The sequence below is a fragment of the Pseudoliparis swirei genome, chromosome 9, assembly GCF_029220125.1.
Source record: "Pseudoliparis swirei isolate HS2019 ecotype Mariana Trench chromosome 9, NWPU_hadal_v1, whole genome shotgun sequence".
Taxonomy (NCBI): Eukaryota; Metazoa; Chordata; class Actinopteri; order Perciformes; family Liparidae; genus Pseudoliparis; species Pseudoliparis swirei.
The window spans coordinates 7386507-7674864 of record NC_079396.1 but is presented as its reverse complement, the minus strand read 5'-3'; the positions used below and the strand labels follow the sequence as shown (position 1 = coordinate 7674864).

At 43.5% G+C, this 288358-nt stretch overlaps 3 protein-coding genes across 7 annotated transcripts in view; 1 reads left to right on the top strand and 2 right to left on the bottom strand.

Annotated features, from left to right (window-relative positions):
- soga1 (suppressor of glucose, autophagy associated 1) overlaps positions 1–88439 on the bottom strand; it is a 118452-nt gene extending 30013 nt beyond the window's left edge. For both annotated transcript variants that reach the window (XM_056423296.1, XM_056423297.1), the window contains exons 1-8: positions 87227–88439; positions 80592–80693; positions 80204–80326; positions 56288–56437; positions 5045–5107; positions 1526–1693; positions 697–850; positions 35–560 (exon numbers count right to left, since the gene is read on the bottom strand). In XM_056423296.1, coding sequence (XP_056279271.1) covers positions 35–560; positions 697–850; positions 1526–1693; positions 5045–5107; positions 56288–56437; positions 80204–80326; positions 80592–80693; positions 87227–88171 — 2231 coding nt within the window. In that variant the 5' untranslated portion in view covers positions 88172–88439. The remainder of the gene's footprint in view (positions 1–34; positions 561–696; positions 851–1525; positions 1694–5044; positions 5108–56287; positions 56438–80203; positions 80327–80591; positions 80694–87226) is intronic.
- Positions 88440–112695: 24256 nt separating this feature from the next.
- On the top strand, positions 112696–139127 carry LOC130199624 (oxysterol-binding protein-related protein 2-like). 4 transcript variants are annotated; one of them, XM_056423299.1, is made up of 15 exons: positions 112740–112776; positions 123523–123575; positions 123662–123882; positions 126171–126297; positions 128964–129039; positions 129139–129273; positions 129729–129826; positions 129915–130097; positions 130300–130407; positions 131508–131597; positions 133133–133253; positions 133632–133757; positions 133973–134096; positions 134542–134632; positions 135903–139127. In XM_056423299.1, exons 3-15 carry the CDS (start codon positions 123846–123848, stop codon positions 136003–136005), a joined length of 1419 nt encoding a protein of 472 aa, XP_056279274.1. In that variant the 5' UTR covers positions 112740–112776; positions 123523–123575; positions 123662–123845; the 3' UTR covers positions 136006–139127. The 4 variants fall into 4 exon arrangements, with proteins under 4 accessions (XP_056279276.1, XP_056279273.1, XP_056279274.1 ...); XM_056423300.1 differs by lacking the exon at positions 112740–112776 and adding an exon at positions 118592–118681; XM_056423301.1 differs by lacking the exon at positions 123662–123882 and having other exon boundaries at positions 112696–112776.
- A 2801-nt stretch (positions 139128–141928) lies between these two features.
- bsna (bassoon presynaptic cytomatrix protein a) lies at positions 141929–265368 on the bottom strand. Its single transcript, XM_056423694.1, is given in 18 exon segments — positions 141929–148849; positions 156988–157081; positions 157431–157574; positions 158787–158842; positions 159202–159333; positions 160103–160196; positions 165514–165851; positions 169086–169586; positions 170450–172940; positions 176009–176945; positions 177278–177534; positions 177981–178148; positions 179511–184832; positions 192429–192517; positions 192520–192889; positions 236692–238269; positions 264511–265120; positions 265352–265368. Coding segments are annotated over 15 exon segments (12945 nt in total). The 3' UTR covers positions 141929–148849; positions 156988–157081; positions 157431–157574; positions 158787–158801.
- Between the last annotated feature and the right edge of the window lie 22990 nt (positions 265369–288358).

Below are 288358 nucleotides of genomic sequence, written 5' to 3'. Positions count from 1 at the left end.
GCAACATATATTCTCTCTGAAAACGTAAGACTACCTTGGGAGGCACTCAGCTGAGTCTCCGGCCTCTGCGTCTGTGTCCAGAGCCAGCCGAAGTGAGGAGGAAGAGGAGGAGGAGGAAGGAGAATGATAGGAGGCCAGATCACAGCGCTGCAGGTTGGACAGAAGCACTCGGTTTTCGTACTGCAGCTTCTTCACCTTCCCACCCAGTTCTCCAATCTGAAGCTTCGCAAGCCTGAGCTCCTCCTCGTGGGCCGGGGCGTCGGTGCTGATAAGCACCGCCCTTTCCGGGCTGTCGTTGAGCAGCCCATCTGTCAGCGATGCTAATGAATTGGAGGACATTGCAGACGGCGGCGGTGGGAGATCAGATTTATAGAGGTTTATCTCGTTCATCAGGAGTTTGTTCTGTTCCTCCATCTCGATGAGAGACCTCCTGAGTAGCTCCGCCTCCTCCTCCACAAACTGGAGGTGTCTCTGGAGCTCCATGAAGTTTTCGGATGAAGCCGCTCCGCAGAGTCCCAGGCCCAGGCTGCCACCAACACCAGAAAGCTCCTGTGGACCATCTAGGGAAAAGAAACAATGAGTGGTTAGGCAGTTGAGGAAAAAACAGAAGAGAGATTCAAATATATGTCAGTGTATCAAATAATAATCAAAGATGAATCTCGCAAATATACAAATCTAGATGAGTTTCAAAACTACCGTGTGGCTCCTTCATGTCGTCCATCTCAGCTCGGAGCCCCCTGTTTTCCACCTCCAGCTCAACGATGCGCCGACTCAGCAGGTTGGCCTCCTCCTCCACCAGCTTCAGGTGGACTCTGATCTCCGCCTCGCGCGTGTGGGGGGAGTCAGCCACCTGATGGGGGTGGGGGGGTTAAAAAGGACATTAGGAGATGGGAACCATGTACTTATTCATGTCTCATCTGTTCATTAACACACGCTGTTAATCTTTAAGGCTGTTCACATGACTTATTTAGGGGCTTATAAAGGTTTCTACCATGATTAAGAAAGACAAACTTTCTTATAAATATCATTATGGATAGTAATAACATCTTCAGTCCTGGATATTCAAATACTCATCCTTACGCACGGGACTGGAAAGTCAATATTGTAACAACTGTTTTTTCAGCATTAGTCACTGCAACAGTTCAAAAGTGAGTTGGATTTAATAAGCTTTGTGGGGAGTGTTGGCTGTTTCTAAAACAATATAAACTCAGCTCTGTAGAGTTTTCCCAAGAGTTTTTCTGCATTTGCGGTAATGGGGGGGGGGGGGGGTAGTTTAAAAAATACTATAATAGCTAAACAGATTTAAATGGTATAAAGATGGAAAGTCAGGGTTTGTATTTTCCTTAAGGTGCTGTACCACTATCATAAATACGAAATCCTCCTCCACTGTGTGGCGATTGTTGATTCTCAATGCTTCATGGTTCACTAACCTTTACACTGTCTGACAAAGTGCAACGTCACAGACGTTTGTGGTGCTGTGTCAATCGACACGAAAACAACGTCTGTTCCCTCCTCCTGCACTCACCTCCTCCACAGTGAGCGACGCGTTGACGTCCCCGTACAGCGACCTGAACTTGGCCAGCTCCTCCTTCATGGCCTCGCAGTCCTTCACCAGTTTGGTCAGCTTCTTGCACATCAGGGCTGACTCCTCTTTGGCAAAGTGGAGCTGGCATTTCAGGTCCGAGCTGTCCTCCTGCGGAGACGGGACAGAGAGGAGAGCCACCATTGATGCAACAACTGCTGTGTCACAGAGAGGCGGGCGTGTACACACACGCCATCACGCAATGGACATGTATCTATTTTAAGGTTGTTCCTTTAATAAACAAGACAAACATTTGCAGGTTCCAGCCTGTGTGAATTGCATTACTTGAGGAATGAATCTTCTTTGTTTTTTAAAAACAGATGACAGATAATTAACTCATGATAATGATAATTCAGTATAAAAAAGGACACAACTTTATAAAAATTAGACATTAAGACTGAGACAAAGGGAACAGACACACACTTTCACTCTCACACACACACACACACACACACACACTCACAGAAAATAAGAGCTGCAGACAGATGGATAAATGCTTAAATCCACGCAGACAGCTGGACAACATTAGAGGTTTGGAGTGAAGTATGTTTTGTTTTTGTGACTGAATTGTTCTTTTTATAGTCTGTGCATTATCTCTGTCCTGCAACTCAAATGGGACAACTTAATGTTCATTCTATTTAAAGTTTGCCCTGTACTTGGAGAATAATGACATGGCGCTATTTGACTAGCGTGCGGCTTTCAGTTACCAAATGCTGAGGTCAGAGTTGTGGTTTTGTGTGTTCCTCGTGAGGCTTTTATGAAGAAGAAACAAAGAAACACAACACAAAGGAAACCAGGAAGTCCAGAAAATAATCATTAGTGGTTTGCCTCGGAGAACGTCACACCGCTTACGAAATGAATGTTTATGGCAAAAGAAAAACTTGACCATATCAAAATCAGAATCAGAAACAGGTTTATTGCCAAAGAATGAAGAATGATTTTTTCAAACAAAAAATTTTTTTTTTTTTAAGGTGCAACATTTGGACATGACAAACAACAATCAACGCAAGGAGGGAGGAGGAGTGGGAGGAAGAGGATAGGTGTGTTTTTGTCATGTGTGGTCCACGGTTGTCCCAGCAAGAGAGGACCCAAACGCCGACATTACTGCACAAACTATTTAATTACAAAAATCACAGACCAGACCAGACCAGACAGGAACGACAAAAACGCGGACCAAACAGTACGAAGCCACACTGGGAATGAGACGAACAGGGTTTACATACACAGGCAAGGTGAGCGGATTGGACAACGGGGAACGAGACACAGGTGGACACAATGAGGGCGGGACCAGCAATCACACAGAAGGAAACAATCAGGGCCAGGGCAGACAATCACAGGGAGACAGACGACACAAGGACTTCAAAACAAGACACAAAACTAGACACAAACTCCAGACCATGTCAGTTTTATTGCCTATGAAATAACCTTTGACTTTGTGAAATAAAGAAAAAGGGGTTTTACATCCCCAACTCCGTGGCTTCGTAGAGCATGTCAGTGAACGGTTAAAGAACCGTTTAGTTTTTTTCAACATTATGTTTTTTTTCGAGATATTTAATGTACTCTGCTCTTACGAATCAGATTTAGTTTTCAGTACACTGCCTGCCCAAAGAGCAGACACACAAAGCCAGTGACCAGCCGCTGAACACAGTGGAGTGTTTAGTATTAAAAGAGCCAGATACTTCCCTCAGGAGAGTGGGTGTTGGACTTACGTTCACCAGGTGGCATGACATCAGCTAATTGCTATGACGGCTCTGTGTCTGCTGAATGTGTCGCCAGCTATTCTGTACCAACGTTAGCCAAACCGACTACTGACGGGCCGTGTTTTTGTGGTCTGTGTCATCTTTAAACAATCCTCTTTAAGCCTGAGTTGTGTAACGCTCTCAACACAAACGTACTGTATATTGATGTATGTATCCCTAATAAATAACAATACCATAGGCTGACCCTAGGTGACCCTGTGCGCACATCGTTCCTCAGAAGCAGCTCTGTGGCTGCATTTGTTCTGCATTTGTTTTACGGTCTGTGGAGCCTTTCCAACCACATTACGGGAGTCAACCATTTATGGTACGAGACTAGTAGAGGAAGCCCGGCTCCTGTTGGATGTCAGTGAGAGAATTAAGTTCACAGCAAAAACCTTCTGTGGTGATATGTTAGTACTGTGGGTTTTTAATCTGTATCTCTATGTACTCTGTTGCACTGTTAAACCTGATCTTGCACACTTCCAGCTCCGAGAGTGCCTTTTTCTTTCACAGAGTAAAGAACGCTCTTTTAGCTATGTTAAACAAATAAAGAAGGGAGGGAGACCGCGGAAAGTGAGGTTAAAGACATTTTCTTTCTATTAATGGAAGAGAAGTGAGGCAGAATAAAGAGAAGGTTGAGATGAAGAGTGTGGTGTCGAGGCCTGATCTTCAATCCAAGCATAAACAAAAACTGGCTATGCAAGGATTACACTACAGTAAGTACAAACAACTGCAGGACAAGATGGAGGGAAGAAAAAGAGAGAAAGACATGATGTGGAGATGAGGGGGAATCGAGGAAATGCTGATGAATCTGCTCCAAACTGCACACGGCTATTTGGACAGATAAAAGTGTGATCCCCAGAGGAAATAGGTCACAGACAACAGAGAGACAGCCCGGTGATGAGCTGTGAGGCGGGAACACACTTAGTCTTAGAGGATCAAACTTAAATTTTCAACACGGCAGTCGTGGTCGGTGGCCCCGCACAACCTTAGCACGTCTATTCTGAAAACGAGTGGTGTTTGAAGCAAAAACTAAAAGAATGACACAGCTGTTTAAGGGAGGATTAGCATTCAAGGTGATAATTAACAGTATGAGTCTGTTAATTGCCGCTCTCCAGAAGCAACAGGTTTGCTGTAGTACATGCTCTATTTTGTATTTTATTCTATTTAATGTTTTGTACTATTTGGATATGACCAACAGCAAATTGACAAACATCCCAAGGACAGTTGTTGTGTAATCATGGAGTGTGTGTGACAAATCCTGTTTATTTGATGTAATAATAATGAGGATACACTACTAAACTATACGTGTGGATAAACTGGTTGCCTGCCTCAGAGCAAATAAATAAAAAGAAACTAAACAAGCTTTGGGCAACAGGAACAACAGCAGGATAACAACAGTGGCTGAAATGGTGGTCACACAGAAAAGGCTTGCTTTTGTAAAATGTGTATGTTTTCTCCAATTCTGCAGATGTTTCAACGATACACACTGAGCTACTTGCTATTTGTGATTGTACTACAAACAGTGTGTGTGTGTGTGTGTGTGTGTTAGATACATATCACTCTCCAGGTTTAAGTATCTGAAACAGCACATTCTGTCTCTTATTGATTTGTTGGACCATCTGGGGGAACATAGGTATGTATGTGTGTGTGTGTGTGTGTGTGTGTGTGTGTGTGTGTGTGTGTGTGTGTGTGTGTGTGTCTGTGTGTGTGCCTGGGTTACCTGTGGACAGAGCTTCTTGTCAGGTTTGTTGTTTGGTCGTGCTCCTCTTTTCCTCTGGGAGTTCTGCAACATAGACACACACTTTCGATAGAATAAAGAATTAATTTGTTCAGTCTGAAATAACAGAGGGATCACCTGCAGGGGATCGGAGTGATGGGATTAAAACATGTGTGATCGCAACACACACTCATGCCGGTTGCATCAGCAGGCAAACAGCTGCAGGAGTTTAGAGTCGAAGGCACAGCTAATACTCACACACATGCACGTGTTGCACACTTGGACACATAGGACATCCAGGCGTGCATGGGTTTAAGAACTGTTTTTACTGAAAGCACAGAAATATATCACAATCAGTAACGCAACTGCATTCTGCAGGCTGTTTTAGTCTATTCCTAGCTAATACCACTAGCGTAGCGTTTTTCCTTATACATATACATAGAACATATGTGCTTACTCTACCTACTGTAACTACTTCATTCACCCCCGCGACATTCTGCACATTCACACAACTCTCATTCTCACAGGTTACAGGTGGTTACTACACTGTTTCTCATTCGCTAGCATGACTCGCTGATGCACTATATCCCATTTGACACTTCATAACATTACATTTGCGCAACTCCGACATGCATTCATATTCACATATTACATATTTTTATTACTGACGGTTATGATCCATGTCGTTACTTTTATACCGATTTTCACTTTTACCCAACTGAAAGCAAATAAATACATCACAATCAGTAATGCAACTGCCTGGTGCAGGCAGGAGGCTTTTTTAGTCTATTACTAGCAAATACAACTAGCGTAGCGTTTTCCCTCGCTTTCTTCCTGAACGACCTCTGAGCAGACCTAAGTGCCAGCATGAGCTTTACTCATCGTAACCAGCATTAACCTCTCAAACAATTCAAGCCTTGATTTCAGATACACACATGCCGGGTGAATAAATGAAACAATTCACAATCAATAAAAATAAGAAATACAAGGGTCAATGTCCAGTTTTGGGGGGGTGGTCAATGTCCGGATATATTGTGTCCATTGTTAATGAGAGCTCCACAAACGCACGCACGCACAACTTCTGGCTGTGTCCTCTGCTTCTCTAGCGGAGGCAAAGGGTTTTTTGCCTCCACACACACACACACCCCACACAGACACACACACACACACCTGTCTGCAGCACAGCAAAGCAGCTCAGAGCACAACGGAGCCGAGCAGATAAGACGAGAGCAACACCAGCGTTTCCCCAGATCCCCAGACTGCTCGGCTCTTTGTCTCACACACTTTCACCTACCATCCTGCTCTTGCAGAGTTAGGATATAAACAGGCCATTACTGCAGGCGCAAATTACACGGATCGAACTCTTTGGCTTCCGGTTGTTCGTTACACACACCAGCGGTTTGTTTGCTTTGGTTTATTTATTACAAATCAAGCTTTACATCATCTTAGACAATAGTTGCTGCTTTGTTTTGGATATTTTTTATTTTCTTTGCTGTTTCCGTTCATTGCAATTGAACAATGTCGGTTAGATTGTGAAATCCATCAAGCCTGCAGTAACTTTCACTCCATCATCATTATGAGTAATATATATTGTAATACTGATGGACAATCATGTATTACACAACTAAAGCAAGTTACTGATTTGTATACGAGAAGTACCGAATCTGTAACAAAACAGCTGCCTAAAATAGACAAACATTGTTTTAGAAAATATAAGACAAATGAAAATGTATCCACAAACTTGGTCATGATCCCGCCAGACAGACTGGCAGAACGGAGTGTTATGTTTCCTCCTCTGTGTTTTCCAGCCCAGGCCTCCGAGAAAGACCACCGTTCAGCACGACTCACGAGGAAAACCCCTGGAGTCGGTTTTGATTAAGTTCAGATCAGATCAACATGGTTTTGTATCCAGTTAAAGTATTTCCAGTGTCATTATATATTTGTGCTTCAAGGCATTTTTACCTTCGCATTCTGAGAATGCGGAAGGTTATGTCTTGATCGCTGTGTATTTATTTGTATGTGTGTGTGTTTGTGTGTTATTCGCATAACTCAAAAAGTATTAAACTGAATCGCATGAAATTTGGTGGGATGATTGGTTATTATCCGAGGACCATTTGATTAGATTTTGGGATCGATCGGGTCAAAGGTCAAGGTCATGAAAAGGTACCAAAAAAGGCTACGGCAAAGGTATGCGCTCTACCGAGTGCCCGTTCTAGTCTTCTCAGTTTTGATTTTTAATGCTGCGTAAGGTTACTATAATGGTAAATGTTACTTAGTAGGACCCGGTTAATCGTGAATTGAGCAGTGTTTGAATTACGCTCACCTGAATAGCCACATTCATCAGAAAACTGTATTAACCAAAAATTATATACAATCCTTCAACTGAAAAAACTAAAAACAAACTTCTTTCAATACAATTCCAAATGAATTTGATTGATGCTACAAAAAAACAAAGAATTCCAAACAAAGACTGCATGGAAGATAACTACCTTCTTTTCACCACAGCTGAGTGCACACACCTGTTCATCAGCCCTCCTGAGATGGCTTTTCCTGCCAAACACTGGTGTTAATCAATCTGCCACAGGCCGAATGAAAATGCTACGCCGCCTGATGTGAGTGGATCAGCCACCCCCTTATTATTATTATTATTATTATTGTAGATCACCTGAAGCTGCACCGATGTGCTTTGATCCGACAGACAGACTCCCGCAGCTACTACTCAGTACGAGCTCAGTATCTGCCTTCCTCTTCACTTGTATGTCATATAAAATAGGATTGCTTCAAAGCACAGCACTGCTTGATGTTAGAAGCCTCGTAAAGTCGGGCACGTCTTCCCACCCATGTCTGTTGTCGAACCTTAAGCTGGGCCAATGCACGCCGACATGATGCAGCTCTCATCCGTCAGTGTGCAGAGAGAGAGTGTGAGAGTGAGGACGGTCAATCAGCATCGCATCGGCATTGCATTAGAGAGACTGATAGGGGACGGGGACATGATGTTCTCCATCAGCCATCCCCCACCCCTCCCTCCACTCTCCATCTCCATTCTTCCTCCTATCTCTTGGCTGTATTCGAGTCAAACAAAAACGGTCTCCTCCTCCTCCTCTGTTTACTTTGGCTTGTCGCACACAAACACACTCTGAAATGTGCAAACCAAGCATTAAGGAAGGGAAGGATGAAAACAAATTTAACAAGGAATAGAGGAGGAGGAAAGGAGGGAGGGAGGATGAAGGGCAGTTCTTTGTTACCAGAACTGCTGCTCACTTCCAGCTGCTTCCATTACAGAGAAGCGTGTGTGCGTGTGTCTCTGTGTGTGTGTGTTTGTGTGTGTGTCTCTCCAGACACTCTGCGTATTAAGGCAGTGTGTTATAGGTGACCTTGCACTAATGATCACCATTTCAGGAAAAAACCTGAATGCTTTATATTGATCTGAATTATTCATGTGTGTTTTCTCTATATATGTATGATTAGCTGTGTATTTGGGTTGTTTGTGCAAGGTGTATGAATTAAATTTACACACACATATTATTGTACATACACAGAGCTGCGTGTGCAAGAACATAGCGAGAGGAGGCTGTGTGTGTGTGTGTGTGTGTGGCAGAAGTAAAGCCTCAACCTAAAATGCCCCTCTTGGCCCATCCCTCCTCAGGGTCCTATTGCCCCTAAACCTTCATTAACAAGCTAATTGTCTCATACCAACTAGCTAATTTCTGTTTGTTTTGCAGGATTCTACAATGAATAATTGTTTTCATTATCATCTGATGAATAATTTTTTTTGTTCACTCAACTAATTTATTGTATGCCCACCACAAGCCACAGCCAGACAAGTCTCCTTTTGATCTGTCTGGATAACGAATGTCAGAGAAAAACTGAAAACCTTGAAGATGGAACCCACACATTTACAATAATTAATTTAGTATCCAAAATTGTAGATACATTTTGTGTAGACCTGACTGATTGTTCCAGCTCGACAGTACAGCTCCTCTCAGATTCAGCTGAGAAACAAACTAAGATCAGAGCAAAAATGTATGAAAGATAAAACTTTTCCATTTAGGAGTCAGTATTTCTCTTCTGTTGTTGCTACTTCTTTTAGGGACATTCATTTTTGTCAGTTTCAGAGCAGAAAACACCTGCATATGCAACCCGATTCCACCGAAACAAACAACTATGACAAGGCTCCCCATGGTGAGATTAATATCACTGAACAGAGATAGACACATCAATGTCAAATATGGAAATGAACTTAGAGGAAAAGGAGGCAAATTAAATATTTGATTGACCTCTTGAGAGGATGCCGCATCCATTTACCCCCCCCCCAACACACACATACACACAACCCCTCCTCTGCCTCACAACAAAACGCCTCGACAATGATACGTTGCCGTGGCGACGGCTTTTGCAGCCTGTTGCCAGGGACCCCATTGGCAGCACATTAATGAAAAGACAGAAAGAAGAGGAAGAAGATGAGAGGAAGGAAGGGAGGAGCAACAAATTGCAGGAAGGTGAGGATGAATGAGGAGAGAGTCTGTGGTTTGCAGGAGATAAAGTGAGAGAAAAGTTTAAATGAGATGAGAGAGAGGAGGAGGAGGGGGAGCAGGAGGAGGAGGGAGGGGAGGAGGAGGAGCAGAGGAGGTTGGTTTGACGAAGTAAATCAAAAACAAAGAAAAGCCCAGACCCTGAAAACGCTCCTGCTCTGAGGAAGCCATAATTCCTCAAAAAAAGCACACATCATGGCTAATGATTACAGCTCTCTCCTCTGTAAACGGTGGCGCTTCGTAAGTAGAGACTGCAACTAAACACGTCTTTGCGTCCCCAGAAAATGTACAGATTCAGTAGTATCAACATTTCTCACTCAACTGCAGTTCTGCAACAGCAGTAATAAGAACACAGAACGGGGAACATCTTATTGCACTCTCGAGAAATAGTTTCTTGCCACATTTCTTAAAAAAAACAAAAAACACACAATATCCCTCTGCATGTATTTGGATGTATGTTGTTATTCTAATGCAAATCAATGTGAGCCTTTCATATAAACATGATGTATTGTTTAATATCTCTGCAAAGAGTGTAAACATGGAAAAAACTTCTCTCCCCAATATAATCATATTTGAAATTGTGAGCACATAGGAAAAACTGCAAAGATAATTTCTCGGTTTGTGAGGCTCATAATGTTTGAACCTTTTCCAGAAAAGAAGAAACAAATTCAGAAAATTATTGACACAAAAGACAATTTTATCATTAAAAAAAAGTAGGGCTGTGAAACTATTAAAATTTTTAATCGGGTTAATCACAGGTTTCTGTGGATTAATCATGATTAATCACATATTACCGATATTCTCGGTATATTTTGTGAGAACATAGAGATTTATGACAAAAGACGGATATATACATTTATACATTCTTCTATACAATGGTGCTGCAACTCAGCAGTTTAGCAGTTTTCTTCCATATGGAACATTAATACATCTTCATCCTAAACAGAATGTTTAACACTCCTGTTACCTTTCGGGTCAATTTGACCCCAGGCTGTTTTTCACTGTGTCAAACATATAAGAAATATCAACTTTTTTATTTATTTAAAGGGCTATTTAGGTAGTCAACAAACAAACATAAAGTACCTCTCACTTAAACTTGGGAAGCAATATTAATTCTAATAATTTTCTGGAGGTTTTAATTACTGGGGTCAAATTGACCCGGAGGGTAAAATATGTTAGTAAATGTAAAGGTAACAGGAGGGTTAAACAGAAAATGTTTCTCTTGTTTGTCAACCATTAACTCCACCATGATACAATCTAAAGGCCTCTAGTCTTCCTCTAGCAGCTGCTGAGGCAAACTGACTGTGTGGGTTTTCTTCATGAACTGGGCCGTGATGAAAGGGACGGCGGGGACACCGCTGCAAAGCTGAAACCTCACCGGCCCGGACACGGACAGGTGGACAGATTGACAAGTGACTTTTTTTTTGCTCGGTCCCGATGCGCGCGCACGGAGCTCTGCGGCGCGCGAGACGGAGATCGATAAGTGTTAACGCAACGCGAAGAGACAGAAATGACATGCTGCTGTGGAGATACGATCAACAACAGACGTTTAGTTTAATAAAAGAACAAAGACGTGCTATAGAGAACATGTCAGGGGGTGGGCGAATCTTTTTAATGTCACACTACGCCGCGATCGACTGGCAGGTCGCGATCGACGTGTTGAGACCCCTGATCTACAGGAAGTAAAAGTCGTAACAAGGTTTCCTGCGGAAGGATCATTACCGATGAACAGCACGACCGTCTGCATGAGAGCGGACAGAGTTCAGATTGAAGTGGTGTATTGGAAGCTCATTTTGCAAGTGACTTTTTTTCGTCCCGATGTGCGCGCACACGCCGGCATCCGAGCTCTGCGGCGCGCGAGACGGAGATCGGAGTCGTGTTAACGCGACACGTAGAGACAGAATGACATGCTGCTGGAGAGACGACCAAGAACAGACGGATTGGAAGCTCATTCTGCGCATGCGTTAAATGCGGTTAAAAAAAAACTAGTTAAACCTGTAATTTAATTAACTGAGTTAACGCGTTATTTTTCACAGCACTAAAAAAAAGACGACCAAAATTAATTGATCGAACTAAAGTCACAAGCCATTCGAAGGGCTTACCAAAGTGGATATGTTAATAACAATAGATATTATAAGTGTATAATTACATTGTGCGATGGCGTTTATAGGTTGTGACAAATGTATTGTATTGTGTTCAGTATGGTTGCTGGGGTGTTTGAGGTGTATGTATGGTGTCGCTCAGTGAATGCTGGTGAGTTGAAAGGGAGTTTCTTGGGGGGTCTGAAAAGTTGTTAGTGTGGCGTTACAAGTGTTTTGTGCTGCTATAAGTAAGAGGTGGTTGCCATGGTTATTCTAGGTTGCCGCTATGGGACGTGCATGTGAGGAAAGGTGATTCATGGGTCTGTGGGTCTGATAATGTTTTACCCCAGTAAATAAAAGGCAGATCTCCTGATTTGTGTGTGTGTCTGTGTGTGTGCTCAGAATCCCTCTCCCCCTTTCCACCATCCACTAAACCCATTGACCTAATGGATTCTCACTAAGCCGTGACTACGCCGTCCTGGAGCTGAATCTAATCGTCAACTTCTAGCGAGTCCACGGAACCACGGCTGGTGATTTACAACCTCACCATCGATCTCAACGAAAGGCTAATGGCACAGGCGACCCTTCTGGCTTCCAACAGCCGAGATCTGTCACCTGTTATCTGCTGCTCACCAAGGATTAAAGCTGCACTCATTGAGTTTGGAGTGTGCCTCTGGTGTCTGCCTTGCATCCACTTTTAATTCCTTCCTCCTGCAGAGAAACAGTAACCAGCATTCAATATTTACAAGAGTAAGACTGATAACCGTCAACGTGTCATAGTGACAAATGGTGAACATAAAGTGTGTTTCTATCGTGGTAGGAAACTATTATTGTCTCATTTAAGATCACCGGACACTTTAGATTGAAGACAAATGTAGTTCCCCTTTTTCTGGACAATCGGAGAAAAAAGAAAGAAAAGTCAGTCAGTCAGTTTGACAGAGATTATCAAAGTCAGAAATGTGACCAGCTGCATGAATGAACTCCCAACATTTGAACTAAAACTGGCTATTGTTCAAGGCCGGTAGGTGAAATGCTGGCATTCTTTTGGAGGTGCACGCAGTTATATTACAATATTAGGTAAGTGTTCCTGATCCTGCCACTGGTCATGTTGTAATTGAAGGTGTACCTGCTTCCCCCATCTTCAGATCATTTCTGTGTGTTGCGAATAGCATTTAGTTTTGCTCACTATAATGTGTTTACTTGCCATCTTGCCTGGTTAAGCAAGGGGTTACAAAGCGTCATCTCCCCCACCCTCACTTCTTTTCTCACTTCCAGGCACCTGAGCTGCCGGCAACTGTTAGCATGGTGTCATAGAAAGAAACCATATGTGAACGAGGACATGCTTCTCCACCAACACAGATAGTCTCCATCTGGTGTGTGTGTGTGCGACAGTAGGGTGTCCCGGCGATGCCACCACACAGCACCCTGATACATCCTATTAATAGAGGGCATCATGCAGCTACACCTCGCTGTTCATTTTGTTTGAGACAGCAAGTGACTTCTAATGAGGCGAAGCCTGAAAGGAACCCTTGAGTTCATATTTGCCAAGATGACAGTCAGATCTGAACCGACAGAGAATGAAGTCAAGCTGAGAAAGCAGAAATGTAAAAAACGAAACTATAACTCTATTTCTGTAGAATTAATGGGTTAATTATCTTTACGTAAGCTTTACAGATAAAAGGTAGAGATGACGCAGCAAGATACCTTTTACTCATCAAGCAAAGCTGCTCTGCACTCAGAAGCTCATCCACATGAATGTGCACTTTAGACACACACACACACTCATGCACATACGCACAAACACAAAAGTCCATATGACCCCCATATGACCCCCATATTCACCTGTGGGCTTCTCGATAAACTTGGTTTGCACCCATAACTAGTTTGGATGTCTTGTCATGTGTGGTTTCGCACACACACACACACACACACACACACACACACACACGTGTCAGTAGTGATGGTTGTAACATCTTAGAGTGCCTCGCATGTGTGTGACCTCTCACACCCAGTCAACCTGCACACCCTTGTGTAAAGTGCAGCGTGTATGACAGGTTGACTGGGTTGTCCAGTATTTTGCAGCGTGAACTGCATCAATTAATAATAGTAATTATTTGCTGCAAATAATATGCTGGAATAACAACAATAATAATGTATTTATCATATTAGTGAACAGGATAAGTGTCAAGTAAAATGTAATACATGCTGTACAGACTGTTAAGCCCTCTGAGGCAAATTTGTGATTTTGGGCTAAATTAAATACATTTAATTGAATTAAATACTTTATGTATGTGTGAGAAAAATATATGAATCACAGCAGCCTGTTTGAGCTAACTGACGGCAGAATAAAAGCGGCTCTGACGGACAGGTCGGGGCTCCGGTGACCTTTAGATGCCTCCGACAGTTCAAACACACGGACGCAGATCAAACACACACACCACACGCTCACACACACACACACACACACATACACACCCCACACCACACACACAATGGATGTGTAACTGCTAAACAGAGATCGATGTCTTTGAGACATTAGGGTGATGACACTGATGATATTATTGGCAACCGTTGCCGACTTCTACACTGCATTTTATTTTTAGATGTGTGGGCACTAAAGCTGCATTCATTGTTAATTGCCACTGGGAGGCAGCAAACAGAGCTTTAATTGACTAATTGATTATCTTGTTGGGCGGCAGTTATTCGACAAGATGATTGATACTAATTATAAAGTTAGAGCTAGCAGGCAACTACCTCAGCTCACAGACTCGGAAACTAGCCTGGCCTTATCTACATGTGGACATAAAGTTTACAACTTTAAAGCTCATTATGGTTCTGAGAGACTCCTTTTGTCTCAGCATATTGTTTGTAATTTGAAAGGGCACCATGTCTTGGTGTTCCGCCATCCTGTGTGATTATGCTAAATAAAAACATTTGATCGCAAAAAAACTTTAAAGCTCATTATCTTCTGGAAGAAGAACTATCCTTTTTTTCCCAATAAATAATAACATTTTGAAGTCAAAAGAGTGATCCTGCCACACTTTCAATTATACTGTAAGCCATTAGAGCTCAATTATTCATGTGAAATGAATTGCAACTGGTAAACTGAGGAGGATCCATCACTGTGAAGGAGTTTTCAAGCTTTGGTTAGGTTGATTTTCAAAGGTATGTTAATAATCATGCCAGAAATGTTCAGTCTCTCGGTTAAACATCTGTTCAAGGAACAGGTGAGAGGATAATGCGGAAAAACAGTATGTGTTTCTTCCTTCATAAAAGACACACTAAAAAATGTAAAAATCGTCAATAACGGGAAATAATGGTCTTCATTTGGAGAAACATTGCTGTGAACAACACCAGAAGAGTGAGAAAGAGGCAAACCAATCACCTTCTTTTACATTATTAATATGATATAATATGATATGATATTCATATCATATCATATTAATGTAAAAGAAGGTGATAATTAGATCAGTATAAACTTTGCCGGGTGATTCAGTGACGTTGGAGTGAGGTTTAAACCTGTAACACCTTTCACCTTCCATCGGACTTATCGGCCCCTCTACAAGGAGGAGGAGGAAATCAAACAGGATATGACACGCTGATTGGACCCTTTACCTCGCTCTCTGGGGGGAAGGAGACGTGACTCTGTCTTGTACGTAATAATAACATAATAACTCTCAGCTAGCAAGCAATGTGTTTACAAATCTCATGCCTTGTGGAGGGCTACATAGGAGTAATTAATGGCTTCATACATCTCATTAATAATAATAATAATAATAATAATAATATTAATGCCTTTAATTTATAAAGCGCTTTTCAAGGTACTCAAAAACCTTGGACTCTCTGGCTCTGAGTTCCCTCAAAGGTTAATAAGTCGGCTTCCTACTCATCTGACGCCGCAAGTTTACAGGTCAAATTGTATGTAGCCAAGTACATTCGGAACTACAACACATCCATACACATCAGCTACAGGAGCAAGTTGGTGTCTTTCCCAAGGACACATCGACAAGGACTAGCAGGGGATCAAACCGTGTTCCTCTGACACAGTCACCTCGTTTAAGAGTCGACTTAAGACCTTCCTCTTTGACAGAGCTTATAGTTAGGGCTGAATCAGGTTCACCTGGTCCAGCCCCTTGATATGCTGCTATAGGCTTATAGCTGCCGGGGGACGTTTAGGATGCACTGAGCACCTATCTCCTCTTTTTTTATCTCCTTAAGGATGAATTTTTCATCTCTCAATCACACGTTACTAACTCTGCTTTCTCCCCAGAGTCCTTTTGACTTCACGTTTCATGGGGTCATCGGACCCTATGAGACGGCATAGATCCTATCTGCCTGATGGATCATCGAGGTCTGGGTCGTGGAGTCCTGCTCCTGACTACGCCACTGTCCTGTTGAGACTCCGCCCACTGTTGAGACTCCGCCCACTCCTCCTCCCCACCGCCATCTGCCTGATGGATCGTGGAGGTCTCCATCGTGGAATATGCCTACTATGAACTATTCATACACTCTGTCACATTCATTGAATGTATTTAAACTCTAAATCTGTCCTTCTGTACACATTACATCTATTGCATCTGTCCATCCTGGAGAGGGATCCTCCTCTGTTGCTCTCCTGAAGGGTTCTTCCCTTTTTTTTTCCCCTGAAGGGTTATTTGGGAGTTTTTCCTGGTCCGATGCAAGGTTTTGGGGCAGGGATGTCTATGTGTACAGATTGTAAAGCACTCCGAGACAAATTTGTAATTTGTGAAATTGGGCTATACAAATAAACTGAATTGAATTGAATTGAATTGATTGAGGGACGATCCTGCTCACCAGTGTGCCACAGTCGCCTCCCCTTCGCGAGTGAATCCATTAAAATTGAAATGATTGAAATGACCTTTCATGCTAAAGTGTGAATAGTTTAACGCCTTTCCTTTTTGTGATCACATGGTACTTTACCCCTTTCTGTTAACCATTTATTCTTACAACCATTCAAAATATGTCAACGTTTTGTTCTAAGAATCGTATTCAATTTGTCACCGTTACACACATTTGTCTCCGTTATTTCATCGTCATTGTCGACCCCCCCCCCCCCCGCCCCCCCCCTCTTCCAATAATAACCTTTTGGTCAGCTCAGCAGACTCACAACATGTTCGGTGGGGATGTTGACCATTGAACCTGGTGACAGCGCTTCCAGAGGTGCAGAACAGGGTATGAAAGCAGCCGAATGCAGGCGTCCGTGAAGGGGAGGTGTGCCGTAATTAATCAGGACCTCAGCAAAGCGGACCGTGACAACAGGACACGTTCAGAGGGTGCTTTGTAGTTTCAACGCTGTAATTTTACATCCCGGCAGACGACGGCGGGCTTTGACTGGGAACTGTTTGAGACATTATTTCCAGTAAGCAGAAGGAGGCCAATACGCTTACGTTGTCCAAAGATCTATGTGTGATGTTGTATATTTAATGTCCAAAAAATGGAAATTGGGTTCTTGGTAAAAACATTTTTAAAAAAGATGCAAAGAATGTTCAATTTTATTGTACCATTTTTATATTTTTCTGTTTTTTTAGCGTTAATATGTATTCCTTCCTCGAACCCGAAACCTTAATTTATGAATGATCCCAATCTCTTCACCCGTTACTAGAAACCTCTACTCTGCTACATTGGAATGGTGCTTTCTGTAATGGTCCACCAGTGTCCTCTACCAGCAACTGGAAGGACAGAGATAAATCTCTCAGGAATACCGAGTCATCCACTTCACTGAGCGTGTCCTCCACCTCACACACCTCTTCTTTCTCACATCTCAGATGTTTCCATCACTACAATTTGTTGCCGTTTTACTTTTCTCCTTCGACCCCAAGTTCACTCATTCGTCCTTCCACACCACCTTGACCTCCCTCCCTCTCGCGCTCTCTCTACCAGTGTTGTTCAAGCTCCCTCTATCCTTCGATATTTCTCTTACGATACGGTGACCAGATTTGAGTTTGTGAAAAAGAGGACACTTCGTCTCGGGGGGGGGGGGGTGCTGAGCGATTAAACATCTCTCTTGGTCTGCCTGTTTTGTGATATACATGCCTAAAAGGTGCCTAATATTTCTAGACTGAAATAATATCGGCATTATAATTATTATAACTATGAGGATTTTTTTAGTTGCCTATTTTGTGGTGCCCCCTCAGGACTTGGTGCCCTACGCACAGTGCGTAGTGCGCGCTATGGGAGCGGCGGCGCTGGTAGTAGTGTATAGCATGCCGCACAAACAACAATGCAACTAGTGGAGGCGGCAAGGTGCTCAGTGTTGCCAGATTGGAAATGGTGAAGTATCACACCAAAGGCTCAAAATGGTCGTATTTGGAGGATAATTATCGTGTATCTGGCAACCCTGAGATCGGTCGACCAATGACTGTTCTCTCTACAGTCAGAGCTCGCACAAGAAGGTGGAATGTAAGGGAGATACCATTTCCAAAACTTGTAAGGGGTAAATACTAGTTTGTGAAAGACCCAGAGAAACACAAATATCCAACGAAGCACAATCCCGGACATTTTTGGAATCCCTGCTGGACACATTTTTTAGGTCTCAAAAAGAGGACATGTCCGGGGAAAAGAGGACGTCTGGTCGCCCTGCTTAAAATCCAATGATTCAACTCAGTCTCACTTTTTCTCTTTTTTTTGGGATCGGGCCAAATCCAACCTGAAAATCACATAAATTCTATTCAACTTGACCTGCTGCTGCGTTAAATGAGCCCAAATGCAATGACAATACAGAATCTCCCCATCTCCACATTTGTTCACACAGGGAACCCTTGAAGGCTCTTCAGGCAAAATCAGTCCTGCCACCACCATCACATAATGATCCCCATTGTGTGATTACATTAGAGCTCCTCTTCTCTCTCGGTCGAGCTCCAGATACCCTCCGCTCCATTCAGGCCCCATTTAACCAGCCACTGATTGTTCCTGCACTGGATGACAGGTTCAGGCTCATGAAAAACGAATATATATAGTATAATACTGAGAAGGTAAAATAAATACTGCTCAGTTGGAAATGGATCTCTTCCATGTTTTGAAGCCTGCGTGGACAAGATGTCCTAAATCATAAATGCTACTGGGAAAACTATCCATGCCTTGATGGAATATTAAAGCCAACCATATGATTCTTTAATCAGTTTGGAGAGAAATGACGATAAGCCATAAGAAAAATGATAACAAGTTCCCTGAGTGCTGCTGCACTTTTCAGCAGTATCTATAAAAAACATAATTAAATTAAAAAGACAGAGCATAAACTGAAGGCCTAATTGCTTTGGTGCAATATATGAGATGTGCTTTAATTGAAGCAGTGGAACTTTATATTTGTGTCCCATTAATCAGACAATACAAACAATATTACAGTCTAAAATCTGGCAAAAGTTAGGTAAGATGTTGAAATGTCTTTAACTTTATTATCATTTCTCCAAAATGATTAAGAAACTGTAAATCAGTTAATATTTCATTTTAAATCGTTTCCATCACAGTCAGTCTAAAGCCAAAAATGAGGTTTTAGATGGTGATAAATATCTCTAGATTGAATCAATATTGCTCCCTTATCGAACCAAACCAGTGCTACCTCTGGTACACCGTTGGAACAAAGGAGACAAAATTGTTGGTGCTGGCTCTTCATCCTGACCCAAACAGAAAAGACGGTTACAGCCATTCAGCATCTTTTATGTAACTTTGCAAACCGCGCAAACATAATCGGTTCATCCGTCTCAGTTAATTAACTCACTTGTTCGGAAACAGAGACGCAGATACATATGGGACTGATAGATGTAGAGCAAATACAGTAGATACAGGTATATAGGAGGTTATGGTTGTATTCAGGTTCAACCGTTACCATTTGTTTTTCTGTAGTAATTAACAGACCACTTAACACAGTATTTGTTACGACTCCGCGGGGAGAGACACAAAAGGAGAACCCGCTATGCAGAAACACTGGGACGGAGACTTTGGGTGGAGTGTAACCAAAAGAGCTGGATTTATTAAGTCCACAAAAACAGGCAGGAGAAAAAACAAAACTCTGAGCTGAGTAGGAAAAACCCGGGAGCAGCAGCTGAGATGGAGGTTGGCTTGGACGTGGCAGGCAGGATGGAGTGGATGTGGATCTCACTGAGAGTATACGTAGAACTGGCGAAGTCTGATGGTCGAACCGAGGTTTTAAGCAGCTGTAGGTGAGTGGTGTAATCAGTGATGATGAGAAACAGGAGCGGAGGTGAGTTGATGGAAAAACGGAATGTAGGTCAACCACGCCCATCCAGGAAGACAGACAGATAGACAAACAAACAGAAAAGAGGAGGAGATACTGCAATCCTCACAGTACCCCCCCTCAATGGGAGCCACCTGGCGACCACCAGTCTTGTTCGGATGGTCCCTGTGAAAGGCCCTGACCATGATTGGGTCCATGATACGGGAACGAGGGACCCAACATCGCTCCTCGATGCCATAACCCTCCCAGTCCACCAGGTACTGGAAACCCCTGCCCCGTCGTCTGACGTCCACAAGGCGGTGCACCGTATAGACAGGGTGATTGTCGAGAATCCGGGCGGGAGGAGGGGGTAGAGCCGGAGGGCTCAATTCACTGGTGTGAACCGGCTTAATCTGGGACACGTGGAAAGTGGGGTGAATTCTCAGAGTTCTAGGAAGCTTCAACCGGACTGCGGAAGGGTTAATGATCCTAATGATGGGAAAAGGACCAATGAAGCGTGGGGAAAGCTTCCGGGACTCTGAGATGAGAGGAATGTTGCGGGAGGACAACCAGACTGACTGGCCTGGGGCGTAAGGAGGAGCGGCCCTTCTGTGACGGTTGGCAGACCGCTGGTTCCGTACAGAAGTCTGGAGGAGGGCAGATCGTGTATCTCTCCAGATCTTCTGACAGCGACGCACATGCTGCTGGACTGAGGGGACAGCTAATTCTCGCTCCTCTTCGGGGAACAGGGGTGGCTGGTAACCCAAAGAAGCCTCAAAGGGGGAGAGACCAGTAGCGGAGCAAGTGAGAGCGTTGTGGGAGTACTCTACCCAGGTGAGATGCGAGCTCCAAGTTGAGGGGTTCTTGTCGGTGATGCAGCGGAGAGCTGACTCCATGTCCTGATTGGCTCTCTCTGTTTGGCCGTTTGATTGGGGGTGATATCCCGAAGTCAGACTGACTGAGGCTCCCAGGGACTGACAAAACTCCTTCCAGACTCGAGAGGTGAACTGGGGACCACGGTCAGAGACAATGTCAGAAGGGATACCATGCAACCGGAAAACATGATCCGTGAGGAGTTGGGCGGTCTCCAGAGCTGACGGGAGTTTAGGGAGAGCTATAAAGTGAGCCGACTTGGAAAACCGGTCAACCACCGTGAGGATAGTGGTGTTGCCCTGGGAGGGGGGCAGGCCGGTAACAAAATCCAGGGCGATGTGAGACCAAGGACGACTAGGGATTAGAAGGGGCTGGAGCAACCCTGCAGGTAACTGGTGGGAGGACTTACTCCTGGAACACGTGGGACAGGCAGAAACAAACTCCAGAGTGTCCCTGCTGATCGTGGGCCACCAGAAATGTCTTTTCAGGAGAGAAAGAGTACGGTTTCCTCCAGGGTGAATTGAGAACCGGGAATTATGGACCCACTGCAGAACCTTGGAGCGGGCAGCATCAGGAACAAACCGACGGTTCGGAGGACCATTACCCGGTCTGGTTGTTCTCTCAATGCCTCCAGGATGGTGTCATTAATCTCCCAAGAGAGGCGCCTACAACACAACTCTTGGGAAGGATTGGAGCCTCTGGAGGCTCGGGAGAGTCAGGGAGTATAGCCTGGACAGCGATCGGGCTTGACGTTCTTGGACCCAGGACGGAAAGTGAGGCAAAAGTCGAAACGACAGAAAAACAGAGCCCACCTGGCTTGTCGGGAGTTCAGTCGCTTCGCAGACTGGATGTATGAGAGGTTTTGGTGGTCCGTCCAGACCAGGAAGGGCTGCTTGCTGCCTTCGAGCCAGTGTCTCCACTCCTCTAGTGCCAACTTAACGGCAAGAAGCTCCCTGTTACCAACGTCATAGTTGCGCTCCGCTGGAGAGAGGCGACGTGAAAAAAAAGCAACGGGATGAAGGATGTTATCAGGACCAGCCGTCTGAGACAAAACTGCTCCTACTCCCGTATCAGACGCGTCCACCTCCACAACAAACTGTCTCTCTGTGTCTGGCTGAATGAGGATGGGAGCTGAGGTGAACAGGGACTTGAGTTTGATGAAAGCTCTGTTAGCCTCCGGAGTCCAACAGAACGAGATGTTAATTGAGGTGAGTTTGGAAAGAGGTGCAGCAACCTTACTGAAGTTCCGGATGAAGCGACGGTAAAAATTGGCAAAACCCAAAAACCTCTGAAGCTCCCTCCTTGTCGTTGGAACCGGCCACTCCACCACGGCGCTGATCTTCCCAGGGTCTGCCTCCACCCTTCCCTGGCTGATGATATAGCCCAGAAAGGTGATCCGGTCTTGGTGGAACTCACATTTCTCCGCCTTGACGTAGAGCTTGTTCTCCAGTAGTCTCTGTAGGACCATACGGACATGGTTCTCGTGTTCCTCCTGACTCTTGGAGAAAATCAGGATGTCGTCTAGGTAGATGAAAACAAAGCGGTTTAAAAGTCACGTAAGACATCATTTATCATAGCCTGGAAAACGGCTGGGCGTTAGAGAGACCAAAAGGCATGACCAGATACTCAAAATGACCTAATGGAGTGTTAAACGCTGTCTTCCATTCATCCCCCTGTCGGATGCGGACCAGATGGTAGGCGTTTCGAAGGTCTAATTTGGAAAACAGGGTCGCCTCCTGGAGAGGTTCAAAAGCCGAGGTGAGGAGAGGTAAAGGATATTTGTTTTTTACCGTGATATTATTTAACCCCCGAAAGTCTATGCAGGGTCGTAGTGACTTGTCCTTCTTGACTACAAAGAAGAACCCGGCACCGACAGGAGAGGAGGAGGGACGAATAATACCAGCAGCCACAGAGTCCGTGATATAACGCTCCATCACCTCCCTCTCAGGACGGGACAGATTGTAGAGGCGGCTGGAGGGTAGAGGAGCTCCAGGAAGCAGATCTATTGGGCAGTCGTAAGGTCGGTGGGGAGGAAGAGAGAGAGCCCTCTCCTTGCTGAAGACCCCACTCAGGTCGTGGTAGATCGCAGGGACACCAGTCAAATCTACAGATGCATCAGAGCAGACAACAGGAACTGGAGAAACTGATGGAGATGGTATAGCAGAACACAGGCAGTTAGCGAGACAGAAATCATCCCACTCAATTATCCTCCCCTTAGCCCAATCTATGTGTGGATTGTGTGTACGTAGCCACGGGTAACCCAAAACCAGAGGTGTGGAAGGAGAGGATATTACCTTAAACTGAATGAGTTCACGGTGGTTTCCGGAGGTGATTAAAGTCACCAGGGGTGTCTGTGCTGTGACTGAGGAAATGATTTGGCCATTAAGAGCATAAGCTGTTAGCGGTCTTTCTAGAGGCTCCAGGCATAGTCCTAGCTGCTCAGCTAGCTCACGGTCCAAGAAGCTATCCTCCGCCCCCGAGTCAATGAGAGCCTGGAGAGGCAACGTCATAGAGCTAACACAGAGTTTGGCGGGAATTAGGAAACGAAGTAATGATGGGGAAAGAGAAGGTTCTAGTGGACTCGTCAGGGACCCCAATCTCACTGACGAGCCTCCCAGTTTGGGCGTACTGAGCAGTTGGAAATAACATGCCCAGTCTTTCCACAGTACAGGCATTGGCCTGCATCTATCCGGCGCTGACGTTCCTCCAGAGAAAGTCTAGCTCGACCCAGTTGCATGGGCTCCTCCTGAGAAGAGGTGCGCACGCTGGACGGCGGAGAAAAAGATGGAGGTCTAAACACAGCGTTAGCAGGAGAAAAAGAAACACTAGGCTTATTGTGTGGAGCTGGTGAACCCCTCCGTGTTTGCTCCGCTCGGTGCTCCCGCAGGCGACAGTCCAGGCGAGAAACCAAAGAAATCAGCTCAGTGAGATCCGATGGAATGTCTCGCGCTGCTAATTCGTCCCGAAGCTGGTCACTCAACCCTCTCAAAAACACCGCTTTGAGAGGCGCCTCGGTCCAACGAGCCTCTGCAGCGAGTGTGTGGAACTCTATGGAATAGTCCGCCACTGTCCGGCCTCCCTGTCGTAAGCTGAGCAGCTTATTCTCGGCGGAGCCCGAGAAATTGGGGTGGTCAAAAACGGACGAAAACCGGGCAGCAAAGTCCTCAAAAGAAAAAGTGTCGAAGTCCACTGAAGAGTCTAAGGCCTGAGCCCAGGTTAGAGCTCTTCCGCGGAGCAAACCCAAAATAAAATTAATCCTTGTTGCATCGGAAGAAAAAGCAACAGGACGCTGGCGAAACACCTTTCTGCACTGAAAGAAAAAACCTCTACATTTCTCCACCTCTCCGTGGAAAGGCTCAGGGTCGCAGATTGGAAAATCCTGGCGAGGAGAGGGCAAAGGGGGTGAACGGGAAATAGCCCGATCAGCTAGCGTTGATGTGGTAAGAGCGGAGACCTGGCAAGCCAACTCGGAGACGTGGTGAGCCATGGATCGATTGCTCTCCACCAAAATCTGGAAAAGTTTCTCATGCTCACCCAGGAGAGTCCCCTGACTGGAGAGGGCATGTAGTATTGGAGTGGATTCCGTTCCAGATCCTGCGGGGTTCATAGTTGGCCAGTTCTACTGTTAGGACTCCGCGGGGAGAGACACAAAAGGAGAACCCGCTATGCAGAAACACTGGGACGGAGACTTTGGGTGGAGTGTAACCAAAAGAGCTGGATTTATTAAGTCCACAAAAACAGGCAGGAGAAAAAACAAAACTCTGAGCTGAGTAGGAAAAACCCGGGAGCAGCAGCTGAGATGGAGGTTGGCTTGGACGTGGCAGGCAGGATGGAGTGGATGTGGATCTCACTGAGAGTATACGTAGAACTGGCGAAGTCTGATGGTCGAACCGGGGTTTTAAGCAGCTGTAGGTGAGTGGTGTAATCAGTGATGATGAGAAACAGGAGCGGAGGTGAGTTGATGGAAAAACGGAATGTAGGTCAACCACGCCCATCCAGGAAGACAGACAGATAGACAAACAAACAGAAAAGAGGAGGAGATACTGCAATCCTCACAGTATTACTTTCTAAGTTATTGGCAAGTCTGTAGCTGGTGGAGCAAGAGCCGATTACTTATTATCATTGTAATAGTAAAGTATACACTCTCCCAAAGAAAAACTTGGATTTACGTATCTATTTGTGTCAAAATAGAGCCTTCATAAAAAAGAAGATCATTGTTTGTTTGTTTAAAACTGGATCTAAAAGTAAACGTGACTTCCATGACACTAACCCATTCCAACATATCATTTGTCTAAATCAGACTTTGAGGTTGACTTCGATTGTTCTCCACTAGGGATGACGTTTACGTGGGTTGCACCGAGACCCGAAGTTGCATGTGCAATTAGAAGTTTCGCACCGGTCGTAAAACAAAACCGCAGTGAACAAGACGGGTGAAAAAAAGACACCACATGTGGAAAACATGAATGGGAAGAAGAAATGAACAGAGTGAAAAAGGGGGAAGTTAAGCAACGCCGGCTCAGGACTATGAAACAGTGACAATGAAATACTGAGAGAGGTCCTCTACATCGGCGTGTAACTCCTCGCCTTTTAAAACGGCCCGGGGCAATAGCTTAAGAGCGCCTTTATCGGAAGTTGCTGCCGCCAGGAACATCAACGAATGACGTGCATTAGTAATAATAGAGCATCAAACTATTACTCCATCCCTGTTGCATTACAGGCCAGTGCACTTCTTCACGGTTCATATTCTGCAGTGAATGAGCCACTGTCACGTGAATGTGAATGTGTATATGAACGTAAACATGAATGTGAATGTTCTGCTTCTGTTGTATCGTAAATCGGGTTTTAAAATCAGAGCAATTCCGTCTCAGTGAAGGTCCTAATGCGCTCATGGTCGAGAGAACTGACCTTTGGGAGAACTAAAGGCCTTTTATCTCGGAACAGAAACATGCTTTTGATGAGGCAGATAATTCATTACACTCAATGTGTGTTGCTGATAAGGAATGAGCGGAGCAGTGAATCCCTTCAGGACACTTTTTACCCCTTCAGCACTTAAAAGAAGACTACAAATCAATGTTTGCAAGAAAGACTTGCTGTGAAACTAAACAAACATGCATGTCTAATTTAGCTCTAGAAAGTCTCAAATGGACTTAAAATACCATTTACACTTTTCCATTAGATTTATAGAAGAATACTTTAATGGTGATAAAGTCTGCTTGTATTTGAACATCAATGATGATGAGCAACAACTTCATACCTTCTCCTTGAAGGTTTCGATATGATCGAAACCACCGGAACAAGCTATTAACCCTTGTGTTGCCTTCGGGTCAATTTGACCCGATTCAATGTTTCGCCCTCCTGTCGCCTTCGGGTCAATATGACCCGATTCAATGTTTCACCCTCCTGTTACCTTTATATTTACTAACATATTTTACCTTTGAGTTCAATATGATCCCAGCTATTAAAATCTCCAGAAAATTATTAGAATTAATATTGTTTTCCAAGTTTAAGTGTGAGGTACTTTATGTTTGTTTGTTGACTCCCGAAAGAACACCGACATTAAACATTGAATCGGGTCAAATTGACCCGAAGGCGACAGGAGGGTTAAATATTGAATCGGGTCAAAATGACCCGAAGGCAACACAAGGGTTAAGTGAGCCTTTGCTGTTGAATACTTATCTTTTCAATGATGGATCTCCATGGTTAAACTAATAAACAGTCTCCATCGCGCTGTAAACCCACTTGTTACATCTTTCAACTATTGAAACGCTAACATGTGTATCATGTGCATCAGTTATCAATCCACATTATGTCAACATGGAATTTCAGAGCACGCCCAGCCTACAGCTTGTCTTTCTATTTTCTTCCTTACAGTTGCCGTGGGACATCACAGCTGGCACGGTAGCCATAGCAACACGCAACACACCGCCAATGTAGCCTTGGTAACTGCAGTGCGGCCAGACGAGTATCAGCGGGAGGTGCCAGCTACTCATTTTCCACGTCTCCACTTCCACATCACAACACCCAGAACGGCAGCACAGTGATGATGTCACTTTGGGACCACGACGGAAAGACAGGGCAAGGGGAGGAGAGGAAAGAAGGAAAAGGAAACAGAGAGGAGGGTTGGAAGAAGCGATATTTGGAAAAGAAAAGAGCAAAACACAAACACACTGTGAGCCTCTACTCTACTGTATGTGTGTTTTACTGACTTACTGCAGCCCACGCTATCGCCGTGGTTCCATGCAACTAAGTGTTGCAGCGTCACATCAATAAACAGCAAAGTTCACATTCACAATCCATTAATAATAAACCTCCACATCCATCAACCAACCTGAGCTCGTAAACCACCCATTCACCGGCAATAAACACCAACAAGGTCATTTGAGTTTTCTCGTGGGATAATGGCTTCATTCAGTTGAAACATCTGAGATTGTTTTTGTGCTAGTTAAATGAACAAGACTCGAGTTTTGGTTATTTCCCGGAAACCGTCTATCAGTCAAACATTGAAGTCTGGTTCCCTGGATGTGCAGCTGGAAAACATTGACCGTAAAGCGGTTGAAAGTGCCGGAAAAGCGAGTAAGCTGTCAGGATCTGTGTGTTTCCTGTTTTATGTTGAAGTCCCTGTCTTGTTTCTTGTTTCCCTGCTCTTCGATCCCTGTGCTTGTCTGTTTCTTTTCTGATTGTTTCCAGCCACGCCCTGATTGTTTCCACCTGTGTCTCCACCTGTGTCTCGTTCCCCTGTGTATTTAATCTGTGTCCTTCTGTTTGTCTGGTGTCGGATCGTCCTTTTTGTTCCCGTGTGGTGTTCGGCCGTGTTCCTGTCCTGGAAATAAAGCTGATTTCTCGTGAAACTCCGGCTGCGTTTGGGTCCTCCACACCGCACCATAACAGAATGATCCGACCAAGGAGAATGGACCCAGCACTGGAGAGTGTTGCACATTTGTTCTGTCCGATGTACCCATCGGTCTGCCTTCCCGGCTTTCCGCCCGTCTACCAGCCCAAGCCCCTGCAGCCCGTCTACCAGCCCAAGCCCCTGCAGCCCGTCTGGCAGCCCCCAACGGTTCCTGCGGCTGTCGCTTGGTCGGTGGAGGATGACCCTCTTCGCCAGGAGGCGCGGAAGCTCCTCCGGGACCTGGTCGCTGCGTTTCAGTCGAGGTTTGGTCCAGTCCCCGGTGTTCTGTTGCCGGTTCTAGTCCCAGATGTTCCGTCGCCGGTTCCAGTCCCCGGTGTTCCGTCGCCGGTTCCTGTCCCCGATGTTCCAGTTCCCGGTGTTCCGTCGCCGGTTCCAGTCCCCGGTGTTCCAGTCCCCGGTGTTCCGTCGCCGGTTCCAGTCCCCGGTGTTCCGTCGCCGGTTCCAGTCCCCGGTGTTCTGTCCCCGGTGTTCCGTCGCCGGTTCCAGTCCCCGGTGTTCTGTCGCCGGCTCTTGTTCCCTCTGTCCCGCCCGGTCCCAGTTCCCCCTGTCCCGTCTCCATCCCTGCCGGTCCCAGTTCCCCCTGTACCGTCTTCGTCCCGGCCGGCTCTAGTTCCCAGAGCCCCTTTGCTGTCTCGGCCGGTTCCATCTCCCCTTTCTTTCGCCCCCGCCTCCCACTGTCCTACTTCCGCCTGTTCTGTCGCCGGCTTCCCGTGACCAGCCCCGGTTCCCCGTGAACCGTCCCGTCCAGCCCCGGTTCCCCGTGTCCCGTCCCGCCCAGCTCCGGTTCCCCATGTCCCGTCCCGGTTCCCCGTGTCCAGTCCCGTCCAGCCCCGGTCTCATCGCCTGGTCCCGGTCCCCTAGCGCGCCCCGTTCCTGTCCTCCGGCCCGCCCCCCGGAGCGCGTCCTTCGGCCTGGTGGTCGTCCTCCGGCCTGCCCCCCGGACTCCATCCGCCAGACCCTTGGCCCCTCCTCCGGCTCCCCTCCACCCACTCGTGGTGAACACTTTGGGACGTCTGGAAGCCATCTTTTATATGTTATTTGTTACATGGCGAGATGGGATTGGGGTTGGGCCGGTTGCTGCCCAGAGTTTTTCAACTTTACCGGACGATTTGGAACAGTAAGCGGAAGTCTTTGGTCCATTTTTCGCGCGATCATTGAGCCCCGCATTCAAATTGACCCGGGGATCATGGTGGTATTTAGCTGCTGGTTAGGCTAAGCTCGCCCCCCACTCACCCACCATGGCTTTAACAAATATGGCAAAACGTACAGTTTTTGGCACACAAGCTACAGGCTCGTATTCAGCGTCCAACGGGAAACTGAGGACAACTGCATCATCTGCCTTCTGCGCGAGGATGATGGGGTGGATTGCACACTCAAGCCGAGCCATGAGGATGTTCAACACCGCCATGGCGCCAGAACAAAGACTCTCTCCCACCTCTCTCTGGTAACAGTCATGTGGATTGCCAGTCTTATGGTAAAAGCAGTCATGTACATAGCGATCTCAACCCGGTTCAAGAGACCAGCTTTCCCTGTGTGAGTCTCTCGTGCCACTCTGATGACAGGGGAGGGTTCACGCAATACTGTGTAACCAGCAAAGAATCAACACCAGCTTCAGCCCATAATTGCTAAGTGCAACAAAGGAAGCGCTGAAGGGCGATCAGCGGGCATCAGCCGGAACACACAAAAGTGGCGATTCAACCAAGCTCAACAAATCGCTCACCGCGAGCGAACTCTACGAATAAAGCAACAGCAATTCTCGAACAGCATTCTTAAGATTTCGATTGTGGCGCATTCTTCACTCAAGCTACAGTCGATCTCGGGCAACACCCCACCCACGCCACATTCACCTCGCCGCAACTACTCAGCAGCTAAGCAGCTCCCAATCGCTGTCCAGGAAGTGCAAGCTGTCCTGGGGGCAATGGGCACGCGGTGCTACCCAACTGTTGAACGCGCTGACGGGCATTGAGAGTCAATGCTGGGCCGACAACGCCGTCGAGTACGTCAGCCTCAGTCACCGGGTTCATCACGCAAATGCTATGCGACCTCAGTTTAAGAGCAGTCTGTATCCCAACCAGAATCTGCGCCTACTGGATAATGGATCAGGATACGCTGCCTGGCGAACCACGCCTCTTTGAACGTGCTGGAATGGATTGGAGAAGGAGACGAAGACCAACAACCCCCCGGCAAGCAGAAGCGGGAGTTCACGGGCAAGAAGGAGGAAAAAGAGGAAACTTTGAGGAGAACGTGACCCAGGAACAAGGTGGAATGACCGGCCCGCCCAGACGAGATCCAAGAGAACTTGCGTACCAACAGCCGACTCTCGACCATTCTCCTATGGCACGGAGAAAGTTCCGATCCGGCCCAGGTGTGCTACGGACATCGCCAGCGAGCTTCAGAGCAGCCAGAGAGGAGCAGCAGGAGGATCGGCCGGAGATAGGTACGCTGGAGCCTGTGCTTCAGCACATGCGGGAGGCAGCAGGCAAGTCCGCCCGCGAGAGCTCTCAGCCCCCCTCCCAGGCAGGGCATCCGCCTCACAGGGGCCACCTCCCTCCCCCAGCCCCTCTGTGTCAGCGCAGAGCCCACCTGTCTGCACAATTGGCTCCCTCCGCCTCCCAAGACCTCCCCCGCTGCAACTTGCTTGAAGCCCAACATCCGTACCATTGCCTCGTCATCAAAATGCTTGCGCACAGGTTGGTGGTGCCATTGCATCCCAACTGTTGCTGCAACTACTGCAATTCAGAAGGCAATGCATATATCACAAGCTGGATCACCCCAACTTCCCCCGCCACCTGTGACGCCAAGAGTGAGGGTTCAGGCCTGGGAACAGGTTGTGTGCTGGTTGGAAACCACAGCTCAGGGTATTGTCACCAGGCCTGCCTCTGCAGGCGACTGCCAGCCAGCAGCACACCATGCTAAGCCATGCAGCTGGAGGTGGTCTCTGCTCCTCGCGGCCGGTACCAGAGGTGGTGACCACCTACCAGCCGAGCCTCCTCAACACACGGGAGCCCTCAGGGACTCTGTGAGTCCTCCCATCACGTACACACCCACGACTGCACGTCTTAAACAGCCTACCATCATCAGGTTTGCGTGCTGCACGCTGGTGACAGTTCCAAGCCGATCAGACAGCCGACAGAGACAGCCTACAGGAGGAGGCTGGATCACTGGTACAGAGGACAGGAGAGAACAGCCTCGCCCAGACGCCAAGAAGACCAAGGGAGAGACTACCAAGACAGGGGGAGGAGAGAGGACCCCACCTCCACTCCATAGAGCTGGAGTACAGAGAGAGAGCCAACAGTTTCCCAACACACTGTCACCAGGTGAACAGACACATGAACACCACCACGACCCCACGTGAAGTGCAAACGCCTGTATTGTATTTCACTGTATTTGAAAAGGGAACAAGGCCCCCCATACTCCCAACATTCTACACACACCGCCCATCGAGACCATCTAGTGTTCTGACAGGCTGGCCTTTGGCTCACCGCCTGGACTGTGAGCCCCCCGGAGCACAGGCACTCAGAGGTGGCGAAAAGGGTGAGTGACATCGTTGGAGGTGAGCTTCTACATTGTGGGGACACCTGGCAATGCTGCGTGGGGCCAAGCTGCCATGCTAATACACCCCACCCCACCCACTGTTCACAAACCACCCGTCAGGTCCAGCTTGCCACCACAGTATCAAGACAAACACAGACTTTTGGACAGCTCACAGTCAGGCCATCAGGGCTGCTCAGCACTGGACTCCATATTAACACCACACATACCTCCAACACACCAGTGAATATATATTGTATATATTATTATATATATTTATATTTTATATATTTATATATATATATGTATATTATATATTATATATATATAATATATATAATATATAATTTAGTTTATTTTATTTATTTTATTTTATATATATATATATGATATATATATATACTATGTTTTTATATATATATTATTTATTTTCTTTTTTTTTTGTGTGGATATATATGTTATTCTCATTCTTATTCTTTCTTTAGTCTGCTACTGCTGCTGTGTGTTTTGCACATAAGCACAAGAACCGACCGAATATATGTATAAAAGGGGATGTGACAATAAAAACTTGAAACTTGAAACTTGAAACTTTTAAGGGGGGGGTACTGTCAGGATCTGTGTGTTTCCTGTTTTATGTTGAAGTCCCTGTCTCATTTCCTGTTTCTCTGCTCTTCCCTCCCTGTGCTTGTCTGTTTCTTTCCTGATTGTTTCCAGCCACGTCCTGATTGTTTCCACCTGTGTCTCCACCTGTGTCTCATTCCCCTGTGTATTTAATCTGTGTCCTTCTGTTTGTCTGGTGTCGGATCGTCCTTTTTGTTCCCGTGTGGTGTTCGTCCGTGTTCCTGTCCTGGAAATAAAGCTGATTTCTCGTGAAACTCCGGCTGCGTTTGGGTCCTCCACACCGCACCATTAACGTAAGCAGAGTTATGATTACAAGGCTTTTTTATCTTGGAGGAACTACCATTAAATAGATGTTATTCCTCCTCCTCCACATGGAGGCTTATTTGAGGCCAATGTATCCACATCCCTGGCTGTGCTTCAACCTCACAGTTGAAGACAATTACCTCACTAAACGTGTTGTTTATTTCTGCAGTGGAGAAGAACGAACCCTCAAACTCAGCTGAATTCAGTAACCTGTGATTTTTAGAATATTTGCCTTCCAGCTATTATTATCTCCCAGCAATATGAAAGTCTAGTTTATATTTGTTAGCGTTTAGAGTTCCTCCAGTGAAAATCCTCAATTGGCTTTAGAGTTATTTTTAATCAGTAGCAAGGACATTCGACCAGATAGTGAGGAAACACTGGGATTCTACAAACAAGCTTGGTACCTCACACCTATTACGTAGTCAGGGCTGCCAGGTAATAGCAATACATCACCATATGCAGCCAGTTTCATCCATCATCCTCACGCCATTACATAAAATGCATGGCAATATCTGTCCATTATCTCACCTAATTAGAAAGATCAGCTCAACTGCAGCGTTTTAATGAAGAAGTAAAGTCAGGCCACAAAAAACACAACATGGTTTATTTTTCACCTTAACGTGGAGAATTTCCGAACGTCTAAACACGGCCGACGTTGTGCCATTTCCCCCCGAGCCGCCACCAAAGACTGGAAGCTGCTGACTGATGGCGTTCAGGTTTTGTTCCCACAGCTTTGCGCAAGAGGGGGCTCAATGAAAAAGGTGGCGTTTTCACTTAGCAAAATGTGAAGCCATTAAATTCAAAAGCACTATCCTTTAAAAATTTGGAAACGCCCATATTGATTCAAGCTCTGCCGCCTCCTCCAGTGAGACCAAAGATAGACGAGAAGGTTAACAATTATCCCGGGAGGTTTGATTAATGTGACGCTGGGACAACCTTCATGACCAGATATACTGTACAGGGCTCCAGACTAACTTTTTTTACTAGGAGCACAGTGGCCCCTAACTTAAAATTTTAGGGGCGCAAGCAGAAAATTTAGGGGCGCACACAGGGTTTTTCCTGGGTCAAAATGGGTCTTCGGTGCTCCTCAAAAAAAATGTTTGCGCGCGCACCGTCTATTCGTGCAGGTCGAGCTATTGAGTGAGTGATCAGCAGCTGGCCGCTCTGTCCATTCACGCACCTCACAGTTGTGTATTGATCAGACAAGAAGACACGCTTATCAACTCCAGTGTTTCCCTACCATTATAACAGGGTGAAATCTCCACCCGCCACTCTGTAATTTTCGTCTACCCCCCCCCCCCCCGTCAACAATTCTCGGCTCGCGTGACAGAGCGATGCGCGCACCGACATCGAAGTTCTGCCGTGATGCGCGCACACGGGTGAGCACACTCTCACCACCCACCCATTGATTGAATGCATTCATAGAAAGCAGTTTCTTTTAGGAAACGGAATCAAAAATAAATATTACTATGCAGCACGTTCTCTTTTCAATACCATCTAGGGTTTGATGATGTTATGATTAGAGATGCACTGATCAGGTTTTTGGTGCCGATCACCGAGTCGATTGAAGCATTCTATTTATTGTGTAGCATTATTGCCTAGGACTATGAGGAAATACATATATAAAGCAACTCAAACATTAAAGAAATTACAGATTTCTTTAAACATTTACGACTTTTACTTTGAAAAATGTCCTAATTGATACATTAAAATTGTTTGATTGCTATTGTAGGGGATTTCAGATATGTATGGAACACATCTGCATTATTCATTTCCTGGAACTCTTGGGGAAATCTATATACAGGACTTTTCTTAACATACAAAAGTCTGACTAATTTTTATAAACTCTTCCTTGGTCCAGTAAAAATGTTTTAATGTTAGCATAATTTAAGCTAAATCTCAGAAATGATCTATAAAGATACACCAGTTCATTGTTTACTTTTATATGTTCGTGTATGATTTGTTGACATCTTATTTTGATAAACGGATGTTGTTTCACGTGGTTCTTTCCGCTAACTTTGCAAAACTGGATGTTGTCACTTAGATCCTTCTGCTAACTTTATCAAAATCCTCGCGCGCTCCCGATCGAATGCGTTTACCGTGAGCGACAGTGTATAGGGGCTCAGACATGTGAGAGTCGGCTGAGTTGACCCAAAGATTCAACTCGGGGGACGGGGACGCCGCTCGGTGGTGAGGATCCCCTCGTGGACCTCTCACTCTGCGGCCCTCGCCCTCGTGTCTCCGCTGCGGTGCGCCTCTTTTCACACATTAGCCCCCCGGCTCTCACACACAGGCCAGCCTTCTGCTTCGGTTTTCGTCTCCTTTCTTCTTCTTCTGGAGTTAATGTCGGTTAGCAAACCAGTCATTCAGGCATTACCGCTAACTATAGTGGGCTGAATGTAGAACAAGTTTGTCAGCAACAAAAATATTTCATAACAAAAAAAAGAAATCTGCTAATTTACTGGTCGCGCATGCGCGAGTTGATGAAAAATTTACTCGCACTGTGTCTAATTTTAGGCGCAAAATGCGACCATTTGGTCGCAGTCTGGAGCCCTGACTGTATATACTGTATGTGGGCTCCCCAGTTAGCCGCGCTGTAGCCGCCCTGTAGCCACGCTGTAGGCCGGTCCCCAACTGTGATCCAGACTGAAATATATCAAAGACTAATGGATGTATTTCAATGAAACGAGGAACAAACGTTTATCGTACCCAGACAATGAATCTTTCCGACTTTGGCCGGACAATTTGTCTTTTAAACACTTTGTGTTTGGCTTTGATTAGCAATCACCAGCAAGCGAGCATGCTGAGCTAACACGAGGAACATGGTAAACGCCGACATCATGAGAGCATGTTTGTGAGGTGTAGATGACGACTCTGTTTCAGCCATTATGCACTGGTAATAATAATAACATTAACAAAGCTCTATTCAAGAGGTTACAGAAGGCTAAACCATGACAGTGAGCCAACATGCCCTGAATGATGCCATGCAGCTAGATGGAACCCATAATTAATTTCCTTTAAACCTTAAAAAAATAAAGAATCCTGTACACTACTGTTTTGGTTTGATCTGTAACTGTTCCGTTGAGTTTGAACAGAGTTCAAATTGACTGCTAAAGAAAGCATTGATTTGTTGCAAGACCAGTTTAAACAGATTCCTGCTGTGTAGTGGTGTACAGCAGATACCAGTACAGCGGGAGCAGTGGAAATGCTGAGCAGATCACATCAAGATGTATAATTCATTAGCCGCTCAGCTTCACAGTCTGGTGCAACCCACACACACACACACACACACACTTTTACATACATTTAAAAAGAAAATCTCATTGAAAACACAGACACACAAAGGAAAGGAAAGTACAATCTAGAGGGAGGAAAATTGGATCCATATGTTCCAGACTGTATGGAAAATCAATAGATAATCACATACAATAGGGTCCATATAGTTTGTGTGTTTTCATCTCCACACAATGGTTCCCAACAGAGACCAGAGTGGAACCTCTTTCACAAACCCCAGTCTGTCCCCATTCAGGAGGTGATATAATCTGCACTCCAGCCAGCTTTTAACAGCTTCAGACCTTTTAATGGATGAGCGAGAGAGAGAGGGGGGGGGGGGGGGGGGTAAGCACGCGCAATCATCCCCCTCCCACATCCATCTGCTCTTTTCTTTCTCTCAGCTTGTGTAAAGCATTGTCCTCCACCAGGCGCCTCTAAGGTGTATGTTGGCCAACGGTGTTCCTCTCTTTCTCTATCCTCCTCTCACTCGCTTTTTCTTTCTCCCTCTATCTACTCCATTTTGTTCAGTTTGGACAAACAGACGCACTGCCGAAAGCCTCTCATCCATGACTGAGTGTATCTGCTCTTCTTCTTCTTCTTTTTAAATTTTTAGGCGGATGGCATCCAGTGAACGGTGCATTTCCGCCACCTACTGTAGTGGAGTGTGGACCAGAGTAACCTATCCACTTACAACACCAAACAAACAAAACCAAACTCAACAAAATACCCACAAAACAAAATCAATAAACCAAACAAAACAAAAGGGAGATTCAAAAATGTCAATGCTTTAAATTCTATTGCTTAATCCTGTTTCTTTCAAATATTGTAATACCTGTCCTGCCCCCAATTTTAATGCATCTGTTAGATTTAGTTCCTCCACTCCCAGCTTCCTCTTCAACATGTGCCGCTCAAGTGTGTATTTCTGACAATGACAAATTATATGTTCTACAGATTCTGGTACTTGACAGTGCTCACATAGTCCTGTTGGGTGTTTATTTACTAGATGCATTGTTTTGTTCAGCCTTGTGTGCCCAATCCTCAGTCTGGTTACTATGTGTTCTTCTATGGTGCTTCTTCTAGCTGGCCTCCCTTTGCCAACTTCCCTCTGCACAGCATACAGATGTCTTCCTGTTTCCCCTACATCCCAACTATGCTGCCATTCCTTAATAATGTTTCTTTTGAAAATTGTTTTAACTTCTGCTTTGCTGTGTAAAATGTCCATCTTGTGCTGCCTTTCTAACGCTTGTTTTGCTAGTGTATCTGCTCTTTCGTTTCCTTGCACCCCCCTGTGTGCTGGTACCCACATAAATGCCATGACAATACCCATATTTTTTTTAACGGAACAGTGTTTCATATATTTCATTAATTAAATCCTGCTAAGTGAATGATTGTAATGAGGATAGTGTTGAACTAGTCTAAACAGACAATGACTTTTTCGACCCGAACCTCCTCTACCCACTGCAGTGCTGTTAAAATGGCCAACGTCTCAACTGTATACACAGACAGATGCTCTGAGGTTCTCTTTTTAACTTCATATCTTAAGGACGCTATGGTGACTGCAAACCCAGTTCTCCCTGTATCAGGGTCTTTTGATCAGTCTGTAAATGCTGGAATAAATGATAAGTATGTCGTCTCCAGTCTATCCTCCACCATTCCTGCCACGTTATTAATGTCTTTAAATGCTTGGCCTTTGTCTAAAAAATAAAGATCAACTGACACTGAGGGAAATAGCCATGGTGGTGTAATTGATAGCGGTATTGCAGGGGTGAATGTTATCTGATCCAATGACATCTTTGGCTAATTTTTCACTGCTCCATGCGAAACACTCCTGCTTGGCCCTGTCTCTTTCCCAACATGGCAGAAGTACTTTTTTTGTTGGATGATTTTCTCTAGAATGCCCTTGCAGGTTGGCCCAGTAATTTATAGTTCGGAGCTTGCGTCTCAAATGCAGCGGCATCTCACCCATCTCCACCTGCAGAGCAGCCACAGGGCTTTTCTTAAAAGCACAGTCTCAGAGCTTGGGATTGCAACACTTCCAGCTTCTTTAGTGAAGTTTTTGCAGCGGATCCAAATACGACACAGCCGTAATCAAGGACTGACCTCATCAGAGCGATATAAATATTTTTAATCGCAGACCTGCTGGCTCCCCATTCTGACCCTGTTAGACACCTCATTACATTTAGAATCGTTTTACATTTCTTTACTATCCTCTGAATATGCTCATTCCATGTTAATTTATCATCAAGCCACACACCAAGGAACCTAAAAACTCTCACTTGTTCAATCTTTTGTCCGTACATCTTTATCTGAGCATCAACTTCTCTTTTCCTAGTAAACATGATTGTTTTAGTTTTCCCCACAGAAAATTTGAATCCCCATGAATAAGACCATCTTTCTACCACTTTCACAGCCTCTTGTACTTTACCTTTAATGTGATTTATGTTCTTCCCCCTCTTCCACAGTGCACCATCATCAGCAAATAGAGATCGGCCAATATCACCCTGGACTTGAAGGAAAACATCATTTATCATGATGGAGAACAGTATCGGACTAATGACACTACCCTGTGGTGTACCATTCTCTACCAGGTATCGTCTAGATCAGTGGTCCCAAAACTACGGTCCGCGGGCCGTATCCGGCCCGCCTCCACATTTGGACCGGCCCCCTGAACAATACCAGAGATGCGTTCTGATTTTTTTTCTTTCTTTCACCCTGCCCGCTGCCGTTGAGATTGCAGTGAGACGCGGAGAAAATGTGGAGTGGTGCTCTTCGCAATAAAACATCTTTGATGGGACGTGTCTCGGCCAATCAGCGTTCAGATGTCGACAGCGTTTGGGAAGTTAGGTTAGCTTGAATGTTAGTCCGCTACATCTACTGCTGTCACGCTGCATGGTGTAGCGATGCTAACAAAGTACCCGTACGTTAAACACGATGTGATTTAGCATATTCTTAGTATCGATACTTCATTAAAAGAGCGATCAGAGCGCACGCGCTGCCCCGCTCCGTTAAACGCTGTCTGCACGCGCAGTGCTCACGAGTGGCGCGCACACAGGTGAGCACACTCTCACTAGCACCTCCCACCCCCCCCCCCCCGGCTGGCCCTCCAGCAGACAAGGGAAAGGTTACGTGGCCCTCTCAGGAAAGTTTGGGGACCCCTGGTCTAGATAGTGCTGCCCCAATTCTGACTTGAATAAACCTGTTCATTAAAAAAATCTTTAATCCAATTATATGTTCTCCCCCCTATTCCTATCATATTTAATTTGATCAATAACCCTTCCCTCCAAACCATATCATAAGCCTTTTCCACATCAAAGAACACAGCCATCACTGACTCCTTATTCACCTGGGCCTTCCTGATTTCTGTTTCTAAACAAATAATTGGGTCCAGAGTACCTCTACCTTTCCGAAATCCACTTTGATAAGGTGATATCATTCCCCTGGACTCCATATAAAATCCTAATCTATCTGTAATCATTCTTTCCATTATTTTACCTACATGGGATGTTAATGCTATGGGTCTGTAATTCATTGGGTTTGATGAATCTTTACCTGGTTTCCTGATTGGGATAATCACAGCTTCTTTCCAAGACCTAGCTAGTGTCCCCACTTGCCAAACCTTATTATAAAAAATAACAATTTCATCATTGCTATACTACCTAAATGCTTAAGCATTATATAACAAATTTCATCCTTTCCTGGTGATGTAAGTCCTCCTCTTTCTATTGCTCTTTTCAGTTCCTCTAAGGTAAATGGGGCATCACTAGGACTATTAGTATCATCTCTCTTTCCAAGAATATCGGGGTGAGCTGATTGCATCCTTTCCCGTCCTCTCTTACCTTCTACCGTCAGGTTGTCAGAGCTGTGGATTTCTATTAGTGCTTTTGCAATCATCTCTGTCCTCTCCCCATCTGACGCTGCTGTTTCCTCCCCCCTCTTCAACACTGGATACTGCCACACTTTCCTAATTCCTCTCATGCTTCTAATCATCCCCCAAATCTCTCCCACAGGTGTTGCTCTTCCAATTCTGCTACAATAATTCTGCCAGCTTTCCCTTTTTGCTTTACAAATGATTCTATGAACCTTTGCTTGTGCTTGCTTGTATTCTATTAAAGTTTGGAAATTATGCAATCTTAATACCTTCAGAGCTTTGTTCCTTTCTTTTACTGCTCTCCCACACTCCTCAGTCCACCAGGGGACTGCCTTTCTTTTCATCCTTCCTTTACTTTTAGAAATTGTTTGATTCGCTGCTTCCAGTATTGTAACTGTCATTTTTGTATCAATCTCCTCAATATCTTCATTTAAGTCTATTTTATCCATTTCTTGCTCGCATTTATATTTGAAAAGTTCCCATTTTGCCCTATTAAACACCCACTTACCTATCCACTCTCCCTGTTCCTTACTCTTTGTAATGCTATTTTACACTTTATTGGAAAATGATCACTGCCCACTGATGTTTCCTCTTCTACCTCCCACTCGCATATCCCTGCTAAACTCCTAGATACAATGGTTAAGTCTAGCGCCGACATGTTCCCTGTGTGCACATCTAATTTAGTCCCTCTGCCATCGTTTAAATAAACCAAATTGTGTTCCTCTAGTAATTCTTCCATTACCTCCCCATTGAGATCTGTTCTTGCTCCACCCCATAATGTACTATGTGCATTAAAATCTCCACATACCACCACCTTGTTGCCACCTATCCTTTCAATTTGTGCCAATCTATTCACCTCTAATTTTTTACAGGGATTATAAAAATTTACAACTATGACCTCTCCTTCCCTTGCCCAGATCTCCACAGTTACATATTCGAGCTCGGTCCCTATCTTCACCTCTCTAAATGTGACGTCTTCACTAATAAATGTGGCACATCCTCCTCCCTGACCACCCTCCCTATCACACCTAACACACGCATATCCAGCTAGTCTGAAGTCCAAATTTGGTTTGAACCATGTTTCCTGGATGCATATGACATCTGGTTTACTAGGCATATCCCCAACATATTTTTTGAATTCTTGTCCATTTGCCAACAAACTCCGAGCATTCCATTGTAGAATTAACATGATGATTAATCCTGTGAGCATGATTCTTTGGTTAACTGCCCCTGTCTTCTAAGCTCTTCCTGTACCGCCATCCCAGTTATTCCGTGAATATTTAAGTATCTTGCTGCACTTTTTACTATTTCAATTTTCTCAGATCTCCCTTTTGCCTGGAATGTGCAGTTAACCACTTCTGCCATGAAAAACACAAAGTTCTCCTTATTTACTGCCATTATATTCTCATCTCCCCTTTGACTCTTAGCTGATAGTTGTTCACTTGGCTGTTGAGCCGGTTCCTTCCTTACTACATTCCCCCCTCTTTCCCTCTGAGCCCTCTTTGCTGCTTCTGCATACGATATATTCATTTTCACTTTCAGCTGCTGCACTACCACTGCCTTCTTTCTCACTTCACACCCACCATAGGCCACACTGTGTGCACCTCCGCAATTTGCACATTTGAGCTCTGTCCCAGCCTCACATTTCCCACAGTCATGTTCCCCTCCACATTTTCCACATCTTTGCTTCCCTTTACACGCTGCCGCATTATGGCCATACTTTTGGCATTTGAAACACCTCAAAGGTGGTGGGACATATGCTCTTACTCTATACCTTAAATACCCCACCGTAACTGAGTCAGGCAACACCCTTTCTTCAAAATCTAGCAGCACTGACAAACTGTCCACCCTTTCTCCACCTCATCTTGGCTGCAGACGTTTAATCCCTATAACTTTACCCCCTTTCATACTTGCTCTCAGTTCCTCCACATTCTCTTCCACTGGGATACCGTATATCACGCCTCTAACAAAGGGCCCATCATTTAACTTCTTCACGCTCTCAACCACTATATTGCACACTTTTTTCAGCTTCATTGCTTTCCCTCTCTGCCCCTCGTCCTTGCACTGGATCAACAATCCGCCATCAGCCAGCACCTTCGCCATCACAATCTCACCAACTTTCTCCTTCAACCCGCGAGTCAGCGCCACCGGGCTTATTTTCCGAATGTCATTTCCGTCCTTGAATCTCACAATTATTTTGAACCCCTCCTTCTCTGCAATCCTCTCCCTCATCCTCCTGCTTTTCTCTCTCCCGTCCCCACTACTACCAGATCTACTGCTACGACTCCTGGCTCGTTTCTTATTCCCCACTTCAGTCCAGCTATTATAATCCATATCCTCACTCCCAAACTCTCCATCACTATCGCCTCCCATCCTTAGTCCAGTCACAGGTCAGTGTATGTACACTCCGCTGAAACTAATCCTCCAAACTTTCTGTCGTTTGTCACGCTTCCACGCGTCTGCTCCAGCTGGAGTTTGGATTCAGAGTCTCTTCCCCTTAGAGCCGTGTATCTGCTCCCCATCTAACCTCCCCTTTAACCCTTGTGTTGCCTTCGGGTCAATTTGACCCGATTCAATGTTTCACCCTCCTGTCGCCTTCGGGTCAATATGACCCGATTCAATGTTTAACCCTCCTGTTACCTTTATATTTACGAACATATTTTACCCTTGAGGTCAATATGACCCCAGCTATTAAAATCTCCAGAAAATTATTAGAATTAATATTGTTTTCCAAGTTTAAGTGTGAGGTACTTTATGTTTGTTTGTTGACTCCCGAAAGAACACCGACATTAAACATTGAATCGGGTCAAATTGACCCGAAGGCGACAGGAGGGTTAAATCAATCCTTCACAACCGGCTCTTGATTGGGAACGCTGAGCTCAGGCAGGAATTTGGCTTAAGTTGCCATGGTAATGTAAATTCCTGCTCAGGTTAATCCATTCTTCATTTTAGGGCAAATCATTTTTTGGACTTCATAGTGTGGATATTTAAAAAGGCCTGTCAGAAATCGGCAAAAAGGAAGACCACATTATGTCAATATATAAATAATATGTATATATATAAAGATCAAAATATAAATTTTCTCCGATGGTTTTACTTTTACATCGACCTGACAAAAACCTAATAAGACTACATATAATATTATATATATATATACTGTATGTATAATGGGGCACGATTCAGAGAGGTGAGCTTTACACCAGAGAAGAGCCTCCCCTTTCTGGCTCATTCTCTGGTAATGCAAAAGCACTCAAATAAAGTGTCTTGCAGTCAAAGGGGGGAGCATTAATCAGGTCTATTACAACAGCAGAAATCCAAAGCACAGGTTGGAAAAACAGCTTTTTAAGACTTGGATCATCTTGGATCTGTAACACCCTGTTCTGTTTCTCCTATATCTCCTCTGTGTCTTCTCTATCTTAATTGTTTAATTCCCTGCACCTGCCACTCTTGTCTCGTTACTGCCTGATGTCGTACACCTGTTTCCCCCCCTATATATTGTCAGTCTTTCCCTTGTCTGCTGTCGGATTGTCGTCTATAGTTCTGTGTCCTTTTCCCGTCGTCCTGTCGGTATTCCTGATTCTGCCTGTTTGACCCTGCCTGCCCTGAACCTGGGTTCTCTGCCTGCCCCTTTTGGACCTTGTTGTTTTTGTTGTAAACTTTTGCTTCATTAAAGAGTGCCTTTTTTGTTATTCATATTGCGTCCAGCCTGTCTCTGCGCCTGAGCCTCACCCCGTCACAAGAACCTGACAGGATCGTCCTGACCCGTTTTTTTTCTTCCGTTTATATTGCCTTGAACAATCAGCACATCCTTCCACTCCGTCCAGTTACTCCAGTAAATTCATTTATTTCTTTATCAGAAATGCCAACAGCTCTTTGGTTCAAACTTCTCGAAAGTGAAGATTTTTTTTTTCTTCTGTTTTATATGATTATAAATTGAAGATGTTCAGGTTTTGGATTATTGGGCAGATGAAACAAGCATTTTGTGTAGTCCTCCCTGCAGGCTCTCTATCACTGAATAGTGTCTGCGCATTCATCCCTTCCTCACCAGATCCTTCCATTTATCCATCCTTCCCTCCCTCCTTCCTTGTACCCCTTACATCCTCTCTTCTTCCCCTTTCCTCTTGTGTTTTCACAGGGTTATTACTCCCCAGTCACCTCACGGAGTCTCCATCAGTGACTTGAATATTTCAAGGCCCTTCAGTGCACTGAGACACTATCTAGTTTATTTGAGTATTCATACAAACTTTTCATACACTGTCATACTTATTGATTGTGTTGTAATGCTTCCTTCTGTAAACATGACATCTATTGCTTCTGTCCATCCGGGGAGAGGGATCCTCCTCTGTTGCTCTCCTGACGGTTTCTTCCCTTTATTTCCTGTGAAAGGTTTTTTTTTCTATTTCTTGGGAGTTTTTCCTGATCCGATGTGAGGTCCTGGGACAGGGATGTCGTATGTGTACAGATTGTAAAGCCTTCCGAGGCAAATTTGTGATATTGGGCTATACAAAATAAACTGAATTGAACCAGACGTCAGTCTTCAGGATGATTGCGCGTTCCCGTCCGACATCAAAAGGGGGAAGCGTCGATGTTAAGCCATGATTTTATAACGGCACAAAGTCAAATAAACTAAAAAGAAAGCCCTCATTTTTCTTTGCTGACTAGCAGGAGTTGATCATGAATGCATATGAGGAATTCCAGACCATAATAATAACATCTAACACCACTGTGAAGGCTAGACAAGAAGCATGGCGACATATCAATTCAATTCAGTTTATTTGTATTGCCCAATTTCACAAATTAAGAATTTGTCTCAGAGTGCTTTACAATCTGTACACATAGACATCCCTGTCCCAAAACCTCACATCGGATCAGGAAGAACTCCCAAACAACCCTTCAGGGGGGGAAAAAGGGAAGAAACCTTCAGGAGAGCAACAGAGGAGGATCCCTCTCCAGGATGGACAGGTGCAATAGATGTAATGTGTACCAGACAAGTTAGATGAGTAATGCTGTGTTCACATGAATATATATATACATACATAACTTCACCTGTAGGCTCATGTTAACTTTCACCGATTACGTCTGAATAACTGGATGAAAATCCTCTTTATTCTCTTCCCTTCTCGTCTGTGCATTCATAGAATCTACTCTCAACGCATAATTCAGTGCGTTTACATGATGGTATAATTCGAATCTTGCTTTAGTCGGACTATGCTATCTTTTGGGGGATCTGCTATTATCCCAATATACATGGCAGTGAGTAATACGAATCATTGGCCGAAGCATGTCATATCCGATACGATAGGTGGCGCTGTTTTCATTACAACTCGTGGTGATACAGCCATTTCCGCTTGACCTCTTCACCACCACCAACAACAACATTTCGAGAAAGATGGCAAACAGAGAGCAAGGCGAAGCTACATCCCTCTACTATTCTTCCATGGTGTTAATAGGAGTACAGCGAATGCAAATGGCGCTATTGGCTGAGTTGATAACGGAGAGAAGACGCCGTCGCCGAAGGTACGGAGAATTTAATTTATCGTCTCTTCGACTTCCGGGTGACGACATGGGAGGGAGGGAGGAGGGCGGCGGGATCTCGAGCATGCGCAAAGACGCAAAGTCCAGTTCCGAATCGAATTCAGAGTTACATGCTGCGAGAGTCGAATTATCAACTGGATCGGACCGAGCTATCCAGGGGTGTTAATCGGACCGAAGTCGGACCGCACATAGTCCGACTAAGGTGTTTACATGAAACGGATAATTCGATTTCAGTCCGACGGGTGTTGAGAGACTGCGCCGACCAGCTGGCGGGGGTCTTCACCAAGATCTTCAACCAGTCCCTGTCCCAGGCCACCGTCCCATCCTGCCTGAAAACCTCCACAATCATCCCGGTGCCAAAAAAGAAAACCATCAGCTGCTTAAACGACTACCGTCCAGTGGCACTCACCCCCATCCCCATGAAGTGCTTCGAGAAGCTGGTTCGTTCCCACATCATCTCATCCCTTCCGCCCGGCCTGGACCGTCACCAGTTTGCATACAGAGCAAACAGGTCCACGGATGACGCCATCGCCACAGCTCTCCACTCTGCCCTGTCTCACCTGGAGGGGGGGGGGAGCTACGCACGGCTGCTCTTCATGGACTTCTGCTCGGCATTTAATACCATCCTTCCTGACAGACTGGTGACAAAACTGTCAGACCTGGGATTATCACACTCTACCTGCCGTTGGATTAAGGACTTCCTGTCTGACCGCCCCCAGAGGGTGAGGATAGGTCCCCACACCTCCACGGCCCTCAGCCTCAGCACCGGGTCCCCAGGGCTGCGTGCTGAGCCCCTACTACTCCCTCTACACTAATGACTTCACCGCCGCCCACCCCAGCAACTCCATCATAAAGTTTGCTGACGACACCACTGTGGTGGGCTGCATCTCCGGGTGACGAGACGCGTACCGCGACGAGGTGGAGCAGCTGTCTGTGTTGTGCAAAGCGAACAACCTGCAGCTGAACAAGCTCAAAACCCAGGAGATGATCATCGATTACAGAAGGAAGAAAACTGTCATCCAGCCCCTGTACATTGACGGGACTGTGTGGAAGAGTCTCGGTCTTCAGATTCCTGGGCGTTCACCTGGCTGAGGACCTGTCCTGGAGAACCAACACCACGGCGATCGTCAAGAAGGCACAGCAGAGACTCTACTTCCTGAGAATACTCAGGAATTACCACCTCAGACAGGATCTGCTTGTGTCCTTCTACCGCTGCTCCGTGGAGAGCGTCCTCACCTATTGCATCTGCGTGTGGTTCCTCAGCTGCACAGCCGCAGAGAGGAACGCGCTTCAGAGGGTCGTCAACTCGGCCCAGAAGATCATCGGGTGCCCCCTCCCCTCCCTGCAAGAACTGTACAGCTCTCGCTGCCTTAAGAAGGCAGTCAAGATCCTCAAGGATCCATCTCACCCGGGCAACGAACACTTTGTACGGCTGCGCTCAGGCAGGCGCTTCAAGACTATGTATACCCGGACCAACAGACTTAAGTTCAGCTTCTTTCCGAGGGCCATAGGCGCACTAAACGCTGCTAAGTTTTTAGAGAGTCAAATGTCGCATCCCCGTTCAATATGAGGAATCGTGCAATAAAAAACTTAGGTTTACACTAAGAAATATGCCTAGTTTACATACGTAGTTTATTATACTTATTTTTATATTTATATTTACATCCATAGATCTCATTTATACTTATGTATAGTTCCCCTATGTCTATGATTCATTCTGGTTTTTATATTGTCTTGTTTATATTGTCTTGTTGTTTTTATATTGTCTATTGTCCTATTAGCACCTTGGGATTGCATCTAAATTTCGTTGTTCCTTTGCACAATGACAAATAAAGATCATTCATTCATTCATTCATTCATTCATTCATAATTCGATTGCATGTAACCGCACTGAGTGTTGGAGAAATGTATCGGCTGCACATCCACCGAGCCCTCAATAACAATGGGCTCCTCCACCCTCCCCCCTCTCTCTGTGACGACTGACCAGGTGAGAAGACAGCTGGAGAAACTACTCCAGCGCAGAGCTGAAGGTCCTGATGGCATTAGCCCCAGGGTCCTAAAGACCTGCGCCACCCAGCTGTCTGGTGTCCTGCAGCGCCTCTTCAACCTCAGCCTGAGGCAGGGGGAGGACCCGGTGCTGTGGAAGACGTCGTGCCTGGTCCCTGTCCCAAAGAAGTCAACACCATCTGGCCTCAATGACTACCGACCGGTCGCCCTCACCTCCCATGTGATGAAGGTGCTGGAGAGGCTGGTCTTGGCCCCATTCGATCCGCAGGTGAAATCGTCGCTGGACCCTCTGCAATTTGCTTACCAGCCTCATGTGGGAGTGGACGACGCCATCATCTACCTGCTGCAACGAGCTCAGTCGCACCTGGATGGAACCGGTGTCTCTGTGAGAGTCACTTTCTTTGACTTCTCCAGTGCATTTAACACCATCCAGCCACTGCTGCTGAGTGAGAAGCTGCGGGTGGTCGGTGTGGATGCGTCCACCATCTCCTGGATCACTGACTACCTCACAGGCAGACCACAGTTTGTCAGAATGGGCGTGTGCTGTCTGGAACGGTGGTCAGTGATGTTGGAGCCCCACAGGGAACTGTTCTGTCTCCCTTCCTCTTCACCCTGTACACCAGTGACTTCCAGTACAACACGGAGTCATGCCATCTGCAGAAGTACTCTGATGACTCTGCAGTGGTCGGGTGTATTAGGGATGGACGGGAGGAGGAGTACAGGGCAGTGGTGAGTGACTTTGTAAAGTGGGCGATGAGAACCACCTGCGGCTGAACGTGGCCAAGACCAGAGAGATGGTGGTGGACTTCAGGAGGAAGGCGACAGCTCCTACACCTCTGAGTGTCCTGGGAGTGGACGTGGACATGGTGGAGGAGTACAAGTACCTGGGCGTCTCCATCGACAGCCGACTGAACTGGAAGGCCAACATCAACGCTGTGTACAAGAAGGGGATGAGTCGACTCTGTTTCCTGAGAAAGCTTGATCCTTCAACGTGTGCAGCAAGATGCTGGAGTTATTCTACCAGTCGGTTGTCGCCAGTGTACTGCACTTTGCCATTGTCTGCTGGGGAGCAGCATCGAGCCGTGACACCAGCCGTCTCAACAAACTGGTTAGGAAGGCTGGCTCCATCATCGGCTGCCAGCTGGAGCACCTGGAACAGGTGGTGGAGAGGAGGACGTTGAAGAAACTTGTGTCCATATTGGACAACCCGGACCACCCTCTCCACCACCTCCTACAGGGACAGAGGAGTACTTTCTCCAGACGTCTCCTCACGCTCCGCTGCCACAAGGACAGATACAGGAGAAGATTCCTGCCGACGGCTATGAGGCTCTACAACAGATCACCTCTTGCCAGATCATAGTGCAATAACTGAATACTTACACTATGTTGATCTGCACTTCACACATCTCATTTGTTTGCACTACACATACACACACATTTCATTTCATTTGCTCTGCACTCATACACACACTTTGCTTTTTGCACTCTGTCTATATTTAATATTTTGTGTATTTGATTTGTCAGTGTTGTTGTGTGTTGTGTATGCATGTGTTGTATATTTACATATATATTTTGTTTTGTATTTTACTTTTATTTTACTTGTATACTTCTATATCTTTCATCCCTGTTTCTTATATTTTGTGTTTTGTTTTTACTCTTGTGTGTTGCTGCTACTGTCACGACAAATTTCCCCTTGGGGATTAATAAAGTATATATCTATCTATCTATCTAATTTGAAGTGCCTCATCACCCCAATCAATCCGATTATATTTCTTTAAATGTGCCTGCTGGCAGTCGGCAGAACTAAATCATTTATATGTGTATATAAATGTATGTGGCGATGACCATATTGAATAGGAGTTTGAATGTGTGTGTGTGAATCTGTGTGGGCCAGGGAACGTAATGAACCCATCCATAAGTTTATTAAGCGCTAAATAAACTTTATGAACATCTCGGCATACACCGGCTTTCACAATGTTCTGCATTGCCAACACTGTACAACATTGTTGTACATACAACACTGTATACAAATGTACCACTCGCAGAAAAGCGCGAGGCTCTGCATACAGTCTGTGAGACAGTCAATGCCGGCTGCGGTGTGTGGTGTTCAATGTGGCTTGAGAAGTTCTGTAAATAAATGATTCCTTGTGGGCAGAATGGATAGTGTTCGTATAGGAAGTCATCATGACATGATAAGAACTCTCTCCCTATAAAACTCTAATCTAACTAATACCGCTGCTTCATCAATGAGTGAGTTTTATTTTCTTACGGGGGCGTGGCCAGATTATCCAGCTAGACTGAATGAGCCTGCACTGGAGCAGGTTAAGATTTTTGGATGTGTTGCTATGGTGATGTTTCCAAACTTGCTTCGTGGAACCGAAAAGCGTCATTTTAGCGTCTTTGTGTATTTAGAAAAGCGCTATATAAATTTGAATTATTATTATTATTATTACTTGTATCATCTCATCCTGAACATTTTCCAGTTTAGGATGTTAGCCAGGTACGAGAAATAGGGCCCTGAGGAGCAAAACAACAACAACAATGACACGTTTGTCGAAACTGATCCCCATCTGCTTGAAATGTGTCAAAATCGCCTTCAGTCATACCGGTTTAGTCGAACAGCTGCAGGAGTTTAAAGTCAAAGGCACACCTAATACACACACACACACACACACACACACACACACACACACACACACACACACACACACACACACACACACACACACCTGTCTTGGGTGTGTTGTGGGGTGTTATGGGGCTGCCTTCCCCTCTTGGTTCTTCTAAGACCATCCTTACTCTAATCAATCACTCTGACCCAGATACAACTTAGTTTAAATTTAACCCTGTGCTGCTGTGATGATCCGACCCATTTAAGGACACTCATGTCCCGACTGACAACATATATGGACCGCAGGGGAAATAACACAGCATTACCTGCGCGCTGCAGAGAAGTAGATATGATGGGGGGGGAATGGAACTCGGCCAATGAATGATTGATCCTCGATGTTTTTTTAGGTTACACCTGAGAGATGACTGCTTTATTACCACATCTGTCTATGTTTCAGCTTGACACATGCAAAAAAGAAAAATGTAGGATCTACGGCTGGTAGGACAGCATTATATCATTTTGTTTAGATGTGACTTTTTTATTTAATTTTTACATTTGACAGCAACAGTCCTTTTTTACCCTTTGTCCATTACACTTATAAATACATGAGGAATAAGTATAATAAACTCATTGTTTCAAACTCATGGGTTAAGGACAGGAATACAATTCAGCTGCAGCCATTTATCTAATTGATCAATTGTTTCTTTAATAATTTGAGCAGAACAAAGCCAACACAAGACATCACATCCCCTTAGAGACAAAGTAAATGTCATTTATTTTCACTATTGTGTATAGCTTATTCAGTGAGTGTAATTGCAACCATTTCTTTGATTCGATTTTCCACCCTTTAAATCAGACTGGGGCAGCCAAACCCACTCTGTGAATGAATTGAGCTAGTAAACAAGGGGAGTGGAAGACCGAATAAAAGCATATGGTCCTCACCGACCGGAGCTAGGAACTCAACCTCCACGACTCCATGACATGATTTATGCAACATCGTCGGTGATGAAAAGTCTCGGTTGCGGGGAGGAGGGACACATCGTGAGGGTCTGTCCGAAGCGCGGTGCCTCGGCTCCAGCTGGTCCGCAAAGTGTGTTTTTTATTAATTTATCGGTTTCTTTTTAATTAGTTTTTTGTTTTTGTTTCTTGTCTGTTTTTTAAACCACTCTCTTGTGAATGAATCGTTGGTGTGTTAATGTTTGTGTTTGTTCCGTCTTTGAAGAGGAGTTGGTCTATGCACAGTCTTGTATCTTTATTTTATTTTTTAACAAAGCATGTGATTTTTAACACTTTATTTGGAAGAATTGTCAACATTCTAAATATCTAAATAAAATGTTTTTGAAAAATCTAAAAAATCTCTCTCATTCTCTCCCTTACTTTGGGAGAGAAAGAAAACACACGAATATACACACATAAACACTGCAAAGTCTCCAGCTACCCTTACCTCACATCTAGCTACAGAGACAATAGGCAGCACTTCCTGAAAGTCAGAAATAACAGGGAACAGTTTCCTTCATCAGTTATGAGAGAGATAGAGCGGGAGAGAGAGCGGGAGAGAGAGAGCGAGCATTTTCAGATGTTGCGCAAGATAACCATGAGTGGATTCGCTGGGGAATTTGAAGAAATGCTTATACAGGGCTGAGGTGGTGCACACGCACACACACAAACCAACAACCCACACACACACAGAGAGGAATAGAAAAACAGAGAGAAAAAAACTCATGGGATGAATGACCTTCAGCAGCCACATGGGGATTGAACACACAGAGAGAAACAAAGGAAAGAGGCTGAAAAAAAAGAAAAGAGTTACAGAAAGAAGAAAAAAGAACCGATGAGTGACATGCTGCATTTTTACCTTCGCCCTCAAGTCCCCGTTTATTTGTGTGCTTTTTTTCAATTACGGCCATTATCTCCTCGACTGCCAGCCCTGCTGCAAATACTCCACATGGTGGAGTCCCCCTCTCCACTACCTCTCTCTTTTCCCCTATTCTGTCTCTCAATCTAACTGAAATACTACAAGCTCAACCAATCACTTAATTTCACATCCCTCTGTCCGTCTACCCCTCCTTCTTTTAATCCTCTCCATCTCTCTATTGCTCCATTGTGTTCTCACCTTGGGGCGTGAGGCCACATCTGAAATAAAAGCCCTTATGGAGTCCACACCAGGACTTCGGCTGACAGCATACAAGAGCTCGAACAACTGTGTGAGCATGTTTTGTCTGGCAAGAAGACAGCAGTGATGGGAATTAATGTCGGACTTTTCTACTGGTTACCAAAATTATGAAATGTGATTTTCGAGCTAAGAGGCTCAAGCCAGAAGGGATGAGAGCAGCATGACAAGTATGAAGCCTGAGAAGGAAGCAGTAGCTCTTTAAAAAAAAGGTATGCACTGAACTGATCAAAACCATTGCATCTTCACACTGTTGCACTGTGTTCACATTATGCACCAATTCAAAGCAGTAGCTGGTTGAACGGATGCATTTCAATTAAAATATTCCGCTTCATCTATGTAACATGCAGACGTATTCTGACTGCGAGCGGTCCTTGGATGCACATCCCGTATTCACTATATCGGAACAGGAAAGGGGAGTGAGCCCAATAAAGCACGATGGGTCTCGCAGATGGGACACGTTGGCTGCCTGTCCAATCATCCATCCTCACAAGGTCAAAGTCCCTCACTCATTCAGTTTATGATCACTTCATGAGCGCATACCTGACCCTCTTTATTCCCCTCTTAGCATCCTCGTCCACCAGGCGGAGACACATTTAAAACAGCAGTCAAACATAATTTAAACAGAAATACACTAAATATTCTAAGAAACACATATTCTTCCTGGTACGCCGTTTAAAAAAATGTTTTGCCTGCAATTGTGTCTCTTTTTTTTTTATAGCAGGCTACTGAAATTCAACTTCAACCTCGATTTATTTACATATCAAATTCTCCTTCATTATCTCCCCCAGCATCCCGTCTTCCTCCATCCCTTCAATCAATTCTCCTCTAGCCTCATGGCAAAACCTCTCCCCTTTATTTCTAGAGACCATTTCTCTCCCTCCCTCCGCAATTCCTAACCTCCGTTTCTCTGTAAATCTCCCCCTTACCTCCTCCCCCCCATCAAATCTGACCTCCTTCAAAGGTCAAACAGCTGGAATAAATGGGTCGATGTGGTTTCGGAGAGTACTGGAAGAGAGAGACGAGGGGAGAGGAGGGAGAGGACACAAATCTGAGAGATGTGAGGGAGAGAGGCAGAACAGGAGTTGGTATGGGGGAGGAAGGGAGAGAGCCATGAGGAGGGGGAGGAAAGGAGGACAGGAGGAGGAGAGGAGGTTTTAAAGAAATCCCTGCATCAGCATTCCTCTGGGTCTCTGTGGAAGAGCAGGAGAGAAGGTGATAATAAATGGAGAGAGAGAGATAGAGGGAGGATAAGAGGGAGAGAGGAGTTGGACTGTGAGGGAGGGATGATCGAGGGAGCAAATGAGAATAGGACCGAGAAAATTAGGGAGAGGGAACACCTCCCTTCGCCTTTTTCCATTTAATTGCATTGTCTCAACACAAACAGTACATATGTGTGTGTGTGTGTGTGTGTGTGTGTGTTGGTTGCTAATTATACAGAGACTCTAGCAGACAATGAGTTAATAGACTAGCACAAAGCTTCACAGATAACAAACAACAAACATCTGCAACATAAAAAACAATCCGAGTCTGAGACAATAACCGGACACTGGACGCACGTAAGCAAGACGTGTTTTAGGTCTATTTCCTCCTGTTTACACCGTAACTACAATGATCACTGGTTGGACTCTGACCACATCTTGAAGACGCGGACTCTTAATGCTATGCCTAAACGCATCCTGTGGAGACACAGATGGCGGCCTGAAGCTGCTGCTGACGCGCCGCTCCCATTACGCCTCCTATGGACACAAAGTGCCACGACCTCTCGCTAAAACATGTTTGTGCAAAACTATGCTGTTTTTGCTGTTGATCACTTTAGAATTACCATTGAGAAAAATGCATATTTCTGTTTAAAATTTGTGCCAATAGGTGCCTGGTACCACAAGTATTTACAAAAGGCAATTTTGAGATTACTGAAATGATTTCTCTTTTGCCTTTGTGCATAAAGCATAAGGATCGTTGCGTTTGCAGAAACTAATCCCTCTCAATTTCCCCAAAAAACATTGATGGCCCGCAGCGGTTGAATAAAGGTCTAGACAAACGCTGCAAAGCTCTGCTTTGTAAAGTATATCGATATCAGGACGGACGGGGGAGGCCTGCAGCCGCCGACAGGACACAATCAATAATGCACACCCTCTTTTTACACCTGTGAATCACCACCGCTTTCATCATCTGTGGGTTCTTCTGTCCACGTCTCCACCAGAAGGCCTCTTTCCTGTTTTACTGGCCTCATTGAATCGTCCCGTTTCTACCGAATGATCAAAGGTGAGACACGGATGAGCGAGACGTACACGGGAGGGCTGGCGACTTAACAAAGCAGACCCCAGAACACGGCTTATGAGACCACGTTAGTCAGACTGGAGAGACCCCCTCCTCCGCACGACAGCCACGCACAGTCGGTCAACAGACACTGAAGGGGAGACACTTCGTTAGAAAATGTGCGGTTCTTCGAATCTTTCTTTTCAAAGAAAGCAAGCCCGTGTACCTAAAAACCTCAGGAGAGAAGTCAGCTTCAACTCACAAAGACCATTTGGGTTTAGAATTATGTTGCATCAACTACAGACAACAAGCCCAGTCTAACGCTTTCTATACTAAAAACTTAAAACCGTCCTTTTTCCAGACTAACCCCAGGGCTTCACTCTTTGCCCAGTTCACTTTTGCGGCAGACAGGGCACCAAAGTCAGGGCGCTGACTTCTTCCTGGCTTTTAACAAAGATGACAATGTCGTAAGCGTACGCTGATAAAATCTAACTTTTGTTAAAACCTGCCCTTCAATCTTCGCTCTGGCTTTGCACAACAAAGTTTCAATAGCCAGTGCATACAGCATCCCTGAGAGAGAGGAGCCTGGTCTCACCCCTTTACGCACTCCAAAGGGGGCGCTAAGACCAAACTGAGTTTTAAAGAGTTAAAAACATGTTTCTCTTTCCTAAAACTGTTCAAATTTTTTTTTTTAAACCCTTTAAAATGAGCGTCTTCTAAGAGGGACGCGTTAAAATGACAGTAAGCACTTTTCGGCTTCACGTTGGGAATAAAAAAGTTACAAAAATCCAGAGCGTGGTCCGTGAACCCAAAGGCAGGTTGCTGCACTTTAAAAAAAAAGTAAAATGGTGCTTAAAACAGTAAAACCTATCGAGCCTCCTGGCCTCCACCTGTCTTCTCTTGGCCTCCACCTGCCTTCTCTTGGCCTCCATCCGCCCCCTCCTGGTCTCCACCTGCCTTCCCTTGGCCTCCATCCGCCCCCTCCTGGCCTCCACCTGCCTTCTCTTGGCCTCCATCCGCCCCCTCCTGGCCTCCACCTGCCTTCCCTTGGCCTCCATCCGCCCCCTCCTGGCCTCCACCTGCCTTCTCTTGGCCTCCATCCGCCCCCTCCTGGCCTCCACCTGCCTTCCCTTGGCCTCCATCCGCCCCCTCCTGGCCGCCACCTGCCTCCTCTCTGCCACAACTGAAGCACAACAGGTAGTCAAACCCGCCTGAGCTCACCTTGAACACGAAGTTGAGGTCCTCGCTCCTGTTGTTAAGGATTATGAAGCACTGCCTCCTGTGGGACGTGCTTCAGGCGCGAGGACTTGAAGCCATTATATAGCTTCTTTAGCGGGGACACCACCCTCCCATGGTTCATCAGTTTTCCCTCTAAATAGATGCCGCTGACCTACGACGGCACATTGGACACAACGGGAGAACCGGCACGTGCGTGTCTGACACCACGATGCCACTCTCCACCAGCTCGTCAGCCTTACTGACTGTCGCTACAAACAATACCACCCCACCGTTCATCCGTGTGGCGGATTTCACGTGGGGGTAGCCGATCACCTCGCCTACTTCCAGGCAGACCTCCTCCACCGAACACGGGAAACGCGGTGAAGATCACGCCGCGTTTCCGCGCCAGGTGGGTCAGCGGCATTGCCCTGTGAAAAATATGAACTTTAGCCGTTTCTTTCTCAAACACAGAAACGCTCTCTGCACTCGCAATGCTCCTTCCACTTAAAGAGAGAGAGAGAGAGAGAGAGAGAGAGAGAGAGAGAGAGGCGGAAAGATGGAGCCTTGCAATACTTTTCGCTCAGATTGATCTGCTCCTGAGGGAGGCAGCAGAAAGGTCACTTAGGTCCCAAACTACTTTTCATTCATTTATTTTCCTATCGAAGGAGTGCAACGCCAACTACGTTTTTGTGTATTCTCACTTAAACTGGCCCTGGCATCAAGTCGCATTCTTCCTTTTCATCGTAGTGCTTTATCGGCTCCACTTTGGAAAAAAAGGAAAACAAAAAGTCCCTAGAGTGGAAGTCGAAAGGAAGAAAGGAGGTCGACACTAGATGCAAGCGGAGACAAGTAAACATTGTTTTCTTCCAAATGCCAAGAGGCCGGCCGTCTAACTAAGGAGCTGCCTTAATCTCAATGTTTCGCTGAAATTTCCTAGTTGAGTACAAACTCAAATAGACTAATCAGAATTTAGACCATAATCTCCTCCATAAAAAAAGAGAGTTTGATCAACAACACAGCAGACACACAGTGGAGTGGATGAATAATGCTGCTCAAGCGACAAAACTAAATGCTGTTTGTTGAGAAATTTTCCTTTCTGGCACACAGAAGGAAATAATTTAAAGAGCTAGTTACTGTACCTCTACATCAAAAGAGGTAGCGTCCAGCTTCTTCAACATATTTCCACATCTATCACCAGCCCTGCTGAGCCCAGCATGGCCTCTCCTGGCTCCAGACTGGACCGTTATGAGACTCACATCCTACCTTGTCAATCTCCTGCTGCAGGACCTGTTTGGCGACCTCCAGGTCCTGCAGGCGGACCCTCAGCTCCTCATTCTCCTGCTCCAGATGACTCCTCTTCTTTTCCACGTTGTCCAGCTGACTGTGGAGACGGATGGACACGTCCTTCGCCACCTGGGAGGACAAAGAAGGAGGGAGGGATGGAATTTAGCTCCGTGGGTCTTCCGATCATCAAGCATCAACGTGCGTGAATGTCACGCTGAACACTTTAAATACAGCACGTGAGCAAATAGGATTTGCGAGAGAAAATACTACATTTGGCTTCAAATACTCCTTTTGTTAGGTAGGCGGGAATGTTGAAGTAACACAATTTGTATTGTCTGCCGAAAGGCAAAACTGGTTTTCATTTAAAGGAATGGGTGCATAAAAAACTAGAGATGCACCGATCAGGTTCTTTGGTGCCGATCACCGATCACTGAAATCAGTATCTGCCGATCCGATAATACCGATCATCGATCACTGAAATCAGTATCTGCCGATCTGATAATACCGATCACGGTGTCGATTGAAGCATTCTATTTATTGTGTAGCATTATTGCCTAGGACTATGAGAAAATACATATATAAAGCACCTCAAACATTAAAGAAATCACCGATTTCTTTAAACATTTAGGACTTTTAATTTGAAAAATCTCTTAATTGCGACAGTAAATATGTTTGATTGCCAGGCTAGGGGAAGTCAGGGACGTCCTGAACACATCTGCATCAGTCGTTGCCTGGGACTCTGAGGGAAAACATATCTAGAGCGCCTCAAACATTTAAAAAATGACAGATTTCTTTAACCATTTAGGACTTTTACTTTGAAAAATGTCCTAATTGATTCATTAAAATTGTTTGATTGCTATTGTAGGGGATTTCAGATATGTATGGAACACATCTGCATCATTCATTTCCTGGAACTCTTGGGGAAATCTATATACAGGACTGTTTTTAACATACAAAAGTCTGACTTATTTTTATAAACTCTTCCTTGGTACAGTAAAAATGTTTTAATGTTAGCATAATTCAAGCTAAATCTCAGAAACGATCTATAAAGATACAAAATCAGTTCATTGTTTACTTTTAAATGTTAGTGAATGATTTGTCGTCATCTTATTTTGAAAAACGGATGTTGTTTTACGTGGTTCTTTCCGCTAACTTTGCAAAACCGGATGTTGTCACGTAAATCCTTCCGCTAACTTTATCAAAACCCTCGCGCGCTCCCGATCGAATGCGTTTACCGTGAGCATCAGTCTATAGTATACCTGCAAACTCATGAGGGGTGAAAAAGGTGACAACGAGGGGGGGTGCAGGTCTTTTTTTTTTTTTTGCCACACCACATCCACGTTGTTTGAAGCCTCAAAGCTTTTAGAACCACAACTACAGTCATTTTATTGTTCTGACCACAAATCTAAATAATGATAATAAACAGTTTAAGAACAAAAGGTCCTCCGCTCTGACTCAGCCCTATAATGATAGTAATAACAAATATACATTGTCATTATATATAATATGGTTAAAGTCATTCATGAACCAACTTCCTTTTGTTTTGCCTGAACAGTCCTCATGGACATTTCCCTGAATCTGTTCTGTCTCTACCTGTTTGTCACGATACTCTGAACTCATATTATAACTTCTATACATATTACATACCTGCCATAAATATGATACCCGATACCAGAATTCAATACAATACCATAAAAACAATATGGTTCCATAAATACGAGACTGGTATATTTATCTATAATAGTAATAAATAAAACATCTGTATGGTTCACTTTTTACCAACTTTTTCAACACTTAACAAATGTCAGTAATATTAGTATTAATACAGCCAGATATGAATGAAACTACATGGTTCCATCATAGCATTGATTATACACTATGAGGCCGTTAGTCTCTGACCAGATGATACACAGTTCATCAGGATGAGCAGCTGTAGAGTTACACAACTTTACAGACTGAAACATTTCACTTCTGGCATATTTTTATTTTTTAAGCCGAAGTCGGTCTCTAAAGCTGCGCCACTTCTCTCGCTGTGAGCTGCGCAGCGCAGTGTGCGCAGACAGCTCGACACGGAGCAGCGCGTGCGCTCTGATCGCTCTCTTAATGAAGTATCGATACTAAAAATATGATAAATCACATCGTGTTTAACGTACGGGTACTTTGTTAGCATCGCTACACCGTGCAGCGTGACAGCAGCAGATGTAGCGGGCTAACATTCAAGCTAACCTGAACCCCCAAACGCTGAAGACATCTTGACGCTGATTGGCCAAGACGCGACACGTCCCATCAAAGATGTTTTATTGCGAAGAGCACCACTCCACACTTTTCTCCGCGTCTCACTGCAATCTCAACGGCAGCGGGCCAGGTGACCCCCCCCCCCCCCCCAAAAAAACCTCTTCGGATCTCCACGATTCACGTGGATGACCTATTTTGAGTTAAAAACGGTGAATTTCACCGAAAGGTGACAAGTTTGCAGGTATGCTATAGGGGCACAGAAATGTAAGTGTCGGCTGAGTTGACCGCAGTCATTCAACTCGGGGGATGGGGACGCCGCTCGGTGCGTGAGGATCCCCTTGTGGACCTCTGCACTCTGCCGGGCGCATTTACTCCGTTGCGATGCGCCGCGATTGAAACGTCTCTGATAGTTCTCACAGATTTGATGTCATCTGATTGGCCAAGTTTGATCGGCCGTTTTGAGAACGCCGATCAAAACCGATAATGGGAATATCGGCCGATATGGATCTGCGCCGATCAGATCGGTGCATCCCTATAAAAAACACAAATCACAAAAAGAATATATAAAAACGTACACAAAAAAACATGTACAAGTTAATAAGAGAGTGAGTCACCAAGAAATTGTCATCATGGAATATTGCTCCGAGGATTAGCTTTAATGTTACTAATCTCTGTTCAGGTATAAAAAAGATAAAGCGTCTCACTTTCAAGAGGTTCGTTCTAGAAAAGCTGTAAGTGCAAACGGACGAGTTCAATGCTGCGTTGTTGTTTTTTTGCTGAGTTTACAAAGTTATTTATCTCTATCAGCAGTAACTTTTTCTTTTTTTCTTTTAATCGAATAAAGCCAAAAAGATCATTATTGCCATTCTGGCAGGAACAGATCTTTTGTACGTAATGTGATCTTATGAAAGTCAGATTGTGCCCCCTGAAGGGATTCACTCATTAAAAGTTTCTAATGTCAAAGAAGTAAACTAGAACCAAAGTCAACTCCCCGGTGTCTGATATGAAAACAGCAGAACAATAAAAGAAAAGCTCCCATCTGGTAGCTGCAATCTGATTTACTAGAGCCCATTCAGCCATTATGTTCTAATAATATTAATTCAATTCAATTCAGTTTATTTGTAGAGCCCAATTTCACAAATTACAAATTTGTCTCGGAGTGCTTTACAATCTGTACACATAGACATCCCTGCCCCAAAACCTTGCATCGGACCAGGAAAAACTCCCAAATAACCCTTCAGGGGAGAAAAAAAAGGGAAGAAACCTTCAGGAGAGCAACAGAGGAGGATCCCTCTCCAGGATGGACAGGTGCAATAGATGTAATGTGTACAGAAGGACAGATTTAGAGTTAAAATACATTCAATGAATATGACAGAGTGTATGAATAGTTCGTAGTAGGCATATTCCACGATGGAGACCTCCACGATCCATCAGGCAGATGGTGGTGGGGAGGAGGAGTGGGCGGAGTCTCAATAGTGGGCGGAGTCTCAACAGGATAGTGGCGTAGTCAGTAGCAGGAATTCCACGACCCAGACCTCGATGATCCATCAGGCAGATAGGATCTATGTCGTCTTAAAAACATTGAATCACTGTATTATGAGGCAAGTACAAGACAAGCACCATGTGCTTTATTGTTGCTTTAATCCTTTAGATGGCACATGCAGTGAGTGGTCACGGTACAGAAACAATCAATGCTTCACATCCAATGTCCTAATGACGAATAGATGAATGAGAGCCAATATTAAACCACCTCGTTTATGTCTGGACCTTCAGCTACGCTAATGGTGTGTTCACACCGGACGCGTCAAAATTTCGACGCGCGTCGAGATTACATGTTAAGTCAATGCAAAGCTGCGTCGAAGCTGCGTCGAAGCTGCGTAGCTGCGTATTTTCCAGCGAGCAGCGCGTCAGATGCGTTTGAGGCAGCACGAACAGAGGGTTTGTCGCAGGGCGAACTCAGTGAACAGCGCGAACAGACGCAGCTCCTCGACGCGCGAGTTGAAATTTCCCAACTCCGGCAGCAAAAACGCGTGAGTCATAGTTGCGTCAGCCAATCAGCGTTGAGCAGCTCCGCTCGTCATCGTCCTGCCGGTTGAAAAAATGGAGGAAAAGATTATTGTCGCAGTCTGTGGGCACCCCGAACTTTACGATACAACTCTTTATGCTTACTGAAACCAGAGCGATAAAGATAAAGCGTGGAACAAGGTCGGCGAAGCCGTGGGACTACCTGGTAAGTTTTGAATGTATGTATTTGCTTTTATTCTCGCTATTTGTTGTACTTTACTATGAACCAACCGCCAGCATATGTGTTTCATGGCAGAGGAGATCTGCCGCCGTAGGTGGAAAAGTCTCAGAGACACGTATCAAAGAGAGAAGAAGAGAGAGAGCAGCGAGAAGCGCAGTGGGAGTGCAGCTCAGTCCACTAAAAAGTGGAAGTACTCTGCGGTCCTGTCGTTCCTCGACTCATTTATTACTCCGCCCCCGACGCGTCTGGTGTGAACACACTTTTTTCGACGCACGTCGAGACTGCTGCGTCAGACGCGTAGAGAATTTTTTCGACGCGTCCGGTGTGAACGCACCATTAGTCTTAAGAACAGCAGTGGAGGCATTGGAATGGGCTTTTTACTCTAGATATATCACCCTTAGACCTTTACGAGCTGGGCAGTTATATAAAAGGCATTAAACATCATATTATGGGCCATAATGAAGGGCGGTTCTGAGTCATGCTGCAAATACAAACGCTGGTATATGGTGATGTCACTTTTATGCCAACGTACAAGCAGAGCAGTGAAGAGTTCAATTCAATTCAAGTCAGTTTATTTGTAAAGCCCAATTTCACAAATTACAAATTTGTACATATTGACATCCCTGTCCCAAAACCTCACATCGGATGAGGAAAAACTTCCAAATAACCCTTCACGGGGAAAAAAGGGAAGAAACCTTCAGGAGAGCAACAGAGGAGGATCCCTCTCCAAGATGGACAGGTGAGTTGTATTTTGAGTGAGTTGTATTTCCCCATGAGAGCGTTCTTAGGGTACATTGCAAATACAGTTACACTTCACACAATTCAAATTATGGCCGAGAGGCCCGCACTACGATTAGTAGTCAGACAACTGCAATAGAGACTGAAAATCTGTTTTTATGTGAGTCTCAATGAATCAGGTGACTCAGACACTGAAAAGACAAAACACAATACGGGACAGATGTTCACCCACTGTGTTAAACATTCATTGTTATGCAGATGATACTCAATTATATCTATAGATCAAACCAGAGGAGACCAACCAGCTCACTCAAATTCAAGCATGTTTAAAAGACATAAAAACATGGATGACCTGCAACTTCTTGATGTTAAACTTAGACAAAAGTTTAACATAACAGTTATTTTACTCGGCCCTTAGAGATCAATTATCTGGTGATGTGGTTTCTGTAGATGACATTGCCCTGGCATGCAATAAATCTCTGCGTTATCTTTGATCGGGACTTGCAAATTTCAAGGACCGCATTTTTACATCTACGTAACATTTAAAAAATTAAGCACATCTTATCTCAAAAAGATGCAGAAAAACTGGTTCACGCATGTGTTACTTCTAGACTAGATAACTGCAACTCCTTATTATCAGGCTGCTCTAATAAGTCTCTTAGGTCCCTCCAGTTAATCCAGAATGCTGCAGCTCGTTTACTCACTAAAACTAAGAAAAGAGATCACATTACTCCTGTATTAGCTGCTCTGCACTGGATTCTGCATTCAACTCGACACGGAATTCACGGAGAAGGTCTTTCTTGTCTGATAATTTAACTGTTCTGCATTTATGTATTTTACTTGAATGTTTACAGGCTATATTCACCCATCAGAAAGGACGTGAGCAGCACACATGACCTGCTCTCTCATTTCCAGTATTCTAACACAATTGAAAATGGTCATTAATGCTGGAGGATATACAAATCAAATTTGAACCTGTATTGGCTTTTAAATGAGTCTTATTCTATTATCATGTCACTTTTATGATATATTATAGAGTATTTTCTGTTCCCAGTGTGGAGGGACATCTGCAGTTCTTGTGTGATCACTGTATGAATATGTATCCCATTGTGAATGTGCAGAATTAATACTACCAATTGATATTACGTGTGAATGGCTGTCTGCATGTGTCTCTTCTTTCAATACTGTCCGTCTGTGTGTGTATGTGTATGTGTATGTGTATGTGTGTGTGTGTGTGTGTGTGTTTGAGCTGGTGCCAGTGTGCAGCTGAATCTCACAATGCCCCTCTGTACGGCCCACTTGCTGAGCTCACCACACGCCAATTCATGCTTTTTTCATGGGTGTTTCTTATTATCTCTGTACTTCTCCTGTATTTTTCTCAATCATTCATTGTTTCAATACTTCCATTATAGTTCTCCTTGTGCCTTTGGAAAGTGTATTACAATGCTATGTGCCTTTTCTGTGTTGATTCTTCCGCTTCACCACTTCCCTGTCTGATTCTCAAACCGTCACAGGTCTTCTGATAACCATATACCTGTTTTCATTTAGCATATGACCCTCTGATTTACATTAAAATGTCATGTTGCTCCTCTCCATCATGAGTGGTTCCAACCAAAATCAAGTCCATAGCCTTTTTCCATGTGCTGGTCAGAAACACACACCATGACACACTGCAATAAAAACAAATGCTGAGTGTAGCACTTTGGCACTTAGAATACAACCAATCATTGTGCCGCACGGGATAAAAGACGTGAGATCAAACTGGGACTGTCGGCTGTCAACTTCCAATTTAAAAATGTCAACTTCAACCATCATGTTTTCTCGAGGATTTACTTATTTATTTATGGGTTTTCAAGCTGACGCTACAGTCTTCTTTAATAAACAAATCCTTATTTTGGTATTGTGTATTGAATTATAAGACAATAGCAGCCATCAACACGACACTCTGAAATGAACTATACAAAAACTTGAACCACATACAAACGTCAACCAGATGTGACGCGTTGACATGGGAAGAAGCCTATTCCTTTCTTTGCGCCGTAACCATTATTTGAACCCAGATCACCCAAAAACTCAGATTTTGTGCCTAAATCTAAGCAAGAAAATATTTAGCTTTTACATTTATTATTTTTTAAAGTGGTGGTTAGTATGTTGCAGATAGTGATATCGTTCTAAAGTGCGATTGCCACAATATATTTGGTCATGTAGTCTGGGGGGTGCGGTACAGAAACAGAGCAGCAGCAGCAGCGACGACTGATGAAACGCGAAGATACGCAGATTACTACTTTAACCAAAAATATATTATTTTGTATATCAATTTTCTCAATCAAGCTCCATCAGTCAAGGAGATCAACCGAGAAGCTCGTCATCATCGTTGTGTATTAGAACGCAGAGGACTTCTTAGTGTGTGTGTGTTGGCTGAAAGCGAAACGGGTAGAAAAGCTGATTGATTAACACCGAGTGTTAAAATTATGATCGGTGCATCATTATATGAAAGGAAAAAAATGCTTTTATGAGCAGGATGCTTTCAGCAGTGCAGGTTTCCAGATCTTCAACAAGCTAAACTATTTTTAAAATGGCGCCGTGCCAACGGCTGCTTGTTACTGTCGCTGCTCAAATGTTTTTTATTTTATTGTCTTTTTTTGCACTTTTCCTTTCTTTTTCTTTTCCTTTTCTTTCACGTTGGTCTAAGTTAGAGTCGGACACTGGACTATAACTACTTTTTTCGCAACTTTTACTGTGGCTTTTGTTCACTTTGTCGTGAGTATCGGAGAGCCACAACAAACAATGACGGGGACCGTCGTCTACTCGCGTGCTCAGCTGATCGTGCTGTGCAGACCGCAGCTTCTGCCTGAAGACAGACCTGTGATCCCAGTGGAACTACGGAGAAGGGCTCGCGGCTGCAGATCTGGCGTCATGAGGAGGGCTAAAACGAGGAGATACAAACCCTCGGTACCGTCGATCATAACGGGGAACGTGAGGTCTTTGGCGAATAAGACGGATGAGCTCGGCGCGCTGGTAAGGACTGAGAGGATCTTCCGTGAGAGCAGCCTCTTGTGTTTTACTGAGACGTGGCTGCACACTGACTATCCTGATCACAGCGCGTCTGTGCCCGGCTTCATGACTGTTCGGGCGGACAGAGACGCTACACTTAGCGGTAAGAAGAGGGGGGGTGGGATCGCTGTTTATGTGAATGAACGGTGGTGCAATCCGGACCATGTGTGTGTGAAGGAGCGCTTCTGTAGCCCAAACATTGAACTGTTGGCCGTGGGGATGCGCCCCTATTATTTACCGAGGGAGTTCACGTCCGCCATCGTGGTTGTCGTTTACGTGCCACCATCAGCTGACGCTGAGGAAGCAGTGGACACCATCCACTCCACTGTGTCTGCACTGCTGAATCAACAGCCTGGTGCATTCATGACTATTACTGGTGACTTTAACCACACCACATTGGATAAAGCTCTGCCAACCTTCCATCAGTATATAGACTGCCCAACAAGGAACAATAAAACTCTGGACTTGCTGTATGCTAATACTAAGGATGCATACAGTGCCACTCCCCTTCCCCCCCTCGGCAGGTCTGATCATGACCTGGTCCGGCTGACACCCAGGTATGTTCCTCTGGTGAAGAGGCTGCTGGTGACCACCAGGACTGTGAGGAGGTGGTCTCTGGAGGCTGACTGCGCTCTACAGGACTGCTTCGAGTCAACGGACTGGGATGTGCTGTGTGGACCACATGGGGAGGACATCAACAGTATGACCGACTGCATCACGGAATACATCAAGTTCTGTGAACACACCACCATCCCATCACGGACTGTGCGCTGCTTCCCCAACAACAAGCCCTGGATCACCAGGGACCTGCAGGCACTTCTTAACAAGAAGAAAGCTGCTTTTAGGTCTGGGGACAGAGATGAGCTGAGGAGAGTCCAGCGCAACCTGAAGGTTAAGCTCAGGGAGGGCAAGGACTCCTACAGGAGGAAGCTGGAGGCCAAACTCCAGCTGAACAACACAAGGGAGGTGTGGTCTGGGATGAAGCAGATTACTGGCTTCAAGGTGGGAGGTAGACAGCCAGGGGGCTCCCTGGAGAGGGCCAATGAGCTAAACTGTTTCTTCAACAGGTTCAGTTCACAGCCCTCTCCTGTCTCCTCCACACATCACACCTCCCAAACACCTCCCCCTCTGTCCCCCCTGTTGAGCTGCACATCCAGCGAGCCCTCAACAACAATGGGCTCCTCCACCCTCCCCCCTCTCTCTGTGACTACCGACCAGGTGAGAAGACAGCTGGAGAAACTAGTCCAGCGCAGGGCGGAAGGTCCTGATGGCATCAGCCCCAGGGTCCTAAAGACCTGCGCCACCCAGCTGTCTGGTGTCCTGCAGCACCTCTTCAACCTCAGCCTGAGGCTGGGGGAAGTCCCGGTGCTGTGGAAGACGTCGTGCCTGGTCCCTGTCCCAAAGAAGTCAACACCATCTGGCCTCAACGACTACCGACCTGTCGCCTCACCTCCCATGTGATGAAGGTGCTGGAGAGGCTGGTCTTGGCCCACCTCCGGCCGCAGGTGAAATCATCGCTGGACCCTCTGCAATTTGCTTACCAGCCTCATGTGGGAGTGGACGACGCCATCATCTACCTGCTGCAACGTGCTCAGTCGCACCTGGATGGAACCGGTGTCTCTGTGAGAGTCACTTTCTTTGACTTCTCCAGTGCATTTAACACCATCCAACCACTGCTGCTGAGTGAGAAGCTGCGGGTGGTCGGTGTGGACGCGTCCACCATCTCCTGGATCACTGACTACCTCACAGGCAGACCACAGTTTGTCAGAATGGGCCGTGTGCTGTCTGGAACGGTGGTCAGTGATGTTGGAGCCCCACAGGGAACTGTTCTGTCTCCCTTCCTCTTCACCCTGTACACCAGTGACTTCCAGTACAACACGGAGTCATGCCATCTGCAGAAGTACTCTGATGACTCTGCAGTGGTCGGGTGTATTAGGGATGGACGGGAGGAGGAGTACAGGGCAGTGGTGAGTGACTTTGTAAAGTGGGCCGATGAGAATCACCTTCGGCTGAACGTGGCCAAGACCAGAGAGATGGTGGTGGACTTCAGGAGGAAGGCGACAGCTCCTACACCTCTGAGTGTCCTGGGAGTGGACGTGGACATGGTGGAGGAGTACAAGTACCTGGGCGTCTCCATCGACAGCCGACTGAACTGGAAGGCCAACATCAACGCTGTATACAAGAAGGGGATGAGTCGACTCTTTTTCCTGAGAAAGCTTCGATCCTTCAATATGTGCAGCAAGATGTTGAAGATATTCTACCAGTCGGTTGTCGCCAGTGTACTACACTTCGCTGCTGGGGGAGCAGCATCGGAGCCGGTGACACCAGCCGTCTTAACAAACTGGTTAGGAAGGCTGGCTCCATCATCGGCTGCCAGCTGGAGCACCTGGAACAGGTGGTGGAGAGGAGGACATTGAAGAAACTGCTGTCCATATTGGACAACCCGGACCACCCTCTCCACCACCTCCTACAGGGACAGAGGAGTACTTTCTCCAGACGTCTCCTCACGCTCCGCTGCCACAAGGACAGATACAGGAGAACATTCCTGCCGACGGCTATGAGGCTCTACAACAGATCACCTCTTGCCAGATCGCAATAACTGCAATAATAATAACTTCATATCCACACTATGTTGATCTGCACTTCACACATTTCATTTGTTTGCACTACACACATACACACACATTTCATTTCATTTGCACTGCACACATACACACACTCTGCATTTTGCACACTGTCTATATTTAATATTTTTGAATTTGATTTGATTTGTCATTGATGTTGTGTGTTGTGTATGCATGTGTGTTGTATATGTACATATATATTTTGTTTTGTTTACTTTGTATACTTCTATATCTTTCATCCCTGTTTTTTATATTTGTGTTTTGTTTTTGTTTTTATTCTTGTTTGTTTGGTTTATTGGTGCTGCTAATTGTAACGACAAATTTCCCCTTGGGGATTAATAAAGTATATATCTATCTATCTATCTATCTATCTAAACCTTCTTCTCCTCTCATTGTCTCCTCCTCTTCACAGCTCCTTTCTCCGCCTGTGAGTCCTAATAGATGCTGTATTGTTCTTCTGCATTAAAAGGGAAAGTGGAGGAATTTAATGCCTTGGTTTCACCCGGCAACAGACCTATAGGATGTAATTAGCATTCAGCCAGGGTGCTGCTGAGCTGACACAGTGCATGTGTGAACATATATGTGTGTGTGTGTGTGTTTGTGTGTGTGTGTGAGACAGAGAGAGTATCGAATCGAGAGAGGACACAACCTACAGAAGCAGGGAGAGATTTCTTTGTCTGTTCCTTTCTCACAACACACAAACACACACACACACACACACACACGCACTGGCCACAGGGTAAACAGCAATATCGTTCAACAGTTAGTCATAAAATAGATCTCTTTCATGTAAACTGTGCGTGGTTTGTGTGTTTTATTGCGTTCAACAGCCAGTCTTGTTCCTCCTGTTATGGAGCCGGTCTGCGCGCGCGCACGCACACACACACACACACACACACACACACACACACACACACACACACACACACACACACACACACACACACACACACACACACACTTTACTTGTCTGTATTTAAAACCTCTCTGATAAAATCTACAAGGTGGGGGTAAATACAACAGCTGTGTGTACACTTTCTTTGTGAGAATCAAACTGAGTTTTGACTTAAGTAAAAACAAGAGAACATGTTGTGTGCCCCCCCCCCCCCATCCCCAAAATGCTGTTTTGTAGGATTAATGTTGTAATGCCTTTAAGTTTAAGTTGAAGGTTGGGGTTAGATGAGTGCACACATATGCATGTATGTATCTCGAAAAATATTATTTTTAAAAAACAAGACATATAATCTATCCTGAAAAATTTACTTTTTTTATTTTCCTGAATAATAGAAGGAATTGACATTGATGGTATTATGTTATATGATGCAATGATATGTCTCTCTTTAAGGTTCTTACTCATTTCACTCAGGATAGCAACCTGCCCATGATAAGGTAGCCACGCCCCTAAAGAACTCCATGCTCTGTTTGTAAGTCTGTTTACTCTCAATGAGACCATAACCATAATTCTTTCATCTACGTAATATTTCAAAAATCAGGCACCTCTTGTCTCAAAAAGATGCAGAAAAATTGGTTCACGCGTTCGTTACTTTGAGACTGGATTACTTCAACTCCTTATTATCAGGCTGCTCTAATAAGTCTCTTAGGTCCTTCCAGTTGATCCAGAATGCTGCAGCTCGTGTTCTCACGAAAACTAAGAAGAGATCACATCACTCCTGTATTAGCTGCTCTGCACTGGCTCCCCGTAAAATCGAGAATCACTTTTAAAATTCTTCTCTTAACCTACAAAGCCTTGATTGGTGATGCACCGTCCATCATATCTTAAGGAGCTTGTAGTACCATATTGCCCCACGAGAGAGCTGCGCTCACTAAATACGGGGCTAATTGTAGTTCCTAGAGTCTTAAAAAGTCGGATGGGAGCCAGAGCCTTTAGTTATCAAGCTCCTCTTTTATGGAACCAGCTTCCAATTTCAGTCCGGGAGGCAGACACAGTCACCTCATTTAAGATTAGACTTCAGACTTTCCTCTTTGACAGAGCTTATAGTTAGGGCTGAATCAGGTTTGCTCTGGTCCAGCCCCTGGATATGCTGCTATAAGCTTATTGTTACACCCAGACCCTCTGGGTAGTTCTGTTTTCACTGTCTGTTTCTGTGGTGTTGTCTGTCACTCACCTTGTCTCTCGTTTCAGACTCCTCCCTCCTTGTGTGCTGCCCTCCTGTGTGATTGCAGACCTCGCCCTCATTGTTTCCACCTGTGCCTCATTCCCCTGTGTATTTAGTTCTGTGTCGACCTCTTGTCTGGGTCGGTTCGTCTCTAAATGTTGGCAAGTAAAGATCTTTTGTTCCTGAAGTCTGACTATCTCGTCTCAACGGTCTGCGATTGGGTCCTACTTCCCGTGGCTCCCCGCCAAGTTGTTACAGTACGAACTGACACCTCCTGACAGAACGAAGCCGCCAATAATGGACCCAGCCTTCAAACCCCAGAATATGGACTCAGCAGGCTCCAGTTTTTGCAGTTTCCGCTGCAAGGTTCCTGTCTGGCCTGTGTACTGTGACACCTCCTGACACATATAGGCTGCTGGGGGACGTTTTAGGATACACTGAGCACCTATCTCCTCTTTTCTCTCTCCTTATGGATACATTTTCATCTCTCCATCACACATTACTGACTCTGCTTTCTCCCCAGAGTCCTTTTGACTTCACGTCTCATAGGGTCATCAGACCCTATGAGACGGCATAGATCCTATCTGCCTGATGGATCATCGAGGTCTGGATCGTAGAATTCCTGCTACCAACTACGCCACTGCCCTGTTGAGACTCCGCCCACTGTTGAGACTCCGCCCACTCCTCCTCGCTACCTCCATCTGCCTAATGGATCGTGGAGGTCTCCATTGTGGAATATGCCTACTATGAACTATTCATACACTCTGTCATTTTCATTGAATGTATTTTAACTCTAAATCTGTCCTTCTGTACACATTACATCTATTGCACCTGTCCATCCTGGAGAGGGATCCTCCTCTGTTGCTCTCCTGAAGGTTTCTTCCCTTTTTTCCCCCTGAAGGGTTATTTGGGAGTTTTTCCTGATCCGATGTGATGTTTTGGGACAGGGATGTCTGTGTACATATTGTAAAGCACTCCGAGACAAATTTGTGAAATTGGGCGATACAAATAACCTGAATTGAATAACTTACTGCATGAACATCATGCTGTATTGAAGAAGTCTTGAAACTTGGGGTTGAGACCACAAACTCATGTTCACAATGTTTACTGATGTAATGAATAAAGTCAAAATAAGGTAATTTTTCAAAATATATCTATACAATCAGCTAGCAGTATCTCCCAGGTACCTGCTTGTGCTAAGCAAGGCTAAACACATCCCGACCCATCTCTCTCTGAAAGTACAGAGATACACATTTCATTATTTCTGAATCCAACACCAAGGCAAGAGATAAAACATATTTCCAAAAATGTCAGAGGATTAAAAATAGTGAATCCTGTAGATATGAACTCGTTCTTTTATAGTAGTGTGCAGCAACAGCACAGCATCCGGGGACGAATCCGGACTTTCTCCCAGAGCGCCACCAGAAGGACTTCAAACCCCTCCTGAAATATTCATGTCTCTTGGTGTAGGAAGAAACATGCAAACCGAGAAAGGCTCTGACCTTTTTGCTCTGAGGCAACAGTAACGCGCACGCACACGCAGACGCAGACGCACACGCACACACACTCTCTGCTTAAAATGTATTTATTGCACAACTTGAGAAGATAAAAGAAAACAAAACTCAGCCGCCTTTTTTGTTTTGAAATGTAATCTGTGGCTGAAAGTACAATAATAATCTAACCATTTATACAGATGTTAATCTGACAGAGAGACACTCCTTGGATTTGTTGTTTTATTTACTGACACACTGGCATCTGAGGTATTGAAGTCAACCTTGGAGGTGATATTATTATTTATTTTTTATGAGCTATGAAATGTGCTTCCAAAGTGTAGATCGGCCTGCTGAATGAGTTCCTAGATGTGCAGAAAGATAAGACGTTTTTTACATAACTTTCCGTCTCCGTCTGGATTCATTTCAGACTGAACGTTTCATTACAACACATCGATAACAAATTGACAAAGTCATATTTTGTAACATAATGAGGCAGCAACCACTGCGCAATTAAAAAATACTGGCTCTCATTTATAAAACAACAGGCTCTCATTTATTTCCTGCTCATCAGTAAACCAAATGACCGCAAACCTTTCATATTTTATTCAATGTTAAGTCGGATACAATTATCAGAACGTAAAAAAAACATTCAAGCTCACGTGGCTAAAAGAAGTACTGCAGATATACAATTCAATGAAAAAAAGTATGCAAATTTGACGACCTCAGCGATGTGTCCAGATCACTGATGCAGCTGCTGTCTGGCCCACGAGTTATTATGACTCGTGCTTTTTATATTCAGTGCATGCCAGAAGTAAAATACTGTGTGGCATGCACAGCTCACATATTTCAAACAAGTATGTGCTAAATGAATTACAGGATTTTGCGAGGAGTCTGAGAGGAAGCAGACCCGATGTCGATGGTTGGCGTTGTGGACTTTTTTGACATTTGTCCAACCTCCTGGCCTCTCGAATCCAATTTAGTGGATGTTACATCACAAGTAATCTGCTTTGTGTCTATATTTAAGACCATTATGTGCAAAAGAGAGAGAGAGAGAGAGAGAGACAGTGACGTGACAGCTGTTCAAGAACAGGCTGTGATCCATCTATCTTTGGATCGGGAGAGTGGAGAGAGAGAGGGTGGGGGTGGGGGTGGGGGGGGGCAGAGGCCTGTGGAATTTGATGAATTCCCATAATCCTCTGCATGTCATTTGGCAGTTGATAAGGTGTGATCTAACAGCCGATATAATCTGAGACCAAGCGGTGCATCAGTATGTCCGTATACTAATTGTACATACATACATCTATCCAGTGGTGTACTTGATATAATGGCAGCGTAGTAGAATAGTATTTGCAGTAGCACTTAACGATGGGACTGACTCAAGTACTGTGAAGAAAGATTAGCCTCCGATGTTGACTATAAACTATCTGTTCAGGGCTGGAACATCCGCCCTGTGTGGAGTTTGGAGTACCAATTGTGACTTCTGCTGCATGTGCACTTTATTTGGTCCTGGAAAGTTTACGCTGCAGTTACTCCGTCAAAGCTGTAGTCGGATAGTGTTACGTTTGCCAAAGTCATCATGTATTCTTCATCCTGTTCATCTTGTGAAGGTGACGCCTACTGTTGGTTTGTGACCAGAACTTTATTCACTCGGTTGCTCTATCTAAACAGAAGTTTTAATTAAAAAATAAGTTCGAGATACCACTACAAAATAATCCAGTACATATGATTAATTTACAGTAATGCTGTAGTGGCCATTTGTCCAATAAATCAAATAAAACTATAAATCAAATTGCCAGTGACGCACCGTGGGTTTTAGAGTTGACGCAGCCAAAAGAAAGTAATGTCCATTTCCGTATTCCGTATTTCCGTAAATAAATACCAATGTCAAAATAAATAGCTCAAACAAATGCTATCTAGCTATCTTTTGGATATATTAACAGATGAAATATTAATTTCATCCTGAGAGTATAAATTGCATCATCCCTCTGAATTGTATCTATGGTGCAGCTCTTGTTGGCGTCTGTGCTTCTGCTCTGAAGTGAACAAGACCCCATCAGAAGAAGTCTGGGTCTCTGGGCAGCAAGCGGGCTGTTACACAGTGTGCTTCCAAGAGTGGGAAATGTGTGTGTTAGCAAAAGTCTGTGTGTGTGTGTGTGATGTCTAAACAAAATAAACAAAAGAAGTACAAGCAGCTAGTCGTCGTAGTAGTAGCACTGTCAAAATGTACTACAGTGGATTATGTGGGTCAGCCTCTGCTCTGCTCTGTGTGTGTGTCCATCTAAGTTGTTTTCTTCTATTGTAAATGGGAATACAACTTTGTTCAATACTAACATGACACACACACACACAGTTGAAACCACAGTCCCTAATGTGAACAGCGATGTAATGATTGATAGTCGCATGGAAACTGTACTTCCTTCAGTGAGTGCATGACACATGGTACAAAATTGGAGGTTGAGTCGTGTGTGTGAGTACACATGGCCAGACATATGGAGATGAGGCTGGGAGCTGGCCCAGTTCAGATAAATGTACCGGATACTGCTGCTTCCTAGTTTGTGTGTGTGTATGTGTGTATGTGTGTGTGTGTGTGTGTGTGTGTGTGTGTGTGTGTGTGTGTGTGTGTGTGTGTGTGTGTGTGTGTGTGTGTGTGTGTGTGTGAGTGTGAGTGTGAGCTCCCATGCTTCTATCTTTGTGAGGACCAGTTTGAGTTTAAGACCTCACTTCGTCAAATGACTTGGCCTTTTTTTCAAATAAAGATTTGAAGTATATGAATGTTTGAAGGTTAGGGTTCGTCGCTATAGCAAATGTTTCTCTTCAGTTCGGGTCCTCACAACCACAGAAGTGTGTGCCATATGTGTCCGTGAGGGAGTGAGAGAGGGGGGACCCTTCAGTGTGTGATGAGGCCCATCATTTCCTCTCCAGGACAGCACACAGAGCCTCCACTCAGCAGCAGCACAGATGATGTATCTATCTAGTACAGTAAAGCAGCAGGGACAATGTGAAGAGAAATGCCTGTGCCTGCTCTTAAAAAAGCAGACTATTTATAATAATGACATTCACTGTCAATATAATGTTTACATTACCAATATAATGTTTCCATTACCAATAGCACAGACCGTACACAGGGGATATGTGTACGACCCACCATAAAGATGTCATCGTGTACAGTGTAGTAGCCTGAGGTCTCTCCTTATTTGGGCAACCGGCAACTTGCTACGCTAAGCAACACAACCTGGGTTGCTCTCTGTGCTGAAGGTACAGAGGAGAAACTGATGTAAATCTTCTCAGCTAACACCTGGTGAGCGAGGAAGAAATTGGATCCGTTCACTCATTCTGAAAGCACACATATTGGCTGAGATCATACGTGTCAGTCCGAGTCAGCCCTTCAAGGCAAATGCGCGACTGATTCTCTCTGGAGATAAGCAGATCTGCTGTGTGGGTTTACAACTATTTCCACTGTGTGTGCGTGAGATTGTGTGTGTGTGTGTGTGTGTGTGTATGTGTGTGTGTGCGTCCAGATGACTGTAGGAACATGTGGGAATGAGAGAAGTGTGTGAGTAAGACAGGAAATGATACGAGACATTCCCATGTAGATTCTGATAGCCATATGGCGCACACACTCACACACAGACACACACACACACACACACAAGCACACATGCAAGCCGACACACACAGGATGTCGGAAAACAACACAAATAAGAGCATGTGACATACACGTGACTTACAGATATTCAAGGGACAAACATGTTTACAGTGACACGTTTGTTCCATTTCTCCTGTTTCTCCCTCAGTTATCTGGTCTATCGTTTCTCCATCTGTCTTTGTCACTCACACCGGCACCCAAACTCTCCCTCTGGGAGCCCCAGAGGTCACATGACCAGAGAGACACAATGTGAACGGCAGAATGGACGGCAGACAAAGTTTGAGTGAGCGAAGATGTGAGAGAGCGGCACTTTAAAGTCTGCGTGCCTTCACCAACTTGTGTGCGTTTGCATGTGGTTAAGTCATCACATCGGGGCCTTTAAGTATCAACAGTAGTTAAGCCAATTTACTTCGTCAAGCAGCTTGGTGTGGAGCAGCTCTGTAAGTTCAAGGTCAACACTCAGTGGGCGCGTCCAGCAGCAGTACATTAACAGCAGAATATTTGAAAACATCACAATGATTGTCCAAAAAGCCCCCACTAAATGCGCAGCTAAACAACAACTCGTTTGCATTTTTCACCGCGGTTTTCTTTTTTCTCTCCCCACTTTTGTATTAATTGAGGCATTTTCTGATTTGTACACTTTCCCAGAGCGGCTCATTTGGTGCAAGATCTGTCAATCAGTGTCTCCTTGAAGCAGCAAGCAAAAAACGTTTGAGGTATTTTGAGGACATTCGAGGCACCATCGTTTTGAATCACCTCCACAAAATCAGGATATTTTCAGAAAAACATTCCTCTACATGTGGGCAGACACGTGCACAGATAGACCCCTAGTGGTGCTCAAGTGCCTGCCCTTTTGCCCTGGATGTGAAAAGTGCCCTTTCTGCTGGACCCACATTTTTTCTTCATTAATTAGTATTTAAAAATAAAACTTACTCTCTCTCTCATCAATTCCCCCCAAATGTGTTTGGATATCTGTCAGGGCATTTATTTGAGTTCTTGTGAGAATTTCGCCTCGACCTGCTCCGCGGCGCTCACAAGCCCCCGCCGCTTCCCCTCAGCGCCCTCCCTCCTCCTCCTCCACTTAGAGCGCAGTGCTCCTCGCGCCACCAAACGGCTGCACCTCCTTCTCCTTGTCCTCATCAGACAAACAGGTCATGACGGTGTTTGTGCCTTGACTTGTTCGATGAAACATTAACCACGTCAGCATTAGCGCCGCTGAAAACATGACGTCGCAAATGGTCCGACGTTTAAAAAAAAAAAAAACTAACAGACAACTCACGCAATCCGTAATTTAGTATTTAGTTTTTAGTATTTAGTTTTTAGTATTTAGTTTTGTGTTTTATATTTATTTTCATTGATGCTCTGATGTGCACCGCTGCTGCGATTTTTGAAATTGTCCCACTGTGGGACGAATAAAGGTATATCATATCATATCATTTCATATCATATTTTAAAGCTTCGTCCAGCTGTTTACTAACGTGAGTTATGTTCAGAAAATAGAGAGAGGGAGAGATGTACAGGCAGGCATCTTCTTTGTGTTGTTGTATAAATGTTTTTTAGACAATTTCGAAAGTATGTTGAATTTATTAATTCATTTTATAAATGTCACAAGAATTCACAGCTAGAACATAGCAGCTAAACTATGCTAACAATGCTAGCTCTCAGTGTCATGCTTTCCTTGTGCCACATTGTTTTATGTGGTATGTTTCTCTTTGCTTTGTCTGTTCCAGTTTTACAAAGATCAATCTTGTATGAGTAATTGCAGAGGCTGAAAAGAGTAAACGCAAGAAAAAACAACACTTGTAATAACTACTTACTAACCCAGAGTGAGGTCATGCCTGGAAATATCAGATTTCCGTAAAAACGTTATAAAGCCTCAGTCTGATATTTCCCAGCATGACCACACTCTCGGTTAGTAATTAGTTATTACAAGTGTTGTTTTTTCTTGCGTTTAGTCTTTTCAGCCGAGCGGTCGAGGTTAGTAAGTTGTTTATTATGTGGCATTTTTTCGCTCCAATTGTTTTGTAAATAAAAACAAATTGTAATATGTCATTTTGTTCAGCTCTCATGTCTTCTCACTACACAATGTGTTTCAGGTGTTTCGTAGCAACCAGTTACTTGCTCACTTCAAGTTACAGTGATCAATAGAAAAATCATTTTGACGATGGGTGCCCTTTTTTGGGGGTTTGAGCACCTGCTCCCCAAAATGTCTGTGCACATGCCTGTATCTGGGCAAAACCTGAGAAACGAAGAGCATTACGCATTTTCTAAATGTCGTACCTAAAGGCCTAAAGTCAGTCATTAAAAATAAAAATAATAATATGTGCTCGTAATTAGCAATTATGTCTCATGTTATTGCCTTCGCATTCTGCGGAAGGTTATGTTTTGATCGCTGTGTATTTATTATTACCTTCGCATTGAAAATGCGGAAGGTTATGTTATGATCGCCGTGTATTTATTTATTTATTTGTATGCGTGTTATTCGCAAAACTCAAAAAGTATTGAACCGAATCGCATTAAATTTGGTGGGATGATTGGTTATTATCCGGGGACCAGTTGATTAGATTTTGGGATCGATCGGGTCAAAGTTCAAGGTCAAAGGTCATGAACAGGTCAAAATCTTCTTGAATCGCATGAAATTTGGTGGGATGATTGGTGATTATCCGGGGGCCATTTGATTAGATTTTGAGATCAATCAGGTCAAAGGTCAAGGTCAAGGTCATGGAAAGTTCAACATCTTTTTTTTTTTTCCATTGCGCGATACATTTTTGTCCAATTGGCATGCAAATAATGCCAAAATGTTCATAATTCAATGCCCAATCTTGTGATATGCGAAGGTATGCGCTCTACCGAGTGCCCATTCTAGTTTATTTATTTGTTTGTGTGTGTGTTATTCGCATAACTCAAAAAGTATTAAACCGAATCACATGAAATTTGGTGGGATTATTGGTTATTATCTGGGGACCATTTGATTAGATTTTGGGATCGATCTGGTCAAAGGTCAAGGTCATGAAAAGGTCAACATCTTCTTTTTACCATAGCGCGGTCAATTGTTATCCAATTGGCATGCAACTAATGCCAAAATGTTCATAATGCAATGCCCGATCTTGTGATATACGACATGTCCTAATGACGGCATTATATCCGGTATCAAGTTACATCAATTTATAGTTCCCCACACTCTCATGCCAAGTACCAAAAAAGTGGCTGCGGCGAAGTTATGCGCTCTACCGAGTGCCCGTTCTAGTTGCACCATGTTTTTTTGTTCAGTGTATTGTTAATTCCTTGTATGTGTTACGTACTTGGCACTGAACAGTTCGGAATTGTCCTTCTCGGGTAGCCCCAGGCTTCCACAGATTGGACACCATTGGCGTAAATATCTTTGGGAGGGAACAATCTATTAAACATAAACAACTGCTAAATAGTGTTCCCTCCTCTGTGCCGTAGGCCCAACTCCACCAGCAGCACCGGCATTAAGCATTACAACAACATGCTGGAGACATGCACATGCAACATGCACAGCTTGTACAGCTGTCACGTTGAGTATGCATGTCCTTCTTGAGTTTAAGAGCGCTCAGACCAATCGTTTCTTTCTAGTAATTGTCTTGTGTTGTGTTTAACTGCCGGCAAGTTCTTTTCCAGTGTGAGCTGAATCCGTGTTGAGTGACAGAGGCAGCAGTGAGTGTCTGTTTTCATAAGGCTGAGGGTAAAGCCACCAGAATAAACAGAGGAGTCACTGTGAGAGGCCAGCATAAAAGGAGCAGAGCACAGAATTAATGCACAAGCACACACACACACACACACACACACACGCACACACACACACACACACACACACATACACAAAGACACACACAAAACACAAGGTAGTGTAACTTGACTTGCCGACTGTCTTTGGCAGCTAGACAACCCAATCAGCGATGCGCTTTGAGTTTGTCTCCCGGCGGTATATATGTTTTTAGTATCCTGTGTTTATGATCCCTCTTTGCTAATGCAGCCAACATATACAGACTTTACTTGTCTTGTCTTTTTCTCAAGCTTTGTCTTTCTATTTCCCTCATCATTTCAGAGCTAACTCTTTATCCCAACGCTATTATTGGCTGCTAAAGATTCAAATTCAAGTCAGACCGCCAATCAAAATCCTTGTTTTCCTTACTCTAGTTTTTCTCGGCTTCTTTCTTTGATTTTTGTGAGTTCCTCTCTTTTTTTGTGTGATCCTCCCGCCCCATCCTTCCTCTCTGATTGGCTACTTTGAATTTTCAAAAAGTAGCCAATCCCCCTGCCCTTTTTTTCATCCTTAGAGACACAGGATGTACGCTCATCATTTTCCCTCCCTCCCTCCCTCCCTCCTTCTTCCAAAATAACCAGATGGAGAGACAGCAGCGGAGAGACAGAAAGCAGCAGCCGGCGAAAGAAAGCCAATGACATCACAGTCACACACACACACACTGTCTCTGTCTTAGAGGGTATAAAGGCCTCATTGTATCCTCGATCACATGAAAAGATGTTGGCAGAACACTGTGAATTTGACAGTATATCCATAGTCCAGGGTCAGTGTGACAGAAAATACACACAGAAGCTCTAGCCTGTGCAGAATGTGTGTGTGTGTGTGTGTTTGTGTGTATACTTTGTGGGACGCGCATAAAAGAGAGCGTACATTTACTTCTGTGCTCATTAAGTTGGTCTTAAACGCAAAATGGTCAACCAATCGGTAAATTTGTAAATCGTGAAGGGTTTATAAGAACAACCTCAAATGACATAAACCAACTAAACAAACACAGCGTCCATGAAACGATCATTTCCGCTAGCTTTGCAACACTAGAGTACAAGGATCTATGAAATGAAAATAAATGTCATGCAAGAGGCCTTATATTAATTGATGGAACATATCTACAAATCCATTGAAACAAATCCACACACACTAGAGGACAAAGACCTTCAGCAGGAAACATATTTTTTGTTTGCATAATTATTTGTCGCTCACTAAGAGCTCAGAGCATTGAGTGGAGTAAAGATGCGTTCACACCAAAAGCGAAACTATTTTTTCGCGCGACCGAATCCCATGAAAAGTCAACGTACAGACGCGTGTGGCTGCGATAGACGTGATATTTTCCTGGGCGGCGTGTTTGGGGCGTCGCGATGTGGGCAACGCGTTTACAGCGGCGGGTTTTCAGCGACACAATTTGCGCCCCGAGTTGAAATATTTCAAGTTTGAGGCGGTAATCTCGCAACTCGGGCCAATCAGCTCTTGTGTTCCGCTCTCGTAGCGCTGGAAGCGGAAGTATTTCAGACGTAACAGTAACTTTCATGATGATGTCATGAACCCAAACACGAGGGCGTTAGTGTGTGGGATGTACACAACAAATATAAAGCAGAACTAGTGGTTAGATATTCCGTGGTGGATGAAGGAAATGATAACGGTCTTTACCGAGACGAGACACAGAGATAAGCCCCGCCCCTCACGGAGCGTCTCGACGCTTATGGTGAGAACACGGGGAATGGTCGAGCGAGTAAACTTACGCGTTTTGGGCGACGCGAAAAATCGCTTTGCTTTTGGTGTGAACCTTAAGAGACTATGCACTTTAAAAATCAGTAAATAAGGTGGTCCAGATATCTCACTTTCTCCCTCCTGCTTGTACACCGCTCGCATTAACACAGCGCACCTCAAGCTGTCACACACACAGAGCCTCTTCCACACAGCGCTCCATTTCAATCTCTTTTTTTCAAACACACCAGCACTCACTTTGACGTCCTGCTCCAGCGTGCGTATCAGTTCTCCGTCCACCTGCCCCGTTTGGGCCACGCGCAGAGAGCGCCGCTCTGCCTTCCTCAGCCGGTACTGCAAGATGCGGCAGGTCTTGTTTGCCTGATAAACAGAAGATGGATGAGGTTATGCGTGTGTCGTCTGTCTAAGTCCTCCTGTGCCTTCAAGGAAACCTCGCAGCAGCCATTCAAATACAAAAGAAGACATGCAAACGCCCGCATTGCACCTGGCCTTGTGCGTCGGCCCTCCGGCTCAACGGTGACATTCAAATGATCGATTGCCCATCATCTTGCCCGTTTCGAAACACTTTGTAGCCCCTGTCTGTGTTACACATTTAAAGTTCAACGGGTGGGCTTTCATGGTTTACCTGCTCAAGCTGTTGCCGTAGGTCCTGCAGCTGGTAGACGTCGTCTTCTATGTACATGTCCCGCATCTCCAGCATCTCGAACCTCAGCTCCTCCATCTCATCCTGGAGACAGGGGAGAAGAGCGAGAGAGTGAGTGGAAGTGCATCTGTCATGTCAACATTACTAGTCAACCTGTGGGGAAAGAGCAGTGACATGTTGCACAGGCTCTGCCTGCAACAGCATCGTGTGCGCGTACAGAATGTGGGCTATAAAGGGAATCCTTTAATCTTTAATGGTAGTCATTTAGGCTTTTAGCATCTTTGTCGTAAATGCAAGACAATATAAACAACATAAATAAATCAGCGTCCATAAACCTTGTTCACAATCCATCCCATCAATTGCTGCTCGTGGTCATAAGCTGAGACATCTTTGTCTTCATCATTATCAGTAGAGCCATTACAGCCAACGGTGTCTTCTTAAAATGAACAGCTGCGTAATATTCTCTCAAGTCTCATTAAAGGGGTCATTAGATATAGAATATGTTGTCAGTAGCAGAGGAGAGTAGAAAGTAATATGATGCATTTGAACAGGTCAGGTCAGGTGATCAGGTTACCTCAGAATAGACTCTTAACCGTCGCTGGAACATTGAGAGCAAATGGAAAGTAAATTCCTACACTCTAAAAATATCTAAACAGAAGTTTTAATTAAAAAGATAAGCATCAGATACCACTAAATCTAATCCAGTAAATATGATTAATTTACAGTAATGCTATCTCGCTCTCTTTTGGATATATTAACAGATGAAATATTAATTTCATCCTGAGAGTATAAATTGCATCATCCCTCTGAATTGTATCTATGGTGCAGCTCTTGTTGGCGTCTGTGCTTCTGCTCTGAAGTGAACAAGACCCCATCAGAAGAAGCCTGGGTCGCTGGGCTTTATGGGAAAGCAGGCGGGCTGTTACACAGTGTGCTTCCAAGAGTGGGAAATGTGTGTGTTGGCAAGTCTGTGTGTGTGTGTGTGTGATGTGTAAAGACATAAAAACATGGATGACCTGCAACTTCTTGATGTTAAACTCAGACAAAACCGAAGAAATTTTACTCGGCCCTGAGCACCTCAGAGATCAATTATCTGGTGATGTGGTTTCTGTAGATGGCATTGCTCTAGCATCCAACACCACTGTAAAGAATCTTGGCGTTATCTTTGATCGGGACTTGTCCTTTAACTCCCATGTAAAGCAGATCTCAAGGACTGCATTCTTTCATCTACGTAATATTTCAAAAATCAGGCACATCTTGTCTCAAAAAGATGCAGAAAAATTGGTTCACGCGTTAGTTACTTCGAGACTGGATTACTGCAACTCCTTATTATCAGGCTGCTCTAATAAGTCTCTTAGGTCCCTCCAGTTGATCCAGAATGCTGCAGCTCGTGTTCTCACTAAAACTAAGAAAAGAGATCACATCACTCCTGTATTAGCTGCTCTGCACTGGCTCCCCGTAAAATCGAGAATCACTTTTAAAATTCTTCTCTTAACCTACAAAGCCTTGATTGGTGATGCACCATCATATCTTAAGGAGCTTAGCAGAAGGATAGCTTGTTGTACCATATTGCCCCACTAGAGAGCTGCGCTCACTAAATGCGGGGCTACTTGTAGTTCCTAGAGTCTTAAAAAGTAGAATGGGAGCCAGAGCCTTTAGTTATCAAGCTCCTCTTTTATGGAACCAGCTTCCACCTTCAGTCCGGGAGGCAGACACAGTCACCTCATTTAAGAGTAGACTTAAGACTTTCTTCTTTGACAGAGCTTATAGTTAGGGCTGAATCAGGTTTGCCCTGGTCCAGCCCCTGGATATGATGCTATAGGCTTATAGCTGCTGGGGGACGTTTTAGGATGCACTGAGCACCTATCTCCTCTTTTCTCTCTCCTTATGGATGAATTTTCATCTCTCCATCACACATTACTAACTCTGCTTTCTCCCCGGAGTCCTTTTGACTTCACGTCTCATAGGGTCATCGGACCCTATGAGACGTGAAGTCATAGATCCTATCTGCCTGATGGATCATCGAGGTCTGGATTGTGGAATTCCTGCTACCAACTACGCCACTGCCCTGTTGAGACTCCGCCCACTGTTGAGACTCCGCCCACTCCTCCTCTCTACCTCCATCTGCCTGATGGATCGTGGAGGTTTCCATCGTGGAATATGCCTACTCCGAACTATTCATACACTCTGTCATATTCATTGAATGTATTTTAAACTCTAAATCTGTCCTTCTGTACACATTACATCTCTTGCACCTGTCCATCCTGGAGAGGGATCCTCCTCTGTTGCTCTCCTGAAGGTTTCTTCCCTTTTTTTCCCCCTGAAGGGTTATTTGGGAGTTTTCCTGGTCCGATGTGAGGTTTTGGGGCAGGGATGTCTATGTGTACAGATTGTAAAGCACTCCGAGACAAATTTGTAATTTGTGAAATTGGGCTCTACAAATAAACTGAATTGAATTGAATTGATGTGCTAAATAAGCAAAAGAAGTACAAGCAGCAAGAGTCGTAGTAGTAGCGCTGTTAAAATGTACTCCAGTGGATTACGGTCGTCAGCCTCTGCTGTGTGTGTGTGCGTGTGTGTGTGTGTGGGGGGGGGGGGGGGGGTTGTGTGTGTTCACAGTATAAACAATTTGTATGCTAATGATTAAGGTAACTTGACGTGTGTGGTTTAGCATGTAGCAAAATGTGTCTGTGTGTGTATATGTGTGTGTGCCATCCTATTAAAAGGGGATTTTGTTGATGGAGCTAAAAAAAACTGCTGCAGAAGGCAATCTGCACTGACCACTACCATACACATCCGCAACATAGAGGAGAGGGAGCATAGATGAAATGGAAAAAAGTAACTAAGGACGGAGAGAGTAAGAAAGGCAAAAAAGGAGAGAGAAAAGAGTAAGAAAGAGAAGTCCAAAAGACAAAGAAAGATGTGTACAGTAATGGCTATTAAAAGCATGAAAATAAAGGACAGAGGAGAATGAAAAGAAGGGGAGGAAAGCAGAAAGAGAGGGAAAGACACAAAAAAAGGAAAGAAACAGAAACAGCAGAAGGAATGAGAAAGAAAAAGAATAGAACACGGATGGGTAAAAACAGACCATGAAATAAATGTAGACGGAGAGGAAGATAAAACACGACTGGCGAGTGAGAATGTGAGGACATGGAACGAGGGAATCACAAGTTAATGTGGCGAGAGAGAGAGAGAGAGGTGGCCCACTGACCTGCTTTACACAGCTAAATAAAGAAGAAGAGTGTAGATGCTTTCTGTCATGTGAGCAACCAGGAGATTGAATCAACCAAACAGTTGTGAGATTTGAGTGCACCAAGACAGATTTCGAGATTCCCAATTTTTTTTTTTTAAACACGTGTTTTTTTTAGGGACAACAACCGGGCTCGCTGTCACCATCTGTTGCCAGTCGTTGTGGTAAGCTAAGTTTCATAGTATAATTTGTATGTAACTCTGAGTAAGAAAGTATTACTAAGTATTAATATACAAGTAGTACACTATGTAAAATAGTTCCTTTGAAGATGATGAGATTTTATCTGTTCGTCATGTTCCACTCCACTGAATGGGCTTAAATATACACATACAGCGGATCAATATGGATACTAAGTTATTATAGAAACATGACACAAGAAATATTAAAGCTGCCATCACATGTCTGTCTTTCACGTACCATAATTTAAAACATGTTCTATGATATTATCAGAGCATATTTAAAAGACTTACGGATTCAGATAATTGCCTGAATACAATACTGGGGGATCGGGGGAGGAGCAAATCCACCATTTGACATGCATTTAATGCGGCGTAATCCTTCTTTGCTATGTATAAAATAGTGTGAGTATTAACATGTAGTAGTGACTAGGCTCTAACAGTCATCCATACATGTTTAGCCTGGACAGACGATCAATTATCAGTTTAAATTGTCGTCACAAGACAAGACATTCCTAAAAATTAGGCTCTGTAAAGAGATAGATGTTGTTTATCATGTTGGCTGTTAACATGTCAGACAGCAATGCGACACAAACACAGTGCACACTGAAATATTAATTCATAATTACAGATTCCAACAGCTCTGAGTTGTCTTGATCTCCTAATTGCCGACCAAATGGGAAAGAGTAGCTGCACCATCAGCACATACATCCATAAAGCTACAGACAATGACAGACTAACAAGTCTGCACGGACAGAGAGAAAATTGTGATTGAGGGGCAGCCTTACAGCATGGTGTTTTCATCTTGTGATTACTACACAGGTGTTCCTCATAGCTGCAGCCACAGCCATAGCCATAAATACGCGCACACACACACACACACACAGGCACACACACACATACACACACGTGGCTGCAGATCTGCAGGATTATGCAGCACATCTAAAGTAATCATACATGGTGTATAAATGAAAAGGCGGGACTTTGACTCCTAAATAAAATCTAAAAAAGTGTAAATAAATCAGGTCAATTCAGATTTAAAGCAACACCTGACTCCATTTCGAAGATATCAGAAATCATGACAAACGGCCTTCAAATTGCTCAACTTTTCCCTACCAACAATTCAAAATCCAAGCTAATTGATTTACATTGATGAGGAAGAAAAGCAGCAATTTCTCACAAATGGGAATCTGGAACAAGCAAATGTTGCACATTTTCTCCAAAAAAAATTGCTTCAATTTAAGCTAATCAGGGCAACATAGCAATGATCATAATTAGCAGAAACAAAAGTACAAATTAGTGAATTAGATTTTATATATATTATTACATATTCAGAATAGTGGGATAGTATTATAGTTTACGCTTATGGTGGCATGTCACGAGGGGAAAAAAAGGGAATGCATCACCATTGTGATCAATTAAGGAACCTTTCTGCTGAGGGGCCACCCAGAATCTAAATCGCTGACACATAAGAAAAGATGAGGAGGTCCTCTTCTGTTTAGGAAAGTGTACAATCACCTTCCACAATCAATCTCTGACAATTATTGTCCTGTCTGATAACTGCAAGTTAGTGCTTTAGGACATGCTAATATAATTGATCCTTTATCCTTATCAATCACTCTCGAAGGCTGGATGGATCCACTTGACCGGCAGATCAACGCACGTATGATACATCAAGCCACTTGTCGGATGCCGAGGGATGCCTTTAGTGTTGAGCAGGGGCGTTGTTAGGCCTATTTTAGGGGGACTTCAGCCCCCCTACAATTTTCTTCAGCCCCCCCAAATGTCCAAATAAGCATGAAATATGTATATATATTTTTTAATTTGTTAACTTCTGTTGTTGTTATTTCATTACATTAAACTATTGTTTCTCAACTGGACACATTATGTATAACTAACATGCTACATATGTGTGTGCATTCTGGTTTGTATGTTTTATCCCCCTTCAAATAAAAATCCAATAGCCTATCATCATAGTTAATCATATAATCCACGAGCACTAGGATTTTGGGGGAGGCTGCTGCGCTGGCTTTCTCACTCTGCCAAGTAAAGTGTCTCATCATAGACAGCCAGGATTACAGACAAGAGGTTAGCTCAAAGTAAATGATGCACGGAGTCTCTTCTCTCGTGAACACCGGCTGGTTCAGAGAGTTCTTCACAAAAACACCCAGGATGTGTCGGGTCAGAGTTCATGATGAGTCCAGGTGTGTGTGTGTGTGTGTGTGTGTGTGTGTGTGTGGGAGAGTGTGAGTGTGTGAGAGTGTGTGTGTGAGTATTTCTGGCTATGGCTTTGTGATGAAAACACCATGCTGATCAAAACAGATGAACATTAACGTTGAATTGATCCCATCTCCAGTGATGCGGCAGTAACAACCGCTGTTTGTTTCCAGGTAGTTGCAGAATGTGGCTATATATATATATAATATCGGTAGCTGTTAACGGGTGTTACCTGCTTACATTTAGATTTACTTGAGGCAAATGAAATGGTAACTTAGAAACTGTCTCCATTGAGCGAGAGTGAATATTAAATTAAATTTAAATTAAAAGCAAATTCTAAATACAAGAAATAACTATCGAAATCTCTCTATTCTTTGCATTAATATATTATTATTATATGTTGTCCATTGAATTGTATATTTTACACTGAACTAGCTTTATCTCAGTGATAGTGTCCAAATAAGCATGAAATATCACTATGACCCTTAAATTCTGTCTCTTGTGTTATCATAGACTGAATGCAAGACTGAATGCAAGAATGTCTATAACAATGGATATCCGGCAGTCTGTCACAAAAATAGGATTTTGGTTCTGCTGTCAACTTTTCTGAATACATGATTTTGAACATAAAATAAAATCCCCTAAATTGTGCACGTGCAGATATTGTGCTAATGAGGGTGCAGACTCTCTATTCATAACATCATCATCATCCTCCTCATCCTCGTGAGTAGCCTTGGATGGCATCCAAAGGCATTTCTACACACTGGGAAGCAAGTCAGATTAAACTTGGTAAAGAAATCCAACCGACTGTATTGTACGTCAGAGACGTTACAGTATCATAACACAGATATGTCTACATCTGAGAGTGAGGCTTTGCATATTGTGTTAAAGCAAATTGACAATTAAATCATGTATAACGTATATTGTGTTGATGCTGTCTGCTATTAAACGGTTCTCGTGTGTATTGGACCTACTTTGAGGTAATCATTCTCGGACCTCAGCTCCTCTATTTCCCGGACAAACTCCTCGTGCATGCCGTCCATAAACTCCTCCGTGAGGTCTGAGAAAGCCAGGGATGTGCTGGCAGGGACCCTGCTGTCAAACGAGGTGACTGAACGCTCTTCGCCGGGGGATATGCTCCCTTCCCCGGGGCCCACGCCCAGGGAGAGCCGGTCCTTGTCCCTCTCCGCGGAGGAGCATGTGGTCTTAGCAGCGGCTGCTTGGTGGCCGGCTCTGTCCCTGAGCGGCTTTTCGCCATCCGGCCCGCCGCCCCGGCTGCTCCGTGATTCGGCGTCGCTGCTTACAGCTTCCGCGGAGAGCTTGTTTTCCTCAGAGGCGCAGTCCGACAGCTCGGAGCTACTGTCGGTGGGGGACAGCTTCCCGGTGGCGCAGCCGGAGTCCTTCGACGCATCGTCGGATCCTATGCTGGCGTCCGACACCTTCCGCCGCCCGCCAGTGCTCTTGGCCGCCTTGGCTGTTTTAGACGACGCTGAGGGGGAGGAGGAGGAGGATTTGCCCGTAGGTTTCCCACCAGCGCTCTTCTCCGCCTTGCTGTCCCTTGCAGCCAGTCCTCCGACAGGGCTGCGCCTGGAAATGCGGCTACCCAGGTGGATGGCTCCCGGTTTGACGCTCAGGGTCGGGGTCCCAATCCCTCCGCGGATCTTGGTGAGCGACCAACCGGGTACATCCTTCGGCCGGGCGGGGGACGAAGCCCGGTTCACCTTCTTTTTCTTCTCGCCCGGAGGATGAGCGGCCACCATCGCCGGCAGCTCCGCGTGCTGCGTTTGCCCGCTGTCCGAGCCCTCCGTCCCGCCTCCGCTTTCCATCTTCTGCCGGAGATGGAGTCTCCGTTCCTTGGGCGAGGCGAAGACGAGGTGAGCCGGATAGTTATTGACATCAATCTCCTTTGTTTTTGTCATTCATTCCGTTTAAATGCCGACGCGTGGAAGAAAACACTGAAATGAAACCTTCCGTTGGGGCGAAATGACAGGCAGAAGTTGGAGCGCGGATAAACAACCGCAGAACGACACAAAAGGAGGGGATCCTCCGCGAGAGCTCCTGTGGTGCAACAAAAAGGAGAAACAGGAAGCGGAGTCCAACCACTGCAAGCAACGCAACGAATAATCCCGTTTCGCACCGTGTGTGTAGGACAATTGTATTGTTATTCCGCTTTGTTCTGATAGATCCCCTCCTTTATTCAGGGTATAGGTCTCGATGACATCAACCAGCCGGTTCCTGCTTCGAGGAGCTGTTGAGGGTGGGAACAGAGAGGCAGTCTCTCGCTCTCGCTCTCTCTCTCTCTCTCGGGTTTCTCCGCCCAGATAACGGACCGATTGAGAGAGAGAGAGAATATACTTCTTCAGCTCTCTGTCGCCACCATTGCAGGATATTAGAAGGCAGTAGGGAGCAGGCAAACGAAAACAATGCATGTATGCTCTGAGAGATGCATCTTCTGTCTGCACACTGTCAGGATTTATTAGGGTCCTCGTCGACTTCGTCGTAGAGGAACCTATTGTTTTTCTAAGAGTTATTATTTCTCCGTCAACGAAAGTGTTTTTGAGACCTTTATCATATCCCAAACATTGTCAAATTTGACATGCATATAAGGACTGATGGAAATTTTGATATTTTATAGATCTCGCATTTTAGTACAAAGAAATTGCTCAATAGCGCCCCCTTTCAGTAGAAAGGCTGCCATTTTTGAAAGCTATGACCGATTGTTCTGAAATTTGGTAGACATGTTCACTTGGACCTGCTCTCCAAATAAGTTAATGGTGGTCATCAAATGCGCCTCCTTAGATTTTCCGCCATTTTGAATTTTGTAAAACAATATTTTTTTCACTTTTTTCCAAAACACTTTGTCCGATTCATCCGAACATTTCTGGTGTCCATTAGTGGTTCAATGTCATCATAACTATTGAAAATCTTTTTTATATCTTATTGCGTTCAGAGAATATAGACCAATGAACATTTAAGGGGTGTGGCCTAATATTTGAAGTCACACAACTTCTAAATTATTTGGCTTATCCTCACCAAATTACTAGCCTATGTCCATATTGCATCCCTTAAACTACATTATTTTTTTCATAATATTTGAATATTAGTGGGCGCTGCAATTAATTCCTCAATATCTGCATTTTTTGCCCTTTTTAAGCCTTTTTTCATGTTTTTGGCAGTTGTAAAACTGTTAACTCCTCCTAGAGCTTACACCTGATTCATTCCAAACTTTCCCAGTATGATCTTGAGACCTTTGCCGTGAAAAATCTTTGAAAGATTTAAAAAATATTAAACTATGTGCGGTGGGTCGAACATCAAAAAACATCATTCGCCATAAAAATCCAAGTTGATGTAACTCGCCCATACATTATGTAATCTGCTCCATATTTCTCATATATCATGACATACTGAGCCTGAAGACATCCATATGCTAATTTTGAATAATAGTCATAGCCATAGCGCCACCTCGTGGCAAAAGGAAGTTACATGTTTTCTACTTTTTTACCCTTCTCCTCACAGATTATGCAGATCCCTCTCAAAATATAGCAGAATATATATAAAACCTTGATAATGCTTCCCTGTGAAGGTCGTAATGATACGTTGAAGTGTGGCGAGTCGTAGCATCAGCAAACTTTGATCCTTCGCCGTGAACAAATAAACAATCTAACATGCTCGAAACGTGACTAAACTTGGCGCACACATTTAAAGTCAAATACCTGATATAATTTGAATGCTTTGGAATGAAAATATGGCTTGATAGCGCCTCCTAGAATGAATTTTCGTTGAAAAGCCCACGTGTTTGCCTCCAATGACTAATTGACTCGTAATTCAGCATACATCTCCTCTTGGATCTGCTCTACAAAAAATATTATTATGACCATAAACTACGTCAACTTAGATTTTCCGCCATTTTGTATTTTGTAAAAAACTGTTTTTTTGCACTTTTCTTCAAAACGCTTGTTCCTATTCATACCAAAATCTCTGAGGTCCATAATTGGTTCAATGTAAAGGAATAATGTTCACAGATTGTTGATATCTTATTGCTTTCAGAGGATATGGACCAATGAACATCCAAGGGGTGTGGCCTAATATATAAAGACACCTAACTTCCATATCACTTTGACTATCTTCCCCAAATTGCTAGCCTATGTCCACAAGGACACCCTTAACCTACCTTCATTTTTTCATAATATTTGAACATTAGGGGGCGCTACAATCAATCCCTCAATATATGCCTTTTTGGCCTTTTTTCATGTTTTTAGGGGTTGTAAAACAGTTAACTCCTCCTAGAGCTTACACCCAATTCTTTCCAAATTTGGGCAGTAAGGTCTTGAGACCTTTGTCTTGTAAAATCTTTAAAGGATTTCAAAAATATTAAACTATGTGCGTTTGCCGGACCGGCAAAGAAACGCCATTCGCCATGAAAATGTACGTTGTTGTAACTCGGCCATACATTATGTTATCTGCTCCATATTTCTCATACATCATGACCCTGAAGACATTCATATGCTAATTTTTCATAACGGTCTTAGCGCCACCTACTGGCAATACAAAGTTACATGTTTTCTTCATTAATACCCTTCTCCTCACAGATTATTCAGATCCCTCTCAAAATATACCAGAATAGACCTAAAACCTTGATAATACTTCCCTGTGAAGCTCGTAAAGACACATTGAAGTGCGGCGAATCTCTCCATCTGCAAACATTGATCCTTTGCCGTGAACGAATAAACTGATGTAACTCCATTCCACCTCATCAGATCCGTTCTAAACTCCACATGTGGGATGACACTCCAGGCCTGAAGACGCGTGCATTCTAATTTTTTATTTTTGTCAAAGCGCCCCCTACTGGCTACACTGGACTCAGTCGAATCTACTCCAAACTTCTCATGCTTCATAGAATTCACGGCCTGAGGATTCCAACATGCCTTTTTTCACTCAGAGTCAAAGCGCCACCCACTTGCAAAGTAATATCAGTCAGTGCGTTTACATGATGGTATAATTCTAATCTTGCTTTAGTCGGACTATGCTATCTTTTGGGGGATCTGCTGTTATCCCAATATACATGGCAGTGAGTAATTCGAATCATTGGCCGAAAGCATGTCATATCCGATACGATAGGCGGCGCTGTTTTCATTACAACTCGTGGTGATACAGCCATTTCCGCCTTGACCTCTTCACCACCACCAACAACAACATTTTGAGAAAGATGGCGAACAGAGAGCAAGGCGAAGCTACATCCCTCTACTATTCTTCCATGGTGTTAATAGGAGTACAGCGAATGCAAATGGCGCTATTGGCTGAGTTGATAACGGAGAGAAGACGCCGTCGCCGAAGGTACACGGAGAATTTAATTTATCGTCTCTTTCGACTTCTGGGTCACGACATGGGAGGGCGGGAGGGAGGGAGGAGGGCGGCGGGATCTCGAGCATGCGCAAAGACGCAAAGTCCAGTTCCGAATCGAATTCAGAGTTACATGCCGCGAGAGTCGAATTATCAACTGGATCGGACCGAGCTAACCAGGGGTGTTAATCGGACCGAAGTCGGACCGCACATAGTCCGACTAAGGTGTTTACATGAAACGGATAATTCGATTTCAGTCCGACTAAGCCAATAATTCGATTGCATGTAAACGCACTGAGTGTCGCGTAACAAACGGTCAAACGCCCGAACGCCGTGCATGAGTTCTCCGCCGAGGGGGCCGGCGTCCGGCCCGCACCCCAATGCACACAATAAACAGGAGGGGAGAAGACGCAGTCAATGACCAAACTTACTGAATGATCTAAGACAATGTGCTTAAACACTATATGTGGATTTGTTAATCAATGAATAAATAAAAACATTTTTTTTAAACAACCAATATTGTTTCTGCAGAATGCAACTTCATCTTTAATACAAGAAGATATACAGCCATTTTCATCATGACTAATTTACCTCCTTGTGGAATTCTATGTGCACACATGGTAGCACAGCACAGTGCGTATCAGGTTACCTGTAGTGTGTGTGTGTGTGTGTGTGTGTGTGTGTGTGTGTGTGTGTGTGTGTGTGTGTGTGTGTGTGTGTGTGTGTGTGTGTGTGTGTGTGTGTGTGTGTGTGTGTGTGTGTGTGTGTGTGTGTGTGTATCAGTTATCAGCTAGAAGGAGAAGAAAGCCCAGGATTCCTCAGTCAACAACATGTGCCCTATAGCATTGCATTGCTGCCGACACCCTGAATCATTAACCTGGGGCCTTTCTACGGTCAACATGCTAACATGTTGATGTGATTACCATGCTTCACCATCTTAATTTAGTGTGTTAGCACTGAAGTTCAGAGTTAATGGTGGCGCCAGATGAAAAGGTAAGAGGTCGAGGTCACCCAAACAAAATTACATTTCTTCTTGAGATGGACGTGAATGCCAATGTAGAGGAATCTTCACTAAAAGTACATATGTCAACCTCACAGTGTCGCTGTAGAGAGAAAGGCAGAGGGTCACCAAGGGGCTGTCCTCCGGAGACCACGAATGTGAGAGCAATAGTTGTTGAAACGTTCCTCTAAAATTAAAACAATGTCTCGTGTATAAAACAAATAGAATATTGCCTTTTTAATATCACACAATACAGGTGGTATTGTAAAGAGTGACATCATTACGTTTGTACCTGCTTTGTACTCTCCTAAAATGTCATGCAACTGCATTCCCTTATACACTGTGTTTCTTGGAACACATATCTAGAAAGGGCAAGTGGGAAGCTATTAAAGCTAAAAAGCAGAGTGGGACGTCCTCCTCTATTCCCCATCCCTAATAATAATCACATTCATGTTTTCTTTTCCCCGCGTGTGCTGTTTCCTCAGTAGTACGACTGAATGTATGAACACACTCTTACACTCTTCCCCCCCCCCCCCCCCCCCAATGTTAATGCAACAGCCTCTCTTTTCTTTATTCTGATCTTGATCTTCTGTCTCTGTTGTGGCTGTTTGTCAAACCGTGACCGTCATCAAATTAAAAACTCATCAGTGAACCGAGGCAAGATGTCAATATAGTGTGCGGTGGCAAGCAAAATCATGCTGCGTGAATGATTTATGAAGAAAACACAGAATTAGAGCAGTTCGAATAGATTTTTACCACTCAGGGATTTGCTATAGAGATCAGACAGTCTTGTTTGATACTGACAGTGCTTTACATGCACACAAATACTGTGTGACAATAGTGAGAATAACGCATAAACTGATTATGGTGCCATTATGCTCTTGGTCCACATTAAGCAGTGTATACATCACTGTCAGTTTTAACTGTTTGTTTTCAATTGAGAGACAACATGGCTCTGTAAGAAGAGAAGAAACAATTCAACATTATTTGACACATTTAAATCCAGCTGTGTGAATTAAAAATGCGGAGAAACCAATTTAAACAATACATAATCCATTTTTTAACTCAGCTGACTAATATACTGGCCCTATCCTGCATAAAACCCTTTGCTGGGGCCTTTGTTGTCATTTCACACTAAATTGTTCATTAAAGAAATAAAATAAATCCTAAAAAAGGGACATCTGATGGGGTTTTTTCAGCAAAGCTGTCAAAGCAAAAATACAATTATTGCAAAGCTTTCACAAATGTTGTGACCACCATCAGATCACCTCTTAATTCATATATGTGAAATTTCAATGACAGAAGGCCAGTGGCGGGTTGTGCATTTTCTACCTAGGCCTTCAATGCCGTCTTACTTCAGCTGAATAACCTAATGTAAGCTATTAGTTCACCAGTGTTCCGGTGTGGGGCTTTTATTATGAAGGAGCAGACAGAAAGAGAGTTGTGGGTTGTTAGTCGTATTCACATGACACTGCAACAAGTGAAATAAAATGTTATATGAAGCGCAACACCGACAAATACATACCTGCAGAGTGCAGATAAGTACGCACATGACGGGATGCTGCGTCATAAACGGACAATGCGTGTAGCCCACACCACCGTAATAAACACAATGACCAGAACACATTTACAACCAGTCACATATATCACAAAACAATCAGACATAACTGTGGCACTGAAACGCCTCACACTCAATAGAATCAGAAATAACAATATAATAAAAACAACAGAGACAAATGAACACAATGCTACTGCAGAACACAACAAGCAGCTCACTCACTTAAAGTTAAAATCCATTCTCCTCTCTTTGCCAACAAACAACTCAATGACGTGGTCGTAGAGTTTGTCGTAGAGCATTAAGTCCACTAACAGCTCCTTCTGATGGCCATGAAAGTCGAGCCTCCCCAGTTGCGTTTCTGGAATAAGTCTTCATCCATTTCAGGGATGAAAATTGCTGGCTCAAGCTAGCTAGCTGTGGGGACGGGCTCAAACTAGCTAGCTGTGGTGCGGCCGTATGTTATAATGTCCTTCTTTTCCTGAAACGTCCTCCTTGAGAAAGGCTTCGAGATAAAATCCGCCACAAAGTCCGCTTCTCCTCCTTCCGCCATTAAAAGTTAAAAGCAAAACACTTAAACTGTGGTGACATCTTGACTTCTTGACCCCCGCTAATCTATCTCCTTCCCCTCTCAATTGAACTGCATGCGGGCCCAGTAACCAATCACAGCGCAGGTTAATCTAATGTACTTTCATGGGCTTCCAGAAGGCCAAAGGACCTCAACAAATACACCCAGAATGTCAAACTGACGATATGATTGGTTGACGATTATGTCAATCAACAATAAGGTCCCCATGTACTTCAAGCAGGCTGTACTTGTCTTGGCCTGTGTGAAGGCCTGAGATGAGCTGCTCTTCTTTCATAGAGACTGTGGAGGTGAAATCTGATTGGATAAAAGCTCCTGTTAAAATAAATTGGACTGGAAGCAGCGCTGCCGGATGGAAGCGAAGCAACAGAGGAAGACAATCGTGCAATAAGAAAATAAGAATTAAGGAAAAATATTAGGGCTGTCAGCGTTAACGCGTTAATCTATGCGATTAATTTGGCCGCGTTAACGCACTAAAATATTTTAACGCAATTAACGCAACTTTGTTTACTTCCGGTGTTCGTTGAAGTTTTTACACTCAAACCGAGTGTCAAACCGCGGCAGTACGGTTTAACACTGTTTCCGTTTTTAAAACAATTATTTTTCCGCGAAAATAAGAAGCAGAAATCATTTTAAACTCGTGGATGAATCAGTCGGGTTTCCTCCTGCTCCTCCTTCCTCCCGTCTCCCCCTCTGATACACAGAGGAACGAAGGGGCGACGTGTCGGGGGACACGGTGCGGAAAGAACTCGTCACACGAAACCTTCAACGTGATTGGTCAATCCGTTTGTCTGTCAACATTTTGGGGAAAAAACAACCAATGAACACTCAGTAAATCACAAAGGACCTCCCACCTCACGGGTGAGGCTCTATAGCAGCCTGTCAGTCAGAGAGCAGAGAACACGGCACCAGGACAACTGAGCCTCATTGAATAGAGCTGAGATTGTTCTGGAATGTTTGATGTATAACACATGGGTATGTGTCATATGCAAACGCCTTTAAAAGGTGAATTTAATTTTTTTGGTAAAATGTATTAAATGCCCCCAGCCTCCAGAGGGTTAACGTGACATATTTGAATGTCAGTCAGTTACCAAGGCCACTGGTTCTGCTGTTGTTCAGTGTTAAAGATGACAGGACCAATGGGGTCTCAATATACTTCTTTTTTTTTACTAATCTGATGTTTTACTGAAGAAACAATTTATCATCCACAATATTAAATACCTCGCTGGCACTTTATAGGTAGGAGCCTCTTTGAAACACAGCTCTGTATGAAGTTTGGTCTTTAAAAAGAATGAACTTTTAACTTTTAACTTTTAATTGCGATTAATCGCGATTAATTAATCGCAATTTCAAAATGTGCGATTAATTAGTTACTTTTTTTTAATCGATTGACAGCCCTAAAAAATATTTTTATTTTAATTCTTTTATTTTATTTATTATAAAATAGCTTTAACTTTGTAACTAGAAAATGCATTTCCTGCTGAAAATGCGTTGGAATGCTAACATCTGAAAGCTAAGAAAGAAAGAAAATATATATATATTTTTTTAATTATAAAATAGCTTTAACTTTGTAACTAGAAAATGCATTTCCTGCTGAAAATGCGTTGGAATGCTAACATCTGAAAGCTAAGAAAAAAACCATATATATATATATATATTTTAATTATTAAATAGCTTTAACTTTGTAACTAGAAAATGCATTTCCTGCTGAAAATGCATTGGAATGCTAACATCTGAAAGCTTGAAGCTGAAAAATAAATTGCTGAAAATGTTTGAAAATAGCTGAAAATAGCTGAAATATGAAATGAATAACTGAACATTTCTGGAAATAGCTGAAAATGTCTCAAATTAGCTGATTTTTTTTTAAAGAGCTGAACATAGCTGGAAATAGTTTAAATATCTGAACATATCAAAAAGGGAAACTTACTTCTGAAAATGTTGAAGCACAAACATATTGGGTGGAAATGTATAACTGGAAAAGATAAGCAAAACTTTATCTTCTAAATACCTTTGGATTTGACAGATAACCATAACTAAGACTGACTAAGGCTTTTGTGAACGTTTACATGTCCTTAAATATTTTTTAGGTATAGAAATTAGAGTTTAATCGCAGTTCATAAAGTTTTCCTGTTTGCTTTAAAAAAGTTTAAATTTTGTCCGATTTTCAATGAAGATGACTGAGCAGAAATGTGGAGTTCTCCCCTCATTAAGGCTTCTCTAGAAAAATCTGGGAAACTGTTGGATTCCATCGTCACACATCTACGACAAGCACAAGATTCTCTACTACTTTACCAGAAAATAATGCCAAAAACTAAGAATTGCGGCCGTAGTGACGATATACAACAAAAAATTCCGCTTGATCCTAATGCATCTCTCCCCTCTAGCGATGATGTCACAGCTCTAGACTTCCCCACACACACCCATTAAAAACTCCAGAAGGAGCGGAAAAACACAAACAACTAAAACGGGGACAGTTAAATAACTATAAGAGCTATGAAAAAAAGCTGAATTATAAAGTTATAGCTAACAATGTCGTCGACATTTTAAAGGTTAAATTGTTTCTTTAGCTTCTTTAGGAAAGATTCAGCCGGGCGCACCGATATGTTTGTTGAGTTTACGGGGGAGGAGCCTGTTTTCCATTACGGGGGAGGAGTCTGTTTTTGTGATGGGGAGGAGCCTGTTTTCCGTTACGGGGGAGGAGTCTGTTTTTGTTACGGGGAGGAGCCTGTTTTCTGTGACGTGGGAGGAGCCTGTTTTTCGGGACGTGGGAGGAGCCTGTTTTTTTTGACAGGGGCGGAGTCTGTTTTCCGTTAAGGGGGATGAGTCTGTTTTTGTGACGAGGAGGAGCCTGTTTTCCGTTACAGGGGCGGAGCTTGTTTTTTGTGACGGTGCGGTGCCTGTTTTTTGTGACGGGGCGGAGCCTGTTTTTCATGACGGGAGAGGAGTCTGTTTTCCGTTACGGGAGAGGAGTCTGTTTTTGTGACGGGGGAGGAGCCTGTTTTTTTTTGCCGGGGGCGGAGCTTGTTTTTCGTGACGGGGAGGAGCCTGTTTTTCGTGACGGGGAGGAGCCTGTTTTTTGTGACGGGGGAGGAGTCTGTTTTTCGTGAACAGGAGGAGCCTGTTTTCCATTACGGGGGAGGAGTATGTTTTTTGTGACGGGGGCAGAGCCTGTTTTTTTTGACGGGGAGGAGCCTGTTTTTTGCAACGAGGAGGAGTCTGTTTTCCGTTACGGGGGAGGAGTCTGTTTTTGGTTACGGGGGAGGAGCCTGTTTTCGTTACGGGGGAGGAGCCTGTTTTTTTTACGGGGCGGAGCTTGTTTTTCGTGACGGGGGAGGAGTCTGTTTTTCGTGACATGAGGAGTCTGTTTTTGTGACGGGGAGGAGTATGTTATTTGTGACGGGGAGGAGTCTGTTTTTGTTACGGGGGAGGAGTATGTTATTTGTGACGGGGAGGAGTGTGTTTTTGTTACGGGGAGGAGCCTATTTTTCCGTTACGGGGGAGGAGTCTGTTTTTTGTGACGGGGGCAGAGTCTGTTTTTCGTTACGGGGGAGGAGCTTGTTTTTGTGACGGGGGCGGAGCCTGTTTTTCATGACGGGAGAGGAGTCTGTTTTCCTTTACGGGGGAGGAGTCTGTTTTTTGTGACGGGGGGAGGAGCCTGTTTTTTTTTGCCGGGGGCAGAGCTTGTTTTTCGTGACGGGGAGGAGCCTGTTTTTCGTGACGGGGGAGGAGTCTGTTTTTCGTGAAGGGGAGGAGCCTGTTTTCCATTACGGGGGAGGAGTCTGTTTTCCGTTACGGGGGAGGAGCTTGTTTTTGTGACGGGGGAGGAGCTTGTTTTTTTACGTGGGCGGAGTTTTTTGTGATGGGGGAGGAGTCTGTTTTTCGTGAAGGGGAGGAGCCTGTTTTCCATTACGGTGGAGGAGTCTGTTTTTTGTTACCGGGGAGGAGCTTGTTTTTTGTGACGGGGGAGGAGCCTGTTTTTCATGATGGGGGAGGATTCTGTAAGAGCACCTTAAAGTTGACAGTGTCTTCTCATGATGCTGTGCAGAGAAGGATGGCCAGCGCATGTCAAACAGGAATCAGTGCTGAAAAACTACTGGCTAGAGCGAGCTACACTCACAGTTTGCTGCTAAAAGACTCATGGCTGGTAATACCTGCAACACTGCGCAACAATGTCGTGAAATGTAAAGCACGCGCACGCCAGGCTGTATGGTGGCCGGGACTTAGTCAGCAGATAAACGACATGGTACTCAGAACATGCATATAAGAGAGACACAATCACAATGAGCCGCTCATGCCCTCAGAGCACCCTGACCGACCATGGCAGAGGTTGGGGGCGGACCTCTTTGAACTGTTTGGAAAGACGTACTTACTTGTCGTCAACTACTTCTCGAGATATATTGAGATTGCACTCTTATCTCACACCAGGTCCACCGACATCGTCACGCATCTAAAGTCAATCTTCGCTCGCCATGGCATCCCGGAGGTTATGATGTCAGATAACAGACCTCAGTTTTCTGGACAGGCCTTCGCAGCTGCATACGGATTCAGACATGTCACCACCAGCCCGAGGTTTCCGCAAAGAAATGGCGAAGCAGAACGGGCGGTCCAGACGGTAAAAAATCTCCTAAAGAAGGCAGATGAACCCTACCTGGCTCTACTCGCTTATAGAGCCACTCCTCTTCAGAATGGATACAGCCCGGCTCAGCTTCTCATGGGCCGACGTTTACGCACCACGGTGCCAACTGTTCCCTCTCATCTGGACCCAACACTGCCTGACAGCCGTGCACTGGCTCAGAAGGAAAAGGAGAAGAGGATGTCAGATACTGCACACTACAACAGGCGTCACCGTGCAAAAATGCAAAGCGTCTTGTCACCAGGAGAACATGTATGGGTCACCGACGCTAAGACGTCTGGAACTGTGATCCAGAACCACTCTACTCCAAGATCTTATTTGGTGGATTTACCTCAGGGGGTGGTGAGACGCAACCGCCTGCATCTGATACCTCTACAGGCGCCTACACAAGAGAGGACATCACCACAGCAGCACATGTCACAGCAGGCTCCCATGCCACCTGCTGTGACACCTCCAGTGTTACCTGCAGAGACTCCCAATCTCATAACTAGGTCTGGGAGAGCCATCATTGAGCCCGCTAGGCTTAACTTGTGAATTGAAATTAAATGAAATAAATCTCAGAAATATATGTTGAGTTATTGTTGTGTTATGGTATAATAAGGTTAGTTAAAGCACTTTATGTTACAATGTGAGGATTCAGGGAACTGCAGTTGTTTAATTAATGCACTTGTTTCATACAAGTTCCAATGCTCACCAAAGTGCCTAACATTGTTTTCCTTACAGGGTTCGAATGGTCTGATGGAAACAACAGTTTATTCTCTGTTCTTAAAAGGGAAGATGTGGTATTGTTCAATGTTACGCATAACAGCTGATTGACATGTCTGTTCAACCAATAGGAAGCCCTATGTTGGTAGGCTGTGGACCAATAGGATGAGGGAGTGAATGTGTGGGGTGAGGGTCAGATACGGAATGAGCTAGGAAATAAACATGTCAGCTTCAGTACACAGTTTGTCTCACGCGCATTATTAAGCAAACTCGACACAGCTTTGGGGACAGAGCATTCTCCAGGGCAGCTCCCAAGCTCTGGAACTCACTCCCCAATCTCATCAGAGACTCTGATTCCCTCACCACATTCCAGTCCCGCCTCAAAACACATCTTTTCTCATCTGCTTACCCGTAGCCCCCTCCTTCCCCCTACCCATTAGTCCATGTGTATGTATGTGATTGTGCCTGTGTATGTCGCTTATTGTCGTTCGTCTCCTGTCTGTCTGTCTCACACCGTTTTCCCCGCGACTATGTTAAAGCGTCTTTGAGAATATTATAAAGCGCTATATAAATCTAATATATTATTACATGGACTTAAACCACTATTACTTTAATTATTACTACTACCTACTTCCATTAATATGTTTTCCTACTGTGGTATGTCAAAATGTCATCAGTGAAATTGGCCTATTTTGCAGAAAGCCTCTTGCGGTGATATCATACAAGCCTGAAACCATTTACATGGGAAGTAAATGTAGTGCCTGGTTATTATCGTTTCCCTTTTGGTGCATTGTGCATTCAATGCTCAAATTCCACATTTATCAAGGATCCAATATAACATGGAAATTGCAATTTGGAGTAGTAGAATGGATCTTTGAATCATTAATGAGCAGGCCATTCATTGTGTAGGGAGGTGGTAAAAAGCGTTCATTAAATAATTAAGCAGACATCTAAGTGCAATACCAACAGCTAGTCCCTCACTAATAACCTTATACGAAACACACAAGGTACTGTTGTATCCATCCCGTCAATGTTGATACATTTTGCTCCTTGCTAGCTCTTTCTAAAATGAAAAGTGACATTAATAAGGCCCACCGTAATAGGCCCTCAAACTCATATTAGAACCTTGACATTTTCATTTTACTCAACCTTGTCAGTATAATAGGGGCTGGCATGGTATATGTGCAGCTAGAGTTAGCTAGACTTAAATCAGCGACTCATTTTAATGATATAACTCATTTCAGTTTGCTAGCATTAGCTGGTTGGTTCTAATTAATAACACTTTAGTAAGTGTATAAGTTGTTCTCAGTCGAAATAAATATGTTTAAAAATACAACTTCGAACTTGTTGGAAGTCAAGAACCAAATTTTGGTCTACAATCAGTTTCCGGGGATTGTGTCTTTCTAGAAAATAAACACAATTCTGACTCAATCTCTTCTGCTTTGCATGTTTGTATGAACCTTAGTGGCTATAAGGTCCAAAGCGAAAATTGTTCACACACTTGTACGACGAATAGTATTTTTATTATTATCAAGCCAAGCTAACATCAGCTTTTGAAGCTCAACTAACAGCTTGAATTCCCTGAATGGGTAATGTTATAACCAATGAGCTAGTGAATGGGTTTGATGGCATCTGAGCTGCTGCTGTTACCTGTTATTAACCTGATATTATCGGGTTCCCTTTCTCTGACATAATGTATATTCTGTGTTTTTTTTTTTTACTGTCTGTGTGCAATATCCCTAACACATTATTGATTAACTTGTATAATCACTTGTATTCCTTGGCAATATTGTGTTTAGGTTATTAAAGAAATAGAACATTTAACTTGAACTGATTTTGCAGAAGGCCCCAAAAATGATAGGACTCTGCGTTGGATGGTAGAAACTGTGCAAATGTGTCATGGTCACTCTGGGCATCCCAGTGTTGTGGACACACAGCGTTCTCCATCAGAAACCAGTCAGGCAAATCGCCAGCATGACAGACCGAAGGCCAGTTAACTTCCGCTCAGTCATATTTTCTCTGACAGAATGTGTGAATCGTGTTTTCTTGGTTATTCGTGGATTCTCTCTTGTGTATCAATCTAACTTGTTCAGGAATAATAAATTGTTTTTGCTTCATTAATTGTTAAAGCAGTGGTGGTTATTAAGAGAAGCTGCATCAGCAGTGCCAATACTACGTTCTGCCTGCTGTCTTAAAGGAGCAGAGACTTTGCTTCTACAGGGTGCTGCAGGGATGAGTCCTAAAAAACAGAAATTTGTGAGCATTTTTGGCACTTTTGGTTCCCTTGTCTCAAAGTCAAAGTTTTGGGTTATACACCTTAACAAGAGCTTAAGCTATTTTAACGTTTTGTCCTACAATATGAAATACATCGGTAAATATCCCTCCAGTAAATTTAAAAAAGTTGGTTGCTAACAGGTGGCTAAGTGGGACTATACTAAATGAATGTAATATAATTTAATTACAATACAATATAATTTTCCATCTGTCCCACATTCATTATTTCTGTGTATTCCTAATCAGACGTTTTATTACTGTGCTAATGAAGTGGACTAAACCTCTGAGGGTTTTCCCTTAAAGCTGGAACCAGTGATTCTGCAGCAGTGTTGTCAGCTTCGACTGATTATTTTGAATCCTTCTGTAAGAGCTAGTGTAGAGTCTTCTCTCAGTCTCATGTGGCCCGCTTTATCTGCAATAAAACATTTCTCCCCAGATCTCCCTTCCTGCTGGGTAATAGTAGATGGCCTATATAGAATGATATCAAATCACAGACCTCATGCTGACACCGCTGGGTCCCGACTGGGGCTCCTAAAAAAAAAAAAGTGCAGTATATGTAGTGATCCCATATCATTGTTTAGGATCATTCAAATGTGAATATTATGTCGGTCTTGGATTATTGGATTCAACATTCAGATTGTCATTTTGCAGGTTTGCATCAAGTGTTCCAGACCTCATCACAACTAATTGAAATATAATCTTATATTCAGAAGAGAATCAAAGACTGCCTGGTTGAAGAGTCCTTGAGCACCAGGGTGTGCTGCTCTTTAGTGGACGCTTTGCTGGGAAGAGAAACAATAAATCTGCCCAATGCCGAACACAGACCAAGCTCAGACATGATCAACTGGGACCAAAATTTATTTTCTATCTATCTTTTACCCCCATCTAGTGGTAAACAGAGAAACATACAGTCAGAACTGACGAGTAAGGGAACGACAACACATGGTACATTTGTTTCGTAAAGACTAACACATTTGGCACACAGCGAACAGGAACCAACTATTCAAATAAATAAATTATTTTGGTGCAGGCGTCGATGTTGAAAAGCAGAAGAAATTCCAATGTTTAAACAGCGGTTCTCAAACTTTTTCTGCCGTGACCCACTTCGAAGGAAAAAAATGTTCGTCCCCCACCGTCCCAACATAATTGTCTAAATGGTCCACGCTGAAATTTTATTGAAATAATGTGCGAGTCCTCCAGCTGTGCTTTTTCAAATAGAATAAAGAAAATGGTATTCACATATAATTAAACCAGATTACTCCATTATTATTCGGCAAATAGCTTATTGTGGCTGGAATTAACGTGTTTTGCACTAGATTCTTTTTAAGATAATAACAATAAGTGGAAAAAAAGAGTTTTACACTAAATATCTTTTCAAAACAATAAAGTGCAAAACAAAATTTGTATGCCAGGCATCAAGTTGTATCGCTATTAGTTCAAATTCACTCAGATTCTCAAAGGAATCAATATTCCCTTGATCGAGTCTCCTGACCCACATCTCCAGCTTCAGAGTGAAACCCGATCTGGTCTGCAGCTGAGAAAGGTGCTGCTCTCTGCCTTGAAGTTGAAGATTGAATTCATTCAGCTTTCCAAATATGTCACTGAGAGGCTAATTTCATCAGAAATGATTTATCAGCTAACTTAATTATATAATTGAATTAATACATTTGACTCCAAAAAGTATATACATGTGTAACATTACAAAGAAAATAAGTCCACCCCACTTTGCAGAATAATATGTGTATGGATAATATGTGTACAATTTCAATTGTATTGTCCTGTATGACATGTGTAAAGGTTACAGGTACTGGAACCCAAAACCACAACACGAAAACAGGAATGCAGGAGGAGGCTTTTTACTTAGTGATTCAGGCAGGGTCAAAACCGGGTGGTCCGTCAAACAAGGCAACAAATCCAAAAAGGGGCAGGCAAAAATCTTAAGTCGGATCAACAGGCAAACAGGGTCGTAACGGGCAGATCAGAATTAGTATTTAAGAATTCGCTGGAGAGTTTGGCACTGACACACAAGACAATCTGGCAGAGGACAAGTGGAAGTGAGGGAACTAAATAGTGAGGGGCTAATGAGCCGATGGGCTGCAGGTGAGAAGGGCGTGAGGACCAGGTGAAGGGAATGAGACACAATCAGGTGAGGATGACAGGATCTGGAAGGACAGGAGGATTAATGACCCGTGAGACAGGAAACGGGCCCACGAAACGAGGAGGCAGTTTCTTGGACTCAACTCTGAGGGGAAGGCCCCGTGTAGACAGCCAGAACCGTTTTCCTGGAGCATACTGAGGCGCAGGGAGGCAACGTCTGTTGGCCGACCGTTTGTAGCGCTGGGAAGTGTGCATCAGTGTGGAGCGGGCCCGCCTCCAAGTGTATCAGCACCGCTGGATAAATGCCTGGACTGAAGGAACACTCGCTTCTAGTTCCTGTTCCGGGAAGAGTGGGGGCTGATATCCACGGGCACAATGGAAGGGGGAAAGCCCTGTGGCTGAGCTGGGAAGGGTGTTGTGGGCATACTCGACCCACAGAAGTTCCTTGGACCATGATTGCGGGTTGCGGGAGGAGAGGCATCGTAAGGCTGTGTCCATCTCCTGGTTCATGTGTTCCCCCTGTCCATTAGATTGCGGATTGAACCCTGACGACAGGCTGACTGGCCCCCAGTAGCCTGCAAAACTCGGCCCAAAAGCGAGAGGTGAATTGTGGGCCCGTGGTCGGAGACCACATCCATGGGCAGACCGTGCAAGCAAAACACCTCCTGTAACAGAATCTCAGCCATTTCATTGGTGGTAAGCAATTTCGTTAGTGGGATAAGCCGAGCAGATTTGGAAAATCGATCAATGACCATGAGAATAACTGTTACCACTGGAGGTGGGTCAGCCGGTTACAAAATCCAATGCAATATGGGACCAAGGGCGATGAGGAAGTGGTAGAGAGTGGAGGAGACCAGAGGGACAGACTTGGCAAGCACCAACGAATCCCTTGGTGTCCTCCTCCATGGACGGCCACCAAAAGCGTTGTTTGCACATTGCTAGTGTGTGTCGGATCCCAGGATGGCAAGCAAGAAGAGAAGAGTGACCCCACTGGAGCACCTGCGGACGGAGGTGAGCAGTTACAAATAACCGGTTAACCGGACAAGCACTGGGAGCAGGATGTTCAGCATTGGAACGTTTTACCCTGTCCTCCACCTCCCAGGTTACTGTACCAATAACACTCAGGAGGGAGGATACCTTCAGGATGAAGAGGAGAGCTCTCAGGCTGGAACTGACGGAACAAGACATCGGGTTTGATGTTCTTGGAGTCTGGTCTGTAGGAGAGCAAAAAATTTAAGCGATTGAAAAAAAGGGCCCACCTAGCTTGGCGAGAGGTTAGTCGTTTGGCCGAGTGGATATACTCCAGATTCTTGTGATCCGTCCAGACCACAAACGGCTGCTCTGCTCCCTCCAAACAGTGTCTCCACTCCTTCAATGCCAGTTTGACCGCCAACAACTTCCAGTTCCCAATGTCGTAATTCCTCTCTGCAAGGGACAGTTTCCGGGAGAAGAAGGCACATGGGCGAACCCTTTGGTCCTTAGCCGACCGCTGAGAAAGGACCGCTCCTAACACCGTGTCGTCCACCTCCACAATAAACTGCCGGGCAGGATCTGGAAATATTAGGATGGGAGCAGAGGTAAAAGGGGACTTTAACTCACTGAAAGACTCTGCAGCCGCAGAGGACCACCGGAAGGGCACAAGTTTGGATTTGAGAGAAGTGAGGGGGGTAGCCACGGAACTGTAGTTACGGATGAACCGCCGGTAGAAGTTCGCAAAGCCAAGAAAGCGTTGAAGTTCCTTCCGAGTGACAGGCACAGGCCAGTTAGTGACTGCTCTTGTCTTGGCTGAGTCCATCCGGATATCACCAGCATTGATGACAAAACCAAGGAATGATACCGTTGTGGAGTGGAACTTGCACTTCTCTGCTTTTACTAAGAGGTGGTTCTTCAAAAGCCTTTGGAGGACTTGGCGTACATGCACCACATGTTCCTGTGGAGACTTTAAAAAGACAAGAATGTCATCCAGATACACAAAAACACTAACATTGCGCAGGTCCCAGAGAACCTCATTGATCAACCCCTAGAAGACTGCAGGAGCATTGGTGAGGCCAAACGGCATAACCAAATACTCATAATGTCCACTAGGAGTATTGAAGGCAGTCTTCCATTCATCCCCCTCTCGAATTCTTACCAAATGGTAAGCCTTACGGAGATCGAGCTTGGAAAAAATGGTAGCACCTTGTAGCAGCTCAAATGCAGAGGAGATGAGGGGTAGAGGGTACCTGTTCCTGACAGTAATGTCATTGAGTCTAAACACGGCCGCAGGGTCTTGTCCTTACTGACGAAGAAAAACCTAGCTCGCGCAGGTACGAGGATGGTCTCATGAGGCCCGCAGCTAGAGAGTCATTGATATATCTCTTCATGGAATTAGTCTCCGGAGCGGAGAGTGAAAACAGTCTACCCCTGGGATGGGTTGTACCTGGTAGCAGGTCAATGGCACAGTCATATGGATGATGTGGTGGCAACGATGTGGCCAGGATCTTGCTAAATATCCCCTTTAGATCATGGTATTCCTTGGGAACCTGGGATATATCTGTAGAGTCAGAGGGGACAACCCGACTAGGAGCCAACGATGAAACAGGTCTTAGGCATACAGCATGGCAAAGAGCACTCCACTGTAATATAGTTCCTGAAGCCCAGTCAATGTATGGATTATGTCTCCTAAGCCATGGATAGACCAAAATGACCGGTTGCTGTGGTGAATGGATGAGATGAAAAGCGGGTGTCTTATTGTGATTACCTGACACGATCATTGGCAGAGAAGTGGATTGATGAGTGACCCTGCAGAGGAGATGACCGTCAAAGCCGTGGCACGGATGGGTTCCTCCAGGGCTATCCGCCTGATAACCAGCTGTGAAGCGAGAGTCATATCCAGGAGGTATGCATCTGCACCAGAGTCAATGAGAACTGAAACAGTGTGATAGTTCCCTGAACATAGCAGCTGAGCCTTAATCAAAGGTCAAGAGGGTGTTTTAAAGTTCACATTCAGACTCACCAGCAACCTCTGGATTACTGGTGAGCCCCCTCTTTTACTGGACAAGAGGTTACAAAATGACCACTTTGGCTGCAGTAAAGGCATCGATTTTGCTGCAGGCGGCGCTGTCGTTCAGCTGTGGAGAGTCTGGTACGCCCTAGCTCTTCCCGGTGTGGCATGATAGAAGACCTTCAGCAGTTCCTTTGGAAAACAGCTGGACCGAAGAACAGCTTAACGACTGTCGTTGCCACTCAGCGGTCCCCCAGTCCCTGGCTCTGCCCATGAGCAGAGAGACAATGTACGCCACCCGGGACCTCTGAGGTAAAGACAGAAGGCTGAAGCTCAAAGGCGAGAGAGCACTGGACCAGGAATGGCCGACAGGAACCAGGAGTCCCAGAACAACGCTCCGGTGGACGCAAGCACGCCTCTGACCCGGACGCAGTGTGAAGCGGCGATCTGGAAGAAACGACAGCATCTGGACCCCGAGCCGCATCTGTGAGGTTCAGCAGCTGATCACAGAGAGACTCCATGTTGCGCTCGTGACAGGCGCTCATGGACTGAATAGCTTCCACTAGGATGTCGAGCTGCTGCTCGTGTCGTTGCGTCGTGTCGGTCTGCGTCAGAGGTTCCATCCCGGAACGTGGGAAGTCGGCTGGGTTCATGTTCCGGCCAGATTGTACTGTAAGGGTTACAGGTACTGAAACCCAAAAGCAAGACCCGAAAACAGGAATGCAGGAGGAGGCTTTTTACCTAGTGATTCAGGCAGGGTCAAAACCGGGTGGTCCATCAAACAAGGCAACAAATCAAAAAAGGGGCAGGCAAAAATCTTAAGTCGGGTCAACAGGCAAACAGGGACGTAACGGGCAGATCAGAATTGGTATTTAGGAATTCGCTGGAGAGTTTGGCACTGACACACAAGACAATCTGGCAAAGAACAAATGGAAGTGAGGGAATTAAATAGTGCGGGACTAATCAGGGAATGGGCTGCAGGTGAGAAGGGCGTGAGGACCAGGTGAAAGGAATGAGAGACAATCAGGTGAGGATGACAGGATCTGGAAGGACAGGAGAGTTACAGTTTTTTTCGATTGCTAAACGACAGTGGGCACAACTGGAGTCACATGTGCAAAACTCTAACTACAGTCTGCACTACCAACAGTCACCTGAGCTAAACAGTTCACATCACCTGCAAAACTCATTCCAAGCAACACAACTCTTAACACATGGCTCAAAACACGCTCAGTGCAGCCAAACACTCTGCACAACCCTCACTGAGGTAACACACACTGTCACTCAGAACACACGGAGAGTAAAAACACTAGCATCAAACACCAATACAGAAAATACTAACTTTTCATCTTTACAGTTTGAACAATTTCAGTGACTTCAAACAAAGTAATATTTTCTTCATAGAAAAGAATGACATTCTTTCACATGATTTATAATTTTTTTTAGAACATAACAATTCTTTAAGGTAAATGAAAATTAGCAGTTTGCTTCAATAGTCTGTAGTAATTTACAGAATTACAGTTATGAGAAAAAAAATGTAGAAACTAAAAGTACATACTGTAATTCGAACAAATAATTGAGGGGCTAATCCTGCCTCTCTAGCATCAGGCCACATGTTGTCATCAACATCACATCTATTGTTCTCTCTTGCCATGCACCTGGGGAAGAACCTTCTGGAAGGCCTGATCCATCCTGGGGAAGAACCTTCTGGAGGGCCTTATCCATCCCTGGCAGTCCTCTGGACTCGTGTCCTCACATCCGGCACGCATGGCTTCCAAAAGAGACATTTGGTCATGTGGGTGGTGACCAAACACTTGGTTCACGACATTACATGACATGGTCTATAAGTGTAGCCCTTATTTCATCTGGAATAACAGCTCTTTGTCTTCCTCCACTCCTCCGCCCTCTCCCTGCCACCCTTCTCTCTCCACGAACCCATCTTCCTTGTTCCATTTCCAAAATGAGTCTTTCTGAGCTCTACCTATATATATATATATGTGTGTGTTCACTAACAAGTCTAAAACAAGACACCTGCTTAGCCTTTCAGCTGAAATTGCAATCAGCAGTGTTTGAAAGGCACAATGCTGAAATGTATTCCGTTTTGAATGTGTGGTTCACAGTTTTGACGGCAGTGTGTTAGCATTTGAACAAAGTAGTGTACATCCACAGTGTTGTGCAGGTTGTGGTTAAAGTCATGGGATAAGTGTTAGAGTTTCGAAAACTGTGTTCAAGCAATGAAAAACAAACTAGAGTTTGGTCCACATGAACTGCTGCTGTGCAGACTGTAGTTAGAGTTTTGCACATGTGACTCCAGTTGTGCCCACTGTCGTTTAGCAAATGAAAAAAATTGTAATTAAGCATGCAGGCAGGATGAATATAACTATGAAGGTGGAGAAATCGTGACAATATGTCATCATATGACGGATGTTTAATGTCTCATCGCGACAACACGTTTCATGAGAGGCATCGAACTTAACTGTGAAATAGCTGAAGGCTGCGCTCCGGTGAACACAGTGGTGCTTTCAGGGACATTGTTTTCATGAAATTGACCAGGCTGATAGCATCTAGCGCTTCTCTGTGTATGAGGGTGTGTCCATAGCAAATTTGGAGAGACTTGGCACTTCCTTTTCCCTGCCATGGTCTGCGCACCATCTGTGACGATGCGATCGCGCATGCGCAAGCGTAACCTGTTAACGCTGTAACCGCAACGTAAATATTTACACTTTTGTAATATCTGAACTTCTCCGCATTGCCCCACGCGCCACACCTGTAAAACGGTACCTCGGCGCCCCACTTGAGGGTCGCACCCCACAGTTTGAGAACCACTGCGTTAAACTCCTGACACATGTATGCAATCGTGCAATACTGCTTTTTTGTTCTTAAGAAAGCTCTTTTTGAAGCTTTCAAGAAAGCCCTATTTTCTTAGAAAGCATTTAAAACCACAAGCCCTGTTTTGCGTAATTTTAAGAACCCTTTCGTAACACCATAGCTATGGACTATAGATGAAAATTATCCTCTTTTTGGTAATTCTGCAATTCTGTAATTGTATGTGTTACTTTCCTTTTTCTCAAATAATTAATTTACTTCTCTCTTTGTCTTACAAATGCAGCACATGTAGACAATGATATCTATGCTGAGTCTATGTTTAGCCTTGGGGGAATATTTCTTACATGTGTGAAATATGCAGCATTACTCTGAACACATTCAGACTTTTGTATGTGCAAGTTATGTATGCTTTTGCGAGCATCTGTCTGCACAGCACACTGTGTGTGTTTGGTTGTGTGCAAGCATGGCTGCTTGTGTGAGTGTGTTTGGTCGTGTACAAGCATGGCTGCGTGTGTGAGTGTGTTTGGTTGTGTACAAGCATGGCGGTGTGTGTGCGTGTGTTTGGTCATGTACAAGCATGACCGTGTGTGTGTGTGCTTGATTGTGTACAAGCATGACTGTGTGTGTGTGTGTGTGTTTGGTCGTGTACAAGCATGACTGTGTGTGTGTTTGGTCGTGTACAAGCATGACTGTGTGTGTGTGTGTGTTTGGTTGTGTACAAGCATGAATGTGTGTGTGTTTGGTTGTGCACAAGTATTACTGTCTGTGTGTATGTGTGTGTGTGTGTGTTTGTGTTTGGTTGTGTACAAGCATGAATGTGTGTGTGTTTGGTTGTGCACAAGTATTACTGTCTGTGTGTTTGTGTGTGTGTGTGTTTGGTCTTGAACAAGCATGTGTACTGTGTCCTACTGTGAGCATGAATAGAGACCTTTTACTCTCTCTGTTCCCTCCTCCTCTCCTGCTTTCTCTCACCCTATCCTCTGTTTTTCTTACATTCTCATCATACCATCAAAGTCGTTATGTAATGATGGGAGAATAAATACACTGCTTGTCTGTTTTATGCTTCCCACAACATCAAATCATTAGTGAAAAGTCCACTTCTCTGTGCGCAGTCATGTACAGAGTTTAGTTTTAACAGCAAGGAAAACTGGCACTTTGTACGGTTATTTGAAGCTTTCCTATAACTTTTAATGCTTACTATATATTTTGTTCATTTTGTTTGTTCTGTGTTCAGTCAAGATGACCACTACTCCTCATCTTAAAACTCAGAAATGCACCAAGACTTGTGACTCTGACCAGCAAGTTTAGGAAAACAAATTAGATCAGTTAAGACTAATTTAGTTGATAACACAAAAACATAAACACAGAAAGAAAGAGTGCATGAGAGAGATACCGTCAGCCTAGACAATTATGCCTCATTCTTCGCCATGCACATGCAGCCAGCCAGCTGTATCAAACATATCATTTACTGATAGGCTGCATTATTGATGAGAGAGATCATACACACTGGATAAGCTGATGTCTCATGAACACATGAAATCAACACCAGCTATTCAGAGGCCAAATGTCATGACTCAAGACTGTGCAGCTGAAGAAAGTAACATTTTATGTGACAAAGTTACTGTGCACACTCAGAAAAGCCAATGGATTTATACCTTGTTTGGTTTCTCTTTAAAAACACAAAACATAATCAAACATCATCTGCTGATGTATTCGACGCCAAGATCATCATCATCATCATCATCATCATCATCATCATCATCAACATCATCATCATCACCACTGTCATCGTTAACTGCTGGCAGGCAAAATCCACAGATTTATCATGAGCAGATGCACAAATTCCAGTCATTCTCATCATGTTCGGTTAATCTTGTTTAGATAAGAAGGAGATAAATAATGTGAAAGCATCAGGGTGTGGTATTTTGTGGCCACCTCTACACACAATGCCTTCATGTTGGTTGCACGCACACATGTCCAGTATCACCATCAACACAAAGTAGTTCAACATACTTGTGAGATCAAGGATTTAACTGGGATGTGTAATCATATGTCATGAATCCGGGTTTAATCTATATAGCATGTATTTTAAAATAAATCTTCATACATTGAGATACTTAATGAAGTAGTTAATAATAATAATAATAATAATAATAATAATATTAATATTAATAATTATTATTTAAAAATAAATAAAGAATATAACTAAACAAAAAATGGTTTGACTTGGTACAGTAAGGCTCAGGCGGCAAAGTATCCATAACATGAGACAAAACAACAAAACCAGTCACATGTATTGTATAAGATTGTTGGCAATTCTATTCTACCGCCCATTCAACGTGTATTGCAATTGGACAAGCGTTCCGCACCGTACACCCGATTGGACGCAGACCATGTCTGTCATGCAAGCTAAACGCGCCCCCACTTGCCAGTGACTTCCGCTTCTGTGTTAATCCGAAGCTACACACTAAAATTCCTGCTCACATCTCTGGACTTGTCAAAAAATTCACTTCGCACACACCGCCGAGGTAAGGCGACAGACATTTTATTCTGACGACAGTCTCCTTTCAAGGACACAAATTCAGCGTGTGTTTGTTCTCACAAGGAATATGCTAACTATAGCTTGTTAGCCACCTTTCTCTTCTTCTTTTTTGTTTTGTTTAGCCCCCTCGCTAACGTTAATGCTAGCTGTCAAAAAAGCTCCCTGACGTCCTGTCAGAGTTGGAACTGTCAGCTAGGTTCATGTTGTGGAGGACAAGCCGTATCCCTGTCTGAGTATTTAATGACCCTGTTCTCATTTTAAATGGCTGGCCTATGTTAGTTAGGTGTAGCTTTGTCAAGCTAGAACAGTTACTAGAACAGTGTTTGTGCTAATGTTAGCAAACACACGGAGCACGGGAGCGGAGCGTTATGGGGCTCATGGACCTTAGTCGTCAGTGAGGATTTCATTAACAACAAACAGCTTGAAGGTTGAGTTAGATAATATAATTAAGAAAAGTGACGTGTGAAACCCGTCAGAGTCCCCTGAGTCAGAGAGATTGTAAAGGGTTACCATGGATAACGTATCTCAAGTTAAAGTAGGTTAAAGTCGCCTCCTATCAGGTCTGATGCCTCAGCACACAGTGGGAATGTTCCCCTGCCTGTTTGGCTTCCCACCACCTTCATCACCGCGCAGATCCGACTCGCATGGAAGACTCAACAAAGCTCTGTCTTTTTCCATGTTGGTGCACTGGAGGTCAATGACACAGCGGGCAGTTCATATGCCCCCAGAGGAAGAAATTGTATTGCTGCAAACAACTGGTTTGTGATGCTGCTGTTGCTGAAGATTCCGGGAAAGATTAGATGTGTTGTCTCAGAGAGGGATATTGGTTTCCATAGGCAGTATGCAGAAACATACAGTTATACATGTAGCAACACACGGAGCTTCCACGAGTCCTGGGAGTCTCTTCAGATACCAACAACATGCTGTTTTGGTATAATATAATTGTGACTACCACTTGGGAGCCTGGTATTGGCATAAGAAGCTGATACTTAGCTTTTGAGACCCTTTATCCGGTTGACATTAACAGGACACTGGATCTTTTGTCGGTAAATCGGTAATCGGGGGGGGGGGGGGGGGGAGGTGACTTCAATCGTAGGTAGACGAAAACTACAGGGTGGTGGAGATTTCAGGGTGACGGGCTGCCACCCTGTTATAATGGTTGGGGAAACACTGGAACACATTTTCCAAAGTGTGTCGCCTACTACCTGTTAAATCATATTCCCCCGTACAATCAGCTGCTGTGTAAATCGTTAAATATAAAAAGGCTGCATGAAGTTTTTGTGCGTCTCACATCTGCAGCGTGCTTGCCACGTGGGGATAAGGCAAAGTTTGTGCTACCACTAGTCCAGGCAACCATCCAGGCAACAGAGAAACAATGCTGTATGAATAATTTATGATGCAAGTAGGGTAACGGGTAGCCAATCAGCAGTCTGTCTGACACACATCCATTGTATTGTTGTTTTGTTTTTGTTTTCCTTTCCATCGTTTTGTTTACTGATAGTGAAGACTACATGAACAAACAGTTGTCATTCTTCAAGATGGGCTCTATAATGTTCTCCTTTTCACAAACACAACACAACAAAGTATTATGTGATCTACCAAAGTTGCACTGCTGCACACACCGACTGAAAGAATGTAAACACAACTTGTTATTGTAGGATACGCCTTGAGATAAAAGTGATTCTCGTCCAGATAACGTGAAACCCATTCTTTCAGAGCTGCAAAAGCAATGGACAGGTTAAAAACCCAAAAATAATTGGAAATCCGTCCCTGCATAGTACCTCCATTTTCTTCGGCGCAGAGCACTTTGACACCAAAGCAAAAAAATCCAGCTTTACCAGATTCTGCCAGCTGAACCAGTCATATGTCTGCACAAAAGATGCCTTTGTGCTCACGTTTATTTTAATTTTTTTAATGCACACAGTTGGGAGTGTCAAGGCAATTAAGGCTGTACACAGGAAAGAAGTTTTGAGGCAAGATGCTGAGCTGGCTGTCTATCTGTGGAAGTAAGACTCACCTTAGCGTGTGCGTGCGTGCGTACATACGTACGTACGCGCGTGTTTCTGTGAACACGGCTGATATTTAGTCTAGTTCTCCAGTAAGAGAAAAGTAATTGTTGATATATTTATTGTGAAACTTTGTAATCAAAGACTAGCTTTATTCTTTGCTTGGGAAACAAGGTGCTGAGCTGTCGTTTTCACTCGTCAATGGCGGACTTGTCGCACACACAGGCCGTAAAAAGCTTGTTTTCAGGTGATTCTTTCTTAGTGGCGTTCGTTTGACTCATGCAACTCAGTTTCTGTATTTGATTGGACATATGTTAATTTTTCCTTCCGTGCTTCACCCATCCTTATTTAGCAGGCGTCAAAAGAACACATTAGACAGGATCTGGTTTCAGGGCAAAGTGGCTAACATTTTTGATTTCTTTACTTTTTACCTCCTTGTATTTCTTTGCCCTTCAAGTTCTGGGTATGAACTGTTACTATCATGTGTTTGTTTGGGAGCAACAGTGTTTGTCCCTTTTTGCGCTTCACTTTCATGGCTGATGTCTTCATCTCAGGCTGAATGACACTGATCAGTCTCTCTCTCACTCTTCTTGGTGGGTATTTTTTGAGTGATTGTACAACATTTTTTGTTATCTTTAGTTTTTCACTCTTTACCGTCCTCACGATTCAATGAGAGTTCACCCGTCAACAATTTGCACGCGTAACGATTCCAAATGCATCCTAATATTTTGCATCTTGGATTTTGTATATATTGCTGCACATGGCTAATTAATACAAGCAGTCCGATAATATTGAATTTCATTTTTTATTTAGAAATGAATCAAGAATAAATCAGACTACAATAGCCTGTTAATATAAAAAGCTGGTGCCCTGAGATGGAATGGCGACCTGTCCAGGGTGAACCCTGCCTTCGCCCAATGTCAGCTGGGATCGGCTCCAGCGCCCTGCAGAAGGATATGCGCTATGGATAATGGAAAAAAATAAAAATAAAAAGCTGTGTATTTTCAGTACACGTATCTTTGTAACCCACCTCATTAACATTACAAAAAACAAACCGTAATCTCTACAGTGTGTTTACAAGGGTGAGGTTTTCTACCATGCACAGGGCAGACAGAAAACTTCATAGTGCCTATGTCATTTTAGAGTGCACGAGTTGGCCTCGTGGATAGCGGACCTTTCCTTCCTCGTATCTCCTCTACTTTCACTTGTTTTAAGTCGCTGCATCTCCCAACACAACACTACTAATGACTTTCAGCCTCTGTTCAACTTACTCTAATTAGTTGTGTGATCTCTTAGAGACTTTCTCATTTTAATTACATTTTTTCAGCTGCACCAGTGTGTTCTCTCAGCTGATTAGTCAGTTTTTTAAAACTTTTTTTTGTTTTTGCTGAGCCGTTTTAATGTTGCCAGCGGTGCAAGTCCTTCCTCTGCAGACCCTCAGATGTTCCTTCAGTGTGTGAAAGGGTTAATTTTACTTGTGGCGTGTGTGTGTGTGTGCGTGTGCGTGTGGTGGCTCAGTACTGTGCTTAGTCTTGTGTAGCAACAGCTCTTGTATTAATTTCTTAAATTCTCTCTCTCTCTGTTTGTTTGTCTGTGGTCCTCTCTTTTTGTCCCTGCGGCTTTGCATGTTTTTTTCGACTGCCCTCCAAGGACAGAGGAGACTGACGTTGCTAGGCTGTGTCTGTACACTGCACTCATAACTGGAACTTTCAGGTCGCTAGGTTTGTCTTTACGGTTTTGAATTGTCAGTGTTGTTTTTGCCATTTTGCCAGTGGAAAGCTTTGTTGTTACCTATTTTCTAGAATTGTAACGTGATCATTTTAAGGTCCAATATGGTTTACGGTTTAATTCTAATTTGAACAAATACATGTGAGCAACATCATTCTTTGCATCTCTCTTTTCATTATTGGCTGAAATTGCTTTTGTAAAATCACTATTTTATTTGCACTGGAAATATCCCTCTCGGTCTGTTATGAAATAGAAAAACAAAGTTGATTTAAGACGTTTTATTACCAAAATAAAACTTGATCGCAGAATAGGTTTTAGTGTGTACAAATACAATATGTGTAATACTGGCTTATATTTGGAGATACAGTTGTATATGTTGCTGTTGATGCTGGTATCGAATTAAACAAAATATTTGTTCCACAAAACCGAGTCATCTTAGCAAGATTCATTCGCAGATATTTTATGGATTCTCAGTTCTGTTTATTTTCAAACATAAAAACCTAATTATTGAGGTCTCCATGTTTAGTGTTCCCCCTCAGCTATGCCTCAGATGCTTCAAGGAGCGGAATCTGTTCGACATTTTAAAAAGGCCTCAGGGTCGTAGTTCAGCCAGTGGTCGTCATCCCTTTTCTCCAGTTTCTCCACAAAATCAGAAGATATTTTCTTCTCTATTTTTTATTTTTGAGAACCTCTGTGCGCTTATTGTCACTTACCTGATGCTTCCTGTTGCTGACTACACATTTTGAATTGCGTGGAGACTCCCTGGTGTGGGTTTTGGCTCCTGACTGGAAGCATTGTGTGACAAAATGATTCAATTCAGTTTATTTTATATAGCCCAATATCACAAATTACAAATTTGTGTAAGCGGTACACATAGATATTATAGGTTTAATATTTCTTTAATGCAGTCAGATCCATTGCAGCAAGAGAGATTCCCCTTGAAGAATTGGTGAAGTGCAGTCAGTATGTGCATAGTGTGTGACAACTAAGGCAGGCTGCCGTACCAGAAATTCATACAAGATCAATAATTAATTGTATAAATGAATTTAATTTGGATCAGCCCACCTGACTTTTGAAGTTGGAGAGAATAAGTAACTGTCATCTTCTGGTCAAAATGCATTTATACAGGTAATACAGTACATCTTTGTTTTTGTGTTGGTGTCAGAACTAATAATTCAGTCCATTGCGGGGCAAAGCAATAATGCAATCATTTGCAGCTGGGAAGATGTTCATGCTCCATATTTCCATATATGAGAAAATGCTGGTCATGTAACTTCATGCAAATCCCATTTTCAGCAGTGTTTGCTTATTCACCGACAGGCAGACAGGAGGCATAACTTGCTATTTTTCTGCTAGATGACATATAATGAAAATATGAAATATCATTTTCTTCCTTACATCTATTGACTTGAAGTCTGCCCACCCTCGTCTGTCATTTTGGTTCTGAAGATGATCTCACAGTCTCACTAGCAGCTGCAAAGAAACCTGAAAGAGTATTTACTATGTACAAACTGAATGACTCTGTTTTGCCCTGTCAAAGATTTTAGTTTTGTCTGATATGATAAGACAGTTAAAAACATTCTTCATAATAGAAGAATATTCCTACTATGTGGAGAATAACACTTGGTGCACTTGTTTCCATTTTTTTTAACGTAGATTCTCACGATCTCTTGCAGCACACGGGTAGAACACGAGTGCTGAAGCACTGATGAAATATGCGGGATAAGGGTTCTCACAATTGGGCTTGGTCATTTTTTAGCACACAAAAGTAACTTGAGAGAAGGAAACTATCTTTGTATCCTCAGAATCAGGGGACACAAGTCTGAGACATGACACCACTAGAGATTTAAAGAATACAATTTAAGGTTGGACTTAAAATTAGCTGCTCGAACAATTGAATACCAGTTTGTCATTCATTCTGTCCACCTTATCTATTGTGAACACCGAGGCCAAAGTTCATTTGTGTGCTGAAGGCGTTCCCTATCACTGGGGAAAAGTAAGAACCCTTCCACTGTGTAGAAAAAGGCAAAGTGGAAGGGAAAGAGGGAACAAGGACTGTTCCCCCCCTCCCGGGATTCAGCATTTTACCTTCATAAATGAATACCTGTCCGGCTGTCTGAAAGGATCTGACTCATTTGGGATTTAATTTCACTGCAGGTATGTACTGATTTTGTAAAGCTGACAAACACAGCAATAGTGATGATCGGTCAGTGTTTCTGTCGAAGAGCAAACCTACTTTGAGTAGAAGAGCAAGTGCAGATGACATTAAGTGACGGTTGTCTGAATCGGAAGTGATGAGCCGTCGTTCCTTGAATCGTTTCTTATACTTATAATTAAGAGCCTGAAAGCTGTTGTTTAAAATCATGGAGGAGCCGTATTTATTCATTTATTCGGCACTATCTGTCTTAATCAGAATGTTGGTCAGAACAATCAAAAGACCTTAGTTATAAAAGCTTCAGGTTTCATCAAACCATGTTTGTCGTGTGGCAGCTCATTATTAAAAGGTGATTAATGCAATTAGTTATTCGGGAAGTTTATATCAAACAAGTAGCCCTTCGTACTATTTTGTACCCTTGAAGTAGCCCTCAGTTTCAAAAAGGTTGGTGACCCCTGATGTAGACGAATGGCGTTTATTATGCGTTCCTGTCTTTTCTTCTCTGTACATTCTAAAAACTATTCTTGTTGAGTCACGGAATGTCATTTTAGGATGTTTTCAGGCGAGAAGTTAATAGTTTAAAAATCAAATCTGTGGTCGGTTTGTTATGATTCAGCCTAATAAAGATATGTGCTGGGCGGTCAGCGCTGTGTGGCCGACGAGAGCATCCTGATCTCGGCAGGACTTTTTTAAATGCTCCGCTGGCTCTGATGTCCTCGTAGCGGCTAAACATGATATATAAATGGTTTTTTGAGGATCTAATGAGCACAAATACACAAAGTGTATTATCTATTAACAGATAACGTTAAATCAGTTTGAGTGAGGGTTAAGATTCATAACAATATTGTCGTGACCCTGGGTCAGACGTATAGTTATTACCGTTTATTCGGGAACAAGTACCAGGCTACTGTGGGCCGTGGCCTACGCCAAACAACAGTGAACACCGTAACACATTCTACTCCATAAGCTCCCGGTCAGAGACTCGCTTCACATACAAGTAACACACAACAACAACATCCGACTTCACTCCCATAGGTTGCTCGGATGAGTGACAGCTTCCACAGCTACACAGAGGTCATGAGACCTTCACTGACCTCCTGAACTCAGTAATTGCCATAACTACTCTAATCTAGAACACTTCTTCCTATAACCACAATAACACTTATAACAGGTTAAGATTAAATGTAAAGTATTTTACATTGTAAAGTATTTACAGTGATTCATTGGAGTAAATTCATGCAAGAACAGCTGATGTGGTGACGTCAACAAGACCAGAAAGACCGTCCTCTCGTCCACTGGAGTCTGGACTCCCAAGACCAGACTCCAAAAGAATACGAGTCTGTACTCGGTGTACTTGGAATTGATAAACGGCTGAAGTCAAAAAGCTGTCTAGGCTAACTTCTGCTAACGGTTAGCTGAACGTGCCAACTTCAGCAACATTTGCAAGGCAGAAGTAGTACAGCATAACACACCAGGTACGATCACACACCTGTGACCAATCATGCTTTAGACAGGTTCGGACCGCCCAGCTCATTTGCATATAAGGACATATAAATGTCATGCATAAATAAATGAAGAAATACAGAAATGTAGAAATAGATTTATTTAATGATTGCCTGTTTAGGAATAACTTCTATTTATTTATTCCTGTATTTATTTATTTATACATTTATTTAACTTTTATTAATTTATTCCTGGATTTATACATTTATTTAAGAATTTTATTTATTCTTGTATTTATATATATATTTATTTAAGCATTTCTTTATTTATTCCTGTATTTATTTAAGCATTTCTTCATTTATTCCTGTATTTATTCATGCATTTCTTTATTTCTTTATTTATACTTAAGACATTTTAAGTCCTCCATAAAAATGTGCGTGTTAATGTTAAGTATGTTCAGCATATTACTTCCTGAAATGAAAACATTTGGAAATTCAGAGGCTTTAAATCGACCACTGTTTGAAGGACATTTATATAAGTTTTAGTTTGGTATTAGTTGTGTAAACTTGCTAATATAATATCAGCTTTGGGACTAATACCAAAACCATATTTTCTTCACCCAGTTTGAGGAATATGAACACGTTTTTGTTGTTGTTGCTACTCCGCCGGCAACAGCCGTGGCCGTAAGCACTGTATTTTTTAGTTGTCTGGCGGAAAGAGACGTGTGAACGTAATCTTTCAGGAATGCCTTTAGCATATTTTTCAAATGTGGCACATACCTCAAGGTCAATGTGACCTTGCAGGCTTTGCCATGTGTTAGTAAAGACTAAAGAGATGAAAATGTATCACGCCAGTTGTGTGCGACGTCAGGCATGAAGGTCATAGTTGCGAGACAAACAAATGGATAAATCATGTGTATTTTTTCCTGAGTTCCTGTGAAGAATGTGCTGAAGTGGGCAGTGTCACCAAACAATGAGTACATACGATAAATGAAATATTAGCCCTTTTGTATACAGCAGAAAAATGTGTTCTGTCAGCGCAGTGAAGCATGTCTTTCCGAAAACATTTTAAGGATGACTAACTGATTACTTTAAATGCTTATTTTTCCACTTCACCCTGTGGAATATGGTTCATTATCATCCTGACACCGTTACTCACTGACATTGAACCGGATAAGAAAGGCTTATCTATGGATAGCGCTGCATGACGTACAAGGCCATCAATCAAAGGCTAAATATTGTGTTTTTTCAAGCCAATTTAGTCAAATGTTGAAGGATTAAATGCACACCGCTTGCTCAGCAACCAATTTCTGGTCTGCCTAATGTTTTACAACAACAAAACAAAAAAAGGCTGTGATCCAAATTTATTTCTGTTACTTGACGCAAACAAAACAAGCAGCCAAACAAAAGTTGTTTCATACATGGTGGAAAACAAACATCAAAGGCAGACATTGAGTACTCGGAAGAGCTGTAATCAATTTGTCTTCCGTACAAATTGTTCCAGTACAGAACTTGTGTAATTTTGTATTCATGATGTTTAATTTTGTTATGAATGGTTTGTAAATATATTGAACTTATACCTTTTTAGATTTTGGAATTTGAAAATAAAAAGGACATTTGGGCACTTATTAAGAGCGAAACAGAAGGCAACAAAGACCCACAATGCCGGTTGCAGTGGTGTCACCATTATGTAACTACTGGTCTCTAAAATTCTCTGTTTGCAGTCAGCGGGCCATGATGAAAAAGACTGTCACTCAGCCAGACCAAGCACATTTTCAGCTGGTAGCCTAGATAGCAGTGGCGGCTCCTGAAAAAATTCTCAGGGGGGGCAATTTTTTTGATAATGATTAACCCTCCCAAAACCACAGACCTTCAGACAGCTGTCTATGTGTAGCTTTCTCACAATGCCATCAAGTCATGTGACTCCAGTCAGTGTGACGGCTGTGACTGAACTCTGTCTGTGAGCTTGTAGTTAGTTCATAAGCAGACAGACAGTCTGAGGCCGTCTGTGAGCTGTCTGTCAGTAATCCAGCTCCTGGTCTTTGATTTGGTGATTTTTTTCAACAAGATTTAAATAATTATAATAATAATAAATATGAGATCCCCATTTGTGATTCCTGCATCTGTGCTTTTTCAAATAATAGAAGAAATACAATTGCAATCACTTTCAAGTAAACCAGATTGCTCCACCAGACAAGAAAAAGCTAAATGTTGAGCTTTTGTTTTGAAGGGCAACAGCAGAAAAGCCAAACTCACGGAGGTAAGACCTGGCAAGTCGCCAAGAATCTCGGCTGTCGCGCATGCGCAGGCACAACTTGTAAATACCGTAACGTAAACATTTACATTAAGGTACAGGCATTTCAACATTTATTTATTCATGACTTAGTTTTATGTCGGTGTACTTTGACCGTGTGTAATATGTGGAGTTGTCAATAAAGGTCTTTCTGCATTTCCCCTCGCCTCACCTGTAGTCCTACGTTCCTCTTTCAGGGAGCACAGCTGACAACACGGCTGTCAGAGAACCCGTTTACAGGCGTTCTTTAACATCAGGCGGAGATCTTTTCTGACGTCCATCTTCCAGTCAGGAAGAAAACGTTTCAGAAGACACTTCAGAAAATGTTCGAGAATGAGGAACAATGTGTTTCTGATTTTATTTTCATTTTATTTTGGAGAGCGACAGGGAACGTCTCCGAGGTCGACCGATCGGCGTGTTGGCGACCACTGGTCTAGGAGGTCCTACTTCTATTGTTGCCGATGTGTCTTCAATGTTACGCCGACCGAAGTAGTCTCTTTCAAAGAAAGAATTGAATCGCTGCTGTTGCCCTGAGCACTGGCCGACTGAATACGCCTCTGTCGAAGCTGTATGACGTACTGAGACGCTTTTACGTCGATTAATTATGACAAGACCTGGAGGGGCGACTCCTCCCGGAAGCCATAGAGAATGCATTGAGAGCTCTGTTTTGTGAAAAAAATGGGTTTAACATTGGAGTCAATGGGAGAGGTCTGGGGCGATTTTCATTTCGCCCAAAATCGCCCCAGAAGGGGCGGGGCCATTTGAAGCACGACTTTAGGCTGACTGAATGACTGTTACCTGATTGGACAATGACATACAGAGGCAGCGCAGACGTCTAGTGGTAGAATTCGACTTTTTTCTTTTCTTTTTTTTTCTTTTTTCTTTTCTCCCGAGGCAGTGCGTCGCCCCAATCGCCCTTATGGACAAGCCGCCCCTGCTAGATAGCAAAGGAACCTTTTGTGCCATCTGAAAACCTAAAATAACACTCTGATTATGAATACTAGTTGTCTCTTTGGCTCTTGGTAACACAGGTTTCACAGTTAAAAAAAAGGGACATTTTGACTCAGAAAGTCAATACTTGTGTGTTTGTCTTCATTTGTCTCTACAGGTTACTGATTTACTTCTCATCAAAGCTGAAGAAACACAACCAGAACCCAGAAGGTACATCATTTGTCTGCGGGCCGTCAGGGACTCAAACAGTTGATCGACTCTGATGGACATCTCCTGTTATTCTTCTCTGGTCAAAGCATCTGTCATTCTGAGTTTTGGACGTTCCCTGGATATTGACTGAACGTTGTGCTGCTTCCGTGGTGACACTCCAGAGAGACCTGGATTGACAGGTTTCCCTCCAGAGGAACTCTGAGGGGTCGACGCCGAAAGGAACATGTGCTAGAAGTTCATCTGTTCTAAACGACTGGTCGCCTTTAGAAGATGAACAATGAGGATGAGTTCTACGACGCTGTCACAGGTGTGTGTGTGTGTGTGTGTGTGCGTGCGTGCGTGTGTGTGTGTGTGTGTGTGTGTGTGCTCCAATGGAACTCAACCTGCCTTAGTCTAATGATTGGTTCAATAATTCAGAGGTCTGCTGTCTTGCGGTCATGATTAGTAATTTCAACAACATACAACAGTGCTAAATTACAGGTGAACATTATTTTTATTATAGCCAGACGAGGGAAACCCAGCCCACAATCAGCACGTAACAATTTGTATCTGATATCACGTCTTAAGGAAGGCCGTTAAACACATCCTGACTTGTATTTATGATTAATTGGTTTCAGATTTCCACTACTGTAGACAGATTAGACAAGTAGTCATCCAAATCGACACTCATGGGATGCCATGTATGCTTATGTTACAGTTGCCATGAAGGGCCTGATATCACACATTTGCTAATTACCAAAGAGATTAGCTGAACACTTTGATGATTAGTGAACTGCTTTGGCCTCACCAGGAAGCTGTATGCGAGTTCAGTGTCATCGTGACTATTGACTGAGAGGCATAGCTTGACTGGCATTCCAGGGGTCTTACTCGTGGAGGGATGGATTTTGAACAGATGCGTTTTTATGGAGAGTAACCCTCCCTTGCCTTCGCTTATGCAACTTGCTGAAACACCCGGAGGTAAAAGTCGTACCGTGGTGAGAACGGCAATGAATCTTGAGATATGATTATGAGAAATAAAAGCATGTAGATGACGTGTATTTTGGTGGCTGTGAACATTTTACTACGATAGAAACATGAAGGTTCCCAACTTCCCAGCCTCTTGTATCCATTTTGAATCGTTAATAGTGTTCACGTTGTTTGGAAGGTCAGGGCGAAGCAGGGTGTTGCTCTCCGTCAGTAATTATGAGCGCCATTGTTTTTGTACCTCCAGCCAGGTGTGTACTTGTCAGGTGATATTGCTGACGCACAGCCATTGTGAGGACTTATTCAGGTTGTTATTTTCATGCAGATATAAATAAAAGATGCAAGCGTGTGTTTGTGTGAGTCGGTCTGTCTTTGTGCCATCCTTATGATCATCTTAATGATCATAATGATGGCACAAACAGACAGATGCAGATGTATTATTCATTAGTGCACAGGGGTCAGCTGTGATCAGCACCAGGTGGCTTCCAGCTTGGCCTTATTGTCTAGTTTTTTTTCCTCAATAGGCCTTTAATTTAAGATAATAGGTGTTAACTAGGATTTAATTAAAATGCCAATATTGTTCTTGGTGATATAAAAAATAAGTTTTCATTCCATCATTTTCTAGTCCAACAATGAGTTGCAGAAAGTGAGACTACATAATCTTTTCATCACAGAGCTCTGCTCCGAGTGCACTTCATGACAGCATGTCATTTTGTAGTGTAGCCCATTTAGGACGAAGCTTTTGTTTCACGTTACCGTTTAAGTTTTTCTGATTTTTGAACCACATACAAGTGACAACGTGCATGTAGTGAAGGGCTGTTCAGGAATAGTCTGTTCCACTTACCGAATTATGTATTCATATCAGAGGCCTTTGCGATACCTTTCTATGTAAAAGGCTCACCTAATATGGTAACAATAAATAGCTGACACCTGAGTAAGCATGTTTCCTAAATGATAATAAATACTTCGGACTATTTTAAGTTGTTCTTAAGGCCCCGCCTCGAGCAGCTCCACCCTGCAGCACATAACACTCATGCTTTGTTGATGCTCTGGTGGTGGCGTGTGGAGGTCAACGCTAGCACACATTCTCAAAAACAGTTTCTGCCTATTTAATCCCATGTAGGTGTCCTCATGATCAACACAAATACATATTTAAACACCACACACTTAGCCTGGTGACATCTTACTACTTCTGCATCTTAAAATGTTGGAATCTCAACAGTGTACAGATAAAAAGACACTTAGTATTATCATATTCTAATTTCAAAAGTGACACACTGCTTTGTCATTAAAGAGGTTTCTCAGTGTAAACAGTTGCAGGCAATTAATACAATTTGCCAGTCAAACACAGGCAAGAAGTTCCTGATACAAAAATGAATGCAAATGTATGTAGTTAGCAACATTATACAGTGACAGACTATGTAATATTCACATTTTACATTAAATCCGACTGCCAGCAAAATAGAAAATCCTGATGTGTCACTATGTATTTTACTTTCTAATGTCTTTTACTTTGGACAAGCATGTGTGAAGAGTTTTAAAATCACTCAATTAAATGAGCAGGTGTTCTGCAAAGCACATGGTGGGATTTGTTGTAACCGTGATCCCTCTGTGACATTTTCTGTCCCACAGGCCTGGATTCTGATGAGTCCTATGAAGGGGTGTCGGAGGTCAGTTTCAAAGATGCCGTGGTCTTTGACAGCAGCAGTCAGAAGAACAACGAATCGGTGCCACAGGAGAACGGCGTCAAGAAACACAGGTATGGCTGCATTCCTGCGCCACATTCCATCTGCTTGTCTCAGCGTTTACATTTGGTCCAGAAAGTCTTGAACCCTCCCACTGAAACCAGAACAGTGTGTTTGGGCAGGGCCATAACTCCTACTAGTTTGGGTTGGATGTTTGTTTTATGAACCCACAATGCTATTTTTTGACATGAAAATCCTGGGCTGTGAGGTAGAGATTGGGCAATTTAACTTTAGAGGCAGCTTTGTTTATGTGCTGTCCAGTCTATAAGTAGCGCCGTTGATTGGTGTATGAATTTATACATTTTTATCTAAACCTGAATCTATAAAAATATGTATATGCCAGTGCTGTTCTCACCAGGGGCGGACTGGGGGAAAAAAGTGGCCCGGGAGTTACTGTCAGACCAGCCCACTCAATAAAAGGCGCGCTGTCCACTCTGCAATGCATCGCACATATCGACCAGTCAGTGGCTTAGTTGGAAATATACCCATACACTTAACATTATTTTGGACTTTTAGAAATCATATCATATTTTTTGTTTTTTTATTAAATTTGTCTCCACCAATTTGCCTAGATGGACACGTGAAATAAAATGATCCAGCTATTGGCAACACTCCAAGGTAGGCTTAGTTTGCTAGATGAATATGCTTAACTCTGGGCTAGTATCAGATGATACGTATAACTACAGAGCCTTAAAGAATTAATGTCAGCAGAGAAAGACCACACAATAAAAAAACTGATCCAGAGGGTAGCATTAGTATTAACTATATTGTAGAACAGAACATAAGATGGGGTGTGACCATCAGTGGCATCAGTAGTGTTGCATGCTGGGTCATCCGTGTGATGCACCTTCCTCCAGACATCTTCTTTTTCTCCCTGAGCTTGTCAGCTCCACCTTTTTAAATGATTTACATTTTGGTGTCATGCTGTCAAATCAGGCTCAAAAACGGCTTTGTCTGCAAGCAAGTGACGCAAAGTCCCCATGGCAACGGGCCACACAGAAAGAATGAAAAAAAATACATCCGTCTGTGCATCTCAGACTCTAGTCTTAACACATGTCAAGAGGCTACGTGATAACATTACCCGAAAAATGAAACTTAAATGTACGTTTCAACTCTGCCGGAGTGCCGGTGTTCTGGATTAGAAACAAGGCAGAATATCCTGAAACCACTAAAACACTCTGAAAACCTGCAACATCCAAACCATGAGTGTAAATATGCGAGTTGGATGCTGGGTATGGAAACCATGAATGTGAATACAGATCGTGAGGAGTAGTATAAATATCAGTCAGTGATGATCGGCTATATGCACTAGAGTCAATTTAACGTCTTCTGTGAAGAATAGAATGTAGTTGAGGCCGACGATGTCAGAGGGAGGGCCGGTTGGGGATAGAGGCTGGCTAGCCCAACCCCGTCGGCCGACCGGGGATTTCCCCGGTATCCCCTATGGCCAGTCCGCCCCTGATTCTAACCTTCAATGTTGCCGTTATCTCAGTCTAATATGCAGCGTTTCATTGAATTGAAATATATTTCTTCAACCTCTTTCTGTCCACCATTCCTCATTTTTTTTTTATGTTTTAATTTTAAGAATACTTCTAGAATTTCGTCATGAGGACAACACTCAGTACTCGGAAGCTGTATTCCTAGAAATAAAGGTACCGGGGCCGTATTCTTTGCCCATGTGATGAAAACTAGGCTTCATCACATAAGCCTGGTGTGATTATTCTTCTGCTAGTCACCAGAAAAGTTAGCATAAAAGAAAACGAGAGAAAAAGATAGGCGCATATTTCTGCCAGTGGGAGGCGGACCTTGTTGTCTGCAATTTTCTCGCAGTGGAGACTCCAGTGGCTCAAAGTTGTCATGTGAACAAATCTCTGGGTCCACAATCCTCAGAATATGATGGCAGAGTTCTGGTGAATGTCTTACTTTGTGATCTTACATTTCTGTTCAAATCTCCATGTTGCAGTTCAGGCCTGCTAACAGACCAGACAGAACACATGCTCCGCTTATCTAGAACCTCTGTTTTCATTGTGAAACTGTTAGTTCAGATACTGTTGGTATGGGTACACACACAAAGAGAAGAAAGCCTCTTCCTTCTCTCATGACTCCTGTTGGTATCAGAGTTTCTGATGAAACAATACAACGTGTTTTAACTAGGGCTGTGAAACGATTCCAATTTTTAATCCGGCTAATCACAGGTTTCTGTGGATTAATCATGATTAATCACATATATACATTTATACACAGGGGGGCACATAACTTGCTCACCAGTGCGCGCGCCAGCATCAGAGCTCTGCCGCGCGAGCCGAGAGAAGAGTTGTTGACGGGGGGGGGGGTGCAAATGACTTTTTTTCGTCTCGATGTGCGCGCACACGCCGGCATCCGAGCTCTGCGGCGCGCGAGACGGAGATCGGAGTCGTGTTAACGTGACACGTAGAGACAGAATAACATGCTGCTGGTTAGAGACGACCAACAACAGACTCTGCGCATGCGTTAAATGCGTTAAAAAAACAAAACTAGTTAATCCTGTAATTTAATTAACTGAGTTAACGCGTTATTTTTCACAGCACTAGTTTTAACTTAAAGTCGTTCTACAGCCTTAAGGGTATCAGTTGGTCAAGAGATACCAAAGCTCATCCTTTGAGCAAACTTGCATGTCATTTCTAATTCTCTTTAATTTCAGGACGTCATTACCTGCGGCCATGTTTTCTAGAAGCACTGTCAGTATCTGGAGCATCCTGAAGAAATGCATTGGACTGGTAAGGACCGGCTGTGTTGTTCATTGGTTCAGTCCGTAAGATCACAGGAGAGTTATTCTGTAGTAAAATGTAACAAACTTTGTGTTGCGCTTCTCACAGGAACTCTCAAAGATCACGATGCCCATCGCCTTCAACGAGCCTCTGAGCTTCCTGCAGAGAATCACCGAATACATGGAACACACTTACCTCATCAACAGAGCCTGCTCTCTGTCCAACTCCATAGAGCGCATGCAGGTCAGACACACACACACACACAATTGTTCTATACAAGTACATTCCGTCATGTAAACAAATGGAGCCCCATAAACAAATCGGTACTTTCAGTCCTTTTCATTGCAGTTGTGACTGATAGCTCAGTTGCTAAGTAAATGTAAACAAAGCACTGGTGGTGTGATTAATAAAATACACGGGTTAAATATTATGAATTAGTAATGATCAAGGATTGGAATAATTTAATTTGACACTGGTTACTCACTTAATTCACTGATCCCCAGTGCATTTGATCAGTCAACCAACTAGCGTGATGAGAACATGCAACGCAACACGCATGCACGCACACATGCACGCACACACACACACACACACGCGCGCATGCACACCTCCCCCCCCCCCCCACACACACCTAGACATTGTCATGTCAAACACTCACTGACACAAACAAACATGATCCGTATATTGTGTGTCTTCAGGCAGTAGCTGCTTTTGCTGTGTCAGCAGTTGCGTCTCAGTGGGACAGAACTGGAAAACCCTTCAACCCTCTGCTGGGAGAGACTTATGAGCTCACCAGGTACACACACACACACACACACACACACACACACACACACAGTTTTCACTCTTCGTTTGACCTCCTTCTTCGCGAATGCCCTCTACAGAGAGGATCAGGGTTTCCGGCTGGTATTGGAGCAGGTATCCCATCATCCCCCAGTGAGTGCCTTCCATGCAGAGAGTCTGGTTGGGGACTTCGTCTTCCACGGCTCCATCTACCCCAAACTCAAGTTCTGGGGCAAGAGTGTTGAGGCTGAGCCTAAAGGGACCATCACACTAGAGCTACTCAAGTGAGTCCAAAAGAGAGCTTGCGCGCTCATATCACAGCTTTGTGATCTAAAATCAGTTCCTCATCTTATATTTCCTGATTCAGACTCTCCCTCTTTTTATCACCTCTGTCATTCTTTCATGTCATTTTCTTCTTCTCTATTCTTCCCTTCCCTTCATCCCTCCTGGATTTGACCTCCCTTCCTCTTGTCTCTTCTCCCCCAGGCACCATGAGGCTTACACATGGACTAACCCTTACTGCTGTGTCCACAATATCATCCTGGGCAAACTCTGGATCGAGCAGTACGGCACAGTGGAGATAGTCAACCACAGGTAAACTATGCATGGGAGATGTCGTCAGATTTAGGTTCATAACCTCAATAATTTTTAAGCATAATTGCAATTTGTTTTTAACAAAACTGACATGGTTAACATATGGTTACCCAAATGTATTTTTGTTTTAATTGGACACATATTAATATATAAAAGTTACTTCAGAAAGAACAATATACATTAACAAATAAATAAGCATTTTTATTGATTTACTTCACATTTGTTTTTCTATTAATACTTTAGTTTATACAATTTCAGAAAATAGTGAAAATGCTCTTCACCATTTTCTATGTGTTCCATCAAAGTCCAAACACTATATTCAATTTACAAAGAGATAGAACTTAATAATATCATATGTAGGATGTTGTGAAGCCTTTATTGGTGCTCAAGAGCGACTACATCATCGTTGAGCCACACACACACACACAAAGAAGAAACTTGATCACAAGTTTTCGTGACAGTGAATGCGTTTGAATAAAACGCATTCACGGTAACGCTGTGTGTCTGTTACTCACAGAGCTGGTTAGCATTCCTGCCCAACTTCAGACTTGTTTATTCTCCGGGTGTCTTCTCAGACCAATTTGGTCTCTTATTAAACCTTTGTTTTTCCAGGGAAGCTCTGCAAGGCTTACGTTATTCTTATTTGTTGTCATGCTTTGTGTCATGTTCACGCTGGAGCACAAGTTCAAGGAGCTGTGAAGCAGTCAAATCCCTTTCTTGCACAGTTTGCTGGTGCTGAGCTTTACACTGACTGGATAAGTGCCTCACATGGACAACAGGGGAAGCTTGATTGACATTTTCTTTTCAACCTGGCACTGCAAACATCACACCACTTAGGAGGGTTTACATTTAAGTACACCAATGATGCTCCTAATTGCAATTGGTAACATTGAATTTGATTAAAATCTTGATATTGATGGGAATTGTTTGAGCATTCATTATGCGCATTCGCTGTGCATGCACATAACATGTATGTTTAATGTTTTTTTTAAACTATGAACACAAAACAAGAAAAAAGTTGCAATATGCCAGCGTCTAGTAATTATTATTTAATAAAGAGACGTTGATTGGTTCTTCTTCTCTCCTCTTTTCTCCCGCAGCACTGGAGACAAGTGTGTGTTGAATTTCAAGCCCTGTGGGATGTTTGGCAAAGAGCTGCACAAAGTGGAGGGATACATCCAGGATAAGAGGTGAGAGATCGGTTTGTTATGATGTCACCTATATTCTATTATTTCATAGCATGTGAAGTTTACAAAGTTGTTACACTAATCTGGTTTTTCCTCATCACCGATGTGCACTCCTTCCTCTCCATTCTTCTTCCCCATACCGTTTTTTCTTTCTATTCCACTTCCTGTCTCTCCCACCTTTATCTTCTCTCTCGTTTCCCCATCTTGCCTCTTCTGCCATCAATCATTCCCCTACTTTCTCTCTCGCTCTCTCTCTCTGAGCGTGAGGACGGAGGCTGTGAGCTGAGAGTGGTAAATTGTTTGTTAAACGGTGTTTTTCCTCGTTAAATAGTAAATTGTTTAAACGGTATGTTTGCTGTGTGTGTCTGTGGGTTCACGGAGGGGAGCTCTGCCTCAGGGTGTACATTAAGGTGGCAGGGCATGACTACCCTGTGTATATTTCATCGTGGGAGAGGGAAATGTTTTATTTGTGGGCGACAGGGACATCAGTCCAGGGACTGCCACAAGAAGAGAGCTGCTGGCGAAGAAGCTTCTTAGGGGCAGAACCAGGAGGGTCCACAGGGGACTGGGGGTATCCAGCAACGTGAGGAGAGGGAACAATCAGAGACTGTGGGTGTCCAACAGGATGAGGGTGGGAGCAGGTAGGGACTGGGGGTGTCCAGCAGGTTGTGGAGGAGGAAGAGGAGGGGGAGTACTGGTCTAGTCCAGCAGGGTGAGGAGGAAGAGGGGGAGAGGAGGGAAGAGAGAGAGGCTGGTGTGGTCCAGCAGGTTGAGGAAGAGGAGGCAGAAAAGGCAGAGTCAGAGAAGGAGAGGGAGACAGTTGTCGGGGAGGTGTTGGGAACGGAAAGCGAGGTGGACATGGAGGAGGATGAGGAGAGCCTCAAAGTCCCCCGTTTAAAGAGGAAGTGCGGAGAGGACGGCAAGAACCCGCAGGCCAAGAAGGTGACGGCGGGCAAAAGAAGGCCGAGGAGAAGGGGAGCAGAGTCCGAGCCCAGTTCGGAGGAGGACTCTGACTCTGAGTCGCCACTCTACAGTGTGGAGGAGATAAAATCCTTTCTCCGGAAGACCAAACAGATGTGGCACGGGAAGGTGGAGGACCACTTCCCAAGCAGGGACACATTCTTCCTCTCTGCCACCTTTCTTCACGGCCAAGAATGAAAGAGGAGCCTTCAAGGATCAGGAGTTCTACAGGCTGAAGAAGATCCTTTGTGAACTCAGGAAGGTGTTGTTGGATGAGGAGAAGAGGTCCTCAGCGAGCTGTGGAGCTGATTGAAGAGGAAGAGCCTGGAGCCAGAGGACTCGCTGCACTGGAACAGGAACTTCTGCTACAGCAGCATGACGAAGGGCAGGAAGCACTTTCTGTCCTCATTGGATTAAATGTTTCATTTCTTAAGAACATGAGCATCATGGACGTTTTCTTTTTCAGGACTGGTGCTGCAATTATGTTGATGTGTGGTAAAAGTAATTTGGTTTTGTTGTTGTTAAAATAAAGGTTTTCTAAAAATAAAAAATCTCTCTCTCCCTCTCTCTCTCTCCAGTAAAAAGAAGCACTGTGTCATCTATGGGAAGTGGACCGAGTGCATGTGGAGTGTCGACCCTCGGACCTATGAGGCCCACAAGAAGTCGGAGAGGAGAGGAGACAACAAGAAGCAAAAAAATGTGAGAACAAGTTAGAAAATCTGTGAACTGGCACCTGTTTCTTCAATCGGCTTAAATTTTTAATGCAAATATAAAATATCGTATTGCTTTTATTTCTCCCATAATCTGAATAGAATAGAATTGCTTGTTTAATTCTATTTATTTTTCTCTTGATTACCTGGATGAGACCACAGCATTCTGTGGTGTCGGCTGTTTTTAAGTCTTTAACTATTTAGTATTAGTCTGTCTGGTTATTTGTTTTTTTATTTGAGTGTGTGGCGTCACACGCTACCTGTAGATAAAGTTTAAACCGAGTCCCTTCCAATGTGATGTAAGATGTAATTTACCCCTAACTGTATTGATTTAAACGGCAGTGACAATGTTGTGGGTTGTTTCCAGGAGGAGCAGGTGGGAGCGGTGAACGATGACGCAGACGACATGCCCGAAGTCCAGGAGACGGTTTCTGTTGTACCAGGAAGCACTCTGCTGTGGAGGATAGACTCCAGACCGGCACATTCTGCTGAGGTATGGAAATGAAAACACACAACAGAAAGCCAAAGTGCAGTGTATGAGCTCTTTTAATCAACACTCTTCTGGCAATCAGTGGTAGACAGCGATAAGTCATGCCAGATATGGGCTGAATTGGCCTGAAGTGAGCACACATCTTTCCTCTCAAGATTCCATTTACAAAGACAAATGCAGTCGACATCCCTAATTCAATCTTTCCTTCCTTCCCCCAGATGTACAACTTTACCAACTTTGCAATGTCTCTCAATGAGCTGGAGCCCGGCATGGAGACCAACGTGTCCCCCACAGACTGTCGCTTCCGGCCGGACATCAGAGCCATGGAAAATGGCAACATGTGTAATTTGATTTAAAAGTCCCGTATCAGTGTTTAATGGAGTTCTGTTTGCCTCGTTTGGCAGCAACGCCCTTCAGAAACCTACACAATTAAAAGTATGGTCAGAGGTTACATCTAACTGATGGTCCAGATTATTATCTCAGTCACTGAAAAAAACAAAAACACGTTCCTGTGATGCTACATTTCTGCAGCTAAAAAATATGCAACCGAAAGTATTATGTTTGTATTCTTTGCATCCCATGAGAAGTCACTAGACAGCAATCAGGCAATGTTGCCACCTGCTGGGTGTCTGTGTCGCCGTCTATTGTTGATCTCAGTGAGCGATCCATGAAAAAAGAAAGATGCAAACCACTGAACTTGAAATCCTAAATATGTCCTTCGCCAAGCGTTTTTTTACTGTGATAAATTGTACAATCGGTAGACGTTGTGTTTGTTGTTCTTCTACAGATGAGGCCAGTACGGAGAAGGAGAGACTGGAGGACAAACAGAGAGCTGCCAGAAAGGAGAGAGCCAAGAATGAGGAGGAGTGGTCTACCAGGTGGGAAACATGCGCATACTAACTCTCAGTGCTCCCCAGCTTTAAACTTACAGATGGTACAAACATCACGTGGCAACGTTGCTGTGAGCTTTTTGAAAACACACATTATTCATACATTTGTTTTTTTGTTAACCCTTATCGTGCAGGGTAGAGTATTCAGGCACATGAACAACAACTCCTTGTTATCAGTTACACTGCCTAACAAACAAGAATAGTGGCCTGAACAGAACAGATAGCCAAGATAGATACAGTTTTAGGAACCTGTCTCTTCTCTTCCTGGTATTATTGCATATTTAAGATGAGACAACTAATTGCACCGTCCTGAATTTTGCAACAAAAATAAAAAACGTAGGCACTTAAAGTGGCAAAAGACTTGGAACTTCCTCCTTGCCCAACAATTGTGAAGGAGTTAAACTTAGGTCACCAACATGGCGAGCAGCGGCACTAGTCCCGCCCCCCTGAAGCTGTAAACCGAGGGGAAACACTGATATATATATATATATATGATGCCCCCCCTGAGATAGGAAAGGGACCCACGGCGAGCGGCACACGCCGGCATCGGAGCTCTGCGCCGCGCGAGACGGAGAGCCGAGAAGTGTTAAAACGACACATAGAGAGACAGAAATGACATGCTGCTGTGTAGAAACGATCAATAACAGACGTTTAGTTTAATAAAAGAAGAAAGACGTCTTTAAGAAAAGGACCTTAAATTACTTCGGCTGTAATCTGGTGCTATAGAGAAAATTACAGGGTGGCGGGCGGAGATTTCAGGGGGGTGGGCCGCCACCCTGATAGAATGGTAGGGGAAACATACATATTAACTATTTTTTATTTATAGACTATTTTTTGTCATACCCAATCCTGCTCAGAGTAATCTTCACTCGTCTTGGGATGCAGTCTCTCCCTCGCTGCAACCAACCCAACCACTAAGCTTTATGCAAATGGTACAACATGATTACACAATATGCAAATGAATGTATACCGTCTTTTGTTGACTTGGGGGTCGTACTGGAGATACTTGGCAATATGACACAGGACACACAGCATTAAGTTAGTCAGCATTTAGTAGCTGCGAACATCTGACATTGATGCTCTGGTAACTGGTGATAGCTACTGGGGGAAACAAACCTGCGATGCTCTTCCTGTTTTGCTTGCACAAAGGTTGATGCATGTTCTTTTTGCCGAAAATCAAGCCTTTTCGCATTGCAGTGCACATGATGCACTAAGCGGGTACATGCTGCAGTTTGTAATCTCTGTGTATTTCTCTCAGGTGGTTTCAGATGGGCACCAACCCGTATACGAGCTCCCAGGGCTGGCTTTACAGCGGTGGCTACTTCAATAGGAACTACCAAGACATGCCTGGTATCTACTGAGAGCCCGCTAGCCTTCATCCGCCTCCTCCTCTATAACCTGCAATGAACTGCCTGTGATGAGATGAAGAGAAATGTTAAGAATCCACGAACCCATCTTCATCTTCCTTAAACTGACCGACACACCCAGCACAATGTGGAAAGACTTACAATGGATCCAAATGCCCGTAACTCCTCCTAAACAGCAACTACGTTTTCAGGTCTTTTTTTTGTGTTCTTCAATGTGTGTGATTTCACACCACGTATCGACCAGCACGTGTTTCCCATCTCTCTGCCCCGACCATTTTATTTCTGACCAGTCGCACCGGCAGAGAGCTGGTCCATGCGAAGCAACAATTAGCGGCCCCTAAACCCACGGATCTGAATCTGAATGTTTACCTTCTTTACAATCAACTTCTCCCCAGCTGCCAAGCCTATGGACGACGGCGTTTTCATTGCCATTAATGAGGTAAAAACACAATAATCACGTTGATGGATTTATGGACATGGACGGACACCCAGTCAGCAGGGAAATCAGGGATGTGAATGCTCCTTTGACTGAAGAAGAAGAAGATGCTTTTTATTTTATTTTTAAAGCTCAGAAAATAAATATCGGTGATATTGTACTCTATAAGGAACAAAACTTTAAATATATACTGGTTTAACCAGTTGAGATAAATCGATTGCAAGCATGAGCTCATTACTGTCCATGTGTCGTCTCCCTAAAACATTTAGTATCCAGCCTCTTATTAACCTCCTGCTTAGGGTTTATGTATTGAAATAAGTCAACGACTAAAGAAAATATGTTCTCTCGATAACAGTGGAATGTCCATCTAGACCTGACCATAAACCACATGATGATCTGATGCTCTCCTACAAGTCAACCGATGAATGAATGGGGCACAGGTTCAGTGGTGACTGTCGTCTTGGCCCGTAGCCTCTCTGTGTCTGTAAAATTAGCATTGTACAGGAGGACGAACAGCCCCACGTGAATGCCCTCTTTTGTAAAAGAAAACATCGAGCAGCTGGAGGGCAGGCTGACCTGAATGTTTACATGCAGCTTGGCTCACTCTGCTGGCTGCTAAGTCACAGCTGAGGGCAGCTGGGACTCAAAAACAGACTTCACGCAAGTGCAGGTTTGTCATCCTCTGGTTCGTACATCTCGTCTTCACAAGCTCCTTGTGTTTAAAGGCACATTTGTGTCCCCCCGCCCCCACAGGCAGGTCAGAGGTGAGGGTTTACCAGATCCGGGACACTTTTTGGGGGTGTGAGCTGTAACAGGAACCAGATGTGATTTAAGTAGTAATGACATGTGACCTGTTCTTACAAGGACAACCACAACCATTCTGTCCTTAAAGGTCAAATGTGATGGTCACTGCCTGCATGTAAAGTTGAACCCGGAGGACTAAATTTAAATCTCCCACTTAATGAAAGGAGTTTGACCCTTATGACAGAATATTAAAAGTGATGACCTCGCCAATAACACCAAGTTCATTTACGTAACGGCAGCGTTGCATTCATCGTGTGAATGAGTGTATAAATATGTACAGACACTTATTAAGCCATTTTAACTACAAGAGAGGGATGGAATGTGCTGTGTCAGTGATGGGAATTTAACAATGTGAACCCCTCAAGATTTACATTATTAATAATCTCACTCACTAAGGTATGATTAATAAAAGTGTAATAACAAGTGTAATAACATGTTAGATGCTAGAGATCACTCACAAAATGTCACTAAAAGAGACACTCAACGAGATGCTACATCATTTAAAAGAAAGGAATACAACTACTGACGTAACATGACCACACAAAACAACACACAACGTCTGTAGTAAGGCCAATGGGGTCTAAAAGTTTGGATACTGATTGGAGTAAAAAAAAAAGAAGCCACATGTCAATAGTTTGCCAAAAAGAAATTGAAAATGCTAATGAATGTCAGCACAAAAGGTGAAAGAAAAAGAGCCTCTCTTCCAGGGGGACTGGACAGCGGAGCGCAAACTGCTGTGCGAACGGCCGTCTGGTGTTTGTGCAGAAACTGCTCACGACCTCGGAAGTCCTTTATCGACTGCTCAGCTCTCGTCGAAGCAGACGCCCTATGAGGCCGCGGGGCTCGCTGCCCTCGCTCGTCTCGCGCCGGGATTTGAATTTCGTAAACGTATGATGAACCGTTTTCACCCCCTCGACTCTACACATTCCATGCACACCTATTTGCACTGGTGAGAACTAGTTTCTGTTAAAAGAAAAATGCTAAATGAACATCCAAATAATGACTTTGCCTTCTTAGTTTATATTAATATATTCCAAACAATTGGACATTATTATAACCTTTTGGCGAATACACATCTTGTATCAACTTATAGTTTGTAAAAATCAAAAAACTTCTAATCTGTCATGCTTAGTTCCTCCTTTCATTCCCTTGTTTCTTTTGTGTGTTTTTATATTTATGTTTATTATTTATGATGTTTGAGGTTTTACGAAATAATTCAGTTGTAGGTTTTTTCTTCTTCTTTTGCTTACGTAGCTAAATCAGACAGTGCTTAATTTAATTATCTCAATTAAAGAGGAACAGGGGTTGTTTAATGGAGTGTAATCGGGGCTTAAAGTGAACTCCACTTGCCGGTGTAACGCGAGTTACCGTGGCCACCACATCTGTCGGATCCATAAGCCAGTAACATGTCGGTAGATTTGTCATGTTATTACAAATCAATCGCATAAACACTACTTGAGTTGAACGGATGCTCCAGTGGTAAAAGAACCTAAACAGGAAGGAAGTAGTTGACTGTCATCCCTGCTGGTGAAGTGGCTCAGTTATTATTCTAGATCTGTTGCTTTGAGTGTTGGTTCTCTCTAAAACAAATGTCTTCTCTTGAGTTTGACCCTCCTTCTCCTGGACTGTATCATGGGCTTGTCAATGTTTTATGTGTACAAGTGCTGCACAGAAGTAATCACGAGCAAAAAGGCATATCGTTTTCTGCAATTGATTTATTTTTTATAGTATTTAAGCAATTTTTGGTGAGAACATTGTACCAGCGGTTTTATTTTCAGGTGGGGGACTGTAAGGAGTCAAGTTTAATCTCTGGACAGTTTAAGATTAATGTACAAGGGGAAAGGTCTACTAATAAAATCCTAATTTCAATTTGGAACTGCGTCGCCTTTTTTTAATTTTTTATTAGAATGAAATGAATACTAAGAAAAATGTTGGCACAACTCAGATTACACACAGATTATCAAAAACCAGTTTAGACTGCAGTCTTCAATCTCTTCTTTCGCTCTCTCTATATATATATATTATTGGGTACGGAAAGTATTCAGACCCCTTTAAAATGTTAACTTTTTGTTTCATTAACATCTTGACATTAAAAGAACATAAATGTAGAAATGTTTGCAAATTCATTAAAAAAGAAAAACAGAAATATCACATGGTCATAAGTATTCCGACCCTTTGCTCAGTATTGAGTAAGCACCCTTTTGAGCTAGTACAACACGAGTCTTCTTGGGAGTGATGCAACAAGTTTTTCACACCTGGATTTGGGGATTCTCTGCCATTCTTCCTTGCAGATCCTCTCCAGTTCCGTCAGGTTGGATGGTGAACGTTGGTGGACAGCCATTTTCAGGTCTCTCCAGACATGCTCAATTGGGTTTAGGTCAGGGCTCTGGCTGGGCCAGTTAAGAATGGTCCCAGAGTTGTTCCGAAGCCACTCCTTTGTTATTTTAGCTGTGTGCTTAGGGTCATTGTCTTGTTGGAAGGGGAACCTTCAGCCCAGTCTGAGGTCCAGAGCACTGGAAGAGGTTTTCTTCCAGGATATCTCTGTACTTGGCCGCATTCTTCTTTCCTTCAATTGCAACCAGTCGACCTGTCCCCAGCTGAAGAACACCCCCATAGGATGATGCTGCCACCATGTTTCACTGTTGGGATTGTATTGGGCAGTGCCTGGTTTTCTCCACACATACCGCTTAGAATGAACGCTGAAAAGTTCAATCTTGGTCTCATCAGAGAATCTAATTCTCAGTCTGGGAGTCCTTCATGTGTTTTTTGGCTAACTAAGCAGGCTTTCATACACCTTGCACTGAGAGGCTTCCGTCGGGCCACTCTGCCATAAAGCCCCGACTGGTGGAGGGCTGCAGTGATAGTTGACTTTGTGGAACTTTCGCCCATCTCCCTACTGCATCTCTGGAACTCAGCCACAGTGATCTTTGGGTTCTTCTTTACCTCTCAGTTTGGCTGGACGGCCAGGTCTAGGAAGCGTTCTGGTCGTCCCAAACTTCTTCCATTTAAGGATTATGGAGGCCACTGTGCTCTTAGGAACCTTGAGTGCTGCAGAAGTTCTTTTGTAACCTTGACCAGATCTGTGCCTTGCCACAATTCTGTCTCTGAGCTCCTTGGGCAGTTCCTTCGACCTCATGATTCTCATTTGCTCGGACATGCACTGTGAGCTGTAAGGTCTTATATAGACAGGTGTGTGGCTTTCCTAATCAAGTTCAATCAGTTTATTTAAACACGACTGGAATCCAATGAAGGCGTAGACCCATCTCAAGGAGGATCAGAAGAAATAGACAGCATGCGAGTTAAATATCAGCATCACAGCAAAGGGTCTGAATACTTATGACCATGTGATATTTCAGTTTTTCTTTTTTAATAAATTTGCAAAAATGTCTACATTTCTGTTTTTTTCTGTCAAGATGGGGTGCTGAGTGAACATTAATGAGAAATAATATGAACTCTTATGATTTTAGCAAATGGCTGCATTGAAAAGAGTAAAGGGGTCTGAATACTTTCCGTACCCACTGTATATCACATGAGTAGAATAAAAATAGCTTTCTTTTGTATTTAACTTGACAAGATGAAACAACAGAGTGTGGTCTCATACAGATCTAGAGACGAAGGTTAGACAATATCGAATGCTTTTTGAGGTAAATCTAACTGGGCAACATAAATAAACAGATTTAATTTAACTGATGAGTATAATTAAGTATTCGGTGTAACATATGATGCATAGGGTTCATCGGACCTGGCTGGGTCTGATGCCACGGCCCTGCTGATGCTCCGCCCACTCCTCCTCTCTACCTCCATCTGCCTGATGGATCACGGAGGTCTGGATCGTGGTCCATGACTACTACCAACTATTCATACACTCTGTCATATTCATTGAATGTGTTGTTGCTCTGTACCGATTACTTCTGTACACATTACATCTATTGCACCTGTCCATCTTGGCGAGGGATCCTCCTCTGTTGCTTTCCTGAAGGTTTCTTCCCTTTTTTTCGCCGTGAAAGTTTTTTTTCAATTGTTTCTATTTCTTGGGAGTTTTTCCTGATCCGATGTGAGGTCCTGGGACAGGGATGTCATATGTGTACAGATTGTAAAGCCCTCTGAGGCAAATTTGTAATTTATGATAATGGGCTACTGTTAATATTAATCTGAATGATTGAATTGGACTGTCCTGTCCAGGTCCCTTCAAACCTCAGAATAAACAGCATGTAGCATCTGAAGTATATGTCTGCCTCTCGAAGGTTAGCTACTCCGCCTCACCCAAAGCAACACATACACACACACATCATGTTGTTACAATGAGAGAGGGGGGACGAGCCCCCACCCCCCCCCCCCCCCCTCCTGTGAGAAAGGAGCAGACGAGCAGATCCGAGGTCAGGACGACGTCACGGAATGTGGGTGCTTGAAGAGCCAGACTTGTTTTGGGAGAGTCGTTTTGGGTTTTGACGTGCTGACCGAAAATAACTCCCGCTGTGATTGCAATCGCATCGAGCTTGTATTGTACGTGTGATCAGAGAATAAATCCTCCCGTTGGAACAAGAGAAGGTCGTTGGCTAAATTATTACTTTGCCAGACATCCAACTTTGAAAAATGCTAACACTACACAAAATTAACTGAATTGAAACTTTATTGAATATGCAAAACAAGTCAAAAACTAAAATAAGACCCGACCCAGAAGTTTCTGTTTTTCTTTATTTGTCTTTTCTTTATTTTCCTGATTGAAATGTATTGTAAGGTCATAATTTGTCATTCATCACATTACATGGCATGATGCACCAGGTCTACTACACCCATTTACAGGAGGAATACACGGAAACATACACAAGGTTTTACAATGGGGGAACAGGAAGTTGAGCTCATTGCACTTACAACAGTGAATGGAACACTTTGTAATCGTTTTTAGGCTCTCCACCTTTTTCTGTATTTAGTTTTCACCCTTTTTTTTCATTCAGTTGGGTTATCATGTGATATATTTTTTTTCTTCTACTTTTTACACATTGTCCAATTTGCTCACCCTCTTAATCTCCATCTCCCCAAAAATTACATGGAAGCAAGAATATTTGCCCACTTTTTTTTCCTTTCTTTTTTTTTATGTCATCTCATTTTACAAACACAACATGTATAGATACTCTACACAGACCAATATGTTTTTATCTATTTTTTTTCTTCATATCCGAATACAATATATATATATATATTTTTTTAATGAGTCTTAAACAGTCCGCACGAGCCAGCCACATACGTACACACTTGTGTCGGTTATTAATCAAATCAACAAATGCTCTGGTTTGTTGTGTAGGTTTTGCTGTTTTTATGCACACAAAGCACACATTGAGGCAGGGAGGTTCAGGCTTGCATACGCTCCAGCTTGTGTCGCTGTGTGTGGTGTGCAAAGGCCTCTCTCGTGCCTGAGTGTGTGTGTGTGTATATGTGTGTGTGTTGTGGTGAGTTAGCATGTTGGAGATTTCCATGTTGTAAAGAACATGTCCTTCATTTACATGTAGTTGTTCGTTCAAAGCAGACTCTGGTTCTCATCTAGTATTTACACTGGCGGGAGGTTAAAGGTCAAAGGATTGGGGTGTGGGGTTAGGTCAGATGGGGGAGGTGTCCAGGTCATGCACTTGTAATTTCTACAGATGCATTACATGAGAAAGATGAATAAACGCTCCCTGATGGTTTTACAGTGAAAGATGGACTTTTTATGTTTGTTTCAACATTCTTGCTCTCTTTTTTAAATGTTTTTTTGCAACCTCTCAGCGATTGAAACATTTCCTTTTTTAAAATATATTTCTGATATATTTGTGTGTATTGTATAATCTTTCTCTGGTCCTGCTATATGCCGACTGACAGCAAAAGCAGTGGTGACAGTGTCTACACAACGTACTGTACAATCTGTTGATGCTACCTTTTTGGATAAGAACACAGAAACACACACAGTCCCGGTTCCCCAAAAGCATTACAAGCTGCATTTGAATACCGTCGACTCTTTTGAACTCTTTGTGGCGCTAACAGTTTGTCTTTCTCCTTTTCATGGCTCTTTCGTCAGGAAAAACACTGAATGCAGATACCAAATCAGTGCCACAAAGGGTAACAAGAAAATGGTGTGAATGCGACCTTATTGCTGAGGCTCTTGATGTCGGATTGAGAGACACGTCAAGCGTTTGGGAAATGTGACTTCTTTTAAACACAGATCTGGTGGAAGAAACCTCTCTTGGCTACACGTCTGGAAACCTAACCCCTTTATGTTCGGTTGCAACCCTATAAACACAGGAGTTCTGCTCCAAAACATGATTTGAAAGAAGTTCGATCTTTTTTTTAAATAGTCTACACTTGTGCTTCAAACACCTTTGAAAAACCATGTTTGGTGATTTGGCCCACTGGTGATTGCTGTGGTCTGAGCTTGCACTCCTGGATTTAGACAGACCCCATGCAGAGTATAGACCGTGACCACGACTGGCTCGAGGGCAGTAACAGGATGGCTTTGTTCAGTGATAAAAGGATAGAAAAGCCCTTGCTGCTATGCATATGGAAGTCACCTTTAGTGGCTGTACTCACACAGGAGCAGAAATTTTTTTGACACATTTTGACACAGATCTCGTTCCTCGTGCCTTCATGGCCGCGTCAGTCAATTATGGAACTACGACTGGTTAACCGCGGCCACGGTGAGATCACATTCGTGTCGTAAAGTGTTACAAAACAATTTGATTTATTGCGCCTGCATAAGTAATGCACCTATTATTTTCCTAATGTCTATTGAACATCTCAGTTGCGATGCTGCATTTAGTGTGTGCTTTCCTGAGGCAAAAGTGATTGAGGAATATTTTATTGAACATATTATTTCTTTACAAACTTCCCAAAAATACGACATACAATGGAGGAAGTTGGTATTAATTTTGGGTAATTTTAAACGTCCATATTATTTGTTTCGACTTTGACACAAACGTGAAGCTTCCAAGTGAAGTCACTGATCTGGATGTCAGTGTTCGTGGGAAGTGGTCTCTCAGATGAAACACAACTAGAATAATAACTCTTTAATCTCTCCACAGAAGCTGAAAAAATATATTATAAAAACTGAAAGCAAGCTACACACATGGTGACCTGTGCTGTTGAACAGGTTGTTACGCTACCCATCAACTAACATTATTTTACAGCCCCCCGATCAGATTTACTGTGATAACATAAAATACATATTTCTCTGTTCAGGCAGAGTAAATGCGGAGAGATTTTCTGATTCTTAAAAATCGGATTATTGTGGTGGTGCATAAATCGAACGATATCATCGGCATTAACATCATTTCTCACTCTGTGTGTATAGATTTGAAACCTAAATCTCTCTTTCTTTGCTCCTAGCCAGCTCTCTATCCCCGCTCAGTATGATAAAATAAATTCTGACATAGATAAATCATCTCATAAATGTTTCTCAAAAAATATAGACTGACTTCTTTTACAGTTTCAGTAACTTGAATTAAAGTGTAGTTGTAAAGGAGTTGAAAGTTAAGTGTTGTTTTTAAACTGCATGAAGCACATATTTTCAATCCCTAATTTCATAAATAAATTCTATATAATAAACTTTTTTTCACAGCATGCTGCAACTCAAATAAATACCAATGCACATAAATATACTTAGATAACTTTTCCCCCCAGAAATGTATGTCCCACAGTGTATTTAGCTCTTAAATCTTAAGTGTGTTGTGGCAGTGCACCTTTAACCCTTGTGTTGCCTTCGGGTCAATTTGACCCGATTCAATGTTTCACCCTCCTGTCGCCTTCGGGTCAATATGACCCGATTCAATGTTTAACCCTCCTGTTACCTTTATATTTACTAACATATTTTACCCTTGAGGTCAATATGACCCCAGCTATTAAAATCTCCAGAAAATTATTAGAATTAATATTGTTTTCCAAGTTTAAGTGTGAGGTACTTTTTGTTTGTTTGTTGACTCCCGAAAGAACACCGACATTAAACATTGAATCGGGTCAAATTGACCCGAAGGCGACAGGAGGGTTAAATATTGAATCGGGTCAAAATGACCCGAAGGCAACACAAGGGTTAAACACACACACACACACAAATATTATTTAGGAATGCCTTGAATAGTACTTCACTAGTAGCCTTCAGCAGTATTTTTAGTCAGATAAATCCGATGAGCATGACCTTTGGTCATTAAAATAAAATGAGAGGATCTTTTCTTCTTCACCCCTGAGCAGACACAACCCATATCAGGGAATATATTCTTAATGTGTTATTCTTTTTATTAGTTTCTTCTAAATCTTTATATATATTGTATTTAGTCTATAGTCATAAACATCTTTATTTTCTACGTAAATCTCTGGACAACTTTTCTCTTTTGTTTCTTTTCTGGACAACTGATCATTTTAAATGCATTTTATTTCCTTGTTATTTCTGGGAAATACTTCTCTTATACCGGCTCTTATACCCAGCGAAGAGATTATTATTTACAGAGAAGCCTTTTTTGAGAGACTTTTTACTTTTCCTTTAATGCAGTTTTCCTTTCAAACAGACTATTTTAAATGGGAATTACTGATTTGACAAGTTAATTTTCTTGTTTAGGTAGAGAGTTGTATTTTATGACTTCATAAAAAGTTTTGATTGAAAACAGTGGCACATCTGTGGCAGCAACCCTCAACTCTAAGTGTAACTTCCCAGCTGTCATCAACACATCTTTAGAGAGACCCTTTTGGCAGAGATTCCCAGTTAGGAAGGGGGAGGGGACGATGAAGCAGGTGCCATGTTTACACAAGTCATACAAATCCCCTTGTAGCTATTTCCTAACTTTTTATTGACCTATCTTATACAGACACACATTCACATAATCTCCTTATCTTGAACTATGGAGGATGCCAAGGCAATCTTGACATTACTGATATCAAGAAGCTGATCATGAATCAGGTGTGATTAATCATGATCGTGTGACTATTCCCATTTGTGTATTCACTTCCCTTCTCGTGTTTCTGTTTTTTTTTCTTCTTCAAAATATGATTAATTGCATAGAAGGACTGGAGATGAGAGGTCGCCTCTTCTGTCCACCATGTTTGTTGTGGTTGAACTCATGTTTGTCTCATTTTCTTTTCTTTTTCCACGTTGGATGATGGTTGTTAAATACACGCTTACAGACAGACCCCCACACACATACATACAAACATTAGGAACAGAACAATATAGAGGTTACTTTGAGGTTTTCTGCGCCGGGCAGCATGCGACGGTCCCCAGCGAGCGTTCACACAGACAATATACAGCAGAAGTTGGTTGGTTCGTTGGTTTTGCTGAAGGCCTCGCAATGTTTGGCCTGACAGAGTTTTGAGTGCCGAACCTCAGATCCCACAATGCACTGCAGGAGCAACAGCAGGGAGAACACTGACCTGAGAAGTTTCCAAGACAACTGACAGTCTGAGAGAGAGGTTTTCGGGGGTTGGGTTACAAGTCTGGACGCCATCACAATAGAAAATGAAGAGCTAAAAAAAAAGCAGAGGGACTTTGTGACACAACCAAGTGTGTTATTTTTGGTTCCTCAGTCACATGAATGCTGACTCTTTTTTAATTTTTTCTTCTTTTAACACCATTTACGAGTGTGCTTTCACGTGTGCTGTGCACATTTGACAGAGTGAAGACACACACTGATACGCACTGATGTACGTATCGATGAACATCGATCTCGGAGGGTCAGAATGATCATATTGGAACCCAAACCCCCGTAGGTGACGACAACTAGTCCGGTTGGGCCGCGCTGTGTGACTGGTCTGCGCTTTAGTGCCTCTCTGCTGCCCTGCAGTGCTTTCAGATCAGACTCAAGTGAGCGATTATAAGCAGCGCATCACTCCGATCCACTGACCGGCTGACTGAAGACATGATGGAGGAGAAGATCTGGGTGGCATCACACTCTTGTTTGTAGATGAGCACCTGCTCTCTGATGTATTAGTCCAGCAGTAGCACAATGTTAGAGTACCTTCGCGGTACAATTAAGTCAGACTTAAGTGGTACATCAGTGGTAAGTAAGACAGATGGAGGCAATACGTTTCTTTACCACCAACTTTTAAAATGACACAATATTGTGCTTTCTACTTTCTTACCACTTACTCTATTGCTTATATAAGTATTAATAATAACTAGTCAGAAAATTGACAGGGGGCATGATGAATGTAGTAACACAACATCACAAAGCATAAATAAATGAAAAATGTCACAAACAATTATCAAAAACAAAGAATATAAATATAAATAAATCTCACTGTGGCCAGTGTTCCGGTTAATAACACTACATAAAAAAAGGGTGTAATGAAAATATGTGTTTCACGGTGTAATAAAAAATATGCCAGTTTAACTTCAAAACAAGAGTAGTTAAGAATGATTATGGCGATATTGGTAACCTGCAACATAAAAACCAGGCATATAAGAACAAAATTAGAACAAATTAAGAGAGAACAGAATGATAACCAACAACAACATGAGAAATATCTGAGAGCCATATGTTGTGGAGTAGTCGGAGAAACCCCATCACCACAAGCACTGCAGGTAAATGTTGTCTTAATGGCTCTGCAATGGCTGAATAACAACCCGTCTACACCACATATCGTTTTTTTTTTCTTCTCTTAAAAAACCAAAGGCTCTTCTTATTCCCGTGGCCCAATTCCTGTGTGTTGCTTCGGAAATCTCATTTCTTTGTTATTGTTTACGTCGTCTAGCTAAGATGTGTTTGCCAGTGTCTTGTTGGCTTCTGTTAAGTGATGATGAACAGTGTAAGGTCTTGGATATAAAGTTCCATGCATTCCAAATTCCTACTTTTTTTTTTTTACTATATACTTCTTTAAAGACATGGCGAGTTGAGGATCGTTGGGTGGGGATTGAAAGAAAGAAGAATCAGCATTGAAGAAACGCAGAGAGGTGAGGAACCGAGGGAGCAAAAGGTATTAACAGTTCCAAACTGGAATGTAGATAGAAATAAACCGTGGAAAGAGATGCGAACGCTGCTAGCATTGTCGTATTCATCCAACGTGACATTTCAATTAACTTCATCACAACAGGTGAAGTAACAAGAGGTCTTTAGTATCAGAAAAACCTGCAGTACCACAGCAAGTTGTATTCCTTAGCTCCCCCACTCATTGTTTACTTGGGAGAAGAGATAAAAAAGAGGAGAGAGGCCGGTTAGTTGCTCTTATTCCGAGTTTGAGCACAGGACTGTGAAATCAAGGATCCTTGCATGCCACCATAAATGTGGTGAAGGTGCCATTTCCCGCAAAGCAGGAACAAGCAGCTCTCCTATGAACTGTTGAGTCGTCAGCATATAGGAGTAGAATTGCTTCAGCCATGTATTAGTTGTTTCCACTCTCTGCTACAGCCGAGTGGATCTCTTGTGATGTAAGTAGAGCTTCCTCTCCTGGCACGGAAGAGAAACAGCAAAAACACAAACAAAAACTGTTTCTTTTAATTTCGCTGTAGTTTTTGGCAGCCAGTAGCTCTTTGATGGTGAATGGGTGGAGATGTGTTCAACTGCTACAGGTCGGTTCTCGGGCTCCGCGTTCGTTGGCTGGGGTCCCTGGATGCAGTCCTTCTAAAGATGGATGTTGGCTCGACATGATCTGCAAAATAAACGAAGAGGTCATTAGTTGTCCACCTTTTCCATACCAAATATAATGTATCACGTATGAACACCGTAGCAAAAATGATTTTGCACATATAAACTGCTGTCTTGAAGTGAAGATGGTTGGCCACTAGATGGTGGATACGTTAAGGAAATGCACTTTTGATCTACATCATACTGGACAGAAGGCTCTCAGTCATCCAGCTCATGTTTCTTTTGCAAATGCTCTCGCTGCCAAAATTCTTCATGAAAAAAAACATATATACAAAATACAAAATATCCTTACAAGTTGACAACATTTTTGCACATGTGTAACTAACGTTTGTAAATGAGCACACTATCTATTCATTCTTTGGCAAATAAGATCAAATACTTTTGAAGCGTATGGAGTCTTTAATCCCATGTACCTCCTGTTTCCTGGTACTGTGGCAAACCAGGAGTAAAGCCGAGCAGAGAGAGCACAGGGGGCGGATCCCTAAAATCAGGTTGTGGGAGGTGATCAAGGGTGTGTACTTCCCAGTGCAGGTGCTGCAGCCAATGGGCACATGGGAGTGGTAGGCTGAAGACTGAAGAGGAGACAACAAGGATCGTTGTATCCTCAGGAGAGGAGCTGCATCGGACAGGAGGTAACCGACAGTGGCGGCTGGTGAAATTTTTTTGGGGGGGGGGGGGGGGCGCAGTTTAAATATCACTCAACAATGAGAAGAAAAGAGGTTTTGAGTAGAATATTGTAAAAAACAAAGCTTTATTTCAAGAACACACCGTGCTCAACACTGTCCAATAACAACTATCAACACACTGTAACTTTGGGCATGGGAGGTTCAGAGCAGCTTTAACCCTTGTGTTGCCTTAGGGTCATTTTGACCCGAATCAATATTACACCCTCCCCCCGCCTTTGGGTCATTTTGACCCGATTCAATGTTTCACCCTCCTGTTACCTTTATATTTACTAACATATTTTACCCTTTGGGTTCAATTTGACGCCAGCAATTAAAACCTGCAGAAAATTATTAGAATTAATATTGTTTTCCAAGTTTAAGTGTGAGGCACTTTATGTTTGTTTGTTGACTACTGAAAGAACACCGACATTAAACATTGAATGGGGTCAAATTAATCCTAAAGCGGGAGGAGGGTGTAATATTGAGTCGGGTCAAAATGACCCTAAGGCAACACAAGGGTTAAGGAACATTGGGTTGGGTTTCAGAGGTTTGCAAAATAAAAGAGGTTCAGAGCAGAATAGAGTCAGAGATTCAATTCAATTCAGTTTATTTGTATAGCCCAATTTCACAAATTACAAATTTGTCTCGGAGTGCTTTACAATCTGTACACATAGACATCCCTGCCCCAAAACCTCACATCGGACCAGGAAAAACTCCCAAATAACCCTTCAGGGGGAAAAAAAGGGAAGAAACCTGGAGGAGAGCAACAGAGGAGGATCCCTCTCCTAGGATGGACAGATGCAATAGATGTAATGTGTACAGAAGGACAGATTTAGAGTTAAAATACATTCAATGAATATGACAGAGTGTATGAATAGTTCATAGTAGGCATATTCCACGATGGAAACCTCCACGATCCATCAGGCAGATGGCGGTGGGGAGGAGGAGTGGGCGGAGTCTCAACAGGACAGTGGCGTAGTCATGAGCAGGAATTCCACGACCCAGACGATCCATCAGGCAGATAGGATCTATGCCGTCTCATAGGGTCCGATGACCCCATGAGACGTAAAGTCAAAAGGACTTCCGGGGAGAAAGCAGAGTTAGTAACGTGTGATTGAGAGATGAAAATTCATCCTTAAGGAGAGAAAAAAAGAGGAGATAGGTACTCAGTGCATCCTAAAACGTCCCCCGGCAGCTATAAGCCTATAGCAGCATATCAAGGGGCTGGACCAGGGCAAACCTGATTCAGCCCTAACTATAAGCAGCACATGTTACATTGGGTGACAGAGTAGACCCACTACTGTAAAGAAAAGTAGCCTCCTCTCTTTAAAGTGGTCACTTTACTCTCTGATTAAAGTCAATCATGTCTGTAACCAGCCTGTTTCCATTATTCTTGAGGGAATGTGTCTGTTTTTCAGAACTTCTTCGTTGTGTTTCGATGCCAGTTCGGTCTCCTTCTGCTGACTGTAAACAGGGTTAGCTTCATGCTGTTAGCGAGTTAGCTCCATGCTCTTAGCTAGATAACTGCGGCAAGATTCGTGCTTTACACTTGTCTGCAGCTCTTTAGATCCCTCACCCCGTTGTAGTCCAGAGAGTTTCAGTCCCTTTGGAACAACAGACAGGGGAAATTAAACAGCGCATTCCTCACTGAGCACCAGCTGACAGCTCCGTTAGCAACCTGCTCCCGTAGCTCCTGGAGCTCTCTGGGCTGAGGGAACGATACGTCTCTGATCTGCCAAATAGTCCAGTCACGTGAAATAATAAAACGATGTCATTGGCCAACGAGCGCACATTTTTGCGACCCAAGATTCACGTTTCATCCGCCAATGAGAAGCCGGTCCTTGCCGAAACGACTGAAATGTTTTATCGATGCCGTACACACACGTTAGATCGCCTCCAAAAAGGGGAGGGGCTTCTCTCCGTGATAATGGCGATATATTATATTTTTTCTAGGGCTGTCAGCGTTAACGCGTTAATCTATGCGATTAATTTGGCCGCGTTAACGCACTAAAATATTTTAACGCAATTAACGAAAAAAATTTTTTTTTTTAAACCGCAGCAATACGGTTTGACACTGTTTCCGTTTTTAAAACAATTATTTCTCCGCGAAAATAAGGAGCAGAAATCAGTTTAACTCGTGGATGAATCAGTCGGGTTTCCTCCTGCTCCTCCTTCCTCCCGTCTCCCCCTCTGATACACAGAGGAACGAAGGGGCGACGTGTCGGGTGACGCGGCGCGGAAAGAACTCGTCACACGAAACCTTCACCGTGATTTGTCAATCCGTTTGTCTGTCAACATTTCGGTAAAAAAACAACCAATGAACACTCAGTAAATCACAAAGGACCTCCCATCTCACAGGTTAGGCTCATTTAGGAGCCTGTCAGTCAGAGAACCAGAGAACACGGCGTGAGGACAATGAGCCTTATTTCAGAGCTGAGATTGTTCTGGAATGTTTGATGTATAACACGTGGGGGTGTGTCACATGCAAAAGACTTTAAACGGTGAATTTTTTTGTTTTGTAAAATGTATAAAATGCCCACAGCCTCCAGAGGGTTAACGTGACATATTTGAATGTCAGTCAGTTACCAAGGCCACTGGTTCTGCTGCTGTTCAATGTTAAAGATGACAGGACCAATGGGGTCTCAATATACTTTTTTTTTTACTAATCTGATGTTTCACTGAAGAAACAATTTATCATCCACGATATTAAATACCTCGCTGGCACTGTATATGTAGGAGCCTCTTAGAAAACACAGCTCTGTGTGAAGTTTTGTCTTTAAAAAGAAGGAAAACACTTTTAAGCGCGATTAATCGCGATTAATTAATCGCAATTTCAAAATGTGCGATTAATTAGTTAATTTTTTTTAATCGATTGACAGCCCTAATTTTTTCACATTAACTTAAGTGGTTGTTGACAGGCTGACGGTCTCCCACACACATTTAGCGCGTCAACACGGTATATTTACTATTTAAATGATTTGGCATATAATGTTTTTTGACAGGATGTTGTTGTTTTTTTTTCTTCTTCTTTTTTTTTTTCATCTACAAATTTTAAGAGGGGCGGCGCCCTAGCGCCCCCTATGGACGAACCGCCACTGGTAACCGAGCACACTCACCTCTCTCCTCTGCCCACACAGGAGAAAGGAGCCTTCTCACACCAGGCGTGAGACCGAAGGCCAAAGACCCCGACTAGGAGGAATCATTCGTTGACTTTAGACACCCATCCCCCCCCTTTCCCTATCTGTTTTATTAAAGGACACTTTATGTTGCGCTATGACTGTCTCTGAATCTCCTGATTTTGTTCTGAATCTTGCCTCCATGTCCCCTGGGTTGCCACAGTACATGTAGGTCCAGTTTGCTTCCCAAATGAGTATTTACTGTCTGCATCTTTTTGGAATCACTGCCTTCTGGTTTTCTCTCCCACTGTGCCTGACTAAGATGAACATGCTGTATATTTACAGGTGGCCAGCAGAATACATCCAGTGAACACAGGCCTCCAAAGGGTTGGTACACAAAAAACAGCTAGTGGACCCACTGAGGCCACAACATGGCTTAAAGGACATGTTGCTTCTCACAGTTTGGCCCTGCAGTTTTAAGAGATTTTTTATAAAAGTGGAAAAAGCTAAGACTGCGAACATACAGTGATGGAAGCGACGAGACATGCTGAGAGCGAAGGAGAAAGTGAAACTCTTGACAGAGAGAGCGAGGAAAGACGCCACAGGGAGAAAGCGGGAGCAAAAGAAGAATGTATTGTAACCCACTGCACAAAAGACTGAAACAGGTTTTCCTATTGCAGCTTTTATTTTCATTGCCCCATCTCACATAATCCATCTCTACACCTGAGCCATATCATGAAAAAGTATTTGTAAATTCATCTGAAGCTATTTTTTGCTCTTAACTCGTCAAACTAAGATGCCTTCATTAGATCCTCTTTAAGTCCCCTTTCTATTGAAATAAGTTGGTTGAAAAGTGTTTGTTTCAGGCTCCTGATTGGAATATGTTACCTTTTTAAATATAGATGTATATATATTATATATATATACATATATATTAGTGCTGTGAAAAATAACGCGTTAACTCAGTTAATTCAATTACAGGTGTAACTTTTTTTTTTTTTTTTTTACGCATTTAACGCATGCGAAGAATGAGCTTCCAATCCGTCTGTTGTTGGTCGTCTCTCCAGCAGCATGTCATTCTGTCTCTACGTGTCACGTTAACACGACTCCGATCTCCGTCTCGCGCGCCGCAGAGCTCGGATGCCGGCGTGTGCGCGCACATCCGGACGAAAAAAAGTCACTTGAACCCCCCCCCCCCCCGTCAACAACTCTTCTCTCGGCTCGCGCAGCAGAGCTCCGATGCTGGCGCGCGCACTGGTGAGCAATGCAGGGCTCTCAAGTGTCACGCCTTGAGCGTGAGACTCACGCATTTCGGTCTTAACTCAGGCACTCCCGCCACACATCGTATTTCTCACGCTGAAAAAAACTCTCGGTTCTTTAATGTTTTAATGCAGGGGTGCTCAATATGTCGATCGCGGTCGCCGCAGAGCTTCGATGCCGGCGCGCGCATCGCTCTGTCGCGCGAGCCGAGAATTGTTGACGGGGGGGAGGGGGTAGACGGAAATTACAGGGTGACGGGTGGAGATTCCCCCTGTTATAATAGGGGAGATACTGGAGTTGATAAGCGTGTCTTCTTGTCTGATCAATACGCAACTGTGAGGTGCGCGAATGGACCGAGCGGCCAGCTGCTGCTCACTCACTCAATGAACAGATGGTGCGCGCGCAGCGCGCCAAAACTTTTTTTGGAGCACCGAAGACCCATTTTGACCCAGGAAAAACCCTGAATGTATATATGTGATTAATCATGATTAATCCACAGAAACCTGTGATTAATCTGATTAAAATTTGTAATCATTTCACAGCCCTAATATATATATATAAAATCAAGCAGTTCATCCAGACATGACACATTTCTAACTTAACTCATTTGCAATAATAATAATAATAATAATCATTTATTTTATATCGCGCTTCTCAAGGCACCCGAAGTCGCTTTACAGAGTCCAGAGTCCAGTAGTCATACACACACAGTCATACCGGTGGTGGTAAGCTGCATCAGTAGCCACAGCTGCCCTGGGGCAGACTGACGGCAGCCAATCAGCGCCTACGGCCCCTCCGACCACCACCAACATTCATTTACATCCATACGACCGGGGTGAGGCTGCGGTGCATGTCTTTATGATGGTGGGGGAAACCGGAGTACCCGGAGTAAACCCACGCAGGCACGAGGAGAACATGCAAACTCCACACAGAAAGGACCTGGAACGACCGGGATTCGAACCCAGGGCCTTCTTGCTGTGAGGCGACAGTGCTAACCACTGAGCCACCGTGCCATAGGTTTTGTATTAGCTAATGCAGTTTTACGTTGAATGTGTCTTCAAAATATTCACTGTCAACATATTTAAATTTAATCCGTTCTTACATTGCCAACTGAAGATCAACAAGATAGTGAGCTAGCTAATGTTGCCCTCAACTGAAAATGGTTTGGAACACACTTCTGCGGCTGTCTTTTCAGTTTGGTGTTGTGTAAGGTAAATCTGGTCTCACCGGTTTATATTTAGGTCGACGTCTCAAGGTGTTCATCACACCTCAGGAATACTTCTGTAAATAATGCTAATAAATAAATAAAGCCCCAAGTATACCTTGGACATTTATATATTTTACAAAACAAATGTGCGACAAGATCACAGTAAGAACAAGAAAGGAAACAAATCAGGCGGTCTGAGAGACTTCTTGGTTGGTGAGGCTCAGAGTTTCACATTTAGAGGTGATTAAAGACACTCAGGACACTGAGTTTCATCTCTAAGCAGCATGTTACTTTGATCCTGCAGTGCATCACAAGACCAAATGAGCTACATGTCTGATGCTTATTCTCTCTGTTTAATGTTACATTGTCAATTTACTCTAATAGGATACAATCAGACAGCGGTTCATGAATCACGGGCATGCTCTTGGAACAAGAATTACTTTTGCTGATTTATTTCTGGCCAGGCTGGCTGCAGGCATTTAATCTTACAGAAGATGCCAGTGATTATCCGTAGCAGAAAACAAGACAACGTATGCAAAAAAACCACACAAAAGCAGTGACACAACTGGCTTCAGGTGGAGCTGTAGGACCTCACAGCACAGGCAGCTCGTCTCATGACGAAAAGTGAGATACGGAGAGGGATAAATACAGATGTACAAATGGCCCAAAGTCAAAGTGATAAGTACATTTAAATTGTGCTTTTGTGCTCAGAGTACAAGATTAGTCTCTTAAGGGTAAGATTAATGATGAGTGTTCTTGTCAACAAACTAAATATATAGTTACTTTAAGTGCATTGTGTGAATTAAACTAATGTGTTGAATTTGTTTGTTGATTTTCTTTGCAAAGCAAAGTTTTAAAGTCTTTTGTTCCATCCATGTTCACTAACTTGCAGTCGTCCTCTCGGCATTTGTTGGTACATTGCAGCACATATTATCATACTGCTGTCCTCTGTTGACCAGAGTAAAGGTGCGTTCACACCAAAAGCGAAACTATTTTTTCGCGCGACCGAATCTCATGAAAAGTCAACGTACAGACGCGTGTGGCTGCGATAGACGCGATATTTTTCCAGGCGGCGCTTTGGGGCGACGCGATGTGGGCGACGCGTTTACAGTGGCGCGTTTTCAGCGGCGCAATTTTCGCCCTGAGCTGAAATATTTCAACTTTGAGGCGGTCATCTCGCAACTCGGGCCAATCAGCTCTTGAGTTCCGCTCTCGTAGCGCTGGAAGCGGAAGTCTTTCAGACGTAACAGTAACTTCATCGGTGAAAGTGACCAAGCTGAGTGAGCCTACGGGTGATGTCATGAACCCAAACACGAGGGCGTTAGTGTGTGGGATGTCCACAACAAATATAAAGCAGAACTAGTGGTTAGTTATTCTGGTGGATGAAGGAAATGATAACGGTCTTTACGAAGACGAGACACGGAGATAAGCCCCGCCCCTCGCGGAGCGTCTCGACGGTTATGGCGAGAACACGGTGAATGGTCGAGCGAGTAAACTCACGCGTTCTGGGCGACGCGAAAAATAGTTTCGCTTTTGGTGGTCTCGATATCAAAACTAGCGACAACCTTCAGCCAAGATGGAAGTGCCTCAAACTCACATTCTTTTAACTGGCCAGCAGGGGGAGACTCCTCCGGCAAAAAGTCTGATTGTTTTGGAAGTCTATGAGAACAACTTAAAGCTGAAGTGTTCAACTAACTCCACCTGTGTCATTATATACAGGATTTGAAAATGTCTGACTGTGTTGCTCCCTAGTGGAAGACATCATGTGGCTTACAGCAATACAGCGGAAATAAATCATGGTTTACGGAACAGTTTGACCCAAACTTCAAGGTTGTACGTGTGATTTAAAACAGATCTTGATGGGATGAGTTCGGTGAAGTGAAAAGTAACTTACTGTCCGGTCTGCCAGAGAGAGCCACATGTTCTCTCTGCCAGTGTGTGCTCAGGCCTGAGACATGAAGTATCCAGAGGATTCCAGTCCTCGTTGGCTGCAAGAGGAAGCAGACACATTTTAGTTTTTCTTATTATAAAACATCCACCCTCTGATACATATTTGGACATTATTTGACTCCATCCAGTTTGTCCAAATGGAGTTTGTCCACAGGAATGGTTGTTAATCCCAGAAGGCTGCATGAAGTTATATGGAATATCATCATAATCTTTTAGAAAATGATTACTGTCCAACATGGGATAAAGTTGAAAGACAAAATGTTTATAAAACCAATTACTGTACACCGTTTCTTATATTATTTGTGGGTGACTTACAAAACAATGACCTACCAAGAGATACAGTGTTTGCAAGTTAAAGTATGTTGCATGTTGACAATTAGTACTCACCAGTATGCTCATCTCTCTTTATTCCTCTCTCTCTCCTCTCTCTTTCTCTCTCTCTCTCTTAGTAAACAAGCTGGCGGGTCGGGGACTTCACAGGTTTTTCTGGTACGGGGCCTCGTGACTTGGTCATTTAACATTTACAGAGCCCTGCAAATACATGGAGACATTCAGTCAGTTTAGTGGATATTCATTTTGAAATTCATGTTAGAGATGACAGCATGTTAAAACTCCCCTGAAATGCTGTGTTGTTGCTGGACCTCAAAGCCACAGCAGGCACTGTCGGTTATTTCACGTGTGACTTCCAATTTAGAGAAGACTTTCGACATTTAAGAACTGTCTTGATAAGCAAAATGCAAGTCAAGCTGCACATCGTTCGGATTCCTGAATGTAGACCATTTAAATAACAAGACACAGCATGGACCATTTTCAATGCACAGGCTCAATAAAGCCTGGATGGACTGGCGACCTGTCCAGGGTGAACCCTGCCTTCGCCCTATGTCTGCTGGGATTGGCTCCAGTGCCCCGCAAACCTAATGAGGACAACCGGTATGGATAATGGAATGGAAAGGCTCAATAATAAAAGGACAATAAGAAGCACAGTCAGTGAACACTCAGATAAAGACACGCTGCTTGTTCTGAGTAAACATCTTTAAGCGGCCCACTCTCTACTGCCTACAAGAACACCCTGTAACGATCTGTCAACATCCCAGCAGACATTGAACCAGCAGCGTCTCAGAGATTTATTTTGATTGCCCATCTTCGGATGCACTTTTTCACTGAAGAAAAAATAAGAAGTTTCTTTTGTACATGAATTATTGACTAACTAGAATTACCACCTCACACTTGAATGTCCCCGCCAATCAGTCATGTTGTATTTTACGTTCATGTCCATCCAAAATGTCATCAGTTTATCATTTTATTCTATTAGACATTTGTGTGAAATTGTCATAATTAACGTGCGGAAACTTGAATTATGGTCCAAAAAGGGATTTGTGAGGTCCTTTCAGAATACAAGTGCATGTTTGTGCCAAATTTGAGGAAATTCCCTTCCAGTGTTCCTGAGACAACGCCTTCATGAGAATGGACAATATATTAAGAGAGTTGGACATAAAAGAAAAAGAAGTTAATAAATAACAAGCGCAATCTTCAGCTTGGGTGAAAAAACAAGACCATACTGTTGAAGGGAAGCTGTTTGAATGTGAGAACCTCGGCTACAACCTTTTCCATAAAATTAAAGCCACAGTAGATAATAAATCACCTTCCAGTTTCTTTGTCTCTTTTCAGTGTTGCAGTGAGCTGTCTGCCATTACAAATGACTTATTTGGATACATAAGAGAAAGAACAGTGGAAAATACCAACCTTAATTTTAACACCTCAGAATAAGGAGCTGAACTTCTTGCCAAAACCGGTGATAGCTGAAGGAAAGAGAAAAATAAATAGAAGTTAAATATATTCAAATTTGTTTGCATTATTAATGATAAGGCTTTTACTTGTTGATGTGTAGTTGTGTTTTGTCTCAGTAGTAATTTTGTGTGTCTTTGCATTCATGTTTTGTCTCTGTAGTCGTTTTGTGTCTCTTTGTCGCCATGTTTTGTCTCAGTAGTCGTTTTATGTATCTTTGCATTTATGTTGTCTCAGTAGTAGTTCTGTGTATATTTGTATTCATGTTTTGCCTCTGTAGTCGTTTTGTGTCTTTTTTTTATTCATGTTTTGGCTCTGCAGTTGTTTTGTGTCTTTTTTTTGGTAGTCATGTTTTGTTTCATGATTGGTGTACCTTCTCCCAGTTTGCCGGCCTGCTCAGCGGCAGATCCAGGGAGCATCTTGGACAACATGCTGTCTCCCTCCATGCCAGGCTGACCTGCTGCTGCACTGCCAATACCTCCTGGCCTAGGACCTGCCTTGGAGCCTGGACAGAAAAATGGAGAGATGAAGAGAGGATGACAGACAGAGGAGAGAGAAATGAGGAAAGGAAAAGACAGAGACATATCCAAAGGACAATTGATGTCAGACAATTTAGGTCAGCATTTGTGCAAAGCTAATATGAGGTGGTCTCTGACAGTGTGCGTACTTTTTTCTTTTTCTAAGACAACATCTGTTGTGCCAAGTGGGCCATGACAGGAGGCCGGCTCATCAGGCAGGAGGCATCAAATGGGTTCTGCTTTTTAGTGGCCCGATTTTTTAAAATAGATGTGCTTCAGTCATTACTTGAGACCCAAGATTTGTTTGCTATCCATCTCAGCAATTGCATTTGATTTTTGTTTCAAAAAAATATTGAAATAATTCTCACTATTGTTGCCAATTAACTGTTGATCAAATCTGTTTATGGTCATATGTGGGACTGATATACATGCATTTACCATTCATAATACTTGTAGTACTTCCTGCATCAGCATTGAATTTTCGTTTTTAGGAATAAAAAATATCCAGAAATATCCAAGAGACGCGTCACCGACTGTACAAATAAATCAAATGACTTAATACCAAATCAACTAACTGACCAAGTCATTACGTAATTACTTAACATACTGTGCCACGAAGTGAAACTCCTCCACTATGATTAATATCTGCAGATTAATCCCCGATTAGATTAGACAGCACACCGATTACATAATAGAGAATCAGTGGGCAAGACGTGAGAGCGCTGGGAGCCTCTGTGTGCGATGATGATGCTGTACCTATGCCTGTGAGTGGTGGCTGTGCGACTTTAGTGGCCATGACCGGCGCTGCCTTTGCTCCAATCGCTGTTACTGGAGGCATGTCCATCTTGGCCTGCAAAGACAGAGGAACAGACGATGAGGGGAAAAAACAGCAGGAGCCACCGATGCTCATCATTTACTGATACAAACATCTCAGTACTATATTGGATTCAATCTATTGTCATTGCACAGAGTACAGGTACACATGCAACAAAATGTGTTCTCTGCATTTAACCCATCCTTAGTTATTAAGGAGCAGTGGGCTGCAGTGATGCGCCCGGGGAGCAACTGGGGGTTCAGTGCCTTGCTTAAGGTCACTTTGACTTGCAACTAATGGGGAGAGCGGGGATCGAACCGACGACCTTGGGGTTGCAGGACGACCCCACTTACCCCACTGAGCTACAGCCGCCCCCCTGCACATCTTCATGGTAGTTTGAGACAGCGGGGGAGAAATAGCTCTTGGATATTCACAACACAGAAGACACAGAGAAAAGAGAAGGACAAGTAAGAGGTTGAGAGACAGACAGAAGGTGACAGAGAAAGCTGCTCCCCTATCGTGCTGTGACATCTGATCTTACTGAATAACATGAAGGATGAGTGTCAACATCTGTCAGTGTTCTTCCTTTTCTTGGTTTGCTCAAAGTTTTATGATTGAAGGAAGACTTGTTGATCACACCAGGCAAATAATATTTTTAAATGTATTGGAGAAAAAATATAAAATATAATTGTATTATTGTTAAAATTGGAAAATTGCACTACACGCTTGAAATGAGACTATCACTCAGCAATCACTGATCATACAAAAGACATGGTATGCAGAAGCCTCCAAGAAAATCAAAGGGAACTTTTTATTAATCAATTCAATTAATACATTCTTTATTTATCATTGTGGTTTAACGTATGTCTCTAATTCAAGATAATATTGGCATTGTTGTATTATTGTTGGGAACAGTCATCTGACAGCAATGTAAATCAATGAAAATATTGTAAATATGGCTGTGGATGTTCCATTGTTGTCCAACTTCATCTCTTTATCGGAGTGCACTGGTTTAGACATTTTGATATCTGCTGAGTCACGGTGAGCAGTTTGAAAGCGTTTGCTGTGTTTCTTTCCAGCTCTGCCCTCGACATGCATGCACGAAACAGAGAGGAGCTCCAGGAAAGACTCAGAGCAGACCTTTACTGATATCCATCGTTACACCAGTTGGTACGATCTCTTCACAGGAAACATGGCCCAGCTTTTATGGTCCTACTTTGTGTCATCTGTTTTCCCTGAAGCTTTTTTTGCCACTCCTGTTTCTAAACACTCCATAAAAATACTTGACTCGACAGACGCAAAATTCAATTTAGCTGCAGCAACGAAGAGGCGGTGCATTGTTAAGCAGCATCCAGCGTTTTATTATCCACAGCCACTTCATAAAGGCTTTTAACTACACAATGGACTGAACATATGAGTGATAGTGTATGGGTTTGCAGACTGAATAATAATCAAATGACACTTTACAGCGCAGGAGCGACTCCACAGCAGAGCTTTCTGAAGAATTTCCAAGCAAATTCCTGCATAATTTGACATCAGGCTTTATGAATTAGTTTACTCCACTTTCCCACTAAAAGTACAACGATGCAGCAATATAAGAAATCAAGAACGCATTTCAACCACTAAATTAAACCATCGTGAATAATTCCGGGTCATGGTGACAGTGACTTTACGAACTTTATCTGCAACTCGTTCACGACATTTTCAGGAAGAGTTTTGAATCTTTGTGTCAAACGTCACAATCAAATTTTTAAACTCCAATAGCAAATACATGGATTTAGGATTATGGAGTAAATGCAGGGTGCAATCCAACATTTAGAGTTCAATTTCCTGAGCGTCTAGCAGGCAGTAGATCAGCTACGTTTAGTTATCAGTTGCCTCTGTGTTAATCACAGTGTTAGATCATGGAGGTCTGGATCGTGGAATATGCCTACTACCAACTATTCATACACTCTGTCATATTCATTGATTGTGTTGTTACTGTGTTTTAATTTGTGTATAATGATTCCTTCTGTACACATGGCATATATTACACCTGTCCATCCTGGAGAGGGATCCTCCTCTGTTGCTCTCCTGAAGGTTTCTTCCCTTTTTTCTCCGTGAAGGGTTGTTTGGGAGTTTTTCCTGATCCGATGTGAGGTTCTGGGACAGGGATGTCTTTATGTACAGATTGTAAAGCACTCTGAGGCAACTTTTTAATTTGTGAAAATGGGCTATACAAATAAACTGAATTGAATTGAATTAAATTGAATAAGGCCTAATAACAGAATTTAAATAAACTATCTGAACTTGGAGGAGATGGACTCGCTCTTATCTTTTGGAGCATGAAAGGACACAAGCAAGGGCTGATGGTAAAGACTTGAGGAATATAAACTAGCTAGCAATTGGTTGTTAGAAAATGTATAATTATTAATAGGAGGCTGGATAAAGAGAGAGACAACAACATGATCATCATGATGTGCTGTCACGTGAAGATTACAACATATTAAACGACAGGTTTGTCATAATCATGAAACATTTTGTTTGTGGCCCCAGAAAAACAAATATAACAAGCGTTTTATTTAAAGATCACAGTAATATTTAGTTGACAAAACCTAAAAATGTCCAAGGTATGTGTGTGATTGCGTGCATGTGTGTTGTAAGAAAGATAATCTGTTTAGTTCTGCAAGACAACAACAACATAACACTAACAGAGGAGGTATATATAGTAGATACAATCACATACTATGCAAAGATGGAAAAATATAAGTTTCTGTACATTTGATTTGAATGTATTTTTTAAGGATGCTCCGATCTGATTGGCGCCGATCCATATCGGCCGTTATTCCCATTATCGGTTTTGATCGGCGTTCTCAAAACGGCCGATCAAACTTGGCCAATCAGATGACATCAAATCTGCGAGAATTACTATCAGAGACGTTTCAATAAAACGTTAGAGATAGGCATTTCAGGCCGCCAATGGTAAGAAATGATTCAAAAAAAAAAGAAGCTTGTGCTGTAAAAAAGCACGCGGCCAGAGCCCACGAGCCACCTTCGCCCTGAGCCTTTCCAAGCCGACCTAGAGCCGGTCGTGGCGCACCGCAACGGAGAAAATGTGCCCGGCGAGGGCCAGCCGACAGAGTGCAGATGTCCCACGAGGGGATCCTCACGCACCGCGGCGTCCCTGTCTCGCCGAGTTGAATCCCCCCGCGCAGACTGCGCTGCCCCACCCGTTTACCTCTCAACGGTTTCACGCCCTGTAGAACTCTCTCTTTAAAGTTGTTTTCAAGATTCAAGATTCAAGATGTTTTATTTGTCACATACACACACAGGGTGTGCAGTGAAATGAAAGTGGCAATGCTCAGCAGGAATGTGCAAGGGCAACAAGTACACACTATTTACAATAAAAAACAACACAATATTTACAGTAAGTGTGTGTGTGTGTGTGTGCCTAAAAGGGGCAGTTGTGTGGGTCTATGTGGGGGTCCTGGTGAGGTCGGAGTTCACAGTCCTGATGGCCTGAGTAAAGAAACTCCGTCTCAGTCTCTCTGTTCTTGCAGCATGACTACGGAGGCGCCTGCCTGACCGCAGCAGCTGAAACAGTCTGTTGTTGGGGTGGTGAGGATCCTTCATGATCCTGCCGGCTCTGGTTCTGCACCTCCTGGTGTACAAGTCCTGCAGGGTGGGAGTGTAGTTCAATAGTGCGTTCAGCCGAACGCACTACTCTCTGCAGAGCCTTCCTGTCCTGAGCGGAGCAGTTGCCAAACCAGGCTGTGATGCTTCCTGTCAGGACGCTCTCTACAGCTCCAGAGTAGAAGGACTGAAGGATCCTCTGGGAAACTTTAAATTTCCTCAGCTGCCTGAGGTGGTAGAGGCGCTGCCTTGCCTTTCTCACCAGAGTGTCTGTGTTTGTTGACCATGTCAGATCCTCGGTGATGTGGACTCCCAGGTATTTATACCCGCTCACCCTCTCCACAGTAGTCCCGTTAATCCCCAGTGGTGAGTACGTCCTCTGTTGTTGTACCCTCCTAAAGTCCACAATCAGCTCCTTAGTTTTGGTGACATTCATGATGAGGCTGTTGTCCTGGCACCAGAGTGACAGATCAGCAACTTCCTCCAGGTAGGCCTTCTCGTCGTTGTCGGAGATCAGGCCCACCACCACTGTGTCATCCGCAAACTTGATGATGGTGTTGGAGCTGAACCTGGCCACACAGTCATGTGTGTACAGGGAGTACAGTAGGGGGCTGAGGACGCAACCCTGGGGGGATCCTGTGTTCAGGGTGAGGGGTTTGGAGGTGTGTCTGCCCACCCTGACCACCTGTGGCCTGGCGGTCAGGAAGTCCAGGATCCAAGCACAACTTTCCCTTTGGGCTGCATTCCCAAGCAACCCGACTCCGAAAAGACCGGACCCCGGCGCGACGGGGGCCGTTACTGGCCTCACACCATCCATGGGATGAGCCTCGATCAGAAGGACTCAAGCCCCCGGGTAAGCGGTCTTCCATACGCCACATGTTCCCAATCCGCCCGTCGGACGGGGATTCAGCGCTGGCCTGTTCCCTCTTCGCTCGCTGCTACTGAGGGAATCCTTCTTAGTTTCTTTTCCTGCGCTTAGTAATATGCTTATTTCAGCGGGTTGTCTCGTCTGATCTGAGGTTGTGGTCGAATGAGGCGCCGCCCCGGCGGACGGCTATGTGGCTCTGGCTCCGGCAAAGGGAGCAGAGGCTCACGGCATCTGGTTTGTCGGGTACCCCGCCGTGGCACAGGAAGGTCCCGGCCGAATCCCACCCGATCTCCCCCGATCACCAACCGAGGGCCCCCACTGACGGCTCCCATGAACTCGGACGCTTGACGCGGACAGCACAGGAGACGGTCGAGTCCACCGGCAGCCACGCCTGCACGTACGGGCACAAAGGGGCGCGCCCGCCCATCTCTCCCCCCGCGAAGGGGCAGTGACGAGCAGGGGGGCGAGAGGAGGTTTACGGCCAGAGGGGCGAGACCGACAAGGGCCTACGTACCGCACCGGGCATCCCGACGGTCTGCATTTAGGGGTTCTACACTGGAATGTTGCACGTTCCCTTCAATAAAACGAATGGGTGTCAATTCATGATACTATCGTCTCGTAATTTAAATACTTAAAATACAAAACCAATGTTGTTAAGAATAATTAATTTCATAAATAATGCTACACAATAAATAGAATGCTTCAATCGACACCGTGATCGGTGATCGGTATTATCGGATCGGCCGATCACAGTGATTGGTGATCGGCACTGAACAGCATTTTAAAAATCATCTCTTCATCGTAACTAAACAAACACACGTTGACATTATCTGGTTCTATTTTCTCTCTTTGCTGCTAGTCTTCCCTACTCACCATGTTGGCTGGAGTGGCTCCGGCAGGACCGCTCTGCCTGGCCTGACCCATGGGTCCACCGGCAGGACCCATCTGTCCTGGCTTGGCTTGGCCTTGTCCCATACCCATGCCCATGCCCATGCCCTGTCCCTGGGCTAGGGGCTGCTGCTGAGGGCCGGTGGTGACTGCGATACCAGGCTGCCCTGACCTGGCCGCTGATGTCTGGGCTTGTTGTTGGAGCTGAGTCCTCTGTCCTGGAGCTCCATCAGTCTGGGAACCTGGACCACCCTGTCGTCCTGATCCCAGAGGCCCTCCGGCGGGGCCCTGAGCCCGGGTAGAGCTGCCAGACCTGGAGGAGCCTGGATGAAGGAAGGGTGTTGTGCTCATTGTTCCAAAATGGTCTCACTTTACGACAACAAGAAACGAAAAAAATCCAACAATCACATGCTTTAAAACTAGAATGGGCACTCGGTAGAGCGCATACCTTCCGTGCTATGGTAAAAAGAAGATTTTGACCTTTCCATGACCTTGACCTTGACCTTCGACCCGATCGATCCCAAAGTCTAATCAAATGGTCCCCGGATAATAACCAATCATCCCACCAAATTTCGTGCGATTCAAGAACATTTTGACCTGTTCATGACCTTTGACCCGATCGATCCCAAAATCTAATCAACTGGTCCCCGGATAATAAACAATCATCCCACCAAATTGCATGCGATTCGGTTCAATACTTTTTGAGTTCTGCGAAAGATTTTGACCTGTTCATGACCTTTGACCTTTGACCCGATCGATCTCAAAATCTCATCAACTGGTCCCCGGATAATAAACAATCATCCCACCAAATTTCATGCGATTCGGTTCAATACTTTTTGAGTTTTGCGAATAACACGCATACAAATAAATAAATAAATAAATAAATACACGGCGATCAAAACATAACCTTCCGGCATTTTCAATGCGAAGGTAATAAGATCCAATATCAACAGTACTCTGAACACTGCAGGCCTTTACATGCAGATAATTATTGACAGCTTAAAGATATTGTGTGTGGCAAAAATATTTGGTCGATAAATCTGTGATCTTCACATCATCTGTTCCTTTTTTTAATGTGAGCAGATCCTAGAAATAAAACCTTGACTGATAAGCTCCAGCCAGTGAGGTCTAACTCAATCAGATTATTTCTGCCTCTGAGAAACTGGAACTGCATTATTTATTTTACAGTAAGGTTTTCTTCGGTATACAGTAGCAATGGACAGGTGAAGCAACAATGACAAAATTTAATAAGCAATTTAATGATTAGAGGGCTAAGAACACAGCCATAATGTTGCCCCGGGAGACAGCACTTTCCTCTTAAAAGTTACGCTTGATAGTAGCCCCACTAAATGCGGGGCTACTTGTGGTTCCTAGTCTTAAAAAGTAGGATGGGAGCCAGAGCTTTTAGTTATCAAGCTCCTCTTTTATGGAACCAGCTTCCACCTTCAGTCCGGGAGGCTGACACAGTCACCTCATTTCAGAGTAGACTAAAGACTTTCCTCTTTGATAGTCGTATAGTTAGGGCTGAATCAGGTTTGCCCTGGTCCAGCCCCTTGATATGCTGCTATAGGTTTATAAGCTGCTGGGGTACGTTTTAAGATACACTGAGCACCTCTCTCCTCTTCTCTCTCTACTTATGGATGGGTGGCTTTAGCTCAGTGGGGTAAGAGGGCCGTCCTTCAACCGCAAGGTCGTGGGTTCGATCCCCGCTCTCCCCATTAGCTGCAAGTCGAAGTGTCCTTGAGCAAGGCATTGAACCCCCAGTTGCTTCCCGGGCGCTTCACCGCAGCCCACTGCTCCTTAATAACTAAGGATGGGTTAAATGCAGAGAACTAATTTCCCCTTGGGGATTAATAAAAGTGTATATTTATTTATTTATGCATTTTTATCTCTCCATCACACATTATTAACTCTGCTTTCTCTCCAGAGTCCTTGTGACTTCAAGTCTCTTAGGGTCCATTGGACCTGGCTGGGTCTGATGCAATGGCCCTGCTGATGTGCCCCGCCCACTCCTCCTCTCTACCTCCATCTGCCTGATGGATCATGGAGGTCTGGATCATGGTCCATGCCTACTACTAACTATTCATACACTCTGTTATACTCATTGAATGTGTTGTAACTCTGTAATGATCCCTTCATGGCATCTATTGCATCTGTCCATCCGGGGAGAGGGATCTTCCTCTGTTGCTCTGCTGACGGTTTCTTCCCTTTTTTCCCTGTGAAAGGTTTTTTTCTATTTTCTGGGAGTTTTTCCTGATCCAATGTGAGATCCTGGGACAGGGATGTCGTATGTGTACAGATTGTATATGTGGAGTTCCTGTTTGTATGCCTTTGCTTTTCTCGATTTATTTTTTGGCCAAATTATACTCAGTCATGTTGTCAGTTTCCACAGCTCTCCCACCACCATGGGGCCCATCTCTCCCCTGACTGTAGGTGCCTCATTGCAGATGTTTAGGATCTGGATCTAGTCCTTGTCTGGCTCTCCATTTGTTTGTTTCCTTTCTAGTGTGTGAATGGTGTACCTCTTGTGCATTTGTGTAGTATTTCTAGTTATTGTAGTTATTATTGTTTCATCCTGATTGTCCATTTTATAAAAAAATAAATCTTTTGCATGGCTAGGCATTGACCTTGTATGCTTAAGGTTAATAGGGGTCAGTAGAAAGCAGTCTCAGGAGTGTTTTCACATGTTTTTTGCAACTTCAGAGTAAATATTTAGACACAAACCTCCTTCCTGAGGTCTCTTCCTTTTTACTTTTGGGTGTGTTTTTCTACATCCGAATCAAGGTTTGATGGACAGAAGGTGTTGCATGCTGTACAGGTTTTGAGTCGTATACCTAATATTGACTTGACTTGACTTAAATGTGAACAGTAAATATCTGTTACTTCACAGACATATTTATTTGTGTTCATTTTGGCACCATTGCTCATTCTGGAGAGCCGCCAGACTGCCTACACTGGCCAGAACATTAACTTAATAATCACATACAGATATAAATAAGAGATGCCATGACCTGAGGTTTAAAATGGTTTTAGTCATGGAATAAGCAAAGAAATAAATAAAATAAATGTACACTTTTATTTATCCCCATGGGGAAATTCTACTCTGCATTTGACCCATCTTTAGTTATTAAGGAGCAGTGGGCTGCAGTGAAGTTCCCAGGAAGCAACTGCGGATTCAGTGTCTTGCTCAAGGACACTTCAACATGCAACTAATAGGGAGAGCAGGGATCGAAACCGACAACCTTGCGGTTGAGGGATGACCACTCACCCCACTGAGCCAACCCCTAAACAACTTTTGGACATATGGATTTTCAAATGACATTCTAATGAGTAAAAGGTTTTATACCATTATGTTCAGATAGTTAAATGGATCATTAAATATCATTTAAAGAAAGTTTAATGTTTTTTACACTTTTTCTGTCAAATATTTTGAGATATAATGGCGATGAAGGGTTATTAATATTGGTTAACTTTCACTCTGAAAGTGCGAATGTAATGTTATCACACAGACAGTAGAAAAGCATTTTTTATATGAGGTGTAAAGATGCCCTATTTACCAGGTGGTTGGCCCTGCATGTCCACTGGCGGCTGTGACTTGCTCCGTGAGGAACGGTGTGGGTCCCCCTGTCTGGAGGAGCGCTGTCCATGGTGGTTCCCAGATGGATCTCGGGAGTAATCCGCGGAGTGGTACGCTCCGGACCTAGACTCACCATGCCTTCCTGTAGATGAAGATCGTACTGATGGGTCTTGGCGCATTGATGGGTCTTTCGGGTGTCCCTTGGATGACCTTGAGGACCTCTGCTCATCTAAATGACGTGATGCGGATGAGTGACGGCCAGAGCTGCCTTGCTGCCTGTGGTCACGGGATGTAGAGTGTCTCCCTCCGTGGCCGTACTCATCCTGGGGCCACAGGTCCTCCTCAGGAGGCTCATCATAATCATGGTAGGTATGTTTTACACCGTGCCGGCTCCTCCCAGATGAGTGGCTGCTGCCGTAGTGTCGAGAACTGGAGCGTGGCTTCTCGAACCAGTCCGTTTCTTCTTGGCCAAGATGGTAGGCTTTGGAAACCGAGAGCAGATCACAGTCAATCTCCATGTCGTTTGGAGACAGCGGCATGCAGGCTGAGAGAAGGAAGGAGACCGGTAGAAGACCAACCACATGCAAAAGAAAAGAATAGGAGGGAGAAGACACAGAATGAAAGGCAGAAAATAAAAATAAAGGTTTTACACCCATGCAGTTTACACTTCACATCGCCTTCACAAATTACAAGACAGTATAAACAGGATAAAACAAACACTGCAAAACAGTCCGTTATGGCAGTTGTTTTTGTGCAAAAATGTTTTAGCTTTAATTTCAAAGCTCATGGAAAATAACTTTATGCTGCACATACATCACAACTGCCATGCAAATGTGTGATGGTATGAGAAGACCTCTGGGTAAATTGTTTTCGTGAGACAATACTATTGTCTTTCTGAAAGATACGGTCTGTGATGGACCTTTTTGCAGTGTAAACAAATAATTCATGAATCAAACCACACACTAAACAACAACGCCAGTTATGACATAACTACAAATATAACCCTGTAACCCTTTGTGTCGTGCAAAGAAGACCTTTCAATTGAATCAGTGAAGCGAACGGAGAAAACGACCACGCTGAAGAACCATGCGAGTATTGGACAGACAGACGACTGGTGGAATAGGCGGAAGGACGGACAGGCAGGCAGACAGACAGACAGCAGTCCACTGATAAGAGAGCTCCAAGTGACTCTCAGGAAGAAGAAAACATCAGCATGCAACGGCTATCTCTGTCTCTCTTTTTCTTTGCTAAGCCTAGTCTCTGGGTGGGTGGGGGACGTTTAGATAAACGGTGAGGGCAGTAGTAGGTAGTGAGACTGTGTGGGCGTTCAGCTCCCACAATTACCTTCGCTGTCTGACACAGCGCAATGATAATCGTCTATAATGTATGTATCATCCGATTTGTAGACATGTGTCCTGGGAAGGTCTCGTATGTAGTCTTGGACATCTGGCAGCGAGTGGCTGGAACCGTACTGGTCATAATAGTAGTGACATCTACTGCTGCGACTGTCGTACGGGTCGGGACCTAAGCTTGATGATCGCCCCGAACCCATGAACCTCCTCAGGGGACTGAGCGGGCTCTCCTCTTCAGAGTACTGCCGGGTTGGATTGCGCCCTCGGCTGTAGCCAGATCGGTAGGAGTGGTCGTCCCTCTCGTAGGATCGGCTGCGATACCCAGAGTAGTCTTTGGCTGAGATCTTGTCCATCCCATAGCCAGTGGAACGGGAGCGGCCGGTGGAGTTGTAGTAAATACGATCGTCCTCCTCCACCTTTGAACCATGGTGTCGACTACCATGAGTGGTGCCACTGCCGCCCTCATAAGTATTATTCTTGAAGCCATAATCCTCGATCAGCTGGCGTCCTCGAATGTGAGCGGAGGGGTAAGCCCCCACTGTTGCTGAGGAATAGGAGGCCAGGTCTGCCTCTACATCCCGAGCCTCTTCAATGGGGGAAAACTTGGAGATTTTTTGCTCCATACTCCCCAGTTTCCTGTGCTTGGAGGACATGACTGCAGGAGCCAGAAGGCTTCTGGAGGAAGACAAAGGTTTCTGTACCCCGGAGCGGATGCTGCCATGTTTGTTGTCGTAGTCATAGTGATAGGAGGATCCCCCACCCATGCTAGAGCTCACGCTGCTGCTGCTGCCCCCTAGAGGTCCGTGCCTGTAGTTGCTCTTACCCCTGCCGTGATGGTCGTACAGCTCTTCCTGCATCACTGCTTCCTCTTCTGGCGCCCTGCCGTACGAGGAGCTGCCAGTTCCCCCACGCGTAGTGCTGCCAATGGTGCTGATGTGGCCGTGGATGTCGCCCGGGTAACGCCCACTGCCGCCATGATGCATCATGTCCCCTGTTGTCGTGCCCAGCCCGTCTTTTGCCGTAAGCTCACTTACGTCGTCAATCATCATGTAGTTTCTTGGAATGTTCTGCTCTAAGCCAGGAGCCCCATACATTCCATCTGCAGTGCTGTATATGGAGGGACTGTCTACAGAGTGCCCATAGGCATTGGACACTGTAGAAGTGTACTGTCCATATGAGCTGGCTGTGGTGGTGGTGTAGCCATATGTATTAGCAGTGGTTGTGGTGTACTGGCCATATGAATTAGCTGAAGATGAAGTATACTGGCCATAAGTGCTGGGTGGCATGGTAGAGTACCCACCGTAGCTGCTGGATACTGGTCCTGACCCATATGGCCCATAGGAGCTGGCCATGGTTGTCGATCCAGTGTACTGACAATAAGAGGGGGCTACACTGGAATAGGTAGAGTCCTGGGCAGTGGTGGTGACCACAACTGTGGGGTTGCTGATCGTCTCGTAGTTGGTGGGCATCTTGTGCTCCAGATCGGCCAGCGATGTCTGCCTTGGTCTTCCTGGGTGGACTGTTAGGATCTCAGCTTGGGGCTGCCCAGGGTATGGAGTGGTCTGGCTGGGGTAGGAGGACACATTGTTGGGATAGGGTGAATTGTGGGTGGGGTATGGGGGCTGACCAGGTGGTGCAGGTCCAAAACCTGTATGCCCCGGTTGGGGCTGAGGCTGAGGTGCAGCTGGTAACCCCATGTCTGTCTGGGGATATGGGGGCTGAGCTTGGGGATAGGTGTGGGAGGGGTAAGAGGTTTGAGGCTGGTAAGAAGGTCCAGGTGGTGGGACATGGCTCTGAAGAGGCGTGGGCTGTGGCAGTGCCTGGGACTGAGACACTGTGGGATAGGGAGGCTGGTTGAATGAAGACTGGTACGGCACACTTGATTGCTGCATTGGTGCTACCGGTTGGCTCTGGGGGTACTGACAGGACAGAAAGGATGAGGTAGGAGGGTACTGGGCTGCTGTATTTAGGTCGTTGGTGAACTGACTTAGAGGGGCGGTGCTTGGCCTCGTTGACAGTAGCCCATTGGTCTCATGTGAGGCGGCTGCAGCTGCAAAACGTAGATTATTCAACTCACTGTCAGACATGTAGTCCCTTGTATCCCCCATACACCTGAGGTAGGCAATATCCCTCCTCTCCCTCTCCTTGACCAGTGTATCTTTCCTTTGGTGGATCCCCAACTCTAGGTATCTCAGTTTAGCATCAATTTCTTTTTCTTCTTCCTCCAGTTCAGCTTGCTGCTTTCTCAGCTTGGTTGACTCTTGCTCCACGGCCTTTAGCTCGTGGGTCAGGTCTTTGAGGAGGCTGGCTTTGGCAGCCAGGCCAGACCTGGAGCTGGGCTTGAGGCTGGGCACGGGTGGCAGGTAGACCTGTTGGAGGGCAGGTGCCATCATGGGCAGGTGAGCTGTGGTCTCGTCTGGAGGAGGGCTGGGCAGGGTTCGCTTAACCTTGCGGAGCAGTGAGCTTTGCTGTAGAGCTGCCAGCTGGAGAGAGAGAGAGAGAGAGAGAGAGGGAGATAGGAAGGGAAGGGAGGGCGGGAGAATGGGAGAGCAGGAGAATATGGACAGACAAATGCAAAGCATGCAAAGAAAGTGATAGGGGAGGTAAGATCGTAAAACAGGGGAGTGTGGAAAACAATCAACGTGATAAGATGGAGAGACAGTTAAATGGAGAGGGATGGGACAATTGTAAAGACCAAATGTAAATTTAAGATGGACAGAGACATGCGAGATGAAGAAAGGAAACCGGATTAAGGAGAGTGAAGGAGAGAAACATGTGGAGAAAAAGAATGAGGAACACATAGAAGAAGAGAGGAAAAAGGGTAAAGAGTGATGTAGGGAATAGGTAAGGTGAAAGATAATTAAATGAGAGAGAAGAAAGGGGTAGATGTTAGAGGATGGGAGAGGAAGATCCATGGAGAGGGCTCACAGTGGGAGAAGAAAGTTGAAGGAGGCGGAAGGACATATGTTGTGCACAACATAAAAATAGACAAGGAGGAAGAGGAAGGAGGGAAAACTCAACAAAAAAAATTGAAAGGTCAGGAACATAAGAAATAAGGAGAGGACGCAACAACATGATATACAGGGAAGACAAAGGAGAGACGTATAGACACAGAGACAAAGACAACAAGGAACAAGAGTGCAGTTTGTATTAGAGAACATATACAAAAATAGAACAATCTTTGCCAATGGTGGAGCAGTTTACTGCAAATCAATCAAATACATATATTGCATACAACTTAAATCATTTGGAAACATTTAGTTGGGTTGTTGTGATTTAACATGGTTAATGGGTAAAGGAAAACTGTCTGCCCCATCTGTAATATGAGAAATGTAGTACTTGTTTTCTTTTATTCAAAACTTAATAATATTAATAATAACAAAATATTATTTTGTAATTAGAGGGATGACCAAACCAATTATCCAATTAATGAACAAATAAATAATTTCAGTGTAAGATTGGGAGCATGAATTTGTAGCTTCTGTTGAGTCGGTATGGACCTAAACCCATTCGTTGAATTCATGGTGCTCTGAGAAAAAAATGTGGTTCTTCTACCACTAAGCCAGGTATAGATAATAAAGCAGACCCAGTTAGTGTTTGACATGTTCCATATGTTGAAATGGTTATCTTGTCTTTCCAAATGACTTATGTATTGTTTCAGATAGCCTCATGCTCCAAACTTAAACTTTAAAAAACTGGAGACCAAGCCTACGGCACTATGGTATCCACATCAAGGCCCAATAAAAGACAAAGAATAAAAGACAAGATTTTTAGTGCATTTTATCATTTTAACTGTATACGTGCACACTATGGAATGTACTTAAATACTAATTATAGTTCAAACCAGCCAAGCATTTGTGTCTTGTTCAGATGAGTCAATGTTGTCCTATAGCTGATCAATATCGTGAATGACACGACCAGAAGAATTAAATCGTGGTTCATCTTTTTTAGTATGTATTTAGGGGGTTTATCAATCATTTATTCTTGTGAAAACCTACTCTCAACACTTCAAAAGATTAGTAGCTAAAATACTTTGCAGTGGGAAATATCTATACTTAACAAAGCAGTCATTCATCACAACCTTCACACAATAACTGATTTGGCTCAAGATTGATGAGGGGACCATTGCAAACTAATTTAACAGTCATTTCCCAGGGACATCCACAAACAGTGTTTTTTTTAGTTGATCTTGCCGTATGCTGCATACACTTGGTAGTGATTTACCATAGCAACCAAGGATGTGTAAGTGGATTACTCCTGAACGATTTGAGGATGCTTTTTAATCTGGTGAATCCAATCCAATCCATGTTACATTTGACATTGGAGGCTTGCATACAATTTGGTAATAACAACTATCTTTGGAAATAAACACTTGAGATCAACTTCATTTATTTTATACTATAGAATAATACAAATATGGTATTTGGCCTTTGACTGGAACAAAATTCCCAAGGAAGACTGGAGTCAGGATTACTTTTTAAACATATTCCTAAAAAATACATTTATCATGCAGCATAAAGTGTTCTAAAAATCATTGCATATGGTTTAAACGTAGGATGACCAGGGTTGCCCAGATTGTACCATCATAGATCTCTCCAGGAAGTAAAATTAAGAGGGAGCAACATTCACTCGCTGCTTAGTTTAGTATCAAATTGGGTTGGTTTATTGGCGAGATGTTGAACACTTTCCTTCACCTAAGGCCCACATTATCTCAAGAAAACTCAACAGCAGATTCCACTTTGAATATCATTTTCATGGCAGCTATTGTTTCATAAGAGTGAATAAAGTATGTATGAACCTAAAGAACGTGGAAAACAAGACAATAGAAACATCTGAAAACTCCACAGCAAAGTGAATTAGTCACCATAGCATTTCCGTTAAACAATTTCGCACTCACAAAATAAAAACAGGGGCAAAGTAGAACGAAAGGAAGATTTCAATCAAAGTGACGTAGAGGCCATTCAATATTGATGCCTGGCAAGTTTTGACTCCACTGAACCATTCAAGTGAGTCACACTATTGACGAGAGCAACAATAATGAATTTGCGCTGGGGCCCTACCCATAATTTAAAAATATAATCTAATAAACTGGATTTATTTCTCTTGATGATGTTTCTATATTGTTTTGTTAAATGTATGTTGTTGATTTCTTTTACATGATTTACTGCAGGAAGTCCTGAACATCTGACGTCTCTTGGATTGTGGAATTAGGCAGCATTACTAGCAGTGGCATGAAGAAATGGAAAGAAAGCAGAACATCCGATCTGTTTGGTTGTTGGGGAGATGCATCAATTCCATCAAAACTCCAAGCGCCACACAGCCAAAATGTCTTCATTATCAGTGGTAATTGTGAAGCTCTATAACCACTGAAGTAAGAAAGCTACAATACAAATCATGTTTTTGTACTACACGTCAATTGACTCTAGGCCTCAAGTGGTGCTTTAAAACTGGAGAAAACAATTTGCGTGACGTTTAACCACTGATTCTGCCTGTTTTATAAGGATTGGGTTGTGTACTAATACATGTGTCAGAATGGTCTGATTGACTTTACCTGGCTCTGGAGAACTTGTTGTTGGTAGAGGGACAGCCTGGCCTTGGTGTGCTCATCTGTAGTGGGACTGAGGGGCTTGGGGTCTGACATGGACCTCTGGGTACTCTTAATTGGTCGGGGCACAGACGGGTGTCTCTGGGGGGACTCTGCTGTGTAGGACTTCTGCTGAGGTGTGACATGGGCTTTGTTCAGCCTCTCATTGGACAAAGAATTCTCCAGCAGGCGGTGAGGGGACACCGGGGAGACAGGAGAGTAGAGGACTTGTGGGGATTTGGTGGTTGTCTGCTGCTGCCGGATGATGCTGGAGATGGAATCGTTGTGAAGGTGGTTGTGAGGCTGGGAGTTGATGTCGAGCGGGTCGGGCCGGCGGCGCTCAAACTTGGCTGCGTTTGCTGCAATTTGCATCTGCTGGCGCTGCTGGGTCAGGAGGTCGACAGAACCAGATTGTTGCGTTCCAGTACTGGTAGAGGAAGAATATGGACTGACCGTGGTTGGTACACTGAGCTGGGGAGCTACAACACCCTGTGACTGAGCTTCTGGATCAGTCTGGCATGCTAGAGACTGTCCCTTTTGGGTCCGCTCAGGTCCGGAGATGTAGTGCACAATCTCTACTTTATTCGGGTCTGGTACTGTCACATGGATTACTGGGGAGACTCTTCCTAAGTGCTCCACTTCTGTCTGGCAAGACATCTCCCTGATGGTTTGGATGGCAATACTGGAGGATACCATCTTGGGAGTTTCGATCTTGGTGTTAGAGGCCGTGGTGGATGTGGCGGTAGTGCTGCTGCCAGCGGCACTGGACTCAGTGTGCCGGGAGAAACGGGAGCGTCTTCTTCGGACCGGCTGCTCAGTCTCAGCCTTGTCCTCGTCATCATCTGTCTGGACTGAGCAGTCAACACTACGACCACGCCTTCTGGTGCGATGGCGCATCATGTACCTGACAGGGAGAAGATATGGAAAACAGAAAGAAAAGACACAATGATGATGTACTATCCCAAGTAAAAAAAAGACAAAGTAACCTACGTGCTGTATTATAAAGTGCATTTATGGAAAAACAACCAAAAATCTAAGTCTGAACATTTAACGTCTATTGATAAGCTTTATGCCTCTGCCCTGTACAATACAAATTGTTAGCAATTATTTTTAAAGCTTTCATCTACACCTCAGCTTGTGTCTTGTTTTTTAATTAAAGAAAGATGTGAATTAAACAGAAGGACTATTACAAACACACACACACACACAAACACACACACACACACTCATCTTTACCTCTCCTCTCCATCTTCATCGTCTGTCTGCACAGAGCTGTCCACGATCCTGCGGGGGGAGCCGTAATACACCACGCCGTCACCGTCCAAGCTGTCGCGGCTCAACCTAGTCATGGAACTGTGTTTCCTCATGTTGCTCCTGCTCTCCATGGGCTCCTGCTGGCTCCTTAGACACATCTCTGACGAGGAGTTGGGGAGAGAGCGGGAGCTGATCTGAGAGTCCATGTACGGGGGTAGTGGCTGTCCGTTCACATCAAGCTGAAGAACATTTTTATATTTTAAGGTTGTTAGTTGTCACTCATGATTGCTTCAATTGAGAGTGAAAAAGCTTTGCAGATTGCAGTTCATATTACAATCATAGAGGTCCACAAAAGACACACATGCAACCATTTTGTGTTGCAGCTTGAAAAGTTAATTCAATTACAACAGTTCTAGTGATGCACTTTTCAGACTGCGACCCAGTTGATTCACGAGTTAGAATATGTGTTTTTGGCTTTAATAACCTTTTCATTGGTTATGATTTAAAAAGCAAGTGTTAGTTAGAATATTCCTAACCAGAAGACAGACATGGGTAGGCAGGTGTCAAAGTAATATTAGTGAGAGCTTCTTGAAGCATGCTACTTCTGTAGTTTCACACTCTCCAGGCCCTAAAATATTCTACCTCTACTATCTAAAAGCTGATGCAATCCACATGCCCCCCTCACCTGTACACTCTGAGCTGCAGCCGTTTTCTGTCTCTTCTGCTCTACAAGCTGCTGCTGGAGCTGCTGCTGCAGAGACTGGATCTGGTCTAGCTGTGACTTTTGCTGCGCCAACTGCTCCCTCTGGAGAACAAGTTGCTTCTCGCGTTCGTGCTGCTGCTGCTGTAGGACCTAAAACAATGTTGATGGAAAGGGGAATTTTTAAGAAGCAGACAGTGGCAGAAACACACACAGAGAGAGAGAGAGAGAAGAGACAAGACAACAAAAGTATGGAGAAGCAGATTGGTGGGCAGATTGAGAAGAAATCAAAGGGAAAGAAATGATGTAAAAGAGACTAAATGAAAAAAATTAGAGAAAGACATACACAGCAAAGACAGTAGAGGACAAGATTGTTGAGTTTTGGCACATCTGGTTGTAAAAAAGATGATCAAAGACTCCTGTGGCATGGAATTATTCTTGTGCTGATGGATTAGTTATAAAAATGGTTACAAGTTAGTCAAACTTCTAACAAAATCAAGAATGGAAGCGCAACATAAATGAAGTGCAGCATGTACTGGTCATGGCTGTTGCCAGTCATATAATGCTCATAAGAAAATATGTGATGCATTTTCTTTTTTGCATAAATGGACAAGCTAGTGCAAATAAGGAGTTAGGGTTTCTGCTTTTACTGTGGGTTATGAGATGCATATTAAACATTCCATCTCTAGTTCATTCTCATTAAGTAAGGCTTCCAAACCTGTTTAACTGAGTTAACTTGAAAGATTTTCAACTGCTTGTTCTATCAAAAAAGAAGAAAATCGTCATGTTAGCCCTTCTGTTACCTGTTAAAACACATGAACAAGGCTATTAGGAGCTTAAAAGTGGTATATTCAAATGTGTACTTGCTATTGACTATCAGATGAATAGAATATAATGGGATCCATTTTTCTTTTGAGTATATATCAGACCAACAAATGGCACTAAAACCAAATTTGACAATCATCAGTTTCTATCTCACATACTGTACAGGCATGTTCATGCAAACTTCTTAAAGAGAAAATATCCAGTTAGGTGAACTACATAGCATGCAGATTATAAAGCTATATTTGTTTTGTTGTAAAACTGACTGAATTGGATTATTTCGTTGAACAAAATAATCCCATCCATCATTACATTAAAATAGCATTTTTTCTTCTAACAATGACAGAATTTGAACACCATTTTATGAAAATATATTTAATGGTCTCACTGTCACAGTTTGTTACATGTTGTTGATGAAATGCATATATAAGTTAATTTGTTAGTTATTTCTTGGAATGATGTACTGTATCTTGCAAGTCAATGTAGTGGTCGCACATCAAAGATGCACAATTGAATTTAAAAAACTATTAAACTAATACAAAATGCAATAAGATGCGCCACAAAGAACACTACCACAAATAACACCACCACAAAATCAACACAACACAAACCAATCTCCATAGCAAAACCAACAAGCACAACACAACAAACAAGACATCAAATTCTCCTTCTGCCTTCTGTTTCTCCCTCTACCTGTTCCTTGATGTTCTGCAGCTCATGTAACTCTCTCTGCACAAGCATCTGCTCCTTATCCCTGTGCAGCTTCAGCTCTATCCTTTCTCGTTCCAGCTCCTCCTGCAGGCGCAGTTGCCGAAGTTTCTCTAGTTCCACACGCTCCCTCTCCATCTGCAGAAGCTGCTCCTGCTGCCGATGGAGCCTCTCTGCCTCGGTTTCACCCTCCTTGTGTATGGCACCTGGTGGGGGGAATGGAGGAAGACCCCCTGCAATGGGTAAGCCACTAGTGGGGACAGAGGGAGCAACTGGTGGTTGGGTGTAGCCATGAGTGTGTGAAGGAGTTGAGGGTGGGTAGGCATGGGCTGCTGGAGGAGGCTGTTGTGGCTGCTGAGCAGATGCAACTTGCTGCTGTTGTTGTTGTTGTTGTTGTTGTTGACTGTTCAGGTGGGCCTGGGACAGGTTTATTGGCTGCTGCTGTGGCTCCATTGGTATTACAACTGTTCCTTGTACCTCCGCTGATGAGGATGCACTTTTACCGAGGTAAACTGGTTCATCCTGGACTGTAGAACTAGTACTTGTAATGGAAACAGACACTTGGGTTGTCGCTGCACCAGCTGAAGTTGCAGTGGTTGACGTTGTTTGGAGAAGACCTGGTGCTGGGTAGCGGACTGGAGCTTGCCCAGTTAAGAGTATTCTTGGGCTCATTGGTAGTCTGCTAAGACTGGATAGGGGCACAGGTGTCATGTTGGCAGATGGGTATGGCCTGTAGACCCCCCTCAGTAGTGGGTGAAGAACAGAGGCAGGCTGTGTTGTGATGGGAAGTGTAGAAGCAATGGGTGTCTGAATGGTGGAGTAGATCATCCCGTCAGCTGACCTAATAGCAGCAGGGTACATTGCTCTGAGACTGGCCTGCCTGGCATTGATAAGGTTGGTTAGCGCTTGACTGTGGGAAATTGACTTCCCATCTAGTCCAAAAAGGAGGTTTTGTCTCATGCCGAGACCTGCTGCAAGTCTGGAAGCCCCAGGCCCGGTTCCTCTCCCCAAATTACCAAACTGCATCAAGTCTGGGTTGCTTCCATATCGATCTATGGAATTAAGAGCTGCACACATCCGGCTGATCTCCCGGGCAGTTGTAGCACTGTACTGAGCCAAGTTAGCTTCTTGGAAGCCAGCAAGGTCACGAGCAGTATAGCCATAGTCTGAACTGATGTTGGACAAGGAATTATATCTCCTTATAGGCAGGGTTTGGGCTGTGATGTCTCCTCCATGCCGTAAATCTGTATAGGAGCCATACTGCATCCCAATAAATCCTCCATAACCCTGTTTCATTGCAGTAAGATCAATGGCAATTTCTCCTGGGCCTTGGAGGTGCGGTTCTAGTTTAGAATGGTAGGACTGTAGCCCAACTTCAGCTAGGTTTGTATCAGACATTGAAGGCTGAAGCCTACCAGGGAAAGGTAATGTATAGGCCTTACGTTCATCCATTGAATATTCCTGATAACCTTCTGGTAGTCGTTCTTGGTCAGACTCATAGGTGAGAGGTGGGGCAGATGGAGGCCTTATGCACTCTTTCTCACCACCAACACAGCTTCCACCAAATGGAAGTTGGTAAACAACATCACAGCAAGCTGGTTGGTTTTCAGGTTTAATTTGGCCTCCTGTCAGGTCCATAGCATCCTGTCCCACTTCTACCTTAACAAGCTGAGTCATTGCCCTGGCCTTCTCTGGCTCTCCATTCATCTGTACTACCATGCTATGTGGTGTTTTACTTCCTGATATCAAACCAGGAAGACTTGGCTTCCCTTTCAGCTCAACTGGACCAGAGCCATAGAGCTCAGGGTTAATGACTGGCGATACAGCACTGACCACAGCTGAGGTAGTACTAGTCTGACTGACTAGCAGGTCTTTTTTCATTAAAGGTGAGATCTGGCCAGTAAGGCTGTACCTGGCCAAAGCAGATGCCTGTTGCTGATGATGTTGCTGCAACTGGTGTTCAAGGAGTTGTTGTTGCTTCTGCAGCGTCTCTTGCTGCATTTGTAGCTCTCTCTGTTGGATACTGAGGTCTTCCAGTTTGGCATCAATTTTTGGTATTGTTGGGTCAGTTGGAGGTGAAATTGGTGGTTTGTTTTGCGAAAGACACACAGCAGAACCCATGCCCTGTCCCAAATCCACTTGGTTTTGATAGGGATCCCCATATATTGTTGGCTGTTTGGGCTGGGTCATAAACATGGAAGCAGCCACTGTGACACTCACCGTTGTTGGTGTGATGATCTCCTGAGTGTTCAGGTTCATAATCAATGGCTGTACACTTGTTGCATGTTGGCTACCTTCTGATCCACCATAGTATTTCCTGCTGTCAGTAGCCAAGGAGGTGAGATCCATACCCTGGTCAGTCATGATCATAGGAGTTGGATGGTTTACTGTTCTGGGGTCCACAACACTTCCGCCTTGAATCATATGGCCCTGCTCCACCCTAGAAGTACCTGGAACTGTAGATATTCGACAGAGGGAGATGTTGTCCATTGACATGGACCCTCTGGTATAAGTGCAGGCTGTGGTGACCATACTTGTTCCCACATTTACTTTCTCCACTCTTTGTGTTCCGTAGAAGCTACGTGGAGGAGACTGTTGGTAAGGTGGTGTGTCTGGAGGGCTGCCACATGGGGAGTAATTGTCAAATGTTGATTGGCGGCTAAATCGGGTAGGTGATGACAGGGGAGAAGTAGCAGTGTTGACTATCATTGACCTTGCTGGGCTTGGAGGTGGGGAGTATGGGACATCCTGGGAAGACTGCTGACGATAGAGCCGTGGAGAAACTGATCGATGCGATGTTTGGGTTCCCTGCGCTGACACTGGAGATGTAGGCCCAGAGGAAGCTGTCTCTGACATCCGCAATGCTGAACTGAAAGTCTGTGTGGAGAACTCAGCTGTATTCCTTCTGGTAGGTGAACGGGTAGGACTATGTGGTGGTGGTGATGGAGAAAGAGGAGGACTAGTGCTCCTGTAATAAGTAGTATACTTTGGAGAGCGTGGCTCAATAATTCTCTCAGTGGACGATGTTGGGCTGTCTCGCACTTGGATATCTCTGGTCTCCCCTACCCTCCTGGTAATCACTTCTCTTTGACTGTAGGCCTGGGTAATCTCTGCAATCTTGCTGCATACACTTGAGACTGTAGTTGAAGATGTGGCAGGGCTTGACGTGTGTCGGCCATAGATACCAGACTGAGTAGATGTCATTGTGTGGCTTGAACTAGTCTGAGTAATAGTTACTGCATCTCTGGCATACACTCCATACGCAGCAATAGTGGTGGCAGCCACTGTTGGAGTTATTCCATTCTTTCCTGCTTGGCTTTTGATCCTCTCTTTGTGTCCATCTTTTGCAGAGAAGTGCTGTGTTACTCTGACATCAGGAATTCGTCCTACAGTCTCAGCAAAGGTGACAGGAGCTGAGATCTGGGTGGGGCTGGTCCCTGGAGTAAGTAAAGCATTGCTCTGCTCTAGTAGCTTAGCAAAGGCTGAGCCTGTGTCTAGGAGCTGTTTGTCTGAGTAAGAGCTCTCAATCTCAATCTCTACTTGCTCATCAGTGGCTTGCTGCATCTTGGTGATGTTCTGAGATGTTTGTCGGATCTCCTCGTAAATATCTGTTTCTGCCTCTGCTGCTTCGTTATCATATCCTGCTTGATCTTGTTGATTTTCATCTTCTTCATCATAGCCTTGACCATTAACATCTTCTTCGTAGTACTGCCCATTTCTTCCATGTTGCTGCTGTTGTTTCTGAAGCATCTCTGCCTTCCTCATCATCTCCTCATAAACCTCCTCAGCGCTCTTCAGCGGTTTAGAAGTTGAAGATGGTGCTGTGGTGGTTGTTGTAGTTGGTTTCTCTATTGGCGAGTAGAGAGACATAAAGGTAGGTAGGTTGTATTCACTGCCTGACTTGTAAAGTTTGGACTCGTATCCCTCAGCCTCTGAGTCCAGACTCTGAGGGGAATATTCAGAAGCAGAAGAACGATGGAGCTCTTCCATTTCTGCAGCTTGTCTCAACTCTTCTGTTGGAGAAGCATCTTCAATGGGTGAGAGATTGCTTGGTGGTGTCTTGGACCTCTCTCTGCGCCTCTGAGCCCTCAGCTCCTCCTTATCCCTCTTGGTCTTTCGTGCTGTGCTCCTTATTCTCTGTTGTTCCACCTCTCTCATCTTCTCCTGCTCTCTCAGAAGTTCTTCTTCCTCTCTCAACTCATCCTCCTCTGAAGAGTCTTCAATGGTGGGAAGGAGAGGGCCATGGGAGCGGTGACGTGCTTTTCTCTGTTGCTTGGCCTCTTCCAGCCTTTGCTTCCTGCTGGGGCTACTGTCACTGTCCTCCTCCATTGATGAGATGGAGGTAGGTGACTGGCCTGAGCCATATGAGGATGAAGTGGCTGGCAGAGTCGAGGAGTAGTCACCTCGAGAACGCTCCTCAGGAGATCCTGTCAGGCTCTCCATCTCTAGCTCTGGTTCCCGATCAAGGCTCAAGTCATTTTCATTTCCCAACTCCATGTCTCGGCTGTAGCTACTGGTGTTATTGAGTTCAATGGTTTTGAAGCGCCTCAATCCTCCTTGTGATGCCATCCCATCTTCCTCACCTTCCTCCACTGAGCCTTTATAAACATCGGTAGAGCTCTTAGTTTCCTCCTCAAAACTGCTGGAGTGGTGCTGAAGACGTCGTTTTTCTTTCCCTGAGTCAGAGATTAGGTGTTTGTGGTGGCTTTTCTTGGGTTTCTGGTAGCCATATCCTTCATCTTCCTCATCTTCTTCTTCCTCCATCTCTTCCTCATCCTCGTTATCTTCATCAGCGCTCATCTCCAATATTTGTCTCCTCATGAACTCCTCATCTGTCATCTCTGTGGGCTCAGCGTCTTTTTCCCTCTTTTTCTTTTCTTTCTTCTCCTCCTTCCCTTCCTTCCGTTTACCCTCCCAGTCTCCTCCATCTTCTTCTTCCTCTAGTATATCTTCTAGTTCCTCATCAGAGTCATATGAATCTGGTGGGATTGACAAGGAGCGTGGGCGCTGCTTCCCCCTGTCATCCAAGTCTCTGTCTCTGTGCTTCCTCCCCCTTCTCTCCACCTTATCTTCAGAAAGGCTCTTCTCCAGCAAAGGCCTCATGGAGCTTTCTAGCTTGGTAATTTCCGAAGGGCTTGGTGGGGAACCCCGCCCACTTATCCCCCTCTCACTCAGTTTCATCTCTTCTTCTTGGATTAGACCTGTAATTTCACTGTGGGAGCTGGAGATGCCATCAGAGGAGTAACCGGTATCACTGAGGCTCTGAGGGCTGCGTGACAAATCATGGGTGCTGTTGTTTTTTTTATCCTAAAGAGAGAAGAAGAAAGAAGAAAAAAATGAAAGAATTAGAGGATTTTTAATTTAAGTAATCATTTTTGGCCTGTGAGAATGTTTTAATTCACATTGGTGCTGCCCAGCCCACATATATTTAGCTTTAGATTTTATGATATAAAATGGATGGTTACTGTCTAACTTTAATATTTATCCATAAGCAAATATAATATTTATTTCACTGATAAATCTCATCATTGCCAGTTCAATATAGGATCTAGATGTATCGATTTAAAGATAGACAAGATAGTTCCTTGGTGTTACATTTTTAAAATATGTCATCATTCTGCTTGAGCACTAATGCCATTACTGCAGTCCTCAGCTTTCAATAAAAAGGAACATTAGCAACCATGGACATAGGTTGGACAGTTAAAGAGCATTTATTTGCTAAATTGTTAGCCTATGAAGTGTGTCTTAACCCTTGTGTTGCCTTAGGGTCATTTTGACCCGAATCAATATTACACCCTCCCCCCGCTTTAGGATTAATTTGACCCCATTCAATGTTTAATGTCGGTGTTCTTTCGGTAGTCAACAAACAAACATAAAGTGCCTCACACTTAAACTTGGAAAACAATATTAATTCTAATAATTTTCTGGAGGTTTTAATTGCTGGCGTCAAATTGAACCCAAAGGGTAAACTATGTTAGTAAATATAAAGGTAACAGGAGGGTGAAACATTGAATCGGGTCAAAATGACCCAAAGGCGGGGGGAGGGTGTAATATTGATTCGGGTCAAAATGACCCTAAGGCAACACAAGGGTTAATATAATTCCACTGATAAGGCTTAGCTTTAAAAATTTTAAGTGCAACTGTGTACAGTAACAACTGATTTGGTTATAATAAAACCTAAAATCATATTACAGGTGTTCATCTGCTCATATGTAGGCATAGATTAGATTCTCAAAAGTTGTCTTAAAAAAAGTTGCTGAACAAGTAAAGGAATGAATTCAGAGAGAATATATGAGATAATAGGCTTAATGTTGTTTTTTTATTTCCCCATGGAATTATACAAGGAAACACTGACCAGATCGATGTAATTAATGTACAAATAGCAAAGACGGTACCTGCCTATTTCCCAAACTGGATTTACCAACAATGCAGTTACAATTCGAATATGTCATGAAGGCAAAGTATTATGCAACAATAGAACCGGTTCAACACATTTAGGCTGTGGTCTGATTTTATTAACAAGTATGTCTATAATAGTTTATTAAATGATAGCATTTAGACAAATCACATCATTATTCAGTTATTTTAATTGATAGGTTTGTAAACTATTTTGAGCCATTGATGGAAAGAGGTTATTCAGATGTGTGTATTTTTAGAAGTAAGAACATTTCAGTTTTGTGATGATGAGCGATTGTGAAGTAAACAGAACTGGAACATAAACACTCCTCAAAACTCATTCATCAATGGCTCTGCCGCAGATATCTGTTATCGTGCACAGATATCGTGCACGTGCACAGATAGACTCCTAGTGGTGCTGAAGCACCGGCCCTTTTGCCCTGGATGAGAAAAGTGCCCCTTCTGCTGGAGCTCAATTTGTTCTTCATTAATAAGTATTTAAGAATAAAAATTACTCTCTGTCATCAATTCCCCCTAAATGTGTTTTGATATCTGACGGGGCATTTATTTGAGTTCTTCTGAGAATTTCGCCCCAAAATGCCCTCCTCCTCACGCGTTTATTATATGGCATTTTTCACTCATATCATTTTGGAAATAAAAATACATTCTAATTGTTAAAAGAAAACATGCCATTTCATTTAGCTCTCATGTCTTCTCACGACACGATGTGTTTCAGGTGTTGCGTAGCAACCAATTACTTGCTAACTTCAAGTTACAGTGATCAATAGATACATCATTTTTGCGATGGGTGCCCTTTTTGTCTGTGCACGTGCCTGGTTATTAACATGCCAAAATCATAATCTCAAAGGGACTAACCTGGTGAATGAAAGGCCTATGGAGGACACAATACAAATTAGATAAAAAAACAAACTATGGAAATGTTTTCTCTAAAATCCTCTACGGTGCTTATATTACTTCAGAGGAGACTTTAATTTAAGTTATCTGCACTTTATATTCGAAGCGGCTCCCTAGATGAGGAAGGTCTGCTCTGCCTTTGAAAAGGCCCACAGCAGCTACTCTTAAAAGTATTTCAGCAGGAGCAATAGCTGCCGCTGAGTAAGAAAATACATTCCACATTGCCAGTTGCAGCCTCAACACTCAGTAAGGAGGGTATCAATGATATGCTTTCCAAATTACCATGGACATCCAACACGATATGAGAACGTCATTAGTTCAACTTACAATTTTGATTAACCAGGTTTCATATCTGAAGTAGGGTCCTAAAATAACTGTATTGTGTTTTGTGTTTTGCACAGGTTTTTGTCAACTTCACTTTGTTGTATATAATAAAGGGTAAACTGTGTTTTTTTATTTTTAGCACCAAACAGACATATAATTGACATGAAATTATAGGGCCATTTCTTCTACATAGAGACAGTTTTGTACCCAGTTAGAGAAAATGCCCTCCGGAACATCACAATAATGTTTAACTTGCAATTAGATTTTGTTACATATATATTGCAAGAAGAAAATAGAAACTTTAACCAAGTTCAAGAGTCCACTCTTATTGATTAAGGAAGCCAGAAATGCTATATGGAGAAAAAACATGGGAGCAAATATTTTCTGATTCTATTTTCTGATCATTTAAATATGGCACAAAATGGACTCGGCAAACACAATGAATCTGGAAATGTGTTTCCTAAAACTGAGATGTAATTAAACCCCAAACCTTCCCATTCCATTGATATGGATTGTAAAATGGCGCTGTGCCAACGGCTGCTTGTTTCAGTAGTGGCGTTTTGCTTTTATTTTATTGTCTTTTTTTTCACTTTTCCTCTCTTTTTCTTTTTCTTTTCTTTCACGTTTGTCTTAGTTACGGTCGGACACTGGACCATAACTACTTTTTTCGATAATTCTACTGTGGCTTTTGTTCACTTTGTCGTGAGTATCGGAGAGCCACAGCAAAACAATGACGGGGACCATCGTCTACTCGCGTGCTCAGTTGATCGCGCTGTGCAGGCCGAAGCTTCTGCCTGGAGAAAGACCTGTGATCCCGCTGGAGCTACGGAGAAGGGCTCGCGGTTGCAGATCGGGTGTCAAGCGGAGGGCTAAAACGAGGAGATACAAACCCTCGGTACCGTCGATCATAACGGGGAACGTGAGGTCTTTGGCGAATAAGACGGATGAGCTCGGCGCGCTGGTAATGTCTGAGAGGATCTTCCGTGAGAGCAGTCTCTTGTGCTTCACTGAGACGTGGCTACACGCGGACTATCCGGATCACAGCGTCTTTGCCCGGCTTCAGGACTGTTCGGGCTGACAGAGACGCTACACAGAGCGGTAAGAAGAGGGGGGGCGGGATCGCTGTTTATGTGAATGAACGGTGGTGCCATCCGGACCATGTGTGCATGAAGGGGCGCTTCTGTAGCCCGAACATTGAACTGTTGGCCGTGGGGATGCGCCCGTACTATTTGCCGAGAGAGTTCACGTCCGCCATTGTGGTTGTCGTGTACGTGCCGCCATCAGCTGACGCTGAGGAAGCTGTGGACACCATCCACTCCACTGTGTCTGCTCTGCTGAATCATCAGCCTGGAGCATTCATGGCTATCACTGGTGACTTTAACCACACCACATTGGAAAAAGCTCTGCCAACCTTCCATCAATACATTGACTGCCCAACAAGGAACAATAAAACTCTGGACTTGCTGTATGCTAATACTAAGGACGCATACAGCGCCACTGCCCTTCCCCCCCTCGGCAGGTCTGATCATGACCTGGTCCGGCTGACACCCAGGTATGTTCCTCTGGTGAAGAGGCTGCCGGTGACGACCAGGACTGTGAGGAGGTGGTCTCTGGAGGCTAACGACGCTCTACAGGACTGCTTCGAGTCAACGGACTGGGATGTGTTGTGTGGACCGCACGGGGAGGACATCAACAGTATGACCGACTGCATCACGGAATACATCAAGTTCTGTGAACACACCACCATCCCATCACGGACTGTGCGCTGCTTCCGCAACAACAAGCCCTGGATCACCAGGGACCTGAAGGCGCTTCTTAACATGAAGAAAGCTGCTTTCAGGTCTGGAGACAGGGATGAGCTGAGGAAAGCCCAGCGCAACCTAAAGGTGAAGCTCAGGGAGGGCAAGGACTCCTACAGGAGGAAGCTGGAGGCCAAACTCCAGCTGAACAACACAAGGGAGGTGTGGTCTGGCATGAAGCAGATAACTGGCTTCAAGGTGGAGGGAGACAGCCAGGGGCTCCTGGAGAGGGCCAACGAGCTGAACTGTTTTTCAATAGGTTCAGTTCACAGCCCTCCTGTCTCCTCCACACATCACACCTCCCAAACACCTCCCCTCTGTCCCCCTGCTGAGCTGCACATCCACCGAGCCCTCAATAACAATGGGCTCCTCCACCTCCCTCTCTCTGTGACGACTGACCAGGTGAGAAGACAGCTGGAGAAACTACACCAGCGCAGAGCTGAAGGTCCTGATGGCATCAGCCCCAGGGTCCTAAAGACCTGCGCCACCCAGCTGTCTGGTGTCCTGCAGCGCCTCTTCAACCTCAGCCTGAGGCTGGGGAAGTCCCGTGCTGTGGAAGACGTCGTGCCTGGTCCCTCTCCCAAAGAAGTCCTCACCATCTGGCCTCAACGACTACCGACCGGTCGCCTCACCTCCCATGTGATGAAGGTGCTGGAGAGGCTGGTCTTGGCCCACCTCCGGCCGCAGGTGAAATCGTCGTTGGACCCTCTGCAATTTGCTTACCAGCCTCATGTGGGAGTGGACGACGCCATCATCTACCTGCTGCAACGAGCTCAGTCGCACCTGGATGGAACCGGTGTCTCTGTGAGAGTCACTTTCTTTGACTTCTCCAGTGCATTTAACACCATCCAGCCACTGCTGCTGAGTGAGAAGCTGCGGTGGCCGTGTGGGCGCGTCCAGCATCTCCTGGATCACTGACTACCTCACAGGCAGACCACAGTTTGTCAGAATGGGCGTGTGCTGTCTGGAACGGTGGTCAGTGATGTTGAGCCCCACAGGAACTGTTCTGTCTCCTTCCTCTTCACCCTGTACACCAGTGACTTCCAGTACAACACGGAGTCATGCCATCTGCAGAAGTACTCTGATGACTCTGCAGTGGTCGGGTGTATTAGGGATGGACGGGAGGAGGAGTACAGGGCAGTGGTGAGTGACTTTGTAAAGTGGGCCGATGAGAACCACCTGCGGCTGAACGTGGCCAAGACCAGAGAGATGGTGGTGGACTTCAGGAGGAAGGCGACAGCTCCTACACCTCTGAGTGTCCTGGGAGTGGACGTGGACATGGTGGAGGAGTACAAGTACCTGGGCGTCTCCATCGACAGCCGACTGAACTGGAAGGCCAACATCAACGCTGTGTACAAGAAGGGATGAGTCGACTCTTTTCCTGAGAAAGCTTCGATCCTTCAACGTGTGCAGCAAGATGCTGGAGTTATTCTACCAGTCGGTTGTGGCCAGTGTGCTGCACTTTGCCATTGTCTGCTGGGGAGCAGCATCGGAGCCGGTGACACCAGCCGTCTTAACAAACTGGTTAGGAAGGCTGGCTCCATCATCGGCTGCCAGCTGGAGCTCCTGGAACAGGTGGTGGAGAGGAGGACGTTGAAGAAACTGGTGTCCATATTGGACAACCCGGACCACCCTCTCCACCACCTCCTACAGGGACAGAGGAGTACTTTCTCCAGACGTCTCCTCACGCTCCGCTGCCACAAGGACAGATACAGGAGAACATTCCTGCCGACGGCTATGAGGCTCTACAACAGTTCACCTCTTGCCAGATCACCCTAACCCTTCTTATATTTTGTGTTTTTTTTTTTTATTCTTGTGTGTTGCTGCTACTGGCTCGACAAATTTCCCCTTGGGGATTAATAAAGTATATATCTATCTATCTATCTATCTATAACACATGAAGGCTCTCTGTGAGGCATCCCACATGTAAACCTTAAATATGAATAGAATCTTTTGATGTAAAATAACAGAATAACTGTAACTGTAAATAAAGGAAACAAGCAAAGTGATATGGGCAGGAGCACATTGTATTGCAACTGTGTTTTGCCTTCCATTTCAATTCATCAACACTTTTGTATTAAGTATTTTTTGGAACACTGACCAGTTACACAATTGGATTACTTTTATATGAGCATGCAGCATCTCAGAAATATGTAGGGGAAGATATGTGAAAATATTCACAAGAAAATAATGGAAGAGTTTGGTTCAACTGAATTCAAAGAAGCTGGTACTTTCTTACTTACTCCAGCAAGAACTCTTTAAAAGAGTTATTATAACAAGTTTGGCTCGGTACTGCATTTACTCACTGTGTTGGGAAAAGCAACATTATTTGGCCCACTTTATGTGAAACTAATGTAATCTCACAGATTTGTTTAAAGTGACCTTTATGAATCTTTACGAGTGTTCATCTCGAGCACAAGTCATCACCATTATGTCATGTACACTATATTCACAGTAGCATGAATTATCTCAAGAGGTCACCTTCTTTAAATTACTTACATCTGGATTCTCAACACAGCAGTCAAAACCTTAAAGACAACATTGGAGGAAATATAATATGGCAACAGGCAAATGGTCATTGGCAGGATCCATGGTAAAAACTCTTATTATCCATTTCCAGGTGGCAAACAACACAAACTTCTGAAGTCCATTGTTCACATGCTTGATTTATCACATCCATCACTTTTGTCTAAATCCTGGGTCTGATTCTGCTGATTGCTGTTTGACATCAGTGGAACAGATGACTTACAACACTGATACTGCCAGGTTATGGCAAAACAAAACACAAACACAATGTCAGGCTGAATGATAGAAGTGGAACAAGATGGCAATCCAGTCTAATAATCAAGCAAACCCAGTCTCTGTTTCACCAGCTTCAGTGATTCAGTCAGTATTTCTGAAAATATGTCTTTTCATATTCATTGAATGTGTTATAACTCTAATCTGTCCTTCTGTACACATTACATATATTGCACCTGTCCATCCTGGAGAGGGATCCTCCTCTGTTGCTCTCCTGAAGGTTTCTTCCCTTTTCCCCCCCTGAAGGGTTATTTGGGAGTTTTTCCTGATCCGATATGAGGTTTTGGGACAGGGATGTCTATGTGTACAGATTGTAAAGCCCTCTGAGACAAATTTGTAATTTGTGAAAATGGGCTATACAAATAAACTGAATTGAATTTTCATATTTTAAGATGAATTGGCACCTCGTGCTATACTAAATGTAAAAATGCTGAAACAGCATATAACTTAACCTGCATACATGCTCTTACAAGTTAAAAAGGACACAGTCATTTTTGGTACTGAGGCCTATATGTTGCACCTGCAGATCAATCACTGACAATTAATTTATCATTTGGTTGAATTTTCTAAAGCCGTATTTCCATTTGACCAGTTGTATCAACTGTTGGTACTTTCCCATAGCTTAGAATACAGAGTATAAAGCAATGTTTCGACAATAAATCAGACTTACGTCATAATGCCTGGACTTCTTGATTTCTTTAATGGGTGTGATCTGCTCTCCATTCCTCTGGGAGGATTTGGTGTCTTTAGCAGTTTGTTCTCAGGCTCGATTTTGGGTTTCTCCGCTGCGGGCCATGGCTGTTTCTGTGTCTCCTTGGTCAATACTGGTGCTGTAGCAGGTGTCGTGGTCTTGGAGTCGATCAGTTGTCTGGCATTGGCATTGGGCGCAAACTGTCCGCTACCACCAGTTCCCGCCTGCCCTTTCTGGGTCTGGGGCTGGGCCGGCCTGGGCCCTTGCTGATTGGTGGCTTTGTGGAGAGGGCTTTGCTGAGTGGCCGGCACCTGCTGACGGGGCGAGCCCATTGGCTGGTGCTTGGGAGACGGTTGAGGAACAGGAAGTGGAGGATCGTTGAGGCCACCTCCGGACATCAGCCGCTGGGTCTGGCAGTTGAGACATAACCACTCCTTTTTCTGAAACACAGAGAAGACAAAAAACAAATACAGTTAGTGACAACCAGCTTCTTTTTCGCAAAAGTACAAACAATTTAAAATAAATAAATAAAACAATTATGTCTTTAATAATAATAATACGTCATCCCTGGAGCTTTGAAAAAAGCTGTCCTGAATTTTAAAAGCATCAACACTATGGGCTCAATAAATGCCATTTATCCTCTTGTCCTTCATCAACTACTCATCTCCTAAAATGATGTGTTGTCATTCTACTTTTCATGTTTCAAGATTCAAGATTCAAGATGTTTTATTTGTCACATACACACACAGGGTGTGCAGTGAAATGAAAGTGGCAATGCTCAGCAGGAATGTGCAAGGGCAACAAGTACACACTATTTACAATAAAAAACAACACAATATTTACAGTAAGTGTGTGTGTGTGTGTGTGTGTGTGTGCCTAAGAGGGGCAGTTGTGTGGGTCTATGTGGGGGTCCTGGTGAGGTCGGAGTTCACAGTCCTGATGGCCTGAGGAAAGAAACTCCGTCTCAGTCTCTCTGTTCTTGCAGCGTGACTACGGAGGCGCCTGCCTGACCGCAGCAGCTGAAACAGTCTGTTGTTGGGGTGGTGAGGATCCTTCATGATCCTGCCGGCTCTGGTTCTGCACCTCCTGGTGTACAAGTCCTGCAGGGTGGGAGTGTAGTTCAATAGTGCGTTCAGCCGAACGCACTACTCTCTGCAGAGCCTTCCTGTCCTGAGCGGAGCAGTTGCCAAACCAGGCTGTGATGCTTCCTGTCAGGACGCTCTCTACAGCTCCAGAGTAGAAGGACTGAAGGATCCTCTGGGAAACTTTAAATTTCCTCAGCTGCCTGAGGTGGTAGAGGCGCTGCCTTGCCTTTCTCACCAGAGTGTCTGTGTTCGTTGACCATGTCAGATCCTCGGTGATGTGGACTCCCAGGTATTTATACCCGCTCACCCTCTCCACAGTAGTCCCGTTAATCCCCAGTGGTGAGTACGTCCTCTGTTGTTGTACCCTCCTAAAGTCCACAATCAGCTCCTTAGTTTTGGTGACATTCATGATGAGGCTGTTGTCCCGGCACCAGAGTGACAGATCAGCAACTTCCTCCAGGTAGGCCTTCTCGTCGTTGTCGGAGATCAGGCCCACCACCACTGTGTCATCCGCAAACTTGATGATGGTGTTGAGCTGAACCTGGCCACACAGTCATGTGTGTACAGGGAGTACAGTAGGGGCTGAGGACGCAACCCTGGGGATCCTGTGTTCAGGGTGAGGGGTTTGAGGTGTGTCTGCCCACCCTGATCACCTGTGGCCTGGCGGGCAGCCAGTCCAGGATCCGCGCACACAGGGAGGGGTTCTGTCCCAGCTCAATCAGCATGTCGGGCGGTCTGGAGGGACTATGGTGTTGAAAGCTGAACTATAATCAATGAACAGCAGTCTCACATAGCCCCCTCTGGCTGTCCAGATGAGAGAGTGTGGTGTGCAGTACCTGGGAGACAGCATCATCCGTGGATCTGTTTGGGCGATAAGCAAACTGCAGCGGGTCCATGGAGGAAGGAGGAAGGCGCAGATGTAGTCCTTTATCAGCCTCTCAGCATTTCATGACCACCGAGGTGAGGGCCACCGGTCGGTAGTCATTCATACATGCTGGAGAAGCATTCTTGGGCACAGGGACAATAGTGGATCTCTTGAAGCAGGCGGGGACCACGGACTCAGCCAGGAGAGGTTGAATATTGTGGTGAACACTGGAGCTAGCTGGTTAGCACAGGTCTTCAGTACTCGCCCAGATATGCCATCTGGACCTGCAGCTTTCCTGGTGTTCACCCTCAACAGAGCCCTCCTCACACTGTGCTCGGTCACAGAGAGTGTGTGTTCATCCCCAGCGGTAGAACTCACCTCGGCTACGCTAACGGTGTTGTTGTTAGCGGCGAGCTAGCGCTGTTGTTGCTAGCCTCAAACCGTGCATAAAATGAGTTCAGGTCGTCCGCTAGGGATGCGTCGGCACTCACCATTGCGCGGGTCTGCTCTGGTAGTCTGTGATAGTCCGTAGCCCCTGCCATAGGCGCCTGGTGTCGCGCTGCTCCATCTGTGATTCCACTCTGTCTCGGTACCTCCTCTTGGCCTTCTTCACCGCCTCCTCAGTCCATGGACCGCTGCCTTGTACTCGTCCATGTTGCGGATACAAGACCGGAGTTATAGGCAGCAGTACGGGCGTTCACAGCTTCACGGATGGATCTATCAACCCACGGCTTTTGGTTAGGAAAGACCCTAACTTTACCGTGGGGACGATGGTGTCCGCTAAGCGTTGCTATGAGGCTCATTGCTACTTCCAAACTCGCTGACGTCACTGGAACTGGATTGGATCATGTCCCAGTCGACGACACAGAGCGTCCTGTAGCTCAGCCTCTGATTGGTCAGACCACCGCTTCGTTCCTCGTCACTACCGCTTCCGCGATCTTTGCGGTACTCGGAAGCAAGAAAATGGCGGCATGGTCCGATTTGCGAACGGAGGAGAGAGACAGACTTGTAGCCTCTCTTGAATGGCGTATAGCAGTGGTCCAACGTTCTTTCCTCTGGTAGCACACGTAATGTGCTGGTGAAAGTTCGGCATGACTTTTTTAGGTTTGCCTATTAAAGTCCCCAGCCACCACCACAGCCGCGTCGGGATACTTGTTCTGATGCCGACATAACACATCATGTAGGTCCGATAGTGCTACGTCGGTGTCCGCTTGTGGTGGTATGTAGACGGCTGTGGTGATGACCGAGCTGAACTCCCGGGAAGGTAGAATGGACGGCATGAGATCGTCAGATGTTCCAGGTTCGGAGCAGGAACGAGAAAGAGTCTTAATGTCCTTGGGGTCGCACCACTTGTTGTTAGTCATGAAGCAAACCCTCCACCCTTAGATTTACCAGACTCTTCCGTTCTGTCTGCACGGAAAACAGAGAAGGACTCGGTTGGGCATATGACTCGATCCGGCACCAGCGGGTCAGCCATGTTTCCGTCAGACAAAAGATGTTACAGTCCCTCATGTCCCGTTGGAATCTGATCCTTGCCCTAACATCATCCATCTTATTTTCCAGAGACTGGACGTTAGCAAGAAGGATGCTGGGCAGAGGTGGACGGTGGGCTTGAACTCTCAGTCTGTTCCGAATTCGCTCCGTTTCCCTCGATGTTTTCGTCGTCTCCCCGTAGTAGCGGCTCCACTGTTGTTGTTGTGGTTCGCTCGTACGATCTCCGCCGGCCACGCTGGATCGATGGAAAAAGTGGACAAAACCCCTTGTTTTGCGCAAAAGTTTATGTCCAAAAGTGTGCTGCGGTCGTATGCTGTTAGTGCCGATGTGTTTGTGGCAAAGAAAATATTTAAAAAAAACACAAAAACTAAAAGAGCGCACAATCTCCGCGGAGCTACCTCGACGGCGTCTGGACACAGCCGCGCCATGTTCAATTAGATTGACGGATTAATGCACTGATTAATCACACAAACAAACGCATGCATTGTAGACACTTTGGAAATATTTTTTTCCAGACAGAGCTGTCCCAGTGGCATCAGGCTGAGTTAAGCTGATGTAAATTTCTAAACTTCATACTGACAGGTTCACCCTGTGTTGCATTGGATCCACTCACTTCTTGCACTGTGAGGCTGACTGATGAACAACTTGAATGCAGACGCACACACACAGACACACACGCACGCACGCACGCATGCACTCACGCACAATAAACATAATCCTTTTTTTGCTTCCAGTCTAACAAACATTTTTTGGTGTGAATTCATTGTTGACTCGGTTTTTCTCGAAAAAAAAAAGTAAATTAAAGAAGCAGGACTCATTTTTACAGGTAATCTCTGTGAGGGACACAGAAAAGCCACCAGAATGCATATATTTTCTTTAAAAACTCAAAATAACTGATATGTAGGTATCTCTCCCGTATACACCTCCCTCTATATTCAGTCTATCCAGGAGAGAAACTGACGTTTTTTTGGACCGAAGATTATCCATATTACTCATGAAAATAAATAACTGACGGATGCAGTCCCCCCCACTGAGCACTTATCTCCCATCTCTGTTCTTTTCCACCCACTTATCAAATCCTCTCTCCACAAAACTCACCAATCCTCTCTCTAACTCCCCTGCCCACTCTATCTGTTCTAGGTATCCCTCCCACATCTCGCTCTTTCTCTGAATCTCTTTGAGACTTTGGTTATTAAGTGTCATGCAAGAGACTCTTAAGGATTGAGTGGTAGTACTTATAGCCACCATTACATACCACCAAGGCAGTAATGGTTTACTAAAATATCTGCATGCATCTAAAACTATATCAACCGTGTTCTTTCTACATCCCTCTCTATTGAGACCTCATTCCATGACAAACAGATGCTATCTCATTGCCTTTTCCTTTCATCATTCAAAATTAAAACTGTGGTTCAAAAGTGTATTTTACTTCAACACCCAGGTCTATTTTCTGCTCCTCTGTTACAGTAAAAGCCATCGCTAAAACCACACATTCCTTTGAACATTGTATTACATATGATCTCAGCATGAAAAATGTAAACATCTACTTTGAAAAGTGGAACAAACAATAGTTTTAAGAGCCAAACCATTTGTGCGATCTGATCTACAGAACAGACTTTATTTGATTGTTCTTGGCGTTGTGAGCACGATATAAAAAAAGGAACAAAGCTGGAAGCAATGGATGTCTGGCACATTCCTTTTTGGACAATTATCAGCTGTCGATTCATTTTTAGTCGTTTGACTAATCAATTAATCTACTTTTGTCAAGTGGATAATACTGAAAGGAATTTATATCTCGTTGATTATCCAGTTGAAATATCCCTGACCCTCCTGAAATTTGTGGCCTATAAATGTTACACATTAGAGTAAACACGTACACATATACAATGCAATACTTTCCTCTGCTCCTGGGTGTATATTACAGAATGTAGCCGACTGCAAGATGATGACTCCTTGTGTATAACTGTGTGCAGCTATCTCCAAAGAAGCAGCACATTGTATGAGCACATTGTGTGTGTATGGGTGTGTGTGTGTGCGTGTGTGTGTGTGTGTGTGTGTGTGTGTACGTGCGCCTATCGCTGCTCCACTTAACCTACATAGCACAAACATTCTGGCCTTTGGTCCTCCTGTCAATAACATTCACTAAAACTAGAACGGGCACTCGGTAGAGCGCATACCTTCGCATATCACAAGATTGGGCATTGAATTATGAACATTTTGGCATTAGTTGCATGCCAATTGGATATAAATTGACCGTGCTATGGTAAAAAGAAGATGTTGACCTTTCCATGACCTTGACCTTGACCTTCGACCCGATCGATCCCAAAGTCTAATCAAATGGTCCCCGGATAATAACCAATCATCCCACCAAATTTCATGCGATTCAATAAGATGTTGACCTTTTTCATGACCTTGACCTTGACCTTTGACCCGATCAATCCCAAAATCTAATCAAATGGTCCCCGGATAATAACCAATCATCCCACCAAATTTCATGCGATTCGGTTTACAACTTTTTTTGTTACGTGAATAACACGCATACAAATAAATAAATAAATACACGGCGATCAAAACATTACCTTCCGCATTTTCAATGCGAAGGTAATAAATACTCCATCCGTTCTAATGCTGCATTCATACTCACTCTGTGTCTTTCTCTCTCTGGCTTTTCAAACTCTGTTCCGTGTTGCAATTTATTGTTCTGTATTGCATTTGGACAATAGCTTCCATCTCTCTCTGTCTCTAAAACTTTTTTTCAACACCGCCTCTTTTTTATGAAAGCAATAAATCCCTTTTTATTTATAAAAAGCCAAAGTCATCCATATCCCAAATATTATCTGATTAGACTCCATGGCAACCGCACAGAGCCATACTCCGCCATTTGAAATACCGGCTAGAACACTTCTCTTTTGCCAAAGCTTCTCTGCTTCTCTCAGTTTCACTTTCCTTCTCGTGTGACTCATTCTCATTCCTTTATATTTGTGTTTCACACATTTTCATAATTTCAGTCATTAAACTTCAATCTTTCCCTTTCCTCTCAGCTTCTACCCTCCTACTCCTCTCTCTCCCTGTCACCGTACGTCTCCTTTTTCTCTCCCTCCAACAGAGCCAGGGCTATTTTTACCCAGAATGCCTTCGTTCTGCTCGATCGCACACTTGCCAAGCACTGGCTGCCACTTTAGGCTGCACTCTACTGCACCACAAATACACAAGCACGCACGCGTGGACATGCGCGTGCACACACACACACACACACACACACACACATGCACACACGTAGTCGCACGGTTCACGTCAGTGCAAAATGGAGGAGGCCTTAAAGGTAATGGGTTACCAGAAGGAGATAGAGATGACAAGACGAAGGAGGAAGAGAAAAAGGGGAGAAGAGGAGTCCACAGGGTGGATAAGAGGAGGAATGGGGAAGAGAGAGACAGCATGCGAGCATGTAAGTGTGCACACACACGTGCACTAATTCAGCTCAGCCTCCAATGTGGCTCCCTGCTGAGGCTGACGTCAGTGGCTTGACTTGAGAGCAGAGGAGAGAGGAGATGGACGAAGAGGTGTTGAAGTGGATAGGCTGTGATGGTGATGATGATGATGATGATGATGGTGTCTTACATGTGAGAAAAAAAATTCTAATATGTTTTGGGGAGGAATGTACCAGTGGCAAAGCTTCATCTGGTCCACAGGTTGCTCTTTGTACGACAGAGAGAGTTGAGGGCTCAGGTCTTGACATCAAGCGTGTTTCAATGAGAGAAGAATGAACATTTTCATCAAAAACTTCTTTTGGACATATCATGTGTGACTGACTTCCATCTTCCCATGGTTGCTTCCTGGTTTCTTGACAAATGCTCATTATTTTGCTGTCAGAGAGCTTTGGGGGCAGGTTTCACCACTTAGTGTACAGGTTGTATCAGTCACCGTCACATAACAAAAAAGAGCAGATTCCATAGGAACTTTCCCACATTAAACTATTTTTCCTCCTGCTATTGTCTGTATCTTGAACTTTCTTGTGTCCTTTCTCTCTCTCTCTACCCCTCAGACTTATCTTGTGAGCCTTTGGAGGGCCCAGGCCCCCATGTTGGGAACCACTGGACTAACCTGCAGTTTATAAAGTGGATGAAAGAAGGTAGCAGCACAATGTTTCACATTGATGCATATTTTGTAATCTCTTAATATAACGACATCATGTCAGTCGCAGGGGCCATTTATTCTGTACTTTCAGCAAAGCATTTTAACAATGTCTTATTGTTACTTTCACCTAATTAGAAGATCTCCTTAACGTCTGATGATTTGATTTGCATCAAAGGTTGGAAAGGTTCTCAACTGCTGTTACAGGATAACATCTTGGCCTGTGCACACAGACATATGCAACAACACACTTCAACGTATAAAACACACACACACATACACCCACACACACATGTATTTAAGCTGGATGATTTCATATAATACTTGTTTCCACTGTCTGAAGCAGGAAAGGCAGAATAATACAAAGAAGAGAGGAAGAGAAGAGCTGCGGCATTAAAAGCAGGAGGGGAAATTTAAGTAAAAGGAGGAGAACAATCTACAACAGCAGTGGAGGACGTGGAGAAGACGATACAGAAAGAGGACTGAAGCTTGAGGACTAGAGGAAAGGAGAGATTGAAGCAAAAAGGAGAAAAGGGAGGAGAGGAAGAAAAAATGGAGAAATAAATTAGAGAAAAGCAGGAAGTATAACGGAGGAGGAGACGAGACACGAGGGGATAAAAGATAGGAGGAGATGAATTGTAGAATTTCAAAACCAGTGAAGGAGAGAATAATTAGGATATAAATTAGGTGAAGAGTAGGAAAGGAGTAAGAAGAAGAAAACGAAAAATAGAGAGAGGATTTTGCAGTGAGAGGCAAGAGTAGCGCGCACAAGGCTCTAGGGAGCTACGCTCACTAAATGCGGGCCTACTTGTGATTCCTAGAGTCTTAAAAAGTACGATGGCAACCAGAGCTTTTAGTTATCAAGCTCCTCTTTTATGGAACCAGCTTCCACCTAAAAAACTGCATTTCTGCAGATTGATGTTCTGCTTGCTCGTCACATGTTTTGATACCTTGTCGGTATTACCTCCCTTACTTGTAGTGGTTCTATTGCATTTGTGGCGAGAGTTTAAAGTTTAGTAAGATGTAACCACACTTTCTTTGTTCCCTCTGTCGTGGTGCACGTCTCATGCTGTACTGTGTCTGTATGTGTGTTTGTGTGTGTCAGCGTGACAAAGGCCATGACAGACCACGTCAAATGGGTAGGACTGTTGCAGGACTGTGGTAGAACTATGGTAGAACTGTAGTAGGACTATTGTACTACTGTTGTAGAACTGTGGTAGGACTGTTAGAAGACTGCTGTAGAACTGTAGTAGGACTGTGGTAAAACTGTTGTGAGCCTATTGTAGGACTGTTGTAGGACTGTGGAAGGAATGCCGTAGGACTGTTGTAGAACTGTTGTGAGACTGTTGTAGGACTGTTGTAGCACTGCTGTAGGACTGTTGAATGACTGTGGTAGCATTGTGGTAGAACTGTTGATGGTATGTTGTTGGACTGTTGTAGGACTGTGGTAGAACTGTTGAAGGCCTGTGGTAGGACTGTTGTAGAATTGTTGTGAGAATGTTGTAGGACTGTGGTACGACTGTTGAAGGACTGGTGTAGAACTGTGGCAGCACTGCTGTATAACTGTAGTAGGACTGTTGTAGTACTGTTGTAAGACTGTTCAAGGTAACTTGAAGAAGAAAAAAAAACGTAACTAATTTAATTTTACACAGCTGTATTTATCACTGCAGATTGTCTTCCTTGAGCAGCTTCACTGCAGTTAATATAGGTCAAATGCCTTGCTCATTACAGTTTCGACATTAGCTTTGGAGGAGAGTTTCACTGAGACAGTACTCAGGATTTGAACCGACGACCTGACTGTGACGAGACGGCATTGGAGAAGGAAGCCTCTGATGTTGAGAGACGGAAACAGTTTGTTCAGAGTTTGACCCACACATGTCTTGAGAGCTATTTTAAACAGGCTGTTGTCTCATTGACTGACTGACAAACATAGATGCATGCACGCACACACACACAAACACACACACACATGCACACACAAATCAAGAACAGGGAGCAACAGCACAATCTTTGCAGTGTATTCGCCCATGTGGGTTTGCTATACAAAAACTGTACTCATGCTAGGTTAGGTAACCTCCTGTCTGTGTTCTAGCCTGGCAATTTGGCCTTTACAATATTTCCAACACTGCATTTCTATTCTTACACATCTTAATGATATTTTCATCGACAGTCATAAAAAATGATCTCTGCGGGGACACAAGAGTTTACTGAGCTGAAGTTCTTCGCTGTGTGTACCCAGATTTACCTCATCCTCAATGGCGGGGGCTACTGGGTATTAATAGGATTGAATTGATCTGACCTTGGTTTTAGTATGAGAGAGATTGCAGCCTTTGAAGTGCTGAAGTGTGTTTGAAGTGCAGGAGGCAGTCATCACTTGGACAGGAGCATTATGGGTAGGGGAGATTATTGGCTCATCCCTCAGGGTGAAGAAGGAAACATGATCAGACAGATGCTAGAGAGGAAGTTGGGAGAGAGAGAGAGAGAGGGAGAGAGAGAGAGAGAGAGAGAGTCTTCCCTTTGAGATGAGTGAGTGAGATGGAAGTGGAGGGATCCGCAAGGAGGCTGAGAAATTGAAAATAAGCAGAGGTGGGGGTGGACGTGAGAGAAGATGGAGGGTTGCAGAGAGGGGAAAACATGGAACACCGAGAGAGAATGATTGCAGAGAACTAAATGAGAGGGTGTTGAGGGTGAAATAAGAGGGAGAGGATAGTAAGAACCTCTCTCCGCTCTGGTTACCTTCGCATTGAAAATGCCGGAAGGTTATGTTTTGATCGCCGTGTATTTATTACCTTCGCATTGAAAATGCCGGAAGGTTATGTTTTGATCGCCGTGTATTTATTACCTTCGCATTGAAAATGCCGGAAGGTTATGTTTTGATCGCCGTGTATTTATTTATTTATTTATTTGTATGCGTGTTATTCGCAAAACTCAAAAAGTATTGAACCGAATCACATGAAATTTGGTGGGATGATTGTTTATTATCCGGGGACCAGTTGATTAGATTTTGGGATCGATCGGGTCAAAGGTCAAAGGTCATGAATAGGTCAAAATCTTTCGCAGAACTCAAAAAGTATTGAACCTAATCGCATGAAATTTGGTGGGATGATTGTTTATTATCCGGGGACCAGTTGATTAGATTTTGGGATCGATCGGGTCAAAGGTCAAAGGTCATGAACAGGTCAAAATCTTTCGCAGAACTCAAAAAGTATTGAACCGAATCGCATGAAATTTGGTGGGATGATTGTTTATTATCCGGGGACCAGTTGACTAGATTTTGGAATCGATCGGGTCAAAGGTCAAGGTCAAAGGTCATGAACAGGTCAAAATGTTCTTGAATCGCATGAAATTTGGTGGGATGATTGGTTATTATCCGGGGACCATTTGATTAGATTTTGGGATCAATCGGGTCAAAGGTCAAGGTCATGGAAAGGTCAAACTCTTTTTTTTATCATAGCACGATACATTTTTGTCCAATTGGCATGCAACTAATGCCAAAATGTTCATAATTCAATGCCCAATCTTGTGATATGCGAAGGTATGCGCTCTACCGAGTGCCCATTCTAGTTTATTTATTTATTTGTATGCGTGTTATTCGCAAAACTCAAAAAGTATTGAACCGAATCGCATGCAATTTGGTGGGATGATTGTTTATTATCCGGGGACCAGTTGATTAGATTTTGGGATCGATCGGGTCAAAGGTCAAGGTCAAAGGTCATGAACAGGTCAAAATCTTTCGCAGAACTCAAAAAGTATTGAACCGAATCGCATGAAATTTGGTGGGATGATTGTTTATTATCCGGGGACCAGTTGATTAGATTTTGGGATCGATCGGGTCAAAGGTCAAGGTCAAAGGTCATGAACAGGTCAAATCTTCTTGAATCACATGGAATTTGGTGGGATGATTGGTTATTATCCGGGGACCATTTGATTAGATTTTGGGATCAATCGGGTCAAAGGTCAAGGTCATGGAAAGGTCAACATCTTTTTTTTACCATAGCACGATACATTTTTGTCCAATTGGCATGCAACTAATGCCAAAATGTTCATAATTCAATGCCCAATCTTGTGATAGGCGAAGGTATGCGCTCTACCGAGTGCCCGTTCTAGTTTCTTCCTGTTTCTTCCTGCACTGTATAAATGAATCAATATAGGCACAATACAAACTATATGTTTCACAATAACATGTTTTATAGATTACAATTGACTTATTTACTTATTAACCACTTGAATAGAATAAATACAATACCTGACGAAGCAAGATCTCACTTTGCTTACTAGTAAATCCAACAGCTAAAGAAAAAGATTGAATAACTGGTGATGAAAAAAGGGAATTGTGGTTTGGTAATTCAACAGTATTCAACCAATATTTGAAATGTTGTAAACCCTTGAAGCCCAATGATTATACTACCCATAATACTAAAATAAGTACTTGACTCGACTAGTCCCAGTTTTAAGAGACTTTTCTCCAGTCCAAGGGTGTTTTACTTGTGTAATTTTGCATTACAACACAGATTATTGTGACAATTTCGATGTCTCTTGAAGCGTCCATCAAATGCTTGCAGAAAAGGACAGAAATAAATGATCGTAAAGCAGTGGGCAGTGGGAGCCAAGCACAAAACATGATTGAAAGAAGTAAAAAAGTGAGGAATGTCTGAGGATGTATGAGGAGAATGAGGTAAAATGGAGGACAGAACAGAAAGTGGGAGGAGAGAGAAAAGAACGTGGAGGGGTGGGGCAACATGAGTGACAGAGGCAGAGGAAGAGGATAAGGATATTAGTATATTAGAAGCAGAGGAGGATGAGGGGGAAGGAGAGAAGAAAAGAGGAGAGAAAAGAGAGGCGGATTCCAAAAATGTACAGTGAATTAGTTCTGCCTCATGAAACTGGCAGTTCTGGCTTTGAAATGCTTAGGGGCAAGGATGTGTGTGTGTGTGTGTGTGTGTGTGTGTGCCTACATATAATGTGTGTGTATGTCAAGTGCCTTGATGTAAGGAAGTGTGTTTGTGCGTTTTGTGTTCGTGGTTAAAGAGCATCGCTGCCTCCCCACAAAAGAGTTGATGCTGCGTTGACATTTAGACAAAAAAACACAAGCACCATTTTTTAGAAGAGAAATTGTGAAAGTACAAAATAGATGGGTAGAAAAACAACATTAAGTGTACCTGACAACATCATTACTCGTCATTTCAGCACCAACTAAACCTTTAAAGCTACTCAGGCAAAGATATTTTATGGACAAAAACACATTATTTTATAAGCGTAATATTGGCTCTAATAAAACGCGGACCTGGACCACAGGACAATTTTTGTGTGAAAAGACAGGAACATATAGAAGATGAAAGCTGTAGATAGTAATACCAACAATACATCCAACTTGATTATTAAACTAAATCATTAATCCATCTGAATTGTTTTGCTTGTTGGTTGAAAGATGGTAGAACATTTGTTTTAAAAATGTCCAGAACTAATATAGAATGTGTGTCAGCCATGTGATAGTCTGGCTATACCTTTCTAGGGTTAACCCTCCCCTCCCAATGTCTACCGGGATCGGCTCCAGCCCCGTCTGCAACCCTAGAAAGGATAAGCGGTTACAGATGATGGATGGATGTTGTCATTATGTGAGAATGAAAATGAGACTGCACTACATTATAATATTCAAAGTGAAATATTTCCTCAAACTTTTTAAGCGTTCCACCTGTCTCAAAGAAGTACAATATGAACACACACACACACTCACACACACACACAATATTATTTTGGAATGCCTTGAATAGTTCACACAGGAAGAGTGTACAAAGGTCATCAGTGTCGTCTGTCCTTCACTGTCCAACTCACTTCATATGTGTGTGTGTGTGTGTGTGTGCGTGTGTGTGTGTGTGTGTGAGAGTCTGCGTTTTGACCCTGAGTAACAGCGAGCTGAGTCAGCCTCTAAAATCGCACACAATGTGCAGCCAAACAATATCTGGGTCAGTCTGCTCTCTCCCATCCAGCGTCTGGCTCAAGGACACTTCAACAGCAACAGCTTCATCTGTATTGCTGTGTATTCTGTGGATCGGTGAGATCTGGGTGGATGGGGTGACCCTGTAGTATGTAGCTGCTGTAGGGTGATGTAATGTTTGGGCAGCATTTTGCATCAACTCCCCCAACACCAATAACACACCGCTTGGGACACACACTTCCATCACCCGCATTCACAGACACTCATGCCTAAACATTGAAAAAAATACGACAGCTGCAAACACACAATGTTCACACGGAGTATGTGCACATACACAGGAACACCCTCGCCAAGCAGGGACCTTTACTTTGCTCTCCAATCAGATCTCACTTTAGGAGTGTGGAATTATCCACCTGCTCTGAGAGACGAACCACACTGCTGCAGCTGTTTGTCTATTTGTTTCCCCTTTTCTTTTACTTTTTCAGTGATCTTAAAGTTTTTCCTTTCAGTCTTCCCCCTTCCTATCATGATAAACACTACCAAAGCTCTGTGTCTTTTTATTCCAGTTTCTCATTCTCTCTTCCAAACAAAATGTCTCTTCCCCCGTTTCTCAAATCTAAGTGCGGCCTCTCTCACCTTCTGTTGCGCTAATTTTGCATCGAGGGGCGTTAGTTCAACTATGAGTTGAAGTTCAATTTAGCGTTTATAATTTATTACATTGTAGATGTGCTTTAGACAGAAAACACAAGGAATAATGGTTGTTGGCTAATGCTAATACTGCTAATATTCAACCCTGCGTATTTAAAAAAAATTGTTTTTCCATCCAGTGCAGTTGACTGTCATTCTTCAATATCCCGGTTGATAAAAAAACATATTTGCGAAGAGCGTCATCTCCTTCCTCCCTGTGCATTTGTTTCTCCGTCCATGTGTTTCCAGTTGTCGGAGGATCGGCAGTAGCTGCAGGGACAACACGATCACTACATGGTAATCATTTGTCATCTCTGGGCAGTGATGACACGCTGCCCGGCTGCCCCTGCAGCTCAGATTGGCATTGATTATCTGTCACTGTCGATGCTCCGCCCCCATCATTTCATCTTTTCACAGAGTACCAACCAGGAAGTGCTGTCCCACTGCAGAGAGGGCAACCAGACACGAAGAGAGCAATCCATGGGGCAACGACCAAGACTGTCCTTTTGAATGCTCTTTAATGGAGTATTCCCGGTTTATTACATATTTCCTGATTATCAACCAGATAATAAAGCTGACTGAATGAGGCATTATAACGTCTAAACTCAGCAAGTGAAAGATGACCAAAGGATTTCGATGACGAAACACACCAGCGATTGTGTTTAGGCGCGTTGATGTTCAATTTAGTCTATTTGTGTTTGTGCTTCAAGTCAAAGAACTGAAAGGAAGAGGAAGCGGACGATCACAGATCAATAACCCTGAATTCACACACATGGCTAGAAAGATCCCTGACATGACACATGTAGACGTACTACTGTATTTTGCTTATTATCTGTGTTTGTTGGAACTTGTGAAAGTTTTATCTGTGGTTTCAATAAAGAGATTGGTCCATGATGGTCCTCTCTTAGAATAAATTGTGTCTATTGGTAATTGCTCCGATGTATAATAAGTTAGCTGCTTGGTAAACCCAACCGAAAGCCTTTGGAATAGCTGTAGAAATATTCAGAAATGACTCAAAGAACTATCTAAAGGATAAAAAAGTATTTCCGAGACTTAACGGGAAAATTATAGAAAATTGGACAGTCATTTTTCATTATCCAAACATTAGAGAACGACAAGATTTAGCCGAGCCAGCAAATACACTGGGAAGTCACCCTGAAGACCCTGCAGTCTGTTTTCATGAAGAACATAATAATTCACGAGTGACAGCCCAGCTGTGAAATGCGGTGAGGATATGAAGTAAACGCAGCAGACTGGGAGGGGACAGAGGGAAGGAAGGGAGAGATGGCGGGCGGGTGGTGAACATTAAAACGTGGAGAAGTGAAGGAAAGATTTCGGCTTTATGTTCACTCCTGATCTTGTTTTGAATTGCAGGGAAGCTTTGGCCATACACGTGTACACAGTACATTTGGCACTGCTGCAGCAACTGACAATGCTTCTCGGTGCTTGTCCGAAACATTAAACGTAATCTAAACCTGAGTCTATTAACCCTAAAACTAATTATTAAAGGAACAAGGCTTTGAGGATTAAATAAATAGTCCAACATTTTAAGAAATCTCCCTATTTGCTTCCTGGCCGAGTGTTAGACAAGAAGATGTCGCTTCATACTGGAAACAGCTTGTTGGAGTCTCCACTGGTTGCCTGGGAACCTCATAGTGACCATGAACATGGTTCCAGCAGTGTTTTTACACTTTGATTGATGTGTGGATTTCCTCTTTGACAGAGCTTATAGTTAGGGCTGAATCAGGTTCACCTGGTCCAGCCCCTTGATATGCTGCTATAGGCTTATAGCTGCCGGGGGACGTTTTAGGATGCACTGAGTACCTATCTCCTCTTTTCTCTCCTTAGGGATGAATTTTCATCTCTCAATCACACGTTACTAACTCTGCTTTCTCCCCGGAGTCCTTTTGACTTCACGTCTCATGGGGTCATCGGACCCTATGAGACGATATAGATCCTATCTGCTGATGGATCATCGAGGTCTGGGTCGTGGAATTCCTGCTACCGACCACGCCACTGCCCTGTTGAGACTCCGCCCACTCCTCCTCCCCACCGCCATCTGCCTGATGGATCGTGGAGGTCTCCATCGTGGAATATGCCTACTATGAACTATTCATACACTGTCACATTCATTGAATGTATTTAAACTCTAAATTTGTCCTTCTGTACACATTACATCTATTGCACCTGTCCATCCTGGAGAGGGATCCTCCTCTGTTGCTCTCCTGAAGGTTTCTTCCCTTTTTTTCCCCCTGAAGGGTTATTTGTGAGTTTTTCCTGGTCCGATGCAAGGTTTTGGGGCAGGGATGTCTATGTGTACAGATTGTAAAGCACCCCGAGACAAATTTGTAATTTGTGAAATTGGGCTATACAAATAAACTGAATTGAATTGAATTGGATTATATAAAGGAGCTCTGATATGTTTAAGATTCATCTTTAGAGGTGGTAGATAAATTAACCTTTGGACAGCAGTTTCCAGTCTTTAAGCTAACTGGCTTCTGCATGCAGTTTGAGTAGACATGAGTGGTATCGGTCACACACACGCACATCATGCTGGCTGACTCAGATGCAGTGGACCAGGTCAGTCAATCAACAGTATCAAATTTGTTTCAGAGCGTTCAGCGTTTCGTTGACCCTGCCAACTAGAGTAGAATAGAAAAGAGGGCTCATGAGAGCATAATTTGCACAGCAGCTATATTGTCAGATCTCAAGCCTGATGTTTTACTATTATTGACCACAAAAGAACTACGACACACTGCATTGCACGACTGTGGAGTTTCTACACTGTTATTGCTCCCTGGGGTCAACGTAGTGTTACATCTATCTTCACCCTACAGGAAATGAACTGCCTTTCAACCCTTCAGCACTGGTGCACAAACACACACACACACACACACACCTACACACACCCACACCCACATACATTCCTAAGTGCTCCAAGAGGTGATTTCTAATTGTATATTGCTTGTGTTTACAGGAGTGCTTGTGCGTGTGTGTGTGTATGTTTACCTAACCCTCCTCTACTTCACATACATGTGCTCTTCTCTCTTCCTCACTTTCTTTTTGCCATAAAGCTCTCTCCATCATTCTGCTTTACTTGCTTACTAACTTTATTGGCAATTTATTTTTTGTTTACACTATATACACATGATTAATGCCTTCTTAAGCTATGTCTTATAGGCAATGTTATCGGAAAACAAATAATAGAGAAAAGAAAAACATATCAAATGCCTTTTCTCCCTTAAAATTACATTTATGGAAGATTCAGCAGATTAAAGTTTAGCAGCAGTGGGAAATTGTGTTTAACAGTGTTTAACAGGCAGCTATTCTAAACTGCGGGTTGATATGGTGAATGCAGACATATAGTAATCATTTTCTTGCTAATTTGATGAACTGTGTGTTTTTTCTTCCCTTCCAGCCTTCAAATGGAAAATGTGGGCTTTTTCAATATTTAAAAATGTCTCGTCATGACAGTTATTTAACAGCCATTATCATTTTGAAGAAAACAGACACTATTAGCATAATAAGGTGGAGGAAAGTGCAGTATTTATGAATATGGTGATTTGAGCTGTGGACGCTGATGGAAGTGGAGCTGACAGTCTGCTGAAGAGAAGTTTCACTAAAAAAAGTAATTCATTTTAAATATGAGGCTACAACAGTAGTTTGACAGCTGCACAATAGCTCCCTGCTGAGACATATTTTTCACTCACATAATCTTTTTATTTTATCTCTTTCTCTGTGTTAGGCTCTCTCTCCCCCCCCCCCCCCTCTCTTTCTCTCTCTCTCTCTCTATCCCTCTTGCTCTTATCCCTCTTATTTTCCCATCTCTGTCATCTCTCATTTCACAGAGAAACTAAGTTTGGAACCAACAACAGACTTCGAGTCAATAAACTGCTTGGCTGTGTTTCTTCCCTTATTTATTTATTTTGCAGTTGGGCAGCCGTTAGCAAGTGTATCATTTTATTTGGCTATATACAGAGGGAGGGAGGGATATATGGACGGATAGATGGATAAATAGATAGATAGATAGATAGATGGATAAATGGATAGATAGATAGATAGATAAATATATAGATGGATAGATAGATAAATATATAGATGGATAGATAGATGGATGGATAGATAGAAGTATTTGCCTGTGATATTCTTATAATATATTTAATAATGTATTGTTAATTAAAACGTACTAAATAAAAGTATTTAAATGTATCCATCAAGAAAAGGTTACCAGACGTTTATTCAAGCAGCAGCAGTCAGCACCACGGACAGAGGCAACATCCAAGTAAAATTACCACAACTCACCAGCAGTGGGACAGAGGGGACAGCTGCATTTCTTAGTTCCTGTTGTCTGCACAATGGACATAACTACACTACACAGTCATGTGGTGCTAGTCAGTCTGTACGAGATGGAAAAGAGTAGTGTGCATAATCAGAGAGAAAAAATGAGACAGACGCAGAAAGTGGAAGGGAAGTGAGGGAGAAATAGAGTGGAACTGAGAATAGGAGATAGAGAGAGAGATGGAGAGAGAGAGAGAGATAGAGGGGGAGAGAGAGAGAGAGAGAGAGAGAGAGAGAGAGAGAGAGGAGAGAGATACTGTCAAGAGGGAGAAAGCAGCAGTAGAATACAAACCACTGAGCTGCTGGTTGCAGCTGGATTTTTCTAGTTATACAATGTCACACACACACACACACACACACACACACACACACACACACACAGCCACTATAGAAGTCCAGAGTGGAAAAGCACCAATCAGAAGAAACCATTCTGTTGCTCGGGGTTCCTTGTCGCAGTCACCATGTCTGTGGTGTAGCTGAGCCAACAGGATGTTACATCGAGCGCACTAGTTTAAATGGTTGGTCGTCAAGAACGAGAATCCATGCTAATTTCCACTTAAATAAAACATTTGATGGAATAAGATACATCTAGTACATTATCCTTAATCAAATGTAGTATGAGGCAACGTAGAAATAGAAGTGTCCATCTGATTTACATCCTCAGTCAGTGATCTCATAAATCATGTGTACATAAACGAGAAATTAATTTTCAAATGTATTCAATTACTTCATCTTGGGTCTTGGACTATAATACTGCACACAGACTCACACATGTATTAGATTCTATACGATTTGATTTTACTTAATTCAGAAATGTCTTATTAATACAAAAAGTACAATGATACATGTGTTGAAACACATTACATACACATGTATTGTAAAACAAATTAAAAATAAAATGATGTCTTTTGTGTCTTTCCTTTCTCTACTCTCCTACCCCCCACTCTGCCTCATGGAACAGTCCAATCCTAACCTTTTTGCTGATTCCCATCTCACTCTCCGTTAGCCATTCATCACGGTCTCTCTTTTTCTCTCTCTCTATGTTTCAAGCTCACTCTCTCGCAGTGCTTGTGACGAGCAGTGTTGCTCAAATGTATCACCATGAATGCAATATCAGAGTGTGTGCGTGCGTGCGTGTGTGTTGATTGTTGGCTTCAAACCATCATGAGTCATTGCATGTATACTTAGGGACACACACAAACACACACTCTGGTCTTTCTGCACTGCCATTAGTCATCACGTCTCCCGCTGAACAGAGCAGATAAACAACATGTTAGTGGCAGAACTAATTCAACACCCACGCCTGACTTACACAAGGACATAATACATGTGAGTGTGTGTTAGTGGGTATTTCCTGAGTGGTGCATGCAATGTAATGGAGGGAGATCAAAACAGGACTGAGATATTTTTGATTCTGTACTGGAGATGACAAACTATGTCATTGTCTTCCAAATAAATATAGTAATTTATCATTTGCAAAGATACTTGTGATTATATGTCAGGGACCGTCAAGGTGTCCAATGGACGAAGTGGAGGCGAGTTCTTCACTTAAAAATAGTTGTTTGTGCTGTAGTTTGCTCCAATAAGCACACATAAAATCGTGATGGACTCGAAAAATTTGGTGCTGTTAAGATTTCACAAGTGTCTTTAATAGAAACGTTTTCCTAGGATGGGATTCTCACATAGAACTGAGTTATTATTATTTAACCAGCTTGCATCTCAATGTGTATTACCACAATTTAAAATGTTGAATAATGGGGATCATATTTTAAGACTTAAAGATGTCAACACTTTAAAGATCTCACGGTTTTCTGATCCATTTCTGTTTTAGTTTGCTGTTGATGGAATAAATACAAACTCAGTGTGTACCTCTTGACTTGATCAAATTAAGATAATGTAGTGTACATACAATCATAGCTACACCACAAATAATGGCCTCATTCGCTAATTAACCCAACCTCTTGTACTTTGCAGTTCTTATTATTGCTACTAAGCTACATGAAACTCAATACTTCCTGCATCAATGTTTCAGATATAATCTTTCCTGTGGCTCAAAAGACATTCATGTGAAATATCTCATCAAGTGTTTACTTGATAGTTTCCAGTATCTAGTTTGCTGAAATGACTTCCAGATATGTATTTCATCAAGGCTTTAACCATATCATGAAATATTTTATATTTACTGCATCACTAATCTCTGGTGTCATTTATGAAATTATATGTTGCATGTAAACATGACGTAATTTACATGTTTAGTCCAAAAGCTTATTCCCATGAATCCTAATGACAGTAAAGGAATGGAAAATAGAGGCAGAGGGTAAAAGAGAGAGAAGGAGAGAGTGGGTGGAGGAGAACAGCTTGAAGGAAGGAGGGACAAATGTAGAAGGTAATGGAGCACAAACACATCAGGCATCGGTCTTGAGGGCAGGACAGCCAGCAGAGAAAAAGCACCCCCACAAACACCAACAGAATGGCGTGGCCTGCCTGGGAATCGTCCATTCAGCAAGCGGCACATGAGGGCTGGAGGAAAACACAGTGAAGGGATCTGGCCGGGTTTACCCTCTAATTTCTCTCTCTCTCTGACTCTCGCTCACCACCTCTGACCACTTGCCTGTCGCCGGTTAATTCTCTTCCTTGCTCTGTCAGACTCGCTCTCTGTTTCACGGCTGAATCATCATCTCAGTCATTCCCATGGTTTCTCTCTTCTCTCAATCCTTCTCTTTCAATCTCTCCCCTCTCGTCTCTTTGTGTGTGTGTGTGTGTGTGTTTGTGTGTGAGTGTGTGTGTGCATTTTCGTGTGTGTGTCAATCACATCTTTGTAGCTGTCAGTGTCAGCGACAGACAGCCACACATACAGAATATGACAACTGATTGGCAGACGGACCACCAACATTCCCAGACTGTCAGGGATAGTTTACACAGCATATTGGAGTTATTAAGGTCTTGAACTTTTGTATTTTATTATATGGACATTTGCACATGAGCCTGCAGCAGACTTGCTGATGAATAATTAAAAAGAAGATATTATGTGTCTTTGAACAAGATATACTACCAGTTAGTGACCTTGTGCCTGCACAAAGATCATTGTATTCTTTGGGTAGCTATGATCTGCCACATTATAATTAAGATTTCCCAATTGTAGAACTGCAGGATGGAACAATTTATTATTGATATGGACCATTTCCTTCAAAGTAAAGTGAAGGATACATTTGACCATTCAACCAGTGGTGACATGAGTCCGGTCTCATTTTTGGTGTCTTCCGAAATTCCTATGCTATCCATTTTCTTAGTTTCTGCTCATGGCCTCACTAGCAAAACTATATCGGAACTTTTTTTAAATGTGCAGCACAACCTGATTCCAAATCTAAAACTTGAGTTATCCAGGTCAGTGTAACTTATTTAAAAGGGCATGAATTTCTTATGATGCAGCAGGTGGTCGCAAATTCAAGCCAAAATGGCTGCGAATTTTTTACAAAGTGTTCAGCTTAAAAGGAAAGATGGAGTGGCATGACCATCTTAAAGATGCATCTCCTCATGCTGCAGTCATTGAAAGGTTAGCGTTAGTGTGCAGCGTGGTCACCTGGATTATTTGTTTGCACGAAGAGATACATCCTCCAACAACAATTTAACCCTTGAAGTTAAGATTGACTGACCTAAATCTGTGACTTCTCTTGGAAGTAGTTGTCTACTTTATGACCTTACCAACATGCTAGGGGGTTTAGGGTATTCTTAATCTTTGTATTGTCTCTCTTTTATTTAAAAAAAAAGATAAGAAAAAAAGGTATGCGTATGATTGGTACATTTTCAGCTTTTTCCGTCATTTTGCATGTCAGTATGAAGGTTTGCGTTCAACTTCCAGCACTTAAGATTTGCACATTTAAAGTTCAAACTCTACTTCCTGTTGATGTTTCTGATTCAGTTCTTACACATGAAATGAATCGTAAGAAAAATGGGTTAAAAGCGATGGTGTGAATCACTCATCTGCTCTGCTATCCTCCTGAGATACAAAAAGGGAAGGCGTGAATCAATGTTCTCTCTGCCTGTCATGACCCTTAAACCTCCAGTGTAGCAGTATAAATGGTGCGTTGACTGAACAAATGAGATTGGTGGAACCATAAAAGACAGCAAGACATTTTTTTATGAAAGGACAGATGAGATGAGTGAGTCTGAATAATTCAACCTTTTCACTCAATTATCAACGTCATGACTGTGTGTGTGTGTGGGGTGTGTCTGTGTGTTTGTGTGTAGTGTGTAGTGTGTGTAGTGTGTTTCCATTCAAAAGCATATTCCCCTTTATGATGCTCAATATTGTGTGTATTATTATGGGATCTTTCTTTGATTAACAGATCAACACACACAGAATTCAGCTCATGAGTCACAAATTTTGTTTCTTAAAAAAAAAAAGTCTGTAAGAGAGAGATAACATGTAAAAGAAAGGGGGATCGGCGTGTTTTTCTTCGATATAAAAACATCAAAACCCCCCCTGAGAGAAGCTGAAAGAGAGAGACGTAAAAAAAAAAAGGACTTGCTTTTCCTTCAGTGCATTTACCCCACGCAGTACGATAAGTCTCAAAGTTACAGTGGATGCCAAGATTCCTGCTGTCAGAGCTTAGTACGTTGCTCCAGTAGAATTTATGCTGTGTTCAGAGATCCCGGGAAATCGGTGTCTCAAAAGGAAAAAAACAGGATAATGTGATTCACCAAAAAACAAAATAAGGTCACCGAGCACTTTTCTTTCTTTTTTACTACTCTCTTGTTGCTCTGCCCATTTAGCTTTTTGATTCTGTTCCAGTTCCTGATCTGCCGCCATCGAGGTCCCTCGAACCACAAGTGTTCTGTGAACTCGGTCACTAAGACACTCTGACTAGGAAGCACATACTCAATAGCCCGATGCTCATAGAATATTGAAGGGAGGGCATGAACAGATCTGAGCTTTCTGACAAAGAGTGATGTATTATCTCATCAATTTAAGTTTGAAATAGTTGAGGTTTTTGAACGGTCAGCTTAAAGTGAGGGTCCCGCTCAAAATAGAAAGTCATATCAAATGTGTGTCAGATGCTCTTTAGTTGAGATTTTTCCTTTTTTCACACCAACTATAAATTTATTAACTTGTCTTTTCTTTATCTATCCATCTGAACTGGGGGAAATCAAAATGCTTTCAAGAATAGAAAACTCTCCCAGCATTCAAGTCAACAACATGTACAATCATAAACACATACAGCATCTGCATGTTGTCATTCACTCTATAAAGCTGGAGGCATTAGTTTGAAATATAATATTCAGCAAAAACTATCACCGACATTTTGAAGGATTTGAAATACCTTGTAGTATAACAAATACAAAATAAATGTGCAACCTGTTAATTTCACATGGAAAATGCCCTGCCAGAGCAGTATATTCTAACTATAAAGACGCACTATTAAACCGCATTTCATAGAGTCAGCCATTCAAGCTCCAGATCTGGTTTAAAGTATTTTTCAAACAGAAATGTACACCCTGGCTATGCGGCAACCTCCAAGGACAACAAGCTCCATTTCACTTTAAGGCACGATTACTCCAGTCAGCCATGATGACCCAAGAAGATTAAGCCTCTACTGTACATATTGCTCAAAGAGAATCCAACATTATGGCTCAGCAGCAGCCTCAGTTCCAAAGATAGTATTTTTTCTTTCATCTCATCTGTGCCTGCGGGCTTCTTCTTGGTAAAACAGTGCTCATCTTGTTTTCCATCACTGGCAATTGGCAAAGCATTTACTCAGCTCCAGAAATCCAAACACCACTCTGGTTTTCCATTACAGCTCTTCTTCAGTGGTTTGCATGAGTTAATTTGGACTTATCAGCTGCATACAGCAGATCTCCCTGCAGACATCTGCAGCTTCATTTTGTAGTATATCTACTAGGGCTGCAACTAACGATTATTTTGATAATCGATTAATCGGTTGATTATTCTATCGATTAATCGATTAATCGGATAAAAAAACAAAAAAACTTAAATTGTCAACCCTTTATTCAAAACAGGGTCCGTACGGTCATGGAAAACCTGGAAAAGTCATGGAATTTTTAAATGGCTATTAGCAGGCCTAGAAAAGTAATTGAAAAAAATAAAATCCCAAAATATTTGGAAAAGTAATGCAAATTTGTTTTATTAAAATGTTAATTTACACGGTATATATACGGTATGCTTTGGAATTCTCATTGTTAGTTTAAATACTTCTCACTTTGTCACGTATAGACAGAGTTTTCACAAAATGTTTAATCATGGAAATTTCGTTTAAAGTCATGGAAAGGTCCTGGAGATCCACTGGTCAGCATGTGGATGAACCTGTTCACTGGTCACCATGGTGATGAACCCGTCACAAACAGACTGACAGCTTTCCTCTCCTGAGCAGTGGTCCCCATGTGGCCCCCGAACAATATCAGGGACGCGTTCCGATTCATTATTTTGTTCACCTGGCCGCTGCCGTTGAGATTGCAATGAGGCGGAAAAAGTGTGAAGTGGTGCTCTTCGCAATAAAACATCTTTGATGGACGTGTCGCGTCTCGGCCAATCAGCGTTCAGATGTCCACAGCGTTTGGGAAGTTAGGTTAGCCTCCGCTACATCTGCTGCTGTCACGGTGTAGCGATACTAACAAAGTACCCGTACGTTAAAAACGATGTGATTTAGCATATTTTTAGTATCGATACTTTAGAGCGATCAGAGCGCACGCGCTGCTCCGCTCCGTTAAACGTTGTCTGCACGCGCAGCGCTCACAGCGAGTCTTGACTTATCTCCGTTATCTCCATGGAAAAATATTTTCCGCTATCCGCCACGGAATAAATAACCACGTTTTCTACGTTATACTCTTGTGGAAATGCCACACACGTCGTGACATGTAGCGCCCTGGTGTCTGGGTTCATAACGTCACCCGGAGGCGCACTTAGCTCCGTGAATGTCTCCGACTACGTGAAGGACTTCCGCATCCAGCGCCACAGAGGAGCAGCTCAGCGCTGATTGGCTCTCACAACGCAGCGTTCAGTCTCTCCTCTCCCTCTCCCTCCGCTCTGGTTTCCCCTGCGCTCAACTCAACTTTGTTTATACTCCGTGACTTATTGAGCGCCGTAATAATCGCGCGACACAACGAATCGATAATGAAATTCGTTGCCAACTATTTTAATAATCGATTTTTATCGATTTTATCGATTCGTTGTTGCAGCCCTAATATCTACGCTACTCTGACATCGCGGCTGTAGGCCTTCAGGTTGCAGACGGCAGAGTCCAATTCAATTTTTCAATTCTGTTTATTTGTATAGCCCATTTTCACAAATTACAAATTTGTCTCAGAGTGCTTTACAATCTGTACACATAGACATCCCTGTCCCAAAACCTCACATCGGATCAGGAAAAACTCCCAAACAACCCTTCACGGGGAAAAAAAGGGAAGAAACCTTCAGGAGAGCAACAGAGGAGGATCCCTCTTCAGGATGGACAGAAGAATAGATGCCATGTGTACAGAAGGAATCATTATACACAAATTAAAACACAGTAACAACACAATCAATGAATATGACAGAGCGTATGAATAGTTGGTAGTAGGCATATTCCACGATCCAGACCTCGATGATTCATCATGCAGATGGAGGTAGAGAGGAGGAGTGGGCGGAGTCTCAACAGGGCCATGTCGTAGTTGGTAGTAGGCATATTCAACGATCCAGACCTCGATGATCCATCAGGCAGATGTAGGTAGAGAGGAGGAGTGGGCGCAGCATCAGCAGGGCCATGGCATCGGACCCAGCCGGGTTCTTCTGGGAGTCATTTTTCCATGTAAGTGGTAATGTCATGCATGTTGCATAACCCTCCCTCTTCTACTCTTACAATATGGCAACAGATGCAAATGATTGATATTGACAGTTCCAGATTTCAGTTCTGAGTCTTAATTTCAAATTCATGCTATAAAGACTGTCGTGTTTTTTCATGCGCTCATGAACTTTTCTTCCTCATAACCCATTGGTTTTAATTTAAAGCCCCATTATGTAGTTTTTCCCTTTTAGCGCCCCCTTCAGTTTTTGAGGTATTTAATGTTTACTTCAGTGTCGTAAATATCCAGTTACGATAGATGCAGCCCGGTAGAAGCAATCCGGCTACTGTTTCTATTTTGGATTCATACCAACGGGCGGGATCACTAATACGAAGACTGCGCAGGAACACTGTGAACTGGGCCCAGCACCTACCGGACTAGGTTGAAGTAGCTGGGATTGAACGCGCGCCCGCCACGTTTCCGCCTTGTCGGTCAGCTGTTTGCCGGCTTTTGGGGAGGGGGGTGTGTGTGCCCGCAGTCATTTACTTTTTTGGGGACTGCAAAGACTTTGGGGACTGTCGGGATCCGGGGATTATACTTCGTTTTGAGTGGGTTTGATTGTTTGTAGTGTATGTGTTCATTTTGGGGGCTTGCAGATGCATTGAATTTGATTTAATATAATAACATTTGGGTTTCCGACATCGACTGTGTTTTTCTTTTCGACCATTTGAGCAGAGAGTTAACACCAGAATTGTAGATCCGCCCATTCCCTTTTTTTGCGTATTGTACCTTTTCCCCTTGATTGAGTTGCTAAGGGTGAATTGTTACAACATAACCAAAAGAATGACAACATTTAGTTTGGATGAAATACCGATCGCGTTTTCAGCCTATATACGTTGTTTTCTAAATGTTTGAATGTGGAGTACGTGTGATCGAATACAATATTGTTGACAACACCAAAAAGCTACATAAAAAAGCTACCCTTATACTGTAGCTGCGAGCGTGGAGTGGCACTATATGACATTGCGTAATCACTGCCAGAAAGCAGGTCGAAGTACATCCGCCCCGGAGCGGGCGGCTCCAGAATCCTACATAGCGGAGTTATTTCCCCACAGACCCCCGATGGCAATGGCGGAGCCGCAAATCGCCATATTAAAAGTCATTGTAGCGGCACAATTTTTTTCAAGCTGTTATTTTAAGGTACAATTGTTACATAATGTTACTTTAACCAATCAATTAGTCAACTCATAAAACTTTCTAAAGATGTATCAAATTGAACATGAGGGAATTTCCCATTCTTCCGTGGTATTGTCCCTTTACCACTTTAAACTGTTCAGAATCACACATGCTTCAGTGGGAGTCTGTTTTTGTGTGTGAGTGGTGCTGTTAATCAGCTCACTAGCCTGGGGAAGGGAACCGCTCTCTTCGCTGACCCATTTAAAGACAAGATGGTGGAGAGAGTAGAAAGTAGGACAGTAGGAAACTTAAAGGTACTGCACACAGAAACTCACAGGCTGACACACTCATCTCCATGGCTTCTTTAAGATCAGCTGCTTTTGTACCAAATATGAACATTTTGATTGGTCTCCATCCAGATACTACCATAAACACGCAGAATGGACAGTGAGACATTGAATCATGGAAACTCCTAGTCTGCACGGGAATTACGATACATGAGACAGGAATAAAGGCTGTCTCGGTACCTCCTTTGGCTTCCTTCACCGCCCTCCTCAGTCCATAGACCGCTGCCTTGTACTCATCCATGTTGCCGGATACAAGACCGGAGTTATAGGCAGCAGTACGGGCGTTCACAGCTTCACGGATGGATCCATCAACCCACGGCTTTTGGTTAGGAAAGACCCTAACTTTTACCGTGGGGACGATGGTGTCCGCTAGCGTTGCTATGAGGCTCATTGCTACTTCCGCAAACTCGCTGACGTCACTGGAACTGGATTGGATCATGTCCCAGTCGACGACACGCAGAGCGTCCTGTAGCTCAGCCTCTGATTGGTCAGACCACCGCTTCACGTTCCTCGTCACTACCGATTTTCCGAACGGAGGGAGAGAGACAGCCTTGTAGCCTCTCTTGAATGGCGTATAGCAGTGGTCCAACGTTCTTTCCCCTCTGGTAGCACACGAATGTGCTGGTGAAAGTTCGGCATGACTTTTTAGGTTAGCCCTATTAAAGTCCCCAGCCACCACCACAGCCGCGTCGGGATACTTGTTCTGATGCCGACATAACACATCATGTAGGTCCGATAGTGCTACGTCGGTGTCCGCTTGTGGTGGTATGTAGACGGCTGTGGTGATGACCGAGCTAAACTCCCGGGGAAGGTAGAATGGACGGCATGAGATCGTCAGATGTTCCAGGTTCGGCGAGCAGGAACGAGAAAGAGTCTTAATGTTCTTGGGGTCGCACCACATGTTGTTAGTCATGAAGCAAACCCCTCCACCCTTAGATTTACCAGACTCTTCCGTTCTGTCTGCACGGAAAACAGAGAAGGACTCGGTTGGGCATATGACTCGATCCGGCACCAGCGGGGTCAGCCATGTTTCCGTCAGACAAAAGATATTACAGTCCCTCAGGTTTGCGTTCAACTTCCAGCACTTAAGATTTGCACATTTAAAGTTCAAACTCTACTTCCTGTTGATGTTTCTGATTCAGTTCTTACACATGAAATGAATCGTAAGAAAAATGGGTTAAAAGCGATGGTGTGAATCACTCATCTGCTCTGCTATCCTCCTGAGATACAAAAAGGGAAGGCGTGAATCAATGTTCTCTCTGCCTGTCACGACCCTTAAACCTCCAGTGTAGCAGTATAAATGGTGCGTTGACTGAACAAATGAGATTGGTGGAACCATAAAAGACAGCAAGACATTTTTTTATGAAAGGACAGATGAGATGAGTGAGTCTGAATAATTCAACCTTTTCACTCAATTATCAACGTCATGACTGTGTGTGTGTGTGGGGTGTGTCTGTGTGTTTGTGTGTAGTGTGTAGTGTGTGTAGTGTGTTTCCATTCAAAAGCATATTCCCCTTTATGATGCTCAATATTGTGTGTATTATTATGGGATCTTTCTTTGATTAACAGATCAACACACACAGAATTCAGCTCATGAGTCACAAATTTTGTTTCTTAAAAAAAAAAAGGTCTGTAAGAGAGAGATAACATGTAAAAGAAAGGGGGATCGGCGTGTTTTTCTTCGATATAAAAACATCAAAACCCCCCCTGAGAGAAGCTGAAAGAGAGAGACGTAAAAAAAAAAAGGACTTGCTTTTCCTTCAGTGCATTTACCCCACGCAGTACGATAAGTCTCAAAGTTACAGTGGATGCCAAGATTCCTGCTGTCAGAGCTTAGTACGTTGCTCCAGTAGAATTTATGCTGTGTTCAGAGATCCCGGGAAATCGGTGTCTCAAAAGGAAAAAAACAGGATAATGTGATTCACCAAAAAACAAAATAAGGTCACCGAGCACTTTTCTTTCTTTTTTACCACTCTCTTGTTGCTCCGCCCATTTAGCTTTTTGATTCTGTTCCAGTTCCTGATCTGCCGCCATCGAGGTCCCTCGAACCACAAGTGTTCTGTGAACTCGGTCACTAAGACACTCTGACTAGGAAGCACATACTCAATAGCCCGATGCTCATAGAATATTGAAGGGAGGGCATGAACAGATCTGAGCTTTCTGACAAAGAGTGATGTATTATCTCATCAATTTAAGTTTGAAATAGTTGAGGTTTTTGAACGGTCAGCTTAAAGTGAGGGTCCCGCTCAAAATAGAAAGTCATATCAAATGTGTGTCAGATGCTCTTTAGTTGAGATTTTTCCTTTTTTCACACCAACTATAAATTTATTAACTTGTCTTTTCTTTATCTATCCATCTGAACTGGGGGAAATCAAAATGCTTTCAAGAATAGAAAACTCTCCCAGCATTCAAGTCAACAACATGTACAATCATAAACACATACAGCATCTGCATGTTGTCATTCACTCTATAAAGCTGGAGGCATTAGTTTGAAATATAATATTCAGCAAAAACTATCACCGACATTTTGAAGGATTTGAAATACCTTGTAGTATAACAAATACAAAATAAATGTGCAACCTGTTAATTTCACATGGAAAATGCCCCTGCCAGAGCAGTATATTCTAACTATAAAGACGCACTATTAAACCGCATTTCATAGAGTCAGCCATTCAAGCTCCAGATCTGGTTTAAAGTATTTTTCAAACAGAAATGTACACCCTGGCTATGCGGCAACCTCCAAGGACAACAAGCTCCATTTCACTTTAAGGCACGATTACTCCAGTCAGCCATGATGACCCAAGAAGATTAAGCCTCTACTGTACATATTGCTCAAAGAGAATCCAACATTATGGCTCAGCAGCAGCCTCAGTTCCAAAGATAGTATTTTTTCTTTCATCTCATCTGTGCCTGCGGGCTTCTTCTTGGTAAAACAGTGCTCATCTTGTTTTCCATCACTGGCAATTGGCAAAGCATTTACTCAGCTCCAGAAATCCAAACACCACTCTGGTTTTCCATTACAGCTCTTCTTCAGTGGTTTGCATGAGTTAATTTGGACTTATCAGCTGCATACAGCAGATCTCCCTGCAGACATCTGCAGCTTCATTTTGTAGTATATCTACTAGGGCTGCAACTAACGATTATTTTGATAATCGATTAATCGGTTGATTATTCTATCGATTAATCGATTAATCGGATAAAAAAACAAAAAAACTTAAATTGTCAACCCTTTATTCAAAACAGGGTCCGTACGGTCATGGAAAACCTGGAAAAGTCATGGAATTTTTAAATGGCTATTAGCAGGCCTAGAAAAGTAATTGAAAAAAATAAAATCCCAAAATATTTGGAAAAGTAATGCAAATTTGTTTTATTAAAATGTTAATTTACACGGTATATATACGGTATGCTTTGGAATTCTCATTGTTAGTTTAAATACTTCTCACTTTGTCACGTATAGACAGAGTTTTCACAAAATGTTTAATCATGGAAATTTCGTTTAAAGTCATGGAAAGGTCCTGGAGATCCACTGGTCAGCATGTGGATGAACCTGTTCACTGGTCACCATGGTGATGAACCCGTCACAAACAGACTGACAGCTTTCCTCTCCTGAGCAGTGGTCCCCATGTGGCCCCCTGAACAATATCAGAGACGCGTTCCGATTTATTATTTTGTTCACCTGGCCCGCTGCCGTTGAGATTGCAATGAGACGCGGAAAAAGTGTGAAGTGGTGCTCTTCGCAATAAAACATCTTTGATGGACGTGTCGCGTCTCGGCCAATCAGCGTTCAGATGTCCACAGCGTTTGGGAAGTTAGGTTAGCCTCCGCTACATCTGCTGCTGTCACGGTGTAGCGATACTAACAAAGTACCCGTACGTTAAAAACGATGTGATTTAGCATATTTTTAGTATCGATACTTAAGAGCGATCAGAGCGCACGCGCTGCTCCGCTCCGTTAAACGTTGTCTGCACGCGCAGCGCTCACAGCGAGTCTTGACTTATCTCCGTTATCTCCATGGAAAAATATTTTCCGCTATCCGCCACGGAATAAATAACCACGTTTTCTACGTTATACTCTTGTGGAAATGCCACACACGTCGTGACATGTAGCGCCCTGGTGTCTGGGTTCATAACGTCACCCGGAGGCGCACTTAGCTCCGTGAATGTCTCCGACTACGTGAAGGACTTCCGCATCCAGCGCCACAGAGGAGCAGCTCAGCGCTGATTGGCTCTCACAACGCAGCGTTCAGTCTCTCCTCTCCCTCTCGCTCCGCTCTGGTTTCCCCTGCGCCGCTCAACTCAACTTTGTTTATACTCCGTGACTTATTGAGCGCCGTAATAATCGCGCGACACAACGAATCGATAATGAAATTCGTTGCCAACTATTTTAATAATCGATTTTTATCGATTCGTTGTTGCAGCCCTAATATCTACGCTACTCTGACATCGCGGCTGTAGGCCTTCAGGTTGCAGACGGCAGAGTCCAATTCAATTTTTCAATTCTGTTTATTTGTATAGCCCATTTTCACAAATTACAAATTTGTCTCAGAGTGCTTTACAATCTGTACACATAGACATCCCTGTCCCAAAACCTCACATCGGATCAGGAAAAACTCCCAAACAACCCTTCACGGGGAAAAAAAGGGAAGAAACCTTCAGGAGAGCAACAGAGGAGGATCCCTCTTCAGGATGGACAGAAGAATAGATGCCATGTGTACAGAAGGAATCATTATACACAAATTAAAACACAGTAACAACACAATCAATGAATATGACAGAGCGTATGAATAGTTGGTAGTAGGCATATTCCACGATCCAGACCTCGATGATTCATCATGCAGATGGAGGTAGAGAGGAGGAGTGGGCGGAGTCTCAACAGGGCCATGTCGTAGTTGGTAGTAGGCATATTCAACGATCCAGACCTCGATGATCCATCAGGCAGATGTAGGTAGAGAGGAGGAGTGGGCGCAGCATCAGCAGGGCCATGGCATCGGACCCAGCCGGGTTCTTCTGGGAGTCATTTTTCCATGTAAGTGGTAATGTCATGCATGTTGCATAACCCTCCCTCTTCTACTCTTACAATATGGCAACAGATGCAAATGATTGATATTGACAGTTCCAGATTTCAGTTCTGAGTCTTAATTTCAAATTCATGCTATAAAGACTGTCGTGTTTTTTCATGCGCTCATGAACTTTTCTTCCTCATAACCCATTGGTTTTAATTTAAAGCCCAATTATGTAGTTTTTCCCTTTTAGCGCCCCCTTCAGTTTTTGAGGTATTTAATGTTTACTTCAGTGTCGTAAATATCCAGTTACGATAGATGCAGCCCGGTAGAAGCAATCCGGCTACTGTTTCTATTTTGGATTCATACCAACGGGCGGGATCACTAATACGAAGACTGCGCAGGAACACTGTGAACTGGGCCCAGCACCTACCGGACTAGGTTGAAGTAGCGCGGGGATTGAACGCGGCGCCTCGCCACGTTTCCGCCTTGTCGGTCAGCTGTTTGCCGGCTTTTGGGGGGAGGGGGGGGGAGGGTGTGTGTGTGCCCGTGCAGTCATTTACTTTTTTTTGGGGGGACTGCAAAGACTTTGGGGACTGTCGGGATCCGGGGATTATACTTTGTTTTGAGTGGGTTTGATTGTTTGTAGTGTGTGTTCATTTTGAGAGCTTGCATATGCATTGAATTTGATTTAATATAATAATATTTGGGTTTCCGCATATCGACTGTGTTTTTCTTTTACGACCATTTGAGCAGAGAGTTAACACCAGAATTCGCAGATCCGCCCATTCCCTTTTTTTTTAGCGTATTGTACCTTTTCCCCTTGATTGAGTTGCTAAGGGCGAATTGTTACAACATAACCAAAAGAATGACAACATTTAGTTTGGATGAAATACCGATCGCGTTTTCAGCCTATATACGTTGTTTTCTAAATGTTTGAATGTGGAGTACATGTGATCGAATACAATATTGTTGACAACACCAAAAAGCTACATAAAAAAGCTACCCTTATACTGTAGCTGCGAGCGTGGAGTGGCACTATATGACATTGCGTAATCACTGCCAGAAAGCAGGTCGAAGTACATCCGCCCCAGATCGGGCGGCTCCAGAATCCTACATAGCGGAGTTATTTCCCCACAGACCCCCGATGGCAATGGCGGAGCCGCAAATCGCCATATTAAAAGTCATTGTAGCGGCACAATTTTTTTCAAGCTGTTATTTTAAGGTACAATTGTTACATAATGTTACTTTAACCAATCAATTAGTCAACTCATAAAACTTTCTAAAGATGTATCAAATTGAACATGAGGGAATTTCCCATTCTTCCGTGGTATTGTCCCTTTACCACTTTAAACTGTTCAGAATCACACATGCTTCAGTGGGAGTCTGTTTTTGTGTGTGAGTGGTGCTGTTAATCAGCTCACTAGCCTGGGGAAGGGAACCGCTCTCTTCGCTGACCCATTTAAAGACAAGATGGTGGAGAGAGTAGAGAAAGTAGGACAGTAGGAAACTTAAAAGGTACTGCACACAGAAACTCACAGGCTGACACACGCACCTCATCTCCGCGGCTTCTTTAAGATCAGCTGCTTTTGTACCAAATATGAACATTTTGATTGGTCTCCATCCAGATACTACCATAAACACGCAGAATGGACAGTGAGACATTGAATCATGGAAACTCCCAGTCTGCACGGGGAATTACGCATACATGAGACAGGAATAAAGGACAAAATATTGTTTCTTCTTTTCTTGACTTAAATAAATACAACTTAACTGTGTAGACATTTACACAAACAGTTCTGTACTGCATGTCTGCAAAAATAATTTAGCCCACAGATCTCTATTGAAGTGTTTGATCTGTGTATTGGTTTTTCAATGGAACCTTCATCTTATTTGATAAAAACTGTATTTTACGCAATGATCTATGACTTAATTTGCTGTCACAAAAGGTAGTTGCCATAGCATTTTATTATGATATATATATTGGTGATACATTAAATAAAGAAACAAAGTGTCTTAGTAAGCTTACATTCTTGATTTGGAGCACGGTCATTTATTCCTGTTCAGAAAACATACCCAAAGAAGATAAGAGTCAGAGGTGAAGCTGTAAGTAGTAAGAGCAGTGAGGTGGACAGCAGACTTTGCAGTGATTCTGGAGTAGAACATAATTGAAGCGATGAAAGGCCGAGGGATACAATGAGAGGAGGAGTGTGGATGAGAAAGAGGAGTGAATGGAGGTGAAGACAGAGAACTGGGGTAGAGGAGGAGTGATCCAAGGGTTTTTATGTGAGAAGGAAAACATCACAAAACATCTCCATCATCAATAAAGAGTGTATGGGGTGTTTGTGTGTGTGTGTGTGTGTGTGTGTGCGTGCGTGCGTTTTTGAAATAGGAAGTAAATTCACCAGTAGACTCCAGACAACATCAGACTGGGAGCGCTTGATTTATGACACAAAAGATGTGACACATGCAGTATTTTTGGCACAAAAAAATTACAATAACCACTGGATGTTTTAGTTTGTGTCACAACAAATTAATTACTTGTCTTCATAAGTCTTTGGTTTCATCAGACTAACAGAAACTTCTCAAAGTGACACTTCCAGTTCCCGCCTGACTAAAATAAGTGAGAGGAACCCAGCGCCCCAGCTTCACGTCATCTGAAGGTATTTAAAGACCCGACTGTGAGAAGTTAGCACACGATGCCGAAAGCAGACGTCAGCACAGCGCTGCACACTCGAAGACTTTGAAGACTGAATGTGAGATGTAAAGGTTTTGAAGAGGATACACACGGTTTCAGATATGTCGGTCAGTAAACTTCCTTTAGTCAACAGAAATGTTAAAGATATAATCAAATGTTTCGAAACATGGGTATCAGACTGAATCAGCTTAAAGGGTACCTGTTGAGATCGCGAATATGTAGCCAGATCAAAAGATAATGTGTTTCTAAAGGTTATTCATGCACTGACGGTCCAGTATTCAATAACAATACGTAGTTTAGGCTGTTCAAAGTCCCTCAACTCCGACAAGCTTCATTGCACTGGTGCTTGAATATGGCGCCGGTGGTGTGACGTCACATCGTTGATAGATCGACAGCCAGCCACAGCAGATGTGTTCAGAAACCAATGTAAACAACGTCGAGCACTCGCAAACAAATGCTGAGAACTTGATAATAATATAGAAAACGGGCGAAATATGGACGATGAAAGATTATCAGATTCAGCAACTGGATACTTGTATGAACCATTAAAAGCAGACTATCCCCATTTAGTTAATTGTGACAGCGATAGCGATGATTCTGATGAAGTTGATGCCGAAGGACCGCCGGTACAGATGCTTCACCGTGCGGACCGTGCACGCAAGTCGGCGGACGTTTGGTGCAGTTGTGGGAAATGCAGGGCTCTCAAGTCTCACGCATTGAGCGTGAGACTCACGCACTTCGGTCTTATCTCACGCACTCCCGCCGCACATCGAATTCCTCACGCTGAAAAAACCTCTCGGCTATTTAATGCTTGAATGCAGGGGTGCTCAATACGCCGATCGATTGTTCCGCTGCAGAGCTCCGACGCCGGTCTGCGCGCATTGGGATGGAGCAAATAAATAGTCACTAGCACCCCCCCCCCCCCTGCTTTACACAAAAGCGTGAGCTTGATAGCTACATCGCGCATAAGCCAGCGCTGGAGATGTCTTTCATTGATGCAATGTTCGGCCGACATGTTCGGGGGCCTGCACCCGAGGGAGAACTGTCAAATCGGTAAGTTTGAGCAACGCGTGTAGAAGTGGCTCCGGATTGGCTGAATTCCTTTCAACGACTCTACGTCATAGTGACCGTTGACATGAGTAAATAACTGGCAAGATGTCTGCGCCCTGAAGCGTTCACGGACTCGGAATGTTGACAAAGAAATGTAAAGCCTCGGGCTATGTGTGACTTGTTGACAATAGCGGCGGGGAAAATATGATTTATTTGATGCGCCTAATGGATGTAGCACGTTGTTGTTTTGGGCTACAGGTACCCTTTAATCTCTCTCATGGAGCCAAGTACATTCGTGTGATGTTAACTGGCGGTTGTATAGTTTGAGAACAGAATCTTAAAGTATTGTAGATATAAGAATAGGGCTGAGATATTGTGTACAACAGCAGAAAGTATGGGCAAAAATTGTATGTTTAAATATCCAAAAGTCTTCCCATGAACCTGAAGAAATGCACAATACTACTACAATACTCTCACACTTAGCTATGAGGAGGTCAATGGCACAACAACAATGAAATAGTGTTGACTGTTTCTTCATAAAAACTCTTTATTTCAGAGTTGGATTTTTTTTCTACACAATGTAATGTAATGCCACATATATTGTAATGCATATTTTGTACTCAATTAAGGTATTTTGTGTGCATTTTCCCGAAATACACATTAGGCATTTGCAAGCTTGGACATCTTGACTGGAATTCAAAAAATAATAGATGTCTGCATATTTGCTGAGACCAAAATATTGTCTCCAAAACAAATATCAAACAGTTGAATGCCTTGTAAATGATTTGCAATCATTATTATGTTAAAATTACCACTGTTGCAAGTTCAGTGCCTTTCGGAAGCCAATGCATCCACTTCAGTGAGGAGAGTTGCCAATTAAAATCCTTAAGACTATCTGATGATTATCTTTTTCATTACTGCGTCGTCATTTCAATGACTAATTTGAGAAGCAAACGTCTGAGAAAAAAAAGAAAAGAGAAAAAGGCCAACAACATGCAGGGAACAGTTTATCTTGTCTTGCAGGTTTCTCAATGAATATTGTATGACTTCTTAAAAAAAGTGAAAGGAGCTTGCTCTCTTGAATAAGTCAAGACCTCTAAGAGAGAGAGAGAGAGAGAGAGGCAGAGATGTAAGCAGTGGACAAACTAAGAAAAAGACTAAATTGATGAGCTGCAAGGACGTGAGAACAAAATAATTCAGAGAGGCAGAAGAAAATATAAATAAAAGTACAAATGTAATATAGAAAGGGGAAAAGGAAGCAGAAGAGTAGATGGAAGTGGAAAGGCTTTAATTACACTCAAAGCAGGCCGGTGACCAGAAAGTTGCCCGTTTTAATTCCACTAGGTAGTAATCTTTGTGGGAGAGTGAGGATGAAAAAGGAGAACGATAGGATACGATGAAAGGAACAGATGGAAAAGAGGCGGGTGTAAAGAGACAAGCAGAGGAGAAAGAGGAGAGAAGAAGAAGGAGGAGAGGAGGGGATTGCGAGCCGTTGTATTATTAATTGTGGCGAGATGTCCTGAAGTGCAGGAGCGAACCGTACGTCCATTAGGAGTTCTGACGCTCCTGCTGCTCCCTCTATTTTTGTTCTGATTTATTCCTAAATAGAGAAGCATGACTCTCTCCATCCTCGATTCCAACTTTTGACTCCTCCTTTCTTGTCACCTCTCCTCATTTTTGGCCCTTGTTTTACACAATCTTGAAGGCCAAAGCTGATATATTTATTCTTAGATCTTTGGACCATTTTCACAGGCATACATTTACATATATTTTTTCACATTGCAGTATAATCAGTCCCTTTTGAACAGTAACCCTCTACACATCATTGGAGAAAGTCGCTCAATTGGAAACCAGAATAACACACATCCAATCAACAGTCAAGGAGAAGCAGGGAACACAATTAGGAGCCAAAGAAATGTGTAGAATAGAAGAAAGGAAAGAACATTTGCCTTTTTATATCTATACTATTCTGAGATGCTGAACAGCGCAGCTGAATACTGTAGAAATCGTTCTGACACACACACACGCAGACACACAGACCACAAACACACACACACACACACAAAGATTTCCTTCCTACATTACCAACAGTGGACTATGACTCTTCACTGACCAAGCATAATAGTATGGATACATTAATAATAATAATAATAATAATAAATTTAATTTATAACGCACTTTACATCCAACGAAGGATCTCAAAGTGCTACATTGCACAAAAAGGGGAAAAACTAAAAACAAACAAAGGAGAAGAATTAAAATAAATAAAATAAAACCAAACATAAATGACTTTAGAGTTTAAAAAGTAGTCAATCAAACGCTTTTCTAAAAAGATAGGTTTTCAGGCCTTTTTTAAAAGAATCCACAGTCTGCGGTGCCCTTAAATGGTCGGGGAGAGCATTCCACAGACTGGGAGCAGCTGTACAGAAGGCGCGGTCGCCCATGGTTCGGAGCCTTGTCCTCCGAGGCTGGAGGAGGTTGGCCAGTCCAGAGCGGAGATGGCGTGGGGAGGATTGGGGGGTGATGAGTTCTTTAAGGTAGAGGGGGGCAGTGCCATGGAGGCACTGGTGGGTCCAACATTATCTTGTGGATTATAGTTAATGTTGAACTATTTAAACCATTCATAACTTGCATGACCAACAGTGGGCATCAACATGTCACCTGCTGGCTCGGTGGTCGCCTGTTGGTGAATGTGTAACAATTAGGGATGGGTATCGTATACTTTTATCAATACTTCAGGTTCTATGCTTTCTCATTAATCTTATTGGTTTCGTTTCACAACTAAATAAGTGCTTTTAAAATAAAAATATAATTAAAAAAAGAATAAATTCAGATCAGGATTAGAATCTTTATACAATGTAGTGCTATTTCTCTGGCAGCAACGGTAATACAACAGCAATTTACTACAATCAAGACAGTGCAAATTAATTGACAGAGCAGATTGACACACACACACGCACACACATGCACACACACAAGAATTGTTATTATAGTGGGGAGCCACAGTGAAGTGGATTATTTGGACTTTGACATCACCAGCACATGAAGATACATGTGTGTGTTGGGGGGGGGGGGGGGTGTTTGTGTGTGTGTCTGTGCGTGTAAATGTGTGTGTGTGTGTGTGTGTGGCATTTATTTATTTGGTGTTGACTAAATGTCACATGTACAACTTCTCCCCTAAAATTATTATTGCTCTTTAATGTATCCATTAGTTTGTTTATCTCTGGTGCCTCTGCTCATCAATTTACAGATTGTTATTCTTTTATTAATTCCCCCAGTGGAATAGAAAGCAGCTTGGTGCAGACATGACCTTTAGAATGACCAATCAGTGATTTGGAACTTATCACAAAGCATAATTAAATATACACAGAGAAACTCTTTAAATTACCCATGTTAACCTTTTGGCCATGATGGCATTGGCAGTGTCCTTCACAGGATCCAGCCTCTTCTTGGAATCTTGCTCATATAATTCATATAATGTTAACACACACACACACACAAACTCAGAAAGACAGATATAACATTGCACACAAACACACACCACATGTTAGACCAAATAAACTGAATGTGCACAAACGCACCATTGCAGATCAAATGTCACAATCTATCATCGGTTTCCTTCAGATGTGCACACCCACACACACACACACACACACGCCCACATCCCCCACACACACACACACGCACACACACATTTAGACAAACATCAAGGTGGACTGGGTGCAGTAATTCTTATAATTGTTCCGAAAGCAGTGAGGACAGCTGTGCAAGACTGAATGACAGACTGGACCGAGAAATGGCCTCATTCACTCATTAACTAACACCTGCTTATAAGTGCAGTGTGTGTGCGTGTGTGTGTGTGTGTGTGTGTGTGTGTGTGTGTGTGTGAGTATGTGTCATGGTGTTTCATCATCGTTCAAGCCTTCATGAGGAGGCCGTTTCATCAGATGCTGAGTTACTCTGTTTAATATGTTCATGTTGAATTGTGAACTTAGACTTTCACATGAACATACAAAACATGTTTCACAGTTTCTTCAGACACTCCCGGCCTTTCAAGCTCCATCAAATAAGACAGGACTGATAAAAGGAAGCATGAGCACACTAAAGCAGAAGGAATACATGTTATTTTGAAAGGTACAACTATGGGAGGCAGGCATTAAGTAGAGAAGCAGAGAGGACAGAGGGCCCAGGATAAACCAACTAACTTTGTACTTTTCTGTTCCAGGATACACTGTCTTCCCCTTACATATTTAATCTCTCCTGCCATTTATATCTTAAACACTCATCTGCATTAATTTTTCAGCAAAGGCACAATGTTGAGTTCTGTCACAGTTTATATTTGAGTGCATGATGAAGAGAGGAGTGACCTGTTCAAAAGATAGTGAAAGCAGACAACCTTTTCTTATGACAGGAATTATTACGACGTGTTCAGAAATACGGCATGTTTTGAGGGGAATATGTGCATAGTGGGATGAAAATGTCAAAGTCGGAAAATACAAACACACAATAGTAACTAAGTTAGCATAGTTAGCAAGCTCATTCAGCACAACTTAACATCTACTAATGCAGAGAATAACTTCCTGAAGTAAAGTAGAACTGATTGGGTCACTACTTGAGATGACCAAAAACAGAAAGGTTTGATATACACTACCGTTCAAAAGTTTGGGGTCACTTAGAAATGTCTTTATTTTTCAAAGAAAAGCACTGTTTTTTCAATAAAGATAACATTAATCAAAAATATACACTATACATTGTTAATGTGGTAAATGACTATTCTCGGTGGAAGTGTCTGGTTTCTAATGAAATATTTCCATAGGTGTATAGAGGCCCATTTCCATCAACTATCACTCCAGTGTTCTTATGGTACATTGTGTTTGCTAATCGCCTTAGAAGACTAATATCTGATTAGAAAACCCTTGTGCAATTATGTTAGCACAGCTGAAAACAGTTATGCTGGTGATATAAGCTATACAACTGGCCTTCCTTTGAGCTTGAAGTTTGAAGAACAAAATTAATACTTCAAATATTAATCATTATTTCTAACCTTGTCAATGTCTTGACTATATTTTCTATTCAATTATCTATTAATTTGATAAATAAAAGTGAGTTTTCATGGAAGACACAAAATTGTCTGGATGACCCCAAACTTTTGAACGGTAGTGTATACTTGCCACCACAATATGAAACAATATACGCTACCGTATAAGCTATATAACCCAACAAGTATAAAGCCTGGATGGCAGCACTGGCTAAATGCGGTCATGGGCTCACAGGTGCTATGTTAACATGCTAATGTTTAGCATGTGTAACATTTACCAAGCATGTTAGCATGTAATCATTTGATTATTAACACTAAACACGCAATACGGCTAAAGTTGATGGGGATGTCATTAGCTTTGCAGATACTGGTGCTGGTTGACAAGTGACAGAATCACAGTTTCATTTCAATTATTTATTTATTAAGATAAACAAAACCCTTTTCTTGTCTTCTTCCCAATGTTTCTTTATGTATCTATTGATCCATTCTCCTTCATCATCTTTGAGAAGGATCTCTTACTTCTCCATTCCGTTTCACCTATTTTTGTAGCTTGACTATAATTTAAAACGTAGAAGTAGTTAACAGTAAATTAACACTGCGTCATCACCTTTTCTCTAAAATACTGAAGAAACCATTTTATCTGCTGGTCATTTTATTCTTTTATTAACTCCCTTTGGCATTTTTCTCTCCCTCCTCTTCCTTCTTTCTATTCTTTCTTTTCATTCACTTAGTCTGGAGAGCTGCAGGCCTAACCCATACTATACAAATACATGAATTAGTTTCCTTCACTTTATAACTTCATTCGTTTCCCATTTGGTTGCTTCCTCTCTTCCTTATTTTTAGCCCCAAGCCTGTGTCTAGATCAATAATGAGGGGGTGTGAGGGTAGTTGGCCTTTACACTAGTTTCATTGTGGCGTGAGCAGGATCACTTTGGAAGAAAGAGAGAAAGCATAACTGAAAATGGAGTCCGTGTTTTGGGATTCAACTTCCCTCAAAGCCTTCATTCAACCTTCACTTATCCTTTGCCCTTTTGGTCTAAATTTTGTATCTTAATTTTTTTCTCTATCTTTTGTCCATCTCAAACTTATCTATTTCCATTTCTTCCTCATTGAGTCCAGCTTATTACATTGGCTTTTGTATTTTCTCTCTCATGTTTCTTCACCTTTCTCACTAAGAATCGATGAAAGAAAAGTTAGTTTGCCTGTCTAAAAATGAGTAAAATGAGACTTCACTCATACCTAACTAGTGCATTGTCAGTTCAAAACATGCCTGTTCAGACATCACACCGAAGATGAATTTGTTCAAGTAAATTAAGTTGGACATTTTAGTTGGGTTTGATCCAGCCAGTTGAGCCAGTTAATAATGGATTACACTGGCATTTTGCGAAATCAAACACAGTATTAACATGTCTACAGATAGTAGATAGACAGTACTGTCTGTATGACTGATTTAATCAGACAAATGAGACAGAACTGCTGACAGAGCATATTACTGCAGCTTGTTTTACTGTAGCGGAGCAGCCATCTTGGATTTTGAGGTCAGAGTTGGTGGTGTTTGTCGGACTTTCAGGGTAAGACGTCTAATTTCAGGTGACGTTTGAACATTTCTGGGAACTAAAACATTCCTTCTTCACAGCTCAAATGAAACCCCAGCGAGTTGTACCCAGCATGCCATTCAGCAGTTATTTGGGGTCCACTCTCAATACACTTCACAGTATGTACATAATAGGCTACTAATAAATAGGTCCCATAGAGCTCACAAGCTCTCAGTCGACTATGCACTTCATTGTGTCCTCAGCAACACACCTGCCAAGCGTGAAGAACAGCATCTTGGATTGATTTGTTTTATGAACCTGTAGTGAAGCTAAGGTTGTTTCCCAAATGCAGTAGTTGCAATTGCTAAGAGTTTTTATTGGAATATTTGCAGTTTCTTAGCATGTAGCTTGCAGCATTTTATCTGACAAAGCAAGTTGGTTTGTTGGTGCCTCTCTAATGATTTCATAGGGCAACTGAAGGAGCTCACAGAGTCGTTTGTAAAAGACCAAAGCAGAGAAAATCTGATATGAAATATTGTCCGAATCCTCAGAGGAAAAGTTCAGGTATAACTGTATTGCAACATGAAGAGGAACAAGTTCAACAATGGAATGACTAGCATTTTTCAATTTGTGCTCAATGGTATTGATTGTCTGACAGTAGATGATATAAGCATTAATTTCAAGTTGGCTATATGTTGCGCCTGATGAACTAGCAGTATGTGGCTATGACACCTTATCCGCGTTTAATTGTTTTTAATGACGACTCCTGGAAGATTAATCAACGAGCTAAATGAGATCCGAATAATTATTTAAAATCAAATCAAATAAATGGAGCTTTCAAAGCTTCGAACTATTTTCTACAGCCCTACGTATTGCCTTAAATTAATAAGTTTCATATTGTATTAAGGTTTACTGATAAGGAGGTCCATCTGGGGATATTTCTTTTTTATATTCACTTAAAATGGCACTGTGAATGACAGTATGTTGTGAAAAATGTTTTTCTTTCCGGATTACATACATTAATGTATCGGTGTGTGAGACCGTGTGTTTACACTGCACTTCATGTACCGTGTGTGTAACATTCTTACCTCCACCAGATGTGGTGTGGGGTTGAAGCCACACAGGTTACACACTTTGCCTTGGCACTGCGTACAGGTGTTGTAGTTGGGTGGGTTGGAACTGCCGATGTTCAGTTCTGTTTTACAAAGAGGACAGTTCACTTTAGGCTTCACAGGATCTGGAGCAGGCACAGGGGCCACCACGGGCTCTTGCTTCTGTAGCGCCTTTTGCAGATGAGTAGGTGTTTGCTGATGTTGCTGTCCTTGCGGCCCTTTTTGATGATGCGCGGTAGACTGTTGTTGCGGCATTCCTTGTTGATAGGGCATGGTCTGCTGCTTCTGGGTTGGTGCATGCGGTCGACCAATTTGGGAACTTACCATTTGGCTCAGCGCATGAGGCCCCCCCAGTTGGCTCGGTGGATAAGGGCCTCCTAGTTGGCTTGATGGATAAGGGCCTCCCATTTGGCTCTGCGCATGAGGAAGCCCCATTTGGCTTGACGAATGAGGACCAGCCATTTTGCTCGGCACATGAGGGCCACCCATTTGACTCGTTGCATGAGGGCCACCCATTTGACTCGTTGCATGTGGGCCACCCATTTGACTCGTTGCTTGTGGGTCACCCATTTGACTCGTTGCTTGTGGGTCACCCATTTGACCTGTCGCTTGTGGGCCACCCATTTGATTTGGACCATGAGGGCCTCCCATTGTGCCAGGAGCCCCTTGTTGCTGCTTGTTGTCCGGATTTGCATTGCTGAACACCACCTTGCCTCGTGCAGGGCTTGGCTGGGTGGAGGCAGTGGTTACAGGGTCAACATTGATCAGGGTACTCGCCTGATTGAGCAGCGATGCCCCGAAGCCAAACAGTTTGGTCAGACCGTCCTGGGCAGGAGGAGGAGCCTGACTCTGAGGTCTGTGGGCTGGGGAGGAGCCAGCGCTTCTGGTCTGGTCATGGTGCCTCGCCATAGAATGATGCATTGGAGAACCGCGACCCAAATCTGGTTGGGATGGAGCCTTGGCCAAGCCAGGGAGGGGCACAGCACAAGGGTGGGGAATCCGTGGACCCCCGGGCTGGTTGAGGCCTCCTGCAGGACCTCCAACAGCTCCTGGAGCCCCGGTACCTCTCTGAGAGTATGGGTCAGACCTCATGCCCTGCTGAAAAGACCCTGTCTGAGTCTGGGGGCCGCCAAAACCTGGGTGTGTCTGCAAGCCTGGAGAGGTATGCGGCTGAGTCAGGGGCCCTGGCTCGGACCCAGGGTATGACTGGGGCTGAGACTGGGGATACTGCTGGGCCGCCGAGTATGGCTGGGCCTGGGAGTAGGGTTGACTTTCTCCGTAAGGCTGAGACTGATGCTTCTGCTGCTGCTGCTGCTGGTGTTGCTGTTGCTGCTGTTGCTGCTGCTGCTGGTTGGGTTGACTCTGTGCCAAAGGTTTGGGCTGTGCCACTGCTGCTGGCTGTATTGGCTGAGGTGCAGGCTGCTGAGGCTGAACGATGAGTTTGGCTTGGTGGGACGGAGAGTGAATCTGCTGTTGGCTCTTGGATCGGGGTGTGGTCATATCAATGCCAAGGGCTCTTTGCATCTGACAATTCAGACACAGCCACTCCTGGACCTGCAGACAAAGAAAAATAAGGTTTGATGTTATTCTAACCTTCCATGGGCAGAATCATTTTTGTTTAAATATGGCATAGATATTCAGTATCAACTTGTTCCAATCATCATTGATGCTAAAAATATATACTGAGGGAGAATACTTGTGTAATAACTTATGACCGTGCCAGTCACTCAAAATAGAAATGCAAACATTTTATATTGCAGATAGATAGGGTTGCAGCAATGCTTGGCAACACAACATGTGTTTTCACATGCTGGGCCAATGAGGTTGAAGAGGTTATGACTGCTGTTTGCCTTTGTGATGTTAGAAAAGTTGAAGCAAGTGAAATGAAAGATAAAAAAAGAAAAGACTGGTCTTTTATGAAGATATAGGACAGCATTTTTGTTTGTTTTTTAAATCTGTATAATAAATAGATTTTGTCTTTCAAAGCTGATTGCTATTGATTGCTTTAAATATCCCAGCCAACTCAGACCTATGGACACCCTATTCATTCAGCCAACTTCAAAGCTGCAGACGATAGAAAGTGTGCATTTGATAGCTACACATCGAATATGGTCCATATTTCTTCCCGTTAAAAATAGGACTGCAGCAAAAATTGTTGTAAACAACCACAAATAGAAGGAGAGAGGTAAATCAACCATACTGCAGCGCTGAGTGATTGCTGAGCCGAAACCGCAATCTGAGAGAAAAAAGCATTACATCTCTCACAGACACAGACATGAATCCACACGGGTACACAGGTATGCACATCAAGTGACACAAGCAAGACACAAACGGATATAATAGCAGACACACAGTCAACACAATTTAAATGAAACATTTATCAGCCATCATCTAAAGATAAAAATGAAAACATCACCCCTCCTCCTCCTCTTCTCCATGGCTTCCTCCTTCTCTTCTTCCTCCAGATGAGAGCTGATACTCGCTTGTATCCAAACCTTGCTTGGCTCTCTGATTCCTCGGCTGCAAAAAAGTAGACAGCTCCTCTCTGAACTGTCAACCTGCTGTCGTCCTGTCTGTCCTACCGTGGCTTTGCATCCACCACAAGCACCCCGCCGCCATATATAGTGCTATTGTAGCTCCTCTGCAAGCAGAGCTAAGCTAGTAAATCAGTGCACGTTTCAAGCATTTTTCCCATCCCCTTTCCTTCCCAGAATGCAATGCGCAAACGTACTGTATCACCCCGCCCGCTATCCACTGAAACCCCCCTCGATTTTCTTTGATAAAGGACAAGTGGCTCTGTGTGTTTGAGGGGAAGATGTGGGGGGGAAATGTCTGCATCAGTCGCGTATCCAAACACTTCCTCCCACTGTGCTGTCCCAGCCTGCTTTGCTGTCTGGCATTTTCTAGCTTGGCAGCATTACTGCTCCCATTCTGTTAACTCAGCGGCTACAGTCTGACATCCTCCTTTCCTCCTGAACACATTCTCTTCGTAGCTGCCTTTCGTCTTCTCTCAGCTTTTCTCCTCCCTCATTCTTTTTGATTTTCCCCACCACACGTTTACATTTTTCTTGTTTTCCGTCTTCACCCCCATTTTTCTGTGATCAGCTTGAAAATGTAGGTCTCCTTCCTTGAATAGCGGAAGGAGATTTGAAAATATAATTTTGCTGTGCATGCTCCTTCCACGTTGTGCTGCCATAATTACATCTGATGAAGATGGCGAGAGGGAGATGAAGAGAGGTAGATAGGGAGAAAGAGAAGAGGCGGGGGGGCTGGTTTTAATGAGTCCCCCTCTGCTTCATAAGCAACATCACAAGAGACACTTGAATGAATGAGGGATAAAGCGAGGGATGGAGGGGCGGGAAAGAGCAAGGAGGAGATGGAGCGGACCATGGAGGGAGAGGAGTCAGCAGTTTTTTAATCCAGGCAGCTCTTCTACCCTCATCATGTCAAGCTTAATCAACGGCAGCACAGAGTATTCACCTATGCTTCGCTGTGGTTAAAACCAGTTAATCGTGAACACACCAGAGTCCTGTTGTTGAATCATGTTCCTAGGGGTTTGTTTTCGAGGTTCAGATGTCATCTCACTGCATCGAGTCACTAACCCAGGACTCCAAGAGAATGAGTGGATATGAAATAACTCTACACTTAAAAAGCAAAGAAAACTCATCTGACTCTCCAAAAACTGCCTCAGGCCTATTTTTGAAAACTATAGCTCCAACAGCGAATGATAAGCCTGTTGTACTTGTCTTATGGATCCTCGAAACATTAGAGAGCAGGGATCACCTCATGTTATAGCTAATTTACCACTTTATGGTTTTTATTATGCCGATTCACAAACCAGTCAGTTTGAAAACTTCAAACGATGCTGACTCTGCACTGTCCTCCACACTACACTATGTTGAAAAAAAGGTGGCAATTTTCCACAGAAACTCTTTCTTGCAGAAGCAAATTTGACCCCATTTCTGCCATTGTTTGTCTAATAATATGTAATGTGTCATAATGTGTGTGCAACATTAAAAGCACTATGGTAAAAAGGCTTTCAGTAAAGAAGAAACTTGTACCATTATATGTTAGAAATGGAGTTGCACAGCATTTGGACCCCAGGTTGGAGTGTAATCTCCAGCCAATGGAATGCTGCAGGAAAGAGTCCTAAAACCCGAAAAGGAGTAACCATTTCTCTACTTCTGGCTCCCTTGTCTCAAAGCCAATGTTGGTTTTTTTTATAGGTTTTTGGTTAGATACCTGAAATAAGGGTTGTGATTCAACCCAAGATTAGGAGATGTTGTTGTCACACACCATAACACACTTAATTATAACCCTCTTAATTTGGAAGTGTCTTCTAAAAGGTGGTTGCTAACAGCACCCCTCTATATGCAGGGTGGGCAGCCCCGTTCTCGTTAGGTCAAACACCGCTGAGGCTCACAAGACCACACTGGCCAGACAGCACAGTGAGCAGATAGGCCACGGCATGAATATGGCACCTCCCCGCAGGTTTTTACGGAGACGTCAAAGTGTTTATTTATGATTTGTTTTATTCCTCTTATTCACGGCTTTGTTCTCACTATAGCACTCTCTCCCTCCTTCCATCTCTCACTTGCTCACCTGTTGGGCTAAAGAGGAGGTGTGAAATGTGAATGCTGTTAACAAACAGCCACCAACAATATGAGGCGCTTAATAAATAGGATATTTTGGCATCTGTTTGTGTGCCAGACCTATCCAAAACCTTTCCAAAAAGAATCACATTACCTAACAACAACATATGTTGTTTGTCAGTGCCTACTGAATTGGACATTTTTGGTTAAGTCCAACTGAATTTGATTTGCATGTTTTATTTTCTTTAAGACTGGACTTTACTGAAGTAAGAAGTCCAAGTTTCAGAGGTTAAATTGTTGTATTGTCCTACAAAACAACGCAAAGCTACTTTATTAGGATGTTCAGAATTAAAACGTTTATTTGTTATTGTCAATTTCCTGTTCTGCCACCTTTTGTGCACCACTGGGAAATATGTGTACTGCAATTTAATAGAATAGTTACCAAGTTTTGATTCCTTCCTGGGCATGAATTAGATAATTAAATAGAACTGAATTTGAATATCTTTATTGCACATTACTAACTCTGCTTCCTCCCCGGAGTCCTTTTGACTTCACGTCTCATAGGGTCATCGGACCCGGCTGGGTTGTCTATATGTCTATATGTACAGATTGTAAAGCACTCTGAGGCAAATATTTAATTATGTTAGAATGGGCTATACAAATAAACTGAATTGAATTGAATTGTCGAGGGAATCCTAATATTATTTTTTTTACCCAGGAGACAGCTGTTGTGAAAACAAAAGTCAAACATTACTTATTTCAATTCCATCAGTTACGTTTGTGTGGTGGCTTGGTGTAGTTAGGATCAACTGTGGAGGTGTGTGGGGGAGTGGCGCCGGGAATAGGCCTAATTGGCCTTGGATGTGGGGAATCAGGTTGATTGTCTCTCTGCTATATAAGCTGCAAGCGAGATGGAGTGACGAGTCCGGCAGAGCAGAGCTACAAATAAAGTATCTTGCCAAACATACGTTTACCCTCGAAACTTATTTCAAACCTAGAATGCAGTTTAGTTGTAAAATGCAATATTGTAGGAGACAGAGGTGGTGGTCTATTATTGTTGTGCAGCTGAATTGTACAAAGATTATCCATACCCTCATCTTTACACTTTCTCTTTTGATTGGTGGCTTTATGTCACTCATACATGTTTACTATCTTCCTGTAAACCCTACACACACACGCACGCACACAGTGCTGCCGTTCCCGTAATGCGCACTATACGCGCTGTGCGTAGGGCACCAACTCCTGAGGGGGCACCAAAAAATCGGCAACTAGAAAATTCATCATAGTAATAATAATTATAATGCCGATATTATTTCAGTATAGAAATATTAGGCACCTTTTAGGCATGTATATCACAAAACAGGCAGAAAAAGGGATATATTTATTTGCTAAAAAAAAGTTACGCTGGTGCCCCACCCCCCCCCCCCCCTGTAAAAACACCTCTGTGGAATTTTTTTAACACCCAAATCAGATATTAACACAAACTGCAATAGGAATAATATTGTTATGCATGACTTCCGAAGATCAATGTTTTTTCCTCGCAGAACATCAGTGGGGGAGTGAAACAGCACAGTAGGAGTAGAGGCAGAGAACAACACCTGCTTGCAAGAGCCGAGATTTTTCATTGCACAATTTTCCTCACTTTGGAGAAACGGTGGGAGGTCTATTATTGAAATGGGAGTACGACATGGTTACAGGTGCCCTGATTACATCAAGCCATGGTTGAATTGACTTCACCTGAGCTGTAATTTGTTCACGGTGGCTGGAAATGTCACATGTATTGTATAAGGCATACAAAGCCCAGCGCAGGCATTCCACGTTGTTTGTGGTCTGGCCTTGTGGTCAGCCTTGTGGTCTGGCCTTGTGGTCTGGTCTGAGCAGCTCACTTTCTCTGTCTGGCCCCACACATATTACCGCCTAGACTGTGTACACACACATATACCCACATGTACTGCAGTGCATTAAACAGCCTCACATGCTCCGGCACAATCCATATGCACCGCCACACAGGGACATGTATGCAGCTTTTAATAGACCTGTCCATAGACATGGTGAGCAGCCTTTTAGGGGCAGAGTGAAGGAGTAAAGGAGGTGGAGAAAGAGGACAAATAGGAGGACTCAGAGTGTGTGTGTAAATGCAGGGGGAGGATGAGGATGAGATGAATGTGGAGAAACAAGAGAGGAGAGAAGAACGGATGCTTTTCAAACAAATGAAAGAAACTAATACCTTGTGTGTCTCCGTGGGACTCATCACATGTCGGGTATTCTTGCATTATCTCTGAGAAATGAGACTAATAACTGTGAAGTGGTTCCCTTTTTCTTTAATCATGTACACCCTCTGATTTAAACATTTGAAAAAAGATTTTATCGCATTAAAAACCTTCCAAACACAAAACACTGCTCCTACGTCGCCTGATAAACACACATTATAGACAGGGTAGCTACAGTTGCTAGGGAAGAAAATTGTTCACATACTTTGATTAGATAACAGTTGTTATTTCTATAAGTTGGCATGCACTGATTTCGTGGTCACTTTTCCATCACTTTATTTTCTTGATGTAGACAGGCAGCTAACTAGCCACTCGAGGTGGGATGATTCAATTCAATTCAGTTTATTTTGATTAATCCCGCCTACAATGTTCTAATTGGTTGACAGTTTTTCTAACCACCAGAATGTCAGCAATACGAATCGCCAAGCTTTGACCAATACGTTTTAGCTTCCACTATGGGAATTTCGCTGAGACGAATATGTATGGATGCGATGCCTATGAGGGAACTAAGATAAGTAAAGGAATGTTTTGGACTCAAGTAAACCAGGATGAAGTAGGAATGTATAAACGAATGCACAAAAAGCATTGCACATGCTGTGGAAAAAAAGCAGCACTATCAGTAAAAGATGAATTTATTGAGGATATCCCGTCAGTATGAAACATGCATGAAGATTCACTGCATGAAAAGGAAGAAATGTTACCAAACATATTGGATTCCTGATGACGCTGAATGTGGTATGTGAGGAAGAACAATATGAAATGTAATATTAGTGGATGTAGAGTACGTTTCACATTTATCTCGACTGTCAGTCATTGAGTGGAGGCTCTTATGCGGAGCGACTCCAGTGAGTGAACAGTTTGTCCGACGGCTCAGTCATGGCAGCGGACGAATGTACTGATCAATATTCCTCGCAGAGAGAGGACGTTCCAGGAAGTATTCCCATAATGAAGGACTGATATGCTCAAGCTAATTATTGAAACACTCACAAACACACACAATTATTTTCCCTCTACATACTTGTGTGAAAACCCGTTGACCTCGACCACCATCTACATCAGCTATAATGTAATTATATGCATAACCGATTCTTGACCCCTTAAAAAGTGAACAACATCCAGAAAAGAATCTTTAAAACTAAAATAAATATATAAATAAAAATACTTGCAATTGTCACTAACATTTCTTTTGAAAGCTAACTATATCCAGCAGTAATTCATAATTCAAATTGCAAAACAGTTTTTTTTTCAATATGTACTAAATTGGGTGGTTGCACAAGGATGAGATCAAGTACATTATTGAAGCCTGCAATTTAACAAATTTCTATGATAGTCATTTTTAAGAAACACATTTCGGCATTTAATCAGTGTAGATCAATGGTTTTCTGATTCCATTGAGCTGTTTTATTTTCAGGGTCCTTGAATGGCTCCGTCATATATTGCTGGGACTTTGGAATATACACAGCCATCTTTAATGTTGACACCACTTGCTGTACTATAATTAGGATTTATAACCATTTTATGCTCGCATTATTAATCAGGTAAATCTGTCTTTTTTTTGCAACTCTAATAAGAATGACAGCATGAAAACAAGGGAGGATCGTGTAAATCGTCGTCTGAGAGATTGGGGACACTGACGGATTAGATACTGAAGATTTTAATGATAATGAATGAAAAACTTAAATAAAAGTGAATACATAATGACATTGATATATAACATTTTGAACAATTAGGGCGTCGTCACACTTAATTAATTAACTTTAAAAAAAAGTTGACTTTGTAGAATATGACTTAATTTAAACACATTCTTTAACAAGTGAAGCAGGCTCTCGGTCATTCTGGTACATTAAACATTTTCTCACCAAGAATGGTATTCATATTTGAATCAAGAGATATAATTGGACACTTGTCAGCCGCAGAAAACTGAATCTAATCTGATGCCAGTTCCTGAAACTTTATCCGTACTTCTCTGTTCTCTGGTGCTCAACAGAAAGGCATTAATAAGGACCTCAGCAGTGTCCATCTCGAGTCATTTGTTTTTACTCATGTTGCGAAACTATATTTACAAGTTTTTCTGAACCTTGAAATGCAACATCTAAAGACACGGAGAAAGACTCCTCCTTCGTTCAAGACCTCAGCTGACAGTTCATTCCCTGCTTTGTCCTGATGAATGGACTACACACACATACACACGCACACTCACACACAGGTATTTTTCAGCTTGATTACCATCAACAAGTTCCCAGCCAAGAGAAAGTCATAAAACACATCACCTCTCACTTCACACACACACATGGACACAAACACACACACACACACACACACCCAGTCTAACATCCGTTTCCAATTTCAGAAATCCTGTTCTTATCATGCCATCTCAGTCCATACTCTGTTGTCACAGTGCACACAAACAGACCCCTGTGCCCATCCTCAGTATCGCACACACACGCACACACGCACACACACTTAAACACACAAACCACATGTGCCATTCATCCATTGCCTCCAGTCAGTTTCTTAATTAAAATCTGCCTCAGCCCTTTGAGTCCAGTCCAATACGGTCAGATGAAGTGTGTTTGTATATGTGTTTAAGTGTGTGCGTGTGTGTGTGTGTGTGTGTGTGTGTGTGTGAATGTGAAGACAGACTGACAGATATATATATATATGTAATACAGTAGTGAGGACTATTTTTGTGTATTATGTTTTGGCAAAATTGAGAGAGAGAAAGAAAAAGATTGTCTGTGTGTGTGTGTGTGTGTGTATGTGTGTGTGTGTGCGTGTGTGCACGTGTACCTGCGTGCATGCATGAGTGTGCATAAAGTATGATTAAAAGCCTCGGTTTAAGTCTGTGCTGTTAGATCAATAGTAGATTTGAGTCAGACAGAAAAAACAATACTATGATGGAGTGTGCAATGGATGGATGGATGAAAAACAGTAGCATTGGAAGCATTTAAAAAATGGAAACGCAAATTATTGGATAACTATAGAGCAGGAAAAGTCCAGAATAGAGCAAGAACAAGTGTTTTCAGTGGTTTAAGTCCCTACCCACACATTTGTCTTATTAGAAGATGTGAAGAATATACGATTGTGGCTTTTTTGATTTGATGAATTTAAGTTGCAGGACAATTTAATAATTTGTTCTTAAATGAAATACTTTATTTTAAGATGCACATTTTTCAAAAGCTTTCTCTTATGTTATCTATTATTATAAATACATGTATTATGTATAATTCCTCTAGTGTAATCTTAAAACTGACAATACATATTGTTGAGATATTATTCATTTGAACTTTCTTTATTTGACTTTAAAGTCAATTGTTGAATACGTACAAATGTTATTACAACTGTTGCGCTACTTCAATATCTATATATGGGACTAAAACATAGCATGATGTTCCGCATGAGGGACTGGACTTAACTGAATTGTAATTGAGTACCCCTGGAATAAAGGATGGAAAGACCAAAGAGAAAAAGATAAAGAAGAGAGAATCAGGGTGGGTAATGGGATTTGTGACGGCCACTTAACAATAGTAGATGTCGGGGTGGGGGCAAAGTATGTGGTAAAATGACATGCCTGCATCATAGAGACGATGCCATTGGAAATTCAACTAGGATCCTTTTTCGAGACATCCGAATTTCAAGGTTTAACATAATTATATTTAGATCAAAGTTGTGGGGACGATGTTGGATGGGAAGAACACAGGACTTTAACCCAGGAGACCGGTGTCTGTATCACATGTTAGGTTAAGCGATAACTTTGCTGGATAATTTGTCGTCTTTCAATGCATTCGGGAATAAATCATATATTAAGATATCCCAATAAACATATACGCGTTGTATACATGCCATGGACAGACATACTGTTGTTAGTGTAGCGGTGCACTTTTCACTGGTGAATGTTTGTTTGCTTGCTTGTTCAACAACAAAGCAAAGGTGCAGACAATATGTGTGTTGTTGTTTGTATGTTAGACTTTAGTAGGAAAGCTAATGTGGTGTGTTGTATAGCAGGCTGCCTCAGTGTGACCGTTTGTTTATAATGATGTGGCTTTATGTAACATTTTAATTGACATATGCAAACAAGGTCTCCATCAACGTAAATCGAAATAAAATGCAACACTCAGGGACAACACCATGAAACCAAAAAATAAATCTGAAAAATTACTATGAGGCCTTTACCATTGTGGCCATAAATGATCTTGATGGTTGTGAATGTTGGAAGTAACAACTAAAAGAAAAGTAGAAAGTTAGACACACTAACGTTGCTCAGACTTTTCCCAGAGGGGAGGAGTGACCTGCTTACAGAGTTTGTTTAATTGATTCAACATTTTAATTTCCTGCTTTGATTTATTAATTTATTTTCCTTTTAGATTCCTTTGATGGTTTGAACAACCCCATGAAGCAGACATGATATTGAGGACATTGCACCAAAGGGTGTCTGGTGTCTTCAAGACAGTGCAAGCAGACCTGCAGAGTTGTGAGTGTGCCAATGAGTCCCATCACCTCCACCTCAAACAATCTTATCACACCGGGAAAGCAGGCAGCCTTTTGAGAAGAAAAACAACTCCCTCTCCGTCAACCACCGCTCTTCCGCCTTCTCTCCTCTTGTCCTTTTATCTCCGACATATTCGTGAACCTTCAGCGTGTGCTTGTGTGATAGGGTTGGACATCAGTGGCGGCTGCTGCATGTATACGTTGTCGGAGGGGGAGGATGATCAAAAGTGTGTGAGATCAGTGACAGAGCGGCTGTGTCCTTAAACAACTTATCTCAGCTGACAGGTCATTGACGGACTGATTGAGCTTTTTTTCTTGTCTGATGGAGCGATCTGGTTTACTTGAAAGTGATTGCAATTGTATTTATTCTATTATTTGAAAAAGCACAGATGCAGGAGTCACAAATGGGGATCTCATATTTATTATTATTATAATTATTTAAATCGGAGGATGTCTGTAGAGCTGATGTGAACGTATTCACCAACGGGCTGACTTCAGAACCAGTCCCAGATGAGAAAACTTTCATGAATACCAAATTTCCCCCGAAAAACCCGTCAGTGAAGTTGAGAAAATCACCAAATCAAAGACCAGGAGCTGGATTACTGACAGACAGCTCACAAACTGCCTCAGACTGTCTGTCTGTGTTTATGAACTAACTACAAGCTCACAGACAGAGTTCAGTCACATGCATCACACTGAATGGAGTCACATGACTTGATGGCATTATGATGAGAGCTGATCTTACATGAGTTGCACTGACTGATCATGTTGTCAGTGTCGTGTTGTAATGTAAATAAATACAACATTTATATTGGTAGTTCATCCAGCTGCTCATTGCAAATGTGTTTTTTCTTGTTCATATTGTGTGCGGTGAACAAATATCTTACTTTTTATATTGCACTTAAATTCTGTGTTCCTGGTCTCATCAATTTGAAAGCTGGACCAAAGTGTTTTGATTTCATTCAATTAGAATTAGGCCAAATAAAAAGCCTCAAGTCATAAGTCTAATCTGGACAGTCGTTTACTCTCAACGCCTCAATAGGTAGATCTTGCCGGTCATGAAGGCGGAGGTCAGGGATCTTGGGCTCAAAAAGGTTGGTGACCACTGCTGTAGCTAGTTATCACTGAAATTTAAAAAAGGAATAATTTCAAGATGCATTGAGCATTGTTTGTTACATTAACACTAAATATAGTGACACTAATATCAAGGTCATATGAGATGGTCCCATCCATTCCTCCTCTACATTTCTTTTTTTGTCCATCCATCTATCTGTCTGTTTGTCTTTCCATCAGTGGGTATCTGTGAGTTCCAGCATGAGACATTAATCATTTAGAGCAACTGATTATAAATTCCCGGGCCTGAACTGCTGGGCTTGCAGCTGCAATTTCTCAGAGAGCGTGTGTGTGTGTGTGTGTGTGTGTGTGTGTGTGTGTATGTGTGTGTCCAGGTGTGTGCTTCTTGCCTGCAGCCTCTCTGCTGCTCTGCTCTCATGGTTAATGCATGTGGAGAGAGAATCCTCGTCCCTCCAGCTCTCTCCCCTTCTACCTCCCCCATACCACCCTACTTCCCTGAATAGACCCGATCCTCACCGTACATGCAGGAAGATAACTCCCATTACTGCTGCACACCTCAGAAGACGAGTAAGAAAAGCACAGAGAGAGGGAGAGAAAGAAAGAGATAAGGTGAGAAAAAGGGAAAGAATATAAGATGGGAAAAAAGATAGGGAGGAGGGGGTGATAAGGAGACAGGATGGCATTTACTAAAGGTAAGGTGAGGAGAGGGAGTAAAAGGAACAGAGGGGAGGAAAGCCTTCTTTTGAAAAGACTGCAGAGAGAATTCCTCAGAGGGCTGATCAAAATGTTTATTATAATTAATACTAAGGTTGGAATGGCTATCTAAGTGTTGTGCTTCAGACTCTCTTCCTCACACTTCACAGGCACAACAATAAGGGTAGGTGTGTCTTGGTTTTAGACTCCCCAAAACTCTAACCACAGGTGTAGTTTGGATAGAACTGATGTGATCCAATATAACACAACTGATCTGTTTGTAACTAACTAGGGGGGTGGGGGCCTCGCGGCGGTGGGATATAAGACAGAAGAGCAGGTCACAAGAAGAAGGGACTGGACATTTCAAAGTGGGAGATAAGCCCAAAGAAAAGTGAAAGGTGTACGACTGTTAATGTAGACAACATATTTTTCTTCAAAATATAAAACATCCTTTATACTTAAAAAATATATATCTTCTCAAGTATTTAATATTTCATGCTGTGACATATTTAGGCATGATTGGACTTGGCTAAACCTGGCTGCTGAGTCCAATCGGGTTTTGGTCTCTCCAGTTGCTTCCTCTGCCAGGCGGGCTTTAACAAGTGCCATGTTGGCGAGACAGAACCGGCACTCACACACACACACACACATACACACATGCAACACACACTCACACATCAACACACACAGACACAGACACACACAGGGAAGCTATCTTGATACTTCTGTTGGGCTATATTCAGAGATAATCCTAAACTGGCCGTACAGTGACACACATAACCCATAACCCATATCTGCTATTTAGTGGGAAATGTATTCCACGACAACGGAGATGACCATATAAGCTGACAAGCATGCCATTTGGCTCTCCAATGCACTCAAAAAGCTCCACTAGGAAGCAGTCCAGATTGAGTCTAGCTTTAGTCAAAGCTGTTTGCATTATTTTAAAGTCTCAGCCCTTCTCTAAGGATATCTCATTTGCTAAAAATACAATAAAATAGTGCAAATGCGTTTCTTTTTTTTTTCAATTAAAACCTGCGTTCACAGTTTGTCATTGATATTCAGAACATCAAACAACGCTTTGCAATGTGGTGGAGTTTTCTACCAGAACAGAGAATGAAGTCACTGTGTGTGTTGTAATCCAAGCTTCTCTGTGCTTGGAGTGAGCCCCACTGCGTTCAGCGGTTACACCTGACTACCCCGTCCAGACCGACAGCCTTTTACGTGGAAGCATGGTGGGCATTAAAAAATTGATTGTGATCGTGTCATGATCTGGAGTTTGTGTCTCGTTTTGTGTTTTATTTTGAAGTCCTTGTGTCGTCTGTCTCCCTGTGATTGTCTGCCCTGGCCCTGAATGTTTCCTTCTGTGTGATTGCTGGTCCTGCCCTCATTGTGTCCACCTGTGTCTCGTTCCCCGTTGTCCAATCACCTCCGCCTGCCTGTGTATGTAAACCCTGTTTGTCTCATTCCCAGTGTGGCTTCGTACTGTTTGGTCCACGTTTGTGTCGTCCTGTTTAGTTTGTTGGAATAAATATTGTTTTTTGCTGAAGTTGTCGGCATTTGGGTCCTCTCTCGCTGCGACAACCGTGACAAGTCATGACAGATCGGGATTTGTGACGTAAAATGTGTTTGTTTGTTTGTGAGGTAACTGCTGTAAAGAAACTACATGACTTATGTAACCGAAGTCGGGTAAAATAAGTCAACATTGACTTTGGTTCCACACGGGACATGAACAGCAGTCTGCGGGGAGACCCATCCAATCATACAATGTTAATGGCTAGCGGCAGTATTTGATGTGTAGGCAGCAATGTTTCCCATTGTCTAGATATGTTGTTTTGTTTTGTCTAAAGCATCTGAGATATCCCTGGAAATAGGAACATAAAGTAATCATTTCTAGGAATTATCATTCTTTTGCCTTAGGCTATGTCCCAAAACAACAGACTCACTGACTAGGCAGGAGTAAACTAAGTCAGCTATGTGAAGATATAAACAAAGGGATACAGAAAAGAGACAAAAGGTGATTGTTCTCATCTAGAAACTTGATGAGCTATACTTATGTTGTGCCTGATGCTTACATGCGTTTGTTTCTGTGTTTGAGTGTGCAGTTCGTGTGTCGCCTGGTGACCCTCGCAACGCTGCCGCCGTCAGTCTCTCCCAGGACACATCTCTACCTTGAAGTCACAAAATGCCCACAGAGTCGCACATGGAAACATACAGCGAAAACCCAGTGGCGGGCTGTGCATTTTCTACCTAGGCCTTCAATGCCGTCTTACTACGGCTGAATAACCTAACGTAAGATATTAGTTCACCAGTGTTCCAGTCCGGGGCTTTTATTGTGAAGGAGCAGACGGAAAGAGATAAAGTTGCCGTGTTTCTTGTGTTATTAAGTAACGTAAAACCCTCAGTTAGCGTTACACTAATGACCTCATTATGACGCCACAGCTACAAGTTATTATTGGTTTGGCGAAACACCTCGTATTCACAGAATACTGCAACAAGTGAAATAAAATGTTACATGAAGCGCAACATCTACAAATACATACCTGCAGAGTCCAGATACATAAACGCGCGTATGACGGGATGCTGCGTCATTAAAGGACAATGGTTGTAGTCCACACCACCGTAATACACACAATGACAAGAACACATTTACAAGAACCAATCACATGTATACATAACAAAACAATCAGACAGAACTGTGGCACTAAAACGCCTCACTCAATAGAATCAGAAAGAACCATATAATAAAAACAACAGAGACAAGTGAACACAACACTAATGCAGAATACAACAAGCAGCTCACTCACCAACTCCCTTCACTTCAAGTTAAAGTCCATCCTCCTCTCTTTGCCAACACACAACTCATTGAAGCTAGCTAGCTGTGGTGCGGCCGTAGGTTATAAAGTCCTTCTTTTCCTGAAACGTCCTCCTTGAGAAAGGCTTCGAGATTAAATCCGCCACCAAGTCTGCTTCTCCTCCTTTCGCCGTTAAAAGTTAAAAGCAAAAAACTAAAACTGTGGTGATTCATTGACTTCTTCATCACCGCTAAACTATCTCATTCTACTCTCAATTAAACTGCATGCGGGCCCACGAACCAATCACAGCACAGGTTAAAGTGACGTACTTGCATGATCTTCCAGAAGGCCAAAGACCTCAAAAAATACACCCAGTATGTCAAACTAGCGATATGATTGGTTGAAGATTATGTCAATCACCGATAAGGTCCCCTGTACTTCAAGCAGGCTGTGCTTGTCTTGGCTTGTGTGAAAGCCTGAGATGAGCTGCCCTTCTTCCATAGACACTGTGGAGGTGAAATCTGATTGGATAAAAGCTCCTGTTAAAATAAATTGGACTGGAAGCAGCGCTCCCAGATGGAAGAGCAGCAACAAAGGAAGACAATGGTGCAATAAGAAAATAAAAATTAAGAATATATATATACAGTCAGGTTAATTGATCTCTAAATTGCCCGTAGGTGTGAATGTGAGCGTGAATGGTTGTCTGTCTCTATGTGTGCCCTGGATGGACTAGCGGCCTGTCCAGGGTGTACCCTGCCTTCGCCCTATGTCAGCTGGGATCGGCTCCAGCGCCCCGCGACCCTAATGAGGATAAGCGGTATGGATAATGTTGTAAATATATATATATAGTTTTTTAATATAAAATAGCTATAACATTGTAATTATGTTTAGGCCTTCAGAGAAAGCTTAGAAGGCCCTGAGACGGCCCGCCACTGCAATAACCGTCCTCTCAGGCGAGTTATAGATATGTTGACCTTCCCCATGGACCGCCCAGTTTTGAACAATACAAGGCCGCAGAAGCAGTCTGGGGGGCGGGCCGCAGGACAATCACCAGGCCAAGGGGCGCGCTCTGGAGGGCGGGTCGGAGGACTGGAACGGGGAGCTAGGGGACCGAGCTCGGGAGAGGAAGTCCCAGGGGTACCGGGGTCTGGGGATGGGGGCTCTGTGGGACCGGGACGGAACACCGGGGACAGGAACCGGCGACGGAACACCGGGGACTGGAACCAGAACATCGGGGACTGGAGCCGGTGACGGAACACCGGGGACTGGGACCAGAACATCGGGGACTGGAGCCGGTGACGGAACACCGAGGACTGGAACCGGAACAACGGGGGCTGGAGCCGGCGCAGAGGCAAGGGCCCGGAGGGACTCCCACATGTTGTGGAGAAGCACATCATGGAAGGCTGGCCGGACCAGAACCGGCGACGGAACACCGGGGTCTGGAACCAGAACATCGGGGACTGGAGCCGGTGACGGAACACCGGGGACTGCAACCAGAACATCGGGGACTGGAGCCGGTGACGGAACACCGGGGACTGAACCCGGAACATCGAGGACTGGAACCGGCACAGGGGCAAGGGCCCGGAGGGACTCCCACATGTTGTGGAGAAGCACATCATGGAAGGCTGGCCGGACAGGACGCTTGATGCGGAAACTGCGGTAACCGGAGCTACTGGAACCTGCTGAGTCCAAGTTTGGTCGGTTCGTACTATCACGACTTGACGGGGAGCCGCACGGGAAGTAGGACTCAATTGCAGACCGTAGAAATGAGGAAGTCAGATTCGAAAAACACACGTTCTTTACTGGGCAACATTTAGAGATGAACCGACCCAGACAAGAGGTCGACACATAACTAATTACACAGAGGCACAGGTGGAAACAATGAGGGCGGGGTCTGCAATCACACAGGAGGGCGGCACACAAGGAGGGAGGAGTCTGAAACGAGAGACAAGGTGAGGACTGACAACACAACAGAAACAGACAGTGAACACAGAACTACCAGGGTCTGGGTGTAACAGAAAGTGCTTGTAACTAATTAGTTAGTAACACAGAGTTAGAGGTGTTATTCCTGCTGGGGCCGTTCATAGTCAGAAAGAGTCAAAAATGAACGTGTCTCACTTATTGTCGAATTGTGTAATGACTATTTAAAGTCGGGTCATGTTCTGCAGCATTGCTCTGTGATTATGTCAGCCTACTGGTCAGGGGTGAAATATTGGTTATACTGTTCTTAAGAGCTGACATATAGAAGACTACACTAATTTAGAGGTGCTGACATTTTTATGTTATCTGCTCTCTTTTTATGGCCGCATTTTGATCTGGTCATCATTAAGGGTGCTTACACCACAGACGATGTCAGCTGATATCCAATCTAAATGATGTCACCGTGGTCTTTATAAAGACCGATCACATGACAAAGCCATTCTCGATTGAAACATTTGTAATACTCATTTGCCTGCTTTCTCTCATGTTCTGTAGTTCCCTCAGAGAGCGACACAGCTGGGCAACACTGTGTGCGCGACCCGTGGCACCGTGCCCAATATCACACACACACACACACACACACACACACACACACACACACACACACACACACACACACACACACACACACACACACACACACACACACACACACACACACACACACACACACACACACACACACACACACACACACACACACACACACACACACACACACACACACACACACACACGGGCGTCAAAGCGCCCTTTCTGCACCCATATTGAATTAATATATAGACCGTAAAGTTCATCTATAGACTGCTCAAAAAATTTCTTTGTGGCAAACCAATGGTGTGAGCAAGGCTATGCTAAAAAACCTGTCTTCTTCTACTGCGGTCAACTCAGCCGACACTCGGATCTCCTTGGTCAACTCAGCCGACACTTAAATTTCTGTGCACCTATAGACTGATGTTGACGGTACACGCATTCGATCGGGAGCGTGCAAGGGTTTTGATAAAGTTAGCGGCAGGATTCACGTGACACAACATCCGGTTTTACAAAGTTAGCGGAAAGAATTACGTGAAACATCAGTCTTTCAAAATAAGCTGTCGACAAATCATACACTAGCATATACAAGTAAACAATTAACTGATTTTGAATCTTAATAGATCGTTTCTGAGATTTAGCTTAAATTATGCTAACATTAAAACGTTTTTACTGTATCAAGGAAGAGTTTATCAAAATAAAACTCAGACTTTTGTATGTTAAAAAATTCCTGTATATAGACAACGTATGTTAGTTCCCTCATTTGGGAATTTACATACAGCATGCACACACTTCTAGATGTGTTTATAAGTATACTGTGAGTGTGTGTGTGTGTGTGTGTGTGTGCGCGCGTGTGTATGTTCATCTCCACTGAGTTGTCAGTGCATCTGGAGGCTTTCAAATAGGATTTCTGCTGCTTGGTGGAGGTTTATGCCAGAGTCGGGGCTTTTGGGGCTCACTGACGGAGAGCGATGCATGACCGGCTGCTTCCTCTACCGCAGAGGAGAGAGGGAAAGAGGAGAGAGAAAACTGAAGAGGAGCAGATGCAGAAAGTGAGAGGCTGACATCGACGAGGACAAAGTACATACAAGGTAGAGGAGGAAGGACCTAGAATGCCAAGAATGAGTGGATGAAGGGAAAGAGGGATTGATGGACGGAAAGAAAGAAAACAATCTGTGCTTGGCTGTTACTTTGGCGAAGAGGGAAATATTTCCAACACTGCTTTAACCACATTTCAGCGAAGTTAAAGGTGATTACCTTTAGCACTTAAAATAAAATGTAATTGCATGTCAGTATTCAGGCAATCGCCTTAAATTCTCACTGGCAGCAACCACTCGCTAATGACTAATATAAGCCATGTGCGACTGCTTTTAAGGTCCGCAGTATGATTCCACATAAGCCAGTGTTTCTGCATCTTAATTAGGATTACTTTTATTGGTAGGAAGCTTGCAGTCCATTCAAACCGAATGAAAGAGGTTGCCAATAATAATTTGCAGTCGAACAGAACAACTGTCCTTACAAACGGAAGTGGAACTCATCCAAATCAAACTGTAAAGGCTTTGTTTCTATTGCAGTACATCACAGCAAGAGATTCGGTTTATTAATATTTTTAAAATAAGCCCAAAATATATTCCTGTAAGCCCTCATAAGGTATGTTAAAATAATTTGTACATGAAGTTTGTTGAAAAATGACATAAAGGGGCAGCAGGTGACACTGAAGAAAGGCAAGAGACAATGCCACACCAGCCACTATGTTTATCTCAGTATCGCTGTTTGAATTATGATCATTATCTTCTGTCTCTGGTGATTAAAATATACCCTCTCATTGAGGTCAATGCGGTCGACATTAAAGAGGAAACCTTCATTGTTTTTGGTCCTTAACGAAACTGCCATCAGGGTGAGAAATATATTGTGTGGCAAGTGAAAGAAATATAAGAGGTGATTACCAAATTGTCATTCCTGTAACCTGTGTCATGAGCAATATTTTGATCATTATTATCAACAGAACTTCTATCAGGAAAAGGCAAGTATGCATTATTGGAGGCTACACACTGTTTTTAACATTAGGGTTTAAATAAGCTGTACAATAGTATTATTTCACCTTACATTCATTTTTGGGTTGCATATGGCGTCAGTAAAGAGCAGTTCTGCACGGACAAGTTCAATCATAACCTAGTTTGAAAACAATTTCTAACCTAAGTAAGAGTTTTTATGATTTCTGAAATAGTTCCAAATGTAGGCATACATTTACAATTGATCTAATCTTATCCAACACCAGGCCCATACAGATGTTAAACACCTGTTTTAAAAAGGCAGGATAACTTAAATGAGGAGGAGGGAATTATACCGGCCGTTATACCGTCGTCGACCACGCGCTCCGTTATAGATTATACCCATTTGACATTCATGATGACTGCTTATACATCCTGCTTTTGTGTGTGGTAATATTATTATTTTGCGAGAGGATGCTTTAAAAAACTGGATGGTTCAAACCCACCTAATCAAAATGCTTCGTCCTATTTGATCTACCTTTTTGTTATTGTTTGTTGTTTAACATTAAGATAGCGTTAACGTCTCCGTGGTGCAATACAACGTCGACACAGCTTTAGAATCAATCTAACTAGTTTCATCATATCGTTGAGTGTGAACTCTGCACCCAAGCTTGAGGTAAAATGTATGTATAATCGGGATTATATTGCTTTTTGCAGTTGTCTGTGTGTGTGTGTGTGTGTCCTACAACTGAGAGGTTTAATTAGCCATGATGAAGTAATGGAATAGCTCAAAAGGGAAATGGGCTAGAATGTAAGGTAACATGCATCAAATGTAAGGTAACATGCATCATTGTAAATCTATATCCATAAAGCTGTTAAACCTCTGCCTTTCTGAAACCTCGTTGCATCCTTTTTTCTATGCCTCCTGAAGGGTTATTTGGGAGTTTTTCCTGGTCCGATGCGAGGTTTTGGGCCAGGGATGTCTATGTGTACAGATTGTAAAGCACTCCGAGACAAATTTGTAATTTGTGAAATTGGGCTATACAAATAAACTGAATTTAATTGAAATATTTCTTCTCTTGCTTCCTGTCTCTTGCTGTCGCCTGTGACAGTGTCTCTGCTGTGTTCTCGCACTGTAACACCTTTTTCTCTCGTAGTCTCTTATTTATTCATTCACACATAGTTGGAGAAGTCACAGTGCAAATCAAGATGTGAGAGAGAGAGGGGGAGAGAGAGAACTGTGACTAATATGGCAGAGCTGACAACAAGACCAACTTCGTAAAAAGGATTATTTTCTGAAATTACATTCACATACTAATAGTTTGGAATAGCAATAATGTTTTGAAAGACATGTAATGCTGTTATGTTTATAATTAATCAACCTATAAAGTCACCAAAGTGATCACACTGAACATATACCTGCAAAATATTCAGGTGTGACAAGATCCAGAGACAAATGCACACACACTTGCATGAATAGTATAAGCAAGGGGCAGGAGGTCCGATTTGAGAGGAGGGAACAGAAAAGCACAATCTGCAGATTTTTCGAGGAAACTAATTAATCCAGCACACAGTTATATTCGCAGCTCTACGTGCACGCGGAGTCTAAAACTCGTACACAGTCTGTTGAACAACAAACAGGTTGGGAGAAAGACTTGCTGCCAGGCGGCTTAGATGACGAATGCTGTGGCATTTTCCAACGATAAAAAAAAAAAGTGAAGCAAAACCAAGTCAACTGCAAGCAATATTATAAAACATTCATAAACTTTGTTATGCTGTTCTTGTTGTTGTTGATTTTTTGTTCATTGGCATTAAATGAAAACCTCTGGTTCGGGCAGCGTTGTCATTTTCTAGGAGCATTTTCCTTCCATTTACAGTAACTGTGTTTTTAACTGCTCAGATAGAAACATTTTACACTGCAGTTTGAAATATTCTCTGATACACAGAGAGGAAGTGATTTGGCTAAAGTTTATGAGAATATAAATTGTTGCTTTTTTGGATCCAAAAGCGCTTTTTGTTTAAGATTATTTCATTAACTTTTATTCTTCTGCGTTATAAATGAAAAAGTAGAGAGTAAAACATTTTCACAAAGGTTACCATGATACCATACTGAATTCAATATGGGGTCAGTCTCAATAATTGCAAATGCACAAAGAGAGAATCACAGCTGCAAACACAACAATTCACAAATGCGCACAGAACAATTCACAAACATATTTATATATATTTGTGAATTGTGTATATATATAATTAATATATATTTGTGAATTGTATATATATATATACCTAGATTACAGAGGCAACAGGCCAAGTAGGATCATATAACTACTTTCCACCACTACTAACTTTCTCTTGGCCCAATAATATATTAATACGACATTCAAACATAACATAAAAAGGTTACGACTAACAGAAATAAACAAAAACTCTTTGTGTGTTCACCTCCTGAGATCAGATTGAACTCAAGAGCAGCTTGCTCAGCAGCTCATGTTTGGAGTAAAACCAAACAATTGTTTAATTTGAACTAGCCCTAACCCTAACACATTCACTCACTGATTTACGATTGTGCTAATTGATGCATGGTTTTTTATCCTATATTTCTTTCTCCAAAGCTACATGCATAATGTAAACCTTGATGCAAATATGTTGCTAAAAGGGACTTTATAAGCCATTGAGTGAAAGGAATTTATTACATGTCATTTTGTGGAGGCTCTTATTCAAAGTGCCTTCAGTAAAAATGACAACAAAGTCACAAGTAGGCTGATAAGAGAAAAGAAACAATTGTAAATGATTCAGTCTCAATCATTGCAAATGCAAGAGACTCACAAATGCAAACACAAAGATTCACAAATGAACAATTCACAAAAATATTCAATTTATACTGCATTTGTTTGTGAATCGCTACAAATTTAATTTGTTCGCTCATTATTCAGATATGAACGATCAGCATCCATCCCAGGTTTACTTTTTCAAGGTTTGAATAACTCATATAAATGAGTTGCAAATACATGGTGTGGGAATTTCAATATCCCTCATCTATATTCATGAGAGCTGCAATACTCAGAGTTTATCATGTTAAGGTGCTAAACAGAAAATGCCAACAAACAGCACACATGAATACGTAAAATGAAAACAGGTTCATCTGGTTCATTCCAAGATGATACAAACGACCCAATACTTTAACTGCTAATGTGCTTGATAATGATGACGGACAGTGACAGCATTTTCTTCAACACCATTGAATACAGCTGATGATCTGGATTTACAACTCTCATAATCAAAGTCCATTAAACGCAATAATATCTCCAACGTCCTATGTACAGCTGATGTTGATAGGAAAACCATTTAGTTTTCGTAGATATTTGTTTGGTTTCAATAAATCCTGTTTTGTAATGACATTTATTCAAAACCACAAATATGAACATCAAAGTGGCGCTTAGGATTCATCCTCTCTCCCCCCTGGGCCACTGTGGGTCAGTGGTTTGCAGGTCCGTCTGACATTCAGAGGACCTGCTGAGGGAAAGTGAGCAAACAGTTGCTGGTTCAAACTCCAGCTTTGTACATGTGGGTGGTCTTATTGGACAGCTGTGGTGCACCCTAGTCGATGTGTCTACGGTGTATGATTGTAAGTCACTTTGGATAAAAGTGTCAGCTAAATGAAATGTAATGTACCAAATGTCATGGCAATCCATCCAGTTGATATTCTTAGTCTGGACCAAGGCAGTAGCCTGAATGTCTGACAGACCAACATTGCCATCCATGGAGCTGCTCTACATGACTATGTGCAGTTTGGTGAATGATTTATTTTTAAAGACTTTTCCGCCAATAAAGGTGACATTGTTAGTGGGCAACAAATATCCAACTTGGATCGAAATGACTGAATGTGTGATTTAGAGTCAATGTGAGCATCAATGATTATTTCCAAGACCCTTACACGGGATGTGTGTAACTATATGCTCCTTTGAATGTTTAGATGGTTTCAAGTGAACTTTACTATATCAGCCTATTTGTATTTTGTTTCAATATATATAGTCGGATCGCCAACTCATCTTTATATATTTAGCATTCCGGGGCTGCAGTCTTTACAAATGAAAAACCTTTTTTCCATAGACTTACATTGGGAAACAGATGTTTGTATATTAATACAACCCTAACTCCCCAGTACAAAATCCTGGTGCTTAAATAGCCTTTTTTATTTTATTAGATCCAAAAAAAAATAGCCAAAAGCAGAGTTATGTTGAACTGCCGTTCATGTGAGTAAGCCGAGGCCTAGCGACTGGGAGGCCGAAGTTAAACGTTAGTGCGCTTGCTCTATGGGACCTTGAATAAAGAAGTTATGGGTTGTTTCATATCAGGGAAGTCAACCATTTTTGTCTCATTGGACAAAGGTCAATTAATAGCCTGAAAGCCCCGTTTTCGAAATGTCACTCTTTCTGAATCAGAAACATCGACTATATTTTCTGGTCCTCATCTTTGGCCTTATAATTGGTGTCACTCTCTTGATTTAGTCTTCTAAATGTTATTTGATACAGGAGGTGTCAGAACGTAACAAGATATGGAGCTGGCAATTCTTATTAGATTAACAGGACAGAGAGTGCCATCGACTAAATACAATAATGATCTATTATCCTAGACGGAACAGGGGGGGGTCACAGCTGTGCTATGAAGATCACATTTTAACCAACTTTTTATTCATCTTATTTTGATTGTTGTCCTATACCTTTTAAGAGGTTTGGGTTTTATTCAATCAAGTTTTGTTTCAACATGAAGAAGAATATATATTTTCACGTGTGTCTTTGTCCTTGTTAAATAGTCATAATGAAAGATACCTGACCCGTTTAAACTGTATGCAATCATCTCTTTGGCTTGCCGGGCACAGTCTGCAAAATGTTATCTGTTGCAAATTAAATCAGAGCATAGTACGATGGATATGGAGCCTGACACTGTATTAGATTACCAGGACATGCAGTACATTGATGAGCAGTGATAATAATGGATAATGTCCAGTAAGTATTAATCCATAGGTGCTCACACAATGAGGCTTGAGCTCTGCCCCACTGAGCTGAGGGAAGGAGATATGTGGGGATAGTATGTGACATTTAAAATTAAGTTTGTTAATTTAAATAAGTTTGAATATGTATGTATATTTTTGGTCATAAAGGCAAAGAAATATCAGAACTGTACATCTTATATGCACATTTCCTATGACCGAGTGAAGGAAAACTTGTCAAATTGAATGTGTGGTTGTCCTATGGATAAAACTGTAACAAAAACAATCCAAAAAACAGTTTTACAGTTCATGTTTCCTTCAAACGATTGTAAACCCAGTAAAGAAAATAATCATACAGGCATGCTCATGTGTATTAATCTCATACAGCCGTGGGGCTAAGCCACCTTGGTGTTAACGGCATCAGAGAGCAACATGGTTTGCAGGGTGCTGTTTACTAGATTATCAGGATTAATGAGAACATTGAGTAGCATGGACAATAATGGAAAAGATAGTGAATGTTAATAGGAATAGAGAGCTAATCAATACTTCATGGCAACAAAACACCAGTGTATTAATTTGTAGTCGAGTCAAATGCAGCGGAGATTTGTGTGCAATGTACATTTTTTTAATCACAAAATATTCAATAAACACGGGGTACCCAAGAGCCTTAAATTAAGTCTCCTCACCCCCCTCCTATACAATTATGTGCAAGGTTTGGATTAGATGCTGTTGTGTTATGTATTCTATTTCACCCTACAGGAAATCCCTGTGGGTTCCTTCAATTAATCAACATACCAATTTATTCCTCTGGCTTCTTGCTCTTGCATAAATTATACTTAGCCAAGTGAGGGTAATATTGATTGAATGTGTTGTAACTCTGTAATGCTGTTCATCTGTATACATGACATATATTGCTTCGATCCATTCAGGGAGAGGGATCCTCCTCTGTTGCTCTCTTGAAGGTTTCTTCCCTTTTTTTCCCCGTGAAAGTTTTTTTCCTATTTTGGGGAGTTTTTCCTTATCCGACTTGAGGTACTGGGACAGGAATGTCGTATGTGTACAAATTGTAAACGCCTCTGAGATTTTGTATTTGTAATTTATGATATTGGACTAAACGAAATAAATTGAATTCACAAAACACACACACCCACACACCGTGTGAGCAGAGATCAAAACTCAGACTTAAAGATTATCCCACATCAGCCAACATAAGCTACTTTACTGTACGTACAGTAGGTGTCTTTGAGCCAGTCAAACCTTCATGACATGATTTTTAAAATCGTTTTCTGGAAACTGACATCCTGCTTCCTGCCTCTTAACTTCATCTCTGAATATCTTTAGTTGTATTCATTTGACTTCTTTGTCTAATTTCCCTCCATCTCTGTCTGAATGCTTTATGTCTTCACATCCCACCTGTGAGGAGTACAATGAACTCAAGCACACATACACACAGTGTCCCGACCCATGTGTCTTGCCTAGGCACAATAATAGAGATTCTGTCAGTGCCTCAGGAAGGAATTACTGCCACTTGCTGAGCCCTTACACTCACTGTCTATCACAAATACAGATAAAGCCTTACTGTACAAAGTCACACATAAACAACAGACAAACACTGCTGTAGTTTTTCTCACTCCTCTACTCATCAATGCATTTTTTTATATTAACTCCTTAACGTTGATAAATGTATAAATAGTTGAACCGTGTCATTATAATTTTCTGAGATTTTCACAACTGAAGAAGATTTTTTCACAGAGAAAAGATATGTTAAAAACTGATTGTTCTCTCTCTCTCCCTGACCTTATTTATCTCTATTGCCTCAAACCATCCCTCTCACTTCTTCCATCACTTTGTCTGCACTGACTCCCTCACTTCATTCACTCGGATCAATTCAATCTCATTCATGTCTAAAGTACGTTATTGGCACGAAAAAAACTAAAAAGTTTGCTCGAGCCAAAACAAAAGCATCTCTTTCCCTCTCCTCCCTCGCTCGTACGATCAATTGGCCATACAAAATCTTTCTCCTGTCTGTCGCTGCTGGACCTGTTTTCAGACTTAAACTTCAGTTGCATGCTTTTGGAATAAACTTCCCCATGTTGTTTCTCATCTTAAGCTGAAACATAAATCAACTGTGACTTCAGTCCGCCTCAGGATTTAATTATATCCATAACCAAATGCTTATAGTCCCTCACTATAAATCAACATTATTTAATTATTGATTCCCTTTATGTCGCCAATAAACTACAACAATCTTCCCTTGTAGCACTAATTTCGTGAGACAAAGTAAGGACAGGCAGGAGAAAAAAGGAAAATATCAAACCATTCTGCACAAAAACAAACACACACACAGATGAACCCACTCATACACACATCTTCCTATCAAACATGACCTACCTCAGTGAGGTGCGGGTTGGGGTTGAATCCACACTGGTTACAGACGGTGGCCTTGCACTGGGTGCAGGTGTTGTAGTTGGGTATCGCCGGTGGGTTGGACAGCTCTGTGGTTTTGCACAATGGGCACAGTTTGCTGCTCGGCATCGGTGCGATCTGCGGCACTGAGTAGGGCGAGGTGGGTGTCACGCCGCGATCAGGAGACACAGAGGGATTCCGGCCTGTGCTGGAGCCGCCCGAACCGGAGAAGTCGACTTGGAGGTTTCGACGGGAGGCGTGCTGACCAGGACTTGACTGACCTCCATGGCCCACCATGCCGGACCCAGCTGGACCGTGACCCATCCCATGGCCAGACCCTGGGCCATGCCCCATGCCAGGACCCTGGCTTGACTGCATATGTCGGGGGAAGGTTGGGGTCTCGTGAGTGGCAAGGCGGTAGGGCTCGCCAGCCCTAGACCCTACTCCTCCACCTCCACCCATTCCTACTCCCATCCCTCCTCCTCCAATTCCTCCGATTCCTCCTTCTCCCATTCCACCTCCACCTATTCCTCCCATTCCTCCTCCTTCGTGGCCTCCTTGTTGCATGCCAGGCTTGGGGCTACCCATCGGACCACTGGAAGAGAGGGACAAAGCAAGTCCTTACAACACTGAAAAGAACATTGGAACAATTTGACTATTTAATATTGTTCAGAAGATCCTTATATCATCAAGAGTAACTGGAACATTGTTTTAAAAAGAGATTTGATTCATGTTCACGACTGTGTAGTTTTCCACAGTGGTCCTGAGAGCTAATAGGTTGGAGTGTGGACTCATGTTAGTGGCTCTGTCAACAACATCTCTCTACTGCAATAGTAGAGCCATGTTGTTTCTCTTTCAATTTCTTCTTGATAAGGATGCTGACTTTTTGTCTGGGACATGTAGTTATGGTAGCCTCAGTCGTTAAGCACAATAAAATGCATGTAGCTATTGACTGCACATGATACATACAAGATATTGATAAAATAAATAATATGACAAAGAAAAACTTCATGTTCTCAACCAAGTCAACTTAAAACAAACAAAAGCTGTCAGCCAACATAATCAACGATTGCAGGCTAGAAATCAGAAGCCTGTTGAAGTCAAACAATGGTTTCAAGCTTTCCAAAAGATGGTCTCTGCTGACAGCTAGACAGGATTAGCAATGAGGCAAATGTAACATGATTCTATGTCTTTAGACATCAGAATCAAAATGTTTTATTTTCTCTCAAATAAGTAATGAAACATTTTTGACCTTCTACTTTCAAAACAGTTTGTGTCTATACATTTAAAAAGAAATCCAACAAGTTCATTACTGAATGCAATCAGTTTACTGTATTGATATTTTTCTGCAGCATGAGCAAATGAGTAAATACAATAAACGGCGTTGGTTGGTGCCACCCCTGTTAGGACTGAGTGGTGTTTGAACCCAAAATGCAGTACTCCGAAGGCAGGGAATGAGTTAATGCCTAACGAGGCGTTCTAATGTCCAACAAGGCAATTAGATGTCTATATATATATATCTATAAATCTACCTGAATACATAAAACTCAGGCTGTTGTTAAGCATACGTATTTAGGTAGATATATAAAATATACTTAGGGGCATTCGGAAGAGTAGTCAGAGTCCAGGCAGGGGGTCGTGGCACGGCAGGTCCGGAGTGAAAAAAGGTGTCAGAAGGAATGCAGCAAAGCACTGAAAACAGCTCTACAAAGTACAGACAGCAACAATGTAGCTCAAAGCTTCTCCTGGTACTTGCCAGGTGATTCTATGGGATGATCTGGCGAGGAGCAGGAGTGAAGACCGGGTTATTGTAGTCTCTGGAGTTGATTGTAACTGAGAGCAGGTGTGCAGTGCCAACGCCCAGTCAGCTCGTCACCAGGGAGGAAGGCTCAGATGAGCCTGAGTGTTTAGATGGTAGGGTGTGGACGGCGCAGTGGATAGCGCACAGGAACTCCAGCAGCAGAACGCAGAGGTGGCGGGTTCGAACCCCGTGGCGGGTTCGAAACCGTAACAGGACCCTCCCCAGATTCCAGACGTCCCAGGAGATCAACAAGGGTGGGTGGAGGGGAGCCGGAGGACGTCCATCAGGCGAAAGGATGCGCTCTGGAGGGCGGGCCGGAGGACAGGAATGGGGAGCGAGGGGACCGGGCTCAGGAGAGGCGGAACCCCGGGGACCGGAACCGGCGGCGGAACACCGGGGACTGGAACCGGCGACGGAACACCGGGTACCGGAAAGCCTGAGTGTTTAGATGGTAGAGTGTGGACGGCGCAGTGGATAGCGCACAGGAACTCCAGCAGCAGAACGCAGAGGTGGCGGGTTCGAAACCGTAACAGGACCCCCCCCTCGACGGGAGACCCCTGGCGACCCTCCAGGTGCATCAGGATGATCCCTGTAGAACTCTCGCAGGAGCTCAGGACTCATGATGAGGCCCCGGGAGACCCAACTGCGCTCCTCAGGTCCATACCCCTCCCAGTCGACCAGGTATTGGTACCCACGACCACAACGGCGCACTCGCAGTAGCCGCCACACCGTCCACTGAGGATGTCCATCGACCATCTGTGGAGGAGGGGGAGCAAGGGGTGGAGGTGTCAAGGGACATGAGGAGATGGGTTTTATCTTGGAGACATGGAATACTGGGTGGACCCGCTTCATGGAGGAAGGGAGCTGGAGACGCACAGCAACAGGATTGATGATACGCCCAATCCTGAAAGGTCCCAGGAACCGGGGTGCCAGCTTCCGGGACTCCACTTGTAGTGGCAGGTCAGACGACGAGAGGTACACCTGCTGACCCACCCTGTACTGCGGGGCCTTGGTGCGCCGACGGTTGGCCCCTCGGCAAGCACGGGTGTTTGACCTTAGTAGAGCTGCACGGACAGTCCTCCATATTCTCCGGCATCGTTGTAGGTGGGCTTGCACCGAGGGCAAGGCAACCTCCGTCTCCTGGGCCGGAAACAGGGGAGGCTGGTATCCCAGTGAGCACTCAAAGGGTGACATACCAGTGGCATCACAGACAAGGGTATTCATCGAGTACTCCACCCACGGCAGGTCCTTACTCCAGGATGACGGATGAAGAGCAGAAACGCATCGGAGGGCTGTCTCCATGTTCTGATTGGCTCGCTCCGCCTGTCCATTTGTCTGCGGGTGATACCCGGAGGAGAGACTGATGGTGGCGCCAATGCCCCTACAGAAAGCCTTCCAAACTTGGGAGGTAAACTGGGGGCCACGGTCACTAACGATGTCGGCTGGGAGTCCGTGTAGGCGATATACATGTTCCATGAGCAACTCAGCGGTCTCCTTTGAAGAAGGTAGCTTAGGGAGGGCCACGAGGTGCACCGCCTTGGAAAAACGGTCTACCACCGTGAGGATAACGGTGTTGCCCATGGACGGGGAAAGACCGGTGACGAAATCCAAAGAAATCTGTGACCAAGGATGACCCGGGACCGGAAGCGGGCGCAGGAGACCAGCAGGAGCCTGATGGGACGCCTTGCTTCGAGCACATACCGTGCAGGCAGAAACGAACCTCCGAACATCCTCCACCATTGTAGGCCACCAGAATCTTCGGCGCACAAATGACAGGGTGCGGGTGATCCCTGGATGACAAGCCACCCGGCTGGCATGGCACCATTGGAGAACCTGGGACCGGACCGCATCAGGAACGAACAGTCGGTTGGGGGGGTCCAGTTCCCGAATCAGGTTGAGTGCACTGAGCCCTCCTGACCGCTGCCTCGAGATCCGTGGTGATCACTCCAATCACCTGGGAAGCGGGGAGAATGGTGTCCCTGAATACATCAGGGCCGGTGGATGTAGGAGAACGAGAGAGTCGGCTCACCTGGAATCCCCTGGTCTCCGGTGAGCCTAATCTTTTGGCCGACTGGGACAGTCGTCTCTGATGTGACCCCTCTGGCCACAATACATGCAGAGACCCCTGGTCCTCCGGTGCTCCCTCTCTGCAGCAGACAGACTTAGTCAGCCGACCTCCATTGGCTCAGCACCTGAGTCTGAACCGAAAGTCTCAGATGAACACGAGAGAGTGGGAGTCAAACGCGAGGAGCCTTGATGTGAATGTGCCCTGGTCCTCCTGCGCTCACGGAGGCGTTCGTCAACATCACTGGCAAGGCTGATGAGACTATTGAGATCAGCAGGCTTATCTTTAACCAGCTCATCCTTCAGAACCTCCGTGAGGCCATCTCTAAAGATACAGCGCAGAGTGGAGTCCTGCCATCCCGCGCTGGCTGCGAGTGTGCGGAACTCGATTGCATAGGCAGCAACCGTGCGAGAGCCCTGCTTGATGTGGAGTAGCCGTGAGCCTGCATCCTGACCCGCGACGGGGTGATCAAAAACCCTCCTGAACTCCTCCTCGAAGTTGGCATAGTTGTGTCTTGTCCCCGGGTTGAAGCTCAAGAAAGACTGGACCCAACGAAGAGCGTCACCGGTAGTATGAGTGGCAACGTAGGCTACCCTGGCTGCATCGGCGGAAAACATGCTGGGCTGCATCTCGAAAACAAACTTGCACTGCAACATGAATCCCCTAAACTCTGTGAAAGCCCCATCATAAGGCTTAGGGCTAGCTAAGCTAGGCTCCCGGGCTATAGGACCAGGAGGGGGAAGTGGACCCGGAGCTGTAGTGACAGGAACTTGCGGGGCTGGTGAGGCTGCGGCACCCAGAGCAGTCAACTGGGTGGAAATGGTGTTCAACTGAGTTAGCAGGGCCTGTTGGTCGCTGGCTAATTGCAGTAGTTGTTGAGAGTGGGTCTGCTGCTCCCCAGCAACGCTCTGCATCATACCAGAAGCCTCACGAAGTAGCCGGGCGTGGTCAGCAAGCACCTTGTCTTGGCATTGAATAGCAGCATGGGCAGAAGAGAGAGGCCCAGGTGGAGAGGCCTGACCTCCTGAGTTAGCCGAGTTCATGTTGGCCAGATCATCTGTTAGGACTGAGTGGTGTTTGAACCCAAAATGCAGTACTCCGAAGGCAGGGAATGAGTTAATGCCTAACGAGGCGTTTTAATGTCCAACAAGGCAATTAGATGTCTATATATATATATCTATAAATCTACCTGAATACATAAAACTCACAGGCTGTTGTTAAGCATACGTATTTAGGTAGATATATAAAATATAAAATATACTTAGGGGCATTCGGAAGAGTAGTCAGAGTCCAGGCAGGGGGTCGTGGCACGGCAGGTCCGGAGTGAAAAAAGGTGTCAGAAGGAATGCAGCAAAGCACTGAAAACAGCTCTACAAAGTACGGACAGCAACAATGTAGCTCAAAGCTTCTCCTGGTACTTGCCAGGTGATTCTATGGGATGATCTGGCGAGAAGCAGGAGTGAAGACCGGGTTATTGTAGTCTCTGGAGTTGATTGTAACTGAGAGCAGGTGTGCAGTGCCAACGCCCAGTCAGCTCGTCACCAGGGAGGAAGGCTCAGATGAGCCTGAGTGTTTAGATGGTAGGGTGTGGACGGCGCAGTGGATAGCGCACAGGAACTCCAGCAGCAGAACGCAGAGGTGGCGGGTTCGAACCCCGTGGCGGGTTCGAAACCGTAACAACCCCAGTGTTAAATGAGAACAAAATCGTATTTTATTATTGGATGCATTATTGTAAATGAATAAACACTACAGGAGATGTCAACCTGGTAATTGTCCCTGTATTCCCACAAATTCAATTATCTTCTGATTGCCAGAGAACCAGTAGCAGAGAAGAACATTTAAAAACCAGCAAAATAATTACTGATTCATTCAATGGTAGCTTCCGAAAGCCATGGAAAGACCACAGGCATCAACAAATTAAAATGGAATATAACAGGCTGTGGCAAGACCGACCACACAGACACACACAATAATAATTTTTACAAAACACATAAATGCACAACTAGACAGCACTCAGTGAGCGACAGCTCTGCCTCTTTCTTCAGGCAGGAGACACAAACACCAACCGAGGAGAAGCAAATTGTATGCCCCTGCTACTTTTCAGAGGTAAGTAAACAAAGTAGTGGTGAGAGTTGTCAAACAGCTGATTATATTTCTCGGGCGACTGTGGTCAGTGGTGAGCAGAGTCGTCCTTCCATCAGAGGATCGGCTGCTCGATCCCAGCTCTGCTAGCTCGTGTCAATGTGTCGTTGGGCAAGACCCGTAACCCCAAATTGCTCCATGTGCCTGTGTGTGCATTTTATATACCTGTTAGTTAGGTGGCACCTTAACCCCTCTTATGGGTGTGAATGGGTGAATCATGTCATGTTGTGTTAAAGTGCTTTAATTTCCATTTACCATGTACCATATCTGACATGCACTGGGTTAGTCACACGACTACATTGACAGAGGTTTAAATGCCTGTCAAGTGCATCTCCAACACTGAAGCCTGGCAAATGTGAGTTCAGGAAATGTATACTGTCCTCTATCTTGGTCAGCAGGTTTGTCGAGGACAGTTGTGTCCTATAAATGCAGAGACGGTGTTTACTTCCGTGCATGTGTATGTGTCTGTGTGTGTGTGTTTGTGTGTGTGTGTGTGTGTGTGTGTGTGTGTGTGTGTGTGTGTGTGTGTGGAGGTCCTGCGCATACAATTCAAACAGCCGCGCACATATGCCCCTTTTACATCACTCTGCGCAGTGTTGCTGATCAGGCAAGCAAAATGGCAGCCTGGGAGGAGACAGAGCTTCTGCTGGAAAAAAACTTCCCCCTCGAGTAGTTTCTTTTTGACAGTAAGCATATCTCATGTACAGTGTCATGTATGGACACGCATTCATCCCAACTTCGGCAAGGAGGATGTATCTCTTCTATTCCACTCTTTGACTAAAAAGGTCAGTTAAATGCTTCATATGAGTACTTCTGATCTGCCTGGTTATGTTAAGGCAACCAAAAGTACCTGGTTTGTGTTGAAAAAGATCACCTAGTATATGGTAGAAATAACTGCAATCTCCAATGCTGAAGTCTCACATAGGCCATGAGGATGATAGTCACTATTTGATTCTATTGTAGTTGATGTTCTGTTATGTCATTGATTGAGTGAGTATTACCAACTTTAAATGGTTAGTGCACACAGAATTTGGAAATGTTGATTTACTGTCCTCGAGTGTCCCAATGTTCCTTTCACTGAAGGATGTTCTCTTTTTTCTTCAGTTGAATCTCATCTTTTGTATTATTTTTATTTACGCTCTCAAAAAGGAAGTTGACCTTTGACTTTATGTTTGTCTTCCTTTTTTCTTTTCTTTTTACCCTCCACAGAAACGCTCTCGTACGGCTGTAAAACTGCAACATCAAATATGTCTAATAGTTAAATACAGTGTCTCTTTGTTTCTCAAGTGGCTTTCCTGAGGGACTGATAACATAAATGACAATAATAATCAAGAAGATTTTTATATTTTTAATTTTTATATAGAAAAGAATTAAATATTTGTATTGCAAGAAGCATTACCTGTAGCAAGCATTTTAAGAGGATGAATTAAAGGCTAAAAGTTCGGCGATTATGTTTTCATGATAATTTTACTGATGTGTCCGAAATAAAGAGACAATAAAGACTACAGTCAACAAAAGGTAGGCGACAGTACACATTTGTATACCAACACAAGGGGGGCAACAAAGGAAAGACACACACACCAAAGTGCACACAGCACGTGTGCAAGGTGTGAGTTGCTGTGTGGTGCATGTGTGCGTTGAGGGGGGAAGGGGTGACTCAACAGAAACCTCAAAGCTTCTCTGATTCACCCAGCGGAGACAGTGAAGAAGATGGGATAAACTACTTTAAGCTGACAGGCAAACTGATGATGGAAAAGGAGGTTGAAAGAGAAAGAGAAAGGCACTTGCAGCGAAATTGGTTCGATGTGTTGCCATTGTTTAGTTCAAAGGCTGTGTCGAATACTTGATTCTGATTGGTCAATCACGGCATTCAACGTACAAAGCAAACAAAAAAAGCAAACAAGCAAAAAAAGAAAAAAATACAAACAAGCAAAAAAAGCAACAAAAAAAGCAACAACAAAAAGTACAACGCAAGAGGACAATAATTTTAACGGAAGCCATAAAGTCATTTATAAATCCCAAAAAAATGCTTTTTAGTTTAATTGTGTTTGTTCATTTGTTGTTCTGTGTTCACCATGATGGGTTTTATGTCTGTGGATACTGTTTACACTGTTTTAACTGTAATTTACTGTTGGGAAAACTGTTAAATATTTGACTCATTTCCCTTTTAATTATTCAGACTATGAATGTGTTAACTAGATTAATTATTCTATGCCGACACTTTTGTTCCTGGTACGTATAGGGCAATGTAAGCTAATGAATTTGAATGTAACTATACTTTTTGGAATACAGTTTTATTGTTCCTGTACTAAGAATGTTTACTATGCCTTTGCTTTGATCAAACTATTGCTTCACAGGAAGTGTGTTTAGTTTGCTAGATCTTGCATTTTGATCTACTTGCATAACGAGGGGCGGAAGATTTAGTTTAGTAGAAATGTTCTGCATACATGCATTCAGATCTGATCTGGTCAGACCCAGTTTCTGTCATTATGAAGCTAACTGTGTGGGTTACTCTTTTGACACATATTGAATGAAACTTTTACTAAAACGTGAAAGAAAATATCCATACATTTTTTTTGGGGGGCTGACAGTTTAATTATACAAATGTATGCTTTGACTTTCAGAAGCTCATATTGGTCCAATCCAAATCAAGGCTGAAAAACACCCCTCCAATATTACACGTCACTTTGATCAATGTAATACAGAGAGTTGTGTGAGAAAGAAATACCAAATAAATAGATAGAAGAAACATGGAATGGGAGAGAAGAGGAAGACACAGAAATGAGAGTGCTGGGGATATTCGTTTTAATTCAAGAAATGTATGTGAGAAACTCAGTTTGTCGGCGACCACCCGAATAAGAGGAACAATCCCTCTCTCTGTGTGTTTACACACTACGCCTCTGCATTGCACTGGGGACATTTATCACTGTTGCAGCCCATCCTTTAATGACCCAATACAAATGCTTGTTCAGTCAAAGTGATTTCACCCAGCCCCATTATAACCCTCAATTTACTGTCTGATTGTGGAAGAGAGGGATAAGGCTTGCCTGCCAATCATTCGTAAGTGACAAAGACAAAGACAGATGATTAGAGAGGGGAGGTGATTGAAAGGGAAGAATAGGGTGAGGGTGTTGCATCGTCTTCACAGTTCTCCAACTGTTCACTACGGTGGCCATTTTAGGACTTAAAGTTATCATTTAAGTGACTACATTTTGAGGTTAGATAGTCTATGTTGAATATCAATGAGCATTTTATCAGATGGGTTGACTGTTGAACCAGTTTTGAAAATATAGTTGATTAGATTGTTTTTTTCTCATTGCAGAAGCAGTACAGTGCTGCCTGACTGTAGTGTTTCCTTTGCAATCCCACATCCCCAGAGGAGGTACTTTCAGTTAGTATTAATGTTAGCCGAGCATCTTTCACTTCCAGTTGATATGCGAGGCAAAAAAATTATAATTTTGGGTAGGATTTACCTGATCTGGTTACCCCCAGCCGGGTGCATTCCTTATGCTATCCACCTAGAACTGCAGCAAAACAAGTCTATTGAGGTTATTGGTGGACCCAAACTAACATCTAACATCTATTTCCTTCTTCTCCGTATTCCCTCCTTTGCCTTCATGTCTTCCCACTCTGGGGTATTGACAGAATTGCTTTTGTACGGACCATTTATTTCCATCTGCCTCCACTCTCTTTCTTCTTTCTCATCACTTTGCCTCTCGTAATTTTCTGTTCTCTCCTCGTCTCATCTGATTCTTAGACTCCTTTTTTCTTTTCCTTTCTTTACCCTCCGTCTCTCTGTTGTACAGATGGAGTTTGGAAGCAGAGATTTGCAAAGTAAACTTGGAAAAAAAAGGATTATTTTTACTAGCCAACTGTTATTTCAGCCTGCATTCTTCCCCCTTTCTGCTATCTGCACTATATATATTTTTGCAAGGCTACGGCCACTGCGTCCAGTGCTTCGTCGGCCTTTTTAAAAATGTTGCCGCTACAGGTATCCAGCGCACAGATTACCTAACTGGTATGCATACAAAAAAATTATAAATTCATACATTAAATGCACATGTACAGTACATTACATTCATGTTTATGGAAGATAGTTTATATCTACATAGATAGCATTACCTACTTTGATTCCTCCAAAGATACAGTGATAGTTTGGCCTGCGTGTTGTTAGGTCAATGGCGTGCTTGTCTGTGTCACATCAGCTCTCAACAACAGAACTAGTTTTGCTTTAAGATTTTTAGGCAGGGAAAGTGTGGTGCATCCCTACTTTCTCAGTCACTCAGCTACGTTTAAGAGCTGTCAGTGGCGCTACAATCCCAGCATCCTCTTCCCTTACGACCTCAAGCTGGTAGCAGGACTGAGTCTCTTCCCTCTGGACTAACCTTCAGTGACCTTCCCATTTGTCTCAGAACAGCAGTCACTCCTACGCTCAGGCAAGATTGTCATCTTATTGTCATCATATCTCTGCTCACTCAGACTGTTGTTACCCCTTTCCTAGTTCTTCTCTCTGTTGTCACATGTTTTTTTGTTGAGTGCTGGTAATATGTGTGATGTTACTGAATGTTATAATGCAGCTGCTAGTGCTCCTCTATCAGATCATTCAACACAACACAAACACACTCTGCTAATGGCAGTTACTATGGGCACCAGGTCAACTGGGTACATGCAAACATACTGAATGCATGCACAAGTGGAGGCACTGAATACACATACTACATTCAAGCACATATATACAAAACTAGATTTATGGAAGTGGGAAACAGGAGCAGTAGAACTTGACAAAGATATTCTCACATGCTCACAGAAACATATTTTTACTCGTGCTTGTCACTGTGTTAAGGAGTGAGTGGGCAGCTCAGCAAGTTATGTTCTGAGTGATAAGTTTGCTCTGTATTATATACACAATGTATTGTCTGCTGTTTTGCCATACATAAGAAATAAGGAGCTAGAAAAAGGAAAGAATTCAAGTATTCAGAGGATGTTTTTGCAGAGCTCCAGGGCTGTAATTTTCTTTTTCAATCAAACCAAAGACGACACCAGGTGATTTCACCGATTTACGTGAGATGGAGAGGAAATAATCAATTAAGTCAGGCTAATGTTGCTTTGAAAAGCTGTCGCCTCCGCTCTCTGTAGCACAATTTGCCACATTTGACCTATCCAAAAGGAGATGATAAGGTCTTCCTAACTTCTCCCTTCCTGCATTCATGTTTATTTCAATCTGCAATAGCTGAAATGTAAGATTGAGTATCTCCCTCTTCATTGAAAAGCAAAATCACTGAATGCAACAAAACAACAATAATACAGTGATACTGTGATCTAACCGTAACGCACAGCTCTTTGGTGTTTGATTGATCTTGCTTAAGCGTTTGGAAACAGCTGTGTCTGTTCCACATATTCAACCTCTAAAGTACATCATCTCTTATTTCACAGTTGGTGGTTATAATTAAAGTGGTAGTGGAGAAAATTGTAATTTAATTGAAAAGAAAAATAGGAAGATAGAAGAAGATCTAAAGATTTAAACAAAATACTACAATAAAAAGAATGTTTGTTTTATGTGTAAAATTAGCCCGTTGATAATAATAATATCACAAAATGAGTTTCTTCAAGATTGACCGACCTCTATAATTTAAGCATATGGATTCATGCTGATAGAACATAAAGATGATTAACTTTACATTTGTGGTAATTTAACATTAAAGGTGCAAAGTCATAATCAGTAGATGAAAAGAAGTCAAATCACAATGAGCTCATATTTTATCATGCATTATTTCAGGATGTAAGCACTTGGTAAAGATAAAGCTGTGTTATGTAATCAGGGAGTAGCAGCCAATCAGCATAGCTGTGCTATTCACTGTAATACACATGCTCGTTCCCACCAACACACATACACACACACACACACACACACACACACACACACACACACACACACACACACACACACACACACACACACACACACACACACACACACACACACACACACACACACACACAGAGACAGACTTGGAGACATGATGAGTTTTCATGCCCCCTTATATAGTGCACACAGTTCTGCACACGGAAAATGTCTAAATACACGTCCTGTACCGACTGCACGTCTACTGATGGCAGCTGATGTCATGCAGTGCAGTGTAAGAGGCTTTGCTGCTAATTACTTTGTAATGATAGCACATGGTTCTGAGTAAAGGCCACAAACACTGACCTGGATTTAACTAGAGGCATATCCTACAAGGCTGAATTCAGAATTTTGGTTCCCAAATGTGAAAGTGATAACCAACCCTCCCCTAAAACTGACACCGACCGAGTAAATGACTCAAAGCACAATTACAGTGGGGTTGCGGACAGAAGGAACTGGAAGCAAACAAGGCATTTTCAATCTAATAAAATATAATTGAAAATAATGGACAGTGTCTTCAATGTCACCACAGCAATATCTTTTCTCATTAAAAACACCTTCAGTGGGATGCAGCGTAGGCCCATCACACCAGGTGCTTGATGGTTGCTGTTTGATTTACTGCCAGAGAGGTTGGAGACTTGGAGCACTAACTGTATTCTACAATACCCATACCTGTGCACGCACGTACGCACAAACATACACAAAAACACACACACACACACATGCACACACACACACACTGTACTGTATTTTGCAGCAATAGTAGCCTGTTAGCCAGATGTATAATGTACCTCTTCATCTATTTATGTCGTCAGCCCATATCTTTGTAACCTTCTAATGTGTTCTGAGCAGATGGCTGCTATATATGACAACCACTGCTTTATCATTTAAACTTTGTGTGTGTTAGTGTAGAGAGATTGTTTCAATTTATGATTTTGATATGTTGACATTGTCTCATATGTGTATTGCTTGTCTTGTATTGATAAATGCAGATTGTGTACACTGTTTATTTGTTTGTGTGAGTCTTTGTGATTTGTGTATGTTCTTCTCTGCTGAACGTGTCTCCAACAGATGTGCTATTCCACATGAACAGTGGGATGATAACCACACACCTGTCTACATGTACCTCTCTGTGTGAGGAGAGGCTCACATTGTTTTCAGCATTTAGTGATGCCATCAACACATCAGTGTGTAACCAACTGTTCATGATGAACTATGCAAACACACACACACACAAACACACACACACACAAACACACACACACAAGCACACATACACACACACACAGATGCCTGCATCTATAGCGGTTGCAATCACATACAATAGGCATATAGAACCTCCATCTCTCTCTCTCACACACACACATACACATACAAACAAACACACGTAGCATCCGCAGCAATAGACACTGAATATATAATGCGTCATCAACTCTCCTCCCATCAATCCAAGTCCCCATGAAAGAAAATGCTGAAACAGAAATTGGATTTTTGAAAGACTGTTTGTCTGCCTGACTAATATTTGTTTACTTATGGTCTCTCTACCGACTTTGCAGTATTTGACTGCTCTTGAGTCGCTGTCTATTGTTTCATTGGCTAGTGTGTTTCACGGAGCGATTATCTTGTGACAAAGCCACATTTGAGAGCTGGTTTATTGGCTGACTGAGTGGCTGTCATTTCAACTGACAGTTGGGATAAATTGGCTCACTTATTGATTTAGGACATCGCCAGCTGACGTTCTTACATGGCAGCATTCCTGCAATGGGGCTGCAGGTGTCTGCCTTGCTGAATGGCTCAACACTCGTCTGACAAAGCTGGCAAAATTGACTAAATATCAAAACTGTGCATTCATTCTGAGACAAGAAGCTGCAAATAGGCTGGCTCATCATAACTGTAGGATACAGCATGCTCCATCATTATGTCGAAGTAAAGGTCAGGGATGTTGGGAAATGGCTTATCCTCTAGAAATGGACTTTAATATACAATTAATTTGCAACAGCATATGTTTCTAAAGAAACGGCCACCTGTCCTCCAGTTGCAAGCAGCACACAGACACTGCCAACTCTAGAAAATCGCTGGCAGAGAACACAATCCAGGCAGCAATTGCATTTCCGTTACGTTGATTTACAGCACAGACTGGATGATTACTTTGCTACCTTTTAATGACTGGCTGTCTGTCTGAGAGAATGACTGGCTACCTGACTGCCTGACTGACTGCAGGCACTGCCTCGGTCGGCTCAGACGGCAAAATTAAAGCAGCCAAATTCTGACAAATGGAGGCTGGTGCGGAAATGATCAAAGGAGAAAAAGCAGTGAGATGGAAGAGAGAGGAGAGAAGAGAGGGAAGAATCGCCCTGCTTAGCATGCTACTCCACACTCGGAAACTTATCCTTCACCCTCTCTTTCTCCCCACATTTGTATATATGCCCGCGGACACAGACAGACACACACACACACACACACGCACACATACGCACACATATGCACACACAGAAAAAAGGAAACCATTTCAAGGTGTTTCCCCTCACGCTGCACCTGCTTGCTGAATTCAATCTGACCCTGGGACATTATGAATCGATATCTAGCAATCTGAAGTCTCATCAGTGAGTGGGTTCACTGGTGTTTATAGGTTAAATCGGTCTAGAAAACATTACTTTATAAAGAGATCAACTTTAAATATCAAAATGTAAACACAGCCGTCAGTCTTTTACATACTGATGGTATATCATCATAAACCCCTTTTGAGCAATTGTGTAAATCATAGAATAGACATCAAAATGGAAAAGGAACAGAGAGAGCAAATGTTTTTTTAACAAGCTACATTATTCCCCCCTTATTTTGGAATTAGAAAAATCCAGAGTGGCAGTGGGGGATTGAAGTAGTTTCCCTCTCACTGCAAGGTGAACTTTTAAATCACCCGTCGACCATCTCCTCAGCACTTTAATTGAAATTCCTATCAGTTGTGTGTCACCTGCAGGAGCAGAGGGTAACGAATGCAAATGCACCAAAAAGAGCAAAAACCAAAGAGAGAGAGAGTGGTCGGTACATGTGTAAACACAGAGGAATTAACAAGTGTGAAGACGTGTTCTGGGTGTATGTGTGTGGGTGTGTGGGTGTGTGTGTAGGTGTGTGTGTGTGTGTGTGTGTGTGTGTGTGTGTGTGTGTGTGTGCAGATATGCATCTATGTGTGTCAATGTAAGCTGTATGAATGTTCCTGTTTGTTTGCATGTTTATCTAAGCCTGTGGGGGGGGGGGGGGGGGTGTAGGATGATGCAGATCGTGTTCATTGTGGGATGTAGAGCATCTTTACCTCCAACAAATTGACTTTTTTCAGCTTGAATATAGTTATGAGGGAGAGTAAAATCACATCCTACAGATCTGATTGTATCATTTTTAACATTGGTGGGGTTTCGAATAAATGTGTTTGTGCAAGTGGAGAAGCGACTCATCAAACCAAACATAAGGCCAATAACATGAGGATTAATCGCCATAATATGAATAATAATAATCTAATAATATTAGACTAACTAACACAGAACTTTGGGAGAGAATTAAAAAGTTGTGCTAAATATACTTTCACAGATGTCCTCAAAAAGCTTCACAGCTCCGTCAATTGTTTAAAACTGAAGCAAAACCGAAAAGTAAAAAAAATTGTCTTTAATGATCTCGGCAGCTCAGTGAAGATCACAAGGCAATATTTGTCGGGTTTGCAATATATATATATATATAAATATATATATTTATATTAATTACGGGTTGTATATGTACATACACTAAAGTTCAAGAATTTCTGTACAGTTTCTATTTTAAAAAGTCCATATTTCTTGTGTGCTTTGGACAGCAATTTCTCATTTTACAAGCTACAAAATTCAAAGTATTAGATTACGTGAGATAACTAGGAGCTACTTGTTTCTAATGTGCATTATTATGGATGAAAACACACACACTCACCATAGTCACAACCACTCGCTCACACACAAACATACACAGGGTGTATTTTTGGGCTGTTGAGTGTGGCAGGAGGTAAATCCTCCACCAGAGCTCTGAAAACACTCTCCCCTCGGGGAGGACTGACCACTGATTATTGACTGTGTGTGGGGGTGTGGGGGGGAGACTTTTTTCTGAAGCACTGACAGTGATTGTAGAGAGCTAAGCAGAGTATATCTTCTCCAGTCATATATGTTTAGAATCAGGAACTACTTTGCAGATAATAACCGGTGCCAATAATTAATGGATATTAGACTTTATTGGCAAAGTACTTCCTGTATTCAAGAAGATATCTTTTGATGAAGGTGATAGTGTGGATTGATTCTAAATTTTTACAGTAATACCCACTAATTAATGATGTAATAATCAATAAATACTAGTGTAATTATGTGACACTAGTAATTACACTGGTCGCCAGTCCATCTCATAGACTGGCGACCAGTCCAGGGTTAACCCTGCCTTCGCCCAATGTCAGCTGGGATCGGCTCCATGCGTCCCGCGGCTCTAAAAAAGGACAAGCTTTCCGTTTGGATCATGGAATGGAATGGAATTATATTTTGAGCATTGAGTTTGGTTTTTCATGTACTAATGATGCTCAGCTAGTTGGCTGTTGCTATAGCAACCCAACCCTCATTACACTTCCACTGCTCTCAGATCAAAATCATAAACCCATTCAGCGTTTTTGGTAAAGTACACATTTTCAGAATTTATTTTATTTTATTATCTCTGTAAACCTGACATAAATACGTTTCTGTCTAACTCGCTCTTCCCTCCTCACTTTTCAATATTATTTTCCCCAACTAGCCATCTCTTTTCTCCACTCCCAGCAGCTGCAGGCTTTTTCATGCTGCGTGTGTAATAAAAGGATTAATTTGTGATGCTCACCCTCAGAATGGGCAGTAAATGGGACAGAGGGATATACAAAAGAGACTACCTCACTCCACACTTTATATTTCATCCAAACTATTTACTGCAAAAAGGCCGTCAAACCACCAGACCTGTCTTTAAAATGCTTTGTGGGTGTGACTCTGCTGTCGTTCATAATTAAATTAAACTTACTGTTACATTGTTTACAAGAGCACACAGCTCTATAGAGCTGACCTCTTCCTTTTGCTGACAAATCACACCCAGTTGATGCATTTCACTTTAAAACGTAGTAAAGTGGGTCCGAAGGTCCACCAACCACAATCTCTTTCAACCCTATGGGAATTGAAAATGCTGTATCTGCTAAAATATGTTTTCTCAGCTATATATTGATTTGAACATAGATAGTTTGTGATGCTTGATGTTTGGATAATTATGTTTGAAAATCATCCCAATGCGAGGTGCCCTTCATCACCGAATGGAACTGGCTCAGTGGTCATCACTGGGCCTTCTGAAGAGGAGTGACTGAACAAAGAGCAAGATCAAGAAGGCCGCTCACATCCGTCGCTGCCGCATGACAAATGACGAATGACCCGTTCAGCTGGTGGTCATGTTGTCACAAGGTCTCCTGTCTTTTCCAAGAAAAATCATAAGTCAATGCTTAGATGAAGAATGAGAGGGGACATGAACTCCAGTCTCCAATGTCAAAGTAATGTAGATTGTATACTCAGCATCCTTCGATGACCCCGTCCCGATATGTTTCACCAATCGACAGATCGTCACATTACTTCATAGGAAAAAAACAGTGCCTGTAAAGGTGTAAATTAGTTTGGTATTTCCACAGAACAATTCAAGAGTTTGTTTTTTGTTTCAAAAGGGACAAAAAACATGTGTTTTTATTTCGACTTTATAGTCTTTTTTAAAACTTTTTTGTAATAATTACCAGACATATTTTATATTATCATTATTATTTTTTTAGATGAGAAATAAACTGGATCTCATCATGTGTAACAGAGAGCGTTTTCAGCCTCGGTTCAGTTCTCCTCTAATTTTCCTCTGAATGATTGGATTTTAAAAGTATTTGGGCTTTTTTAAATTTTTGCAGTTAGTTGCCTGTATGTCTACAGTACAGTCCTACCAGGGCCGTGGAAATAAATGCGAAAGAACAACATATTGCTCCACAGAAACAGATGGGAGAAATTTGAGCCGGGCTGAAAATGGTGCAATGAGGCTTTAGGTTGTAGTTGTAAAGTATTTGCTGTTGGGAAGTATTTGCTGTTGCTGACACAAAAGAGCGCTAAGCTAATTCCACTTGTCATCAGATCATGTGTGGCGTTTAATGCATGAACCGAGTGATGCTGACCAAAGAATGCCTGGCGGCCATGTCCGAAATAAGATCCCGGGTTTTAATTGGGCCGCAGAGGCTTGAAGGTCAAGAAACACACACACACACACACACACACATTCCTCTATACAGAGATCAATAAGCGGAGGGACTGGAGTTATGAGGTTGCCGTGTGACGGTGAGAATGCACAGGCCGTCCTTGGCAGAGCCACAATGCAACAGAACTGCTGATTTACCTCACACATCCTCTCTCTCCTTCTCTCTTTCTGTCTCTCTCTCCTTCCTCCCTTTATTTTGCTCATTAACTGTCATACAGGACTGTCAAACTGAATCAGAGACAGGCTGACAGACTACTCAGTCAGCGAGGCCGTCACAAACATTGAGGTGTTGTACCAAAAGTGAGCTGCAGGGTTCGCTGACAGCTGCTCACTTCACAGCACCAGCACGCCTTACATTTGTCACTTGTAATGACTGTTGTGTTAGATTCAAGGCCTTTGTTAGGTGGATAAGATCATTATGTGTGTTATTCTTTGGTTAAAACCTTTGCATTGACTGATTTGAGCTCAGTGAATGTATGTTAATTTTTTACTTGACCATCTTGACTTTTATAGATGTATATATTTTTTTATAAAGGGATCGAATATTTTCTTCACAGCTGCTCATTTTTACTACATATAATTGAACCAGTGTTTTGTGTCCATCAAGTCTCCAACTGTCGGTCAGCAAAAAAAAGCATGAGAGCTACAAAATGAATGTGACTTTACCTTCTGGTAGCCGGGACGTGGTTCACTTCTCTGTTAATACATACATTACGCTGTCGATTAGTGCTGAATAAATTACATAATATTCTACAGTGTATGGTTTATGGAATTTTGAATACAAGTTATATTTTAGTGAGTAACTGTGAAAAGAGTTCTTTCACACCCTCTGTCTGTGACAGGTACATGCTGCTCTCAGGGGGTGAAATATAGACCCACTGTACCGCTTAAGCTCAGAGCCTGAAACCTCTTTGTCTTTTTGTGCCAACAATAAACTTTGCATTGGAACAACTCCCAATATATAATGATATGGTAGGCTATGTCTCTCTAACATCCTACTACTTTCACTAAGGAAAACCACGCCAGCAGTGATACATGTTTACAGTTAGTTTATTGTGAAATAAATGAATGGAGGGTTGATTATGTCTGGAACGAGAAGGGTCGTGAAGAGCGGGTTGGAGGGGTGCTATTGGAGACTGCTGACGTCTGGTGGTTAGAGGGAACGGCGGGGGTGGAGACTCGTGGGTGGGGGTTGTCTCTTCTGAAGCTCTGACTGTGCAGAGTCCCCCGTTGTTCCCGTAGTCCTGTAGTAGAGAAATGGGAAGACAAGAACGGGGTCGGGAGGGAGGGATGTCACCGCTGAGACGAAGAGGGCGTGAATAGGTGTGACGTGTTTAAGTACCGTCGGCTCGAATGATTGGCTGAATGAGGGGCGTGGTCTCCCCTACCGAACTATGTTCTGTAAAACCTCATTTCACTAAGGAAAACCACGCCAGCAGTGATACATGTTTACAGTTAGTTTATTGTGAAATAAATGAATGGAGGGTTGATTATGTCTGGAACGAGAAGGGTCGTGAAGAGCGGGTTGGAGGGGTGCTATTGGAGACTGCTGACGTCTGGTGGTTAGAGGGAACGGCGGGGGTGGAGACTCGTGGGTGGGGGTTGTCTCTTCTGAAGCTCTGGCTGTGCAGAGTCCCCAAAAGATGGCTTAATGAAAAGCGTGCATGCCCATTACGAGTGTTGTTAGGTAGGAGCGGGTATCGGAGAGGACAGTGAGGGAGGACCGTGGCCAAGTGTCTAAAGCTGTGGTTGCTAAGAGGTTTGGCTGGCGACGAGCGTTTGAGTAGGCGTGGTTAGGGTCATGACGCCATGAGTCTAGTCGAAAGGCGAAGGTGAGTTGAGGCGGACAAAGTTGTTGCTCTTGCAGAGTTTAGGGTTATGGATGCTGTGTCGGCAGGACGGAGATGTCGGGCGTGGTCGAAGTTCGAGGTGGTAAACTGGAGGATGCGGGAGGCCGGAAGCCAGGGAGACTATCGAATCTAATACTTGTCTGTGTAGAGAAAGCACTAGCCTGAGCTGCGAGTGTGGCTGTGTAGGGAACTGAAGTGGGAGGCAGACTGTTGCGTGTGCAGTTGGTTCGTCTTTATGGGGCCCGCTGCTGCGTGGCTATGCGTTTGTGGGTTGAGGCTCATGCAGAGCCCCAAAAGAGTAGATATCTCTTTCTACGACGCGACAAGGTTACTATGCGTTAGATGCGTATGATGAAACATTCCTGTTATTGGGACGGTCAGAAAATGATGACGATAAGACTACTGATAGCGCAGGGTCGGATGGTAGAATAATGGTAGTGGGGTGAGGAAAGGTAGAGGCCTTTGTATTAGCGATTCGACGGCTTGTGAAGGTAGTGGTGGATGGCAGGATCACGGTACGGGTGTGAGCAGGATCCTTGAAGACCTGTGTGGCGAACAGGCGACAGGTTCAAGCAAGGTTAGTAGGGTGCAATTATGAAAGCGATAAGGCTGGAGTGTAGGTAGCGGGTGTATTTGCGATCCATGAAACCTGTGGAGCGAGAAAGTACGAAGACAGAATCGAGCGAGGTTAGTAGTTGGTGTGAGGGTTGAGGAAGGAAGACGTTATCCTCGCCATTCGACTGGGATAGGAAGGGAGGGGGTGCGAGGAAGGAGGAAGTTACTCGCGATTTGAGTACGACCGGGAGAGGATGACCGGTGGGGTCAGGGTTCGGATGCAACCGCAGTCCGAGGAAACCTGTGAAACGAACGAAGCAACGAGGACAGGATCAGGAGAGGTTAGTAGTGTACATTAGTTTATGCAGGTGGGATATGGGGTGCGGGTGGTGTGATGGAAGGATAGAGGGTAGAAAAGGATGTGGGGATTAGGGTAGGGGGATGTAGGGATTAGGGTAGGGGTAAAGGGATGAGAGGATGTGAGGATTAGGGTCGAGGGGGAAGGGATGTAGAGATTCGGGTAGGGGTGAATGGATGGTGGTCGAGGCATGATGGTAGAAGAGCCGCGATGGCTGTCTGGTCGGGAGTCGGAGGCTGGTGCGTATGAGTTGGTCTTCCTGCACGAGGAACCGAAAGTGAGTCAGTGGTCAGGTTTTGACCCCTTGGACGGAAGGCTCGGATGTTATGTCGACGCTATTTCTGAATAGATTGCAACGGTGCTGGACCGTTCGTGTATGCCTCGGAATGGCTCCGGCGTGCCGACAGGTGGAACATTGGAGCGAGAGAGGAGGCCCGAGCGGTGGGCGGCCATGTCTGACCGGCTGCAGGAGAAGCAACAACGCAATGCGCCTCGCAGTCTCCGCCGAGAAACAACTCTATTTCGGGCGCTCCTCTGGCGTATCCGCCGATGGCTGTGCTGACCTCGGCCCCCGTACCTCCAGAGAGTGAGGGGTGCGAGGAAGGAGGAAGTTACTCGCGATTTGAGTACGACTGGGAGAGGATGACCAGTGGGATCAGGGTTCGGATGTAACCGCGGTACGAGGAAACGAGGAAGCAACAAGGACAGAAAGAGGGTCGAGGGGGAAGAGATGTAGGGATTAGGGTCGGGGTGAAGGGATGAAGGGCAGAGGGATCGAGACATTAAGAGACGGGGTCGAAGGATGGAGGAGATGTAGGGTAAGGGGTGGTGGTCGAGGCATGAAGGTAGAGGAGCCGCGATGGCTGTCCGGTTGGGAGTCAGAGGCTGGTGCGTATGAGTTGGTCTTCCTGCACGAGGAACCGAAAGTGAGTCACTGGTCAAGTTTTGAAGCCTTGGACGTTATGTCAAAGCTTTGTCTGAATAGATTGCAACGGTGCTGGACCTTTCGTGTATGCCTCGGAGTGGCTCCGGCGTGCTGAAAGGTGGAACATTTGGAGCGAGAGGGGCCCGAGCAGTGGGCGGCCATGTCTGACCGGCTGCAGGAGCAGCAACGACGCAAAGCGCCTTGCTGTCTCCGACGAGAAACGACTCTATTTCGGGAGCTCCTCTGGGCGTCTCCACCGATGGCTGTGCTGACCTCGGCCCCCGTACCTCCGGAGAGTGAGGGGGGAATGCGGCGGGGGGGGGGGGGGGGGGAATCGAGGTGGCCGAAGCCTCCCCGGACCTGTCCGCCATGGTCCTCGACTCCTCGCGATCAGCGCGAACTTCACTACGACGACCTCCTCCTCTGGTGGTGGCGGCAGCTGCAGCGTCTCAAGCCTGGTTCAGGAGCGGACGGGAGCAGCGGCATCGGCGGGGCGTTCAGGGAGCTGTTCGAGGCATGTCGTAACGGAGACATATCCAGAGTAAAGAGTCTCGTCAATTCGGTGAACGTAAACGCGAAAGACATGGCTGGAAGTAAGATATAATTTTTTCCTGAGGAGGAAGGTCCGCTGGCAAGTTGCTGCTGCGCTTCCTCCGCTGTTGGACTTGTTTATATGTTCTGTTTTAATTTTGTTTCGATCTGCTTTTATCTTTTATTCTGTATTATTATTGGGTGACTTGAAAGGCGCCTCCAAATGAAATGTGATATTATTATTATTAATGGTTGCGAGGGCTGCGTCAGCATTGGTGGTGACGGGATCGGTGTGGATGTGTTGGCGGTAAAGTTTGGCCAAGAAATTGCGAGGTGAAATGTCTCTGGTACAGAGGCAGCTTGAAATGGGGTGGGATACGACCTGGTGAGGATGGCTGGGATACGACCTGGTGAAGATGGCTGGGTTTCTCCGCCCTGATGCGTCGTGACGTCATCGCAGCTGCGACTGACGCGGCGGAGGGATACCCGGAAGTGATACGCTGGAGATCGAGAGTTGGCTTTGCCGGTCCGTAAACACATCAGAAAGTTTTGTTTTTTCCTTAGACTGATGATTTTGGGTTCGATGGTTGCGGTCTTCGGTTGGGGGACTGTGCGCTCTCGTAGAGGGATTTGTAGACGCCGATGGAATGGTGAGATGAGGTGGTGAGGGGCGTGGCGGGCGCCGAAGTCTGGAGCTCCGGCGGGATGAATTGTGGCGCGGGGATCGTGGATGGCCGAAGCAGCCGATGATGCTGGCGACTAAGCGTGGTAAGTGAAGGAGGCGACTACGAGGCTTCAGAACGCAGCTGCTCGTCCGTGTCGGGTTGAGGAGGACCGTTTGTTTCAGGCCAGTAGTTTAGGATTGTGCTAGTCCGATGCGCGACGTGTCTCTACCTGTGGAAGGAAGGGTTGCATGCAGGGTATTATGGTTATCATTACTACATTTTTGGGTGATGAGGGAGGGGAGGGAAAGGCGGAAGGAAGCATGTGATGGGGTTAATAGTGAAGTCGTGACGTCCTTGGCGTTGCTGCGGTTGCAACGCCGGGAACCCGGAAGTGCCGTGGTGTTCCGCCGGTGGTCCGTCAGGCGTTGATATAGTCTGGTTTTCCTGTCAGGTTTGTTACATGGAATGTTGCGCTGGGCGAGTGCGTCTTTCGACTTACGTACTGTCCACCCGGGGGGTGGGAAGTAAAGTGCTCGGCGGAGCGTCGGCATGGAGGTCGATCACGGCCCGCGTTCGAGCGGCTGGATCTCGACCGGTTGGAAGAGCACCGTATGTCGGCGCTGAAACGAAGCCTCTTCTAGTGAAAGAGAAAAGGGGTCGAGGGGAAGGGATGTGGGGGTGATGGATGTAGGGATGGGGTCGAGGGGGACGGGATGACGGTCGAGGTGTAAGAGGTAAGGGAGGT

What these genes read in the sequence shown, in the direction of transcription:
- LOC130199624 (XM_056423298.1), top strand. Translation starts at nt 123,846, where the DNA reads ATGAACAATGAGGATGAGTTCTACGACGCTGTCACAG. An exon ending in ACTCCATAGAGCGCATGCAG is followed by an intron (nt 129,274 to 129,728) that starts GTCAGACACACA and finishes GTGTGTCTTCAG; the next exon opens with GCAGTAGCTGCTTTTGCTGT. An exon ending in ATCACACTAGAGCTACTCAA is followed by an intron (nt 130,098 to 130,299) that starts GTGAGTCCAAAA and finishes CTTCTCCCCCAG; the next exon opens with GCACCATGAGGCTTACACAT.